Raw genomic sequence first — 232,180 nt, forward strand, 5'->3', positions numbered from 1 at the left:
TGTTAAAGGTTTGCAAATGAAACACTTGAGATCTGTTTTTAGGTCCCAGCTAAGGGCAGGAAGCCCTGGCCAGGGACACCGCAGAGGCAGGGGCACATGGTGCCACCCCTGCTCAGGTGCCAGGGGCAATGCCAGGGCTCACCCTGCAGCTGCCAGTGCTCTGAAGGAGCACGGATTTGCCCTCAGCCCTGTTTTAGATGTGGAGCTCAGCAGCTCTCTGGTATCACCTGTCACAACCTGTCTCCAGAATCCCTGCTCTGTCTCACCAGAGGTTTCTGCCTGCTGTGCTGTCAGAGCTGTTCTGCTCCCTCCACAGAGGGACAATGTTTTCCCAAGGGTGAAGAGCTGCTTACACTGCTGGCCCCCAGTGTGGGACCAGGGCTCAGGATGCAGAGAGCAGCCCCCCTCCCGTGCTGGCTCAAGGCTTCACCATTGGGAAAGCAGATGGGAAATATTCCTGCCATCTGCCACCACCGTGGAGCTCAGGGGCTGACCCTGCCCTGCCAGTGGCACTCACCTACCAGGTGCCCAGCATGACATAGCTCCTCCTCAGGCCTCAGTGGATTTTGAATATCCACCTCCCCCAGGAAGTCCAAGAACTGGCATTGAGCTGAGTTGAGTTTCAGGCTTTTATTTTTTCAGGGCAATAGGTCCTGTTTATTTGATGGTGCTCTGTGCTCATCTTTTTATATTCATTTTACCCTTTTCCTGTTTTATATGTTCCCTAAAGTCTCCAAATCAGAGACACCATGGGTTTGGCTTGCTGAACCCTAGTCTTTCTGTCCATCAAACACTTGCTATCTTCAGAACCCAGCTGTTTCTCACCAAAAAGTTGAAAAGATGCTTACACTCAGCCCTTACAGGTCACCCTGTGCTCCCCATGCTCACAGGATCTCTGCTCCAAAGGGACAAGATTGATGCTTCCTCCTGTCAACTACATCAGGCCTCTCTTCCTATAGCTTCAGGCACAGCAGGAAATGTAAAACCCTGTCTTGATGAGTTGGGATTAGGCCTTGCTCTTTCTTGAACCAGCTAATCACTAAGGGATACTTTGTAATCGAGACACGTTAGTGATTTGAAAGGTGAACAATTTCCTCCTGTAAGTACAGAGCAGCACCTGGGATGACATCCATCTGAAAGATGCACTGATCTTCAGAAACCCAGTAAACTCTCCTGGTAATCCTGATTATGTGCTAATGTGAGATGCTTTTTTCTGCTCTCTTTTGCTCTCCTTATCTCCTTGCACCCTTTAGTTTCCCCCCCTTCACTATGTTCCTCTCCCAGGAGGGCTGTGTTGGGAGAGCAGATTAAACCTTTACACAGGTACTTGTGAAGAAACATCTGTGAGAATTTGCTACCTTCCAGCAGTTTTAGCACATCTCTTGGAAAGTGCTGTCTGTGTGTGAAATTCAGCAGGCACCATCCCAGCTGATCCAGCAAACTCCATCTATGGAGAAGTCACCTTCTTTCTCTAAGCATATTCAGTCCTCTTGATATTGTTTTTTGTTTCCTTCTTTTGCTATTTCCTGTTTGCACAGGCTGGTTACTCTGAAAATCAGTCCCTGAACTGTGTGGTTATTCTGAAATGAGTCCCTTCCATGGTGGGAAGGGTGGCTGTCTCTGACGGAGCCACAGCACCCAGACCCCAGCCATGGCTCTACCAATCACCAGCACTTCTCTGGGGAAAGGCATCTGTCACTCCACCCTGTTTAGTGTCCCTTCCAGCAGAACTAGTGCAGGCATCTCTGCAAAGTTTTTTTAGGCCTTTTTCCTGGTAGCTCTTTGCAGGAAAATTCTCCAGCAGCTGAGCAGTGGCTGGATGCAGAGGTATGTAAACCAGCCCTGAGAGTGCCAAAATAAATGAGCTCGTACAGTGGGAAAGCTCAGGCTGCATCCCAGGGGTGAGTCCTTCCCTCTCAAATCCCTGCCAGCAGCACACGCTCCCTGCAGCACAGTTTGGTTTGCAGGATGCCCTGAAGAGCCAGATTCCCTGACACTCAGGTGCAGGTCACTCCCCTCTTGCTTGTCCCCACCTCCTGAGAGAACACAAAGCTGAACAGAAAGGAATGTGGTAAGGGTAGATATATGTTCATGCATTAAAAAAAGAACACACAGGAAAAAGAAACAACATGGGTCAATGGTAAATAGTTGCAGAAAAGAGAACAAAAATTATCTCCATGACAGCACCAACATCAAAGGCTGTGTGTGACAGAGAGGCACAGAGGGCACCATCAGACACAGATGAAAGCATGCCTGAGAAGGGCACACAGGGGAAAGCAGCAGAGCTTGGTCACAGCAGGTGTGGAGGGGTCTCCTCAGGCACTGAAAAGCCTCCTTGCTTGGAGAGCAGTTACAAGAAGAGAGCAAGCAAGGCTGAACTGCTGCCTCCCTCTGGGAAAGGGGGCTGACCACCTGGCTGAGGAGCAAGGCAGTCTCTGTCAGGTTCTCTTCCCTGCCCCAGCTATGGATGAACTTTTGGCACTGGTGGTACATTTTGTGACTTGTCTCCTGTGGAAAACCCAAAGAAACAAAGGCAGGAGCCCAGTGTGTGTCTCAGCAAGCCTGTGCTCTGCGGGCACCTCTCTGGGGCTTCCTTTGTCTGAAGCCAGGATTTCTAACCCCATACCTCGTGTACTACATGAGCATGGCGTTGGTGCTCACAGCAGCACGGGTTTGGACAGAACAGAATTGTTTAAAGAAAAGCTGGTTTATATAATTCAGAGTTTAAAAAATATAATTAAAGATGCAGAAGACTGGTTATATTTATTAACATCAGCAGAGAGGTTATGGTGTATCAAAGGGCTCAGGGGAAGGTGGGAGGGCACAACCTAGGAATACGTGGATCTTTTTGCCAGAGCTGTGGGTTGAATGTTCCTATTTTAATATGTTGTTAACGTCTTTATATAATTAATTTCTAAGTTGGTCACCATGGCAGCAATGGCAGACTCACATGAATGAAAATAGACTTCAGCACAGATGAGACCGCATAATAGCTGGATGTTGTTTTTGCCATCTCTATTGGTCTTGGATCCACTAGTTCCCAAGAGAGTGAGTTTCCCCAGCAAAGGCTGATTTCTTTGCCAAGCTGCTGGGAGCTGGGCACCCTCTGCCTGCCTGGGATCACCTCCCAGGCATGGCACAGAGCTCTTTTTCATCACATTGAACTTAGGACCCAGGTTCAGCTTTATTGCCATCTTCCCAGGTTTCTTCCTGCTGCTGATCAGCAAAGATGAATTTGCTCCCACAGCACCGCAAAATACCTGCCTTGTTTAGTTGGCACCTGTGTAAGGAGTAAGAGAGCCCTCATCCTGCATCCTCCTAAATCCAGCAATTAAAGAGAATCCTGCTAGGCTCTGGAAGCAGAGGGCTGATAGTCCCCAGGGACATCACCCTGCACTCAAAACATCACTTCCAAACCCTTCTGCCAGGGATCTAGAGGAGAACAAGGCAGGAAGAAGCTGATGGCAGCACAGGGCTGTGGTGTCAGCTTTGGCACTGGCCTCTAACCTCCTCACCATCCCTCCCCATCAGCTGTGTCAGTCTTGTTTTCAAGAATGGAATATTCACAGCTGGGGAGGGGAGAGCACAGACACCCTTTGGAACAGCTGAGTAGCTGGACATTATTTAAAACAAATCTAGGGATATTAAATTGTCTGTGACTGGTTAATGACACTGCAGAAAGCTCGCCAGTGAGAGAACCTTAATGTTGCCATGGACTTGTGGCACTGGCAAGGACAGCAAGGACAGACATGGATAGGAGGATGTTTCTTTCACAGAAAGAAAACCCCGAGCTGCTCCTGGAGTCCTGTAGGAAAGTATCTGCCTGCAATGCTGGGCCACCTCAGTGGGGCAGGGAGGGGACAGCAGCAGCCTCTCTGCTGACACCATCTGAGTGCCTGGGGGGTATGGGGCTTCCTCTCACTCTCTGCCTTGACCTTCTCCTTGAAGGAAATCTGGTGGAAGATTTACATATGTCTATGTTAACGTAAACAGAGAGTAGAAAAGGAAGTTTACACCAAATGCAAAGAGAATCAGTTTTCCAAACAGGCTTTTTGCTGAGCCTCATCTAAATGAACCAGCCCTGCTTTGCTATCCAGGGAAGGTCCAGGAGGGAGCTCTTTGCTCCCTCTCTTTTGGGGATGTTGGGGATTTCAGTGCTGCACTCAGAAAAAATAGATTGAGATCAGACTCATCGGGGATTAGGTAAATAAATAGCTTTCGTTTTCTGCAGAGAGAGAGGCTGGACATTCCAGTCCTTAGGTAGAATTTTAAACAAACAGCTAAAAAGGAAGGTGGTGTCAGCCCTTCATCCATTCCTAAGCCACAGGTATCGAGTAGGAGCAGCAGCAGCAGTAGCAGCATTTCTGGACTGTCAAGGATGGGTTTTGGGAGAGAGATTATCCCAGTACAACTTCCTGCCAGTCTCAGGGCCTTGCTGCTCAGCTGGGTTGGACACCTGGGGGTGGAGGAGCAGCTGGTCCATGGAGCACACTGCTGGTCTCAGCTCACATTGCTGCTCACAGCAGGACCCGGGTGCTGCTGGGGAGGGCAGAGGTCAGGGCTCTCTGAGGGCACTCATCCTGGGGAGGCCAGGCTGTGCCCCAGCCCACCCAGCCCACAGAGCCCTTCCAGCACAGGCTCCACTCCAGCCCTGGCCTTGTGGCTGGTGCTTTCCTCCCTGCTCACTGTCGTGGCAGTGCTACACGCAGCAAGCCCCCAGACAGCCAGTTATGCAGCCGGGCAGGAGAGGAAAAACAATATTTGTTTATTTCACATTTTATAACTTGTTCCTAGGAAATTGAAACACAGCTTTTATCAGAGGTAAATTTGCTGCCATGGCCATGAAGGTTTCTGCCAAAGGCAAGTGCCGTCTCTCTAGGAAAGGAAGTTCAGCCAAAGGCTCTTCCTGGCTTGGTTTGTTTTCCAGACCCACTGCACTAGTTTTCTAGTCTTCTCACCAATTTCCTTGTAATTTGATAGGGACTGAAGCATATTAACTGGCCACAGGTTTCACTGAGGAGAGGAGGCAGGAGGCCCCGCAGAGATGAGCGCAGCCAGGAGAAACCCCAGGCACCCCTGGGTGAACACCACTCTGAATGGACAGATGGACACTGCTCCAGACAGGTGGACAGCACCCCAGCAGATGGATGGACAGACAGTGCTCTCCAGCCCAGTCTCAGTCCTTGGGCAAGGCAGCTGCCGGGTTTAGAGCTGCCTCTCGTTTGGCTGAAGGGCTCAGGATTAACGAGGTGATAACTCGGGCTCCCCAGTACAGGGCTGGGCTGCAGCCCAACCCACAGAAAGTGAAGCACCAAACTATTTATGTTCCAGTTCCTACAGCTATTTTTAATAGAGCTGCAGAGACTTGCTGTATTATCCTGCCTTTTTAGCGTCTGCTTCTTTTCTTAATCTCATTTCCCCTGCCCTTTCTTTATCTTTGGATCAATTTATACCATCCTTTTTATCATGCTCTAATCAGAACACACTTTATGATTTCAGATAAATGTAGTCATGGTAATTTTCCACTCCATTTAGGTCAAGTCAGGATGAAACAATTTTTTAAAATCTTATCTTGTAACCACGAGAAATGGCTCCCTGTTAAACTGTCTGTCCCCTTGCTTTTCTAACTTCATTAGATTTTAATGTCAACTGTCAGTCTCCTTTTTTGGGTTCTTCAGGAGATTGGTTCTATGCTGAAAGCCAACCTGTCAACCCTGGAAGAAAGGCAGGATGGCCCCTCTCCCAGCAGGGGTGCCTGGTGAAGCTCTTCCATCCCTTGGGTTAGGGTTAGGGTTAGGGTTAGAGTTAGGGTAAGGGTTAGGGTTAGGGTTAGGGCTAGGGTTAGGGCTAGGACTGTTGGCATGTCCTGTGACCTTGGCCGGGGCTCCATTTGCTCTCTGCAGCCAGCTGAAATCTGCCTCTCTCTCCTAAAGTATTTGGAGCAGGACTTTGTTAGCTTTGGGTGACACATGCTGTCTGAGCTTTAATAACATCACTGAGAATAATAATATCAGCTTTGCGCAAGCTCACAGAATGTTAACAATAATTTCATTTCATATTGCATGGTTTCAAAAGTATTTTTGTGCCAAAGTGTCACACTGCTCCTCTATTCTGTCCTCTGAGCATGGCATTGGCTCCAGCTTTGAAGTGCAAATACCAACCCCAGAGCTCCTACTTCCTTGCAAAGGTTAAGAACACATTTATCTGCTGCTCGTGGCTGGCTGGAGAAGGGCAGGAGCTAGGAACTGGGACGGGGGCTCTGGCGCAGCTCAGTCTCAGTTTGGCTACAGGGGCTCTTTGAGCTCTGCTGGTTATATTCATATAATCACATTCTGTTCATATTCTGTTTACAATTGAGAGGCTGTTTAATTAAATATTGCAGCTATTGGCAAAGATAAATTTGAGACTTCTGAGGATGTGTGAAGTGAGGACAGAAGTATTTGGGATAAACATTATTTTAAAACCTCAGTGTAATTAGGGTAATTAAACATTTTGACTTTAAAATCTCAATTGGACTGTTGGCCAGGATGCTCTGAGGAGGAACAGTGGAGCACGGGATCCTCTGCAGAGGAAGGCTTGGACAGAGTTTGGGGCACCAAGGGAGCTTTGGGCAAGGGACAGCTCCTGCTCCCGGGCACGGGGCAAACCTGCCCCGGCCCGCCCAGTGGGCACAGGGGCAGGGGAAGGAGTCTCTGCTGTGCGGGCAGCGCCGAGAGCCCAGGGCGAGCCGGGAGGATGCGCTGCCCCGGGCGGGATGCCGTGCCCGGGCGGGATGCGCTGCCCCGGGCGGGATGCACTGCCCCGGGCGGGATGCAGTGCCCCGGGCGGGATGCAGTGCCCCGAGCGGGATGCGCTGCCCCGGGCGGGATGCAGTGCCCCGGGCGGGATGCACTGCCCCGGGCGGGATGCAGTGCCCCGGGCGGGATGCAGTGCCCCGGGCGGGATGCAGTGCCCTGGGCGGGATGCAGTGCCCCGGGCGGGATGCAGTGCCCCGGGCGGGATGCGCTGCCCCGGGCGGGATGCGCTGCCCCGGGCGGGATGCAGTGCCCCGGGCGGGATGCACTGCCCCGGGCGGGATGCGCTGCCCCGGGCGGGATGCAGTGCCCCGGGCGGGATGCAGTGCCCCGGGCGGGATGCAGTGCCCCGGGTGGGATGCAGTGCCCCGGGCGGGATGCAGTGCCCCGGGCGGGATGCAGTGCCCCGGGCGGGATGCAGTGCCGGGACTGCCCAGCAAGGGGCTGCTCTGCCCGTGCCAGCCTCTCGCCCGGCTGCAAGGACGCAGCATTCCTTCCATGCATCCAGCCCTTGCCAAATTTCATGTGTCCCGCTTTTACAGACAGAAAAGATAATGTCACATGTCCTTATGGCTCTCAGCTCCTCTTGCCTTGAGGGTGCCACTGACACTTTAAGGTGGAAAAGCCCCGTGCTGAGCCTTCTTGCCCAGCTGTGGTTACAGCAGCAGCAGCTCTATGGAAACAGCTCATGAAAACTGATTTAATAAGTTTAGAGCAATTGGCTGTTTGTTTTGGTCTGTGCTGTGACAGGGGAGAGGGCAACTGTTCATTTCGGGGTTTTAAGATTTCTTCCAGGTACAAGTTAGGAAGTAAACAGCCTAAAAGACTTGAAGTGAATGTTATCAGGAGTATGGTGCTCTAATTATAATTGCATAACTCATATTTCAATTTTATGGGAGTATTAAAAGGATTCCTGGGAGAATTTTGGACAGTCTAAAAGTGCAATAGCACAAAACCCAATAAACCTTGCCTTCTTTTGGAGGACATTTCCTTAAAGAGCCCAGCTCAGCTGCCAGAGCTGCAGTCTGTGCATAACTGAAATTTCCTCAAACTCCCTAAAAGACAAACTGCTTCCACACTAGAATTTTCTCCCCTCCACACTATGGAGTAATGATAGCTTTTGCTGTTGTCAGGGCTGGAATCCAGAGGACTGTTTAAGTGGATGCAATGTATAAATATTTTCAGTGCATGCCTGATTTGTATAGAATGCAAGATGTATTTATAGCCCTCATGAACACAGGATGGATGTGAGTTGAGAGGGAACCCTGTCTGTGTGGGCAGGAACACTTGCTGATCTACACAGCTAGGTCGGGGGGGGGGGGTTGAAGGGCAGGAGCATCATTAAACTTCTCCCCCCTTGCAGTCCCAGAGCTGCTGGCAGGTCCAGCTACCACGGGCAAAGCCAGGCAGAGCCAGGACCATGAGAAATCGTCCTATGAAACTGCCTCTCATTGGGGTGAACGTGGCCCCACGTGGCTCACACCCCAGCACACACCCCAAGCACACTGCTGCCTCCTGCCTCAGGCACGTTGCTGCTGAGGGTAGGAGGAGAGGGCTCTGAGCTCCTCCCAGGGCACACAGCAGGCTCGTGGCACAGCCCCGAGGTGTGTCCTTGTCCTGGAGCAGAGGAGCAGGGAAGGTCCTCCTGCACCTCTCTGCCCCATGGCAGCTGCCCCAGGAGCTGGGGAGCAGAGCCTGGGCACAGGTGGTCACAGGGGCCCATGGTGGTGTGGGAGCAAGGGGAATGTCCAGCAGCTTTGCCCACACCTGAACCAGGCAAGGGGGCAGCTCTGGGGGAGGCAAGGGAGGGAAGGGAGTTCTAGAGGGGGGTGAGGGTGGCCACGGTAGCCTGCAAGGTAGGAATGGGTCCCTGGAGCTCCATTGCTGCTGCAGCCCCAACAGCACCAAAGTCCCAGCACAAACAGGGGTGGGAGCAGCCTGGAATGCCTGGCAGCACACCAGGTCTGAGTGCCTGGGCTGGGGTCAGCAGTGCCAGGGGCCAGGGGCTGGGGCAGCCTGGGGGGCACTGGGCTGCGGGGTGCCCAGGGCTGGGGTGCTGGGAGCACTGCTGCTGCTCACGGGGAGCAGAGGGTACAGTGAGATTCAGAAGCCTTAAGAAGAGTTTCCCAGCACTTGTCCCCTCTGATACCCAAATGCAGCCTGTAGGAAATACTGCCTGTGCTCCCCGGAGTGCAGAGAGGAATGGAGGGAAGGAGGGAGGATGAGTCCCAGCTCCTACACCCATGGCCTGGCAGTAAAGGAGCTGCAGCCCCTTGATCCCATCTGGTTCCCCAGGTCCCCTCAGCCCTAAGATTCCACAGGTCCTCAGGTGCCCCACCCACACCCCTGACTTCTTCAGGCTTAGCAGAGTGAGAAAGACAAAATGTTGAAGCTCTCATTCCCACTAGGAAATAAAAAAATATCCTTAATATGTGGGCTGTCATCATCTTTAGGATCTTCCAACACTGCCATTTCATGACTTGGGTATTTGTGCTTTAGCTGCTTCACACCCTGAAGCACTTTCTGAAAGGAATTCATTGGGGAATCCTCCTTCTCACAAGAAGGGTCTGCTGGCATGAGCGTGGGAGGAGACCAAGAAACCTGAGCAAATACCCTGTTTTTCTCACAGCTTCCCTACTTTTAGTTTTCAGGGTTAAATGAATTTTCTGAATCTCCAGTTATTGGTCTAATAAAACTGCAACATACTTGCTGGGTTATTCATCTCATTCTCCACGTACTCTCAGTCCTGACTCACAGTGACAGTTCCTGCATGGGAATATGAACTCGATCAAAAGTCATGCTCAGAAATTGTAAACCTTTCCAGGAAAGGATTAAGCCTTGCCTACAAGCAAAATTACATGTAATATTATCAGGTGTTCCTTTCATGATAAATTTTAGACAAAATAAAGCTCAATGAATCAATTTCTGTAATAGAGTGCAATGCTCAGTTTTATATAGTGAGAACCAGGGGATTGACTGGGACCTGGAAACCAAAATGAGCACTTGTGTGTAAATGCACTAAAGACAGGAACAAATTTGGGCACATGAAAAAGTTCCTGTGACCTTTCCTGTTCAGCCAGACACATCCTCCCTGTGTGTGCAGGTCCAAGCACAGCCCAGGGCTGGGGACCCTGCAGGCAGGGGGTGAGTTTTGGGTGAAGTGGCACAAAGAGAGCTCTCCCTACCAAAATGCTGCTCTCTGGAAAACACACTGGCCTCATAACAAATGCCTGCTGGCTACAGAGCAAACGCTCCCACAACTTTCTGCAGCTGTGCCAGGACATCTATGCAAATCCTTTTGTACAAGTTTCCTCTGTTTTCTTTCCAGAAGCCTCCTAGGCTTGTTCAGCCTATGCTAAGCTCAAAAATGAGGATGAAAACTAACCCTAGAAGATGTTGTTACCCTCGTGAAGAACACAAGTGCTCTCACACTGGGCCAGAGGAGCTGCCCAGCCCATGGCAGAGGGAGCACAGCCCTGTGCTGATGCTCATGGGGTGAGGGGTGGATCCTGCTCCCAGCAGGAATGGCCCAGCTGGGCTGTGTGACTCAGGGGGTGAAGCAGTCTCAGGCTGAGCCCGTCCCTGCCCTGGCTGCAGCCGCTGCAGTCTGTGTCACGGGGGTCCCTGGGGGTCACACCCCACCCTGTGACAGGGCCATGTGCCTTCCCCTGGTGTCACAGCTTTGAGAGCCAACTGCCACCTCCCCCAGGTGACACACTGGGGACAAAATGGGGCTTCTCCCCTACACCCTCCAGGGCCTGGGTGCCTTCCCCTACTCCTGCCAAGACAAGAGATCTGGTACCACAGAGGGGCAAATCCTGAGAGCTGAAGAGCACTTCTGCCCAGAGAATGTGATTTAGATTAACTATTTTTAGCTGGATCTAGTGGGAGTTGAAGAAGGAGAGTGTCTTCCAGGAGATGCAGAATACCACGCTATATCGGGCGCCAAAATCGGAGCAGATGCTTCCAATTACACTTAATTCACCTCAATTATAGAAAAAGTAAAAAAAAAAAAATTACAGTTACACTAAGAATATCCTTCCTCTGAAGTTACAAGCATTTGGCACTGCAGACTGTCCGCATTGGAGAGCAGGGACACTGTGGCACAACCAGCCTGGGAGCAGCTTGGGACCCTCTGCAGACCCCTGCTGCTGCTGCAGACCCCTGCTGCTGCTGCTGCTGCTGCTGCTGCTGCTGCTGCTGCTGCTGCTGCTGCTGCTGCTGCTGCTGCAGACCCCTGCTGCTGCTGCTGCTGCTGCTGCCGCCCCAGGGACACGGCGTTGGCTGCAGCGGGGTTCACTTCACACTCCTCTTTTGGACAGTTTATCCAGTGGCTGTTTCCTGGCATCAATCAGCTTTGTGGTGTATTAGATGTATCAGTACATCTGGAAAAGGTATTTTGTTAGAGTTCACACAGTAACATGGTCTGGTCTCATCCAGAGCATATGATGTGTCCGGTGACAACACCATGTCAGCCTGTGCAGGTGACAGAGACTGGGACTGATTCCTGGAATCATAGCCCAGCTGGACTCTCCACTGTCACAGCAAACAGGAACAGTCTGCAACGTGCTTGAGACTGGGAGATGCTCCAGAGTGCCCATGTTTCACAGATTCATATCCTGCTTGGAGAAGAAGAGTTCTCCCAGCTTCCTGGTGGTGCACCCCAGCTCATGCTGGCTCACTGTGACTGGTTTGGATGGCACTTCCTCAGGGCCAAGCCATGAGTCACTTTCTCCTCTGGCTTTTCTCTCTGACAAGCTGTTTGCTACAGTCATGCTGCCCTACTTATCAGCTGGAGGTGGAACATCAAAGCCTGGGGTTTGCACCCACTCCTTGCTCCTCAGGGGAGGGCAGGCAGCTCCAGCCCGGGCACCAGGGTGCCCCTGGTCAGCTCTGGGCTCTGCTGCAGCCAGAGGCTGCCAGGCACGAAGGGTCCCTGGCCCAGCCCTGTGTCCCAGCAGACCCCTGCCCCCCAGGCTCTTCCAGCTCTTCCCTGGGCCCAGACTGCCCTGGGCCCCCATCCCCGTGCTGCAGCTGGACAGCTTCTTGACATTTTGTCAGACTTAAAGGGGAGAAAAAGCCATTCAGTCAGTGCTGATTTCCTAATTCAGTGTAACCTTTTCATATCCAGGCTAAGGACAGCTTGACATTCCCTCTGCATCCCAGGGAGAGGCTACAAAGCCTCTCAGCTCTGCTCCTGATGCTGCTGCTCATCTCTGCGACACATGGTGCATTGTCAAACATTTGGGAAATATTAAACTAATTTTTACAGCCTTTGTTCACCCACTTGAGTCACTGTCATGGAAAACATGCAGGGCATTCCACTCTGATCTGCCCACTCCTCTCCTCCCCAAAATCCTCCAATTTACAGCTTCCCTGGCAGGGTGGGCAGGCCCTGGCACAGGTGCCCAGAGCAGCTGTGTCATGGATCCCTGGATCCCTGGCAGTGCCCAAGGCCAGGCTGAACACTGGGGCTGGGAGCACCTGGGACAGTGGGAGGTGTCCCTGCCTTGACAGGGGTGGCACTGGGTGAGCTCTAGGGTCCCTTCCCACCCAAACAGTTCTGGGATTCTGTGATTTTCTCTAAAACATCAGCATAACCTTTACTAGGAGAAAGCAGGAAAGATCTGTGTTATCATTAGAGCACCTTGAGCACCTGAAGGAGCTCAGGTCCACTTAGATATCATTGTGCAAGCTCTGCAGAAGGGGAAAGAGGAAAGCTGTCTTTCAGTCATGGAAAAACACCAACCTTGGCTCCCTTTTCCCAGCTTCTCCTGCTGCCTGAGCACCCTCCAGCAGCTTAACACATGGCCAGTGACTGCTTTGTCCTCACCTTTGCTCAAAGGCAAATGTTATTTAACATGGCAGAGCAGCCTTTGAAAATAACATCTTGGATGAATTAACGTTTCATTTCTATGTCTGATTTGTTGTCCCTAGACAATGTAATGGGAACAAGCTTCTGCCAGTCTCCCCATGTACCCTTTATGGGGTTGTGGGAGCTTTTAAAGCCTCCCTTCCTCTGAAAGTTCTGCAGGTGGTGTTGCTCCAAAAAGCAAAGGTATCTGTCACCTTGAATTAAATCACCATGTGGGAGATTAAAGAACAAATTTCTTTCCATGTTTCTCACATCCCTTTTTGTTCCAGAATCAGCCTGTGTCCTGTTCCCAATTGAATAAGTAGAATTTTTTCCAAACCTTATAATTTGCAGAAACTTTGCAGGCTGATTGTCCCTCAAACTGGCTGGAGTTGTTTCTCTTTTAATAACCATTTTTCAAGCTGCCAGCAGCTCTTAAAAGTAGTTTTGGATTAAAAAGGAAGTAAGACATCCCAGGACTTCATGTTTCTAATTATGCTCCCAGAGAGCCTTGAAATGACTTTCATGAATCTATACCCAAAGCAGCCAAGTCTCTTGCTGCTCATCATGTTTCTGTGCTGATACAAACCTATTCCCTTTATGGGACTATTACTGTTTTTAAAAGGCTTCCATAAGTGTAAGCCAGTGGGTGGTCTCCAGCTCACACCTCTTCCCTGCTTTCAAACAGCTCCTGAAGAACAAAACCAAGTTAGTTAAAATAAGGCCAAAAAGGTTTCTCCACAAGTAGAAAGAAGGGCAGCAGATGCCCACCCATTGTTCATCCTTGGTCCCCAAGATGAGATGAGCTCCAAAAGTGTTGAGAGCCCTGAGCTTTCCAAAACCAAACACTCCTGGTGGGCCCAAGATTCCCATTCTCTGCAGGTCCTGGGTCCATCCACTGCCTGGAAAGGGAAGTGAAATCACATTGGCCATGCCAGGCTGGAGCCCAGTGCTCCTGGGCAAACCCACAGGAGCCAGCTGGGTCAGTTTGGAGAAAAAGTTATTCCTAAAAAACTGTCTGTATTTCCAATTAAGGGAATTGTGTCCTTACAACAACTTCTCTATTAAAGGCTGGATTTAAAAAAAAGGCAGTTTGCACTTAACCACATCCAGGTCTTGTCCATGCTTGTACTTCCCTGTGGCCCTCGCCAGTAACAGGGGAAGTACAGTTAGTCCATGTTGAAAACTGATGCCAACTCACCAGGTAGTCTACAAATATGATGTCTTGCAGAAGGGAAGCATTGGATATTACTCTCAGATTCACTTTCCTCTACTAGGCTTCTTGGCAAAAGGAGAAACAGGATCATGAGAACGTTTTTCATCTGCTTATCTGTCTCTTAACAGCTACTGAAAAAGAAAAATAAAGCTGTTTCTTTAAAATTGCAAACAATTTTGGCTATGAAAGGGGCACTAAACAGTACAGGTTCATAAAGAAATTGAAATACAGCTCTGCAAATAAACTCATGGTGAGGTGTCGCTGTGGATGACTTTGGAGATCAAGGAGGAGAAAGGAAGTGCTTGCTGAAAATAACTTGAGTCTTGCCTTGGAGTTACTGCAGTTCCTGTTCCTGGCTTCCTGCTTTCATGTTCTAGGGCAGAAGAAATGCAAGAGTGGAGCCTGCATCCCTGCATCTGCCTGCTCCTCTTTGGGCAGTCCTTGTGCCTGAGCTCTGGGAGCTGCCAGAGCTGGAGGAGCCGTGGACATCTTGTGAACAGGTAATGGGCTCTGTTCCTACTTCAGGAGATGAACAGTCTTCCAAAAGCCACAAGGGTTTGTGTGCAGTGGAAGGCCCTGCCACCACCGAGCTGTGCTCAGCACTCACTGCAGGGTGAGTGGGGCTGGCTTTGGGAGCTGGGCTTTGCCTCAGGACTTGTCTGACAGCTGATCCCCAGTGACCATGCCTGCTTCTGGGAAAAGCTCTCCTTAAACCTGCTCAGAGCAGGAGACACAGAGGAGAAAAGGTGACTCTTTAGAGGAGTTGGCACTCAGTGTGAGATGCTTTTGTTTTGGCACGCTCCCTTGATCCCTATCAATACAACCGTATGGAAAGTCCCAGCTGGAAGTGCTGTACCTGACCTGGACTGTGCACCTGGCCAGGAGCTGCCACAGGATGGCAGTTCTCAGCTCTCGTGCTTGCTTGCTGAAACACAAACACGTTGCTGTGACAGTGGGGTTGGGTTCAGCTCGGCTTTGAAGGAGCCCAAAATCACATTGCAGAGGGAGATGCTGCTCCTGGCACCGGTGCTCCAGGTGCTGCCATCACACCAGGGCCAGAGGCTTCCCACGTGGCAGGGACACGGCAGGGACATGGCAGGGACATGGCAGGACACCTGGGACAGAGGCACAGAGGAGTCAGTCCAGGTGGTGCCAAAGGAGCAGCCCTGGGACAGCAGTGCAGAGGGAGCAGAGAGCAGAGACTGCCTGAGCAGGGCTGGGAGCCAGGACAGCTCTGGGCAGGGCTGGGAGGGACCTGGGCAGTCACTGCACTGCCCCAAATCCCACTTCTGGGTCAGCTCCAGAGCTCTCCCCAGTGAAGGTGAAGAGTGGCAGCCTGAGATCCACTAGTGAGGTTCCTGCCCTCTGACAAGTTTTCCTTTGGCTGGAAAAGTCTAAGCTATAAAATAGAGAATGTAATTGACACAGGGCTCCTGGCTGTGCACGAACGATAACCTTGCATGTGTGTGCAGGTGTAGGGTGAATAAAACCCTCCCCTGGTGTTAATGTTTGCACACAGGGAACTGTGAGGAAAACCCCACGCTGACTAATGACACAGGGATTCAGGACTAGAGCAAATAGCTGTGAGGGCTGATTGAAGCAATCCACTGTCTCCACCACAGGCTGAATAGAAGTTCATCTTTTGCTCACTGTGAACTTCGTACTTTAAATAAAGTGGCACAGTTGAACCCAAACAATTCATTGGCATTTGTTGTCAGGATCACTGTAATCCTCTTCTTTTTAAATTTTTTAGGGGATCTTTGCTGTCCAGCTATGGTTCCCAGCACAAGCAAGGTCTGCAATCTGAGGTTTTGGGTCTAAGACAGCAGCTGCCATCTGAGGCTCTCCTCCAGGGCACGTTGCTCACTCAGGGCCCTGGCTATGGTGGATCCTCCCATGGCCATTCACAGTTCCTTCCATGGGGTTCATCAGGTGTGTGTGGCCTCAGCATCATCCTCAGCTTCATCCTTGCCTTCATCCTTGGCTGTGCCTTCAGCTCAGTCATCTCTGGAAGACCTGCTTCCCCACGGCTGCCCAGCTCCCCACTATTAACAGGATTTAGCTAATTAGCTGTGAGCAGGGCTGTTCTCCCTCACCAATGTAAAGGGTTTACTATTTTTATCTGACTCTGGATGGTTTTGGTTCCTAGGGGATTAAGGTCACAGGGCACATATTTATTCAGATGCTGGAATTCTTACATCGTTTTTCCATTACCCAGTTGGGAAGGAGGAGCCTCAGCCTTCAACTCCCTCTTCCTCCCCTCTGGCTGCTCGCCTTCCCTGCCTCCCTCCCTGCTCTGCATGGGAAGCCATTTCCTCTGAAGCAAGAACGTTCTCTACTTTCACTAGTGGTGCAGAAACCAAACAGCTTATTTTTAAACACAAGTGGTGTCCAAGAGAGCGACAGAGCCATGCAGCCACTCCATACAGTGCTTGTTTATCTGCAGCAGGAGAGTTTATTCTAATGCATTTTTGAAGCTATTGCTTCCATATGTTGCTGAAAACAAGGATTCTGTCTTGCACGAAAATGCTCTTTTCCTTCAGGAAAGCTCTCCCTGGGTTCAGCCCCAAAAACCCTCCACACCCTGAACTTGCTCTGCTCACAGTATTTCAGCGATCCCAGTGCTTCAAAGCACAGCCTGAAACCTTCCTGATCCACACACACCTGGTTAGCTGGGTCCCACAGCACCTTCAGCTGCACTGCTGGAAAGGGAGTTTCCATCAGCAGTTCTAACACCAGTGCAATCAGAGCATCATTGCAGGAGCTGCCCCTGCATGGCTACAGCCATTTCAGAGCTGGCTCCCTGCTGGTGCCCTGTGCAGCTCAGGAGGGGCTGACTGCTCTGGTGCAGAAACCACACTTGCTACGAGGCATTTTCCTCCCATGTGCACTATTTAACTGTCTGGGGGACATGACAGTACCCAAGTGAGGAAGGCTCAGCTTTAGAACTGCACCTACTGCAAAAACACTGGCATTCCTGGTAAGCCTCAGATTCTGTAGGAATTTCTGCAAGAATCTCAGCTGGTCCTCTCAGTTTTGCTTTCTGCTCTTAAGTTAAAGCTTTACAGGTTGCTGCCTATTTTCTGATGAGCAAAGCTACTGATCATGACCTTCCCTGTCCATCCACTGATCTGCTGCTGTGCAGTGGAGGACCCTGCAAGGAACGTGGGGATCCTGGCTTGATAGAGGCTCCCCAAAGACTCTGGTGGAGTGGGGGAACCATGCTCCTGCACCCTGGTCAGACATGCCCTAGAACCCACCCTTAGGTAAAATTTCCCACAGGCTGATGGCTCTGGGCTCAGGAAAGTTGTGTTGCTGTAGCTCAGGTGAGATGCATGTCTTTTGTAACAGCTTTGGCTGAGGATCCAAACCTCACCAGATTATGGTTTAGTCCTGATTTTCTGTTCATGCTGAGCTCATCTTTTATGATAAAATATTTTACAAATTATAGCCCATTCCCTCCCATCTTCCCACACAGTAAAGGCCAGGTTGGACAGGGCTTGGAGCAACCTGGCCTAGTGGGAGGTGTCCCTGCCCATGGCAGGAGGATGGAATGAGATGAGCTTCCATCACAGAATGGTGATTCTATGGTTGGTGATTCCAATCATAGAATCACCATTCTGAGATTCTGTGGTTTTATGAAAGCACACAGTCCTTAAAGCCAGCATCAGCTCTGAGTCTTCTTTCTATCTCCTTCACACTGTAAAATATGCTACAAGATGAAAATGACTGGGAAAAGAAGGCAGAGAAATATGGTACACATTTAACAATAATATTTCTATATAGAATCCCATAGTGTATTGAATCTATTTAATGAGTTTTCTAGATTAAGTAGAAGTCTGGGGAATTTTTATTATAATGCCATATCCCACAAAAATATCTATGGTCCTGGGAGAACAGACACCATGTTAATCTATTTCTTTCATGTTAGGTGATTAGGTAACAGCCTTTCTGCAGCAATGATATTGACACTGTTACTCCTTGTGTAATTTAGTTTGAAAGTTCTGTTCCTCTAGGCCCTCTGCATCCCAGCCTCAGGGCAGGGTAAAAGGGGTGAAAGTGCCAGTGGCTGTGCAACCTCCAGGCTATAGACCAAATTCAGGGTATTCCCCATTCTAAACTACATCTGGATATTTATGGTTTTATGTATTTTGTATGTGAGCAGCTCAGGGAGGGATGAAGAAGCAGCTCCTGCTCTGCCAGCGTGCTGCTGGGAGAGGCTGGGGCTCCCTGGCTCTGCTGGGGCTGTGGGCAGGACAGCCCAGGACACAGACCCCTCCAGGGGCTCCCAGAGCCCAGCAGGGCTCACTCCTGCTGCCCTGCCTCTTCCTCAGTGTCCCACCCCTGTGCTTTACCCACAGAGCCTGAGGGTTCTTAACAGCTGTGGGGAAAATCAAATTTCCAGGAAAAGCTGGGTGCAGGGAAAGAACTGGAGCCATTATGCTGGGTTGGGAAGCCTATGGAGAGAGCAGGTTTGGTCTAATCACATGGACAGAGACCAGAACTGCACCACGGCTCTTGTTCAAAAGAAACCAAATTCTGAGGAGCAGTAAGTGGCTTGAATTATAAATTAGTTGCATCTATGTGTGAAGGATTTGCTTATGAGGTTGGGAATTTCCTTGTCATGACCTTGTGAAAGCCTGGGGAAGGGGTCGGGGCAGCTGCACAGATCCCTCAGCAACCACTGCTGGCACCAGCAGCACCAAACCATGTCCTGGTGCCCCCGTGCAGCACCTGCAGGGTGTCATCCCCTGTCCCTGCTCAGTGCAATCCCCTGTCCCTGCAGGGTGTCATCCCCTGTCCCTGCTCAGTGCAATCCCCTGTCCCTGCAGGGTGTCATCCCCTGTCCCTGCTTGTGGCCCTGGCCAGACCCTCAGTGGCACCAGGACCCTCGGTGGCACCAGGACCCCTCGGTGGCACCAGGACCCCTCAGTGGCACTGGGACCCCTCGGTGGCACCAGGACCCCTCAGTGGTACCGGGACCCCTTGGTGGCACCAGGACCCTCGGTGGCACCAGGACCCCTCGGTGGCACCAGGACCCCTCAGTGGCACTGGGACCCCTCGGTGGCACCAGGACCCTCGGTGGCACCAGGACCCCTCGGTGGCACCAGGACCCCTCAGTGGCACCAGGACCCCTTGGTGGCACCAGCACCCCTCGGTGGCACCAGGACCCCTCGGTGGCACCAGGACCCCTCAGTGGCACCAGGACCCCTTGGTGGCACCGGGACCCTCAGTGGCACCAGGATCCCTCGGTGGCACCAGGACACCTTGGTGGCACCAGGACCCTCAGTGGCACCAGGACCCCTCGGTGGCACCAGGACCCCTCGGTGGCACCGGGACCCCTCGGTGGCACCAGGACCCCTCGGTGGCACCGGGACCCCTCGGTGGCACCAGGACCCTCGGTGGCACCAGGACCCCTCAGTGGCACCAGGACCCCTCGGTGGCACCGGGACCCTCAGTGGCACCAGCACCCTCAGTGGCACCAGGACCCCTCGGTGGCACCAGGACCCCTCGGTGGCACCGGGACCCCTTGGTGGCACCGGGACCCTCGGTGGCACCAGGACCCCTCAGTGGCACTGGGACCCCTTGGTGGCACCAGGACCCTCAGTGGCACCAGGACCCCTCAGTGGCACTGGGACCCCTCGGTGGCACTGGGACCCCTTGGTGGCACCAGGACCCCTCGGTGGCACCAGGACCCCTCGGTGGCACCAGGACCCCTCGGTGGCACCGGGACCCCTCGGTGGCACCAGGACCCCTCAGTGGCACTGGGACCCCTTGGTGGCACCAGGACCCTCAGTGGCACCAGGACCCCTCAGTGGCACCAGGACCCCTCAGTGGCACCGGGACCCCTCGGTGGCACCGGGACCCCTTGGTGGCACCGGGACCCCTCGGTGGCACCAGGACCCCTCAGTGGCACCGGGACCCTCGGTGGCACCAGGACCCCTCGGTGGCACCGGGACCCCTCGGTGGCACCGGGACCCCTCGGTGGCACCAGGACCCCTCAGTGGCACCGGGACCCCTCGGTGGCACTGGGACCCTCGGTGGCACCAGGACCCCTTTGTGGCACCGGGACCCCTTGGTGGCACCGTCCCCAGCAGCTCCTGCCCTGGTGCCTCCCTTTGGCACACAGCAGGGTCACAAAGTGGCCAGCCCTGCTGAGGGCTGTGCACCAAGAGGCCTGAGAGTCCTCCACAGACATCCAAAAACAATTTAGTAATTTGAGATGGCCAAAGGAGAGTTGATTCTTCTTATCATGAAATTTAACAGCCTTCTGGGAAGAGGATTTTAAATTTTTTCGTGAGGAAATTTCTCAGCATAAATCCTTAATTCCCTTAGTGTGCCACCATGCATCTCACAGGTCTCCATGGTTTTCAGGGTTTTTTCTTTATTTTTAGGGACTTGTTTGTTCTACCAGGTATAAATGGGCAATATAACCAATCCAGATTTTCAAAAAATAATTTATAGATATTGTGATACCTGCTGAGTGAATATATTCATGTTTAATAAGCTCTGCTTTCTCCTGTGACTTTTTTCCACACGAATCCCATGACACTGTGGTCTTGGTGGTTTTTTCTTACTGCTTTCTATGAAAGTGAGGGATTGATACCACGGAGTAGAACTGAGCATTTCTTAACATTCCCTAGAGTCCCTCTTTGTCCACTTTCTGGTAGAATCAGCTGAAAGTCCTCAACTTTTCCTTTTACACTCTTTTCAGTCTTTACAAGAGATGGAGGCAATGGTGCAGTCACACCTTGTCTCACAGGCTGTTACTGGCCTCTGGGAAATTGTTATGTAGGAGAATGACCAATGGTTTGCTGTTTAGATATCCTGCTTTCTCCAATCTCTTCTATATATTTAAAAAATTTTCCATTTCACACCTTTCTATACATACAGCTTTTTGCAAGAGAGACTAAACTTTAGCCAAGAGCAAAAGGAGACAGCACATCCCCAGCTGGCAGAGGCCCAAATCCAACTATATTACATTTTGAATACTCTCAGCACAAAATCAGGGTCAGCACCTAGTGGCACTCCCCAGCTCACTGCTGTCCCTGCTGTCACCACGAAGGCTGAGCCTGAAGCACTCAGGGGAGCTGAAACCCACCATGGCAGCACCACGTTCATTGTTTTGGAATAAATCACTGCTCAATCCATATTTCTACTGAACAAGTAAATGGTGCTGCAGCTTTCCAGCAGCCCAGGCCCAGCCCTTCCCCACTGCTGCTGCTTGGAACGTGGCTTCCTGCTCACCAGGGTGACCAGTGCTGGGATGGCACGTGTGATTTCCCAGGCACTGTCCTCCCACCTGACACTGCTTCTGAAGGGTGGTGGCCTTCTGATGAGCTCCTCCAGGAGCAGCTGCACCTCATTTATCAAAGAAACACCCCAAAACAAAGTCTGTACAATGCTTTAGGATTTCTCAAGGAGTGTTGGCAAGGTGTGACTCTTTATGAGCTGTAAAAAGTAAATATTTGGATAGTATTTAGCAGACCAGACGGATCTATCTGGGGCTAAATCCTTGTAAGGGAAAGAGTTGTGAGAAGAGAATAAATATGAGAAACACAAAGAGTTGGAAGAATGTACAAAAAATCTTTTATTCAGCAAAGTGTTCAAAAACAGGAGCAGCAAACAGTTTGGGGGTAGGGCTGTTGCTTGGCTTCTACTATAATGCTTCTTCTGGCTGAAGTTTAAAAGCTCAAAACTCTCTGTTAATCTTTATTTGGCGAGTGACAAACACAGAAAGAACCATGTTAAACGTGTAAGTTTCGTTCTGCCGTTAGAAGAATTCCAGTAAGTTTCATTTGGATGTGTGTGCTGCAACGCTAACCCATCTCAAACATGCGTATGTTTTGTTTTGCTGTTAGAGGAATCCCGGTAAGTTTCGTTTGTAAATGTGTGTGAGAGCACAACAAAGGCAGCCAGAGATTAGGGACCCACCAGAAATTGATGAGAGCCCTGCGATGCTGCGAGAACAGCTGTGGGATGCCCAAGAGGAAACACAGCAGCACAAAGGCAGAGCTAAGCTCTCCTGGATGCCGTGGTTAGTCCAGGCTCAGAGGCCTTACCTGGGCCCCAGGAAATGCAGGTACAGCCACACCACTGCCTGTGCCCCACAGTTTGGCTCCACATCCCACTGTGGGCAACCCGCTGCGCCAGTAACCTCCCAGTGCTCATCCAGTGACTGCTTGGCTGGAAATACGTTTTAAAGGAAGAAAAGCACTCCCTTATTCACCTCATCCCCCTCCCTGCCACTGGCTGCTTGCAGAGTCTGCAGAGCATCCGTGTGCCTCGGGGTGTCCGTGCCCAGTGACAGCGGCCACGGCTGCCAGAGCCGGGCACCACCTTCCTGGGGATTACATTCTGGTTCTCACAGAGTGCTCAGTGGTACAGGAAAGTGGACTCCTGAGATACTGTGGAGGTGCTGCAGAGGCAGTGCAGATTCCTGCTGTTACTGGAGGGGATTTGTGAGTCCTTAGTTTTATTCCTATGCGTACCATTCCTTTTCCTTAGGATGCCTTTTCCTGTGTGCTTTGTCACCGAGAGTGACAAACACTGACACAGCTGCCCAGGGCAGTGAAGGTGCAAACTTCACCGTTTGCCCTTTCCCCACCTGCCCCAATGCTGCTTGCAGTGGGATGAGAGCTGCTCCCCTGGCCTCGCCTCACTGCAGGAGCTGCACCAGGCACCCACTGGGCTTCCCCTGCCAAAGAACAGCAGCAGCAGCAGCATCTCACTTCTCGAGCAGCTGGAAGAAATAGAGCCTCAGCCTGAAGACACCAGCCTGCGATGTCCTTTCCGCCCTGGTTTACTCCTGTACGCTCAGCATAAAGTAAATCACATCCTACCCACTGCAAAACTCACAGAATGGTCAGAAGGGACCACCCCTTGCCATGGGCACCTTCAGCAGACAAGGCTGTTCAGTGCTCCACCCAGCCTGGCCTCGAACATTTCCAGGGATGGGGCAGCCACAATCTCTTTGGACAATCTGTTCCAGTGCCTCACCATCCTCCAAGTGTGGATTGTCCCTCCTGTAAATCACTGGCTGTAAACACAGAACAGAAACATCCAAATAGTTTCAAGCACACTGGGGACCACTGTGGTGCACCTGGAAATTGTTTTTGAATAACAAATTCAGTATTTTATTTATTTGTTTTAAAGCAGTGTTTTCAGTGCATAGCATGGACTGGTGCTTGTTGGGGTAAGGGACATCCACTCCAGGAAATACAAAGAATCTTCTCATCTGTGTCACAGACCTAATCAAATGCAGCATTTTTAAAAAAGAGTTTCAAATAAAAGAAATGGCATTTGTAATGCTTATAGAGAACAGTCCATGTCTGTCAGAAGTTACATTTCCTTGTTGCTTCCCTCATGGTTTGGAGTGTGAGCAGAAACCGCTGGTCTCTGCCATCCTCCAGAGAGAAAACAGGCAGCACGAGTGTGCTGGGCTGTGAACAGTTCCACTGTTCCCTTCACCTGGAATTTCTGTGTTAAACTCATCAGTTGCAGCTGCCCAGAATCACAGCTAAAGGCTTGAAATTCAAATGTCACTGCAGCCTGTGGGACACTGAGATGGGAGTTTCACCCTGAGGGAAAATCTTGACAGGTCATAGGACCAATCATTAGTGATGGTTAAAGATATTTAGGCTCCATAACTAAGCCAAACCTGCAGAACTTTTCCTCCTCATTGTTGCAAAGCTCCTTAGTAAAAACTAACCTGATTCTTGAGCTCTGTTGTTCAGTCTTAGCATTCAAGGCAGGCACCAAGACTGGAAACACTCAGACTACACTGTCTGGGTTTTAAGTACTGGAAACGTGTGTCAGGGAACTTGAGGCAGCCTTAGCCAGCAGTGGTGTTTTCCCTACAGTAACACACCGATCAGCTCCCACCGGCCTTCCAGCTCTGGGTGGGGAGGAAGGGAAATACCTGACCTGCATCTGACCTTTGAGCCCACGGGACTCAGCTCAGGGTCAGCACTGGGAATGCTGGAGCTGGTGCAGACACAGCTGGAGGCAGCCACAGCCCCTGCTCACTGAACAGATGCAAAGTGGCATTTTCATGCTACTCCCATTTCCCCAGTGTTAAACCGTGCCATCCCCTCTGAGAGTTATCTTTTGCAGCAGATGAAAGAAAGCATCAACTCTGCAGCACCTGCTGAGGTTTAACACGTCAGGACACAGAACTCACCCTTTATGAGTGCTTTACTCACTGCTCGTTTCCCCATTGCCACGGGCAAACTTTCATATTCAAACAGATTTGCCCAGTTATTTTGCTCCCACATAATGCAGGTACAGATCTTGTTCATCCAAATTTAACAAGTACCAAAGTATCAGCCCTGCACAATTTGCCTTGCAAACCAGCTCATGTCCCCTCTAGCCCTCCCCTTTATCTTGCATCATGTTTGTGCTGGCTCCTGTGGCAGCCCGGGCCACACGTCTGGGCTGGTCCTGTCCCCTTGGCTTCTCCGTGGGCATGTGGGGTGTTCTGTCTGCCCTGTGCTTCCCTACAGCTGCTGCTCTCAGGTACCACTGCACCTCACTCGCTGTTCAGCGTTCCTTGCTTTTGGAAACAGCTTCCATGTCCCTCATCGGACAAAGCAGGCTCTTGGGAACTCATCTGGACATGCTTTGTGTGTGCGGTGATTCTTTATGTTCCTGTGTCTAAGCTCTTACCCACTCCCCTCTGTGCAGCAGGTGTGGGGCTCAGAGCCCTCAGCCCGGGCTGGCCGGACACTGCTCTACGCGTGTGCGGCTGTGATGCTCTCACACGGCAGAGCTTCCTCTGCCACAGCAATTGGCAAAGTCCCTGCACATCGCAGCGGCGATTCCTCACTGGGCTCTTCTCGTTCTAGTTTCCTGTTCTTGAGCACTGCCCAACTTTTCACCTGGATGCCATGGGGCTTGGGATCCCTGTCCAGCTGGTGTAATCTGACACCGCTGCCTGGCATGCCCTGGCTTTGATGTAATCGCTGTTGGCCGAATGCTGTAAGACTGTGCCAAAAACACAACAGCAGCAAAAGTTTCCTTCCCCGTTTTATTTTCTTTTTCCCTGTCTGTGGATATATCAAGGTACACCAGGGTGATGTATTGGATCAGCTCACGTTCGGCAGCTTTGATGGCTGCATCCATGTAAGATCACTGTATCCACAGTGCAACTTTATGCAGTTGTCTCAGGAGCTGCACAAAACCTTAGAGAAGACTTTCCAGAGAAGTCCAGCACTGTTCTGTGTTTCCACATTGCATCTATCTGTGTGCCACAGATCACTGGAGGTCAGCAAGCATCCCATGGACGAAGCAGAATTCCAGAATTTCAATATCCCTTTCATTTAATTGTATATTTAGTTTGCACCTTCTGACAAGGAAGGCCGGTGCTCCGGACCTGGCAGAGCTTTCGCCATTCCAGTCGCATCCTGCCTGATAGTTTGCCACAGAGGAGACTGGAGAGGACTGTCCCCTCAGCTCAGCGTCACTCGCGCCCTGCCCAGGTTGTTCCCCAGCTCGGGCACGGGGCTTCGCGCCGTGTGTCCCTGTCCCCGAGCAGCCGAGACACGGACCGCCACGGGGGATGTTTCAGGCACAGCAGCAGTGACTGATCTGTCATTTCTCGGGTTTCCTTGGCAAAGTTACCGGGCAGGTTTCTTCCGCAGCGGGGCTTGCCGTGAGCTGCGGAAGACTCTGGGGCACCCGCGGGCTCTGCACGGGCCCCAGCCCTCCGCGGGGTGCTCGCTCCCGGGGCGAGCGGCGGGATGCTCGTCCAGCATCACCAACCATCTCGCCGTCCCCTTGCGACAGAGCCCTATCGCGACACGCGCCGGGCCCCTCCGGCACCGGTACCGCTTCCCGCGAGCCGCGCTCGGGCGGTGGCACCGCCGGGGCCAACGGCGGCTTATCTCATTCCGTCCCCGGGGACAGACCCCGGTTGCCAAGGGGCCGCCGGGCCTGAGGAGCCGCTCCCCGCGGGAGGCAGCGCCCGCCCCGCCTCGTTCCGAGCCCCGGTAGCGGGAGGGCTGCTCCGCTGTGCGCAGGTGGGGCAGCATCGGCCCCGCCCGGTCCCCGGGGAGCGGCCCCCGCCGAGCAGCGCCCGCCGCGTCCCCCGGGCCGCGCTCCCCGCCGCGGGCACGGCCGGGCCGCGGGACGGCGCCGCCGGGCGTGCGCGCGCCCGCCGCGGCTGGCGTTGCCCTTTTAAGAGCGGCGCGAGGCAGCGGTGACGTCGCGCGCGCAGAGCGCTAGCCCGGCGCGCCCGCCCGCCCGCACAGCCGGGAGCGGCGGCGGCACCGCGGAGCGCGCGGACCCGCCCCGGCCCCGCCGAGCCCCGCACGGCCCGCACCGCACCGCCCCGCCGGCACCGCTGCCCTGCCATGCGCCGCGGCCCGGCGCCAGCCTCCGCCGGCGGGAGCCGTCCCGGCAGCAACAGCAGCAGCGCGGCGGCGGGCGAGCGCTGAGCCGCGGCCCCGCAGGGCGCGGATGTTCGCGGGCTGCCCGCGCCGGGAGCTCTCGCTGCGCTGACGGGGCGGGCCCGGCGCCCCGCTCGCCGCAGCGCCCCGCGCCCGCCCCCGGGCTCCCCGCAGCGCCGCCGCTCCCGGCCGCGCTTCCGCCCGCGCCATGGCGGGGAAGGCGGCCGCGGCCGGCGCCGGGGTGCTCCTGGTCACCGCCAACGTCGGGTCCCTCTTCGACGACGTAAGTACCGCGGGCACCGGGGCGAGCGGGGCTTTGCGGGCCGCCGGTCGCAGCGCCGCCCGCCCCCCGCGCTGCCGCCCCGACCGCGGGTGCCGGCGGCGCTGGGGGCCCGGCGGCCGTCCGGCCGAGCCCCGGCGCCTCCCGGGGGTGGGACGGCTCTGGCGGACCGCGGGGCGGCGGCACAGCCGGGGGAGCGCCGGGGGAAGGGGGCGCCGCTGCCGTGTCCCCGTCCCCGGGGTGGTCGCCGTGTGACACCGTCCGTAGCGGCCGGGCGCCCCTCGGGGGCGCGGCAGAGCCCCCGAAGCGCCTTGCCCGCCTCCGGGCGCTCTTCCCCGGCCCCCGGGCACAGCGGGGCACCAAAATGTGGCGTAATTTCTGCTCGGCGTAGTGAGCGGTCAGGGCTCCGGAACGTTTCTCATCGCTGCAGATAAGGCGAGAGCCGCAGCTGGCACGGGCGAGCAGGGGGAGGAACGCTCGGTTCCGCTCGGTTCGGTGCGTGAATGAAGGCAGATGCTGATGCCCATCGCTGGGCTCCCGCACCCCGGACTCTGCCCCCGAGAGCCGCTGGAGCCGATAGCAAAGCCCCCCTGTGCCCGAGCGGTGCGGACACGTCCCACAGGGCAAGGGGAGCATTTCTAGAGCTTTGCTCGTTATAAAGTAATGCACCTCTGGCAGAGAATTGGGTCCAGGCTTCCGCTGTGTGTTAGGAGGGGATTTGCTCTAAGCATGATGCGTGGAGCGCCGAGGTGCAGTAACCCAGGGAGTTTTTTTGTCTGGTCTTCAAAGTCCACTTTGCTTTTTTGTCACTTTAAAGGCTTTTCTGGCGTTCACACTTTGATTGTAACTGCTGTAGTCAAAGGATGCAGTTCACCTTTTCTTCAACTTAAATGGACTTTTACTGTTATCACCACAGTTAGTTTTACACTTAAGCATGCCACTTTGTATTAAAATAACGTTGTGGAAATGTTCATTTCCTTGTGATTGCCATGGTTGTGGCCCTGGGCATGCCCAGCATCTGTGTGTGAGTGATGCTGGTGTGTTCAGTGGGGTTTCAGCAGGTGGTTCCTGCCTTTTTCCTACTCCATGGCTGGAGCTGAGGGGTGACACCTCTGTGCTTGCCGTCCATGAGCCCTGTGACTCCCTGTGCTCCTGTGCCTTGGCAAGAGCCAGCACCCGAAGCAGAGTCCCTGCAGAATCCCCGGCTGTCAGACCCAGCCCCTTGCTGCCTGCTCCTGCTGGGCGCTCGGGCTCCGGGCGCTCCTGCAGCGCGCTCGCTGTGCGTTCCCTGTACCAGAGGGAGCACGCTTCAGCTCTAGCCAGCAACTGCCTTGCCATGAGAAACAGTTTCCTGCAGCAGCGAAACTGGGCTTGTTTGGATCAGTTCCACTGCAGGGTGGGACATGGAAAGACTGCTGTGAACGTCTGTGGTTGTGGTCCTGGTGTGTGGCTCTTGGCGTTGGGACTGGTGGCTGCCTGTCCGGGCTTCTGCAGTTACATAGTGCAGTTTGGGTGCCAGAAAGGTGACATGAACTGGGTCTGGGGACTTGGCTCTCGAGTTGTGTGTGGGGAGCTGCCAGTGGCTGCTTCTGCTTGCTGGGCTCTTCCCGTGCAGTCGAGGAATATGTGTCTCTGCTGTGACCTGGAATGGTTTCAGTCCTGAACAAGGACTTGCTTTGAGAGACTGTGCCAGAGCTGGGCTGGAAAACCACTTCCCATTCCTTTAACTCATGTTTTCTATTTCTGATTTCAGTGGGTGATATGTATTTTAATTGAACGCTGTGCTCTTAGGCAGATGTAGCCTGAGCTCCAGGCCCTGTAACAGCGCGTGCTGTCACAGGGCAGTGCAGGGTGCTGGCAGATGGGGTGCCAGGCCAGGTACCCCCACTCACACACTCCTGCTGGCCCTGTGCTGGGCTCTCCTCTGCAGTGGCCAGAGCCCTCTGGGAAGTGTTCCCCTGGAGCACCGGGGCAGGTGCCCGTGTGCCAGGCTGCTGGGGGCAGGCTGGGTCTGGGCAGGGGGCTCTGGTGCTGGGGGGCCCTGCAGGGGGGGCCTCCTGCCCCCTCCCACCCAGCAAACCCCAGACAGCTCTGGGCTGCCCTGTCTCCCTGTGCTCCCTGAGTGGGGCTGTGTGGCAGCTGCATGGTTTGCACTTCAGGTGTGTTTTGTGTGAGCACTGTTTGCTTGTGTGTGCAAATGCTCTTGAGACCAGCATTTCATAGCTCAAAATACCTTTGGTAGGCAGGTTGGCCGGGGTGGGACAGTCTTTCCTAGATCGGTGGTGTTGCTGACCTGCCTGTACTTTTGCAAAGAGGGGGAAGTTGCTTTTTTTGCTCTCTGGTTGCCAGAAGCAGGTCAGGATAACATATGAGTTTGCTCCTGCCAGCCATCCCCATCCACTAATTACCTGTTGCAGTGGTGACCTGGGAGCTCATGAATAAATATGTGAAAGTGAAGAGGGACTGAGCTGGGTTCATTTCATTCCTCTTGTAGTTTTATTGCTTCATTAAAAATATTAATAGAATATTAGATTTTCAAATATTCTTCCAAGTTACATGAACACGTGCATTTCATGAATATGAATGTGTCTGATTTTTGGTACCTTTGTGTTTACTTAAGCATTTAATGCTTTTCTTGCTGTAGAATAATTTCTTGGTTTTATCACAGTATACACAGTAACAAAAGATGGAGTTTAGGCTACCCATGAGTCACTCTTTTCCCCCTCCTCAGATGCCCCTGCCTATGGCAGGGGAATTCAATTAGATGATCTTTAAAAGTCCCTTCCAACCCAAACCTGTGATCTATCCTCTCCCTCCCTGATTTCTTGCCTCCTTTGCTTCCTGTGTCTGCATTGACAAAATTTCACATGTACCTTGCAGAGAGCTGAGTGCTGTGGTGGGCACAGAATCCATTTGCCTGGCACTGCACTGCTTTTGCTGTACAGGGGTTTAATGTATGTCCTGTGTTTTATTTCCAGTCTGGTATATCCCCTTCATTCTGTTCAGGTGCTTCTAAAGAGCTCAGTGCTGCTTCTGCTGTGGCAGACGCTGGAGAGGGCTGTGGGCAGCAGGTGAGTGGAGAAAGCTGCCCTCCCCACGGGGCCAGTGCAGCACAGGAGCTGCGGCTGCTGCTGCTGCAGGGGGCAGCTGGACACCTCTGCAGCTATGGTGCTGTGGCTGCCCCAGGAGTTCTGTTACTGTGTGCTGTGTGTTTATCTGGGTGCAGGCACAAACACTGGAAAACCACCTCGGTGCTCGCACCTGAGAATCGTCTCTTGCTCCGGGTCAGTTCCGGGTGACTTTGGCAATCTGTGTGGGTTAAGTGTCTCCATGCAGGTCTTTAGGGAAAGGATTTCCAAGATGCCCAGCAGACTTAGCTGTACAGGTTCTGACACTTCTCCCCAGGTTGGAAAATAGTTCATTTGTTCCAGTTGTCTTTGAAATTGCAGTGTATGAGCCTAAATCAGGTCAGAGCTTGCAAAACCCTTCCATCTTCATGCACTGGATGTATGTAATCCTTAAATTCTCAGGACAGGTTTAGTCAGAATAGATGTGCAATGATGACAAGGTAGGTAAAAATTAACCAGAGCATGTTATTTTATTAGCTTAAAAGAGAAGGAGGGGAGAAGTGTGCCCGGGAATTGCTGCATGGTGCCGATACCCAGAATTCCGAATGACTGACAGCATTACTGCCCCACCTGTGCCCCTGTTTTCTTTGTCTGCAGAACACTGGCCTTCATGTGACAGTGCCATGGTAGGGCTATAAGCTTTGCCATTCCAAGGTGGCCTTCACCTATCCACAACTGGGTGAATGTGTCCCTTTTTCATACAGTACACAAAGTGGGCAGGGATGGAACTTCCTGCTTCAAGCCCTGTTTGTAGTATTATTATAAATAAACTTCTTCTTTAATTCTGAGTATGAACTTGAAGTATTCTTTACTTCTGTTAAAAGCCAAAGTCTATCAATTGAATTTGAAGTAGAAATAGTTCCCATAATAATTTTTCAAAACAGCCTGGCCTTCTGATGGGTGGTGATCACAGCATAGTCTCTCTTTATTGTGTCTGATCCTAATTTTCTAATTCTGAAGCAGTGGGTGTAGGTTTGTTTTGGTATTGGACATCTGTTTATTTAGCTGGTATTAGTTGATAACTATAAAAGGTTTTTTGGCTTTCATTTTGGGTTTTTTTTTTTGTTTGTTTGTTTCTTTCCCCCATGAATAATTATTTGAATTTGTGGAACATTTCAAATGTGGTAGGATGGGAAATGTATTTGTTCGGTTTTGATCTCTAAGTAAGCTTTAAGAGTAGCATGTTGCAATTCAAGGCACCCTCTCTTCAAACCCCAGCTGTGAGATTGAGTGAAAGGTAGTGTTTGATTCCTTGTGACTTTTTTGAGAAACTTGTTATTCCACTGCTGAGAAACACTTGCCCCATCCTTAGGGTCAGGTGGGGCAGCGTTGGTCTTAGCTGGAGTGGAAGAGGAGAGTAGCCCAGCCTGTGCAGGTTAGGGCGATGTTTCTCTCGGATGCTCCAGTGTGGGAGCATTCCCACAGGTGGGCTGGGCTGGCAGGGAGGGACTGGGAGCCTGGGCTCCTCCTCTGGCCAGGTGAGGGCAAGAGCAGCACAGCTGAGGAGAGGGGAGAGGCTGATGGGGAGGGGTCCTGGCCTGGCTCTGCCGCTGGGTCCATGCTCCTGGCTGTGCTGCCCAGTTTGGGGGAGCTGGGCTGTGGCCAGGTGGCTCTGGCAGGGCTGAGCCTGGCACTGAGCACTCTGGCTGGCTCACAGACTTGGCCCCAGACTTGGGGGGCTATTGCCTTGCTCTCTTTGATGCTGCAGAACTGGGTGCTCACAGCTCAGACTTGCATTTGAGGTACTTTTTGAGCAATAACATAGAAGGCCAACAGAAGAGTATTTTTCAGTCTTCTCTATGATGGGAACTGTAGAAATACGTGATCTCCAGCTTCCCTTTCTCTGATTCTGCACTCTTTGCTTTCTAGTTTCTGGTTGTTTTGGTGTCTGCTTTCTGGGTTTTTTTTTGTTGTGGGAGTGGCCCTGTTAATTTCTTAAATATTGTTGCTGCCTTCTGTTTGTTTGGTTTTCTGTGGCAGACTCTCAAGTGTTTTTCTTTCAGTTTCTGCCACACTCATGTTTATGTTGTATTTTAGGAGGCTATCTTGTTTCACTCCGTTCTAAACTCCCTGTGCAGGAGGTGGAACTTTGAGGTAGACCTGGCTGCAGAATAGCCCTGGCTTTGTGTGCCCTTTAGATGCTGTGGAAAGGGCTTTTGGTTTGGAAATCCTTCCCTGCTGCTTGTGTTCTGCACTGGGGATGGGGGTGTGCGTGGGCTGTACGGTGCAGCTGCAGCAGTGCCCAAGCTGCTGGGCTGTGCTACACAGGTGCTTTTTCCAGGTGTCTGGGCACAGGGAGGAGTGCTGGCATCTGGAGCAGCTGTGGGCTGGCAGGGGGTGGTGCCTGTTAGAAACCCCTCCTTTGTGGGTCTTTGGAGGGTGATGCCCTCGCAGCTGTGCAGTTCCACAAGGCCAGTGTCAGTCCCTCACTGCCTGCTCGGGCAGGAGCTGAATGCTTGTCCTGATTTCCAGCTCCCTGAGTGCCAGCTCCCAGGGAAGCCAGCTCTTGGCATCCCGAGGGCAGGCTGAGGACTCCTGTCAGTGTGCTGGGGGTCACTGGTAACCACTCAGAGCATCCCCAGCTCATGCTGCGGTCCAGGGTGCATGTCCCGCTCACCAGCAGCCCCTGGGGTGTACTCAGAGTGACAGCTGAGTATGAGCTGCAGAGAAAAGTCCTCTTTAAAGTATAAATGAGGAGCAAGACCCGAAGCAGACATGCAGGAAAGCAGTGATACGTTATTGTGCGTCTACGTAGTTGTAAAATTTAAAACTCTAGTTTGCTGAAGGTAACTGGAGCAGTAACAGTACAGGCAGCACAGAGGGTGGAGGTTTCCTCCAAGGTGGAGCTTTTTGTTAGCAAAAATCCAGAAATTTTTTGTTTTTAGCAGATAGTTTTACAATTTTCTGAGCAAGAGTTTCCATTAAGAGCTGGTACAGTGTCTAGCCTTCCTTAAGAAAGATGCTCAGAGGTTTATCTTCTAGACTATCTTTTTTCCCTTTTGATTAAGTGTTATCACTGACAACAAGAGCACATGGAACACCAGGAGGTAATAGTGGCAAAGCACATTATAATTACACCTTTCTTTTAATGTAGTTTTATAGCAGTAGAGTTGGTGTTTTGCAGCTTGTCAGGCTTCCACAGATCATCAGTGTATCAGTGTGAGGTTTTAAAAGGACTTAGTTCCTATTTTATTTCATATTTGAAAATGAAATTATGAAATGTGGGTAGAAACCATAGGAAGAAAGCTTTACACACAGCTCTGATAGCTTTTTAGCTTGGACAAGTGCTAGGGCATATTTAGAAGCTTTTGTTCCTGTTTCAAAGTTCTCATCATCAATTTTTCTACCACAAAATTTGACTTCAAAGACACAGAATGCGAGTCAAGCCCTCAGATTTTATGATTTACATAAAAAGCTGATCTGGTTTTACTTACTATTTCTCTCTTTCCCCTTTTCTATTATTTACTTAGTCATACCATTTTATATTCTACCCCCATGAATGTGTTTCCTCTTTTTACCTCAGACGCTTTCTTTCCCTTTCTGGTGCCATGTGTACTCACCTCCTTCTGAAAGCTCTTCCCTTATGATTTCAAGCGAGTCACTGGGAGGAGTGTTTTTGATTTGTAGCCTTGTGGGTGCCTCGTACGCCGTCAGGAAGGTGAGTGGGGCTGCCCTGAGCACTCTTTTCTCTGCTGAAGAGGGAATCCCACCAGGTTTAACCCGGTTTCCTCTCTGCCGTGGGCATGCCATGCCCTGGCATCCCAGTGGGAAGAGGAAATCCAGTGACTGAGCTACCTTGGAAGGCGGACTGGCCATTTAAGTGTGGCTCTGGAAGGTTTCTCTTCCACCACCCTGCAGATCAGCCACTTCGGCTGCTGCTTTGCCTTGTCCTCTGCCCCTAAACTCTTACCTTAAATTGGAAAAAAAAAAAAAGGAAAAAGGCAGCCAGGTGTGACTGCAAGCCAGTTGTGTGCTTTTATTATGTGGAAGCTCCCAAAATACATCTGTGTTAGTGCAGGTTAATACTTTATTTGATATTCTCTAACCATCTCTCTCTCTCTTTGTGGAGAACAGGAGGTGGTCATGGGAAAACAGGACCTTCTGACTCCAGTGGCTGCTTGAATGGCCTGTCAGAGTCCTTTAGCATCCTTTTGGCATCTTTATTACTGAAATGGCATCTTCCCTTGCTGAAATTTCCAAGGGAATATGTTATTTTTCATAACGTGGAGTAGGACACATTAAGCACAATAATCATCGTTCTGGGGAAGAGTGAGTGTTAAAAGTAAAATGTTACTTTGGCTTCTTTTCTTCCAATGGTGTGTAGTAGTTATTCAACACTCTTAACACTACTATCAGTATTAGTACATAATTTTAAAATGTAAATATTTTATTTAATCACTTTAATTTCTAGCACTTTTCCTGTTATCGGCAAAACTTGAAGTTAAAGCACACATTGAAGCAAACAAAAGTGTTCATTGTTCTCATATGATATTTGAAGTCAGATATAATTGATGGTTTTCATTAATGTCTTCAAGTTGTTAAGCACTCATCTTCATGAGTCAGTCAGCTGTATCAAATGATATCCTTGAAAGCAGAACATTAAAGCTAAGGAAAGCAATTAACCTGTGGTGTTGTCACAGGTTTTGTTCCCTGGTGGCACCTTAGGGTCGGTTCCAGCAGCTCTTGGGGCTGTGACTGTCACTGACGCCTGGGTGTTTATTACCCTGCAGTGCAGCTCAGCTCTCTGGGCTGTGCTTCATGGGACCGTGGCTCAGGGATATGGTTACAAGTGCCAGGGTGCAACATGGAGAGCTTTCCTTTCGCTTGTGGCTGTGACTGTAAGGGTTTTCCCTTCAGGCTTTGGTTTGTCTGCAGTAAAACAGCTTCTGATCTTTTCTTGTGCTGTTTCCCAAGCTGATGAAAAGCTCTCCCACCGGTATTCCTTGCCTGCTGTCCCTGCCTCTTTTGTCTCTTCTTCTTTTCCCTGGTTTCACCTTGGCTTCCTTTCTCATACAGTTCACATCCAGGAGCTCTAGGCAGGAGAGGCTTTAATGTTACACAGAATTGCAGCAGAGCCAGAAGGAAGGCCATGGGTGATGTGGGATGCCTGCCCTGGGCAGAGGCCGGCCAGGGGCTCTGCTCAGCCAGAGCTTTTGGATAACGTGTGGGTAAAGGAGAAGAAATCCTGACCTCTCACACACAAGCTTTTTTCTAAGACTAACACATGTTTTTGCCTTTGCCTGCTTCCTGCATCCATGCTGGAGGCTGCAGTCAGCTGGCCAGCTCTGGGCCACGCGTGCCCTGGGCTTGCCTGCTCCTTGCAGGTCACTGACAGCTCCAGAGGCACCAGACACGTGGCATTTGCTCATATCCTGCTTGTGCTCAGTCTTTGAAAGCCAGAAGGGAAAAGTGTTGATTTGGGCTGATTTGCATCTGGAAGCCATGCACTGTTCCTCTTCGACATGCCCAGGGACTGTGTACTGAATGGTGCTGGAATGAGGTGGTTTGGAGGTTTTCGCTTGCAACACAAAATGTCACATTAAATTAGGCTCAAATTTGGAGCCTGTGGTGTTGGACTGCAGCACCCAAGGCTGCAGATCACAGTAGGGGAGACCAGTAGCTACCACAATTCAGACAGTGACTGTGTGCCTGTGTTGTGCAGCAGCTGCCCTGGACTGTCCAACCCTCAAAACAGTCTGGAGAAAAAAAATAGCTGCTTCAGGGCAAGAGGGGTATTCCAGGAGGAGTGTGGTTAATGGTGGGAATGCTGGGCTAGGCTCTGGAAATCAGGGCTCAGTTTGCATTCAGCCACGAGCATCCCGTGTGACCTAGAGCAGGTGGCAGCAGATCCAACAGAGGCGTTCCCAGGCCTGGGACAGGCTGCGGACACGGCGTCTCGGCCCTCCTGCCCAAGAGGGAAGGATTTTGGAAGGATGCTCTGGAGGTTCTGATGTTGAAGCTGGAGCAGTAGAGGGCTGTGATGGCAGGTGAGCATGGCTTTGCATCCGGAGCAGGTGTGCAAATGGGGAGCTGTCCGGGGAGCTGGACTGTGTAGGCCACGGAAGAGAGCCACGGCAATGGCTTGTTCCTTCAGCTTTAGCTGAGGAAAGGCAGAGGAGCACCTCATGTGGACTGCAGCACAGCCTGTGTGGGCATGCACCACCCTGGGTTGCTGGAGAAGCTCCTGGCCAAACAAAGGCTCAGAAAATCTGAGCTGTGTGAGCCTTCTGCTTAACCAGGGGTTCTTTCTTGGCTTGCACAAGCTCAAAACAAAACCAGCTCTCTTTAGTTATGGGAGTAAGTACAAGCAGGGAGAGCTGCTCTGTGAGTCTGTGCTTTGGTGAGGCTGGCAGACACTGTTTACAGGATGTGGAGAACGTCACCTTCTCTAGAACATTCACCCTTGGTGCGAGGCCTTGCTCTGGGTACCATGGGAACATGCAGGATCCAAAACCTGTTTGTTGTACTTTGCCTGAGGTGGAGCTGCCTCTACATGTTCACTCTTCACTTCCCATTTTCCACTGCATTCTTGAAAAGAAATTTTTTTTAAATTGTCTTGGAATGCTTGAATGTGTTGGCAAGGCCCTGCATATTAATGGCTGGGCTCTTTGGAGCACCTCTGTGCCGGGCTGGTGGCACTGTTGGCACTGCAGTCGGTGAACAGCAGAGCCACACAGGCATTGGGAGCAGGACCTAATTCTGAATTCTTTTATTAAAGCTTTTAAAATGGTGTGGTGGGAGCTAGTTTTGAAGCTTTTTGTTTTCCTGGTGTGGCAAACTCTCTAAATCAGAGGCTTTACTAATCCTTTTGGAAAAGCAAAGCTAGTTTTCCTGTAGGAACAGCTCACAACTGTATGCTGAACTCTGTGTGACAAGTGAATATGAAACGAAATGGTACAAAAATCACTTGAAAATCTGTACTCTCATCAAGTACCATCAGCCAGCATTGGCTCTGTTTTAATTACTTCAGAATTTTTATTTAAGGACAGAATTTGTGCTTTTCTCAGACTCTCTGGGCGGAGAAAGCCCAAGAGTGCATGGAAAGGTTGACAGCTGTCACTGGGTCCAGCACTGCAGCAGATTTGCACAAAGAAGGCTCCCTTTGACAAAAGCATTGGCTCTTTGTGTCCCCTGGCCATTCAAAATGTTTTTAAAAAGCATCTGTTCAAAGTGAAAGTTTTGGTGATCTACAATTCCTATTGTGCTTTTTATTGGAGGAAGAAATTGAAAAACTGTTTGGGTATTTTTTAAATTTATTTTTAACTTCAAATGCTGCCAGGCACATGAAGAAGTCAAGAACTGGGTGGGACTGTATGATAGGACCAACCCACGCACTTCAGAGAACTGGATGTGACCCAAAAATCTTCTGCTAAAACAAGTTTATTTTCATGAACTGGCAGTGTTGTTTTTCTGGGCTGGGAGGACAGGCTTGATCCTGGCTCCACCACTCACCACGCTCTGAAGCCAGTTCTCATTTGTCTTGTGGGACAGCCTTTTAGCAGAAGGGAAAAAACCCTTTTCAGCTGTCCTTACTTAATATTAAAGTATTTATTTATGACCATTGTGCACCTTTTACTTATCTCAGAAAAGAAAGATCTGTAGTTCCTTTCCCACTTTTTTGTAAATTATAGGACTGCTGTGTGTATCTGCTTGTCCTTGTAGGCTGTTACTATCATTATAGTGTCACTGAGGTATGTGAACAGAAAGTTGTCTCCCAGGATGGATTAATATGCGGCTGGATCAGCCAGGTGAAGGGAGACATCCTTGATAAGCAGGTGAATTTCAGTGCAAGACTTGCTTGTGGTTCTTAAAAATAATGAACTTCTGTGAACATTCAGTGTTGTATAATGAAAGTGCACATTAAACAGAGGGTAGAAGCTGCTGCATTTGGAACAGTGCAGGAAAGGTCCATAAGGAAATGCCAGAGAGCTCAAGTACCTCCATCACTGGAGGTACTTGGGAGCCATCTGGACAGGGCCCTGAGCCCCTGACTCTTGGGAGACTGCTGGAGCAGGGAGTGGACCTCCAAAACTCCAGCACATTCCGTGACTCTGTAGCCAGACATTATACATTTTTCCATTGGTTTTATCTTTGTTGCTGATGCCATTGCCCATTGCCTTCTGGCACTTGCTAGAGATGACAGCATACTTCTCTGTCCAACATCTTGTGGCAAATCCTCATTCCCTTTTTATCTGCATTTCTGTTATGGATGTAGACCATTTCCAGATGTTTGTGGAGAGACTGGTCCAGGAACTAGAACATGTGCATGTTTTCCTAAAAATTGGAGGAAAACCATGCATGTTGTCTGTCAGCTTATAAAGTCTCTAAATATTGGGAAAGCTTCCTCATGCTCTCTTTGGTGTGTGGGAACTGGAATCTCCAAGTCAGGCTTGCAGCTCTGACGGGTTTTGTTTGTTTGCTTTTCTGTTGACATTTCAGTAGCAAATGAATATACTGTTCTCAGTTTCTTCAGAAGTGGGAAAGAGCCGGAAGAAGGTTCCAAGTGCCTGGGACCATAAGGGCAGTGGATCCAAAGGGTTTACTGGCAGCTGATGTGGTATTTACCCAAAATGAAGCTGCAGCAGAGGAACGTGCTGGGAAGTGATTCAAAAGCAGAGAAACTGCTATGGTTGTATGCTTCTTTTCTACCTACTCCGATGCTTGCAGCATTGCTGGTTTTTACCTGAAGTATGATTGGTCCAAACAACTGTGCTGAGAGCTGGGCAAAGATGTCATAGGACAGAAAGTAAAAAGAAAGCATTCCTCTGGATTTAGGTTTTCGTTCAATCCCCATGTCACGTACAGCACAGAGTCCTGCCGTTTACTTTGGAGTGATTCACCTGGCACAGCCCGAGCTTCCGCCAGCCCTGTGAAGCTGTCCGTGGCCTGGCGGCCCGGGGGGCTCGGCAGGACCGGGCTCGCCCGCTGCGCTGCGGTGGCAGCGCCGCCTGCCCCGGCAGCGGGGCAGGTCCGGAGCCTGCCCCGTGCCGGGAGCTCCAGACCCGATCTCACAGCGGCCTCCGGCTCTGGCTCGGCGCTCCTGCCCGAGCCGCGGCTGTGGCCCGGGGCTGGCTCTCCCGGCGTGGTGCTTCCCGCGGGGCTGGCTCTCCCCGGGCTTGTCCTTCCCTCGGGGCTGGCTCTCCCCGGGGTTGTCCTTCCCGCGGGGCTGGCTCTCCCCGGCGTTGTCCTTCCCTCGGGGCTGGCTCTCCCCGGCGTGGTGCTTCCCTCGGGGCTGGCTCTCCCGGCGTTGTCCTTCCCTCGGGGCTGGCTCTCCCCGGCGTGGTGCTTCCCTCGGGGCTGGCTCTCCCGGCGTGGTGCTTCCCTCGGGGCTGGCTCTCCCGGCGTTGTTCTTCCCGCGGGGCTGGCTCGCCCGGCGTGGTGCTTCCCTCGGGGCTGGCTCTCCCCGGGGTTGTTCTTCCCTCAGGGCTGGCTCTCCCGGCGTTGTGCTTCCCTCGGGGCTGGCTCTCCCGGCGGGGCTCGCGGGTGGTTCGTGGGCAGCGAGCGGGGACAGCCCGAGGGGACAGTGCCGGCCGAGCAGGGACAGCACAAGGAGGTGTCGCAGGGTCACGGAAGCAGGCGGGGCTGGTGGCGTCTCTTGAGGCCGTGGTTATGGGTTATCGGCAGCGTTGTCTCTCCATCTCCCCATCCCCTCTCTCCCAACAGAAAGCAGCTTTGCAGCTGTGTGAGCTCTTTATTGGAGGAGTCTCTGTCTCACCTGCTGCTCGAGGTTCTGGGCATGGGTTTATCCTGAAAGCCTGTGCAGGGTCGTGTCCTAGAAACGGAGGGGACTCTTATCTGTGCCACTCACCATAAACACACTGCTCGGTTTTGAATGCTTTGTGACTTTTAGGTTCACCTCTGCAGTGGGATCCAGAAACGGGAACAAGGACAGGAGCAGGAGAGGATCACAGCCATCTCCCTGGGATGGCACACAAATAGTGAAATACTAATGTATATCCTGCATAAGAGACAGTTGTTTAAAAAAAGTTTTAAAAAATGGCAAACAAATAAAACCCAACTAAGAAAAAACCCCAAGCAAATTCCCAAACCCTCAGACAGTTAAAAGTTAATGTTATGTAGCCTCATACTTGGCAGGAACATTGTTACTGTTTTTACTTCCAAATACAAGAATAAGCCCATGGTGAATCTCAGCTTCAGTGAAAAGCTGGCTTTGCTGAGGAATCTGGAAATGCTTGGGTCATGTTACCGTGTTCCTTAGAGCTCCTCAGAGCTTTCGTTGAGAATTGGAGAGTATGTTAGACAGCACTTTAACCATGTTTGCATGAAATGTGCGCATGCTGTCAATTCTGTGCATCACACTGTCCTAGAGGGAGATACTTGCAGCTGCTCAGCTTTTCCAGAAGGTTCAGTAGTATTTTAATTAATTGAAAAATGTGAGGTGTTTTCCTGAGATCTTGGCAGAACTGAAATTCTTACTTTGACTTCACAGCCCTTCTTCCAAAACCTCTTAATTAAATCCATGAACCTAAAAGCTTTAAGAAAATGGAAGTTCTCATTAAATAGCCATACAAAAAAGTTGGGAAACTTACAAAGTTGTTTGTTAAAGTAGAAATTTCCAGTGTGTCTGAAATGTGACATGCACAAAGACAGATTATTAGACTATGCCATGTGTTCTGTTAAGTTTTTCATGCTTTTTCTTGCTTAAAATGGGTATTTTTCCTTTAAGTACATGTTTTAATGTAGAGAACAGGAGGTATATCGTGTCAGTGCTTGTAGAGGAGAGGCTCACAGCCTTCTTAGGCTGTTTGCCTGATGTTTCAGGACAGTGTATCCCTTTCTGTTGTGTGCCCAACCTGAGGTACATCGCTGTAAGTATAATCCTACGTCCTATAAAATATCTGTGGGATTGTGCAAGTGTTTCTTCTGTAGAGCATAAGCAAATCATAATGTGAAAATACAGTAGGTGGGTTTGCTAAAACCCCATCTGGAATTGGGGGATTTACTTCGACTTTTTTGTGTGTCTCTAAGCAGTAGCTGTGACTTGCCATGGGAGACAAATGGATGCTTTTTCCAAATAATTTAAGTAACCATGAATTCAAATGGCCTTCTTCAATGCATTTTGGAAATAGATGTTAGATCTCTGAGAAGAGAGAGTACGAGCTGCATTCTTCCCCACAGCACTCAGTTCTGTGTGTCAGGGCAGATGCTGGCTTGAGTATTGTGTGTGCAGTTCTGTGTCTCAGGGCAGTTGCTGGCTTGAGTATTGTGTGTGCAGTACTGAGCCCTTTGGTTCAAAGCCCTGCTCACAGCTCAGCCTGCTCTGGGGTTCCTGGCCTTTTTGTGGAGCAGTGGCCCTTGATGTTCCTGGCGGGTGCTGCCCTGCTGATCTTGCCCCAAGGGCCCAGGGGGAGCTGGGTGGATCTTTGCCCCACTTCTTGTCACATTTTCCCTCTGATCCCTTAACCAAGGGCAGGCAAATTGGCCTTTATAATAAAGTAAGCTTATGGTAAGTCATAAATAGCTGGAAAGGCTGCTCACCCTGTAGCATAAGGTGATTGATAGAGCTATTGAAACAGTCTGGACTGTTTACTCAGAGCTCTCCGTTCAGAAAACCCTGAGTTGCAGGGTGTTTTGGCCTGGGACTGGTGTGGGGCATGCTGAGGTGGCCTGAGATGTGCAGGAGGAGCCCTGACCCAGCCCTGCTCTCTCCCTCACACCGGTGTCTGTCCATCGGCGCCTTGTGCCACAGCACCGTGCCCTCAGGTGTGCTCCAGCTGCCCTGCTCTCCAGAGTTTAGAAATGCAGTTAGTTGTGTGCTGGGCTTTTTTGTTTCTTTGTTCTCTGGGGTTTTTTTGTCGTGGTGGTGTTTTAATTGTTTTGTTTTGGGGATTTTGTTTTTGTGATTTATATTTTTAAAATATATTTTGAAAGGAACTGATTTCTGACAATGATCTTGAAGGAAATGTGATGTGAACATGTTGCAATAAATACTGCCTCAGTGAACTGTGCTTGAAATGAGTTATTAGAGAGGTGGTAAATCTCTTTGGTCTTTTTAATCCCTTCCTAGGTTTGGAAGGGTAACCCAGGCTCCATGGTAGTGAGTTTTCTTGGAGCACTGTTCTCTCTTCTGTCTTGTACCTTTCTCCTCCTTTTATCATTACCTGTGCCTCAAAGATGGATAAAAATTGAAGTTCTCATGTCTAAAGCCATGTTGCATAAATACTTCTGTATGTATAAACAGCAGTCTTGTATATAGCAAGATGTATTGGCTGTTTAGGGATCTCAAAGAGGAGCAACAGGTGAACTGAGAGGTAGTATTTATGATTAATTAATGTTATGGTGCCTGGAGAGCCCTAAGTACAATTGGCAGTATAAATGCATTGTAAATGATAGTGTGTACTGAAAAGACAAGGTCTCAGTATGGGAAGACAAACGGTTGTAAAAACCTCCCTAAAATTCAGTGCCTGATACAGACCCTGGAGTACAGCAAGTATCTTACCTTGTGGAAAAACAGAAAGCAAATGCCAAAGGACATGGTATTAGCAGAGATTATTTAAATGCCTGGGGCACCTGACAAGCAGTGGCTGCTGTGTGAGCAGAGCTGGAGGTTGCTGGGAGTGTGGGCTGGGTTTAGACAGCCTGCTCTACAGCTTTGCTGCTCCTTCTCATCAGATGCTGCATTTGCTTAAATATTGTAAGTAAGAACAGAGGTGAGATTACTTCAGGGAGTGCTGCACCATCAGCGAAGTGGCCGTGCTCTGCGCGTTGTCTGTTTGGCACATTAATTGATTAGTTATTTAATTGGTTCCCCCTGTTAGTTCCTGTGCTGTTGGGTAGCTCAGCACTGGAGAGGCTGTTGGGCACACTCTGCAGAGGAGATCAGCACACAGCTGGGTTTGCTGTGGAAGTGAGGGATGGCAAGAACCCATTCTGGAAAAGCCTGTGTTCCTCATGGGACTCTGGAAATGACTGTGATGGGGGGATTTGGCCCAGCAGGTGTGGTGAAAATTGAGGGGCACAATTCTCTGAAGTGTCCACTCTCCAGGCTGCCTGACATTTGCTCTTCTGATAAATTGCAGAGCACAAACCAAGGCAGGGAGCAAAACTGGCCTGCTTTCATTGAGCAGTGCTTCAGAGCTTCACTGGAATTTATCTTGTTTACTTCTTTGAGTGTTCTTTGCAGACACAGCAGCATCAGATTTGGCCTTAAAAAAGGAGGCAATGTGCAATTTCTGTTCTACCTCATTTTGTTGAATTGAATTTTTGAAATGTGTCTGCTATCCTTGCTTGCCAAGGCCCCCTGAAATCTCTAGCCACAAGAAGCTCTCTTGCCATCCATGAACTGGATTTTCTTTTTGTTTTCTTTCTCAAGTTGCTGTTCTTTTTGTAAACTCCGCACAGACATTCCCAGCAGTTGGGTTTGTGAGAGCAGCCTCTGTGAGTGGCTGTGCCTGTGAGCAGAGTGTGAGCACAGAGCTCTGCTGCTCCTTTGGAGCACTGTAGATAACAGGGAAATGAAAACATGCCAGATCCTGGATTTTTGCCAAGTAACTGTGAATTTTAGGAGTTCAGCAATGTTTAGGACTAGCATGTCTAGAATAGACCTTTTTTAATTTGTTAAACAGAATATGTAATTTTCAAGATAAACCAAGTTTAATACTCTGCTAGTTCTGAAACCTGATGAATAGCTAAAGGTAAAAAACCCAAGCACAATTGCTGTATTCTTCCTTTAGAATGATTTTTATTAGTTGGTATGTTGCAGCAATGTGTTTCTCTTGTACTGACGTCAGTCCTTCCTACCTATCAGGGAGAGGAACCGTCGCATCTTTATTTTTAGTGAGCAAAAAGGTTAAAGTGCACTTCTCAATACTTCTCAATTCATGGATTTTCCTCATGTGTTGAACCTGGTCTTCATTGTTTTAGAGCTGCTGAATCTCCCAGTTGAACAGATGGCTGTATCCCAAGGCTGGGCCAGAGGCGGGTGATGCAGGTGTTCCATGATTCTGGTTGGATTCCCAGCAGTGGGTGGAAGGAAGGAGCAGTGTGCTGCACCACTGGGGCACAGCCCTGCGAGTGCTCGTGTGGCACTGGCACTTGTGTGCCAGGGCTGTGTTTGAGGGGTCTGGCCTCAGCTTAGGGTGTCTCCAGACACGGCTCCAGGTGCTCACCTGGCTGATTCCTGAGACATTGTAACTTGGTACTTGGAGTGTTAGATGTGAACTTGTAATGACAGTCTTAATGAAAATGACGTGAAATTATTTATCCAAGTTTTGACCTTAACGTGGCTGCTTCTATTTCTTGCATAAATTAGTGTGTTTTCATTAAATATCACACAAAAATTGTAATTGTGTACAAGGAAACACAGGAATGGAAAGATGACAGAACTAGTATCTGTAGTATTTGTTCTTACTGGTATATCAGCTCTGTTAGTTTTGGTGTTTTGTTTTTTTAATTTGGCTGATTAGCATGATGCTGTTACTTCCACTAATTTTTTTTTTTTTTTTTTTTTGATGGGAGATTTCATAGGGTTTATCTATGTAAGTAACTTCATTGACCCCACAAGCCTCTTGGTGCAAAGAAAACAGAAGGATTTTCCACAAATACAAGCAATGAAGCCAAAATAACTGTATTCAAAATGAAACAGCTGAGGACTGGGTTGTAGGATAAGGTGTGTATTATTCAGGAAGGAAGTAGGAAGCATTGGAGTGAAGCTGTGTGTGAATTCTCTCACTCTTCTGTATAAGGATAACCCACAAAGGTGATGTTTTCCTATATCTGCAAATATTTATTACATTAGATGGATTGGTGTTTTAAACAAAGTAAAGCCCTTGATGAAATTTAGTTTAAGTTTCCATATGGAAACTATGTCAAATATAATCACAGCAGACAGGCAAACTATTAATAACTGTGCTTAGCAAATCTTTTAAGGTTTTGCTGGGACCTTTATTTGTTAAAGGTTAATATGCTTTTTTTTCAGATACTCACTGAAATTACTGTTTCTTCTCAAATTGTAGTAACTACTGGAAAAGTGATTGTGTGAAAATGATGTTGCTGTGTCACTGGCTGTAAAGGACTGGCCATGTGTGTTTCAGACTCCGCCATTCCATTCCCACGCTCCTTGGGAGCCTCTCTCGTGATGTTCTGTGTCACAGTGCAAATAATGTGGATTTCCAGCTGATCCTCAAGCACAAATGCTGTGACTGCAGCTAACAGCTGCCTGAAAGTGTTACTGGATTTTAATTTTTTTTTCCCTGAATCATCTCCTTGGACAGCTTTCTGAAAATTGATAAACCAAGTTTTACACTCCAGTGCAATATTTTTATTGTATTTTGTTTGCCTTCATCAAGTATTGTGCATGGATGTATATAAACTGAGGGCACTGTGTCTTCGGGTTATATATGAAAACATATATGTGCCTCTCAGGTAAAACAGAGATGGAAAGAGTAACCAGAAGGCTGGGTTTTGAGTGACAGGGTGCAGTGTTTACTAACTCTTACAGTGGAGCTTTTTTTTCCTTCTGTAATGTAATTCAAGTGTTTTCAGTGCAGGGACATACCTAGCAGGATAAAAACTGCTATTCTGGGGGTTTTTTTTCATCTTCCATAAAGGTTTTTTTTGTGCCAAGGGGCTGAAATTCTGATAAATCCTTCTTTGGAAAATGGTTTCAGCAGCAGCTGTCTGTGGGACACGCTGCATCTTAAGAGATGAATTCTGCAGTGAAATTATTCCGAGCCAAAGTTCCAGGTAAAGGCTTTGTGGCCACTGGTGTATGTTTGGGGTGCACGTTGTGCAGTAGAGTTCTGCTGGGCAGGAGACAGCCTCTGTCGATCAAAGCTTGGACATGACACGATTGCTGCTTTTTTTCTCTTCCAGCCTTCTCTGTCTTCTCCCTTTTCTGTATAGCTTTGCAAACACAGATCAGGGCTGTGCTCTGCAAGTGGATCTTTTTATTTTCCCTTGGCATCACATGTGGTCAAAGCACAACAACCAAGGTGGCACAAACAAAATGGGTGCAGCTGTCTGGAACTCTTCCCAAGCTTCACCCTTAAGATGCAGATTTCTGTGGCAGTGAGGGAGGAGACTGGGACCAGAGCTTTTACTGAGGCTCTGGTGAGGGCGTTGGACAGGTGACTGTGTTGTTCCTTTCAAGCACATAGCCCTGGGAAAGTTCCCACTGAGAAGCTTTCTCCGTGCTGATGAAGGGAAGAGCAGATTCCACTTGTTCTACAGGCTGTTCCCAGTGTTCCCGACTGCCTGTCTCTCAGATGCCTGGCCAGCATGTTTTATTCATGTATTTGGGGGCTAAGCTCGATTTCAGGTGTGCCAGCAGACAGGTTTTGCTCTTCAGTGTTCCCTTGATTTGCAGCAGAGCCTGTGGGTTGCTTTATGCATCATCTTAGTTCTTATCTCACCTAATTAACTCCCAGGCACTGCAGGAGCCCTTGGGGTTAATGATGCTTCCAGCTCTCCTGGCATCTGCTTTCTCTCAACAATCTAATCTGCTGAGAATAGAAATATTTAATTTAAAAGTTCTACAGCCAGTGTATGGGAATGTAGGTGAAATTTATCAAAGGCCAGCTGTGATGTTGTGGTTCCTTTTGAACTCTGAAAGCTGTTGCACAATGTTTGTATGTACTGACAGGAATGAGAAATGGGCGGGGGGAGGAGAGAAAGAGACAGAGGGAGAGACTGCCTGTTTTAAATTATTCAAGAATGAGAACCTCACAGAAACAGAGCTGCTGGATTTTTACAATCTGCAGAAACTCCTGTTAGTTGGTATCATGTGTGAGATTAATTTGAAGGTATCCATTAAGTATGGATTTAATAACTGGCTCTGGCTGCTAAATTTAAGACAACCTTGGCTCTCTGCCTGTTGGGGTTGGTGGCACTGTTCCTGTGGGCAGTGTGGGAACCATTGGGAAACCAAGGGAAGAAATCATACTGGCAGGTGTGCCCTGTGTGAGGGTGTTACCTGTTCTCCTGTGCACAGGGGAGCAGCAAGCAGGTGTGACCCTGCTTTACAGTATCAGACTGATTTGGACCCTCGTATTTAGTCAGAGAGTCACAGGATGCCTTGGGACAGAAGTGACCTCAAAGCTCATCTCATTCCAGCCCCTGCCATGGCAGGGACACCTCCCACTGTCCCAGGTGCTCCTAGCCCCAATGTCCAACCTGGCCTTGGGCACTGCCAGGGCTCCAGGGGCAGCCCCAGCTGCTCTGGGCACCCTGTGCCAGGCCTCCCCACTCCTTTGGATGAGGAAATGTACAGTAAGCTTTTTAAGCTGGAGAAATTAATTGAAATTACTGTCACTCTTGCTACTGATGTACATCCTTAAAACTGGACTAATTAAGAGTCTTATGAAATCAATGAATTAAAACCAGGTCCAGTAAATGGAGATAATATTCTTTCTTCTCTAAAATGCAGAGCTTGGATGGAGAGTGTCTCTGTCACCAGCTGTGTGAGGACATGTAGAGGGATCTGACCTGGGATATCCAGCACTCAACTGCTGACAGTCATGGGTTTGAGGAGGGTGGTTTGACTTTGTATTCATTTGCTTTTTATACTAAGGATGTTCTTGGGAAATTTGGTGGTTTCTTATTTCAAAACCACCCTGTTGCCTGGTCTTTTAATATCTCTTACTGATGGCTGGAATATCAAGCTTCCTACAAGGCTGTGCAGAGAATGTATTAATCTGGGATGATTTTTTGTTAAGTCCTCTATGCAGGGATTTTTTTTTTCTTTTTTTGTCTAGATATCTTCTTTCGTACATGTCCTCATTTTTAAACTATACTATCCTTTCTCTTAGCATTCTTCCTGCTGATCACATATCAGTAGAGCAACAGAACTGTAATTTTCAATCCCTTGTACTAAAATAGGACAAATCTTTCCAAAACATACCAATGACATTTTCTTCTTGGACTTTGAAAGATTCAAAGCAGTCTCAGCTTTGCATCATGAGGAACACCATGGCTTGTTGGATTTGTTGGGAGCCTATTGGCAGTGTCAGGAGGGCTGTGTGCCTGCAATGTTCCTGGCTTTAAAGAATTGCTGTTTGATGGTAAGATAGAAAATAGAATGAGTTCTTAATAGTTGTCCGTCCATCGTGATTAATTTTTCGTAAGCGAGGTCTTGTGCGAATGAATTGGTTCTCAAATGATGCTTTATGGAATACCGTGGAATATAAGGCAGTGGTTTCTGTGGATGTTTGCTCTTAAAAGAGGGAGTCTCCTCCCCTCTGGCGGTGCTGTCAGGCAGCCAGGCTGATAGTCCTGGTTGAGGGTCACCAGCCCTCTTGGGGCAGCTCTGGCAGCCATGTTTGACCATGGGGGTAAGCCTGGCTGCAGCCGTGATCTCATCCTCATCTGGAGGTTATTTGGGAGCTCCGTGCAGCCACAGTGATGTGGAGTGATCTGTGGGGATTGCGTGGTGCCATCTCTGTGGTAACCACAGCTCCGCCTCACATGGAAAAGGGATTTTTAGAAAGTAAAGTATTTTTAGCTTCTCTGACTGAGCTGCAGCAGCTGGGAAAGTGGAGGGGCCAAACCAGCATGAGCAAAATCTTTTCAGGGTTTACCTACGCTGGATTTGAGCACACTGGATGCCAGCCCTGCCAGTGCCTTCCATCCCTTCCCAGGCTCTGGGTGTGCTGGGTTGCAGCAGCACTGCAATGGCTCTGCCTCTGGCCAGTTGTGCAGGACATCAGCTTTGTGCTGGCTTTAGCTGGGGTGGAGCTCTGGTTTGTGTATAGCAGGATCAGAAGCTGTTTGGACATGAGCTGCCTGCTGGGTGTTGCCATTGGAAGGCTGGTTCTCTGCTGTTAATAAGGCTGAGGAGAAGACTTTTTAACCTTGAGCTCAGACTCTCAATGTAGTAATAAACTCCAGATCTGCCTCTGTTACATTTATGTCTTCCTCTTGCACAAAAGATGAGTGAGAGAGATGCTGCTGCACGTACCAGGGAGCAAAGAAATCATCCCTGACTAGGGTGTACAGCAGTGCCAGTACCAGAGGCTGGGACAGAGCTGAGGGCAGTATGGGAGGGAATGGCCTCCTCCAGGAGGTGCCTGGGCTCATCTGGCAGCAGCTGGCATTTGGCTGTGCTTTACACTGTGAGGTCTGTGCAGTGTCTGCCTGCTGTGCCAGGGCAACCCTGTGCCCCTGGAGCCCAGGCAGGGGTGGCTGCACGTCCCTGGGCAGGCAAGCAGCTCTCGTGGGACCTGGGCAGCAGCACTGAGGGATATCGGGGTGGCTCCACTCAGTGTGCAGGTGGTCATCTGGTGAGCATCTGGACAAACCAGTTCAAAAGTTTAATGTTTTCACAGTTAGGAAGCCCAGGCAGATATTCTCCTGTTTTACCTGTAGAATTCCTTTAGATACAGGGCACAGGTGGGGGATGAGCTGCCTGGTGCTAGCTCAGAGAGTGGGATTTGGGACTTAGAGAAAATTTAAGCATTTCATGAGATATGAAATAAGTGGGGAAGTGTTTGGGGGTTAATGCTCTCTAAGGGAAAACAAGCTGTATTTCATGGCTTGCATTTCCCTGTTTTCCTGGATGGAGCAAGCTGGAATTCACTGCACTGCTCTCCTGCTGGCCTGCAGCCTGACAAAGCCGTTTGCTTGGGAACAGCAAGCCTGACGTTCGGCATCTGTTCGAGCTTTGCCTTGGGCACTGTTGAGGTCTGTGCTAAGTGCGTTCTGTCTCTGTGGGAAATTATATATCTTGGCTAATACAGGCTGAAGTACAGGTTAAAATGCTTCAGAAGCTCCAAAGTGGACTTGTAGACCAAGTCTCGAGTATTTTTATTGATATCTAAAAATTCTTTTAATTGGTATATTTACTTTATTTCCTGTTGTAGAAATGTCTGTTTAATGCATTCAGTCACATAAGATATGACATTTCAATTAAAAACGCTATGCCTTTGCACTTTTATACCATTTGGTAGCAGTGGTTTTGGAAAGAATCTGTTGATTTTGAACAGCAGTGTTCAGACTACCTCGAGTTTGGTCTTGTGGGCTAAACTACTGTCTTAAAGGCTGAAGTGCATCGCTCCTGGTGGTTTCCTTCAGCCGGCTCACTCCTGTCAACAGTAAGGGGAAGAAATCAGGATTTTTTTCTTGTTTTGTCAACAAGAAATTGCTAGGAAGGGATGTTTTGGGATGTGAGAGCCTTCTGAAAGGGAGGTAAAACCATAATGAAATGTTTGCATAGGTACAGAAGACACAAAGACGTCCTGCTGTTAAGTGTTCTAACGTATTTACAGTAGATGCAAGATTTGGTCGGTGTGAGAACAATGATGCCTTTCTTTCTTGCTGTTCCTTTCTGTTAATAGTTGGTGTGTTCGACAGCCCCACTGAAGAGCTCTGAATAGCAGGCACTTGCCTTCAACAATACATTTCTGTTTCGGAAGCCTAGGTCTGCTTCCAGGATCACCTCTGATGGAATTAGAAGGTATTTCCTGAGTAACCTTGACTCTGAATTTTCAGGCTACTTAGTGGTTTTGTCTCTAGTTTTGTGGTTGTGTTGGAACTGCAAATGAAGAATTAAAAAAAAAAAAGTAATCCAAAATTATCCAAGTTTTCTAGGGAACTCCATAAAAATACTAATGAAGCTGAGGGTTTTGTAATTAAAAAATATTTCCTTTTGTAAATATGGAATGATGCTCTTGGACTCTTCTTGCTCATACTTTAGCTGTATAATAATCCAACCTGAAATGGCAGATAATTGGAAGTAAAATGGATTTAACTAACTTTTGACCCTATCAACTTGTTTGGCTTTTAAAAGTCAGTGAAATCTTCACCTTGATATTGGCAGTGCTAGTTTTAGTGCACACTTGTGTCTGCTGCTATTCGCTGTAAGCTGCGCGGTTGTGCTGTCTCCCCTCTGTGTAATTAACTCCCAGCAGCACCGTGGGGTGTCTGGCTGTTACAGCAAGAAGTGTCACTCAGTGCCAGAGTTAATTCCCCCTAGCAGACAGAGATAGATGTGCAGGTATATAGGCACAGTGTTATTTGGGGTCAGTGAATTTGCAGCCTGTAGCTGGAATCCAGCCTGCTTGGAGCCGGTGGCTGCCCTGAGCACCATTTCTACCCGCCTGTAGCAAGGTACTCGTGGGTAATGTGATGGGTGTGCTATGGCCCTGTCTGCGGTTTGAGAATCTGCCCGTGTACACTCCTGTCACTGGGTTGTAAACGTAATTGCAGCTTAAAAGTCACAGCTGAAGTGGAGAACCAAGCTGAGCATGTGTATTCTGGGTCACTTCATTAGCAGCCCATCTGTGTGGGATGGTGCCAGGGAGAAGCCAGTCTGAGGGATGCTCAGGGAACCCCAACTGGGATTTGGCTGCGAATCTGCAGTTTTCATCCTGAATGTTTTCTGGCTGCAAAGCTGCACAGAAGGGTGTGTGGAAAGATGCTGATCAGAGCTGTGCTGTCCCACTGCAAACGGGGCCCCTTCAAAGGCCTGCCCTGGCTGCAGCCCCCACGGCTGGGGCCTAGCTGTGGGAGAGGGCCAGCAGCTCCCCACACAAACCAGGGACAGGGCCAGCAGCTCCCCACACAAACCAGGGACAGGGACAGGGCCAGCAGCTCCCCACACAAACCAGGGCCAGCTGCTCCCCACACAAACCAGGGACAGGGACAGGGCCAGCAGCTCCCCGCACAAACCAGGGACAGGGACAGGGCCAGCAGCTCCCCACACAAACCAGGGACAGGGCCAGCAGCTCCCCGCACAAACCAGGGACAGGGACAGGGCCAGCAGCTCCCCACACAAACCAGGGACAGGGCCAGCAGCTCCCCGCACAAACCAGGGACAGGGACAGGGCCAGCAGCTCCCCACACAAACCAGGGACAGGGACAGGGCCAGCAGCTCCCCACACAAACCAGGGACAGGGACAGGGACAGCAGCTCCCCACACAAACCAGGGACAGCAGCTCCCCACACAAACCAGGGACAGGGCCAGCAGCTCCCCACACAAACCAGGGACAGCAGCTCCCCACACAAACCAGGGACAGGGCCAGCAGCTCCCCACACAAACCAGGGACAGCAGCTCCCCACACAAACCAGGGACTGGGCCAGGGACAGCCCTGCTCTGAGGTGAGGGTGGCACCAACACACTGCTGTAAGGAAGAGGCTGCAAATGCCCAAGTTTCTGCTCCCTGGGGAGATGCCTTGCTCCACAATGACCTCCTCATTCCTTGTCACATGCCCTAATTCAGGGCTGGGGGCTGTGGCTGGTGGCTCTGCAGCAGCCCCTGGCAGCTTCAGGCACCAGGCAGATGAGGAGATTCAAGGCCAAGGGAGGCTGCAGCCTCCAGAGCCCCTCTGAGCCTCAGGAGGGTCACAGCTTCATCATTTGCTCTTCTTTGCACTCTAATCTCTATGAACTGTGAAATGATCACCATGGCTAATATCCTCCTGTCAATTAAAGACTGGAAATTGGAGAGTGGGGGGAACATTCTGGAGTTTTAACATGGTTCAGACATTTGGTGTGCCTTTAAGGATCTCTTACCAGCCAGTTATGGTTGAAAACAAAAGTAGGTCTATTTTGCATGTATTAAGCTGTGCCCTGTCACTTCAAACTATCTGTTCTCAAAATAGAATAAGTGGCAAAGCAGGTGAGCTAACACTGAGTGTACTTGTCACATAAGGACACCTGTGCTGGCAGCTCCTGAGCCCTAGAAAAAGAAGTATAAAAAAACTTGATGTTTTGCTGTGGAATTTGGGAGGAAGTTTGAAACTTCTGTTTTGATATGACTCTGGTGACTTCTGAAGTTGCGCAATGTATGGGGATGGATGTAGCTAATCCCCATTTATCAAACCTTTTTAGTTTCAAGTAGAAATATAAAACAGGTATATGACAGCCTGTACATACCAGATACTAAGAGTGCATTAATAAGTAATTCCAGTTAGTTTTATTAACCTGGAACTGCAGTTGAGTAAATTTTGTGTTACTATGGAAAATATCTGGGTGAAAACTTAAGAGGGAAACAAAATCCAGTTGGGCTTGTAAGAAGGCTATAAGCACTGGACAGGAAGAGAATTTTCACTTGTTCAGTTGTTTTCTTAAAATACTGAGTGAAGTGCCCTCACTTGTATTCACTTTATGAATAAACAAACTATTCCAGCAGTCGAGTACAGATCTTAACTTTTCTGAGGGAGGAAATTCCATTTGTCATGTGGATCTGAAGTTTAAGTCAGCATTCAGGTCACCTATTAAAACTCCTCCTTGTGCCTCTGTGTGTCAGAGGGGCTTTTGGGAGGACGTTGGGTGCAGCCAGGCTGTGACCCGTGTGGTGGGACACTGGTGACCCGCGTGGGGTGACCTGCATGGTGGGACACTGGTGACCCGCGTGGGGTGACCTGCATGGTGGGACACTGGTGGCCTGCATGGTGGGACACTGGTGACCCGCGTGGGGTGACCTGCATGGTGGGACACTGGTGACCCGTGTGGGGTGACCTGCATGGTGGGACACTGGTGACCCGTGTGGGGTGACCTGCATGGTGGGACACTGGTGATCCGTGTGGGGTGACACCAGTGACCTGCAGTGGGGCCACTGAGGTGGGTGGCTGTGGGTGTGTTGGCAAATAGCAATTGCTGTGCTCTTCCAGGAGGGCTGGAATTGGTGAGAGACCAAGTTTTTAGTGCTGAGCTGCTCTGAAAAATTAAATCTGTTTCAAGGATGGAAATAGTTGCTATTGTTTATACTGAATTAATGTGATGGTGAATTATTTGTTGTAGGTTTTGACAGTTTCCATAATTCTTTTCCTGTGGAATGGGCTGTAGATTTTGTTGGCGTCACAAGCTGGAGAACAGTTTGTCAATGTAGAAAAGTGTGGCACACAGAAAAAATCACAATATAGGGAGTCTAATGCACAGGGTTGCTGGTGGTTCCTGAGCTGCAGCCTCCCTTCTCCCTCTCATGCTGCCTGTAGCCTCTCTCTGCTGGGAGGCAGCAGCTCCAGCCTGAGGACTGTGGGGCAGTTTCCAACCCAGGGGAATGGCAACTGTGTTGATAATCCTCGTTCTCAATCCTGAATTTAGGGACAGTTTTACCCTTGCTTTTTCAATTAAATTCACATATTTCAGCATAAGTGTTTCCAGAGCTCTCCTATAAAGCATGTAAAAACATGTTCAGCTGTCCTTGTGAGTGTGTCCCCACATCTGCAGCATTGTCCTGAAATGCATCCTTGTGCCCTGGTTGCCAGTGATGAGTCTGTTGCAGTTTCATCTCTTTTAGGTGATCAGAGGAAAACTCAAGGTGGCTTTCCCCACTGTAACCCACAACTCATTTGGGATGTTTAAAATATGAAAAAAATTGCATGGAGAAAAAGTCAATAAAGTTATCCTTACTTTTTCTCAGAGTTTAATTGAAGCCTGAAGCCCATTTTCCTAAACAGGAAAAGAGCCATTCCAGCGCCATGAGGAATGTTGATACTAGGTGAAGTGCACTTCCTTGTGACAGAGAAAAATAGAGGTGTTACCTCACTGAAAACAGGATATCTCTGAATAGTTAGGTTTAAATATACAATATTTTCCATAGTGCCTTTGGATTTCTGGAGCCACGGACACGGAATGAGTTTTGGCTGCAGTAGTGTCACTGCTGGCTGGTAGCTGGGGGGGGTTTCCACTGGTACTTCATGAAACACATTTAGTTTCAGTGCTTGATCAAGCCTTGTTGATCAAATGTGTCCACAACATGCTTGTGGAAATGTGTTTTTGTGCTTGGCTTTTTAATTTCTCATACATAGAATAGGGTTGACTGACCTTTAGCAGTAGCAGTGTGACCATGCCAAGTGCAGGATGTTCCAGGGGAGTGCAAGCTGCCCACCAGTGTGGAGTCACCTCCCCTCCTGGGCCCTATCCTTGTGGCAGACTCACCCTTACTTCTAATTACTGAGGGGGGTTGGAGGTGGAAAGTAAGTTTTTCAGTTGAGGATGTCTTCCCTGTGTTCCCTCCAAAGTCTGTCTTGTCAGCAGCAGTGCATGGTCAATGTTGTGTGGCAAAAGGGAGTGATTTTCTCTAAGACACTTTTCCTTCTGATAAGCAGGTCTCAGAGTACATGCTCTTGCAGTGCTTGACTTGCATTTTAATTTTCAAGCAGGTGCTTGTTCAAGTCCAGTGTGGCAGACTGTGTATGTACAGTAGGTTGGGAAGAGTTCAGCAGTTCTGGGGAAATGTATGCATCAATTCTCTTGCTGCAGTCTTGTCTCTTATCTGAGCAAGACATGGTTGCAAATGAGGAAAAACATTCCGGAGGTGTAACTTCTAAATTGGAAGTCTCTATTCCTGGCTATGTCTTGTGATAAATTTTGTAGATGGGTGTAGAAGAGCAAAGTGCTATTTAATGAGTTGGGGGAAAACTCTTCTAGGTGTTTTGCATGTATATTTTTTTTGTTCCTTTACCTGTGGGTTTGTATATTGCTAAGCCTTGTCATTTTTGTTCTGCTCTTTTTATCTGTGAAGCTTTCTGCCAGCAGCAACTTCCCCATGAGCTTAAGAATCTCTTCAGGAGTCCCACAGGAGTGGTTCTCCCAACGCCATTGCAGACAATGTTTTTCTGGCTCAGTCGTGACCTTGCTAATCCTCTGCCCAGGCCGATGGTCAGCCCTGCTGCCTGCCTTGCTCAGGTTGTTGCTTTGCACCAGGTTACTGTAAAAGGCTTTCCCCACCTTCTGTGTCACATCTGTCTGGGCTGTGTTCACACACGGATCCTGTCTGGCCTGCCGCATTCCGTCTGTCACAGGTCCTTTGCTCCTTGTCATGTCTCTTTGTTTAGTTCACATTCCATTATTTTGAGGATAAGCTCCCTAATTTCATGTAAAGCCCCATGGCTTGCTCAGCCTCGCCAAGACATTTTGTGTCAGTAGTGGGAAACTGACTTCTGGTTGCTTGGTTTGTTTATTTGTTTTTGGCCAAAGCTTCCTGTCTTGATTGCTCTCACACTGGATTTGCTAGAAGATGTTTTTGCTCTATTGCAGGACAAAGCTGTGCGGAAATCTACAAAACTTTGAGGGGGACAGTGTAAAAATTTGAGATGTGTTGAACAGCCTGTGTGCTCGAACAACAGCCTTCTATGCTGGCTTCTAGCCTGCTGAGCTCCCTGTACTCTTACAGTCTTCACAGCTGATATCATTTTAACATATATTTGCATATATAAAAACCACTTATATGTGTTTATAGTTAAAGAATAAATTGGGGCCTAGGCTGCAGTGCCTGTGCTGGGTGTATTGCCTGGCACACTGGGTACCACTGTGGGGCTGGCACCCCTCCTTGCTGTAATTCGGGGTGTCACAGGGACAGGGGGCTGAGGTAGCTTGTGCTGGAGTGAAAGCTCCAATGGAAGATGCAAACAGGAACGAGCTGCCAGGTGTTTATCTGTGAAATGCAACATGAGAACCTGAGTCACACTGAGGGGGGATTGGGAGGGTGCCATCAGATGGGGAGCAGATCACAGGAGCCTTGGAGGAAAGGTGCCCTGGGGCTCTAAGTTGGGTGGCAAAACTTGCTGCTCACCCTCTGCCCTGAGCAGTGAAGCTTTGTTGTCCCAGCCACGGTGATGCTTCACATTTCTGCCATTATGTATGGAACTTTTGCAATTTATTCTTGTTTGTCCAGCTCACTGCCCTGCTTTACCCTTTGCTTGTGTGAAACTAGTGCTGCTGAATATCAAGCACAGATACAAAAGATGCTTTATAAAGCATGACAAATAAATTTGCTTTTGTCTTTTACAAAAATGACATTTTGAAAAGTAATTTTTCAGCACCTGAGTCCTTTGGAGCTGGTTGCAGCTATGCAGTCTGTCTGATCACTGCTCATGCAGTGAACAGGATTTTCTTCTCCTGGGGTTGGAGTTTGAGGTGTTTCTGTCTTGTCATGGCATGATCAGGGGCAGCACTGGGGGACCTGCCAACTCCCAACCTGGTACTAAAACTGTGGCAACAAACCTGAAATCAGGATATTTGAGGTCTTACTCATTTGCTTCTGGTTGTTATACCTTAAAGAATGTTTGACTCATGTTTTCAAGTTCGTATAGCTGCAGAGAGAAAAATTGTGAGAAGTCACATTTTTCATAGGAATGATATCTGAGGTACTCACCTGGCCACTGGAGTTTTCTTTTAAAAAATAATCTAAAAAGGTCTAAGTCACAAACACAAAGCACAAGTTTTGAGTGCTGAGGCAGTCAAAGCAGCTGTAGGAGCTGACTACACAGGCTATACTCCAGTAAATGCCTGGGAAGGGCTGCATGGCAGGAGCCTCAGTTCCTGCGATGATCTCCTGCTTGGCAGGTACTTGGTTACCTTCAGCAGGTGTACTCTGAAAATGTGCTCTCATTTCAGCACTCTTCACTTGCTGCCTGATGTGATCCTTCCCTTTCACCAGTGTTTGGTGAAAATCTGTGCAGAAAGTGGTTTGGGCCCTAATTCTGCCGCACCTAAGCTTGAGGCTAGATGTAGGGCAGGAATGCATCAGCTCAGTTGCTGTTTTTGTTTTGCAGAGTTATATTGAAAATTGTGACAATAACACACATTACCCTTTGTTAATATTACCGTGTTTTCAGTTAGTTTCAAAGAAAAAGCCTCTTGCCTAAAGCCTGGAAAATTGTGCCAGAAACACAGATAGGAAGTGATGGAAGCCCAGCAGCTCTTCCAAAGCTTGCTGTGACAGCTTTTTTCTTGGCCAAAGACTTGTGGTAACAGCTACCATTTTGGTTTTCAGCAGCCCCTTTGCAACCAGGAGGGTTTAGATATTAAATACCTTTTGCATCACTTACCACTGATCACACTGGTTTGACAGTAACTTTAATTAATCAATTAATCTGTTCACAACTGTAAATGCATATTAGAAGTAAACCTTTATTCAGGTGGAGCTGGGACTGTGTGTGCCCTGAGAGCCACGAGAGCTTTGGTGCTTTCCTCTGGGGGTGGTCACAGCCCCTCTGGACTGTTACATCCAGAGTGATGCTGGGGGAAATGATCCTTGTGGAATGTACTGTCCTGCTTAGTGTAACGGGCTTGGAGGAGCTTGATTGGGAGACAAATGGAAATCGGATAAATATGTATTGACACCTAATGTGACAAGAGGGATAAATGTAGAAAAGCTGTCTGTAGGGGCAGGAACAGGTAGCACAGCATTTGAGCTGTGCTGGGAGTGCTGCCTCTCATGTCAAACTGTCTGTGTGTTCCAGAGCATGGGGCTCCTTTGGCCATATGTAACAGGACCAGGGAACAAAGTAAGCTTTGTCTTCTGACCTCTGGTTGTACTTGAATAACCTTTATTGCACTTCTTGGGCACAAGCAAAGATTTTTGGACTGAGTCTTCAATTTGAGTTTGTTGCCATTTATTTTACACAAGAAATGCACTCTGTTTTGTTTTCTCTGTTCAAGGATCTTGGCACATGCAGCTGAGGTGTGGGAGCTCAGAAGTTGTCTGTGCAGGAGGGGAGGTCGCTGCAGCCGGAGACAGGATGGTCTGAAGGCAGCAGTGGGGATGGTGCCTGCAGTGGGAGCTGGAGGAGAGCCCAGGAATGGTACCTCTGGGAAGTCCCAGTGTGGGAGCTGGTGCATTGGCAAGCTCCAGCATCCTCCTTTCCCTGCCAGATGTTTGAGTGGAAATGATCAAAGGGGTGCAACAGCTAACAGTTTGGGTTACACTGCTGCTTGCTGGTGCCTTGTGTCGTGGGAAGAGCACGATGCTTTGAAGACAGAAGTGGAATTAGATGTTCGTGTCGCAGGTTCTGACGTGGGGTTGGGCTCACAAATTCCTGAGGCTGTGTTTGGGATGTTATGAATAAGGTTTCACTTTCCCAGGGAAAGCTGTGAGTGACTGGGCTGAGAAGCTGTGGGGCTGGGGCAATCAGTAGAGAAGGGGCACCAGGTAGGATATGCTGGGTTCTGTGCAGTGTGGGATACCTCCCAGAGTAAAACAACTTGTAGGCTTTCAGAGCTGAGCAAATTCTTTGTGCTTAAAAACATAATGGTTGCATTCACTTGAGCACTTTAACATGAGGAGGAGCAGTCAGGATCCTGTGAGGCTGGAGTGCTGGCAGGGTGTCTTTCTGATCTGTGCATGCTTTTGTTGCTTTAGGTATTTTTAAAATTTATTTTCAGCAACGATGGATGTCTTTTTTCCTCAAACTCAAGAGAAGCTGTGATCTCACTGTTGCTTATTCTACAGGTTTTGTGTTAGCAGAGTGCAGCACACTGCACGCTGACGCTCCTCGCTGCTGTTGTCTGCCTGATGTTTCCTTCCTTCGGAGTCTATATTTAGTGTTAAACAGCATTCACTGTGGCACAGGGCTACAGGCAGTTTGCTTCAAGCCAAAGGAAATGGTTCTCTTTAAGGATAAGAGTGAACAAGGGGCAGGATTTCCTGTGGAAACGCACCCACAGGAGAGTTGACTTTTACTTTGAAGTTAATGGCAAAAAAGGCAAAGTGAAACCCTGGAAAGTTTATATGCACAGAAACGATGTGGGTTTTTTTGGTTTGGTTTTTTTTTTTTTTTTTTTTTTTTTGCCTGGTGAGGAAAGCCTGAGCAGGGGGGGGCTGCATGTCTGCATCCTCAGGGATGCTCCAGCCCCTGGACACATCCCTGAAAGCCTGCAGTGGGGACCTGCAGGGTGGGCAGAGACCCCACTGCGCCACCCTGTTCACCCCGTTTCAGGTCACATGGAGCACCTGTGGCAGGTGTCACCGAGCCTATTGGCTGCTGTGTTTGCAGCCCTCAGTCCTCATCCAGGGCTGGCTGGTGCTGCAGAGGGGCCGGAGGGCCCCTGGAGGGAGCAGAGCAGATCTGGAGCACGTCCTGGCAAGGAGCCACCCCTGCCCTGTGTGAGGCTCTGCCCCAGGCTGAGGGGCAGTGGGGCAGAGCTTGGGCCATCACACACCTGCCTGCACACACAGCTGGGGCCTTTCTCCTGCTTTAGCTTCCAGGGGGAGCTGAAATTCAGAAAAGAAGTGGGAGAAGGATTGCTTGGTGACAGCAGTGCCTCTCCCTCACAGTGAGGGAAGCTCTGTGCACATAGCCCATCAGCTAGCGGGGCTGGGGATTGACAGCTGGTTGCTGTGGTTGTCTCTTTCCAAGGTGAGGTAGGTGTGCTTTTAGGGGTGCTGCCCACGCTGCTCCTGGGCAGTATTGGACAGGTGTCCTTCACAGGAGTGCTGCCCATCAGTGCTCAGTGCCGTGAGGGGTTTCTGGAATTCCAGAACTGCCATCAGTGCTGCCCTTTTGACACTGTAGTAACCTCATATAAATTAATATAATGTTGCACAAATCAGTTTGAAATGTATTTTTTGTTTCATCTCATGTGTTTACTCTTTATTTTCTTCTTTCATGAAAGCTGCTAAAATTCCATTTTATGCTATAAAATGCATTTTTGTCTAGAGGGGGGGAATAGGAAAACATTCTCTTTCAAAACATACTATATTTGGGATTTTTGCTTGTTTTTCAACTGTAACAAAAGGATTAAGCCCTGGTGTATTATTGTAAGATGTATTCTGACTGAAATCAGAAATACTGACTGTACATCCGATTTTTATGTGTAGAAGCCCAGGGACCTTTCAACTGTGAATGGATCAATATAACAACAGGCTCTTTTCTGTAACTGGCCCAAACACAACCCCTAAGATTTATATTCTCAAATAAATATGTGGCAATGTCAGCATTCCAAACATCTAAAAATCACTGTTTCAGTATTGCTTGTTAGTTAGGTTTCCAAATTAATATAAATGTCAGATTTAAAGTACATCTGTTTTAAAAGCAGTAGTAAAGTATCTATGTATTTCATTTAAGATTTTACTTCTGCTGAAGCTGGCTGGATGAAACACTTTGAGAAGGGCTGCACACATCTCCGCCAATTTATTTCTTTCTAAGCTTGCCTCCCTGCCAGATGGATTATGGCCTTTTGTGGAAACTTAAGGGAATACTGAGGATGGTTATTTCCAGTTGCATATATCAGTTCTGGTGCTTTGTCGTCCTTGAAACTACGCCATCAATGTTTTATTAATTGAGTGAAGCTGTTTTCCTTTCAGAACTTTGTTTCTCTAAATTGTTTCTTCTGAGTTGTCCATGGTTTTGAAGATTGCTATTTCTCCTTGTATGCTTTATTTTTACCATAAAGAATCATCTAGATAGTTTCTTCACAAATTTTTTCTCTTACAGCAATTGCATGTTAAGTGTAAATGTAGCACCTAAACCTTGTTCTGGGCTATCCCAAGGGTGTAGGAGGGAAAAGGATTTGGTTCCTGAATAACCAAGATGTCAGCAATAATATATATGGGACAACAGAGGCTTCCTGTGTTCAGTTGGTTTGTTGGTGGGTGGTTTCCCCCCATCCTTCCTGTGCAAAGCAAACCCAAAACCTTTGCTTTAGCTTGAGCACACCTGGTTGTGACACACAGCAGTGGAGGAGGCTGCTTCAGTGTCACCTGTCAGGAGAAGAGTCTTCACGTCCCTACACCTAAGCTGAGCAAGCTGGGACCATGCTGCTCTTCTGCGTGCTGCTGCCCTGGCATCGCGTGTGCAGCCTGCCCTCAGCTCCCCAGAGCTGCCACCATTCCCTGATGGGCAGTCCTGGCAGAGACTCCCTTCCCTCTGTCAGGAGCAATGCAGTGGGGACAGCACGTAGTGCCCAGTGCTCGGCTGCCTCCTGAGCGCCAGCCCAGCCAGGTGTGCTCACCAGGTGTGTTCCCTCAGGGCTGGGCACCCAGAGCTCTGTGCCATGGCATAGCCAGGTGTGCTCACCAGGTGTGTTCCCTCAGGGCTGGGCACCCAGAGCTCTGTGCCATGGCATAGCCAGGTGTGCTCACCAGGTGTGTTCCTTCAGGGCTGGGCACCCAGAGCTCTGTGCCATGGCATAGCCAGGTGTGCTCACCAGGTGTGTTCCCTCAGGACTGGGCACCCAGAGCTCTGTGCCATGGCATAGCCAGGTGTGCTCACCAGGTGTGTTCCCTCAGGGCTGGGCACCCAGAGCTCTGTGCCATGGCATAGCCAGGTGTGCTCACCAGGTGTGTTCCCTCAGGGCTGGGCACCCAGAGCTCTGTGCCATGGCATAGCCAGGTGTGCTCACCAGGTGTGTTCCCTCAGGGCTGGGCACCCAGAGCTCTGTGCCATGGCATAGCCAGGTGTGCTCACCAGGTGTGTTCCCTCAGGGCTGGGCACCCAGAGCTCTGTGCCATGGCATAGCCAGGTGTGCTCACCAGGTGTGTTCCCTCAGGGCTGGGCACCCAGAGCTCTGTGCCATGGCATAGCCAGGTGTGCTCACCAGGTGTGTTCCTTCAGGGCTGGGCACCCAGAGCTCTGTGCCATGGCATAGCCAGGTGTGCTCACCAGGTGTGTTCCCTCAGGGCTGGGCACCCAGAGCTCTGTGCCATGGCATAGCCAGGTGTGCTCACCAGGTGTGTTCCCTCAGGGCTGAGCACCCAGAGCTCTGTGCCATGGCATAGCCAGGTGTGCTCACCAGGTGTGTTCCCTCAGGGCTGAGCACCCAGAGCTCTGTGCCATGGCATAGCCAGGTGTGCTCACCAGGTGTGTTCCCTCAGGGCTGGGCACCCAGAGCTCTGTGCCATGGCATAGCCAGGTGTGCTCACCAGGTGTGTTCCCTCAGGGCTGGGCACCCAGAGCTCTGTGCCATGGCATAGCCAGGTGTGCTCACCAGGTGTGTTCCCTCAGGGCTGGGCACCCAGAGCTCTGTGCCATGGCATAGCCAGGTGTGCTCACCAGGTGTGTTCCTTCAGGGCTGGGCACCCAGAGCTCTGTGCCATGGCATAGCCAGGTGTGCTCACCAGGTGTGTTCCCTCAGGGCTGGGCACCCAGAGCTCTGTGCCATGGCATAGCCAGGTGTGCTCACCAGGTGTGTTCCCTCAGGGCTGGGCACCCAGAGCTCTGTGCCATGGCATAGCCAGGTGTGCTCACCAGGTGTGTTCCCTCAGGGCTGGGCACCCAGAGCTCTGTGCCATGGCATAGCCAGGTGTGCTCACCAGGTGTGTTCCCTCAAGGCTGGGCACCCAGAGCTCTGTGCCATGGCATAGCCAGGTGTGCTCACCAGGTGTGTTCCCTCAGGGCTGGGCACCCAGAGCTCTGTGCCATGGCATAGCCAGGTGTGCTCACCAGGTGTGTTCCCTCAGGGCTGGGCACCCAGAGCTCTGTGCCATGGCATAGCCAGGTGTGCCCACCAGGTGTGTTCCCTCAGGGCTGAGCACCCAGAGCTCTGTGCCATGGCATAGCCAGGTGTGCTCACCAGGTGTGTTCCCTCAGGGCTGGGCACCCAGAGCTCTGTGCCATTGGAGCCCTTGGCCCTCCATCCTTGCTGGATGCACTGGGGCCACTTGTGGCTCATGGACCCCTGACGGGTGGGGTTGGGGCTTTGAGCTCTGGCTGGAGGCTGTGGGACTCCAGATCACTCCTGATGATTCCAGAGCTCCTTCCCAGCATGAGGTGCTTTGTCTAAGCTGAGCATTTTGCCATGTGTTTGTGGGAGCCTTGTTGGCAGGTGATGTTATCCCATAGGAGAGTGCCGTCAGTTCCAAACCACCTCTGCTGGGCTCATCCTCAGCATTACCAAAACAAGGTTGGTGCTTTCATGTCGCAGCTCTGAATAAAGCTGAAAATAAACTTTGTGGACTATTGGCCAATTGATCAAAGATGCATTTATAACAAACTTTCATAGCAGCAAGGAGGAGGAAAAACCCCAATCCTGAAAACCTACTCTCTAGATCAAATTAAAATAAATTTCCAAGCATCTCCCTTAGCCCTTTGTTTTTGAAATAGTGTGTAAACAACTGTCATTGTCTGCTCTGCTATCAAATGCATATATTAGATCACTGTGTATCCCGAGAGTGTCTTGAACTCCCCTGGGATTTACTTGCTGGTAAATTCACAGCTGTCTTGGGACTGTGGTATTTAGTGTGAGGGCTCTTTTTTTCTAATAGAATATAGGGTGTGTTGGAGCTGCCTCACTGACAGCTCGCACCCTCCTGGCATGTTCCTCCTGGGACTGATTCTGCAGCCATTCTGCGAAAGGCTAGGACTTTCATCCTTAGCAGAGCAGTGCTCCATCACATGGCATTTGGCTCATAAATAAGGATATATATCTTCTTGAGGAAAGAGCATTTATTACTCAGAGGAATTGATAGACACTGCTTCACAGCAGGGCATGCAACTCATGACCTTTAGCTCTTGAGCTTTAGGTCACAGAAGTTACTGTCTGCAAACATGAACACATAGATAAAATTACATTTTTTTTTTTTCTACAGAGCACACTGTACCTTATTGATTTAAGGCAATTTTTTCTGCAGGTCTCCTGCTTTGCAGTTACTCCCTGAGCTGCTGGGCTCAGATGCCCAGAGCTGTCCGTGTGTCAGGCTAGGAGCACGTGTCTGTATGGAATGACTGACCTGTTGTGCTCTCACCAGTCTGTTTACTTGTTGTGGAGAAGGCTCTGCGAGTCTGGGGATGTTCTGCTTCACGGTGCCAGCACAGCACGGCTGTGGAAAGGCCTGCAGCTGACACAGACCACTGGATTAATACAACATGTGAGATGTTTTCAAGCTTTCATAAAACAGCCCACAGGAAGAATCGTTTGGATCACTGGCCTTCGGTTCCTGGGAGATGCGAGTCCGGGTGGTGCTGCTCCCCAGTGTGTGCTTCTGTACCATGCAGATTTAAAAGAACAGTTGTAGATATCTCCCTGCTCAGCCTGGGGGAGTTTTAAAGATTTCACTTTAAACAAATACAGAAAGAAATCCCACAAATACACAGGACATGCCATGGTGGTGGTTGTAGATGTGAATTTTGCCAGACATCTATTTTATTTATCCACATGCAAAAGCAGATTAATTTAATTTAAAATCTTTCCGTTTTCCCTGTGTCATTCCCAAAGCAGGATACAAACCAGTGGAAAACTTGAGTGTATTAATGTCTTTGATCTTGCTATTTGCTAACAATTAGAGTTTGTGTGGTGTTGGATTAACTCTTGTTAATGCTCTTAACATGTTGATTATTCAAATATCTAGGAGCTTTCAAGCTTTCAGTAAGATGTCAGTAATAGAAGTTAAATTGGAAGTACATGGGCAGTTCACTGGGGTGAGGAGATTCAAGATTCTGGACTTCTCTTATTCCTGTGCTTGTGCCCGTCGGGGTTTATCCTGTGTGTGGGCTGTGGAGAGCAGTCAGCCCATAGAGGCTGTGCCCTGGCCGTGCTCCTGTTTTGTTGTGTGCCCAGGGCCAAACCAGGCTCGCTGGGTGCCCAAGGACAAACAGTGTCTGTGTGCTGCATACCTGCAGAAAACATGGTTAAACACAGTTCAACTTCATGTTTTAAGGGTGTGTCTCTATGTGTGTTACACCTGTGTAACCAGGCGCTTACTGCGATCAGATCTACTGAATTATTTTCTACACCAGCAGTTCTGTGTAGCTTTTGTGTTGCTCCATCTCAGTCTAATCTAATGTAATGCTCAAGAAAACTACCTGCTATGTAAACTCTACTGAAAATGTGTATCTTCAATTAACTGTTCTGTGGGAATGTTACAATTTGAAGTTGAGCTCCATTAGTGCTGAGAGAAGTTTCTCTTTTGTTCTGTGATGCTGGATTAGCCAAGAAAGCAATAGACTTGAGGCAGACATTAATACTTTGTTTGGAATATTGTAGAATCACAGATGGATTGGGTTGGAAGGGGCCTTGAAGATAATTTCATTTCACCCATGTGCCATGGGCAGGGACACCTTCCACCAGACCAGAGTGCTCCAAGCCCTGTCCAACCTGGCCTTGGACACCTGATGCTGGCTCTAAAGCTCCATAGCCACAAGGTACTTGGAGTGCAGTTTTCATCTTTCTACTTGAGAGTTATAAATATTGTGTTACAAACTTGGGTATTGTATGCAATTGATGAACTTCCTGAGATTTAGTTGTTCTTATGAATGGCAGATTGCTTTTAGTCACTGCCCTGAATCATCACGTATTAGATGCAAACATTATTTATGCTGAATTAGGTGACAGTTTCAAGTTTGTAATGTAAACTTCACTTTTTCCACTGGTATTGAGTAGTTTTCTGTTTTTATTTTTTCCTTTCCTAATTTCTTTGAGGGATATTTTTGAGTTGACCTTGTTCCTTTGTCTCCAGAGTTAAGGTGGGGCTCCCAAATGTCCTCACTGAGAACCTGAGAGCTGCTCTTTGGGGCAGCAAAGAAAATGCACAATCCTATTGAACAAGCAGTGTGTTTGTGGTGTTCCCTGCTCGCTGTCCTGTCCTGTCCTGCCTGCAGGGAGCTGCTGCTCACCTTCCTGGCACCCTCAGGTCACTCTCTCCTGGCACCTGTGTCCACTGGGCTCAAACTGCAGGAGACTCTCTACATCCCAGCCCTGAAATTAAACTAAACTGGCAGTGCTTTTACTGACACAGATGTTCTTTATTAAAAAGCATTTGTTGTTCTAACTCATTTTTTCACTTACATGGCCAGAGGAGTTTGTTTTACCAGGTTCAGTAAATGGCCCTGGGCTCATGGGCGCTGTCCCATCCAGGGGTTGCTTTAAGTGCTGTTATGGCATCGGCCTCATCAGCTGAAGAGCTAGAACTTGTTCCAGCTGCTGCTCATAAGCTGCCTGCTCCCAGCCTTGCTTTTGGGGGCATCTGTGTGATTCTTTAGTTGTTTTAGAGTCTTATAGCCTGTAAGATTGGTCAGTGAGGTTCTCGAGGGTTGAAAGATTTTGTCCAGATGGGAGTACTGACAGGACATGCTACCATTATTATGTAGACAGTAAAGACGGGGGGCTTTTTTCCCCACCCCTGTCCTGTGTTGTTTGAGGAGCAACTAATTATGATTGTGGTCTGAACTATGACATGATATGTTTTACACGCACACTTGCATCTATGTATGTCTTTACATCCAGATATTTTGAAGCGGTAGGGACTTGCTTCTCCTCACCCTTGCTTCTGTTACATTATTCCTTACATTTCCCTCAGATGTGGCCGGTGTAGTTAATTAACAGATCACTGTTTGCTGTTCCCGTTTTAGGCTGCGTTTCCTGTGCTTCTGTGCTCAGAATTCAGCATTCCTGGCCGGGCAGGGCTGTCTCTTGGTCTCTCACAGTCTGGGACAGGTGCTTTCGGTTGTCTCAAGGGGTGCTGGTTTCTCCTGCGTAGGCAGACACCAGTTTATAGACAGCTTTGGCTGTTCAGAAGCAGAGCCTTCGAAACAGGCAGCAGGTGCTGAGTCTGTTTCTCTCAGCGTGTGCTGTGTTGTGCCGGGGAGCTCTGGCCCCTCCGTCCCCGCGGTTCCTGTCCCGCGTTCCCCGCTGCTGGCAGAGCCGCTCGGGCCGTGTTCGCTGCCGTGCTGCGCAGGAGCCGGCCCCGCTTCGGCTGCTCTTTGTATTCCCAGCGAGCATTGTCTTGGCTGAGAGGCGCTCACAGGAAGGGAGATCAGCCGGAAAGGTCAGCAGCGAGGGTTTGGTGTCTGCAGCAGCTGCGGCCGTGCAGCGCAGGGCAGGGGCAGGGGCAGGGGCAGGGAGCTCGTTCCCGGAGTGCTCCGGACCGGGCCTCGCACGCCAGCAGCGGCCCTGGGGCACAGGCTCTGTGCGAGGCTGTCCTGGGGATGCCCTGGGCGCTGCCACCTCCCCGGCAGGGGCTGTTCCTGCGGACATGTCCGGCCCCCGGGCACTGTCCGTGCGCCTGCTGCTGTTCCTGGTGATGTCCCCCTGCCCTGGGCGCTGCCACCTCCCCGGCAGGGGCTGTTCCTGCGGACATGTCCGGCCCCCGGGCACTGTCCGTGCGCCTGCTGCTGTTCCTGGTGATGTCCCCCTGCCCTGGGCGCTGCCACCTCCCCGGCAGGGGCTGTTCCTGCGGACATGTCCGGCCCCCGGGCACTGTCCGTGCTCCTCCTGCTGTTCCTGGTGATGTCCCCCTGCCCTGGGCGCTGCCACCTCCCCGGCAGGGGCTGTTCCTGCGGACATGTCCGGCCCCCGGGCACTGTCCGTGCGCCTGCTGCTGTTCCTGGTGATGTCCCCCTGCCCTGGGCGCTGCCACCTCCCCGGCAGGGGCTGTTCCTGCGGACATGTCCGGCCCCCGGGCACTGTCCGTGCGCCTGCTGCTCGCCCTCGCGGCCGTGCGGTGCAGCCCCTGTCCCCTGTCCCAGGAGGAGTGGCAGCAGCACCTTCCCCATCCTCGCCGCTCAGGCCCTGCTTTATCCTGGGTTACCTGCTGGCTTTTTTTCTCCTTTTCTCCTGGTTCGGCTTCCCACGAGCCGCTGCGTTGCTCAGCCTGGGAGTAAATTGGCCTTAAACTCCTGGATGACAGAGGTGTGTGTCCAACCCCTGTTTTTCCGTCTGTGTTAATAGGCTGTGTTGTGTTTTTTCCCCCGCACCTGTTCCTTGATCCTGGTGACTGTACTGGGCTGTAACAGCACCAGGATGGGACTGTTCTTTTTCTGCTGCTTCTTGGGAAAGCTGCAGCCTTTCAGAGATGCAGAACTAAGGGACATCACAGTTGTGTTTGTAAGTCGTTTGTGCAAATGCATGGAACAAAAACACAGAGTTTAAGTAAAAGTTTGGATTTTGAAAAATCTGCATTTTTCTTTCAATGTTTTTTCTTAAACTCATAATTCTAGTTTTCCTGTTTGGTCCTAGTTGGTTTGCCTACATGGGCTCTGAAATGTTGTGAACTCATAATGTGAACGGAACATGCAGATTATCATCTTTTTGTTTGTCATTTAGGAGTGTAAAGTAGGTACAAAACACCACGTTAATAGAATCCAGCTGATGGGGGGGTTGCCAGTATCATTTGTGTAATTCAAGAGAGCATAGCAACAGCAGTGCTTACAAGTCTATTTGAAAAAAAAAAAAAAAAAATTAAATCCGGTGGATCTTTGAATATAAATGTCTAAAGGATGCCAGTAAATTTACAAAGGCAATATAAGAGATCAAAAATATTGATCAAAAATTCACGATATAAATAATTCTGTTGAAACAACTGTGATGGTCAGCCATGTTGGCAGACGGGCTTTTGAGTAAGCCTATTGCTGGTCAAACAGAACTTGATCAAAGGGTTTGCTTTTCATTAAATAAGTAGAAAACCAATTATAGTAAAGGCAGGGAAAAATAGCCTGTATTTTATAATTTTCTTTATGTGTCTTGAAGTATAAGATGAAAAGGCTCTGGGTCTTGCCTGGGACTGCACCCTAGGAGTCTGTGACTGTAGCAGGGCCCCTGTGGTGCTGTGGGATGCCAGGAGACTTCTGGAACTCAGACAGGGTTGCAGTGATTCCTCAGCCCATGTGGGGCTCTTGGGGCTGTTTCAGTCAGGCATGTAAAAATCAGGGCTGATTGTGCCTCGTGTGTTCAGGCAGTGTGCAGAGTCCAAGTGGCCAGTTGTCCTCTGATTCATTTTGGAGCCTGGTTTTCACAAAGCTAGTCAAGATTTTTTTTCCTTTTAGCTTAAAAAATGAGCCTATTCTTTGCTAAAAATAAACTTCACAAAATAGAACCTGCTTTCTATAATTCATTGGCTTTCTTCCATTTCCCTCTGTACAAAGCTGAAAAGAAATTTTCCAAGCTCTTAATTTAGTTTCATTTGGTTCTTTTCCCTTTTTCCTTTTGAATGAAAGGCTCCTTACCCTGTCTAAATATATATTCTCTTTCTCGTCTTTTTGAAAAGACTCTTTACCCATCTGAGTATATTTTTGCAATAGGCTTAAAGCTTTCCTGTTGGCTGTTGAGTGTAAATTTGTAGGAAATAGAAGTACTGGGGGGAAGAGAGACTACTTGTATGTTCAGTTTGAAAAGCTGCTTGTTTTTGGGCTATTACCACTCATGTGGTGTTTGTGTGTTCACAAGCTGACTGGTTTTTCTTATAAACCTTACCATTACAGTGACCAGTGTGACATAAATAGACTTCAAGTGGAAACTCGTCATGAAAAGAGATAGTTTTAGTGGGATTTGGGATTTCAGGAAAAGGTCAAAGCTTTTAATTGAGGGGAGCAGTGCATGCAGGATGCATGTCCTGGTTTTTTAATATGGATCCCATGTGGTGTTGCTGTCTGGAAGTTGTGCTTGTTTGAGGGAAGGGTTTCTATTTGTGGCTCAGTGGAGTCAAAATTTGTGCCTGAAGGGTGAGATGAAACCAGAGCCTGTGTTCCTCCAGGCACAGGGGCATTTGCTGAGCTCTGCCTGCAGAGTTTGGTGTGTTTGAGGAGCAGCCTGTGGGTAAATGACCCTGAGCAATCTGTGCTGGCCAGCCTCGTGTTCTGGGCAGGAGGGTGGGCACAGGGCAGGGTGCCCTGGAGCCCTGAGCTGCAAGGGCAAGGGAGGATGGAGGGACTTGGGAGGGACACCTGGAGCAAGAGACCTGCGGCTCCTTTCGATGGCGAGAGAGCTGGAGAGGGACTTTGGACAGGGAATGCTTCCCACTGCCAGTAGCCAGAAAGAGACTGATAAAATGGGGTTTGGATTAGTGACCTGGGAGAAACTGGTTCATCGGTGAATGGCTTTGAAAGGATTTAGCATGAAAGAGGACAGGGAAAAGATTAATTTCCATTATGTTACAAAAAGAATGAGATAATTTAATGAAGGACAGAGTGCAGAGAGAAAGGATAGGAAGAAGTCCAAAGTCTGTGGAAGTCATGAAATATAATGTGCCTATTTTTAGACAGAAAAATAAGAGGAAGATAAATGATCTTTCTACTTGATTCTTATCTGCAGTCCTTCAAAAGTTCAAATTGTTTCATTTATGTGAGGTGGCTGGAGAGGAGTCCGAGGTGAGGGCTAGGTTACAGAATTGTACCACAGCGTGGTGAAAGTGGAAAGAAAAGATGTGGTGGTGTCAGAGGAGGGACTGCTGGAGGAGGGCACAGCAGTGGGAGCCAGCAGGGCCCTTCCTGTGCAGCCCGAGCCATGGGTGAGCCAGCAGCCAGAGACAGGGCTGGCACGGGCTGGGCACAGGAGTCCATGGTGAGCCAGCAGCCAGAGACAGGGCTGGCACGGGCTGGGCACAGGAGTCCATGGTGAGCCAGCGGCCAGAGACAGGGCTGGCACGGGCTGGGCACAGGAGTCCATGGTGAGCCAGCGGCCAGAGACAGGGCTGGCACGGGCTGGGCACAGGAGTCCAGGGTGAGCCAGCAGCCAGAGACAGGGCTGGCACGGGCTGGGCACAGGAGTCCAGGGTGAGCCAGCGGCCAGAGACAGGGCTGGCACGGGCTGGGCACAGGAGTCCAGGGTGAGCCAGCAGCCAGACAGGGCTGGCACGGGCTGGGCACAGGAGTCTGTGCTGGCCGCCCCAGAGACCTCCTCAGCACCCTCTTTCTTGGAGCTGGTTACAGGAACTTCGTGGGCACCTTCCAGTGCTGCTTCTCCTGCTCCAGTTTTTGTTTTGAAGTTGTATCCAGCTCTTTGAAAATAGCAGGCTTGATGGGAGAACAGAGCAGAGCAGAAGGCTGGTGCCCGTGTGTTTGCCTCTGGGCAGTTGGTGTCAGAGCTGTTTGTCAGGGATGAGCTGTCTCTCTATTTCTAGTTTGATACATTTTGCTGCCTCCCACCGATTCTGGATGTTCCTGCCACTACTGTGATAAGGAAGTCTGATTTGTATTGTTATTCCCCACTAGGATGCAAAAATTATCCAGAAATCTTGTTGTTGAAGATAAAACTCAACAAATCAATTCTCTCCCTCTGAGATCCCTTTTCAGCCCTCTGAGGCTGGGATCTGTTGCTGAAAAGACAGAACTTAGCACTTAACTGCAGTTTTGCTGTTTCTGTTTTTGTAATTTCTGGAGCAATCTGAAAATGCTTCTCCCAGTTTGTCCTTGGCAGGAGGTCTGATGGGATGGAGCATCCCCAAAAGCACTGTCATTCCTCTGAACCAACTTGTGTGAAGTAGCTCTGGGTTGCCAGAAGCTCAGGTGGCAGCATCTGGGTGTGGGCAGGCTGGTGAAGTCTCTGATGCCCAGGTAATCAATATGCCCTTCTAACAGGACATAGTTCAGGTGTGCCAGTGCCTGATAAGCGTGTGGGTATGAATGCTGTGCACTCATACACAAAATGCACCTTTTTGGTGAGAATCAGAGGGGACTTGGCAATGAAAGGGTGAGGTCTGTCCATGGAGGAACATCCTCGTGTTTGTACTTTCTGCTTTAATTGTGAAAAAAGCTCCCTTCTTGAATGCGCTGAGGAAAGCAATAATATCAAGATATTGTTGTAAAAATAGTAAATTCTTGTAAATAATTTTTCCCTTTTATTTTTCAGCCAGAAAATTTACAGAAGAATTGGCTTCGGGAATTTTATCAGGTAAGGTAAAGTTTATTTTCTCATGGTGTTTTGTGCATCTCTTGTTCTTGACCTAATTAGTAATGTCGGGATCTTTTGTTCTGTGAAGTGAAATTACTATTTTATAGTGATTTTATTTTATAGTAAAAGACAGCCCTGAAAATATGTGTCTTCCTGGATTTCTAAGTAATCATTATAAAACTTCAGCATATAAGCACAATTTGTTTTCCTCAGCAGTTCTCTGCCTAAAAAATAGATTCAAGTTTTATAAAATTGACTTCAGTTTGGCATGAAATGGTCTTTTAAGTCTACTGATTAAGACATATATTTGAGTACTTAAAAAAAAAAAAAATCTGTTGGGAAGTCCAGTTTACCTTAAAATTAAAATATGATCATTTTGGGCATTGGTTTGCAATAAACGAGTCCTGTCTGCTCTTTCTTAACAATTTTCTTGTTTGGTAGTGTGGAAGTATTGACACTGAACCCATATTATAAAATGTGCTGTAACCATCTAGTGTGAGGGGGTTTTTAAAGTACAAAAGCCCCTCTCACACACTGTGTTATTGTAGTAGAGACTTAACTTGCAGTCTTTGTGCAGAAATGTGGCGATAAGCAACAGGAAATGAGCACTGCTGGGGCATGGAGGTGTCATCCCTGGGCAGCAGCTGAGCTGCTGTCACTGCTGACAGAACTGAGGCAGTCTGGAGTCCCACAGTGGTTTGCACTGGAAGGGCCTCAAGGCACCTGAAAGATGCACACCCTGCCATGGGCAGGGACACCTTTGGCTAGAGCACACTGTTCCAAGCCCTGCCTGACCTGGCCATGGAAGAGTGCCACCTGGTACTGAAGGGCCACGGCATTCCTTTATCCTGTCCTCCATCTCTTACAGAAAAATAGTTAAACAATAGAATTGTGCTGTTCAAATTGTAAAGTGAAACTGTGTGCAGAAAATATGATTAGCAGAATTTCATCTTTTCCTTTTGTAATTGAAAGTATCCCATGAGTCTTTACATTCTCAGGTTGCCAGTGCAGTCTGTGACCTTTATTATGTTGATGTAATATAGTGCAATTCACTTTTACTGGCAAATGTAAGAGATTGCAAAAATCGAAGGTGAAGTAACCACTCTTACATTCTTTAGTATCTGCCAGCTTCAGATTCATACCATTCTTTTTCTTCTTCCACCTTGGTTGGTCACTGCTGTATGTACATGGTGCTTGCACTACACAAGCGTCTCAGCTAGTTCTGGTTCCAGCCCTCCACAGCTTCAGGAAGAACTCTTCCTGTGCAGGAAATACAAATAAACAGGGAGAACTCTTTATTTTTGGGCGGTTTTTTTTTTTAGATGGCTGCATACTTTCCATCACCACATGACTGATTTACGTATCTTTATCAAGGAAACTCCTTCCATGTTCATTTGTTTTCTGAAGTGGGATGAGTGCTGCAGAAACACTTCTGAACAGTTTGTGGAAAACAGGAAGAGGCGGGGAAAAGAACGAGCTGCTGGTCTCTCAGGGCTGGGACCACTGACACGTGACTGAACGTGGTCTGTCTTTGGCCCAGTAAATATTGTGTGAACAGAATTCCAAAGAGGAATACAATTATCCATTAATGCTCCATGATGCCAGTGTATTGCAGGGTCCAAACCAGGGAAAGTGTTGCTGAGGCAGACCCAAGCCCATCCCTCAGCTGGAAGGGTTCTGCTGAGTTCCCTCTCCATACCTCTGTCCTTGCAATCTGAGAACTGTGTTTTTAAAAAGAAAAATAAAGGAAAAATAGACAAAGGACAAAGTTAGCAGTGCTGCCCATGGCTGCTGCTGGCTTTGTGCTGCTTCCCCTCTGGGTCTCAGCAGTGGGCTGGCTGCTCATGCCACACTCTCCAGCACACTAGGAAGTGGAACAAAGCCTGACAGAAAGCTCCTTAGGGAGGAGGCAAACCTGTACGTACCAAAAGTCACTTAGCACCATTCTGTCTCTGGCTTCAGAGCGACCCAGCAAATGTACAGCCTCAGAGGGATTATTGTATTTGATTCCACACGCTCTGTGCGAAACCTCTGTGAACTGAAGTTCAGCAGCAGCACTGGAAAATGACTCTTCATGCCTCTTAGTAAACTTGAAACCAGATAAACCGCAGACAGCAGTTTTTTCCATTCTTCTGAGGAATTAAATTTGCATATGCAGTTGTGTCAGGGCGGTTTGCATAACTTCTGAGGATGAGGTCCTTGTGTAAGCAGTCAAAATGTTCTCCACAGAAAAGGAAGAGCCATTACCTCTCTAAGTTTAAAATGTTTCTAGAAATTAAACCAGTAACGTCTTTGAACTGATGTCAAAGAGCATATTGGTTAAAAAGCATTTTGTGGACTTGTTTGTAAATTCCAGTAAATTAAAATATGAGACTTTATTCATTGTCATGGGTGAATACAAGTCACTTATGTGTTACCATTGGCTTATATGCCATATGCATTTCCAAGGACATGGTAGCATACAGAGGGCTAAAATAAGATTCCAATGTCACATGTTCAATTTTTTAAACTTCTGCCATTGATCTACAACTATCCTATCCTACATCATTAACATGAAAAATGTGGCAGAACTAATGCTGGTAAATGAAACAGTTTCTCCAAGAAATGCAAGCGGGAAAAAATATATCTTCCAAGACCCTTTCCAGGCTAGTTTTAGCAGCAGCCCCTGGGATAGCTCAGAGAGCAGCACGTTGGCACTGTGTTGTGTGACAGTTGGCTCAGGGTGACAGCGCCAGGGTCTCCGTGTGCTCTGGCACGGCGCAGCACATGCTGTGCTCTGCTTGGCTTGTTGAGCTGGAAAGATGGGTGCGCGTTTGGTCAAGGTCGGGGGGATCGGCCCCTGGGATGGTCGGGGGGGGATCGGCCACTGGGATGGTCGGGGTTGGGATCGGCCCCTGGGATGGTCGGGGGGGGGATCGGCCACTGGGATGGTCGGGGTGGGGATCGGCCACTGGGATGGTCGGGGGGATCAGCCCCTGGGATGGTCGGGGGGGATCGGCCACTGGGATGGTCGGGGTGGGGATCGGTCACTGGGATGGTCGGGGTTGGGATCGGCCACTGGGATGGTCGGGGGGGGGATCGGCCACTGGGATGGTCAGGGGGATCGGTCACTGGGATGGTCGGGGGGATCGGTCACTGGGACGGTCGGGGGGGGGATCGGCCACTGGGATGGTCGGGGTGGGGATCGGCCACTGGGATGGTCGGGGGGATCAGCCCCTGGGATGGTCGGGGGGGATCGGCCACTGGGATGGTCGGGGGGGGGATCGGCCACTGGGATGGTCAGGGGGATCGGCCACTGGGACGGTCGGGGGGGGATCGGCCACTGGGACGGTCGGGGGGGATCGGCCACTGGGATGGTCAGGGGGATCGGTCAGTGGGACAGCCAGTGGGACAGGTGAGAGGGATGGGTCAGCGGGATTGGTCACTGGGATGGTCAGCAGTGTCACGCAGTGGCTCTGGAAGGGTGCCCCGGGCCTTGCTGAGGGGATGCTCCGGGACCTGAACATACAGCAGCACCAACCTGCAGGCAGGAGACACATCCACCTCCCTGGTACAGCCATCTGACTTGGCCTGGGTGCTCAGGACTGTGCCATCGTGTGCTCTGGGTCACCCTCCATGCCACATGGTGCCACTTCAGCAGCAAAACCTCTGTTCCTATCAGGAGTGGAAGCAAGCACTCTCTGTGAAGGATGCTGTAAATCCTAGGGTTTTCAGAGTTGGTTCTGGTTTCTAATGTTCAAAGCAGAAAGTTGTATTTGCAATTGAAGACAATCTGCTGGAATCAAAACAAAAGAAAAAAAGCCTTGTGAGCAAATATGTCACACTGTGTCCCTGATAATCGGGAGTTGCATCAAAGGGTGGAAAAGCCGCCTTAGAGGGAGGCAGGATCCAGTGAAGTCCTGGTGCTGGGGATTGTGCCCCATCTCCTAACTGCAGATAGGTACTGGTAACTTGGGTCTGAAAGAGCTGAATTTGGACTAGTCCTCTTTCCAGTAACAGTTCTCTTACCCCAAAACCCTACACTGGAAACAAGGAGGGAAATGGATTGTTGGGGGAGAGTGGAAGCAGCCTGAGAACAGCATTTTGGAGCATTTATTGTGTGATAGGGAAGATTTCAGTTCTTACCCAGAAATGGGATGAGTGATGATCTAGATGGTAGTGCTTAAGGAGCAGTGGGATGATTTGGTGAGCTCAGTGCCATGCAAATGAGAATATGTGCATGGGAGTTTTGTCCCACTCGTGCAAAGTGCCCATGCCCTGGTTTGCAGCCTCCATGCCAGTCAGTGCACAGGAAAAATACGGGGGAGCGAGCTCCTAGAGCATGAAGGAAGCTGCTTGCAAGCAAAGGTGTAGGAGCACAGAGGGAGAACTTTTATTGACTTATTTATTTACTTAGGACTCTTCTTCCTCTTCACTCCCTCCTTCCCCATCCCTTGCCTTTTATCCATCTGCACTGGGCCTCATGTTTGGGGCAGGAGGAATTCAGGAGCTGGAGCTAGTGAAAATCTGCACTGATTTTAGTAACTACCTTTTTGTGTCACATTCATGGCACATGGTCATTTTAGATGCAAACATTGAGCTAGAGGGTTTTTTCCCCTAATGCTATTTTCCATGTTGCCTGATGTGTTTGAGAGTATTTTGAGCTTTTATTTGTAGTAATACAGAAGTTAAAAGTTTACCTAATAGCTAAAGGTCATCTTGGTATAGCTGCATGGGAACTTCATGTGTTACCCTTCAGAGAGAAGGAAGAAAAACAAACAAAAAAGGCCCAAACCAACCAAACAAAAATATCGCAAACCCCAAATCACAACAAAACCCCACTCAGCCACTCAAAGGTTGTTTAATTATTTTAGTCAACCTAATGCTGCTTTTTTAACTAGAGGGGGTGATTAAGGGTTTTTTTAACTAGAGGGGTGAAAAAACTCTGTTGCAGCTCTTTCAAGCTGAGGTCCCAGCCCTTTTCCAGAGGGTGTTTTCCTTAGGTGGGGGCTCATTGGGCTGTTTGGTGTTGGTTTGAACCCATGGGCTGTGACAAGGGTAGGGGGATGTGGGCCTGGGCTGCTGGCTGAGTGCTGCAGGCCTCTGCGTGCCTGTCCCCAGGAGGAGCCTCTTCTTCAGGCTCAGAGAAATTGAAAATACTTGAAGTGCTTTAAGACCACACATGCTAAATTGTATTTCACAGCTCGTATTTTGCTGTCTTTTTTTAAGCAATCCTATTTGCATGCCATCAAGGCTTGAGCTCCTCTTCTGCTTGGGTTGAGGTCTGACCCGGGTGCCCTTGCCCTGTGTCTCTCTCCGAGGGGCCTGGCCAGCCTGTGGGGCTGTGTCCTGTCCTGGCTGCTGCCCCACTTCCAGCCTGGCCCACCCTCCCCAAACAGGCAAACACCTGTAGCACTGAGAAGATACTAGGCTTGTACGTTTCACCAGTTCTGTGTTCATACTCAGCTCTGCTGGAGCTTCTTGCTTGCTTCTTTACCCACATCCCCCAAAATAACTCCTGCTTGTGGCTTCCTTTACGCTATTTTTGCATATCCCAAACTAACAATAATGCAGAAGTTTGTAAATACACTGTGCTGCTGTGGATGCAAATTCATTATTTATATGGTCTCATGTATGATCTTTCACCTCTGGCAGCTGGGAGTTTTCAGCTCTGAAGTATTCATTACTCATTCTTATGTACTGTTTGTTCTTCCATAAGAGTAGAAAACTAGTAAAAGGTAATGAAGCAGAACCAATTTGCTTTTAGTTGGAGGGTTCTTATTATATGAGAGGACATAACTAATATTCAGGTATGTTCTAGTGGTTTAACCTGCAAGGAATGCCACAAGGACCTCACTGCTATTAAGCCAATGCTGTTTCCCCATCAAAAATGACATAATTTTTTTTGATTTCAAGTTCTCAAGGATTTGTATACAAACAAAAAAACCTGTGTCCTGCATCTTCAGAGCCTGGAAGTGTTTTCTGTTACTGCTTCAGCACAGTAGAGTTGTTCTCCAGTGTTGTCTCACTGCAGGACTCCCTGTTCAAGGCTCCTTGTGACTGATGGCTCCTAAATCTTACTTGAAATAGTTTATTATGTTTTTGTCTTATCAGTCTATATTTTCATTGGCTGTGTAAGAAGAGTTCTTACTGAAGCAAACTCTCAACAGTTAAAATGAGTGACACGATGCTCAGCAGGTTCCTGCTGCGTGTGCTGCCCTGAAAGAGTGACAGTGGGTGTGTTGGCTTTACAGGATTAAATAGTTACACCACTTTCTGGTCGTGGTGTCTTCATAGAGCTCTCCATGTAGGTAAGATCAGGACTTGGAATCCAGAAGTGATTGGGAGCAATGAAGCAATGGAGAATTGGGATGGCCTGATAGGGTTCACAGATGAGGTCTGCTCCAGAGCTCTGCTTCACGGGCTGTGTTTGGTTAGTATTGCTCTCCAGACAGCCAACAAAATGAACCAGCCAGGTAATCTTAGTGTTGATTGTCATTTGCTGCTGCTGGCTCTGATGGCAGCCTGCTGCCAGTGGTCCCTTGGGAAGAGAGGAACATCTGTACAGGGGCATCTCAGCAACTGTGTCTTAGTTGTTTGTAAATCTATGATAGGAAATATATATCAGAGGAAAAGCATGTCCCAGTTCGGTATAATTTCTTGCATTTCAGATACAGTTTTAGATATCTGGTCTGTCACCTGCTTCTTTTTTCCCCCCCTTCCTTCCCCCAGTTAAATTTACTGTTGGGTCCTGCTCTGGCTCATTCTCCGTCCCTACCCATGGTGTTATGCTTTAAAGCAAGTTGCTGATATCCCTGTTGGCAGGAGCCAGCATTAATGATCTAATGGAAGTGCTCAATGATCATCAAACACCTGAGTGGTAGTATTTACTGTTTCCCTTTATCCAGTAACACTGCCAGCAGCAGCTCACCTCAGAGTGCTTCACCAAGCAGATCAGTGCCAAGATGTTTCAATGATCAGGAAGCTGAGGCACAGAGGAAGTGGCTGTTGGAAGTGACTCAGAAACCCATGGCAGGACGTTCCCTTCTTTCTGCAGGGGTGACCTGGTGAGGGCTGGCAGCACTGTAGCTCACTGTGTGACCTGGATGTGGCAGCACAGCGGGTTCTCCTTGGCTTTGGCGTGCACGAGCCACTGCCAGGCTCCCCCTGGCTGGCTCTGGTTGGGGCCCCACTGCCCTCTCCTGCTGGAGCCCCCGGGCCCGCTGGCAGGGCTGTGCTGGGCACTGATGGAGGGCAGTGTGCCAGGAGTGTCCCTGAGGAGGGAGGGATGTGCTGCCAGCGCTGCTGGCTCTCGCTGGCACTGACCCTGCTGTGCTCTGAGGAGCTGGGGCAGGGTCTGGCACTGCACCTGCGGGTGCCCTCCCTGCTGCTGTCCCCGAACTGGGCAGCTCTGCTGCCGTCACAGGAAGGTGCCAGTTCAAAGCAGGGACCTGTGACTGCCTCTGGCTCAATGGAGCCTGCTGCAGTTTAGATTTTGCTGATCTTTAATTCATTGTCTTTAAGCTGAATTGTCTAATGAGGTTATTTGTGTTGTCAGGAATGAAGGATTCTGCACTCTGTCATCACATCAAAAGGCAGTTTCTCTTCACTGTTGTTTAAAAGACACATCCACAATTTTGTGGTGTCCCCTCCCTGGAAGTGTTCCAGCTTGGGCAGGGCGTGGAGCAGCCTGCTCGAGTGGAAGGTTTCCCTGCCAATGGTGTAAAATGAGATAAGCTTTAAGGTCTCTTTCAACTCAAACTGTTCTGTGATTCCATGGTTCCTAAAGACCTTCTAACAGTGACATTAGTCACTGTTGATTTAAATAATTAAAAGCAGGACTGCAGAAGTTTACATGTCTGTGCCTTTTCAGGGATGCAGGGCTCCAGCAGCAGGACAACAAGCAGGAAGGGGAGCAGTGCCTTTTTCCCAGCTGTGTGGGTCGAGGTTAGAGCTCTGCAGTGCGAGCAGGGCAGATGCTGTGGCCCCGAGGGCAGAGCACCCCGAGCCCTGCCCAGGAGCTGGTTTCTGCTGCTGCTGCAGGGGGCTGCCAGCAGCCCCTCACTCCTGCCAAGGCTGCATGGACAGCGTGGCCTCTGAGAAATGAGTGAATCCCATTCTGGAGTTAACCAGTTCTCCCCATGTATGGTTGCACGGGCACGTCGTTGATTGTTTCGGACTGTTCCCTTTTAAAATGGAAGTTGTTCTGGAGCTTGTGTCCATTAATTCACAATAAGGCATGGAATACAAGGTATAGAGACTCAATATTAACAGAGACATTTTGGATGTGCTGCTTGCAGTTCTGAATAGAGGCAAAGCAGAGAAAATTCCATAGGACAGAGTAACACTGAATGTGTGTTCAAAACAGCAGCAAATTTATAAACTATATTTGATTTGAAGTATGAGGAAAGACAGACATTCTAGGGTTTTGGTATGGTAATTGCATCCTAGTGCTGACTAGGATGCAATTAGTGTAGTATCTAAGATACTTGCAGTGTTCAAGACTAACACCTGGAATAGCATGATGGATTTCCATGTCCCCCAGGGTTAACAGGTGTGTATGTGCATCTCTTATTTAAATACTTTTGTAAATAAAATACTCCATAAATAAAAATATCAATCACAACTGCTAAGGTGCTGCTAAACAGTACTGAGAAATTTTGTAAAAGTTGAAAAAAAAAATCCACTCTAGCAAATGAATTGTTTGAGCTCTTCTGCCTCCCAGACAAGGAAAGGTTTGGATCATCTTAATCATGTCAAGTCATCTTTGAGGGGAGGTGGAAAAATTTATTTACATTTTAAATATAAATACTAAAATATGTTTAAAATATATATACAGCCCAGGAACTAAATCATAGTTTAAAAAAGGAAATATTAGTTAAGACTATTTGAGGTGATAATTGTCTGTTATGCATCTTTAATGTGAATAGCAAATGACGCTCCCTTTGCTGCTTGCTGTGCCAGTGACCTCTCAGGTCGTCCTCCCTGAGCACCCAGATCCGTGTCGTTCTTGCTGTGTGCTGAGCTGTGACACAGCTGCGCTGAGCGTTAAACCTCTCTTTCCTCTCTGTTCCAGGTTGTCCATGCACACAAGCCCCATTTCATGGCTTTACACTGTCAGGAATTCGGAGGGAAAAACTATGAAGCTTCAATGTCTCATGTGGACAAGTTCGTGAAGTAAGTGGCGGAGGCCATAGCCTGGCCCCCCGAGCCGGGGACAAGGGCAGGAGTGGTCAGTCAGCGGTGGAACCGGGATTATTTATCCCGGTTTAATTTATCCCGGTTTAATTGATCGGGCTGGGCGGGAACGCGGGCAGCGCCCGCGAGCCCCTGGCCCCCCGAGCCGGGGACAAGGGCAGGAGTGGTCAGTCAGCGGTGGAACCGGGATTATTTATCCCGGTTTAATTTATCCCGGTTTAATTGATCGGGCTGGGCGGGAACGCGGGCAGCGCCCGCGAGCCGCGGCCGCGCGCGCCCTCTGCTGGCGGCGGCGGGCGCTGCGGGCTCGGCGTCGAGCTCCGGGTTGCGCTCGGGCTGCGGCGCCGGCGGCACAAATCCCCCAAATTCCCCGAGTGTTGTCGGCACCACAGACCCGCGCCCTTCCCAGTCTTGTCCAAATGGCACTGGGAAGCTCAAGATCCACGCTGAAGGCGCGGGTGATGGGGGCAGCTCTGGAGCGTGCAGGCAGGTGTCAGGGGACAGCTGTGTCCCTGAAACTCCCCCCAGAGGAAGAGGAAGGCCCTGGGTTCCTTTGGGTGATGCTGGGGATGTCACAGCACAGAGCAGTGCTGGGGCAAGGCAGTACATTTGTATCTCCCTTTACATGTTCAGTCTTTTCTTCCTCTTTCAGAGAACTGTTATCAAGTGATGCGATGAAAGACTACAACAGAGCTCGAGTTTACCTGGATGAGAACTATAAATCACAGGAACATTTCACGGTAAATTTCTTTACTTCATGAGTGTAGTTTAACTGAAGGTGAATTTCTTCTGTTTGGTATTTTTGACCCATGTGGGACTGTGAGCTGTTTCATTCCTGATGATGACTGTTTTTCCTGCTACTGTGTTTTACTACTAAGAGTGTTTATTCTGTGGCATGTGTACCTGCTGATTTCACAGAGGTGCATCTATGTAAAATGAGCAGAATGTCAGTGTGCAGAGCGTCTTTTGTTCAAAACAGTTGTCTAAGGTCTTTTTTCCTCCAACACTAACTTTGGTGGCTCAGAATCACCTTCCATTTCAGAGCCTGTCAGTGTCTGGCAGTGGGAGGTGGTGATGAGCTTGGCAAGGGTTCAGGGCTTGTGTAAGGGATCTCCAGAGCTGGCTCACAGCCTCACTGGCCTGAGGCATGGTGGCAGCAGCCAGAGCACAAGTTTGCATTAGCACACGAGTGGTGTTCTCGTACATGTGAAGTGATGTGTGCTGGGCTGCCTTTCCTGCAGAGCAGAAAGGCTTCTGTGCTTGTTGCCAGGGCTGTGCATTGTGCCAACACGTCTGCTGTGTGTCCAGGTGATCACTGCTAGGTTTTACAGGAGAAAACAACCCTTTGGACATCTCCCTTCTTCCCAGGGCAGAAGCTTCCTTCTCCCCCAGTATGCTGCTCAGAGGCAGTGGTGGCTCAGAGGAGCCCGGCTGGAGACCTGGTGCTGCCCAGCAGCCAAAGACAGCAGCTGGGACAGTTCAGCCAATAAAAAAAACAGGTGCCCAGCACACACACACAAACCCCAGCTTGGAGGCATATAAGCTCAGGGAATAAGAACCTGGAAAGGTTTTTATTTCTTCATTTTTTTAATACCTCTGGCTAGAATCCCAGCTGAGATGAAACTGGAGGAGAGGAATCAGCGGGTTTTTTTCTCTTGATCATTGGAGAAGATAAGAACGAGATTATCAGCTTTACTGAGCCTTAGAGGGACAAACCATTAGTGGGTCACTAATGTTGAAACTGTACTCTGCAGATGTTCAGAAAGTGCTGGTAGGTAAAAGCAGTAGGACAGAGCTGCATGGAGTCACTCACAGGTGTGAGCTGCATCCAGATGATCCCACACACTGGTGGAAGACCCTGTGGGGCTCCTGCAGCACAGATCTCCTGATGTGGGCAGGGGAGCTGCAAGGGGCTCTGCATTTACCTCATCTGCCTTCAGCCAGGTGAGCTCCAGAGCTCCCTTCCAGCCAAGACTTTTCTGTGATACAGGAAAAAGGGTTAATCATCTGTGATCTTAATTTGGAAAACAGCATAGAAGACTAATACAATCAGTAACAAAATACAACTTTTTTGTGTTGAAGAATAGTCACATACCTCATAGTATTGAAGTTATTTTATTTAGCGTGAGGTACATTGATTGGATTTGATGGCATTCCTGTGGTGGATAAAAAGGCTCTTAGAGAGTTTGAACAGGAATCCCAGTCAGAGCATGTGCTGTTTGTGTCTCTGTGAAGAATCCTGTATTTTGCAATGTCCCCAGTTCAAGAACTAATGTGGTTTCTTGTTTCACATACCAGCATTATTTTCTAGGCACTGTGTTTCTTGCAGTATTCCCCAACCACCTTTGTATTTCTCCCTTTCTTGTCATATATTACTTTGCATTTCTTTCCCTAATCCTTCATTTACTGAAGCTGGGCCTTCTGGGGAAAAAAAAAAAGTTCTGTCAACATATTGATTCAATAAAGGGGAAAAGAAAAAAAAGACAGCTAGTACCAATGTTATTTTCCATGGAAATTGTGTTAGCAAAACCATGTTCCTATTGTTTGGTTAAATCACCCTCTGTTGAAGTGGTGACTGTAAAGATACAAAATGGGTTTACAGAAGTGTTGGATGTGTACTCCACATGATAGGCTGTTTGTAACTTTAGGAACCTTTTAGAACTGAATCTGCTTAGTGTGGAAAAGGCAGAACCCAAAGGAAGAGCAATTATTCAATGATGTTTTGTGTTACTATCACTGGGAGGAAATGCTGCGTGCTAGAGGAGTGTTTTATACCTTCAGTTTTAGACTGTAGTAGTAGTGGCTTGGAGCCAAAGCCCAAAAACCTAGAAAGAGAGGGTGCACTTTCACGATGAGCTCCTTAACCTTCTGACTTCTTAAAGTCTGAATGCTCCCAGTCTGCATTCACAGATCCTGGCACTGGTGTCAGGAATCAAAGATTCATAGAAATGGTTTTTCACACTTGATTTGAACTGGCAGATCTCCAGCTCCTCTGCTCAGTGTGTGTGTGTGTGTGTGTGTGTGACTGTGTGAGCAGGGGTTTCACATGTGGTGTGTCCATTTAGGGTAAAGTTTTGGTCTTATCTCCAGTGTGGTTTGCCTTGTACGATGTCACGTGTCTCCGTGTTTCCTTGTTAGTTCTATTTGATTGCAAAGTTCTGTAACTTCTGTGGGCTTTTTTCCATCCCTTCTAAGGCACAGACTTGGCAGCAGATGGTAGCTTTGTATTACTACCTCTCTGAAATAGAAATGTTTATCATATATTGTTTATCATATATTGCATAATGCTATTTGCTTTAAAAAGGGAGAAGCCCAAGTAGTTATAGTTTGGCTAACCTTTATCCCTGCTCCTGCTGCTCTCACATCCCCTTTTTTACCAGTTTTGGCATCACTTCTTCTGTAAGGCTTTCCTTGGCTTGGCTCCTGCAGAGCTAAACCACATTTTGCTGCCCACAGCTACACACTTGGCTGTGATAGGAGTGGCAGTAAGATCTGAGACCACACTGTCAGCAGCCTCTGTCTCCAGCTCACAGCAGCACAGGTGCAAATTCCACATGAGAAATAAGAAACCAGGGTAATAATGAGGTATCTCTAGTGGAGCCACTTGGTTTTAAAAACTAATAATCCACATTGTATGAAGGATCAAAATGGATCATTTTGCATCATCCCAGACATAAATCTTAATACCAAGATTTGTCATTTATGGTCACATATACCAAATCTGGTGTACGAGCAGCTGGTTTTAGGTCTGGGGAGTGGGGTAGGTGCCGTGATGAGGAAGAGAGCTGTGGTTCAGTGGATTGTGTTTGTTCTGCTGGGAATGATGGTAGGGTGAGACTGTGTGGGATTTTCTTGCACTCAAAACTTATTAAACACATGCCCAGAATAAACCCCAGAGCAGCGAGTGCAGGGCTGGGGCAGGTGCTGGGGCAGCAGGTCCCGTCCTGGGGAAGGGGTCAGCCCGCAGGGTCAGGCTGGCAGTGGCAGCTTGGGGAGGTGACTCCTGGCCCAAGGCGTTCATTGGGGCCAGGCCTTGGGGGCAGCAGGGGTGTCACAGGGTGCACGGGGATGAAGCGGTTCGTGTCACACCTGGGAGAGGCACAGCTCTCTCAGATTTAAAAATGATAAAATGACCTGAAGATGAATCTCTTGGCAGAGAGCTGCTGCATTAGAGCTGATGCCTGTCAGCGCTGGGAAGGGGGCAGTGCTGGAGCTCAGAGCTTCCAGCAGTTATGGATGAGGGTGGTGGGTGACAGCTTCCGCAGGGCTGACAGTGCCTTCCCAGAAATTTCAGATTAACTAAACTGCTGTGCTGCTGTTTCAGTTCTGACTGGAAATACCGATAGCAGTCGAGTGTGGATAAACTGGCTCATGTGCTAAATTTGAGACACTCAAATAACTTGGCAAATCTTTGTGAAACACAGCCTCCTGTAAATCCCTGTCTGAAAGCATGGTGCTTTCTTTGGTTGTATAAAATGTTATATATGGGGTAGATCTTGATTTCTGTCGAAGAATGTACAATTAATGAAAAGACAGATATAAAAAGACTGAAATAGGTAAAAATCTGAGAAGCTGAAAAATTCAGTACATTGTGTTTTTTATTTGTGACTATAGTGAATGGACTTCAGTTGTAGTAAAACAGGTGTCTGCAGTTCCATTGATTTTACCAAACATCCCATTATTTACATTCTCTGTTAATTTTATTGTACTTGGTATATTTCATGTAAGGGGTAAATAATAAATCTTGTCATTTTTCTATGTGGAGAATTACTCAAAAATAGTTGAGTGTGTTGAACTTTTGCATGTCGATACTTCTGAACAACCCAAGTTAATGGTAAATAGGGTGGTTTTTTATGGAATAAGAAAATGTACTGAAGGTAAATATCAGTCAGAAATACATTGATGTTTTCATCAAATCCATAACTATTTTTATATGAAAACACATCAGTATAATCAGTGACATTTTTATTGTAATGAGATCAAGTCTAGTTTTGTTTTGTGCCGTGTACGTATTGATTTCTGGAGTACTCAGTTAAGGTCTCACATTGCTTAGCAGATCCTTGGCTTCCTTTTCATTGTTCAGAGAAGGCAGAGGAAACTCCTGTGTATCTTAAAGCCTTCTTGCTGTGTTGTACGTGTGGTTTCTGTAGGCTGGGAGAGAATCTTTCCTGGAGTGCATCATCAGGCAAACCAGACCTCCAAGGGCAAGCTGACCACCAGCTCCTGCCTGGAGTGTTCAGGGAGCATTTTGGGAGCTGTGTGGTTGGCACAGCCCTTAGCTGATGGGCAGAAGCATCTGCACAGTGGGGTATTAAACCTCTACTTACCAGTAGAGGTTTTTTTTTAAAAATAAACAGAGTCTTCCATTGTCTGTGTGCCTGCTCAGGCCCACAAGTGACCTTGCAATGAACAAATAGAACAAATAGCCACTGGGCTCTACATGTGATGTGCTGAAGTTCCAGCCTCCTCTTCCTCCTGGAAACGGTGCAGTGCACTGCAGTTAGTTCATTGTATAGCAGGGTTACATTGAAATTAAAAAACAAAACAAAACCCATCCTTTCAAAACCAGCGTTTCTGACATTAGAGAGATGTGTTTAAGCAACACCAGAGCCTCAAGCTGCAAGCAGAATTTTATTAATATCAGTGGATTGAAGAGAGAGAGGTTACTGCGCTTGCACAGCTCCCCATGTTTGTGAGATAATGATTGAAATGAAACTTCCCTGCAGTAACCACCTGGGGGGTGGACAAAGTAAGTTATAAGTAAAGAATACAGTGGTAACAGGCATTTTTCTGACAAGCTTTCTTTCCACACCCCTGCATTTCCATTACTGAGGCAGAAAGGTTTGGGGTGCTGAAGGTGGCAGAGGCAGCAGTCAGTCAATGCCCGTGTTGTCTCCTGCCACTGCACCCCTCTCCATGGGCACGGATCCTGGGGGATGAGGGGAGCTGAATGTCCCTCTGGCAGCCCCTGCCGTGTGCACTGGGGCTCGGTGGTGCCCCTGTCCGAGCCGTGTCCCTGCACCCGTGGGGCACATCGCTGTCCCAGGGCAGAAGGGGCTCAGTGGTGGCCCCAGGCCATGCAGCAGCCGGTGCTCCTCGCTGGGGGTGGCTGGCACCAGACTGTGGGAACACTGAGGATAAAGCAAGTCCAGGCATTGCCAGGGTGTGCAGGGAAAGGTTGTGCTTTCTTTTTTTTTTTTTTCCCTGGATTGTTTTTAGTTCACGCACTCTGTACCAGTATTATTTTTAATGTAAAATGGCTCTTACTCCAGGGTAGATAATGCACTGGTAGCCTGCAGCAGCATCCAGGGCAGACCTTTGCTCCAGTCACCATCCTTAAGAGCAATAACCTGAGCCAGCATGACAGGGGCTCCAGTGGGGAGCAGTGGTCCTGAGAATACAGATGGGCAACATGTTATTCAAGTGTGTTATTGTACCTTAAAATATCTGCTCGTTACTGAGAGAATAGTAAAGTTAATTTTTGTTAGATTAATGATACTTGAGTAATATTTTTGGTTGAGCTGAGTTCAAATAATTGGCCATTAATTGAAAAAGGAAATTGAAATTAATTTATCTTACACATAAATCCTGTCGTAGTTATTAATGCATCTTAGAAAATATCGTCCTGTTCCCAGAAATGGATGGTGTACACTGATTCTCCTGAGCTTATTAGCTCTGTCAATTTAGAGTTTGGTTAAGTAAAAAAGATGATTTAGGAAGAGAGCTGTAATTGAATTGAATATTGAGGGAATTCACATGGTGATGAGTTCTCAGCCCACTTCTTCATTAGCAGTGTTACAGGAATGTTGAGGCTTGGCAGAAAGGCAGGATTTCCCCAGGAGATGGAGCTGGAGCTCCAGGCTGCAGTGCCCAGCTGCGGGCGCTCGACACCCTGCAGGAGCCCCCGGAGCCCTGCACTGCGGCTGGGGACAGCTGGGGACACACTGCCACCGGGCTGGGAGGGCACGCTGGGGACAGCTGGGGACACACTGCCACCGGGCTGGGAGGGCACACTGGGGACACACTGCCACCAGGCTGGGAGGGCATGCTGGGGACAGCTGGGGACACACTGCCACTGGGCTGGGAGGGCACGCTGGGGACACAGTGCCACCGGGCTGGGAGGGCACGCTGGGGACAGCTGGGGACACACTGCCACCGGGCTGGGAGGGCATGCTGGGGACAGCTGGGGACACACTGCCACCGGGGCTGGGAGGGCATGCTGGGGACAGCTGGGGACACTCTGCCACCGGGCTGGGAGGGCATGCTGGGGACACACTGCCACCGGGCTGGGAGGGCATGCTGGGGACAGCTGGGGACACACTGCCACCGGGCTGGGAGGGCACACTGGGGACACACTGGGGACACACTGCCACCGGGCTGGGAGGGCATGCTGGGGACAGCTGGGGACACACTGCCACCGGGCTGGGAGGGCACACTGGGGACACACTGCCACCGGGCTGGGAGGGCATGCTGGGGACACACTGCCACCGGGCTGGGAGGGCACACTGGGGACAGCTGGGGACACACTGCCACTGGGGCTGGGAGGGCACACTGGGGACAGCTGGGGACACACTGCCACTGGGGCTGGGAGGGCACACTGGGGACACACTGCCACCGGGCTGGGAGGGCACGCTGGGGACAGCTGGGGACACACTGCCACCGGGCTGGGAGGGCACGCTGGGGACAGCTGGGGACACACTGCCACCGGGCTGGGAGGGCATGCTGGGGACAGCTGGGGACACACTGCCACCAGGCTGGGAGGGCATGCTGGGGACAGCTGGGGACACACTGCCACCGGGGCTGGGAGGGCATGCTGGGGACAGCTGGGGACACACTGCCACCAGGCTGGGAGGGCATGCTGGGGACAGCTGGGCACACGCACAGAGGGCACAGAGGGTGTCTTTCAGGAGCAGCGGTCCTGCCCTGGGGAGGCTGGAGAAGGGGCTCTGCTGCTGCTGGGATGTCGATCACAGTCTCAGATTTGTCACTGTAGCCCACTGATGAACGGGAGACTTTAGAGTGTGTATTCTTGCTTCTTGATTACTGTACTCTTGAAGTGAATTTTCTTTTACTACTCACATGAGCCTGTTTCCATCTTATCCTTTCTTCCTCCCTCTCCTTTCCGTAGAAAGATAATTTGTATACTAGTGTTTATTTTTATACTGTTATCTGTAAAAATTATGCCAGCCCAGAGAAGTAGAAATGTGTCTGAGTGGGTGGCAGCAGCACTGCTTGGCAAGATGTGATGATCTCTGCAGGGAGGGTTGGAGACTGGGCTGTTCTGTAAGTGCAGGTGATGCCACAGGAGCCACGAGTGTCATTCAGACTCTCTTCTCAAATTAACTCCTCTGAGGTTCATCCAGGGAACAATCTTCTGGGATAGAGAAAAGTCCAGACTCCCTTCTAAGAGGCAGATATGAGAAACCTGCAAGTGTTCTGTCATCATCACTCTCCCACATCACTCCTGAGCAACTGCTCCCCTCTGTCTCACTGTTGTTTTTTTCTCCCTAAGTGATAGGTTAGTATAAATATTTTTAAATAAATCTTACTCTGCCAGTCCTTTGGGATTTTTTTGTTGGTACTCAAGCACGTGGAAGCATTTGTAAGGCTCGTGGCAGCGAGAGGGTGCCCAGCTGCAGGGCTGTGTGGTAGCCTTGGGCAAGAGCTGGCAGCAGAGCACTGGTTGTGTGCGAGTGCTGGCTACTTGGATACTTGTGTGATCTTTGCTTTCTCCTAGCTCCACTTCCTAGGCAGAATAAAAGGAATAAAACCGTTTAGAAAACATGTTAGTATTCCTTATAAAGGGCCTAAAATGCCAGAAGCAAATCTCCAGCCATGTGCTTGCATGCACAGAAGTGCTTCTAGTGAGGTGTGTGTGGTAGAAAATGGAAATACGAGAATTTTAATCCTGTTTGTAGGGAAAATGCAAAGCAGGATGGAGCCTCTTGGTGGCAGTGCCTGCCAGGGATCAGGGATGGTACTGCACTTGGTGGAGACTGGTTCCGCACATGTTCCAGCAGTTCTTACCTCACTGTGTCCATCCTCATCGTGTTCATCGTTTTCATTGTAACTCAGAATCCTTTCCTTTTACAGCCTCCTGCTTTTTCAGAGGTTTTAGTGAAATACATGGTTGGGAGCTTCTTGACATGTGCATGACAAAGTCTGACCTCTTCATTAGCTTCTATCTTCTTTTAATTTAATGAAAATGAGTTTGTGAAGAAAGCTGGTAAATGTCAAAGTTAATCCTACAGCTTCTGACAAAATCCTGGAAGAATGGTTGTAGAAGTATTGTCATTCTGTGACATGCACATTTACTTACAACCACCTGAAATGAAACCTCCCACTTAATTTCTTACGGAACTCAGTTGTCTGTCAGGTAATATCTTCCAATCTCGTCTGTGTGGGAAATGGAATTTGAAAGGTGTTGCCACAAGCAAGAACCTTCCTCTTATTTTGAATTGTCTTTTTTCCTGTGCATTTTGAAATACATCTCTTAACCCATCAACAGAGTTCTTGTTGGGAGGGCATGACTCATCTTCCACCTGTTTTCTGACACTTTTATATAAATGTGAGAGGAGGGATAATTACAAAACAGTAAGGGATTTCACAGATCAGTAGCCTAGTAATACAGCCATGCGTGCATCTCTGTTGCTTACAGATGTGCTGGTGCTGAGGAAATTGGTGATAAAGCGGCTTCTTTATCCACAAAATTGTTATACTGTTTTGTATCAGCTATGGAATTCGTCTATGTAATTGAATTTTCTATGGACTGTGGATTTTATATTCATCCTGCAGCTGTGCAACAGACTACACGGTTAGGGAAAAAAATTATTTGTAAAGAATAATTACAACCTGTTTTTGTAGGAATACATCAAAAAAACAGCTGCAATACTTGAAATTAACTTGTAGACTATAGTCTCTGAACACAAGAAGAAATCAAGTATTTTAAGCTTTTAAAGGTTAAAAAAAAAAAGACTTTTCTAATTGCTGCTGCAGAGGTGAGGCTAAAGCAAAGCCTAGCTTTCCTTTCCGGCTCACCTTTCCGCTGTGGCTGGCGGTCCTTGGCCGGCGCTCGCCGCACACGGGCAGCCCCGACCCTGGTGTCCCCGGCACCGTGTCCCCGCTGCGGGTCTGGGGGAGCTGTGCGGAGCTGGCCTGGGAGCGCCCGGCCGAGGAGGGGCGGCCGCGGGGCCGGGGAGAGCAGCTGCCGGAGAGCGGCTGAGGGCAGAGGGGCGGCCGCAGCCGCTGTTCCCCCCGCTCCGGCGGGCCGCTGTTCCCCCCGCTCCGGCGGGCCGCTGTCCCGGACCCCGCTCCGGCGGGCCGCTGTCCCGGACCCCGCTCCGGCGGGCCGCTGTCCCCCGGCTCCGGCGGGCCGCTGTCCCCTCCGCTCCGGCGGGCCGCTGTCCCCCGGCTCCGGCGGGCCGCTGTCCCCCCGCTCCCGCGGGCCGCTGTCCCGGACCCCGCTCCGGCGGGCCGCTGTCCCGGACCCCGCTCCGGCGGGCCGCTGTCCCCCCGCTCCCGCGGGCCGCTGTCCCCCCCCCCGCTCCGGCGGGCCGCTGTCCCCTCCGCTCCGGCGGGCCGCTGTCCCCTCCGCTCCGGCGGGCCGCTGTCCCCCCCGCTCCCGCGGGCCGCTGTCCCCGCGCTCCGGCGGGCCGCTGTCCCGGACCCCGCTCCGGCGGGCCGCTGTCCCCCCCCCCGCTCCGGCGGGCCGCTGTCCCCCCCGCTCCCGCGGGCCGCTGTCCCCCCGCTCCGGCGGGCCGCTGTCCCCCCCGCTCCCGCGGGCCGCTGTCCCCGCCTGCCCTCGGCCAGCCCTGCCCGCGGCTGCTGGAGGGGACCCGCGGGCCGGCAGGGTGCCGCAGGCAGAACGGCACCGGGGGTGTTTCGGGACGGACAGTGTTAGGGGTTTTGTTCTGCGTGTTTTGTTTGCTGTGTGTTGCGGTAGGAGCAGCAGAAGGCGCTGAGTGCTGGGGCCGTTCCTCGCCCCGGGCCGCCGGCAGTGGGTCACCTGTGGCACTGCCGCGGGGCGAGCTGCTCTCGTTTCAGTGCACGAGCAGGTGGCATTTTTGTTTGTTTGGTCTGCCTTGTTGCATATTTAATTACTGCATGTTTTTAAAGTAATTTGACCAAAGATTTATGGAAAGAGTTGTTGGTTGGCTCAACGCATGCCTCAAACAGTAAATCTTCTCAATCATCTGCCATTTGTTTGACGACTCTGCTTTTGACAGTCCAGTGATTTTGCCGACATATTTCCAAGGCTTTGACTTGGAGCTTAAGACTTGTTGCCTGCCTTTTGCATGAAAGTTGTCCATTTTTACTTAGCTTTTCCCCTTTTGATATAGTACATAGTACTTGAAGAACATAAAACTTAAGTGCATGTCTCTTGAAGAATAATTCAGTTTGATAAATTTGTTCTATTCAAACAGTAAAGAATATTGAGGCAAAGCATGACTAGTAGAGATTCTCACATACTGTGATTGGAATGAAAGTTCTGTTGTCTTGCTTATTATTTTAATACAGTTTCTTTGCAGTCCAAGAATACAGCAAATCTTCTGGAGGTGAAAGGGAGGAAATTTCTGCAGCAGGGGAGCTGGGAACAGGCTTTGCAGGGTTAAAGGCTGTCTTGGTACAGGCACAAGGCTCACAGCTTTGATTGTGGCGTCCATCCCCTCCCCGAGCACAGGAGCTGACCCTGCTGTGCCCTGTGTGTCTCTGCCTGTCCCCAGGACCCTGCTGTGTGGCGCTGGGTGCAGCAGAGCAGCACCAGCCCAGAGACGCCGGCGCTGCCCCGCTGTGTGTGGGCCGGGCCTGGGGCTCAGTGCGTGCCCGGTGCTCAGTGCAGGGCCGGGCCCGGTGCTCAGTGCCTGCCCGGGGCTCAGTGCGTGCCCGGGGCTCAGTGCGTGCCCGGGGCTCAGTGCCTGCCCGGGGCTCAGTGCGTGCCCGGGGCTCAGTGCCTGCCCGGGGCTCAGTGCGTGCCCGGGGCTCAGTGCGTGCCCGGGGCTCAGTGCGTGCCCGGGGCTCAGTGCGTGCCCGGGGCTCAGTGCAGGGCCCGGGGCTCAGTGCCTGCCCGGGGCTCAGTGCCTGCCCGGGGCTCAGTGCGTGCCCGGGGCTCAGTGCGTGCCCGGGGCTCAGTGCAGGGCCCGGGGCTCAGTGCGTGCCCGGGGCTTAGTGCCTGCCCGGTGCTCAGTGCATGCCCGGCCCGGCTCAGTGCCTGCCCGGTGCTCAGTGCCTGCCCGGGGCTCAGTGCGTGCCCGGGGCTCAGTGGTGGGCCCGGTGCTCAGTGCTGGGCCTGGTGCTCAGTGCATGCCCGGGGCTCAGTGCATGCCCGGGGCTCAGTGCGTGCCCGGGGCTCAGTGCAGGGCCCGGCCCTGTGCTCAGTGCGTGCCCGGGGCTCAGTGCCTGCCCGGTGCTCAGTGCATGCCCGGGGCTCAGTGCTGGGCCCGGGGCTCAGTGCCTGCCGGGGGCTCAGTGCATGCCCGGTGCTCAGTGCATGCCCGGGGCTCAGTGCGTGCCCGGTGCTCCGTGCCGGGCCCGGGGCTCAGTGCGTGCCCGGTGCTCAGTGCTGGGCCTGGTGCTCAGTGCCGAGCCCGGTGCTCAGTGCAGGGCCCGGCCCGGCTCAGTGGGTGCCCGGGGCTCAGTGCGTGCCCGGTGCTCAGTGCAGGGCCCGGCCCGGCTCAGTGGGTGCCCGGCGCTCAGTGTGTGCCCGGGGCTCAGTGCGTGCCCGGGGCTCAGTGCCTGCCCAGGGCTCAGTGTGGGCCTGGGGCTCAGTGCGTGCCCGGGGCTCAGTGCGTACCCGGCGCTCAGTGTGGGCCTGGTGCTCAGTGTGTGCCCGGTGCTCAGGGGCCTGGCTCCACAGCGGGCGCTGTGGGCACAGGGGCTGTGATTCCCCACCCGCTTTTTCACTGTGAACATCTCCGGGCCGGGCCAGGGGCAAGGGAGCTTCCCAGGAGCGGAAAGGAGAGCAGAGGGTTGCTCGGTGTCCGTGGTCAGCAGGTCATTCCTGAGCAGTCTCTTCCCCCGGCGCTGCCCTGCTGGCAGCGAGTGTTTCGGTTGGTGCTGCGGTCGGTTCATGCACACTGGGGAAGACGTGTTGGACACTGAAGTGTTGTGGAGTGTGTCCACTCGGACCTGACCCTTCCCTTCTAACGCACCGGGATCCTCCTTGCCTTCCACTGCTGCAGGACAGTGCTCAGCAGCCCCGGCCTTGTCCCTGTCCCCGTCCCCTCGCTGCCCACTGCCCCCCGCTGACCAGGCTCCTGACAACGGCTTCAGGGGCATTTTCACTAAAGGCCTGGTAAGTGCTCAGGAGGATGTGGTGTATTTAATAGAACAGAAGGAATGGTAATGGAAAACAGTGTTATCTGCTCAAGTAATTGAGGATCTGACACAAATAATACAGGAAATACTTTAAGTTTTCAAAGCCCTACATGGGGGTCCTCTTTGGAAATCTGGGCACCTAGTTCCCAGGTTTTATCTTTTTACAGAAAAAAAAAAGCCTAAGGGATGGAGCAGTCAGAAATCCTGTTTGCATTTGTGCGTGGTAGGGTGAAGGGCAGGGCCAGTTACACAGAGCCTTCATGTTATTAGCAGCTCTTTTCTGGTAATGCATCTATGGAATTTGGTTTGTGTGACAAAATGTTTGATGTGGAACAGCTCTGGCTTTTAAGAAAAGATGTGAGATTGGAAAATATGAAAATAATTGCTTGAGAAATTATGAAATGCTGCTTAAAGCACTTGCTAATGTGTTTGTCTGAGGCACTAAATTAATACTTAAATAAGATCAGCGTGACTATAGAAAAATCAGATGTATGGTGTTTACTGACAGAAATTAATGGGTTTATTAGTGTTTGAAATAGTGTTATAATGCAGTATTTGTAGCCAAAGAGAAAGCAATCCGTGAGGCTGCTCCCACCCTGACTGTGGGCATCCTATGGCAGTCGGGTTACACTGCTCACCCACCATACTGTGCAGAAAGGCTGGGAATGCAGCTGTTATTTCACAATGAAATAAAAACTAATGGGAGCAAAAGCTGGAGTTGTGTTGTGTCACCTGATCATATCTCAGGGCATGGCTGTTGCTGTGAAGGACACTGAACATGCAGTTTCCAAGGGAAAGGTGGTGTGGTTCTGCACAGCTCTGGGGCAGTGCTGCACTGAGGTGAAGCCTGCAGCCTGTGCTGGTAGAGGCCGATGGGTTTTGGCAGTGGAGCCATTCCCAGGGACAGAAGCCAGTGACAAAGGCCCGGGAGCGTGTCATGCCTTCAGGAGCTGTGAGTGCTCGGAGCTTTGGATGTGAGTGTTGAAATGCCTCAGCCACACTCTCACTGCTCCGATACATTTAGCAATGTTTGCAGCATACAGACCCAAACCAGAACCCCCTGACACTGAGGAAGTGTTTCCACTTCGTTTTAGAGGGCTTTCCAAGTATCTATTGATCAGTGTTCCCTAACAGCACAGAAATAATGTGTCTAATTTAACTGGCCACATGGAAGAGTATAGAAAAAACATTAGTTATCCCTTGAAAGGCTTGGAACGTCGATAGGAGGACATAACATTAATGACTTTCCTATACACAAGCTTCAAAAATGGCTAAATGAGGAAGAAATTACAAATTTATTTTCCTATAATTTCAGGAGTTGTCTTGTTTTACTGCACCAGTAAAGCATTAAGCAATGAAATGTCAAACAAGGAGTATTTTCCTGATAATTTGTCTGACATGCAAAGTGTGTGAAACAAAAGAGGAAAAGGTAGAAATGTGGGGTTTAGTCATTTTGACAAATTTAGTGATTTTTGCTCATGAATTCTGGCTGAGACACTGCTGCCTCTGTCCAAACAGTTCCAGATATTGCTGTTTACTGAGTGGCTCACCATACAGGAGTAGCTTTGTGTCTCAATTCTGGCCTTTACGCTGAACACAGATTGCCATATTGGTAATAATTCATTAATATAAATAAATGTAGCAAAACAAAAGCAAGTAATCATACAATTTTTTTTAATAAACAGGAAAAATACCAGTCTCCAGAGGTGGAGTTGCAGTTGGGAAGGGTTGTTATCTGTTCCCTTCTTTTAGTTGTTCATACCAAAAGTGTAAAGGAGTTTGGGATTGGTTCTATTCTATTCCAAGTTTTCCAGGCAAAAAAAAAGATGTTGTTCGAGAAAAATGTAAAATTCCGATTTCTGAATGAAGTAAAATCACTGTGAACATTAGTTCTGGGAGTGATGGGCATTACTCCTGGATTACCCACGAAGCCTTCCCAGCTGGTGTGTCCTGTGCAGGGGTCCCTCCCTGGCAGGGGTGAAGGGGCCAGGTGCCCTTGGCTGGTGGGGAGGGCAGGTTTGCCCACGGGGTTTGGGTGTGCTTGTGCCACCGGTGGGCTCGGCGTCCTTCCAGTCGCGCTGTTCGGGTTGTGCATCTTTCGCCTCTTAGGTTTAGTGGAGAAGCACTCATCCTAGCATTTGGAAGAGGCTCCCATCTCTCACAAGCAGGCTGGTTTTCTTTGCTGAAAGTTGTTGCTGTACCAGGGTTCTGAGACATCACATCCCTGTTATTTTTCCTCAAACTAGAAGTTTTCTCTTACACCTGCTTTTTAATAAGCATAGGGAAAATTGTGCTATAAGCAGGATTTGGCACCTGAAAAGTGGATTCCCTTTCTTCCAAATAACAAGGTCAGTAAAGGAGCAGAGTTTTATTTGGGGCAGGAAAAGGAATCAGCTTGTCCAAGTGGGAGCACCAAATGATATAAATACTGTGGAAGGTGGAAATCTGTCTCGTAGAGTGTTAGGGCTGATCTTTAATGTCTGTGCAAGTAGCAGATGTGCCAGTGATGAGCCAGTCCATGTCCCTGGAAGCAGGCTGGGACAGCACATTCCTGTAGGTACAGCTCATGGTCGTGGAAGTTGTGGGAAATAGGGCTCCCTATAGACTGGGCCAGAATTCATGTGGCTCTCATATTAAAATTCATAGTTGATGGTTTGACCGCTTACAGTAGAGCAGTTTGGGGGGTTTGGACCATGAGTGAAGAATCATGTAAGGAAGGTAAGTCAGCATGGGTGGGTAATGTGTGAGAATGTTGGGAACAAAGTCCTAATGATCATTAAATGTATGTACCCTGGGGGTAGAAGAAGACAAAGTAAATCATAACTTTAATCTAAAAAACCCAATCAAACTAAAACACACACGAATACCAAAAACTCACAACAATACACAAAACCCTCTAACTCATTTTGCAGGAATTTTTGTCTCTCTCAGCTAATTACAGTAATGGCTTACTAAACCTAGGCTCGGAAGGCTGCAGTCTTATATGCCTTGCATTCCTGAAAAGGTCTCCAAAAAAGATGGAGTATTTCTGTACTGACTCATTTCTTTGTGAAACAAAGAGAGTGCAAATCTCTGTATTGGGACGCTTAGGCTGAACCAGAGCTTATCTGCTGCACACACTCTGGACCTTCACTCCTTAGGTGTGTCCTCTCTCCAGATTCACCCTCTAGGCAGGCACAGGGACTCCTTTCTGATGGTACCTCCATTTAGCTTTTGGGCAAGGACTCCTTTCTGATGGTACTCCATTTAGCTTTTGGGCAAGGACTCCTTTCTGATGGTACCTCCATTTAGCTTTTGGGCAAGGACTCCTTTCTGATGGTACTCCATTTAGCTTTTGGGCAAGGACTCCTTTCTGATGGTACCTCCATTTAGCTTTTGGGCAAGGACTCCTTTCTGATGGTACTCCATTTAGTTTTTGGGCAGCAGTGGGAGATCACTTGCCTGTGGGCCAGAGGCTTTGGATTTCCAGTGCACCACAGCTCTGGTTCATTTTTGTGCCTTTAACTATAAGCCAACAAAACACCTCTTGGTCTTCTCCAGAGATGCAGCGGGTATTAACAGGCCAGTAAAATGCTGTATGTCTGTACTGGCTGGGAGGGAAGGATGTGTTCCTTAACGAGGGTGGTAGAGTGGATAAGTCTGGGGAGCATTATCCAAGGTGTGTCTGCATCAAAGCACATCCAGTGATGGATGTTTTTCCAGGGGCCTTGGACATGTCCTCCGTTCTCAGCTCTTCTGCCAGGTGAGAGATACCAACTCATGAACTTGTTCCCTGCAAGGCTTCCAAATAGGCCCTGGGAGCACCAGGATCCTAGTACTAGTGTCAGCCAGGTTTTAGTGTTTGTTTTCTGATCTCCTAATACTAACGTAAGAGTAAAAAATGTCATTTGTCAGCCTGGATCCCCTTGGTTTCTGACTGACAGAGATCAGCAAACCAAGAATTCTTACTGAGTTGGAAGATTTAATTGGGAAATTGGATGCTTTGCAGTGAAATCCAAGGACTGTTCCTTCTAAACAGTGTCACAAAAACACAGGTGACCGTCCACACGTTTGGGTTATTTGTCAGTCACTGCAGTTCCCCACTTCTTGAATCTAGAAGGACTTCTTGACTGGAATTTAGCAGTGGTATCAGTCCCTCTCCATACAGAAGAGGCGTATCAGGGACAGCGTGCTTGGGTGCTGTGCACGTCCCCGCGAGTCCGAGGAAGTCTCCTTACCCTGACTTTGCAGTGCTGCTGTCAGTAAGCCAGAAGCTGCTGGCTTTCAGTTAATGTCATTACATAAAGCTGCTCCTTTAATATGACCTTTAGCTCAGATACATAATTTGGAGAAATAGTCCTGCATTTACTTTTCAGTTAGTATTCTGGAACATACCCCAGGAGGATGACTGTCATTTATCACTCTTCCAAGCACAGGACTTCATGAAGGCAATTTTTTAAAGAGTGTGAGTTATTAATTATGCTGAGAAAGTACGTGTTCCTTGGAGCAGCCCATCTTGCAGAGACACATTTCTTCCTTGTCTCTGCTGCTTGTTTACTAAGACACACTAAGAAGAAAGTGTGAGATTTCCTCATAAATGCTTCTTAGTGGTAGATGCTTTTCCCATTTTGGTATCCACCTGGTTTCAAGTGAGCTGTGCTTATAAGGAACTGATTACTGCACTAAATAACAAGTAAGAGCTATGTTATTGTATCACCAATGACTTCTTGGGGCTGGACATCACCATTTTGTTACAGAATCACTTGGCGTGTCCAGTTAGTGCTTGGGTTTGAGTTGTGGTTCTGTGATCATCAGAGTACTTTGTCCAGACAGCATAGTCAGCCTGCAGCAATTACCTGTGCAGTGCATGCATGCCCAGGTAAGCTTGAGTCTGCCAAGCTCTGCCAGCCACAAGTCCCACAGGCCTGTTCTCGTGCCAGCAGATCCCATCCCTGACCTCCACGTCACTGACCTTCATACAGTAAAACCTGCAGTTAATGCTCTTCTCAGTATTTAGAAACACTCGTCCTTTTTCTGAAGTGCTGTGTTGGTGTTTGTGCATCTGAGTCTCCTAGGCTGGAAGGGTGATGCTGTTGTGGAAGGGAGGTTTGCAGCCCCGAGACTGTGTGTATAAGGTGCCTCTGAAGCCGCTGTGTGCCAGTGGAGAGCAGGCAGACCCAGGCCAGAGCGCTCAGGGGTGGCTGTGGCTCCTGGAGGAGGGCAGGAGCTGTGGGCAGCGCCCCCAGGCTCTGTGGCTCTCCCCAGCCCTGCAGCGCCGATCGATGGAGCCACCAGAGCCCACGAGCAGCCCCTCGTGCCACAGGGATCCTCCCTCCTGCTTCCCCTGTGTGCTACACCTCTTCCAGCCACCAGAACAATATTTTGAAATTTATGGAAAATTAATTATCGATTACAGATGTGCCCTGGTTCAAGGAAGGTAAAAACGAATGGATGCATTTACGATGAGGGACGTAATCCGCTTTGTGAAACTGATTGTCTTCAGCTCTGCTCCTGCCCTCCCTCTCTTTCCCTTCTCTCTCATCCTGCCCCCTCCCCCTTCCCGTACACCGGGTAAGAGACAGGCCTGATAAAGTGGGAGAAGCAAGATTGGTTTTCTAAGGGCACCAGGCCCTTCATGACCAGGTAAATCATGGGCTGTCTGGAGCTGGGGCTGGGTGATGACCTGCTCCCTGTGCCGCGGCACTGCACCCCCCTGCGGGATGTGATGATGTGCACCCGTGCGGCTGCGGGGGGCTGCAGTGAAGGTGAAACTGTCATATCGATCTTTTTAGCACTAAAATATGAGCCACTTTACTCCACTCCCCGATGCTGTGATGTGAAAAATAATAACTCGGATCCAAATTAAAAATATTGATCTCTGGAAGGTGTTGAAAGTAAATAAACACCTTCCGAAGTTTTCGGGTCAGCCAAGAAATGGTATTCAGCAATAAATGTGTCGGCATGTCAGAATCCAGGGTTCTTGATCTGTTTTTCCTTTCAAATTGATTTTTCATTACTTACTTCCTAAAAGTGTTGGAATTTGGTCCTCTACCGTTAAATCTCAGTGTTTGGGCAAATTATTTCTTTGGGGCTTATGAGGTGCTCCTAATCCACTCGGTCATTGATTGATTGATTTTTGACTCAATAAACTTGCATTACCCTTGCTTTATTTAAGGCTTCCATCATAATTTTTTGTACATTTAGGCTTGACTTTTTTATTTCCTTCTAACAGATGAGCTGACATTGGTCTATCAAACATGTGGGAAAACAATTGCCACAAGGTTAATTTTATTGCTAGCTCCATGCATTTTAAGTAGGTGCCAGGTATTTTCCACTCCAGGCTGATAAATTGCAGTTGAACCACTAAAGCATAAGAATGAACAGAAGCACTGTAGCAACAACAATAGAAACCCCATAGAAATGCATCACAGAGCATAAGCATTAAATGGATTATTTTTGCTTCATTGGTTTAACTTCATTTTACATCCGACCAGCAATAGGTATGCAGCAGAGTAATGAGCTCTCTAAGTAGGACTTGCTCAGGCCCTGGCACTGCAGCATTGTGTACTCTGGGGGTGGAGGTATTTAGGTCTTCCAGGTTAGTGGAAAGGATAAAATACAGTCACCTGCATTTTCAAAAAGTTGTTTTCTCTTTAAAAGCAGCCAGTTGAGTTTTAGATATCAAAATGTTCTTCTGAACAGGCTTATTGATGTTGCTGTTCTCTGGCAGCTGTTGCAGCAATGGCAGAGCATCAGCTCAATGCTGAAACTTGTGGGCCTGGGAGGGGCCTCTTCCATGAACAGAGAGGAGTTTGCTCAGTGTTAAAAAACACCCTTAAGCCGTTGGGTCTGTGCTGCGGAGCCTTCACGGCACCCCAGCTGTCCCCGAGTCCCCGTTCACACCTTCATATGTTTCCATAGCCACAAGTTACCATTTTGCAGCATTCCTTTCCTGGATCCACATCCTGGATCATGTGTTTATTCTGTTTAATTCAAGGCAACATCATCAATTAAGAGGAATAAAACTGGCTCTCTGTAAATTACTTGTTGGAGCTAATGGCAGTTTTGGTCATTGACCACTTCCCTCCATAACTGCATTTCTTCATCCAGGTTATTCATCAGGCATGGTTAGCCTGCAGGAGTTTGATTAAAATTCCTGGGGTTCATCCTCTTTGGGTTTTTTTTAAACCTGTATCTGTTTTTCTGATATTCCTGTGACACGGCACATAAGTGTGCTTCCAGGGCCGTAAGGCTTACACATAGGAGTCTGTAGGTACCACCAGCTCACAGGTGGGGTTCCCCATGTCCTGGGAAATCTGGCAGTGTGTTTCATGTCCTTTCAGATCACTTGTGAGGGCAAAGGGGAAAAAAAGAAATTTGATTTTTTACTAATGTGAGTGTTGTAAATGCCGTTTGTAAACCTGATACTCTTTTCTTTGTGTGTGCTAAATAGCGAAGATCCTGTGTTTATTTTCAGGGACATTTTTTGACTTCGGGTTAGTGGATATTCTTAGAGTTTGTTCTTAAAAGATCCAGTTCAGTAATCAAAAAAAATTAGAAGGGAATAAGTCTTTAAGAGTGTAGGTCAAGGAACCAGTGAAAGAGCAAAAAACCACACTTTTTTTGCAGTGATGTAAAGATGGAAAGAAAGAATTCCTAACAGTCTTTAAATGTTGTCTCCCTCCTTCATAGCTTTGCAATCATTGTCCTGTGGGCATCTTTGACAGCTGGGTCTAACACAGCAGCACTAAAACTTTTCTCCTTTCCTATTTAGGAATATTTCCAAGTGGAAAAGCAATATTAGATTCTGATTTACTTTGGAAATTAAAGAGAGTACAGACCCACTATCTATTTGGGTATTTTCCTTTATTTTTAAAAATGCTTCTATTTCACTGGCAAAAAGGAGAACTTTGAACATCGTTGTCGTCCTGACATCTGAAAATACCAGTGCCTGGGCTAAGACATCTCACAGCAGGAGCATCCTCAGCTACTGCAGCACTGTGGCATTACCGTGGTCGTGCCACAATGTCCTTAGCAACCTTCCCCTGGCTGTGATATTAAAAAAAAAGTCAGTAGCTGTTTAGGTCTTGCTGGTTGTGTTTAGTTTGTTGGTTTATGATCAGATCAGTGTTATGCCCAGATTGTCTTTTAATTCAATCACTTGTCACTGGACTTTGCTAAAGAGTACAAAAATTTGTAACTGACAGGCTGGCAAAGGTTTGACCAAGTGTACTGTGGTTGGACCATACATCAGGGCAAAAGACAAATATGATTGAGTGCTGTGTCACAGCACCACATGTGAGAAACAAATATTCTGCACAAAATCTATCGGAGCAAACTGAAAATTTGTTAAGCTCTTAAAGAGCTTAAAGGCTTGTTAGCATTTCCTGACAGAAGCCCACTGAAGCAGTGAACAGAAAGAGCCAGAGTCATGATGGCTGATTTGGAATTCAGATCTGCAGTTCTGTTCAAGATCCTGCTCCGTACAGGCACTCATGTCTTGTGCTGGGACTGGGACCAGGATGGCACCTGGGAGCCATCCAGGAAGGCTCCTGGGAGCCTCTTCATTCCATGGTTTGAGACCCCCTACAACTGACCAACTGTCATCTGTGTTTGGGGAATTAATCAAGTTCTTTTTTTGTCAAACCGTAGAAAAGTCTTAGTAATTTCTTATAAAATGCTGCTGTCTTTTGTGTGTTTGGATGGGTTCTGCTGAAGTGGCTGAACTCACAGTGTTTGGGTCTAACATAGCCATCTGCTGCCTCACCAAAAAGGGTTTATTTGGGTTTACTTTGCCCAGGATGGGTACCTGATGTGAACAGCTTCTTGTGGAGCTGCCAGCATAGGACAAAGACCCTCCATGGCCCAGATGAAGCCCCTCATTACTGCAGGTACTAAATGAAGCAAATATGCATGGGAGGAATGAAGATCAAGTTAGATTCGTAATCTGTTAAAGCACTTGGTTTTCCTTATCTTCTCACAAGTTAATAAAGGCCTAGTAGAAAGAAATCAGCTCATACTAGATATAGTATTAAAAGAAAGAGTTGTTTTCAAATAGAACAGTGATGAGGATAAATAAATCTGATGGGCTCCCAGTAATGTTTGGCTTGTTTCTACTGACTTGTGTTATTTCTTTAAAAGCCTGCTAGTGCAATTTGAAAAGCAAAGTGAGGTTGAACACTTGTTCTATCTTCAACAGCAAAGTTCAGTAATTCTGAATGAATCTGTCACTTGGGGAGAATTTTACCAATGCTTCCTTCGTTCTTCAGGCACTGAGATCAGTGGTGATTATTAAGCTTTGCAAAGCCAACATGGGTCAACATGTGCATGATAAATGGAGCTATTATTGTACATAGGGAAACAATTAATGTGTTGCTCCATACGGTGGGATGTCCATTAACATGCCCTGCTAGTAATGCAAGCCAGAAAAGCTGCAGTACTGTGTGCCCAGATTTTAGGTGAGGTACAAAGGGAAATATTCTAATAGTCTATTCAGGCACTAATTTGAAAGTTGTATTTTTCTTTTTTTTCTTTCTTTCCTTCCAGCCAGCAGACAATGAACTCTGCTCTAAACAGTGGGGTTAGACAACTGTCCTGATCTGTACCCTTGGTGAACCATGCTCCCTGCTCTGCCTTGTGGGAGCGACCTGGAAACTTGAGGAGAAGTGCCTTGTTCAGTGCTCTTAGCACATTACTCCTTTTTAATATATATTCCATGAATTCAACTAGCTAGCTGTGGAATCTTTGTATGGACTCATGTCTGGATTAATTTTTTGTATGGCGTAACAGGAGAAATATTACAAGCTGTCAGTGCAGATACTGCATAATATTGTTAGGGGTGATAATTTCACTGTGATATGAAAACAGTGTTACTTCATATTTCCTAATTTAATTTAAAAACACCCTCCAAGAGATGTATGCTTAATTTCCTCTTTCAAGTTTCCTGAAGAGGAGTAACCCCTGCCCAACACATGCGTGCTTCCATACACTATGGCAGCAGCCAGGTCTTTAGGCCTGTCACTGATGTGAGAAGAGAGAGGGTAAAGCAAAGTTTGAAGGAACTGGGGAATCCCAGAGTAACAGAGTCCTCACTTATTTGGTGTGCTTTCTGGTCACTATTTAAAGATAGCAGTTTGGTTCTGTTTTGGTGCAGAAGCTTTATAATTTAAGGATTTCATTGTCAGAGCAAAAGGTAATTAACTCACATTAGTAGCATTCCTGCAGCCTCCCAGTTTTGAATCTGCAGCTCTTCCTGCAGGAGACAGATCTTTCTCATGACATCAAACAGCACTCGGGGGCTTGAGTTTGAGCTGTGCCACGGCAGCAGCTGCTGTGTGCAAGGAGTGAACGAGGGAACTCCCAGCCTGCTGCAGCTCGACTTAATTTTCATTTCAGAACTCTCTGCTAGAGTTAATGAATTTAATTTAAAAATGTAAGCTTGTTTTTAAAGCTCAGTTCTTTCTTTCCATATTCTTCATTGCTGTGAAAAATTTTTAATAGTCTTTGGTTACTCTTTCAGGGTTCTTTGTTAGACAGTTCATCTAAGAAAATCTGCAGGTTGATAGATTTTCTGATTAAATACTTGAGACACAGTAAATGTTTTAATTGTCCTGAGATCCATTTTTCTTGAGTCTGTGGCAATGTGCACTCTGCTTTTTAGAAACACTGATTGATGAATTCTGCTGTAATTTAAAGTAAAAGTTAATAAGACAGGCCTACATGGATCTGATGCAAGTTATTAGACCTGTAAGGCACTTTAATATATGCCATTTATTATTCAAAGAAGTGAAAGCCAAAAATGTTTCATGTGCACTAATAAAAATTCAATATAATTATTTCAGAGAACTTCGGGAAATGCAAACGGTCAGATAAACTGAATTTATTAAACAATATCCAGTGACAGGAATGCTGATGGACCTCTCAGGCTGGTGGTACCTTTGCAGTAGGAGTGTGATGCTGTTGAAACTTCCTTTGCATAAGAGATTTTTGGCTTTTTCTTACCAATGAGTTAAAACCATGACATTCAGTGTTTCACTTTTGCTCTCTGCTTCAAAATATAAAATGTTGATGGCTCTGTCCAGTGTTTTGCCTAAAATGCTGTGGATTTCTGTATCCCAAGGTTAAAGAGAGCTCAGGTAACAAATAGCTTGACTGCACTTTCCACTGGTCAGGCCTGAAATCCAAACCCCCTCCTATGGCTGTTTCTTAAAGTTTAGGGTTTTTTACAATTAAAATCTTCCTTTGAAATAATAAATGACTACATGCTGTCAAGGTAGGGTCTGGAAAGGCCAGCACGTAGAATGGGCTGAGATTTCATCTGAGCGTAGTTGAGTTTTATAGATCTATTTATGAGATCCAATACTGTAATGATGTAATTTTACTTGTCTAATAAATGTAGCTGTACAACGAAGGATAGCAAACATTTCCATTGTGACCAAAATCCTTTAAACTGCAGCCGTTTTGATCTTAGAGCTCATGCTATTTAATAAATGCTGGCCATTCTTCTAACAATCACAATTATTTAAAGGGTTTTCAAAAGGGATAGAGCAAATCAAATAAAACAATTACTGTTGTATCTCATTCTGAAGTTAAGTGTATTTTTTATGTGAGTCTTGTTTAGTGTCTCCTCCCAGTTTTCATCCATTATCACAATAATTGAGTTTGTAGCTGGAATTAAATTTATCAAATTGTGTTATCCTCTTTTGAAATTGGATAGGTATCCTGGCAGTGGGAGCTAGAAGTTAATCTGCTTTGCTAAAGCCTCCAGTGGCACAGCGGCAACAGGATTGAGAAGGCTCAAACATTTTCCTGTCACCCTGGACACGATGTAATTTCTCCTCAATCCCTTGTGCAAATAATGACATTTGAATCGAGCATTAACAGGCTTAATTACTTTAAAATTGTCATTTTAATTTACACTGATATAGTATTGATCATACAAGCAGAGATTAAGCTGTTCAGTGGAGCAGATGATGGGGAATTAAACATTAAAGGGTCCTCGTGGGGCTGAGAGGCCGCCCAGAGAGTGCCAGGAGAGGAATGATATTTCTCTGTAATGAACTGGCGGCATGCAGGGACATGAATCTTTGGCCTACTGGAAAAAGGGAAATAATGGGGTTTGGGAAGCATTTGCAGGTTATTCATTCGCTGCCATGCACCAATTCTCCAGTGATTCATCCACCTCACCAACATTTATTTATCTAGCAAATTCAGGAGCTCTGACCTTTCTGCTAAGTACATTTAACATAAGACAGAGTGGAATATTTCAGGTGTAACTTTTTACAAATATTAGTTATTGTTTCTTATTTCTGACTAATATTAAACAGAGTTATTTAATCTGCCATCCATACTTGCACCCATTTGTGTGACTCACGATGAGCAGACGGACTTCATAAAGAAATCCAGGTATTGTGGGACTCGATGAGGTCCTCAAAGTCCTTGACCTCATTTAGTTACAGTCTGATTTTCTTCTTTGGCAAACCTGAATTAAAGTTAATTTAAGGCAAGGTGACATGAGTTTACATGAGTGATTATGCAGCATATAATAGTAAGAATGATGACTAATCCTTGTAAAACCTCCAAACAAAAAATGTCACCACTGTGGTAGGGAGCATGTTTTAAAAGACCAGGCAGATATATATGCAGTATTTTAAGGCTAAAAATTTCATTTCAGTGATTTCGTTTTGTCTAATAATTTATTGAAATGTTGCTAGGAAACAAGTATTGCTGTTTTGACAATTTACAGTTTCAAAATTCAAAACTAAATGTGGGTACTAAATTGCACAAAATCGATTTTGTCTTTTTATACATGGCAGCATGGCAGCAAAGTTATTTTTTTCCCTGATCTGAGCTAGTAGGCTACTTTTCCTTATGCCTTACATTTTGTTTTTATCAGGGAAAACCAGAAGCAGTAGTGTAACTACATAGGATACTGTGTGAATCAGGGTACTTCCAGTCATTGCAATTCAAAATCAAGAGTCTTCTTTCTGAAAATGGACATTTTTCTTACTTAAGAGAACAGCAGGGCCAGATCACCCCCATTGAGTCCAGGCAGTTTTTTGGTTGTTGTTTTTTTTTTTTAATTTGGTAATTATGTAAGTTCCCAAGGAAGCCCATTGAAGTCAATAGCATCTGTGCAATTGCACTTGTTAGTGTAGCTTCCTTAGGAGGTCATTTCTCTTGCCTGTAGCCAAGGGACTGGTCCTTAAAAGTGAGGAAGGTGATGCAATGTAGGAAGTTAAATTTTCTTATGGCTTACATTTTTCTTGCTTTTACTGGAAAACACTTTGAATAAATCTGTAATCTGTTGCTAGTCAGAAAAAGGCATGGCATTAGTGTTCTAAAACACATAGCAATGATTTTTTGCTTGTTTTTTTTAAAAACAACTTCCTTTTGAAAACTAAGGACATTTTTATTTACCTGTTTTTTTATCGGAAAGGATGTTTTGATTGGGATTTGGGGGAAGATCTTTAGGTTTGGGGGTTTTTTTTATTACAGACTTAGACTTAGGAGCATACTTGGTTGCTCTCAGTTCTCTGTGGGTTTGGCTGGTTTTATCGGTTTAGTAGTTTTTGCTTTAAGATGTTCTGTTTTCCTTGAATCCTGCACTGCAAGTGAGGGGGGGTGTGGTGTGCAGGCACAGAGCTGCCCCAGCATGAGCGGCCAGGCGCTCGCTCCCTCCAGGGTGCCTGGCAAGAGCTCCCTGCCTGGCATGTGTCTGTCTGTCTGCATGTCCGAGTGTCTGTGTGTGCCTGTGTCCGAGTGTCTGTATGTCCGTGTCCATGTGTATGTGTCTGCGTGTCCAAGTGTCCGTGTGTCCATGTGCCTGTGTCTGTGTGTCCGCATGTCCGCCTACCCCTGTGTCCGTGTGTCCCTGTGTCCTCATGTCCGTGTCCACATGTCCATGGGTCTGAGTGTCCTTGTGTCCATGTGTCCTGTGTCCGCCTGTGCTCATGTCCATGTGTCCATGTGTCCCTTGTCCTGTGTCCGCCTGTGCTCATGTCCATGTGTCCATGTGTCCCATGTCCATGTGTCCTGTGTTCCCGTGTCCTGTGTCCGCCTGTGCTCATGTCCATGTGTCCGTGTGTCCCATGTCCGTGTGTCCTGTGTTCCCGTGTCCTGTGTCCGCCTGTGCTCATGTCCATGTGTCCTGTGTCCGCCTGTGCTCATGTCCATGTGTCCATGTGTCCCGTGTCCTGTGTCCACGTGTGCTCATGTCTATGTGTCCGTGTGTCCCGTGTCCTGTGTCCGCCTGTGCTCATGTCCATGTGTCCGTGTGTCCCATGTCCGTGTGTCCTGTGTTCCTGTGTCCGCCTGTGCTCATGTCCTGTGTCCGCCTGTGTTCATGTCCGTGTGTCCCATGTCCGTGTGTCCGTGTGTCCCGTGTCCGTGTGTCCTGTGTCCGTGTGTCCCATGTCCCTGTGTCCGTGTGTCCCATGTCCGTGTGTCCGTGTGTCCCATGTCCCTGTGTCCGTGTGTCCTGTGTCTGTGTGTCCCATGTCCCTGTGTCCGTGTGTCCGTGTGTCCCGTGTCCGTGTGTCCCATGTCCCTGTGTCCGTGTGTCCCATGTCCGTGTGTCCGTGTGTCCCATGTCCGTGTGTCCGTGTGTCCCGTGTCCGTGTGTCCCGTGTCCGTGTGTCCCATGTCCATGTGTCCGTGTGTCCCATGTCCGTGTGTCCATGTGTCCCATGTCCATGTGTCCGTGTGTCCCATGTCCGTGTGTCCGTGTGTCCCGTGTCCGTGTGTCCTGTGTCCGTGTGTCCCATGTCCCTGTGTCCGTGTGTCCCATGTCCGTGTGTCCGTGTGTCCCATGTCCCTGTGTCCGTGTGTCCCATGTCCGTGTGTCCCATGTCCCGTGTCCGTGTGTCCCATGTCCCATGTCCGTGTGTCCCATGTCCGTGTGTCCCATGTCCGTGTGTCCTGTGTTCCCGTGTCCGTGTGTCCCGCGGAGCTGCCGGGGCGCGTGGCCGGGCGCTCGGCGGAGCGGGTGCTCCCGTCCCGGAGGGAGCAGTCCATGTGCAGCTGTGTGCAGCTAACGTATCGCTGCAGACACTGGTATAGACATCTGAAATACAATTAAATGGCAGGAATGCTCTATTTGTCTAAACAAGACAAAGCATGGAATGGGTTCATTTGACTTGAAACATGTAATTAGCATAACCCTTCTGGATGCTTGTTTTATCATTTGCAATATAGTAAATGATTGATTATTGTACAGTACCTTTTGAATGTCATTAACAGAATTGTTTTGTCCACTTGATTAATATGTTGCCTCAACCTCAGAATAATAAGATTAAACTAGGTTGCCTTGTTCCTTCTGACTTGGAACATTCTTATTTCCATGCACCATCTTCTCACAAAGGTCCCATGTAGATTGGTGCATTTTGTTAACTCCAGTGTTTCAGGATATATCCACCTGGGAATCTCTTCTGATGTATGGAATGGGTGTTGCTATAAAAATATATTTTATAAGTTAGCTAACTGTTATCTTCTAAGTTCAGACAGTGGAGCGGGGATGGAATTGGGTGTTCTCATTATAGTTCCTGTAACAAATCAAACATCTGGTGTCCATACATGTCTTTCACATCAAGGATCTCCAATTTTGAATGTGTGAGCCATGAGACATTAATGGTTTATTTTTTGTCGAATTTTCTAAACCAAACCAAATTACACAAAAGCCTGAGCCTTGTTCTTTGCAAGAGTCAGTATTACAGATTTTCAGTTGTGTGATAAATCACATTTGTGATCTGTAAACTGTTGGCTGCAATAAATTGCTGACATCTCAGCAGCTGAACAGCTTTTGCTGCAGTGATATTATCTGATCTCAAATTAAGGAATGTTTCTTTTCATTGAACACGTGTATATTATCATATTTAGGTGTGAAGGTTGTTTAGCAGATCTTAGTCCTAAATCCAGAGGAAGTGGAAATGTTTGAGGACAGGGCCAGTTGGTACCCAGCAGAGGCCAGGCTGTGGCTCAGCCATGTGCCTTGGTGCTTGTGCTGGGAGAGCCTGCTGGGATCTCCTGAGCTGGGCAGAGGCCAGTGGGATGCAGAGCCTGACCCCAGGAGTGGCAGGCCTCTCTCTGGGTGGAAGTAGTGTGCACTGCATGCACAGTTTGTGCACACACATGTGTGCATGAGGAGACGTAAAAACATGTGAAGATTCAAAATGCCTTGACAACAAAATGTGAATGAAGCAAAAACTTGTGCTCCAGGATTAAGATTTAAGTTTCTGTCTATCTGGGTCAATGTTTGAGGTTACTAAGTGTTTGAGTCATTGAACTTTAAGACTGCATTCATCACAGCTTCCTAGACTAATATAAATTTCTTCCCATTAAGTCAATAAGCGTGGTTACATCAGACAGCAGTTCTGTCTAGAAACTAAGATTAATGTCCATCATAAAAGTGACATGAAGAGACAACTTCCTTGATTTATACAGACTATTTTTATCTTCTCAGTTTTAAAATAAAATTCAAGTTATTACTTCTATTTATATAGGGGTTTTCTTTCTCACTTCCACTATTACTGAAACATTCCTTTCAGATGGTGGCTGCTTCGTCATCCAGGTGTGAGCCTGTAGGACAAGAAGCCCTTCTTGTGGGTGTGCTAAGAGCAAAACTGGCTGACACCATGCACTCCTTCAAAAGAGCTCTTTTTGTGTTGTTTTAATTCATCTGCTTTCTGTAAGAAAGCATCATCCAGTCTAAAAGTAGAAATTTGTTTCCATTCAGTTGTGCTCAAATCGGTGTGTAAAGGCAGTAATCCCAGCAGTACAGCAGCTCAGGGTGGCTCCTGAGCTCAGCTGTAATTCCAGGCTGGCTGAGCACGTGCCTCCCTCTTCAGGGTTGTCAGAGCTGTTGGCATCATCCTGAGCAGGAGCAGATCTGCAGTTAATGCCCTTGAAAACTGTAATAAAGTCAGGCCTCAGCTGCAGGTTTGGAGGCTTCCAGCCCGCATCACCAGAGCCCCCTTTTATCAGCTTCCATGTGATCAAGAAGCGCGTTACAGAGCCGCGAGCTTTATTTGTACAGTGGACTTCTTGTTACTGATGGATCAGCTTCACAAAGTATGTTGCAATGCTCTGCTGTTCTTGAAATGCTTAAATTTTCTTTACTGTTTTCTAGCTCAAAGCTATAAAACAATGGTAATACGGTGATACTAGCACGGCCAAAAACAGGCAAGCACAAACCTTGAGCAAGGCAGTGGTGACCAGACTGGTAAATGAAGTAATCTGAACTCACTTTTCATATGGTCTATAGAAGCCCTTTGGTTTTGTTTTTCTTTTTGAATTTTTTTTTTAAAGTCAGGAGTGCACATTGAAATGCTGCCTTTGTAAGCTGGGCCCCCACCTGAAGCTGGTAAAGCCTTTGGGCACAGTTGTATTGTTCCTGGTTCAACACCTTGAATTCACTTGTGACAGTTCAACAGCTAAAGTTCATCTGAGACTTCCAAGGGTAAAGCATTAATGGAAATGGTGAATTACACTTTCAAGCAAAATATGGCAAACATTTCTAGCAGGTTCTTCCTAAACTGTTAATGATGTTTCGTTTGTGAAATGAGCTTCTGCAGCAGGGAGAGTGGCATCCTTCCAAGTTCCCTACCTCAAAGCTGGATTTCTGCTTCAGGATAAATCTGAGCTGGCATGCCAGTGCAGCTGGCAGATATGGGCTCTTCCATCCTAGTGCCCTGTTCATCTCCAGGCTCTCAGCAGGACAAGCAGATCAGGAAGAGTGAGCCAGCATTTGCTTTCTGCTCGCTGTTCCTGTGATGTCCGTTGTACAGGGGCAGTCTCACAAATTGGGTTCCATGCACATTACAAGTGTCCTACCTGCAGCCACAGAATCACTGGAGCTTCTTTTCCTAGCATGATGTAGTTATTTTGGGGATTTCCAAAGTGAGAAAATGCCTTTACTGGGGGCCCAGCCTTTGCTTGCTCCTGCTTCTCACAGCTGGTGCCCTGGGACTTGTCAGACCTCCCCACAGTGGAACAAGGAGGAGGCAGTGGAAACAGGTCATAGCAAGCTTTTCATTCAGACTTCGTAGGATGTTGAGGCAAAAGAGCATTAAGGAATCCTGTTTGATGTATCAGGCATGAGTCAGTGACAGTTTGTTTGGTTTTGAGCAATTTGGTTGGATCGCCAGAATTTTCAGAGAATCATGTTCTTGTCTGCCATCAGAGCAGTGGAACCTGCCTGTCTATACCAAACTTCAAGGGAGTGTGCTAAACATTCTAATTGTAATTAGTCAAGAATGAGTTCTTTTAAAATATTAGTCTTAAAGCATTACACCACATAAACTGGGTATTTGTTCAAGTTGAGATGCAGGCACAGCTGGTTTGGGGTGCACAAGGCATATCAGCTTTGCTTTGAGCTTTAAATCCGGGCTCTGCCCTGCCCAGGAGTTTGCAGTGGTGGTCCCAGCAGTTCCTCTAATGCTAAAAATCACAGCCCAGGCAAGGTACTTATGAATGTACAAAATGTACGGTATTATTGACATTTTAAAAATCAATTAAAGCTTTTTTGTAATTGCCCACAGACATTGCATGCTCTGGTTGAATGGCAGTAGGTAATTTGTAAACTGGTTAGGTTCATTGTTGGCCATCTCTTAGAATTGATTGTCCTTTAATTAACTTATCTCTATCATGCATGTAATGTGATTCCCAATAAAAATTACAGAATTTTAATTGAAATTGAAAAGTTCTGAAAGGTAGAAATATAAATAATATATATTATATATGTACATACTCCAACTTGCATGGACATTCTGAAGAGACTTTAATAACAAGGCAGGTTTTCCATGTGATTTAATTACCAATAGACTTAAGTGAGTATTTAGATTAGAATAGTATAATCTGGTTTATTTAATAAAGAAAGGCTTTACATCTTTATGTCCTTATTGATTTGCCAATACCATTTAATGAGTGTCAGTTCACAAAAGTTGCATTAGTTGAAATACATCTTTGGGTTTGGTCCATGTATCTTTATTTTGGAAATGCAACCCCTTGAAGAAAATGCTGAGCATAATTTAAAGTTAATAAAATAAAATATTGCTCTGAAGTGTACATGAAGAAATGCAAAATGGCAGCATGCATTCAATTATTCTGCATAATCCAGTTATTCTGTATAATTCCAGGAAAAGTAATTTACTGTCAGTAATCCTGGTGCTTTCTTATGTTTGCTAAACCAAACATGTTGCACGTGTTCCATTTATGCTTTTAGTTTGCATACACTGAAATTTTTTTTCAAGATTCTTCGTAACTTGGTTTTCAGTAGTTTTACTGAACTGTGACAGAGTAAGCTTGAATTGTTCTACTATTGGTGCTTTGGTTTATATTGCTATTCCTTCATGGAATCAGTGCAGTAACTGGTACACAGGGCACAGGGGCTTAAAATATCTAATCACATAAATCACATTGCTCTTCATTTCAGTGAAGTGAAGCCTGTTAGGAAATACCAGGTTTGGCTCCTTGTTAGCAATAATAATAATTTTTTAAAGCACGTAATCTGCATCTTTGTCTCTAGCTGAACTGGCAGCATTCAGAGCAGGGCAGTGCAGTCACTGCACTGGGTCAGTTTTGTTTGCTCAGTCAGTCCAGTGACGTGTACGAGGTTTAACACAAAGTCTCTGTGTTAGCAGCATCAAGTGAAAGACAAAGAAAAGCTGGGAGAGAGACTTTGATTTTTACTGTCAAATATTTTGTATTAAATTGGAAAAAGTTAGTAGAGATTGCTTTTCAAATATGGGCAATTCTCACTGTGTTTGTCACTCAGTATGTAATGATGGTGGTACAAGTAGGCATTGAAAGCCTGAGGTTTTGGTAGTGTGTGGTGGTGTTTGGTAGTGTTTTGGTGGTGTTTTGGTGGTGTTTGGTAGTGTTTTGGTGGTGTTTTGGTGGTGTTTTGGTGGTGTTTTGGTGGTGTTTGGTGGTGTTTGGTAGTGTTTGGTGGTGTTTTGGTGGTGTTTGGTGGTGTTTTGGTAGTGTTTTGGTGGTGTTTGGTGGTGTTTTGGTGGTGTTTGGTAGTGTTTTGGTGGTGTTTGGTGGTGTTTGGTAGTGTTTTGGTGGTGTTTGGTAGTGTTTTGGTGGTGTTTGGTGGTGTTTGGTAGTGTTTTGGTGGTGTTTGGTAGTGTTTTGGTGGTGTTTGGTAGTGTTTTGGTGGTGTTTGGTAGTGTTTGGTGGTGTTTGGTGGTGTTTTGGTGGTGTTTGGTGGTGTTTGGTGGTGTTTGATAGTGTTTGGTAGTGTTTTTGTGGTGTTTTGGTGGTGTTTGGTGGTGTTTGATAGTGTTTGGTAGTGTTTGGTGGTGTTTGGTGGTGTTTGGTAGTGTTTTGGTGGTGTTTGGTGGTGTTTGGTAGTGTTTGGTGGTGTTTTGGTGGTGTTTTGGTGGTGTTTGGTGGTGTTTTGGTGGTGTTTGGTAGTGTTTTGGTGGTGTTTGGTGGTGTTTGGTAGTGTTTTGGTGGTGTTTGGTGGTGTTTTGGTGGTGTTTTGGTGGTGTTTGGTAGTGTTTTGGTGGTGTTTGGTAGTGTTTTGGTGGTGTTTGGTGGTGTTTGGTGGTGTTTTGGTGGTGTTTGGTGGTGTTTTGGTGGTGTTTGGTAGTGTTTTGGTAGTGTTTTGGTGGTGTTTTGGTTGTGTTTGGTGGTGTTTGGTGGTGTTTTGGTGGTGTTTGGTGGTGTTTGATAGTGTTTGGTGGTGTTTGATAGTGTTTGGTGGTGTTTGGTGGTGTTTGGTGGTGTTTGGTGGTGTTTGGTGGTGTTTGGTAGTGTTTGGTGGTGTTTGGTGGTGTTTGGTGGTGTTTGGTAGTGTTTGGTGGTGTTTTGGTAGTGTTTGGTGGTGTTTGGTAGTGTTTGGTGGTGTTTTGGTAGTGTTTGGTGGTGTTTGGTGGTGTTTGGTGGTGTTTGGTGGTGTTTTGGTGGTGTTTTGGTGGTGTTTTGGGGGTGTTTGGTAGTGTTTTGGTGGTGTTTGGTAGTGTTTTGGTAGTGATTGGTGGTGTTTGGTAGTGTTTGGTGGTGTTTGGTGGTGTTTGATAGTGTTTGGTGGTGTTTGATAGTGTTTGGTGGTGTTTGATAGTGTTTTGGTGGTGTTTTGGTGGTGTTTCCAGAGGTTTCAGCCTTCTGCATGTGGCACAGAAGGCTGAGAAGGCAGGTGTGGGGAGGGTGTTCCCAAGGGGTTACAAGCACACCCTCTGGCATGTCCTGTGCTGGGGCACTCCAGGTTTCCCCTGTGCATGTCAGGTCCCTGTGCCACTGTCCCCAGCTTGAGTCCTCAGGAGCAGTGGGCAGGAGCTGTGGGTGCTGTGCACAACTGAGCCAGCATGACTGAGCCTGGCTGGAGCTGGAGCTGGAGCTGGCCCTGGGTGGGCTGTGCAGGGACAGCCTCTGGCGTGGCTGTGTCACCAGGAACAGCCTCTGGTCTGGCTGTGTCACCAGGGACAGCCTCTGGCGTGGCTGTGTCACCAGGGACAGCCTCTGGCATGGCTGTGTCACCAGGGACAGCCTCTGGTCTGGCTGTGTCACCAGGGACAGCTGCTGGCATGGCTGTGTCACCAGGAACAGCCTCAGGCGTGGCTGTGTCAGCAGGGACAGCCTCTGGTCTGGCTGTGTCACCAGGAACAGCCTCTGGTCTGGCTGTGTCACCAGGAACAGCCTCTGGCATGGCTGTGTCACCAGGAACAGCCTCTGGCCTGGCTGTGTCACCAGGGACAGCCTCTGGCGTGGCTGTGTCACCAGGGCCACACGGCCAGAGCCGGCTCGGGCTCAGAGCCAGCAGAGCCTCCCAGCTCCAGCACTGTCACCTGGGCAGTGCCAGGTGGGATCACAGAATCCCACAACAGTTGTGTTGGCAAGGGCTGTCCAGTTGCAGCGCCCTGCCACGGGCAGGCTCGTGCAGGCTGCCCAGAGCAAGGACTGAGCTGAGAAAGACTGGGTCTGCAAGGACGTCAGCCTGGGAAAGCACCTTTGTTCTGGGTATGGAAAAGAGTGTACTGAAGCAGGACTTTGTGCAGGGCAGTGTGCTGAGGGTTCTACTTGACCTCATGGTTGAGTAGAATCATAACCATTGTGAAATCCCAAACCACACACTGCTACAAACCATGTACAAAAATAGTAGAGAGAGTAGAAAAAATAGTAACCTTGTGGTTATTTTTTCTCACATGTTATGTAGGCTCTGTGCTGGGCTCTGGCTTTGGCTCATGATGGTCAGTGCTGTCACCAGCAGCATTCCTGGACAGCAAGCTTGCTGCTGTAGGCACTGGATTTGCAGCTCTCTTTACACTTCTGGCTGTGTGGCTGCCCAGGACTGTTGCAGAAGTACCAGGTCAGGCTAGCTAAGCCAAAAGCACCAGAGGGGTACAGCTGAAATTATTAATAATCCCAGCTTCTCCAGCAGATTGCCATAGCATTGTGTTTTCCTTCTTCATCTGTGCAAGAACGAGAAACGATGGTTTCAGTGTCCTCAAGGTTGATGCCCTTGCAAAAAGCTCTTCTGTTACTCAAATCTGTGACCCTCTTTTGAGGCTGCCTTGTTCTTCTGCAGTTCATCTTTGTTATGTTAATTTAAAAATTTAACAGGTTTATTAATCCTGCAGAATTTATTATAGTCAAACATGAGATATTATTAAGTTGCTATTGTACAGAGCATTTACCTTTGCTGTTGGAATTACTTGTCCTCTGCATTGGCAGACACAGAAACATTCATTTTGTTTCCTAATTAGGAGAGCTGCAATCAGGAACCATGACAGGGTTCAGCTCCTCGGTGCACAGCATGCCAGGTTCCATAGTGCAGGCTTTATAAAATTCTCTTTAATTCAAGAACAGAATATCATTAACTTTGTAAGTGAATGAATACAATGGACAAGCAATTTAATTAACTTCTAACATTGGATGTTGGACAGGAGACAAAATGAAATTATGCACATATTTCTTATGCAGGCAGTCAACCTTGAAAGGGGCTTGATTGTGATGGGTCAGACAAGGGGACAGCTTTGTCCAATTATTTGATGTTTAGTCCTAGAATATGAAATTTGAAATTTGGTACTTTGTAAATCAATCATCTCTTGTTTTGAAGCAGCTACAAAGGTTCTCTGAGATACAAAACAACCACCAGTGACTGTGACACGCTAAATACAACCTTTTACCACATGGTACTTTCCTATTTGTAGATGACCTGTATAATGCTAAATGAAATGGGCATTAATGCCTCCTCATCAAATTGAATTTGTCATCTTGAGTGTATTATGTAAGAACATATCAATGAAATACTGTATTGATTTAAAGTTTTCAAAATTAAAATTATTTAGCATCAACTCAATGTAGTAAGAGTCACACAGCTTACCAGTTTTCCCCAAAATAATGTGCTTTTTTTTAAACTAGAAGAAAACTGTGGTGAAGTGTTGAACATCCATCCATCAGTCTTTCCATCTGCTGAGAATCCATGCAGGCTGGGTCCCAGTTGCCATAGCACTGCTGAGGGCACACCCTGTCAGCGTGGCAGTGCCAGCACTGTCCCCTGCACAGCAGGATGGGCTTTTACTGACGCTGCTCTTCTGCCAGCTGGCCCTGGCTGCAAAAATAAATGTGAAACAGCAGGTACAGTACAGATGAAAAATAACATTCTGCACTTGCATATTTCCTTCTGCAATCTGAGATTCAGGCTCTGTTTGTTGAAATTCAAGCAGTATTGCCACTATCCACATGATAAATCTGGATCTTTGGATAATTTTTTGAGCTTGTCAAGAATTTTTAACTTCCTGGGGAATAGTTTTGGTTCTCCATAAGATTCAGTACTGAAACAACCATGACCATTTACCTGGGTATTTTTTGGGGAGACCTTATGCTTATCCTCTGCTGTGCTCACAGTTGGAAATTAGACTTTCTTTCTGTCCCTTGTCATCCTGAGGAGCTGGTGAATATTCTGGGCTGGCTTTGAAGCCCTCAGGGCATCCTCAGCAGAGGCGCTGTCTCTCGAGCACTCTCAGCCCCGGCTGGAGTGGCCGCATGCAGAGCACGGCCCCGGGCTGCAGCTCTGATCCTGTATTCCTGCAGCCTCCCTCCTGCACTGGGGCACAGCCAAGCTGGGAGCCTCTTATCCTGATTGGGGCCTCCGGAGTGCTTGAGTAATAGAAATATTAAATAACAACGTGATTAATGACTTTGTGAAGGCTCTACTTTGCCTTCAGGAATATTGATAAGTGGTGCTTTTTAGAAGTGCTCAGCACACATACACTTCCTTTAGCTTGGGTTGGTTCCTTGGGCTGGCACTAATCTCGGTTTTCAGAAAAGAACCTCTGGCTGATATTTTTTTAATTTAATTGATTTGTAATCAAAGTATTAAAACTTTTTGTGAAATATGTCAGTATCAAAAGTGACATTAAATATTCTTTGTCCATGCATTAGGTTGCATATAGGTTATTCATTTACTCACTGGACATGTTTCTATAAAGCTCAGAGGTTTTGTATGTTAATTTTTCTCTTCTTAAATTAACTGGTCTCAAATAATGTTTTAAAATTGAATATGACTTTTCATTTGCTGTAACAAAATTATTAAGAGAAGGTAATAGAGGTGGATTATGTTAGCTGAAGATCCCTCATTTTTCTGTTAGTCTTCAGAATAGGAAAATTAAAACTCCTGGGGCTAAGTTTTTGTTCCAGAAAATGTGCCGTGCTGGTTGCTGTTAGCAGAGACCTCTCTGAGGTATCTGTAATGACCAGGACTGCAAGCAAGTTCTTTTTTATGTTGATCTCTTGATTAAGCATTTAAATGACTTGCCAGTCTGTGGTGTAGACAAGTCTCAACGTTGAATTAAATCTAAATGGATAAACCCATCTGAATATACCAAAATCTTGTGAAAGAGACTAGAAATAAACAGTACAAGATAAAGGCTATGTATGAACACTTACGGATCAGTTCTTTCCTCAGCTACATTTAATTCAACTATTATAAAAGCAAAACAAAAAGAATTAGAATTTCTTTTCATTATTTGTATTTTTTTAGTGGTAAATTTGTAGTGATTATCCCTCTTGTTAGTTCCACTGTTATTGGCCTCACACTTGCAAGGGCTGCTCTGAAGAAAAGAAGGAAGAGTGAGGAGGCAGTGCTAGATGTTGCAGGTGTGTCTGCTGCTGCTCATCGACTGCACAGCAAAGATTGTGGCATTCAAATGAGTCAAGGATGTCTGGGAACCACAGTGAGTGTTCTGGCAGCTCACTGAAGCTGGGAACATGGGCACTGAGAGGAGATTCACCTGGCACAGAGCAGTCTCAGGTGGAACTTCCCAGCCTCATTGCAGATGTACGGCTGGAAGAGTCAGTCTGAAAAATGGGCAGATTCATGAAATAAATGGATTACAAATAAATTAGAATTTTTTAAGGCAGAAGAACTTCTAAAGACAAAACCAGTATGTGGAAATTATTTTAGAAATGCAGAAGGATATTTGGAGGTATGGATCTAGTACAATTATAGTCAAGAAATTCTGAGGATTTAGGGACTCCTAGAGCTGGACACCCTTTTTATCCCTACCAGCTGCATGTGCTGCTTCCAGAATCTAATACTCCAGCCAAATTGTCTTAACTGGGAAGTGGGCACTGGAGACACTGCTAAAATACAGCTGCAGGTGGCTTCTTCACAGCATGGGTATTACAAATAAAATATATGTATTATTTATTTATGGACATTTATGTTTAGATTATGATGCATAGTACTGGCTTAGGCTTTATGGAGTGAGAGGATCTGCAGTGCCAGTCCTGCCCCTGGTTTTAGTCCTTCTGAGTGGACAGTTCCATTTGGTTTAATGGAAATATCACATGTAACTGAACAGGTGTTTTGAATACAGACCAAGGTCTGTTTCGAGAGTTTTTCACGTTTGTCAGTGAGTATTTGGAGCCCACTCACAGTGACACCTTATTAAAGCTGTAATGATTCAAAGGCTGTTGAAATGCAGCTGATAGCTGTGTTTGCAGTGCAGAGCTGCAGGAGTGGGGTGTAATTGTTTGGCATGGTCCAATCGGGCTCCGTCTGTCTGTGCTTCAGGTGGAGCAGGGCTGTTCAGGCAGCCTCAATGGCACTTTAATTGTATGTGCTTTAGCTGATAACTCTAATTCAGGAAATGATAAATTGCTGGACACCTAATTTGTTTGCAAATAAGAAGTGATAGAGTATTTTATAATGACTTGATCAGTGTACCCAGCCTGGTTTTTTAACCTTGAATGGGTATTAGACGGTTGGTGTTAATTTGGCTGTAGTGGATTGAGTGTGCACAGAACCACAGGCAAAACCTGCACCATCCCTCGTGTTGTTCACTCTTCAGGTGTGCTGGATCCAGGCTGTACTGCAGCCTGCCCTTCCTTTGTTTTTGGGAAAGTGGCAGTTTTATCAAAACTGACATTTTATGGCAAACTAAGGGCAGGTGGTTTTACAAAGTGTTTCCAAACTGCCACAGAAATCCAAGATAGCCATGGCTTGTTTCCGAGCAGAATTTTGGAGCTGTTTTGCTGTGGCTGTGTCAGGGTACCTGCAGACCAGGTGCCCCATCAGCGGAGGCCATGCTCAGGTGCCCTCCAGTCCCTGGGAAGCAGGGTCTGGCCTGGGGCAGGAGAGCACCCACAGCCCAGCCAGGGCAAGCAGCCCCTGGGCACAGGCAGCCGTCGTGCTGGTCCAGACCCCCACTTTCTCCCATTCCAGGATTTTCTGTTTGAGGTCTCTGAAACGTCACTGTGACATGAATGAGCCCAGACTGGGAGTCTCCGTGGCAGCTCCAGGGTGACATTGCTGTCAGCCTGTCTGGGGTGGCAGCCACCACCAGTGCTGGGCTGGCCCTGAGTGAGGGGTGGCCACTCTCAGACTCCATCTCGCTAATGGGAAACTAATGCCTGCTCTTGATGTTCGGGTTTATAAACATGTGAAATACTTTTTTAATTGTTGGTAGCAGAGCAGGCACACAATCAATAGAGTCAGGCGTGCCAAACTCACTGTTGACATTCAGCAGAGCCAAAAAGGCTGGTAGGAGATAAGGGCTTCCTGTCAGCAGTGCTCGCGCTAATTCGTATTCAGACATTGTCATGTGCCATGATAAATGAATTCCTTGAACTATATTGATATAGGAGGTTAAACATTGAAAAAGTTGGGCTGAACTTTGACTTTAAATATTCATTAAAGCTAATTATGGATTTTATGACTACATGAATTACAGTTTCTGTGTCATCATTGGCAATTTATTTTAAATATATTTAAAGCAATCTTTATATATTAACTGTCACATTTAGTGAGGTAATGCAGTAAATGTTTACTCTGTACAGTAATTAAACTTTTATTTGTCTATTTCCTTTTTGCATTAAATATCCACAGTTGAAATGGTAGACTTTAAAAAGAAATTATGCCAATTAAATGTTTAAAAAACCTTATAGCTATTAAAATCTTCAAATTTTTGTGGCAAAATTCCTGTGTAATTAAAGGAATAGCGCTTTTAATAATGCTGGATGTGTAATCCATCAGAACCAGTTGTTTCTCTTGCCATCAGCACTAGTTCTCCCAGATGAGCCTTTCTGTATGGATTAATGAAAGAAATCTCTAATACCATAATGAGTATCATTCTGGAACCTAATTAAATGCAGTGAATGTTCAACTTCAGTGTGCTAACAGGGAGAAGATGCCTGTTTTTTTCTCCATAATACTTTTCTGGGGAGATGTGGAGCTCTTCTAATGATTGTGCTCACCTTAGATTCAGTGTGCTCTCTGTGTCTCCAGCTGCAGTACAGGTGTGCACGCAGGTGTGGTAGGAATGGTCAGGTATTTCTGTCAGCCCGGAAAAAGCATTTTGTTAACAGCAGCATTGCCTGAGATAAAATGCCTGGCCTTTCCCTGAGTCTCGAGCGTTTCCATAAGGGCCATTCTCACAAAAGCCAGGATGTGTTTGCCTGTGTACTCTGCAGTTAGTGACCGTGATATCGAAAGAGGTCCTGGGAGTTTACAAAGGAAATTTTCCCTGCTGTGCCTACAGGATCTTGGGTGCTGGTCTGACTGATTTTAGGGGTGTTAAAGCCAAGCTGTTGGTTATAGTGGACAGGGGACAGCAGAAGAATCAGTTTTACTGTCTTGTGTGTTTCTTAAGAACTTGGCCAAGCTACGAGTATTCATGACTGTGCCACCTGACTTTCTGTTTTGGAGCTGAGTTACTGGCAGTGAATGTGTGGTACTTCCTCGGGGCCACGGGTGTTGCTCTGAGGTGCCCATGTACTTCTGGGCGTATCTGGGCACCTCAGACTCTGGTGAAGTCCTTTCTGTCTTGTCAGCTCCTGACTTTATTAGTCAGGTATAAATCAAGGGTTCATAGAATCATGGTTTGGGTGGGAAGGGACCCCAAATCCCACCCAGTGCCACCCCTGCCATGGCAGGGACACCTTCCCCTGTCCCAGGTGCTCCCAGCCCCAGTGTCCAGCCTGGCCTTGGGCACTGCCAGGGATCCAGGGGCAGCCCCAGCTGCTCTGGGCACCCTGTGCCAGGGCCTGCCCACCCTGCCAGGGAACAATTCCTTCCCAGTTCACCTGGCTGATCAGTCCTGGCAATAACATGTGCTGTCCCTGTATCCCTGAGGCCAACAGGTTGGGCTGGTCTAGAAGCTTCTGGTGGTACAGAGTGCAATGGCCCTGATGTGGTTACAGACCCAGGGCCTGCCAGGTTGGCCTGATGAGTTGGGGACTTTCTGATCCGAGCCTAACTGTGAGCCATCCATTCCTTGCTCTGCCCTAAGGCTGCTGAAGTAGAATTCATGCCTGGTCTGTGTTTGCAGACTGCTTGGAAAATCAAGCAGAGAAGCCTGTGGCTGCTGCCTGCACTTCATTCCAGTGAGCCCTCTGGTGAGCAGAGCGTGTGCCATCCCCTGGGCAAGCCTTGGGGCTGCAGAGCTCTGTTCAGGTGACAGGTGCTGGGCTGTGTCTGAGCCCTGAGCTCAGAAGCTGGGCTGCTCTGGGTGCTGGGGATGAGAGCCTGCAGGCTGTTTGCTCAGGGCTGATGCAGCACTGGGGGCACAGCTGCAGAAGGTGCTTCGTCCCTCACCTGTGGGGAAATCAGCCTCAGTGGCCCCTGGTGAGATGGTTGAGGTTTCTGCTCTAGAAGGGCTGTCGTGGAGAGGGCTGCACTGTGCCTGGGTCTGCTGAGTGCTGCGGTGCAGCCACTGGCGTGCCTGTAACTGAGGAGGGGAGGGACAGTGCACAGCGTGACCGCTGGGCTTCCTTTTCAGTACGCCTGTTTACGGTGGTGTGGAATTTCTGCTGGCAGCAGAAGTCATCCATCTCAGCAGCCTTTCAAATGGAACAAATAATAGCTTTCTTTCCTTACGCTTGAGATATTTAAAAGTTAAGATGTTTGGGTGGTTTATAATCTGTAATGTGTTCCTGTGGTGTATCACTTAGATATTTTATGTGCTGCTGCTGCTGTATGCACCAGCTCTGCTTTTTCCAAAGGATACTGAAATTGTAAATAAGAAAATAAAGCAAAGTTCTTCAACTTTAAATTAATCTCATTTAACTTTATTGTTAAACTGACATTTTATGAGAAATAAATTGAATTAACATAATCGCCTCAACAAAAGGGCCTAGGCAGTGGGCCTTGGAAGGTTTTTTTAATATATTTCATTGTGTTAGGGCACAGAATTGTAAGTGCACTCCAGCATTTTTGCCAGTTTACGTTTATGTACCTAAGCCTGATTAAGTCTATAATAATGCGGAAAATAGTGATAGCTGTAATTTCCATTCCATTATAGTTTTGATTCTTTTTAGTGGAGTGTTTGGAATTGCACAGTCCAAGCCAGTCTGAATGTTAGTGGTATCAGCTCCTGAAACTTGACAGAGTTACTTCATCACTGTCACAGATTCATTGTGCACGAGTAGTTGATACTCAGTGCCACACATGTAGACTATCAAACTGAACTTCTGCTGCATGTCTTAAAAATCAGTTTTTTAAAAATGAGATTAAAACTGTACAAAGTCAAGCAATGAACAAATTGTGACACTCAGAAATGAAGTTGTAGCTTAAGCATGAGTAGCAGTGCTGTTTTTAATAGAGTTATGGCACCCTAAGTGAAATGGATTTAGAGCATCTGGTTTTTTCGTGGTTTACTTGTTATGCTACATAGAGAAGCTTTGGAGTTCACAATCCTGTCACCTAGATGTAAATGGTCACCTGGTTTTAGTATTATTTGTACCTGAATTGATTCGGTCACTATTTCCAATTACTTTCTTTTGCTCAGTCATAAATTTCCATCTCAGCTGAGGCATGGGGAATTCCAATGAAAATGAAGGGAAAAGTTTATCACGAGGGTGGTCAGGCCCAGGAGCAGTAGCTCAGAAGGGAAGGCTGGAACTCTCCACCTCAGAAGAGTTCTGAGTCTCCTGGACAGTGCCCTGAGCAGCCACAGGACAGGGGTGGGACAGGGCTTGCACTGGAGACCTCAGAGGTCCCTTCACAGCATGGTTCTGCTGTCCTGCTTTGTGGGGAAAAAGGAAAAGCTCACTTAAAAACATCACTTAGATGTTACAGGTAGGCTGGATTGCCATGTGTTACTGACATAGCCTAGGATTTCCCATTCCAGGATCCCGTTTTCATTTGCTTTTAAATTTTTCAGACAGGATGCATTTGGGATGATACTTCCCAGATGCTTGCCGAGGCTTCTTTCTTTTTCTTCTGAAGGCCGTGGAAGAAAAAAAGCTTTATCCTCATACTGAGTTCTTAAAGAGTATTATTATATAGCAAATGTTACCTTTATATGTGTCAGATTTTGCCCTACGCATTGAAGAAAGAGATGGGCCAGATGGGAATATCAGGTGGCAGTGGTTTTGTCTTGTACCAGGATTTATTTTCTCCTGGCAAGGTGTCCTTGTTGCAGCACACTTAACCTTGAGTTCTTCCCAGGGACGTCTCCTGCAGTTCCTTGTTCACCTCCTCTGTGTTACAAAAAAGAAACCCAAAGGCTGAAGGAATCCGCCTGGGTCCCAGGGATGTGTACTCATCAATTAAACATGTGGCACTGCTTCCTGTTGGAGGGACTGATATGTCAAGGAGATGGGCAGGACCTCATGTTTGTGCTTTTGACAAATCAGCAAATGTCTAATCTCTGGATGTGCAGCATCTCATAAATAATGCAGCAGTCACTGGACCAAGCACTCTGTGCTGGGAGGGGCTTTGTTGTTGGAGAGGAAAAGACGCAATGAAACTAAATCATCCTTTTTGGTTAACGTGTTGCTTCTTTTATTCTTCTTTATAAGAGTTTATCCAGTAACAGGCTGGGTTTTTTTCAGTTTCTTTTGGGTGCATCAGAGGTATCAAAAGGCTCATGAAGTTGTCCTTTTAATTTTTTTTGTTGTTCTGGTTTTTTTTAAAATATTCCAGCATAAAATCTATTTGCCCTGGTTTTGGGGTTTTTTTTTCCTTACTTGATTTTCATTTGCTCTCTTCTAATATGTCATTTTCCTCTCATTAACTGGGGCAAAGCAGTAAATGACAGGTCTGTGGAGAAGACACAAGCAGCAAGCTCGCAGTCCCTGTGTGTCACCATGGCAAAGCTCCCATGGCACCAGGGAGGGACTGTGAGCCCCACGGGAGGGCAGCCCTGGAGGGGCACGGGAGAAGGGGCACGTGGAGAGGGGCCTGGTGCAGGAAGGCAAAGGGGGGCTGTCCCCTTGAGGAACTGTTTAACTTTCAGGGTAGGGAAAACCACGTCAGGCTGTGTTGAGAGGTCGTGGAGCCTCTTCTGCAGAGGCTTTAGATGCAAGTTAGAAAACTTCAAAATTGCCCTTGTTTCCTGTACCACGTGCTCTAGAAGCTTTGGTTCTGCTTTGAAAGTGAAGAAGAAATGGCCAGGTTTTTATAACAGAATTGAGGGTCTGTTTTGGGGGCTCAGAAAGGCATTTGTCTGTGTCACCTATCACATCCATCCGTTTGGTGCCTCAGAGTACACCTGGCAGTGCCCTTATCATGGTCAGTCAGCTGCTAGAGGTCATCTTTATAATGACTGATGAAATCTCCGAGAAGCAACAAAAGAAATTAAAATTTTTATAGATCTTAGAAAATGCAAACATTGGTTTATTTATTAGTATTTAATTTCTTGAGTTTGGGGTTTTCTGTGATAGTAAAGCCAGATGCTCTTTCGAGTTTTGTTACATATTTTTATGTACATATTTTTATAATTCCATGTTTTATTGGTTTTTTTTTACAGGCTCTAGGAAGTTTTTACTTTCTTCATGAATCTTTGAAAAACATCTACCAGTTTGATTTTAAAGGTAAGCTAAAGAATTAAATGTTTTTAATGGTTAGTTGGCTTTATACATCAAGGCAGCTTTTCCATCCTCTTTTCTGATGGTAGTACCTGGCAGTGTTTCTGTGTTATGCAGGCTCCTGTAAAATGCAGGCAGGTCCCTTGGTGACAGGTGTTGCTTTTCTTACCTTTTATAGACCTTTTAGAAGAAGTCAATGGACCGGCCACAGGCTGCAAGCCAGAGCATTAATCATTCCCATGCACCTTTAGGTCCATAGTGATCCCTGAGGATTTCAGAAGAGCTCTGAATGGCCACAAGGCTCTTCCATGTAGATCAGATGCAGGACCAAGACCTTAACTGTCCAGCAGTGATGGCCATTTTGCAAAGCAGCTGAGGTCGATTTATGGCCTAAATTACTTGGGAGCAGAGCAGGTCAGTAGGTGGGTGGCACTGTTTAACCCACAATGATCCTTCAGGTTGGAGGTCTTGCTGTGTCTCACAAGTTTGAAAGTAATGCTGGGCAATATATGTTAAATATTAGAAATATCAGAGAAAATTATTGAACGCTTCCTGAGGTGAATATGGAAAAGATTATATAAAATTTATGTTATTTCAGTTGAGAACTGTATCTATTTAATACAAAAATATCCTGAGCTTCATTTAGCTTACTGAGCTGAGTCCCATTAATACTATGTCTAGCATCCCATTAATATGAGACACCGTTGCAATGGTAGTGACTATGGACTGAACTAATTGTCATCATTATATAGATTAATTATTTTTGTTCTCAGCAGATTCTCTCTGCTCACATAATGGAGGGTATAGGATCTTCCTGCCCTGAAATATTTGAGCAGTAGTTCTGTGTATGTACAATTAGACTTAGCCTACATAAGTCCTCCTGTTACCACTGGTTTCAGTGCTGAAGGAACATTTTCTCTGTAATATCCCAGACAGAGTGATTTTATTTCTGACAAGCCATATGGGAGCTCTCCACAGCAGAGAGGGCTGGCACTCCTGAGAGCTCGTGCCTGGGCTCTGTCCCTGAGAGGAGCAGCTCTGCAGGTGCTCAGGACTGGAGTGCACATGGTGGGGAGGCTGGGGAAGCCTGGGGGCTCCCGGGCGGTCCCCAGGCCCTGGGTGGGACAGTTTGCTGCCCTCTGTGGGGCTGCTTGTTCATTCTGCCATGCAAATGGCTTGGTGTGCCAGTGATTTGGGAGCTGTTTCAGCAGCCCTCAGCTCCATCCCATCTGCACCTGAGGAGCAGCAGCAGTTTCGCCCCAGCCTCCACCTGAGGGTCCCTCCCAGTGGTCACAGACGGGAGGTGTCCTGCTCCTGACAGGGAAATGACAGCTGCTTTAGGAGAAGAGGAGCTGTCTGGATTTGTTAGTCCTTTGTGGCACCTTACTTGCTACTGTACAGCTTTTAAAGAAAGCGTAAGAATTTTTTAAAAGTGAGAAGAGGAAAGAAAAATGTATAGAGGAAAACAGTTCATAGAAAAACAATAAACAGATGCTTGTTTCAGAAAAGAAATGCTTTAAATGGTCACTGCTTTGTTTTGCATGGCAAAACCATAGCAGAGCCAACTTGCCAATGTGAACCATGCTCATAAAGATGGGTTTGGCCCAAACATCATTTAGAAGGAAAAAACTCTTACTAAAAATCAAGGAAATGGGTGAATGGGTGTTGTAAGTCACACGCTGTTCTTGTCAGAGCAGAATCCATCTCCCAGCACAGGGTTTGTAAAATATGACCCCAAAGGCTCCCATCTTTCAGGGGAAATGTAAAACTTGCCTCTTCTCTCATGACTATTGACGTTTTCACAGTGTATTAAGCTCTTAAATCAGAAGAAAAATCCAGATGGATACAAACATTCTCTGCACAAAAATCATTATGAAATTCTGGTTCTACTCAAAAGCGTACAAAAAATAGATGTTTATACACAGTTCAGTATTCCTGGAACATCACTGTTGCTTTTCAAAATTCACTGCACAGTTAGATATGACTGAATACAGACTGGAAAAAAAAGATTGTTGCTGTTTTTCAGATCTCAGGAAGACATATCTCCATTTTGAAAAAGGAACAGTTTTCTCCCACAACCTCACATATTATATGCTGTAGTGTAGATCTGTTGAGCTGTTTTCACAGTGGTCAGAGGCCCAAAAGTTTGTTTACAATTCAAACTAGTGCCAAGCTGTCTGTTCTGAAGGGATGTCCTCTAAGAGAGGGGCTTTAGGCCAGTTCCAGTTGAACCCTTGTATTTACAGAACGAGTCTTGTTCTCAGGTGTGAAGTCAGCAATGGAGTGGAGCTGGTGTTAGTTGCAGCCAGGCTGTGTTGCCCCTGTGTGCTCTGCTCTGCAGTCCTGTCACAACGAGCCTCTGGCTCACACGGGGGACGGAGAGGTGTCAGTGAAGTTCTCCCAGCAGATGCCTTCAGCCCTTGCAGTTCTGCCAAGTCTTTTCTGTAACTCAAAAGGCATCAGGATCTCTTTGCTGACACTGTTAAACTTGCTGGAAGAGGCACATCCATCCACAGTCTACTTAGAATGATGCCAGATCAGTTTATCAGGGTATTTGTTCAGTCGTCCCATGGGAGCCAGGCCTCAGAGGAGTTGGCACATGAAGAATGATACTTTTTTTTTTTTCCCAAAGACAGAGGGCATTACAGTAAATGCTTCCTCAGATATCCTGTAGGACTGAACAGTTTAGGAGTCTTGATAATACTTGGAGTTTTGCTCTTACACATTCCCAGTTGAAACTGAATCCAGTTGAGTAGGTCCAGGATAATGGCAGCTGAACATTAGCTGCCTGAGCTCCTGTGTCAGAGGAGTTAAACTAAGTCAGGGTCTCACCTTAGATATGCCATTGTTCTCATCAGGTGAGAAACCAAGTATAAAGTGGATCAAGAAGGAGAACCTCTCATTCATGAGTTGAGTAAATCCATAGGACTCTGTGTTGTTTCTGTCTATGATGAAATCGTTCATTAGAGACTTTGGAAAGTGATGTGCAGCACCACCGAGTCTCTTGTATCAGTCCAACAGCCATTCCAGCTGTAAAAATCCATGCCTCATGTGCTGATGGCCAGAAAGGGTTGATCTGATGGAGCCTGGGGGCTGCAGGGTCTCAGAGCAGCTGAGGTGGGATTTGACTGCAAGGGTGTACAGAGACCAGGCTCACGATGAGCGCTCCAACACTTCATAGGGCTCTGGATAGGAGAAATGACAATATCATAACTGTGCAACTTCAAGGTGTCTGATGAAAACAGGGGTGTTTCTTTTCCTCCAAAACAGTTCAGTGCTGCACATTTGTTATAAGATCCTGTTGATTAACCAGCTGTTTTGCCAATGTTGCTGCTTTGCCAATAAGTGTGAGAAGATGCTCATAATGTTGAAGTTATGTGTGTTAATTTTGGTTTATCTCTCTTCCTAGCTAAGAAGTATAAAAAGGTTACTGGGAAAGAAATCTACTCTGACACTTTAGAAAGCACACCCATGCTGGAAAAAGAGAAGTTTCCACAGGATTATTTCCCTGAGGTATGTACAGAGCTGTGAAGCATTCCCAAATACTAGGTTTGATTCTGATTTCCTCTGACTACTGTTGAGCAGCTCCTCTCAGTGATAAGAGCAGAACGGAATCTTGGAATTTTGTCTGTCTGTTTTCTTGACACCTGTAATGCATGTTTTAAGTCATGGCATGATGTACCAAAATGCAGTAAGAGATCCTTGTGAAGGGTGAGGGCAGTGATGAAGAGCCTGATTGGTGCTGTCAGGCCCAGGCAGTGTGGCAGTGGGGCAGGGCTGTCTCAGGAGCTCCGCGCCGCTGGATTCTGCCAGCCCGGCCGGCACAGGGAGCTCGCCCTGCTGCCAGGGACACCCGACCCACACACACTGACTCTGTCCTCCAAGGCTGCCCTCACACTCCCTTTTGCACTTGTTCTCAGAAGAACTGCTGGTGCTGCACGTTTGAGATTGCTGGTCTTGTCAAAACCAGGAACACAAGCAGAGCTGAGGGGTTTCTGCACCTGAAAGTGCAGACTCTCTTCCTTGATGTTTTCTTTAATTTTCTCAATTTTTATTTCTTAAGAACATCTAGAACATGGCTGTTTAATGGTTAATGTTCTCCTCAAACCAAGTGAATAAATTTGTTGAACTGCTGTAACATTTGTGGATCAAACAGGCATGTCACTACTTCAATAAAAGGAAGAACTAAATAAACTCCTAAAATTAATTTAGAATTTGTAAATATACACACTTAGAGATACTTACACAGTGCTTGTGTGCTTGGCAGAGCATTGCATAAATAGTTATGGGATTGATAGGATGAAGGTTGTTCTTTTTCTTGACTTTGATACTAAATTATTTAATTTTATATCTCAGTACTGGAAGGAAAAGTGCCTTTGACATAATTTTGCAATGCATTCACTTCCTATGAATAAACATGTCAGATAGTTTGAAGCTAAGTGTTAGATCACTCTGAGGGAGCTGGAGCCATTGCTCAGGTGTTTGTTTTCCCCTCCGTGGCAGTGAGCTGTGCCAGTGCCTGGCAGTGCTGTACCGGGGCTGAGAGCACTGCCCAGCAGCTGAGTGCTGCAGCGTGCCTCACAGCCCCAGGACAAGCTGTGCCTTGCTCACTGGCACCCAGGCAGAGCTACTTCCTCTTTTATTTACTTCACTGCTGTTGCTTCTTTGTGATGCTGGCAAAGCTGTAAGTTCAGCATTGTTTATTACCACTCTTGCATCAACAATTCTTCAGTCTCTTGGAGCAGTGGTTGAGCCTTAGGGCTCTGCCACACAGTTTTGTGGAGCAGGAATGGTGCTGGTTCCTTGTGGGTGCTCAGGGATCAGGTGTTCCTTAGCAGCTGCAGCTCCTCCTCAGTACACCCTCCTGTGCTGCTTTTGGGATGGGACCAGGGGGACTGTGGGGACTGGAACCCGAGGAGCAGCCTTTGGAGGCTGTGACACCCTCTTGCTGCTCCCATTGCTTCCAGGGCCTTAAACAGCTGTTCTAAGCAGAAACCTGTGCGTTGGTGGTCAGGGATAGTGTTTACCTGGAGGAGGAACAGACAGGAAAAGAGAAAATCTGCAAATATATGCAGTTAAGCAATGAACTAATTTCCGAAGCACCTTGAAAGTTCAGTTCAGTTCCTGCCCCCAGCCCAATTCCTGGGAATGCTGTTGCAGCCAGACCCCTGGAACAGGCTGGGGCCGTGCTGTTGCAGAGCTTTGCACAGAAGGAGAGCAAAGGGACACAGGCTCTGCAGGTCTGCAGTGATGTCAGGAGCAGCAGCATCTGTGCTGCAGCTCTGGACCTTGTGTGCTCGCCTGGCCTGCACACTGGCATGTGCCAACCCAGGATATTTGCATGGGACTTGAAAAGTTAGGAAGTAATTGCAATGATTTTTAGACCATACTGTTTTTCTTTGGAACTGGAGACCAAAAAGTGTCTCAAACACACAGACACAGCAAGAGCTAAAAACAGCAGGGAGATAGTTTTGATTCTCAGATGCATGTTTCTATATGTAAAGCTAAAATTAATCTTGCTATCACGTTTTCTCTCTAGACAAATGTTAGTAATAGCAATTAAAAGGCCACAAAATAGTGTGTATTTTGGAAATTTGGGTTTACCCAGCAGAAGGCACGAGAAGCATATTTACCCAAACATTGCTTTGACATGCTCTTATGTGTTTTAGCCAGACCTTTCATATCACATCTGCAATTTTTTGTGTGAGAAATGGTTTAGGACTGATTTCTTTTTATTGCGGCTGTTTAAGGATGATCTAAAAGTAATTACAGTGATTGAGGCATAATGCAATTCAAAATAATTACAGCCCACTGCATATAAAACTAACAAAACTTTCTGCTTTGATTTATGGGTCCTCTTGGCAAGGCATAAACCTCAAATGATGCCTTTGGGAGCAACACTCTAGATAATGTTAGGCCATTTTAAAAAAAGCAGATTTGTGTAGTCTATCAGGCCTGAGTAATTTTTTTTTCTCCTAGTGAGAAATTGGTTGTTATCATAGATCACAGATACTGCTCAAAGCTCTTATGAAAGATGAATTAATTTCACTAATGCTTTAATGCAAACCTTTCATGGAGGAGGCTGTATGGTGATAACCTTACTGCGGTCTCTCCTTTCTCAATTATGATTTATGTTGTCTTTTAGTAGATGAAACTGCCTGTATTCACAATCCATCTGCTGGCTAAAGGAATCCTATTAACAGAGGATCTGAGAAGAGACTTAATAATATAAGGTGAAAGATGTGGTATCCCCTTTCTGGGACATGAAGTAGGATTTTTTTTCCCCTATTTTAAAATGTAGATCACTCTCTGAGAGCATAAGATGACCTATGTCATCTCCACCTGGTTTTATGCTGGTTTACAGATGGTATAGCAGCTAGTGACTATTTGTTAGAGTAAAAATAAAGATTGTTGCTTTGAAATCTGCAATAAAAAGCAAATTTCTCTTTCCTCCTTCGCAAGCTATAACTCTTTTTTACATTCTGTTTCCAAAACTTTCTGCATTCCAAATTCTTCATTTAGAAATACTAAAGCTCATGCATGATCCAAAAGTCCTTGAGGCATGTTGTTCAGCTGCAGTGTGTACCCAAGGCTGAGGATGACTCTCCATATCAGAGCTGTTGAGCTCCAGCTCCTGGGCTGCATTAGGAGGCCTGAAGCCTGCTAACTTTTGCATTTCTAATGTTAAATAGACAAGTTATTGATGAGTGAATTATTTACTGAAGTTAAAGGAATTGTGTTCAAGTTATGAGTAGCTGAAGGTAGTTTGCAGGTTGGGGTATATGCCAGTTGCACAATGAGACAAGTGTTATTCTACAGTCCAGAGGCACAGGTGTCCCTGCTTTATTCAGCCTCAGCTGTGTGACCTTCTCCACTGTGAGCTGAAGCTCCTCCCTGCTCTCCTGGCTTCTCTCTGGGCCAGGTAAAAGGCCCAAACCCGCATGGCTGTGTCCACCACTGGCTGCTTTTTGGCCGTGACTCAGTCTGGAGTATTATGGAGCTGCTGACTTCAAGTAGTTGCTGAAGCAGCTGGTCTGAGGGAAGAAAGGCAGTATTTTGAGGTAGGAGCTACATTCTATATTGTTTTCATGGCAAGTTGCCATAATACAGCTCTGTTTCCTGTCCAGGGGAAACCCTGAGCGTGTTGTGAGCAGGGGGATGAGGGCTCCTGTGTAAGGCTCTGAGAAGGAGGAGTTCTCACCAGGGCAAGGAAGCCTTGTCAGTGCTGGGTATTGCTTAGTACCTTGGTTGCTCTTGCTGCCAGTATCTGGCTGATTCCTGTTTCAGGTTTCCCTCTGAGCTGTGGTGTTCCTTTAAGGAGCTGCAATTACACTGCAGTCATCACCACTTTAATATGTCTTTCCTTCATGCCCTGCTTTGTATGGTTGAATAAACCCTTTCTGGGTCACTATTTAATTTGATATGGTCCCCCTCAGTAAAATGATGGAGAAAAGATGAATTAAGGCTCTGTGCTGGTCATTATCAATCATGGTTTGTGTGCATTACTTATTGCTCACAGTGCTTTTTGACATTAGCCCTCTCTAACCTCTCTCTTCATGTTAATGCTGCCTGGAGGTCCTTTCCCCCAGTGTAGCAGGGGTTATTTATGTAGGTGGTGGTTCTGGGGGGTTTTAAAAGGTCAGCACAATCTCTTCAGGGACTCTATTCACAAAGGAAAAGCTGGCAGAATGTAACTACCTGTTTTCAAATTGTGATTTTAAAACCTGTATTTTTTGGTGGGACTTGTGCTAGTGAGGTGTCAGAGCTCCAGCTGTGGGGCTGGACCAGAGCTGTGGCAGGACACAGCAGAGAGCCTGTCTGTGCCCCAGGAGAGGGAGGGGACAGACCCACAGGACAGCTGCCCCGGGGCTGTGCAGGAGCAGGACGAGGGGCAGCAGTTGCAGCAAGGGAAAATCTGATTTAATCTGGAAAAAGCTTTCACCATGAGGTTAAACAGCAGCAGATGGGCCCAGACAGGTTGTGGAATGGCTGTTCCTGGAGATGCTCAAAACCCAGCTGAGTGTGACTCTAAGCAAGATGATCTGGTTGGGCCTGTTTTGGTGTTGCATCTTTGAAGTACCTTTGCCATTTTGCCAGAGAGGAAAACAGCAAATGAGAAATGGCAGCCTGATTGAAAACATTATCTTGGACCATATCATAGGCTTGGACTACTTGATTTTAATTTCAGTTTAGTTTTTTTTTTAAGAAGTAAATGACAAAGCTCCCTTTTTAAATCAAGATTAAATTTGAGCCAATTTTGAATGCTTTTAGCATTTAATTTTTTTCATTGATTTCCTTCTGAATAAGTGTTGACATCTCTACTTGTAACTGTGTCCTCATGAGCATCACAGAAGAGACCTTACTGTATTGTGGGATTTGTAATCCAGCTGTGGATCCTGTTAGGAAGGGTTAGAGTGTTTGCTTTCCAGCCAACCATCCCCTGAGTGCTTGCTGGACCTGCAGAAGAGGCTAATTTTTCACTCTTTAAAAAATTTTTGCAATAAAGTAGATTGTTATTTGAAGTATAATTATTATGGTGTTGTGTCTGGTTGGTCTGGCTGCAGTCACTGTGCTGGTGCCTAAGGAGAAGGGGAGGGAGATGAGTCCCTTTTCACTGGGGGGTGGTCAGAAGATGCAGACTAGGTTGGACAGGGTTGGAGCAACATTGTCTGCTGGAAGGTGTCCCTGACACAGCAGGGAAGCTGGAACAAGGTGAAGGTCCCTCCCAACCCAGGCCAGTCTGTGATTCTGTGATTCATTTTAAGTCAGCCTGGTTTGGTTTGTTGAGCCCCTTCACTATCTCAGCAGAGTTTAGAACTGAGGAGTGTCTGTTTTTAGAGAGAGTAAATCCACCTGGCCAGAGCCTCAGGAGAGGTTTGGGGGAGTGGTGCCTCTGACTGGGGATGCTCTGCTGGGACTGGCAATTTATTCACCGTAAGGAATCACAGTCTTTAGCTACAAAGTCATTGGCATCATTATTTAGGCCTGTGTGGTACAATATTCGTTCCCAGAGCAGATTAGCCCAGACACATCTGCATTGTTAACAAGGAATAAATAGGATGCAGAATCATGTATTTTTATGGGAGGCTGTGGATTGTGGCAGTGGCTCGGAAGTGGTGCTGAAAAACCCCTTCTTGTATGTGAGTGACACATCTGGGCCTGAGCTGAATTGTGGCTCTCTCGCCCATGGTGTGGCTGTGATGAATGGAATCTTTTACCACTATTTAAATTCTTACCTTTTATAGAAATATTGGGTGGCTTGGCTCAGCAAGAGAAATAGCTTTCTAGCAGATCTCATTCATTTTAATTTGATGTAAATCTCTGATGACATTTTACAGTTCAGGTAAAATTACAAAGAAAACATTTCTGCAAAGGCAATAAGAATTTGCTGGTTTAAGCTAAGCATAAATATAGCTGGAAAGCTTTCTTATTTGGTTGTCTTTCATTGGTGAACAACTGCCAGGGCTTTTATTAATTTTAGACATAAGTCGGTAACTGCTGCAGGATCAAAATATAATTAATTCCAGGATTTATAAAAGACACAATATCTGTTTTAAAGGTAGCTCAGTTTGTGCTCAGTGCTTCTTGGTTACAATGTATGGATAAGCTCTGCTTCATTTTGTTCTTTGTGTCAGTACATTTCACTTTCACAGTCTTCTTTACCTGAGGTGATTGGTTCTTATTCACTTATTTTTCAGTGCAAGTGGTCCAGAAAAGGTTTCATTCGAACAAGGTGGTGTATTACTGATTGGTAAGTTGCATCTTAAAGTTGTTTCTGATTACGTTTGTTTTATGTTCGTTTGTTAACAACAATTTCAAGCAGGTGTTTTCATGTGTGGATTGGTCTGTTGATAGAGCAGGTAGGTTCCACACCTGCTTTGTCTGTTGAACACGGCGTGCTCAGTGGATTGTGGCGGTGCCCGAGCAGATGTGGCCTTGGTGGGACCCCGTGCAGTCAGAGGAGGCTCTGGGTCAGGGGCAGCTCAGTGCCCCTGGGCAGGGCACGGGGTCAGGCACAGCGTGGAGCTGACACTCTCCCCCTGCTGCTGCCACCACTGCTGCTGCTGCTGGGGCTTGGCAGCATCTCACCTGGCTGTGTGCAGCCCTCACCTCTGCTAAAAGACCATGTTCTGTGGGCACTCCTTCAGATTTCTCCGGGCCTACCTGGAAATCTGGCCTTGCTTTTTTGCCATGTACTCACAGCTTTGGTCTCTACTGCTTCCTTATATTGTAGTCATGTACATGTACATGAACATTCAACGCTTTTTCCTTCCTCATGTGGTTGTTTCACATCTTACAGTTGAAAGCTTGATTTTGAAATCTCATGAATGTTCACGTAGGCTGACTTCTGAGTACTGAACAGTGTTCTGGCTTTGTTGGCATAAGCATGTTTATTAAATTAGGCAGCTTGTGAAAACAGAAAAGGTACCAGGTTTTTTCCTTTTATGGGCTTCTGACCCAGAAATTGGGCAGGCAGTTGTGTGATGGTGTAGCTTCATGTTACTTTTTCCAGATCCATATGCATGGGGTCTGATTCCAGCACTGGATAATTGCAGAAGTGGGTGTTAACATAAGATGCTAATCTGGACTTTGCTCTTGCATCGTGACTTCCCTAGGTTCTGTTTCTTCTGTCCTCTGGGATTTCCTCTCTGCTGAAAAAGCAGCATGAATTTATTTTTAGGCCTTTCCAAGAAAAAAAGGTTCTCCAGAAACAGATTTAAATGTAATGTTTTCTTGTGGGGGACAGTCCTTGGCTGTAGGGGATGTTTGGGTGTGTTGGGCAGTGAGGATGAGGTACATCACAGCTTCTCCTAGTTTGTAATTAGCTGAGCCATGGTGATAGTTCTGTCTGGAGTAATTTGCAATTATGATCCACTTGATCTAACAAGGTCTCAGATGTTTCTAATGGGAAATTGAAGGGGCACGTTACTATGTACAGTTCCTGAAGAATGAAAGTGAAATACTATGGGAACTGCAGAGGGTTATAAAATACACCTAAGGAGGTCTGAGTGCATAATGTGACTTTTCAGGGTGTGATGAGTGTTTGCACTCAGTCTCTGCACAGATGAACAAAGTTCTGCCATAGTCATGAAAACCAATTCCATAAATCATGACTTTTGATCAGTGCATTTCTACAGTCTAATAGGTCAATAAAAATAGAGCCCAGGCACTTATTGTTGGTACTTCTGCGTGAGACCTTGAAGGGAACTATTCATTTTCACTGCCTAGGAACGGATCGTTACAGAATGTATCTCATGCCAAAAACAGGGAACTCCCAAAAAACCAGAAAAGTGACCTTAACAGACTTCAGAGAATGGTCCTTTTTCTTCCTCTGTGATCAGTGGTCTGCCCCAGCTGAATTTCTCTGTGAATCCAGATTTTTCAAATCCATTATTCTTCATTAACTTACCCTTAGTGTGGACAAAGAACTAAAGAATCCTGGGGCACTCATTAGTTTTCACATTATGCAAAAATGAAAGAGAACTACATAATTCATGCACTTTCATTTTGTGGGTTTTTTCTAGTATCTTGACTATAAGGTGAAGGTGTTTGTTTCTATTCAAATAGTTCTCAGTGTTTTAGCAGGTGCAAGATCGTGCACAGAATGCATTACAGTCTTAAATATAGTTTACATATGTAGTTCATATTTGCTAGTGAGAATGGAGTAGGGAATGTGCTTACAGCATTTAGGTGGGCACCAAGCTTGGGGATGTTTGCAAGTGTATCAGTGGTCAGAATCAGCACCAGAGTGATTTTGATATTCTCGAGGAAGTAGAATCGGAAGATGACAGGGAAATGCAGAGCATTGCACTGCGAGAGGAGAATTTAAAAGCAACAGTACTATTTTGGGAATAACTGACTCATTACCCCTGCTGTAGAAAAGGATCAAGGGAGAAGGAATTGAATATGGATCATTATTATCTTACTGAGATGTGTTAATAGGTAGGTGCTGTGAAGGACACGAAGGGAGAAGGCACGGTAATTATTTGAGTGCTGCCAAGGCCTGAGATAGAGTGCTCTCTTTGGCTCTGAGTGCTGTGCTCTAGGTAAGCTGGAAAGAGGACAGTAGAGTCAGGAAGGGTGGAAGGGTTTGGCTGGGGGTGAGAAACTTGGACTGACCACAGCAGGGAAACTGGTTGCTGTTAGCCCTGCAGAAGGGGCAGAAATCAGTTTAATTTGCAGGAAAATAAGTAATATGATGAAAATCTGAGTTTAAGTCAAGGAAGTTGCAGGTGGAAAGTCCTTCGTCAGTAAATTTTAAGAGCAAGCATGTTTTAGGCACTTGGGGGTGGGTTATAGATAGCTTTACACATTGGGTGAGCTGGTGATGTGGGACCCTCCCTGTCCCACAGGGATTCCTTCTGTTTGTCCTTCAGACAGACAGGACGGGATATCTCAAGCTGTCATGTTTAGTAGTTCTGTGATCATTATCTCTTTATAAGAAGGTTCATGGGACTGCTCTCCATCAGTGTGGGTTCACTGGACAGGATATGCTGCTCCCTGGAGCCAGAGATTTTCACCAGGATCTCTGGCAGAGCCCTTTGTGCTGCATGACCTGTGTGTCTGACTGTGCTCTCGCTGTTCTCACTGCCCTTATTGCTGTGTCCAGGTCCATTCCCAGCTCTGCCATGGTCTGGGAAACCTCCCTGAGCACAGCTTGGGGTTTCTGCTTGGTGTCTGTCTCAGCCAGAGCCTGTCCGTGTGCTGCCTGGCAGGCTCAGGGGGCCTCTCTGGACTAAACAAACCTGTGGCTCTGTCACAGTGATGTGATTTAGTCCTTAATGACAATAACATTCTCCTCTCAGTAGCTGTTTGTGTTGTTTATTGCAGAGCCACAGTTCTACTTGACACTTAGCTGCAGCTTTGAAACTGGAAGTTGTTTGTTTACACATTTAATTTTATTTAAAAAATATTTTAGTGAAAGGGTGCTGCCTGATTTCTGGAATTGTAACTGGCAAATAGCTTTTCATTTTCATGTTATACATCCTTTATGCAAAAGACTTGATGGAGTCTTACCTGTGGATGAGCTGTAAGCTTGATTGCAGTCTGACAATTTTCTGATTATGATACCTTAATATTTACTCACAAGAACTGTGCAGATTAAGCTAACATAAGAGTGAATACAGTAAGGGCTGTGTTGAATGCTTTGCTGATGCAACAAATGTTTTTTTTTACTTTTATCCTGAATCATTTTATTTTTTTCCTTTTTTTGTCATAGTGCCTTTGACTTGGTAAACATTCATCTTTTCCATGATGCTTCCAATTTAATTGCTTGGGAAACAAGCCCATCGGTTTACTCAGGAATTCGGCATAAGGCTCTTGGCTATGTACTTGATAGGTATGTATTAGCCTTTCCTGGCCTCTTTCAATCTCTGTGTTCATAAGCAGCAAATGAAGGATGTTTCAAATGGCTTGCTCAGAAATGTAGAGGGTTTTATTCTGTCACCTAAAAGTGGTTACTGCTTGCCAGAGTTTTCTAGACAGTGCTGGTTACAGATCCCCTTATGACACTTATTCTTTAAAGCCAAATAACTGATCTTAGGGAACCAGTCTGAAGTCACCAGAATTGCAGAGTAGGAACCACACTTATTTTCTAAATGTGTTAAGTAGATTTATTTATTTTTAGACCACGTGAGCTCCAATGAAGTGCATTCAAGTGCATCTTCAGTTACAGAATAATTCCAGTTGGAAGCAACCTCTGGAAGTCCCTTATTCATCCCCCTGTTCAGAGCAGGGCTGGCTTCAACAGCTTGTCCAGCTGAGCTTTGAGCAGCTCCAGCATGCTGGTTTGTAGCTCCTCTGGGCCACACATTGCTGTGTTTGACTACCCTTGCTGTGAAACTTTCTGTCCCTCTTATCCAGCCAGAATTTCCCTCAAAGTGGTTTGTGTCCATCACCTGGATCTTTTGGCATGCACTGCTGAGCAAAGTCTGGCTTTTTCCTCTCTGTAACTACCATGCAGGTAAAGCCAACAACAGGGTCCTCATGTAGACAACTCTTCTGCAACCTGAACAAGCCCAGGTCTTTCAGCCTTTCCTTGTGAGTCCCTCCACACAGAGGTGGTGTGCTTTAATCTCCATGCCAGCTGGGTACAGCAGGCAGCCCATCTCTGCAGCAGCACAGCACTTGTGTATAGTCACTGCTGCTGTTAGTAGCCACGTGGGTTCTGGTGGTATTACAGAGCTGGTTCATCTGATGAGTGGTACAATACAGAGGAGTCCCAAAAATACCCAGAAATTTACAGCTGCCCTAATTATAAAAGTCAGGAAGAAGACAGCTTTCTCTTGAGTAAGAAAACAATGTTTCTGTGTGGGCATTGGTGTGTTGGCAGAGTAAACACAAATTTCTCTTAGGAGGTGCCAGCCAGCTTCATGTTAGCGTGAGAAGCAGAGCTTTAACATGTCCCTTCAGAGCAGCTGTGGCACACACTGCAATCCGTGGCCTAAAGGGGAGAGCTTAAAGCAAGCTGCTGAGCCTGGAAGGAATGCAGAACCAGAGCACTTTGTGTGCTGTTCCTGCCCCGAGCCCTGCTGCCCAGCAGCCCGTGGCCATGAGCCAGGTGCTGGCTTCAGAGGACTCTTTACCAAGACCCCCAATGGGCATGGGACTGCTGCTGCTGTTCCCTGGCCAGGGTCACCTCTGTCCTTCCTCACGGTGAGGAGTGGGGTCCCAGCCCAGCCAGGGGTGCAGAGCCCCATCCTGCTGCCCCAGGCAGCCTTTTGGCTGAGGATACACAAGTGGCCAGGGCCAGCCCCTTGGTGGCCAAGGGGAGCACCTGCCTGGCCTCATGGGCAGCCACTGCCCAAAGCAGCCTCTGCTCCTCTGCTCCTGCCATCTGCTCCCTGTGCACGGCACAGACATAAGGCATCCCTGTCTACAAGCAGCTGTCTGCTCTTCTGGCTCTCTCTGGCAGCAGCCTGGAAGTTACAGACACTCCTGAACACAGCAGTTTATGTGTTGGAAAATATCTCGTTGCCATTTTTCCCTATGTAGCTTTTCAGTGAAAAGGTTTTGAAATGTTGCAGTGGCGTGTAAATGCCTTTCCAGTCATGTTCTTTCTCAACTTTCCTTCCTCTCTGTGGGTTTTCTGTCCTGTAGGGGTGGGTAGGTGGGATAGTAGAGACTGCCTTTCCCCCAGCAGGGGGCTAAACAGGGATTTCTCCAAACAGGAATTTACCGTCACCTTTGGGATGACCCAGGGGTGAACAGGAAAAAGCCAGTATTGCCTTTCTCTTGTATCACTTGCAAAACCTGCTCAAACCATTTTCAAATGCTGGAGGCAATTGGAAGGTTTGCATAGATAGCATGTATATAAAAAATCCCTGATTTACAGAACAGGGCTCAGGAAGATCGGGCTCTCGGTGCAGTCTGGGTGCATATTCTTGAGTTCTGGTGCATAGAGCAGTATGGAGGTTTTTTTTCATTTTTACTTGGCTCCATTGGTCTCTTTTCCTTTTCTAATGCTTTGCATGAGGAAAACCTGTGCAAACCTTTTGCATTATTTATTGCACACTCGTTTGCAGCATACAGTGTGCTTCATTAGCTAATTTTGGCTTTGGACCTCCCACGATGCCCTGGCAAGGGTACGGTAATAAGACTGTAGTATTAGTGTCAGCTGTGGGTCAGGGATGTCACGATGGTATATCATTAAAATGTGACACTGCCAAAAACTGCCCCAACTCCGCTGTCCTTAGAAAAGGAGCCCTTGGATTTCGGGTTGCACAGTGCCACAGCAAGCTCGCCGTGGATGAATTGTTCATTTTGAGCGAGCAGCCAGCCGCAGATCCGGACCTCCACAGTGCGGTGAGGGGCTGGCGGGCACAAAGGGGGAGTTCTGTAGCCAGTGAATAATGGGAAGCCCCTTTCATCGGCAGGACTAACCTTTTGGCAGCCACCAGCACACTCTATTCTGATCTGCTGATTGGGGAGGACAATACACTGAAGCTTACTTTGAATGAATGCTGCCACCAACAGTGTCCCCATTCAGGGGCTTTGGGAACCATCTTTGGCCATTGTCCCCCAGCACTCCCTCAGACAGCAGGAAAAGGGAAAGTGAGAGCAGCTATAGGGGGAAAAGTACTTCTTTTCTTGGCTTTAATCTCTCTTTAAAGCTTCATAGATCTACATTTCCAGCTGAGCTACTGGAACTATGCAGTGTCAGATAAATACAGAAAGAGAGAGGTTTCAAGCTGAGCTTTCAAATCCCCTTATCTGCATGAACTAATAATGCAGATTTAGTGCTGTTAAAAACAGAGACTGATAAGTCTTTTCCTTTAAAGCCTTTAAACTGCTAAAGAGCATTTAACAGCGATGCAGTTCAAACCCAATGAACAATGCTGAGAAGGAAAACAGTTTATTGAGCTAAACCTTCACTGAATGAAACAGAAACACCTTCTCACAGTTGATTTAGGTCACTGTGGGAGTCAGTGAAAGCTCAGTTGTGTTCACTGCATCTTCATAAACATGAGTTATGTACAGCCTTTTATCTGGGCAACAGCTACCACAGGAGTTTGGGATGCAAACCAGAAGAGGGTTTGCAAATAAAGCTAAAATGGATCAGTTTAACTGTGCAGATTGCCAGGGAAGGTATCTCCAAAATTACTTTAGCCACAAAGTTTTAACGCATAAGAAAAAAAGCTGTGCAACATCACAGCATTGGTGAGCAGGGGGAGGTTGGGGGGCAACCAAGGAAAAAGCACTGGAAGAATGATAGAAAGCTGTGCTAAAAGTTTTCTCCTGGGGAAATCCTAATAGCATGTTTGAGGAGTAGAAGGGTTTGTTCTTCTAGCTTTAATAAAGCTTCTGCTTTAATAAAGTTAATCCTGACGTGATTTAGCTTTAATTTAGTTAAATAGAAAGAACACTTTTAAAGGCAGCTCACTGGTACGTGCTGAGCCAGATTGCATTTAATATTTGCCATTTGGCAAGGGAGAAGATGTGGTGTCAGATTGTTGCTTTAAAGACCAAGAGGATTGGAATCGCACTGTTGTTGTACAAATATTTGCTTGTAACTTTACAAATACACATACAGTGTCTATGTAGAAAATTGAGGTGTGTAATGAGTCTCTGTCAGCACCAGTGTAAACCCAGACTGAGCCCCCAGAAGTCAGTTACGTTGTTCCAGGTAGGCACAGGTCTACAGTCAAAACTGAATTTGCTTTAAAATGAGATCAGAACATCTGCTTTATATTTTGTGCGGGGGAAAAAGTTCTTCAAAGCCTATTTTGGATAATTCCCATGTACAGTTAGCCCTATTTGCATGATACTTGTTTTTTTTGTATTTTCTGAAGTTGGAGGGTGTAAACTATACGTGCAAGTAAGTAAGAGAGGAATATAGTTTACATTTTGGTTTAATTTTTCATGCATCTATTGTAATTAATGCTTGTGCATATTTCATATTAATTAACCATATTGGCATATTAGTCATGTCCTGTAGCCACTTGATGGGGAAAAGTGTATGAATGCAATACCCAGGCTGAGGAATGAGAAAAAGCTGCAGGATGGGGCCCTTCAAGAGTGGGAAGGAGAGTTTGGGAAGGACAGGACGTGAGGTGTTAGTCTGATCCCTGGCTCTTGGGATGTGCCAGCCATCTAAACTTCCTGAAATTATCTCCAGCATTGAGATCCATAAAATGAGTGTGGTTTTTTTTTTTTTTTTAATGAAAGTGACAGTGCTCTTCTGTTTTCCTTTTGAAATGTTCCCTGGCCTAGTTCAACAGAAACATTTTTACATTACAACTGTGAAATCTTAGCATAAAGCTTCCCTTTGTGCCCTTCATTATTTTCTCACAAATATAGTCCATTGTCACATAGCTGAAGTTAATTTGATCAACATTGGGACATTTAACTTTTATGTCCGGTCAAAGGAGCTGTTTCATGCTGATTTTGAGTATTGAAAAGAAATGATTGCCAGAAAAATAATGTTACTATTAACAATTCAGAGCAATTAGTTTCCCAGGGAGAGGCGATGTGATGCACCGGCTCCACACAACTATTCTTTGTCATTTTATGGATGCTCATCAGTCAACTGTCACCTCTTCTCAAAGACCCCTCCAATCTAAATGTTTCTCTTTGGGCTTTTCCCAGAACTAGCAGCTGAATGAGCAAAAGAAAAGCCACTTAGTTTCTAGGCAAAGGAAAACTTTGCTCTAAAGATCTGGGTCATTTGGGAAGGATCCTCAAAGCAGCTCGCTTTAGGAGGGCTTGGGATTTTTTTGGTTTGGTTTGGATTTGTTTTTACTTTATTTGTTTTTTGCCGCAGTGATTTTAACATGAGCCCTCAAATGCATAGTGAAATTTCTGTGTATTCAGATAAAAAGCACTCTCAAGGCAAATAAACCTTCCAGCCAAATGTCTTCTAACAAAGGTTTAAACCCCTGGATCACATTCAAATCGACAGCTCAGCTCATTAATATTCAGTCATTCTCCCCCTTAAAGGAAGGTTAAGTGCTCTCAAAATTAGCGTGTTTGAATAATATGCTCTTTAAAGAGTAAATCCAGCAAAATTGTCTTGTTACTTTCAGCCTGTCAAATACAGCCAAAGTCACTTTTCCTTGCTCCTTGTTTTTCTGCTGCCTTGAGCTTTGGCGTCTTTGATGCAGTTGTCAAAAATTCAATTCATGTGTCCTTCCTCTCTGCACAGACACATTGTGAATTTTACTTTGATTGTATTTTTAGCAGGAAAATATTTCTGTACAGGTATGCATTGTAATGGAAAGCATACACTAGTATAATTTGAAGGACACAATAATTGCAGTTCCGTATTAAGTGAATGATAATTTTTGGTCGTCCTAATCACTATTTTTGCCCTTATTCTGTTGTTTTCAGCATTTGGAGCTCTTTTTTTTTTTTTTTTTCTTCTTTTCTTTTTGGCATTATAAACTGAACAGGTTATAATAAATTTTCAGTATTCATTATTCAAATGGTAAATATCTGATGTTTCTCTTGTGATAAATCTGTGTGAACAGTACCACGTTTGGAAGCGAAGATCTGAAATCCAAAATCCAGAACTTGAGATACTTGCAGGTATCACAGAGAAAGGTGTCATTTAAAGAAAAAATTGAGTAGATGCACTAAGCCAGTTTTTGCTGTACCTGGCCAGTGTGAATAGAATTGTGGCTCTCTCAGAAGAAACGCTGCAGTTAAAGCTCTGAGGGTTCCTGGGGAGGTTTTAGTCAGTTGTTTGCCCACACAGTCCCTGTCCAGCAGTGTGGATGTGGATGGTGGCCGTCTTGTAGCACTCAGAGCCTCCACTTCATCTTCCCTAAGGGCTTTACTCCTTTTTGCCTGTTTTCCATTAACAGGATTTCCTGGAGCTGCCCTGTTGGCTGCTGAGTCTTTCTAGAGTGTAAGTGCTGCTAGAACAGGCAAGGTTGGGTTTACTGCAACAGTCCCTCTCCCAGGAGAGGGTGTGTAGTCACACATGTGATGCAAGAAAAGAAAATGCCTCTTAAAAAAGGAATTACTGCAAGTAACTTGTTGCCTGCTTGATTTTGCTCAGAAAGCGGCTTTCTATGAGAATGTGACACTCTGCACATTCTCATTGAGTTATATTTCTCTCTTTACTGTAATTTGTTCCCTAGAGAGCTCGGAGCTGGAAGAAGATAAGTCATTAGTGTCCAGCTAAAGGTGACACTGACATCAGCATCCATTGTGGTCTGCGCCTTTTCAAATCTCCTATCCTATGGCCATATCTTCTAGAATAGCTGTGATTCAATTAAGGAGAATCTATATGGGCTGTTGATCCAATTCTTACTCATTTGCAGAGAAATGAAAACAAATTGCTATTGTGATTTTATTTACAATGCTGGCTGTGAGCTGATAAAATGGAGAATGGTTGAAAGAGCCCCATTCTGCTCCCATTGGAGCCTGTGGGCACCAGGCCAAATAGCCACCGTGGAGATTTTGACTCCCATAAGGTGGGAGCACTGTGGGAGGAGGTTGTGGGCTCTGCATCCTGTGTTCCATGTCCTGGAAAGATTCGGATCATCCCTACCAGGAGAACCCTAGATGGGAGGGACAGCGTTTGCAGCCGCTGGTCTGCCTGTGCCGGAGCTGGAGGGGATGTAGCTGGCTGGGCAGACCCTGCTCAGGGCTGGATGGGTCAGTTGATGTGGCTGCCTCAGCTGTCATGGAGCTTCTTTATCTTCACTTCCTCAATGCTGGGTTTAAGGTGCAACCAAGATGAGTCAGTTTCTCTCTCCAACAAGGAAATGGGTCCTACTGCTGTTGTATCCACTAGACTTTTCATTGTTCAAACCTAATGTTGACAGCTCTTAACTTTCTTGATCACCGAGCTCTTTGGAAAGAGGGTTGTTCCCTTCTCTTTAGCACTTCAAACGTTTCTGTCCTCACCCTTTTTTGTTCCCTCTCTGAGCTCCTGGTGCTCCACTGTAGTGCGATTTTCAAAGGGATAATGTAAAATTGGTTGCTGATGAGCTGTTCTCAGCATCGAGCATTGTTTAGTCCTTTGTTAGTGAATTCTCTCTGGGTCTGAGCCATTTGCATTGCTCTTTTCTAGAAACATTTGGATTTATTTTAAATTCACAGTTGCCCTGAGCCCAGCTGTTACCCTGTCCCGATGCTGGAGATGCAGGTCCCATCCCTGGCAGCTCGCTGTGGATGACGTGGCTCTGCTGCCCGCACAGCCATCACAAGAGATGGAGCTGGAAAAGATACTTCTAGTAGGTCTGGCAAGACCCAAATCTGACAAAATTCCTTAACCTTTGCACTGTCATTCCTATTAAAAGAGCTGTTTAGGACAGACAGTGTCTTTAGTCTCAGTTGCTCTAAATATGTCACAAAAAATACTTTTATAAGCTTAACAATAATCAGTATCCTGTTTCCACATATCCTGGTTATTTTTGTCTTGCTGTTTGTGCATTTGACACTAAGTGACCGCAGGATTTTGGCTTTGCTCCCCACATTTGAGCCCTGCAGAAGAAAAAGCAAGAATTGGGATGTCTTGGGATTTACCCAGAAAGATTGGGCAGTTACCTGCTATCTGCTGAGCACCAAGTGTCACCAGCACTGAAGAGCTCAGAAACTCTGTGGGAGGATGTTAATATTCCATGATAAAGCAAAGATCCAAAAAAACATCCCACCTCTCTGGTTTCTTCTTGTAGCTTTCTCTTGTATCAGCTGAAGAGCATGAAAATTTCTTTGTATGGTGGCACTGGTGTTGTAGTGCTGTGTTGTCCTGTAGCAGAATTGACAAGTCCTTACATCATTATCCAGGGCTGCTATTTCATTAGGCGAATGTCAGTGTCAGGTAAGATCATGGGTTTGTCAATATAATGAAAATACCAGTCAAGTGAGGAAAAAGTCACAATTTTCCAGCTCTAAAAATTGATTTTTATTGCTCTTCTTGTAATCCCTTCTTTGGATTAAGTATTTATTATTGATGTGGTCTTTCTTTTAATCTTAATAGCTGCTGACATTGTAATTAATTAAAAAATACAACGTTTTTGCCCAAATGGCACTATATTGAAATTAAAAGTGAACATCACATATTAGTTAAACAGCCCTGGCAAATGTCTTGAGTGCTAAGATGATTGCCTAAGCTTCTTGACAATTCCCTTCATCTTCCTGTATGGTGCTTGACCTTTTGAGATATTTTGGTGTTATTAATAGGTTTTAGCCATTATATCAGAAAGAACAAGGCACAAAAATATTATAAACTTTATCTTTTTAATGACAGCACTACACCACCTTGGGCATGCCAATGAAGGCACTTCAGTTATGGCTTTTGAGGCACACTTAAACTATCAGTCAGCAGGTAACTTGTACTCGGAATTGATGGCGATTTTTCTGGAATTTGTCTCCAAATGTGTATTGGAAATTGCAAAAGTGTGCAAGCTGAGCACTGTTGGAGCTGCAGAAGGGAGGTGGTACACAGGAGAAGAAAGGGTTCTCTTTCAAAGCTGTCTCTGAAACCTCTGCTGGAGGGGACCAGTTTTCAAGGTGCAGGTGTTTGGGCTGATCTCTGACAAAAACTTTTAAAAAGAAAAAGCAGTGCAGGTAGGAACAACAGAAATCTGAATGGTCTGGGTTGGTCTAAGCCAAAACCTAGTATTTCCATCCTCTTGATCTTCAGTGCCTTGACGTGGCTGTAGCAGGAGACAGGGTTGTCGTTCCTTAACTTTCCACCAGAAGTCACTGCAGGAGCTGTTCCTACCTCTGGCACTCGAGGTCCAGAGGTAGTAGAAGAAGGTGTTGTATAACCTTGTTCTCCATAGGTCACCTGCCACCTCCCAACCAGCTCTTGGCTTCTGCCAACAGGATGGCCAAGCCACTTTTCCAAACATTCCCTGTAAGGGTGGGATCCTGCCTGGACAGGGAAGGTGAGTTGATGATGCCTTCGGCAGTCACTCGTGCCGGGGCAGGGTCGAGGGTCGCGGCGCCTGTGCTGTGCCCTGATCACTACCCCCAGTGGGAGAGAGGACTTTCAGAGCCCCTCTGGGGACACAGCCCAGCACTGCTTCTGCTGCATCAACCCCACACAGAACCTGTGGCTCCAAGCTCTGCACAGGTCAGCAGTAAACAGGGTGAGCAGTTTGTCCTGAGAAGTGATGGTCACACCAGGAGTGAGCTGATCCTCTTGTCTCAGTGTGTTAGTTGTGATCTTCATATTCCTTCACTTAGGAGAGGACATTTCATATAGGCAGTCCTGTTAAGGTCCCTTCCAAGCCAACCCATTCTGTGGTTCTCTGTCCTTTGTCAAAGTGTTTGTCTGTAGCTCCCATGTGCAGATAGTGCACAGAAATCAATAGGTTGTGGAGAGATAGTATCTTACCCCAGAAGTTGTGCGAGAAAGATGGAACGGCTCGTATTAGCTGGTATTTATCTTAAATACATTTAATTATTAGAAAAATTTGCTCACTGAATAAAATATGGCTTGACCTTTGGATTGTTTCTTCCCAAGAAATGTGACAGTGTCCCTCCTTCTCCCCCATTCAGCCTGCTTGGCAGAGCTGCACGGTTTTTGTTTTGTTTTGTTATGTTATTGTTGTGTTTAAAAAAAACCCAAAACCCTCAAGCCCCTCTTTTCAGCAGTGTCAAGTTAGGATGAATTGGCCAGGGAGGCATGTTTATAGACTGTGTGAAGAACTTTGTCTTTGTGTGGGAATGCTGGTGACACTGGTATGGCTTGCCTGAATGAACTGCGATGACGCGGCTAATAAGGTGTCCTGCTGAGCGTCCCGCAGCCTTTCTCAGACCTCCCACCTAATGCCATTCAGCTCCAGCTCAGTGTAGCTAATTTTTCCCATTCCCTCAATTCTTTAGGCCTCCTTACAAACAGAAAAGTCAACTTTCACACCGAGGAGAAGATAAGTGCTTTAGGAAATAATCGTGTAAACAGAATGTTACCTTCTGACCTGATGCTGATACCTTGGTCTGGGACAAAACCCAGCTGGCTATTGCATTCGACATGGCTATTAAAGGAATAATGCTGCTGATCCTCCTTACAAAGTGCCCTGAGAAATGGTTTAGCCAAATCACAGTGACTCTTGTCACACTGAATCATGTTCAGCTGCTCTCTTCCATGACCAGATTGCTGATATTTAACTGCTTCCTTGTCTTCTCCATTCTGTGAAGGGGGAACAGTATAGGAGAGGGAAAATATGAAAGCAAGGGAAAGCTGATTCTCTAATTTTCTGGCTGAATTTCAGTGCTTTGAAGTATGTATACAGGGCCCCATATGGCATTTATAAAAAGAGGTGCATTTCATCAAGTAACTTTATTTTTAGCTACTACAAGGAGTACTTTAAAACATATTGCAAAAGGATTTCAGGGATTCTAATAACACAGAATTGTTCACTTTAGTACTACACTGAACCATGCTGTGTGTGGCAACTGAAATTAATAAACAGGCCCAGATTTCAAGTAGTATTGAGAAGATGAACCACTCTCTCTTCCTTCTTTTAGTTTTGGTCAGGATCTGACATTTCCTAAGTGGCTTTGAGAAAACTTTGCCTTCACAGTCAGCACAGCTGGCACTGCCACCCAAGCTGAGAGGTCTGTCCTTATGGCAGAGGAATTCGGGGCACCCAGGCTCCCAGAGCAGCCCCTGGGCACAGGCTCCTGCCATGGCATTTGAGTGACCTCTCCCTCGAGCCCCGCTCCCATCCCAGGCAGGCTGGTCAGCCCAGGCTGAAGCTGTTCAGCAACACAGCTTGGGGAGGTCAGAGGTTCCTCATAATTCACCTGATGCCCCCAGAATAGCAGATGGTTTTGTCACAGGACAGTGTGTCAGGGTCTGCCAGGCCAAAGGCTCTGCTGAGGGAACGAGGTTTGCTCAAAGCCTGACTGACACAGCAGAGCATGGATGTCTCCAGTGCAACACAGGAGCCTGTTTCTGGGCCTCTGTAGCTCTTGCTGATACTCAGAGTGAGCCAAATTGCAGTTATTAGACCAAAATAAGAATTATATGTATTTATTTTGCAACAAAGAAATTGTAATTTAGTGTTAATTTACAGTGACAGTCAAGTTTCCTTCTTTAAAAAAAGTACAGATCGTGTATTTAACTCATCAAAATATTTCAGCATGGGGATAATTTGGACTGTAAACTCCACTTGAAAGTAACAATTGCTTGAATGTTTCCTTCTCTTACTCCCCTGTCATGGCTAAAATGGTCTTCTGCTCATTCATTCAACTTGCTACTTCTCAAAATAAAGCAAGATGTGAAGACAAACAGCCACTAACCCATTCAGTGAAAAGAGATGTGTCAGGAGCCACTTGGAGCATCATTCTGGAGAAGTAACATTTGGCCTCTTACTTTAATCTATCATGAGACACTCTTTCTAAAATGTCCAACAAGACAAGCTACTAGGGGAGAAAGTGGACAAAATTATCAGTTGTAGAGCTGACACTGGTTTGTATGCAAATCACATTTAAATCAGGTAATGTGCAGGACTACTAAATGGTTGAGTTTTCATCAATTGATCAGAAGCAGACTTACTAGCTGGTTCAGTCATCGCTTTGGAGACATTTTCACAGACTATTTTTTGAATAGTCTGTTTATTTGGAAAATCTGTCTTTGCATAATTCAATCACAGGCATGGTTCTCATAATCCAAATTTGTTTCAAGAGGCCTTTGGTGAACCTTGATGTCATTCCTGCAATATCTGTCACTGCTCTGTCAGCAGTAAATGGCAATGAGCAGAGTCAAAGCTGATCCTTGAATCAGGACAGTTGGCAAAGCAGAGTCTTGTTCTGATGTGTGAGTTGTGGATGTGATTTTGCAATGATAGTGTTAGCAAACTGTGGCAATGTAAGTGGTTTAACTTTTAGCAAACTGTTGCAATGTAAATGGTTTAAGTTCTCATTTTCCTTCAATTTTCCACGAGGGCACTAATCAAACTAATGTTTTGTGCTGGTCAGGAGTGACAGGTTTTTCTCAGGGCTTGCTGGGAGCTGACAGTGGGCAGTATTTATTAACAGTGCCTGCAATAATCTGTCAGCTAAATGGAGGACTGGAGATTTTCATAGCGGAAACAGATAAGTCTTTGCAAGAGATTTTCCTCAAATGATCAGTGTCTTAGGCCCAGTGCACATAATTTTTTCCATAGAATAATATTCCTTATGTAATAGATTACTGTTGATGCAAACTGTGAGATGTTTTCAGAGGAGAGGCAGTATCTCATTACAGAGCCCATGTTACATCTCTCCTTGTAGCTTTGAGAATAAAGGGGTGCAATGCATTGGAACTTGTAAAGCCATCTGAAACACTTGCCTCCTCCTGGGGCAGCAGTGCCTCCTGACCTGCCCTGCTGGGCAGTGCTTCACCTGTGGGCCCTGCCCAGGCTCACCTGGAGTTTCTGGCAGTAATGCTTACGTCTTGATGTATTCCCAGAATGTTCACAGGGCATTGCCTGCATTCCTTCCTTAGTTCTCTCCTTTTGCACACCCAGGGGGGTTCTCTGCATTTTGTCTGTGTAGATTCTTGGTGGCTGTGGCAGTTGAGTTCTGGGTGTTTCATGCCTTCCTCAGCCACTGATAGGAGATGAATTATATTGATTCCTGGTTTGAAAATAAGCGTGACTTGGTGGATTTCTAAATGCCAAGATCTCTAGAAGCTGTAAAATTATGTCTTGTTGAGAGTACCTTACAGCTGTTGCTAATAAAAGATTAATAATATGACAGTTTTTAATACTACAAGATTCAAAAGATGGATAGTACTGCCATATCTCCCTGGGTAGGACTGAGCAAGGGCTTGAGGAAAAGTCAATCTTCACAGCTGGAGCAATTACTTGTTAGGTGTTAGCTACAGCCTCAGCAAAAATCTGCAGTGAACAGCACGGAGAGCTGTCTGGAGGGAGCTGTAGCTGGTCTGGGAACCTCGGGGATGCTGTCTGTCAGATGGGATGATTGACATCTAGCCCAGCCCTGTCACTTCTTGTGTGGTTCACAAAGTACCCCAAAACACGGGTGACATTGCTAGCATATCAGTAAACTCAAACAAACTCTGAACTCACTGCTAATTCAGCTTTCCTAATTCTTACCTGCCCAGACCAAAGCTATATCCTTCAACTTTCCAAGGTGTGAAGGACCTCCATGATACCCTCAAGACTTCCATGGTCCCCAAATGCCACTTCTGCAAGACGTGTATGAACTGTTGCTTTCCCCAGCTTGCTCTGTCAGCCAGGCATGGGAAATTAAATGCACTGTTGTACAGGGGCTGGAGATAAAATTGCCTAAGCAAAGAAAATCAACTGAAAAATATGGTTAATATGTTGGTCCCGTATAAACTGGTAGTTTTGATGGTTTCAATAATTATTTCTGAGACTGTGCTAAAGGATAACATGTATGTCTTTGTATATTCTTGCATGTTTGTAAAGCCAAGTGACAGGTTTGTTCTGTTTTCATTTTTTTCCAGAATTATCGATCAGCGATTTGAGAAAGTTTCATATTTTGTCTTTGGAGATTTCAACTTCAGACTGGATGCCAAAGCAGTAGTAGAGGTAGGACTTTTTCTTCTGTTGTAGGCCCTACCAGGTTTGATTTATCTTTTTTTTTTCCTGTAGAAAACCCAAAAGTGACTTGACAAAATAATGTTAATATTGACATCAGACTTGCCCAAGACTGCTTCTAACAGGAACATCCAACAAGTAGCTAACATTGTGTGGTTGTGACTTTTGCCATCTCCTTATAGCTCACAGTGAATCAGAATAATTGCCTGCAAACAGAGGAAGTGCTGCATTACCTTCCTACTCTGAGGAAAAACAAGAGGCATTTCCTCAATGTCTGTGGTGGAACTCCACACTTTAAAAGTACAGGCAGTCATCAGTACAGACCTTTGTGCCTGTAGCATCTTGATGTGGAAGGGTGACTAAGAGATTTGCATAAAGCCAAAATAATGTACTAAACATTTTTCATTCCAAGTTGAGATAACCTTGAGCTGAATGCTGAAGCTCCAGGTAAGGTGGTGTCAGAAATAGTACCCAGATTGAAATGGATATTTAATTTTATGGTTTTCACACTTCAGTTCTCTGAGGTACTGCAATGTCTTTTTGGTGTCCTTGAGGGTAGGCATGTATCTTTTGAGCCAAAAGTTTTTCTTTTGTAAATCTAACTGTGGGAAATGTCCTGTGTGCCAAAGGCTGGCATCCCCCCATTCAGGTGCAGTGCTGTTCTCCTTCCTTACATGATCAGTAGTCCATCCATTGAAGAACTGGAGTTTGATGTTACAACATTTCATATGGAACTAATAACTTCTTCTTGGAATCCTTTCTGTAGTGCAGTCAGCCAAGAAGCTTAAAGTGTAGTTGAAATGAAAGTCAAGTCACTAATTCAGAATATGCATCTTCGTACTGCATGTGTTAAGGGTAAGAACCTGCTCTGCTACCCTGTGGCTGCCATAGTTATCATCAGTGTTCAGAGATCACTTTGATGGTGATCACTTCAAAGAACTGTTTTGCTTTTTCTCTTCACTAGTGTGTGATGGTACTACTGAGGATGTTGCTGTCTGAGAACCCCTGTCAGTCACTCTGCAGCAGAGTTACCTCCTGCACTCAGTACTGATGAAGGGTGCTCCAAGCTTTTCCTGACTCACATACTGCCAGCAGTCTGCAGGACTGAAACTGCAGAGGGTGTTTGCTTTAGCACCAACAGATTAAGATTTCTATGTTTATATCTGTCCGTTTCAAAATAATACCCATCAAACAAAATAGTATCACTAACCCCAAATGATGGAAACTGAGTGAGCTGCAGAGCAAGTAGGGTGAGCCCAGAGGTTTCTGAGCCTGACACAGTACTCTGCATCTTGGGAGTGTTTTAACCCTACTGGTTTATGTTGCTGCATGTGAGGACAAAAGGTGTAATTGGAAGATGAATCTAATTAATTTTCTCATTCTTCCTACCTAAGATGCAAGCCTGTGTGAGTCTACAAAGCACTAGAATAATACAGATTTTCTATTGTTTTTTTTTGGAGAAGTACCATAGAATTCAGTAATCAGAATTTCACCCGACTACTCTGCAATGTTAATTAAGCATAATTGAAGCTGATTCAGAAACTTCCAGTTTATACATGGACAGCTAAAGTCACAGTAAGGTTGTTTGGTAGTGTTTTGTACTTGGTGTAGTTTATAAATCTGCATGTCAGCAGACCCTGGAGCTGTAAGAAGCAGTTGTCTGATGTGTCTGGGACTGCCTCTAGGCAGCGGGACAGCCCTGAGGGAGTTAGTGGAGTACAGCACAGGCAGTAAGGGCTGGCTCCTAGGTGACAGTCATTCCTAAAGTGTAATTTGGAAGGACTCAGCTATAGGCCACCTCTAGAGGGAATTGTACCAGACAGGACTTGGTGTCTGATTGTGTTTAAGATCAGGCCCAAATCGCCTGAGGAAGCCTCTTGTGAAGGGTGTGACTCCAAGGTGCCTGTACAGCAGGCAGAGGTGCTCCTGTCCCAGGGTGAGCCTGTGCTCAGCTGGGAACCTCCCACTCCAAAGGCTGTCCCAGTCCCTTCTGGTACTTAACCGTGTGCCCATGCAAATGGATATTAACCACTCTTTGGACTATTCAGCAGCGGAGTTAATACTGGGAATTGTAAGGGTTAATCCATTGACCTGTCATCTTTGTCTATGTACGTTTCTAAATTTATCTCTGCTCTTCTTGCTGACCTTTTGAATTCCCCCTTGAGACCACAGCTGCTGAACACTTGAACACTGACATGCTACAAGCAATACTTGTGTAAGTGCAGACTGTGCTTACATCAAACATAAAGAATAAAGTGTGTTTGTAAATAACTTCCCAATTAAGCCATTTAAAGGGAGAATCTGAGAGCTGTTCAGAATGTAAAGTCCAGACCCTGATGTGCAGTGTCCTAAATCAGATGCAAAAAATGTTGTGCATATTAATTCATAATTAATAGACTATAAATCATTAATATGTTATTTATTGAACACTTATGGAAGCCTTAATTTAAAGTCACATTGATTTCCTTGCTAGGAAAATCTGCTTTACTGTTGTTGGAGTCATGCAGGGGGAGGTTGTTACTGGCACATGGGCAGTGCCAGGTGCTGTTGCTGAGGCAGCACCAGTGAATTTTCCAGCTGTGCTTGCTGGTCAGTTCCTGACCTGCCTGGGCAGCATCTCTGGGGCCAGGTCCCAGCACATCCCCCTGGGACTGTGCAGCTGAGCAGGGGGCCAGTCTCGCTTTGAGGAGGGTGAATGCCAGTGCTTTACCATTGTAGAACATCCAGAAAATCTTCCAGTGGAGTCCAGCCTTTCAAAGGACACCACCCTGCTCCAGCCAGCAAAAATAACCCTTGTAGGTACAAAATGTGTTTAGTAAGGCAATAACTGCAGAAGAAAGCTCTACGTTTCCTTGGGTTTTGGTCACTCTAAGATGTGCTGTAAGACCTAAATCTTCTGTCTGACAGCTTGGCACCCAGGTAACTTCACTTAATCTTATATTTTCAAAGGTGGCTGAGGATTTACTGCTGTTTAAATTCAAAGTTATGCCTACTGGTTTGTTTGGGGTTTTTTGTTTGTTTGTTTTTTTAATGCTAGACTTTTTTGGGTGTTACAGCATTCTGATTATTTGCCCACTGCTTTCAGACACCTTCCAGCACCTTTATTCCCAGCACATATGGAAGTGTTTGCAACATATTAAAAATGACGCAAACTTTTATATTGGTTCAGCTGTGAATTCTAGTCTATATCTATAGCTCCTCTGCAGTGTCTCTAGTACCAGTATTGTCACAGCATTTCACAGAAATGTGAATTTGTGGTGTTTCTTCATGTAGAAGACAGTTTTACTATAATTTTTTCAAAAGTTCTGATCTCCCCTCTCAAAGTTAACACAGATCCACCGATCACTGTAATCTTTGCACTTACCAGAAGTGCACTGCAATTTTGTCATTGCATGTGTGAGAAAGGTACTTTTCTCTTTCTGGAAAATTATCTTCTGAAATTCAGTAGAAAGAAGATTTGATGAGGTGACTTCAAAGAAATCTGCATTGGTGGTGAGACATACTGTTGGCTGAACTTGAAGAATATTCTAAAAATTAATAATTATTATGAGTTAGTGTTTTGGTTCTTTTAAAGGTAATACATTACATGCTTGAAAGTTCTGAAATAGGCAGCTTGGCTGTCACCTGAATAAAACCAGGATACTAAAATCTCTGAACATGTTAAGAGTAGGAAGAGGAGGTTGTGAGGAGATGAATGAGGGGGTTTATTACCAAGAACTGAGGAGGTCAGGTTATTTTTGTTTGAGGTGAGAAATTAGAGCAATGAAGTGACTGTGAGTGACCACATGGGAGGAGTAAGTTAATTCTCTCTGCTGTGGTGGCTGCTGCAGAGCTTATGGGGTTTCATGCTGCGATGGGTCCAAGGCCATTCTGATCTCCACTGTTTACCTCTTTTTTTAATGTAAGTTAAAAGCTTGCTAGCATCTGTAATTTTCTGTACACTCCAGAAGCACTTGCTGGCGTAGGTGTGGGAGCAGAATTGGTCCCGTGTCCCTCTGTGTGGCTCCTGGTTCCTGGAGCTGTGGCAGAGCAGGGGGAGGGCTGTGACCGCTCCCGTTCCCGCGCACGGGCTGGCACCCGGGGCTGGCACCCGGGGCTGCCACATGCAGGGCGCCCTTCCCTCTTCTTTGCTAGAGAAGGTGCTAAATAAAGAGAGATTTCCCATTCCAGCTGGCCTAGGCACTGTGCAGGAACTTGGAGCTGCTTCTCTCCTGTACCCTGCCCCAGCCCAAAGCATCTCAGCTCCCAGCTGTGCCTGTGCTTGTCCAGAGGAGTGTTTCTCCTTCTGTCTGTGAGCCAGTTTACCACTCTTGCTTTGTTTTAGTCTCCATTCAAGTGTTTTAGGTGGGTCTAGACCAAGGAAGAGTATTTCCAATGTGTATTAATCTCTGAGAATTACTTTATTTTAATATTTAAAGAAATTATTCATTGAATCTCCATACTAGAAGTCATCCTCGTGCAATGCATCCATTTCAGGAAGGTATAAACAGGCTTAAGAAACTGAGCTTATTTTGACTGTTTGGGAGTAAAACCTTCTTTCTGAGACTGCTGATTCAGGAGTCTCTTAGAAAAGTACCTTGTAGTTCCAAGAAAAAAAAAATAAAATTGTGTCCTTCTCAGTCCCAAGAATGGCAGCTCAGTAACGAGTTCAGTTTGTCAGGCTTTAAGAGAAAGTCACATTAATCACAAAATCCATTTGCTCAAGGTAAACCATAGCCTTGCCTTGTATCAAGGAAAAAACGGGGAAAAAACTTTTTTTTTCATTACTAAAGCCTTGTTAGGGTTGGTGGCAGCTTGGTAAGCTGGGGAGGGAATAAGTGTATCATGTATGAAAATTTATGAAGGTAGCAACAGAAGTGGTGTTTCAGGATTCCAACATTTTGGCCTACAAAAAGCTTTCAGGCTCTACCTGCAGAAAAAAAAGCAATGTCCTCATCTTAAAACTCAAAATTAACCTTGCCCACCCACTCTGTGTGCTCCGTGGGTTGCAGTCAACCAGAATATTTCCTTTCTAGACTTCTGCCAAGCAGCCCTTTGATAAGTCGGGACTGGAATTGCTGATTAAATGTTTTTTAAAAGGTAATAACTGCTCATAAGAATTTACATGTCTGACTCCATCATTCACTTGCACTGTGCCTCTCTGCCACCTCTGACCATGTGATTTTATATTATCTGATAAAACAGGAACGACTTCATTCTGGCATGACTTTTTAGCTGCCACTGTATTGCTGATGCTGCAGTGAATCACATAATTTCCATTTGATCACACTGTCTTGGCACAATGTGGTCTTTCATTCTGAGCAAGCCAGTGGGGGCATGGTATCCCTTTATCCAGCGTGGTCAAGCCAGCAGAACTTGGAGGAGCACTCCTGGCACTGCCACAGTGTGTGCCTGCAGAATGGGGACCTCTTCCTCTGAGACATCACTCGCTCTCTTGAGCAAACTTCTCTTGTTCAAAATAAAAGCTGATTAACAGCTTTTCACATCTGAATGATTGATTTAAATCTTACTCAAATCTGAAGAAATATTTTAAGTTGAAATTGTTTCATCCCATATATTGGACACTAACAAGGATCCTTGCAAACTCCAGCCAACAAATGATCCATTAGTAATTGTCATGAAAAAGATTAATAGTTAATTAGACAATTATCACTGATTTGAAAAGCTGATTCAAGTGAGGTAGTCAGGTGATGGATGGATGTGGACACTTAATTATCTCCTCCTTGGTACAGATGTGCTTCCCTGGACAGAAACAGGTCGCCTGTCAGGATGAGGCTCTTGCTCTCCTCGTGCATTCAGGAGACACCACCAACCACCTGGCTGCCTTGTCAGGTGCAAATATTTGTGTGTGTGTGTGTGTGTATGTTTTTTAATCTAAGTAATATTTGCAGAAGGTGTTTTGAATGCATCAGGAAAAGGGCATGAAAGAATTGCACCGTCTTGTTGTTACAAAGACAGCAATATTTTTTTTTTTAAATTTTGACTAATTTTGCTTTGAGAAACCAGTAAAGTTCCTTTGCATTAAAAATACTGACATGGCATATAAAGCAAGTGTATGTAGTTGTGGGCATAGTCAGTTGTGCCTCCCTACTCTAAACAAACCAGACTGTTACCTTTCCTGGGCAGTGATGCTGTGCAGGTGCCCACATATCCATGTGGGATATCAGATGCAACCATTGAGTTCATGGCCAGGTGCTGAGCTCCGAGAGGTCCTGCTCCATAGTGGCTGCTCTTTTAAAACTGTAACAGGCTCCCCTTCCTCCTGCACTAAAGTGATACTAAACCATTCTTGTAAGAGAAAAAACATGGTGCTTTATTTCTGAGATAAACCAGCACATCATGGAATAAATCAATAGCTTACAATTTTCAGATCACATTTTCATTCCAGTTAGGAAAGCATGTGAAATCCTGGATTGGTTTTATAATCTCAAACAGTTTGCTGTAAATACCTTCCTCTCATAAAGATTTTAACATTTTTTACAAGTTCAAATGTTTCTAGGAAATGCTGGAGACATTTGTAAAATGTTTTACAAATGCATCCTTTGTAAAAGGAAAGTGTAATAAAGATTTGTTAAATTAAAATGCATACAACTTCAGTTCTAATAAGGAGAGCTTTATTAATGTAGGTAAATTGCAGCAACACATCTGAGGCACCTGCTAAATGTTCATTATAAATTACTCTCATAGACATTGTGATGAGTTTTATATTGTAGCCAGACTTAGAAAAGCATGCAGATTACTTCCCTGAGGGACTGGATATATTTACTTAACAGTGTAGTTAATTGCAATTATTTATTTTCCAGTGATTGCAAATGGCCTCTGCGTTAAAGGTACATGTGGCTACTAGGAATTATTCAATTACCTCTCTTCTTAGTAGTCTAAGGCAAACCCGAGCTCGGATTCCCAGAGGCCAGGCAGCAGTGTATTAACTCAATCTGCTCCGCAGCTTTCTGCTGGGGCCAAGCTCTGTAGCCATGAGTCCTCTCAGCAGAGCAAGCTTGAGAAATGCTCATTACCCTGCCGCTGATTTTTTGACATCTTTCATTCCATACTGATGCTGCCACACGTATTGGCAAGATTCATAGGAGGTTAATTAAATCCATCTTCAAAACAACGAGGGGCCAATGAGCCATATCCCCGTTGCAACAGTAAATTAAATGATGCAATTGTTTCTACTTCCATCATAGATAAGGGGAGAGATGAGTGAATGGATTGTTCTCTGGCTGCCTCCTCCGGGGTCCCAGAGGGTCTCGGAGCATGTGGTCATAAACCTGCTTTTAATTTGTGGCTGCAGGAAGGGATGGCCCTGCTATCAGCCGGCAGAGGTCCCGCACGGCGTCATCCTGTGAGGGATGACACGGTAAAAACGGGGCCTCTTGGCAGCGGCGCCGAGCTGCTCCTCCAGCCTCAGATGCAAATTAACACAAGCGCGGTGACAAAGCAGAACGGAAAAGATGATACGTTCATCAAACTTGGCACTGCCTGCTCCGTAATTAAAACGTACACAAATTAAATACAATTATCTCGTGCTTTCTGATAGGGCTGGGCGTCATTAAGCTAATGAATCCCGCGGTCTGTGCCGCGGCTGGCGCGGGGCGCGCTCGCTGCGGCGGCAGCTGTGCCCTCAGCTGGCAGGGACAGCGGGGACAGCAGCGCCCGCCCGCGCCTGCCATCCGGCACCGGCACCTGCCGCCACGGGCATCCTCGCCCCGGGCAGGGGGCACGGAGCCGGCAGGCTGCTGCGGGCGAGCCGCTGTCCCCGGGCCGGGGTGCCCGAGCTCCTGGCACCGGGACCTGCGGGCACCGGCGTCTGCGGGGCACCGGGACCTGCGGGGCACCGGGACCTGCGGGCACCGGGGTCTGCGGGCACCGGGACCTGCGGGGCACCGGGACCTGCGGGCACCGGGACCTGCGAGGCACCGGAACCTGCGGGGCACCGGGGTCTGCGGGCACCGGAACCTGCGGGGCACCGGGACCTGCGGGGCACCGGGACCTGCGAGGCACCGGGGTCTGCGGGCACCGGAACCTGCGGGGCACCGGGATCTGCGGGCACCGGGACCTGCGGGGCACCGGGGTCTGCGGGCACCGGGACCTGCGGGGCACCGGGACCTGCGGGCACCGGGACCTGCGGGGCACCGGGGTCTGCGGGGCACCGGGACCTGCGGGGCACCGGGACCTGCGGGGCACCGGGGTCTGCGGGCACCGGGACCTGCGGGGCACCGGGGTCTGCGGGCACCGGGACCTGCGGGCACCGGGACCTGCGGGGCACCGGGGTCTGCGGGCACCGGGCAGCTTTCCCCGCAGTGCAGCTGGTGCGCGCGGGGAACGGGCCCAGCAGTGGCTCGCAGTTGGGGCGATCCTAGTGCCAGGTGCAGCAGCCGCTGCAGCCTGCCCAGGCGTGACAGCGCTTGTCTGCGTGCGGGAGGCGGGCTGGGGTCTGCTGGATGCGCGCTGAGGTGCGTCTATCGCTTTTGGCATGCCCGGGGTTTGCCCCTGTACCGTGGGGAGCGTTGGAGTCCCAGTTTGGGAGCAGTTCATCCCCTGCTTACCTTCAAGCAGCGGCAGCCAGCCCTTCTCAGGCAGGGCAAGGGGCTGCAGCAGGGACTGGGGCTGGAAAAGCACGCATATAACCAACCAGTCTTAACAGCTGGACTTTAAAGTCACTCTTATCTAGGCAGGTGTAGTCTGAATAATTTAGTGGAGTATTGCAATGCATCGTGCAAATCTGTAATAAGTACTTTAATAAAGCCACCTGTTAATTGGTTTTTTGTTTATTTCTAGACTAGAAACTTATCAGCTCAAATGGGGCAGAATATCACCTGGGAAGATGCTATAAAATCTCCCTTTTAAAGAATTATTTCATTTTAGAAGGAATAGATGTACCTGCAAAAAGTGCATTCTTTCTACATTTCAGTTTATTCCTGGGTGTTATTGCAATACAAGTTTTTCACATCTATGTATGAATTGTGCACTAGGTATTTAGATCACCCAATGATGATCTAAAGCAAAGGGCAGGGGGAACGAAAGGTTTACACTGCATATTTGCAGTGTAATAAAAGCCTGTGAATACCTATTTTCATTGCCATAAATGGAAGCCTAGAGGGAGTTTTTTTCCAAAAAATTACACTGAGTATTAAGGAATGATATTTTGCTTGCTTATCAGAAACAAAATTGGGTAGAAAGAATTTGGTAGCTATCTGAAAATCAAAGAATGGGATCATATTTACCTCTATTATCAGCAATTCCTGTTGTGATGGCAAATTTTATTCTTGAGTAGGAGTCAGAAGTACAGTGATAGTTGATGAACTGAATGCACAAAATCTGTGGATGTGTGTGCAGCTATGTTAAAACATTAAAAAATTTATTTATTTTACAAGAAAATAGTAAGTCTCAAAAGTTGTAGAAAAGAGCACTAAGAAACCAAGATGAATATTTTGTTAAAAAAAACAACTTTATTTTTATTTAGATTTGAGCAGTGGTAAATGTGGTCAGCCTCAGGGAGAAGGGACAAAGGGGATGCCTGAAGTGCATAAAGCTCATTTGTGGTAGGATATTGCATGGGCTGCATGGGCAGCAAAGGACGGTGGTGAGAGACACCAGTTGCCATTGCATTGGATCATTTGGCTTGAAATTGAAATCTTGATCACATCTGTTTCCATCGCAGTGCAAGCCACCTTATCCAGGCTGTGACTGCACGGTCCTGGCAGGTGCAGCCCCTCAGGCTCCAGCTGGGGTTTGAGCCTGTCACAGTGGTGCCGACCCCGAGGGACAGCACTGCTGTCCCTCCCTGAGGCACAGGCCGTTCTCTCTGGGATCTCTGCCGTGAAGCTGGCAGGACAAAGGTGTTCAGAATATGGTCGGGTTGTTCCTTACAAGGCAGGCATCCCCGTGCATACATCTGTTCCTCTTTGGCAGACAGGTTTTCTGTTTGTTTCTCTTTCTTCCAGCTTCTCCAGCCCTCTCTGCACTAACACAGGCAAATGGACCTGGTCCTCCTTTCACCGAAAATTAGCATAGACATCAGTATGAATTTTAAGAAAGTTCAGGAAACACACCCTGAACTGCTTAGCACCATGGAGTAAGCACTTGCAGCCTGCTACTTTTCTCTCTTTCATGGTTCTTCCTCTCACAGTTCTGTAGCACAGAGGTAAAAGAAACAGGACAGCAGCTTCTGTTCCTCAGCCCCTCTGAGGAGAGCTCACACAGTGGTAGTTTTGAAAAAATTTAAATTGCATGCTGGTCTCCACTGTATTTTATCATGTGCATTACTAAAGGAAGTTTTGACTTTCTGATCTACATGATGTGTACACAAATCTGCCTTTATTCGTATTGATAATTCAGACATCAATTTTACCTTTGTTAGAATAGGATTTCCCATAATGTATCATTTTTTCCCAGTCCCAATATGAGATGAGAATTTGACATTTCAAAGCAAAATATGCAAAGTGGCAATCTAGGAATCTCAAATCAGCTGTAATAATTGCTGTAACATTTAGGTTGCTCCTTCTCCAAGGAAAGAAAGATAAAACTTCCTGGCCCTTTATGTCAGGCAGAAATGGGTCACCTTTGCCTGGTACCACATGGCAAGAGAGGTTCTCTATGTCCTGCACTGCGTGAAATACTTCTTCAATCTGCACCCTTACCAGGAAGATCAAACTCCTTTCTTCTCACACAGAGGTCAAAAGAGTGGGATGGGGGCAGGATGCAAGTTCTAGCAGTGACTGGGACATTACCTCCTGTGAAAATTTTATTATCCTATCTCGACCATATTAAAATCTAATCCTGAATTCTCTCATTATTGCTTACACAAGAAGTGTGTTAGGATGTAATTTACAGATCTTTAAAGCTTTCACAAGGGTCATCAATGTGTAATATTTTAATATGTAAAGCTGCTAAGGGGTTAAAACCAATTGTATGAAAAGAGATTATAGGATCTTTATCACATGTTGTTTATCTGATCAACAGTTAACAATTTAAGACAGTATTATCCTAGTAAAAAGAAGATTTGTTTCAGATACTGACATAAACATCCCCTCATAATAGTGGCTTTTCATTTACTGCGTTGCAATGTACCATAAGCTTAAAGGCACAACAGCTTCTTTGTGTGTCTCAATAATGCCTGTCCAGAGTGATGTCAGTCAATTTTTGACCTATACAGTCTGATGTTATTCTCAACGATCATGGAATAGATTTTTTTTTTTTTAATGAGTGAAGAGCATGCCAATAAAATCCTTGAAAATTATCATATTTCTTCATGGCATCTTCCTCTGGAAGAGCAAGGTATATTACCACATAGGCCTTTCTGTGAAGTCGTGTTTTCTCTGGCTTCTGCTGGTTTTTTTGTTTGCTTTGCAGCTGACTTTCCACACTTTCATGCAACTTGCCCTTTCAGTGGGACTAATGAACACTAACAATTAATAGCACTTTCTGGTGGAGGTAGGAAAAGAAACAGTGTATGTGAAACAGCCTCCTGGTAGGAGAAGATTCTGAGTTCAGCCTGTGTGGTGACACTCCTGGGTCCCATATAAAACGTGTTTGACAAGTCAGCTTCCTCGTGCTCCTTGGAAACTGCTCCTGCAAGGTGGGGGGAAAGGCTGTGGAGTGGGCCAGGGTTCATTTAGGGGGCTCAGAGGGCCTCGGGGGGATTCCCTCCTGGCACAGCTGGGGGGTACTCCCCATCCCCAGCCAAGGCAGTGGGAAGAGGCAGCACACTGATCCAGTATCACAGAGAGATGTGCTCGTCCTCTGCTGCTTTCCTGTCATAAAAGGGAGGAAATCAGCTTCCTGGGGAAGACATCTTCCTGAGCTCTTAGTGAAGCACATCTGCCCAGCCCTTGCCAGGCAGGAACACCGACTGAGGCCCTGTGCTCAGTTCTGCCTCGTGGTTCAGTGCAGGAGGGGCATTCAGCAGCTGTAGGTGATTCCCATCATCTCCTGTCCAGCTCTGAGCACAGCAGACAGCTGTCTGACAGGCAGAGGCTGCTCGCTTGCCCTGCAGCCTCAAGAAGTCTGGGCTGGATGAGGGTGCACTGCTGCTTGTTGCATCCAGCTCTGGTCCTCAGGGTGTTCTGGTGAGCCTGCTGCGTGGCACTCAGATCCCCTTGCTCCCTTAGAGACAGGAAAGAAATGCATGTACTGCTGGAACTCCTTATGGAGATCACATTGTGCTTCTGAAATGCTGCTTCTAGATTATTTTTATTCATATAACCCTAATGGTTCCCTGAAGATTAAGCCAGATGTAATTTTTTGTTTGTTTTCAGCTGAATGCAGTGTAACTATAGTACTGCCATTAGGCCTGCAGAACGTAAACATAAGCTGAATTGAGTTGGACTTTAGTGTGGGTCCTGTGTTTCCCCATCAGTGTCATTTGGGGCTTTTTTAGTCATGGAGTCTGCAGCCCCTGAGCTGCTCTTGGAGAAGCATCTCCAGACTTCAGCTGCACTGCTGTCTGTCTCTTCCCTTCAGTGGGAGCTGAGGGGGTGTCACAGGAGGTGGCACTGTGCCACCCCGTCATCACCTGCTTCAGAGGAGAGTCAAGGGTGTGCTAAATGCTTGAGTGACAACAGCTGAACTTAAGCAAGCCCAAAGTCCAGACTATACAAGAGATTTAAATTAAGATTGCCGAAGCGGGATGGAAATTTGTTTTTCTTCTGTCTGCTGGGTATTTTACATTATGTAAAATGAATAGTAGATGATAATTGCCAGTGTGGTATCTTGTATTGATTTAATTCAATAAGCAACTTCACCTCCACCTTTTGCATGCACTTGCCTTAAAATATATTCATTATGAAGGCAGTGATTCAAAGTCTTTAGGAAATCAATACCCAGACAGGATTCTGTTCTTCAAATATTGACAGCAGAATAACTCTAAGAAACAATGACAAACAATGAAAGCAGGGTAAGACAAAATGAAGGCTGCAATTCTTCTGTTGTTAGGCTGTAGGAGGGCTCAAACTGCTGCCTGATGCTGCATATTGTACGTGCTTCAGCCAACAGCTCATGCTGGCCCTTTGCTTTCAGAATTTCTGGTGGAACCTGTGACCACTGAAGTAAAAGCCACTTTCTGCCCATGATTCCTATACAGATGGCTGTTTCACCTGGTGTTTTGCCAGTAACTCACACAGATTTCTTTCAGCCATGTGTGTGCACTGGGGACATACAGAAGGGTGTATATAGACTGTTAGCATTAACATCATTCCCACCTTTGGTAATTTCTCTAGAACTAAATGGAATTTGCACTGAAGCTGGTGAAATACAGATTTTTAACTGATTATATATGTTTACTAGTTCACAGTGGGTTTTTGTAGTGGTAATATCAAAGTCCTATAGTATGGGCAGCTCAGCTTCCTGCACACTGAGTATAGTTCTCAGAAGTTAAAGTATTATGTCCTTGATGGAGTAAAACATGCCAACTTAGTGCAAACTGCACTGGTTGCTCAGTTGATAGCAGTTCTGAAATCACATTGCTGTAGATTGTTCAGCACTGCAACTAGAAGTTATACTACATTATTAGCACTCATGCAGAAATCTCTGATGACAGTCCAAAAATTCAATTGAAGATGAATTCTCTTTCCCTTAGATGTGGAAGACTTGTGAAGGGTAGCTCTTTACAGTATTACTTGGCTTCTAGATGTCATAGGAAGAGTTAGCAAGACTTATTTTCGTTTCTATCCTTTTTTGCTATAGTTTTAACAAGTGCTCAATTTCACAAGGGTGTCAGTATTGTAGCCATAAAAGGTTCAAGAGCTCCGTTCACATCCGGAAGTAAAAAAATTATTAGGCTTTTCCCTGAATGTACTGGAAATTTCCTAAACTTGATGTACTTATGTATAATTTAAGAACAAAGGAAGGCTTTGGGACACCAGTGCCTGAGTGATGTTTCCTGACAGATCAGTCAGGAGAAACTGGAATTCCTGGGAGTCGGGAGTTTAAAGAGTAGGAATGGCCGTTTGTAAGTGCCCATCTGTAACCAACATGTTTGAAGGTTGGTCTGGAACAAATTGGTGTAGCTGGGACATGACAGAATTTTAGAAGAAGAATAAATTTGTTCCTGTAGTTAAGGGGGAAGAAAGAAGGGAGACACCAAGCAAGGTTCTCAATAGCTGAAGGCTCATTAGCTTGACATTCATTTCAGGCAACCTAATGCAAGAGTTGGTAATGAGAAGAAAATTGAGAGAGAAAATGCAGTCACAAAACACTCTTGAACAAGGCAGTTTATCCGGAGATTAACAACTTGGATGAAAGTGGTGAAGTGAAATCGAGTGATCCTATGGCAAGATGAGTTTGTTGGAAACATCAGTGTTTAACTTTGCATTTGTCTGTGTTGCATGCATGTGCAGGAGCACCGAGGTGTCAGTGGCAGAGTGGTGGGAGACACCAAAGGCAAACAGCTGCCAACAGCTGAAGCTCAGCTCCCACAGCAATGCCATGGCATAATCATTCAGGCATCTTTAGGTAAATTTATTGTAATTGCATATTTGACTTTACATGTAGCTGCTGAGCCTGTGCATTGAAATGTGTCACACACCTCCACTCCAGGTATTGCAAGGTCACAGTCTGATGTGAGAGGAGAGCAAGGCCCTCTGTCCTCTTACCTAGACACTGGGCCAGATCTGAGTGCCAAGGAGGAGTTGTTTTCAGAGCTTGTAGGGCCAGCTTTGCTGAGCTGAGCTTCCTTAGAGGTGCACTCCAGTTAACTCAGACACCCCTTGCCAGTAGGTCAGAGGGTTTACCTGGAGTTTGCAGTTTCATACTTTGCCGTGTTCACAGCAGTGTCCACCTTCCTTTTGGGTCTAAGTGATGTTTAGAAGCTGCTAACAGACAATTTAAAATGAAAAATCGTATGTGGGAAATCAGCCACCAGAGTGATCAATAAATAGTTCTGTTCCTGGAGTGGCTGCCAGAGGAATTAGTGAGTGTCCTGTCTGTTATCAAGAGGTCCTGCCTTTCTGAAGGTTTGTTTTAGTTAAAGAGGTGCCATTTGCTTCAGTTGAGGTGAAATCAGTGCCACGTAGGATCCGGTGTGCATGATTAGAGTAGACAAGTGCACAGTCACTTCTGGATGGAGTTCCAGGCTGTAATTTCTTAAGCTTCCTAAGCAGGCTTAGATACCTTCAGTCCCAGCTTTGTTTGTCATTAAAATAATTCCTACTGATTGTGATGCTGGTGGAAAAAGATTCCACTTCTTTATTTCTTTACTGTGTGAGTCTCATTGATGCTAATAACTATCAAATTAAATCTGCACCTGACCACAAGCAGCTGATGGAACATTCCTTTCAGCCATCCAGTGTATCCCTGACGGAGACAATCAATAGGTAAAATCTATGCAAATGAGCAGAGTTCAAGTGCGGGCTACCCTAAACAGGACTTAAGCTATGCACCCGCCTTTGTGCCAAATTTTTCAGGGTTTTTTCTCCTGTAATGAATACATGTATTTTGTGCATTGGAGCATGGCACAGGGCCTTTTGGACGGCAGGCTCTTCAAGAGAGAGGAAGAGAGTTTTAATCACAAAAGCAGAAACTTCAGTCAGAGGAATGATTCCACACTTTGTTTCATTTGTAAATGCTGCGTTTTGGCTTTTGTGAAACACAGCCCAAGTCCAATTCAGGACAGCGCTTCAAGGATTCTTTCCATGAGGCTTTTTGAGTCTGAAATAGTGCACATGAAAAGAACAGGAGATTGAACATAATTTGTTCCAACAGCTAGTCTAAGATTTTTTCCAATCAAGATTCTTTCAGCATATTCCTCTTTGTTGAGCTGTAAGCAGCTTTTAAAATAATGGCATTAGCCTATATTTCAGGGCTTCGCTGGGTGTTTCCAGCTCTGGTGATTAGTTACAAGAAATAGCAATGCCTGTATTGTAACCTTTTAATGGCTGTGGGAGACTTGTAAACTAAGTTGAGATTTAAGCAATTTGTAGATTTCAAAATGAGCTGTAGAGTTCATTGAGAAAGAAAAATGCATCATTGAAATTCATGGTGCCACTTTGGTTTTCTTAGCTGAGATTTATCAGTGAAAGCCATATTGCTTTTCCTTTGCCTTTATTTTAAAGCTCTTCAATACATTGTTTTTAAGGTCCATTTCTTTTACAAGCTTTTCCTTTCAGCTTGCTCAGGGTATTGGGCCCTATGAACATCTGTTCGTGCCTAAAATCAGCCAGGACCTGGACTGTACCCTGCCTCCCTCCTCCCCTTTGTTTCCAGGGGCTATTGTTTCCGATTTCATGCTATCAGAGGGGCTGCATGTTTTCCTGTGTGAAGTTGTCAGAGAGATAAAAGCCCAGGAGCAGGGTCACATTTCGAGGGATGGGCATGAAAAATTGGTAAAATGTATCTTGAGGGCCACCCACAAGACTTGCCTGAAGAAATTCAGAAGTAGAGAGGAGAATTGTAATTTTGTGCAAATTCCAGGGTGGAATAAGCAGTAATGAAGTAAGTGTTTAACTGGCAGAAGTCTCTTTGTCAGATTTACACTTGGTTGACTTATTCCTGTTAGGTAGCTTGAGAGCCTCTAGTTGGACTTAGTTACAAAGAAAATACCATCATCTTCACTGCAGTGCCTGCCCACATCCCCTCAGTAGGACAGGGAGAGGCCAGAAGATTTAAAGCCAGTGTGTTACACCTGTCAGCCATCAGAGTGCCCTGGGGAAACGAGAGGCAGTACTGGAGGTTCTGCCTGTCCAAAATTCTCAGTACAGAATCATTGGCTTGTATGATACAAGACCTGCAAGGAGTACAGTAAGGATGATGATGATGAAAGAAAGACAAATTGTGTATCCTAATTAACCTAATGAAACACATCTTCCAGTAAGGAAGCAGGCTACTATCCTTGTACCTGTGGCTGTGGTTTATAATGCAGCAGACCATGGTCAGCCAAAGCACACTCTTTTGTCTGACACGAGTTCCAGAAGTGGCACCCTGCTTTGGAAAAATGCAGGGTGGTTCATGTGGTGGCAGGAGGGCAGAAGAGCTGCAGTCACACACAGCTGAGCCCCTTCCCCACCTGCAGTAACCCAGCAGGAAGAGCTTGCAGGTGTCTTACAGGTGCTCCTCTGAAAGCACTAAACAGCCAGGAAAGAGTTGTGCCTGTCCCTAGCTTAATGTCAGTAGAACTAAAGCAGTGCCTTGCTAGGTTGTTTGGTTTATGATTTCAGCTCTTCACTTAGGTCTCTACCAGGTGGGAATTGAAGAAAATGGTTTAACAGTACTGGTTTAGGTCAGGGATTCACTAAGACAGTTACTTTTGTTCTACTTTAGAAGCTTGTAATGAGGATTTTGTTAAAGCACATGATGAGAAAACAAATGAAATACGTAAGTTGTATTTTTTCCACAGCAACTGATAGATAAGGGATGCCAAGCAAGGTGTTATCTTGCTGCCATATGGCTTCTGAATTACTAAGTGATAAATGTGATACAAATCAGCCCAATACTGGAATTTCAAGGAGATTTATTTTTTCTATAATTTTTTTCCAAAGAGAAGTTAATTCTTTTTTCTTGAGTGGATAAATCATTTGCAATTTAGTATGACAAAGTAAATATACATTCTGAGTTCTGCTGAATTTAGCAGCATTTTTGGCTATGGAAATTCAGCAGGGAAATACTAATATGCAGACTTTTTTCCATTTTGCTAATACAGTAGAAAAAAATTACTAAATATGCTTTGATTATTGTTGAATTTATATCCTTTGTAGTAGTACTTTTGGATATTAATTTGTTCATAAATAGACATAGAAGAAAGCAGCAACGCTGCAAAGTGTGTAACAGTTGTGTAGGTGAGTTTAAAGAAGACCACTGGGTGAGTATTTTTCACTTATTAGCACTTGTATTGTAGCTTGCAGTGGCTGTGGTCATGGTTCTGGGTCCCACAGCAGGAAGGGCTGTGCAGGTGACATCCCCTGCTGGCACAGAGGGACCTGCCCCTCTGAGTGCCAGGCCAGGGTCCTGACAGGTTCCTGGGTGGCCAGGGCTCCCCCGGGGGTCCTGCCAGCCCCCAGCCCCACGGTGCCCTGCCTGTGTGCTCCTCTTCAGGCAGGCAGCAGAGCACACACGTCCTCAGACCAGGTGTGCACCACCAGGTGTGAGGAGACATCAGGGCAGAAAGTCTCACCAGCACAATTCCGGTTTTGGGGGGAAAAGGATAATCTGTTCCTTTCTCAGCATGCTGACCACCAGGTTTTAATGTATTTCACCGCTTCAAGTACTACTTGAAGAACTTAAACAGTGCTGTTAGCATCCATTGCTGGTCTTAATGGGTGTAAATTCTTTTTAAAATCACAACTTTCTCCTACCAGCAGTTTTCTTTGGCGTACTTGTCTAATTTTAGAAGGGTTAAAGAATTTATTTTGTTTAGCTTTGTCTCAAAAGGGAAAAGAAGAAAGGCTAGAATAAAAATTAACAGCACATCTTAAAATCTGTTACAACATCTCCCTTTTTTCTGACTAAAAGTGAGTGAAAAAGGCCTCTTTAGAGGAAATAAAGAAGTTATTACAACTTCTACTATTTTGTAGAGTATGAAAAAGCTTTCTGTATGTTAAACAGTCTTGTGGACATCTGGCATGATTGGTTTTAATCTGCTGACTAAAAAGTCAGGATTAAATCTTGCTTTACACCTCTTTGTATTGCGGTCAGTAAAGTGACAGAGCTGCCCTGAAACAATGGCACTACTTATTCCACCCAATATGCCATGTGGTAGATCACCCCCTTTTTCAGCACCACTTCTCTGCGAAGACAATGAAGCATCTGGTGGGGTTTTCCTGTGTCCAGGATATTTTTTGTCAGTAATTTCACTCAGCCGCTCTGCTTAGCTCTCCCTCGGTGCTACTTTTTGAGATGGGGTTTGCCAAATCCAGTGGCAAGAGGTCAGTAGGCCAAAGTGATGAATTTTTATGTGCCTGTTCCTTGTGTTTCTGCTCAGTCATGATTCTTTGCGCGCTGCACTGCCTCTGAAAGGGAGCCACAGTGAGCAATTTGTCCTCCCGGGCTGGGGAGAATGGGGAGGCAGATGAGTTAAAGTGGCGTGTATGACTGCGGACAGAGCTGCGCACAAATGTTTTCTGATGGCAGAACAGAATCCTCCTGTCACTATTCAGTGCGAGAGGGGCTTGGGAGATTTGTAGCCTGTTGGCTTTCGATCAAGTGACAAATGAATTTAACAGCACTTAAAGATACAGCGGAAAGAATAGCACTTCACAAGCCAGCCCCAGCTGCGAGCTCTAAAATGATGCTGCGTTGGCTCTTCTGTACTCACGCGTCTCACATATTTGAATCTTGGTTTGCGTAACGAAAAGAATTTCATTTCAGTTTCAGAAACTCTGTGGAATACACTTTCTAGTTGTTTGTCCCAGTCAGGTCCCATCCCCTCTGAGGGGATCTTTGGTTGTTACAAGCAGGAGGACCCTGGTTGTCTCATTTCTTGCAGAGCTTTCTGTCCTCACTCAGTGGTGCCCTCAGTGATGTGGTCGAACGAGCCAGGGATCAGCATTCACTGCGGGGTTAAATCCTGTTGAATCCCCAGCCAGGGCTGTGAAGTTGCTGTTCCTCCAAGTTGTTCTCTCTCTGATCAGCTGTGCCCCTAGTTGGCCAAGGGCTGTTGGTCCCGAGCCTTGAACCTGCCAGTGGAGACCATGTCCTGGGGGTCCTGAGCATTGCTGTACTGCACAACACTTGACTCTCACTCCATCACAAACCAAGCCAGAAAAACTCAGAGCTGCATTACAGGCTGGCAAATAGAGGCAGTACATAGAATGTGCCACCCTGTTTCGTCTCTCCACACTGACCATTCTACCCCAGAGCTGTTTTTATGTAATGCCAGTCTTCTTTGGGTGTGTACACATGCTGATCTGTCAGTCCATCTTAGCTTTCATCGAGGAGAATATACTAGACCATGGGTACCCACCTTGCACATTATTTTACAAAAATATCCTTCATTCATTTAATCCAAAAATATTAATTTTAATGCGTGAATATGGGCTCCTGGAGATGGGTGACCTGGGTCTTGTTGAAGAAGTACTGGCCTGCTGGTGGGCAGTGTGCCTGGGGGCAGCCCAGCAGCTGAGCTGTGGCCAGGGTGCTGCAGCAGCCAGGCACCTGCACAACCACAGGCCTGGGAGAGGGACAGTTCAGCAATCCCACCTCATGGCTCTCAGAGCTGTCTGAGCATAACCAGACATAAAGGATTATTTGAACTTACGGGCTGCTGGTCTCGTATTCCATTTCAAAAGTGAGTAAAGCAGCAAATGATGGTGAACCAGACAGGGAGTATGACAATGAGAAATGAATGAGATGTGGCAGGATAAAAAGGAGTTGAGTCAAAGAGGCTGGACAAACAAAACAACAGGGGAAAAGTACAGTAAAGAAATGGTTCACATGCTGCATCAGGAAGACATCACCTGGTCAGCAAAGTTTTAGTCTCACCATAACATCATATAGCATGTTTCAGTTAACACACTGAATTTTGCATTCCCAACTTGTTCAGGACTGGAAACCAGATGCAGTGACTTCAGGATTACTTTCCTGTCACATTTGTTTCCTTAGACAGTAAAGTTGACTTGGAGTAGGGTTTTTTTCCATAGAAAACAGTGGAAGAACACGGACATCTCTTCCACTTTGCTGTACATGCCCATGACCATTGTATGAGCTGGAGGGCCTTCATCCATTCTGGCAGGCACATGTCCATCCTGGAGGGCATGTGTCCATCCAGGAGGGCATGTGTCCATCCAGGAGGGCATGTGTCCATCCAGGAGGGCACCCATCCATCCCACTGCTATGCCAAGCCTGAGCTGCTGGCAGCCCACAACACACCTGTGCCTCATGCAAGTCACTTACCTATGCCACGTCTCAAATCCCATCTTTGTTAAGGTACTATGGATTTTTTTGCTGGTTTGCATAATAGGAAGAAGAAAACAGTTTTTTATTTCTTTATTATTTCTAATTTTGTGATTAAAAGTATTCAGTGCCTGCCTCAGGACATCTAGATTTTAGGTACATACATAATTTGATTTCAGAATTGCCCAACACTACATGTTTTGAAAGTCAGCTCCTAATTATACCTGCTGCTGAGAGTCTGCTATGTGGGAGCCAAAGGGTCACTCTCTCCAAAGGTTAAGCCTTGAACTTGAGCTGTGTCACACCATTGATCTTGTAAAAAACTCCCCATTATTTTCAAGGGCAAACTCCTGAATTTACTCTGTTTGGCAGTGCTGGCTGGGAGTGTTTCTGGGCTTGCTGTTCGTTCTGAGGTCAGGTGGGAGCCTGGAGCACTGCCCTGGGCTGGCCATGCCTGTGCTGTGCTGTGTCAGGACATGTGCTCCCTGCAAGCCTTGAGGAGCATGAAGCTGACAGACTCCAGAGACTGCAGACCCCAGTGCTGGAAGTCAAGAAGCACCAAATAATTTTCTTAGGTGTTGGCTTAAATTTTTGCTACTTGATGTTACTGCTGCCACGTTTCATTTCTTGTGGCTGTAAGAAACCATGAAGTTTGGAGGCAGCAGAAACACAAACACCATCAGTGCACACGGAGGCAAATGTTACCACTCAAAGCAAAGGCAATTGCAAGGCATGCAGGGTTCACAGGCTGTTTAGCTTTTAGAATGAAAATAAATAGAGGTTCCTATTCTGCAAGTTAGATAAAAGCAAGTTTACCTATAAGGAGAGAAGCTGCTTCTTACTCTATTTGTCCTGCTTTCAAGAGGGCAGGAGATTTTATGTTTCTCTGCAGAAACAGATTTACATCTCAGATTCTGTGTGCTTCATCAAAGTCTTTGCTGAACAGAAACAATGCACCCAGTCCTCTGCCTGGTCTGCTAGATTGGAAGAATGTAATTGCTCTGAAGGTTTCCAACAAGGAATTTCTCAAGCTGGCATTACTGCACAGCCAAAACAGAAAAAATTATGGAAGATAAGTAACAGAACATCTGACTAGGTCTGAAGAGGGTCACACCTTATGGAACAAGAGACATATGCTGTGTTTATGCAGAGAATTTCCTTAGGAACAGTAGGACTGTCCCAGTTTCTGTAATTAAGAAAAAGCAAACATTTCTCTTTGAGTACACCCTCGGGACTTCTTGACATCACTAGTAATACAAAATTATTTAGAAGCATAGACAGGAGGAGGGAAGGGATTTTTCTGGCAGATTGCTTCCAAGTTCCGATCTTGTGGTGCTGTGAACTTATCTGGATCTATCAAAGTGCTGAATGCATATTATTGATGTCTGATGTCAGCAAGTGAATTTAAACTGAGGCCTTAAAAAGTGAGCAGGGGAGCCCTTTACCTTTGTCCACAGTGACCCTGCACAGTTCTGTGTCCTGATTCACAACAGGTGCCAGACAGCTCCAGGTAAATTGTTTGTGAATCACCATGTAGATGCTTCGCTGAACTCAGGCTTGAGATCATAGTCAGGAAAATGAAACAGGAGAGTGCAAAAAGATGTGCAACCTGACCAGAGAGACAGAGAGAGAAAATAAGAAGGTATTCAGCATGCAGGGGAATATGGAAAAGGAGTTCTAGCCTGATCTGTAAACTTGGAGAATCTGAGAGGTAGAGGCCTTTTGCAATTAATTCAGATTCTTTTCTGAAGAAGAGAATTTAAAAGAGCCATAATTGCCGCCAGCTGTTGGCACAGAGCAAAGCTGCTGAGGCAGAGGCCACAGTCAGGGACTTCAGGGGTCTCTCCAGACCTGGAGAAGGGCAGGCTGTGCCACCAACACATGGCACTGAGCCAGCCACTCTGGCACCAGGCCAGCTGTTCCAGCTGTGAGCCGGCCATTCCAGTGCCCATCCCTGCCCAGGCCAGGGTCTGCAGCAGCCTGCTGTGCTAAGCCTGGCCTACTGCCTGCTGAGCAAACACACACAGGAACCACTGTGCTGCCAGGGATGACTCTGTGGGAGCTGGGTGGTGCTTTGGGCAGTGCCAGGGCCGGGGAGCCACCCTGCCCGCAGGCGAGTGCGCCGTGCTGCCGGACAGGGGCTGTCACCTGGGCTCTTAGGTCACTCAGCACGGTGCCTGAAAAGTTAACAGGAAAGGATTGGCATTGCCTGGTGACTTGCTGTGGAAACCTTGTCATGAATTATCTGTTTCTGGACAAGGAGGTGCTTTTTATGATTAACCTAGTGTTGCTGTGAAATTGAGACAAAAGTAAGGCAGGTTGTTTCCAGCAGGGATCATCTGTTTTAGGGAGGCAGGAGATCTCTGGGACAATGGGAGCATGAGGATAGTGTTTTGGTGCTGACTTTTTGGTCACAGACACCACCCAAAGAAGCATTTTAAAATATCCCAGAATATCCCTGTGCCACAGTTCTGTAGGGGAGCTGCATAGAAGGTACCAGAGCTCCCACAGGCCCCAGGCAGCTCCTGGGCCAGGTGCTCACAGGGGTGGGATTGGTGCTTCTTTAACCTCCCCATGGTTCAGTCAGGTTAAATCAGTCCCGACACGGGCCCTGGCAGCAGGATCACGTCAGTGGTAGTGATGTGCCCTCGGAAGAGGGGCCGTACACAGGGCCCATGAGCAGTGCCACCAGCCAGGGGCAGGGCAGGGGTCTCGCTCTGCGGGCACCGGCACCGCTGCCTCCCCTGGATGCGAGCTGGCTCCTCTGGAAACATCCAAAGAGAAAGTAATTTTATTGGTACTTTACGTGGATTCTCATTAATACTTGTTTGTGTTTGTTCTTTATTCAGCTAACACTTACGTCACTGCTGAGTTCAGTTCCTGCTGCTGGAAAGTGTAGTAGCTGTTCTGGGATATTATTGCTATTTGCTCACAGTTAAAGTTAACACAAGGTAATATGTAGTCTAAAGGATATTTTTTTCAATAGAAGTGTATGTCCTCTCAGACAGGGTTTGGTTGCTGTAACCTCGAGATTGAGCCCTGGGATGCTCTAGATTTTTGCAGCAGCTGTGAAGCCAAAAACCTCTGTGGCTGTAAAAAATTGGCTGTAATAAGCCTCCATTTCAATGGGAAGGTGCAGTTTAAAAAGCACAGTGTTATCTGTCCCATAGCTAAATGCATAACTCCCATTGACTCAGAAAGCTACGTGTAACTTTGTTTTTCTCACTCACAAATTTTAATTCTCTGACAACATTTGACTTGGGGAATTTGCTGCTATTATATTCCCAATATCCAGAAAATCATGTCATCTCCTCACAGGTAAGGAGGAGCCCAGACAAGACAGATGCTTCTGTTAATCCCAAAGTAGCAAATTTTTTACCTTGCTGATTATTTCAAATACAATTTTCATCCAGATTATAATATTTTTTTTTTAATACTATCCTAGTTTAATAAGTGTCAGATTGATTTTGGGTCTTGAGGAGCATTTCAGAAGTATTTCACTTTCATAGTTAGATGATACATGTATGTCTGTCTTTTCTGTTGTTCCAGAATCCACAGAGTATTTAACTGGAAAAAAATTAAATACCTTAAATTTAGTTGATTTGGTTGCTCATGTGCTCAGGACCTTATTTCACTTAGCTCCTGTCAGGAATCTTCAGACTCTGCACTTCTCTCCTAGCCCTCACAGCCACAACCACATCTGTGTTCATCTATGCAGCTTGCTGCAAATTCCAGTGGCAGCTATTGCTGAACTTTTTTATTGTAAAGGAACAATGTATATATTCTATTTTCTCTTCTGTTTTTTTAAGAAGAATTCAAAGTGATGATAAGTCCTGAATATTCAAATAATAGAGAAGAATAAAGCACATCTTTAGCATCAGTGGACAGATGCAGTAGGACAGGCTGAGTCTGTAGGCGTTCAAATACCCCCTTTGGGGGGGTTTCCCTCCCACCCCCCAAAAATTACTGAGGGACTTACAAGCCTGTAATAGCTCACACCTCAGGAGGTGGACTCGGAATCTAAAGTGGAATCAATGAAAAATCAGCTGCAGTTTCCAGCCAAGCAGGAGGCAGCCGTGCAGTCCAGCTGCCCACAGTGTTCCCATATAACCGATATAAAGTGTATGTTATGGACTGTTGTGTGTTTTGTGTATATAACAATTGTTTAATGCCTGTATCCCATGTACTCTAAGTATGAAGAAAGGCAGTCTTACACACTTTGATTTGTGGTGTCCATGGGGGAGCAGAAGGTGTGTTATGCTGTAAATCAACAGTGTAATTCTGAGAATTGCCAAGTTTAGAAGAAGTTCCAGATTTGTCTCTTGTAAATATAAAAACCATTTCCTCCTGGCTTTGTGTAACAGGATGTTGTTATTACATTCCAAGGCCGTTGTCAGGAAAGTTGTTACTATGTTTTGCAATTCAGTACACATAAGTTATCGCAAAGGGCTGTTTCAAAAGTGCTACAAAGCATCTACCTGTGTATAGTATGGGAAAACAGGAATAAGATATGGCTGTGTTTGCTAGGGAAAGGCTGGCTAATGAGCTCTCTCTCAGCTCTAAATACAGCCCTCCTGCAAGCTTTTTAACTAAATCTTGTTTCCAAAGAAAAAAAAGATGGTTTTTTTCAAAAAGAAGTTATGTCGAGTTATGATATCTGATTTCACCTCTTCTGCCCATGTAAAAATATACTTTTGAGGGAATACCCAGCAAGGAACAGTGAGTTTTCATAGCATTTTGATTTTCTTTGCTAGCAACAAAAAATCCCTTCATAAGCAGGCTTGCCTAAAAAGGCACATGGTCCTGAAAGTTTTCTGCTTGGGTGACTACGACTGTGCAGAAATTGAAAGGAGGAGGAAAAAAGGAGTGCCTCCAGCTTGTATAAGAAATGAACCTTTGCCCAATCACTTTTGTTTGTGAATAAGGTAACTTTTTGTGTGTGTGAAATTTGAAAGCAATAAGGTATGTGGGTCCTTTCTCTATATTGGTTCTCAAGAGTCGATCGCAGGGTTTTTCTTTTGGAGCCGGCCTGACGTTGTGAGATAAAGCAGCTCAGGGAAAAAAATGTTCTCAAGCAGATGCCTTTAAGAGACAGAAATCATGAATTTGTTGAATTGCAACCACTCTGGGGGTGGCTACAATGACTTTTTGACAGTGACAGTAACTCTGCCGTGTCTTTTCGAGCCCTTCTTTGGCCCATTCACTCTGGAAAGCTGCTTAAGCGCACTTAAGCGCATTAGCATTTGGATGCTCGGGGACCGTATTGACCCTCATTTGGAAAGTTTAAATGAGTGAAAGATGGAGCGATTTGTTAGAGCTTTTGAAACCAGCTTTAGAGAGCTGCGGGTTTTCCGCTCTGGTTTGTTCGGGTGCTTGTTCTAATCTGGTGTGCTGTTTGAAGGGACCAGACTGATTTGTGACACATGAGCCCAAAGCCTCTTTTTTTGGGCTTGACCCGATTATCTGATCTGTGCTCTGAATTTCAATCACCCGCGTGGAGGGAGCGCGGTTGGGAATGGCTCGCTGCTGGATTACCTCCCTAGCTCCTATGGACACAGATGGCAAAACGGCCTCTGCGTGTCTGAGCAGACAAAGGGCTCATCCCCCTGGCTTGGGTGCGAGGGAGCAGGTAGGAGGTCTGTGCTAAAAAGTAGAAGGTCCCGGAGGTGCAGCTCCCACGAGGGGTTCAGCACGCTACTCCTCCTGCCAGGCAGGGTGGCGTTTAACCAGCCTGTTACCCCTCTTCCCCCAAGGCTTCAGAAAACCACCCGAACTCCTGCAGATCCGATGAAGTACTCGCAGAGCAGCCCGTGCCTGTGCCTGTGGGGCCAGTGCTCCTGGTGCCTCTGAAACCTGTGATTGCACACACCTGCAGCTGTTCTGGTGCCGTGTTCTGGGGTGAACCCAGAGTCAGATGGACGTGGCACTGCTTTGGGGGACGGAGGAAACAGTCGGGAAACATTTGACTGAAATGGACATCAGTTTTTCAGTGAGATGGGGAACCAACACCTGTGTTCATTCACAAACTTGTAAGAAAAATAACAGATTTGTGGGTTTTTGCCAAATCCCATTCAAGTTACTTGTTAAAAATGAAAGCGCTCAACTTGCTGCTTTTCATTTGTACTGTGCCAATAGGCGAGGGCCTTTATCGAGGATCAAATTTTTATCAAATGGGAGCAAAATGTCCATTGGCAGATTGTTCCTGTTCTGGCACTGAGATCCTCAGCTGAGATCTTAATTATTTGGAAGCAGATGGATTTTTGTTTAAATACATGTTTGACATGAATTCCTGGCTTCAGGAGAAGGCGAGAATGGGGAAAGGAGAAGTGAGCTGTAGTTCATGATGTGTCTGGTATACACTGCACCTCTGATAATGAATCCAAATGTAAGTATTTCTGTCTGTGAGAGATAGAAGCACGTAGTAGGATGTGAAAGTCCGTACCACAGAACATATTTATTTTACAAATTAACATTATGCAAAATTAAAACCTTGTCTGGTTTTTGTGAAAAGGAATGGGGTGAGCACCTCATTCCTCGTTACCTCTTTACCTTTTTACTTCTCCCTGACTCAGTTACTTTCTTCACAGAAAACACTTTTCTTAACAACCTCTAGCAAAATATTTCAGGACGGTCTTTGGCGGTATTCATATGCATGGCTGTGCACAGATCCTGTCAGCAGCATGTGCCTCAGCAGCAGCAGCCATGGATGCTGAGCTGCCTCCCAGGTGTGGGGACACATCTGAGTCTTGGAACAGTGCCCGGTTTGAACAATTCCCTCAATTCTGCCTTTGGATTTCCTTGTGGTTCCCAGCAGCCAGGCAGAGGGACACGGGTAGCTGCACAACAGGCAGCAGCCTTGCCCAGGTAGGGAGGCTGCAGAGCACTTAGTGAAATGTGCCCAGTTAAGATGGAGATGCCTCCATTTCAAAGCACTTAACAAAATGAGAGCTTCACTAACTGCTTTGCTAAAAGCTCTAGATTTTTACCTCTTGCCATGCGGTGGAGCCAACTCTTTGAACTGCCCTTTTCATGTTGTTCTCCACTACCTGTGGAACCGGGTCCCAGCCAGGCCAGTGGCCAATGGATCAAGGCCCAACAGTTTAATGGAAATTCATACTGTGCCTGATATAAAGTTGTTCATCTGTGTTCATCTATGTTCATCTGTGCCTGATAAAATGTTGGTTCATAACGTATTTTAGGCACCCAGTCCTCAAAATATCTAGGGACATGATGTCTCTTCTTTAAAAGAGGGAGATGCTATGCAAAGTAAACTGTGAAAATTGCTGTCAGATTGTGTAAGCATTTCTCGGACTTGCAAAGTGTACTTGTAACATGAATCTACAGGCAGATGTTTTTGCAAACAAGGGTTAACTCACAGAACTGTAGTGTCAATGTAGTTATCAGCTCTTAAGAATCAGCACAAAACCTGGTCATTATCTGTAACCAGTGGTTTGGAGGATGTTTGCAAGTAATGTGTGCTACAGCATACAGTGATACCTGTGAAAGAACCTGTCTGCATGGTACAAGCTGAATGACTATTTGCCTTTCCTGATTGATATTTTCTTAATATTGCCTGGTTCTCTTCAAGTGGTAATTCAGTTTATTGTTTCAAGTCTATCATAAGTGGAAGTGACTTAAATTAGCAATGCTTTGTATTTTGACCTACAGCAGATTATATTTGATGGGGGGCATTGAAGATGCATCTGTTGATGATGTTCAGTTAAATCTGGTCTTCTGTTGCATATAAGTTTGTTTCCCTTCCTCCCCTTATGTTTTTCTTAGACACTGTGTGCAAAGGCCACGATGCAGACCATCCGGGCAGCTGACACAAATGAAGTAGTCAAGCTAATATTTCGTGAATCTGATAATGACCGAAAGGTAAACAGCTTAATGCCCTTGGCACCCCTGTGTAAATAGAAACAGTGTTGAATGTTCATTTTCTTTTCTACAAGCATGAATATAGTTGTTCCAAACTGATAATGTAAAGGGAGGGGAGGATATAGATTGTCACACCTAATGCTCAGTTAATTGGATCTGTTTAAGTGATTGCCAGCCAAGCAAATGGGCAAGCTGACAAGGGGCTTTGGACATGTGGAAATGTGTGGTTTTAAAGGGCTGCTTGTCTCTGAAAGGGTCACTGCCAGCAGCTGGGTGTTGAGTTGCTGAGTCCAAGAGCTTTGCTGACATTTCTCCCTATTTTTTTATTTAGGTTATGCTGCAATTAGAAAAGAAGCTCTTTGACTATTTTAATCAAGACGTGTTTAGAGACAACAATGGCACTGCGGTAAGTTCATTGCTACACCCTTTCAAAGGAGTAAGTTGAGAACTCACATACAAATTGCTTTTCTCTAACCAGCTCTTTATCCTTAGCACCCCTCCTGTCTGCAGAATGGGAAGAGATAATTCAGCCAACACAATAACTGCTCCAGATTTCCTCACCACTTAGCCAGTTATTTTGTGTACAGATTCCTAATTTTGGCATGTTTACCTTCTTTTTTATACAAATATATTGTAAATTAAATGTACACAACAATTCACTTTTCTTGTCTGTCCTCTAGTCTGCATTTCTTCAAGCATCCTGTTTTTCTTCCTAGCTCCTCATTGTGCAGCACACAGTAACTTAGGAAAAGCCCTTAAATTCAAAGCCCTTCTGAAAATACCTGGGTCTTGTAAGTGTACAAAAATATACTAGAAACAGAAAAGTAGAATAGCAATCTCAAGCTCTGCAGCAGACTGTCACTGTTTGGACAAGCATGCAGGGCTTCCCAAGAAGATTAAGCAGACAGGGGACACTAACACTCTGATTTGCAATAAGGAATCTGATTTTTATGTGGAGAGGGGCATCATAGTTTCTTTAATGTGATTTTATTTCAAATGGTAGCCACTTCCTTTTGGAAAAGCTGTGTATCACTGCTTGCAGCTTTCTCCATTCACCCAGGGTTCCTAGGGGTTATGTATCCAAGGGAGCACAGAGAGAGCCCTCGAGCCCACCTCCCAGTTTAGCTGCACTCTGAACCAGGCACGCAGTGTGCCCACTCACAGGGCACGTTGCTGCTTGCTGCATGGCTCTCCACCTCTCTCTTCTCCCCTGCCTACAGCTCATTCTCTCACTGCCCGCAGAGAGCCAGGCTGTTGGAGGGCTCTCTGCAGGGCTCTAGGATATGGAGGGCAGCTGAAGCCCTGGTGCCCTCTCTGATTTTAAGTTGGCTTCACCTGGGAGATTGTTCCATGTGAGAATCTGAGATTTCACTCATTTGTTGAGGTCAGAAGAGTTTGATGAGTAAGACCCATGAGGGATGAAGATCTGATTCCCCTTCTAGTCTTTGCTGCTGTCCCACAGCGTGGCTCATGTGTGCTCACTCCAAGAGGAACCTCTGGGGTACCTTCAAATGCAGTTACTGTCAGAGCAGTTTGGGGTTCTTCGGTTTCAATTTACAGGGTGAATGCATCCTCAGGAATGCCTAATATTTCTTTCAATGATGTTTTGCAGTTTTGGGGACATTTAATTCAAAGCAATAAGTCTCCTCCCAATTCCTTTTCCCATATTAATCACATTCCTGTCTCAATTTTTTTTTCTATATGTATAATTATAATAACTTTTCAATTTTTTTTTTAAATAACCCAAGTATTTGTCATTTGTGTTTTCCCCCAGTGCATTCCTGAAGCTGTGTAAAGCTGTTCTTGGTGCTTGTTTGCCTTGTCCTAGTGGTGCTTGATTTGCATACAGGGCTGTGGGGTGTGAAGGTACAGGCAGAATCCCACTTAAACACATTCCATTTCAAAATCAGTAGTCATTTCTTTCATGCATCAAGAAGTGGGAAATCTTCCAGATCAAAAATGGAAGAAAGAGATAAACGATATAATGAGCCATTGGAGATAATCTAATCTTCATGGTCTAGTTAAACACGCAGCACCATGATCACTAAAAACAAACTACCTATCTAAAAGGATAAATGTCTCTGTGCCGAATTCAACCCAAAAAATCCATCGCATCCTTCATCAACCGCCGGGCTTGTACCGGCCTGACAGAAATTTAATTCAAGCTGGCTCCTGAAAATAATTATTGTATTTTAAGAGTAGTAATCATTGGTCGGGACATGATTGAATGTGTCCATGCCTATTGACTTTTTCTATGATTTATAGCTTTGTGCAGTCGATATTCCCATCGAAATTGTATAATTAATTATAAGTGGGGCTGTCAGGTCTGCAGGATGGAGTGCCCTGATGAGTATTTGGGAAGATTAAATTTTCCTTAGCTGTACCAATGCAAGGCTTGGGAATTTTCACAGCGCTGGGGCTGTTGGATAAAGATGTTTTCTGTGTGTTTAGCAACTGCTTTAGATCAAAATCCATTGATTTTTCAGAGGGTATTTTTTTATCAGTGCCGTGTCTCTTCAGTAACATTGGAATGTATACGGATGTGACAAGACCTGACAAATATTTATTATCAACAGGCTACTTTTTCATTGTCCATACACAGTTATTCTTTCCTTTTTACTTTGTAATCAACAAAAAGAATCATAATATATATTTATAAGAATGGTTCTTTTTAATGAAAAATCTGATATAGATTCAAATCACCTATTTAACAGAAATTCAGTTTGAAATGCATACTGTAATCTGTCGGGTCTAATTTTCCCAAACTAATCTGTAGCTTATTCAGATTTAGCTGTAGCTTATTCCAAAGTTGGCTTAGCAATTACCTATATTGATTACCCCAGAGTGCAATGACTGTTCTGTATCATTGTATTTCAGAAACACCCAGTTTTACCCAGTTCTGTGGTGATAGGAAAAAAGAGAAAGCCTATTTGAAAACAGGTGTTGCAATAATGCAGAACTGGTTTATTATTTAATTCCTATGTTCTGAATTGTACGTTGGAGTTGTGGTCCATCCAAGAGACCAGGGTGTGAGTCCATACCCACACAGAGCTGTCCTGTGTGGTACGTGGGGAGGGTGTTGCAGAGGAGCACTGAGAGGTGTGGGCAGGAGGAGGTGCAGCTTGCAGAGTTCTACTTTGGCATCAGACAGGTCCCCGTTAGGTTGTTGCTTTTCAGTTAGCAAAAGCTCAGCATTTCTGACCTTGATGGTAGGACACAGGCTGTGCTGATTGGTTCCATGGTGTCATCCTGCTCTGGGAGCTTGTCCATGAGTGTGGAAAAGCACAAGTAAGGCTTCTCATTTTGGAGTTGTGGACAAATGAGGGTTCTCACACCTTTGCAGAGGCAGCAGCCCCCGAGCAGGAGCCACCACTGTGCCCCCATCTCTCCTCTGTGGTCCTGCTCCTCTTCTGCCCAGCAGGTGCAGAGTGCCCTGGAGCCCTGCTCAGATTTCCTGTGGGGTCTGTGGTGCTGCCCATGCTGCTGAGGTCACCCTGGCTCACCAGCATGTCGCTCACACAAAACACAGGTGTAGCTTTGGATTTCCAGCCCTTAAGTGATAAAAATCAGCCGTGCTGGTGCTTCCAGAAGAGGGGCAGGAAATTCTTGGAATAAACCTACACTTCTATCAGTTTTTTGAAGATGCTTTACTTGTTTGTGATAGATCAGGCTGTAAGTGAGGTTTTTTCCAAAAGGAGCTCCCTATTAATTTCAAAACAATCAAAAGAAAAGCAGCAAGCCAAGAGTAATTATGTAATGAAAAAAAATAATCAGGTTATTGACTTATATCGAAGAACCACAAACTAAATTGTATTTCTTCAGTAGTCAATTAAATAAATATGTAGTAAGAATGTAAAAACCTGTAATGACTACAGAGGAACGATTTAATCATCAGGAACCATTTTATAATCTTTAACTGCAATTAGAAGTGAGGAATGGTACCTACATTCCTGTCTTTCCTATGCTCTGTATTAAGGAATCAATCCAGGCAGAAGCTAATGCACTGTCCTTAGGATTTGGACCACAACTGTGCAGTAAAAGTGATCAGTGAACTAAATTGTCTAAAGAGTGGAACCTGATGATATTCCTGCTAAAATCATGATCTCTTTTTTCTATTGATCTCTGTGGAAGCTGGTGACTAGTAGTGAAGCTGTGCCTGCTCTGGTGGTCCTGCATCCTGCTGTCCCTGCTGTCCCTGGGTCCTGCTGCCCCAGCCCCCCCAGGCCCATCTCCCACAGAAACACAGAGCCCCTGTCCCTCTGTGGTTTGGGCTGCTCAGGGGCAGAAGGATTAGCCCAAGGGTGCTGCTGCATGCAGCTCCAGGATCACCAGAGGGTTCAGAGGGTCCTGCTGGTGTACAGCATTCATTCCAAACCAGAGCCAAGGGTGTTATGCTGAAAAGCCCAGTGATTCCAAGCCTGGATTTTCATGGAATTAAAGTGATTCTGTTTCTTATTTTAATTGTGCAGCAGCTCTCTTGGTGCAGAGGACAAACAGTGAACTCTTATGGAGATTATGTTCTGACTCAGTTTCCCTTCACAGAAAAAATTCTCTTTATTCTGTGAGTGTTCAGCCTCAACTGATATGGTCTGAGAAGAAAGTTATACTGTGCTCCAAGTGCAGATTGAGTTAAAGGTCTTGTTTTCCCTCTGAGAAGTAGTGATTTAAAGTGATGTGTTATCATGCCAGTTCACTTAGAGATATTATTGCAAACAGGACAGGACAACATACTTTTAAATTTTAAGCAATATAGAAATGATACACAAATTGAGCAGAAATATATAGTCCACAAGGGACCTCTGTTAAGATTTTTGTGAGAATGTGTATGCTTATGAAGATTAAGGATCTGGCGTCACTGAAAATGTATTAATCAACAGACAAGATATAGCACAATGCACTCTTCCCAATGGCCTTGGCTCTGACCCTTTTAAAGATAATGGGAATACTGTCCACTAGGAACTAGATTAGGACGATCAAGTGCATTTCATCAGGGTATGACTTGAACCATGATCCCAGAGGTGAAAAGGCAGAGGTTTATCCACTGAGCCAACCAGCCCCTGTCCAGATAAAATCTTGAATATGATGTATAAGGGCAAATTAGGATAGAGAAAGGAAATTGATTGCTTGGGACCATTGCTACCTCAGACTGGTCATAAGGAAATCCTGCCTATCCTGAAACTGCTTCTTTTATTTAACATAGTCTTCTGAGAGGCCTGATTTTCATAAAGTATTAATATGAAAATGGCTTCATGCTCTGCATCTTTATTCAGAAGCAGCATCCTTGTGTTTAGAATTGCATTTGCTTAAATGAGCGATTAGTTGATATGCCACTGGATAAACTGCAAAATAAGAAATGACAGAGGTAGGAAATATTACAAATAAATTGTTCTCACTAGCAAAACATAAATGCAAATCCAGATTGCACAAACAAGTCAATCCACATGTGTTGGGTTAGCTGTTTACTGCAAGCTTCAAATAGATGCATTATTCTTGTGTAAAAGCTGTCCATAGCACAAAGTTACAAATATTATTCCATGATCTTTTCCCCCACTCTGTTCTATACAGCTTCTGGATAATTCAAGTGTACTGTGATGTATTTATTTTTTTAGGCATTGGCTCTTGTTTAAGTCTTGCCCTAAGAATAGGTTCAGCATCTGTATTTGCACTCTGTAATCCAGCCTGTAGTGTGATCTGCTAATGTGCTTTGGCCCTTTTTAACCTGTGTGACATGGGAGGGAATATCCAGGGAGGCAAGGTTTGCACCTGCATTCCAGTCCCCAAGTTATGGATCTCACCATCATCCCTTACAGTTACTGTTTGTGCACACAAGCGCCACGCCACAACTTCCACATCTTGCCCAAAGTCTGTGGCAAGCCAAATAAGAATAGAAGGGTGCTTCATTGTTTTTTCACCATCTCTGTACAGTAGCTCAAGCCTCCCGTGCTGTCCAGGTACCCCTGGTAACCTCCCAGATGAGTGTCTGCGTGCACAAAAGATTCCACAGAGGAAAGCAAGCACTAAGTTTAACTTGAAAAGTTATGCTTGAGGACATTTTCCTGCAAAAGGCACAGCTAGAGATGGGAGTGGGGTGCCCAGCTGTAAGGATGGAGATGGGTTCTGGTCCCTGGTCTGAGGCCTGTCTGTGTATTCTCGTTACATGGGTCTGGGAGGCACAGGCTGCAGTCCTCCTCTCTGCTGCTCCCAGAGCAGCCTCCAGCAGCCCCACACAAGGAGGGGATGAATTGGAATCCCTGCTGGAAGAGCAGCACCTCAGTGTCAGGTGTCTGCAAGTTCCCAGTGACCTTGGGAGATGCCTGACTCCCTGTGAGGGTGGCAGGGGGATCGACTGGAGCTCCCCACACCCCTCAGGGCACACCCAGCATTGATATGCCTCTGTGGTCCTGCTGTTCCCCAAAACATCATGCCAGCCAAGCCTTGGGGAATCCTCAATCCACAGTGGGAGTTTTGCCCGAGTAAGAAACATTTCATAGATGCTCCTCAAGAAAACTTCATTTTTGACCACTCTACAAGTAATACTAAAACTGTATTCTCCATATTTCATGCTTTTGCGAAATTGCAGCTCACAAGTAACTGTTAACAGGAGAGTGCATGGGGGTTTGGACTCCCAAGTGGGACAAACTAATGTTTCTCAGTAACAGATATATTAAGTTTAATGAAATAATCCATGGAGTGTGGCATATTTGCAAGTAGGCTATTCCTAATTAAAGTCTTTAAGTTTTAAAGACAGCATCCACTCAGTCATTCCTGACATTTTGAAGGAGCTTTGTCACAAGCTGTTGTGCACAGTGTATGAATTACTGCAATAATATTTAGTGTCTGTCCCAGCAAAGTTGTGAAAATGGCAATTTGCATGAATACATTTTTCCAGAGTCAACTTTCTTTTAATTTGAGGTAAGCACTGGAATCCCAGGAGAGTGAGCAGCAAAATCCAGTTTTCCCATCAGAAAATGGGGAGTGTGTGCTCAGCTGTGACCAGCTGGTGGTCACAGGGCACAGCCCCTGGCCGGTGGGCCCCACTGCCCTCACACCAGGCTGTGCACTGCGAGCAGGTCCCGCCTGCCGGAGCAGATGTGCGCACAGCTGCTGGCTGTGGGCCCTCTGGCACCTCCCCGGGGCTCCAGGCTCTGCTGGCACAGGGCAGCTGAGGGATGGGGTGCAGTTCACTGCTGCAGGGCAGCGTTTGGGCAGGGAGCCCTTGGGCTGTGGAAGGAGCTTCTGTGGTCACAGACGGCTCACTGCTGCTGCACGAGGGGAAGCCCAGGCTTAATCTGTGTCAGTGCCTTCGGCTTCTTCACTCGTTTATCCTTTACTTACACTGCAGTCTTCTCATGGAGAGCCAACTTCCTAAGTAGTACAGCAGGTTCTGATTTCTGATGTGTTCTTCAAGTAATGAAAGTCTCACAGGGTAAGATCTGGCTTCTCTGCTGCATGTTGCAGAGCAGAGGGGTGGCTGAGCCCTTGGAGCTGTTAGCAGGGGTTTGACTGACAGCTTGTCCATACCAGTCGTGTCAGCCCTCAGTGCCACTAGCACTGTGCTGTGCCTCACCCCCCTAATGCTGAGAACAATCTCTTTGGTGCCATTTCTCTGTGGCCATAAATCCACATTTCTCTGAGTGCCATAGATCCACATTAATGTGGGCCTTGGTGATTTGACAACGCTGCCATTCAGGATATATAGATACGTGCAGAAATATAATATTATACAAAAACAGCATAAGTGGTAAATTTATATTCAATGATTTGGGGTTTTTTTCTGTGAAACATGATTTTAAAGACAGGCAATGAGAGAAAGAATATTAAGATTCAAAATATGTAGTAATATAGATCATTTTACATAGTCTTTGTTAGAGAAAGAAGTAGCTTTAAATCAGGCAGAGTTATGTTTGCCATTTTCATGGATAAGTGGGAAGGATCAGCGTTTCTGCAGGCTTTTACCTGAAGTCAGTAGACTGCTGAATCAGTTTCTAAATAATTTGCTTGGACTGGAAAGATGGATAAAATTACTGCCTTTCCAAAGTCTCTTGGAAAAAAATGTGTGCTCCACAAGGCTGGCAAAGGAGGTTACAGTGACCAGGGTCCACATGTTTTAATTCTCTGAGGTCACTTCTGCATGCTCATCTCCTCTTTTTGGTCTGAAACTTCATTTCCCTTTCACAGCTGTGAATTCTCTTGTGGGCCCTGCGGATGGATTTGATAAATGCTGCTAATATCACCTCCTGATCTAGCAGTGCTCTGACTTTGGTCTGTAGGTCTTGATGAGTAATTGCCGTTGTTCTACTCCAATGACTGAATTAAGTTGCCCTGTTTGAAGGGGTTCATACGTGTATGGGTTTAGCCAAGGTGGCCCGTTGCAGTGTGCCCAGTAGATGCTGACCTTTTACCAGTGCTTTAAATTGAAGCAAGCAGAACCTTGGTTTCTGCAACTGCCTAGACTCTCTTATAACCCTTTGATTACTGTGAAGCTGCATAATGTAGGAATTTAGAATTTTGTGCATTGCTTTCTCCTCCACCCCAGCACATAAATGCATGTTACAGCGCTGCCAAGAAAAAGGGAACAAAAAGTGAGACTCCCTTCAGCAGGTTTTGCAGAATATACAGCACTGTAGAAAACCAGCAGTTCAGATAATTCCCTTAGGAGGTGATGGGCACTGCAGCTGACACAGCCATCAGTCCTGGAAGCTTTTAATTCTCCCCAAAATAAATAGGAAATATCCTTTACTGCACATGCAGTCATTCCTGCACATACTGCATGGCTGCATTCCCAGCAGTGTGGGGTCACAGGGGCTCACAGGCAGTAGCTAACTATTGATACCCTACCTGGAGGGATGGATGGATGGATGGATGGATGGATGGATGGATGGATGGATGGATGGATGGATGGATGGATGGATGGATGGATGGTATTTTCATTCAGGTGCTCATCAAACATTCCTGTTGGGCTGGTCACTGGACATTGTAGAGCAAACATCTTGATGTAATATCATCAACTTGGTGTTGGAGCAGATAAAATGTAGACCTTGCACCATCTTCACTGTTATTTAGGTATAAATACATTGGTGAAACTGAGTTTGGAGGAAAAAACCAGTCTTCTGAAAACTGCCTATGACATATAATTCTGGAATGATCTGCCAGTCACAGCATTTTAAAATCTCTGTGTAATTGCTCCAATTACCACAGCATGTTATGTAACACCTTAAAGATTTGGTTCTTAAAGATGATCTTATTACGAGTAAATTAAATAGAACAATATATTGATTTCTGGCATTTGAACTTTTTTTTTATTATTTTTAAGGCATTTAGACTGACAGACATACTCATGTTTCCTGTTCCAGCAATGACATTATTCACAGTGCTGATTGGTGTACAGTATGGAAATGAGTGAGCAGCTTGTGGTGAAATTGCCATGAAAATAGTATGTTCCAGGTGGGGTTTTTAAAAGACAAAGTTAGATGCTTTAAAAGTAAAGGCATTACCCTGTGAAATTCTGACTGCTCCTCAGTATCATCTTGCCCCTGTTAATTTTCATTCATTTTCTGTCATGCCAGGTTGCTCCAGGCACCCGTGTACCTGTAAAGCAGATGGAATTGACTGATGCCCATGTCAGGCCCTGTGCCTTCTCTTAACTAAAGTTGCTTTTAGGGCAAATGGCATTTGTAATTCATTGTGACAAGGCTTAGTGAACACCTTGCATTTGCATCAAAAGTCTTGTATTTTGAGATTACAGGCTTAAATGAGAATGCAAGTGCTTTTCACACCAAAAAATAATAGTTAAAACATGGTCTTCTACTGAAAAGAATAACTGCAGTTTTCCCAAAATGCACTGTTCAGGTTTTCATCATCTCTTCAGTTCCTCTTGTCACTGCCTGCAGTGCTGCCAGGTAAACACAGAGAGGTTGTGGGGGGGCTCCCTCTGCACACTGTGGACAAGTTTGGACAGAAGGTTACAGGTGCTGTAACACAGTCACTTAATAACTAGGAAAAAATAATTTATAAAAGTGCATTATTATTTAATATATAGCAGGAAGTAAAAGCTTATGCAAATAATCCAGTAAAAATATTTGTCTGTTTTAAATGGCAGGATGAATTCTTCACCATGAGCATTCCCTAAATCCTTCCAGGCACCTAGCTGGGCTTTGGCTTCAGGTTGAAGCTGTCCCTCTACCTGGGGAAACTTGGGAAACTGGCAGCACAGTACACAATGCTGTCTTGTTCCTGTTACCTGCCACCAGTGTCAGCAACTCATCTGCATAGCCCAGACACTGCATACACAACTGCAGCAAACAAACACAGCAGAAACTTATGTGGATGATAATGCACATCCAAATGCTTAGTCCTCTAAACCCCAGGCCTCATTGAGTTTGCAAATATCATCATAGCTAGAAGGATTTGAATGTTTAAAATTTTGAAAATGTGAATTGGTGTGAGAGGACAATGCATCTATTGAACTTCGCCAACCCTTGGGATGCCCATGAGTAATTTATACCATTGTGTTCTGTGGAGCATTGTTCTTTCATTCAGTCCTCCCAGTTTAACACTTCAGAAACAGCCTTTCTCCTGACACTTCCCCTTCCCTACTCTGAGCAGTTTACTTGGAACAGTAGGAAACATGTATAGACATACATTTCAATTAATAGTTTTAACTGGGGATGGCAACTTGTTTTCCTCTCCCAGATTCACATAGGGTGGCTGATATCTCTAAAATGGAGACACATGGAGCAGGAAAGGGATGGTAACATTTGTTTTCTTAGCCAGTGTGTAGGTATTGTGGCAACCAATCTGTTCTGCTTATTGAAATACAGAATCAGAGCCTGGAAACATTCATGGTGATGGAAACATCCATTTATTCTTCAAGTGCATTGAAATTGCTTCAGTTAGACCAGTGAGTGCTGGACCAGCCCAACACTTTTAGTATTGAGTATATTATTAGATACATACTGTAAGGTTCCACACATATTTTGAAATATTTATCTAAACAAATTGAATTCTCAGGCTTTCAATCAGATGTTAAAACAAGCACAAATTGTCGCAGTTATTGGTATTGTAGAATCTTTTCAGCATACTGTCACAGAGTTTGGTGTGGAATGAAATAAAGCAGGGAAAGCTGCCCATCACCTGGCATCTTCATGTAAAGATACCTACATATGGCAGGAGAGCCTGGAGAGAGCTGGGTGAGCCATGGAGAGGGAGCTCATCAGCAGTGCAGGTGGTTCAGGTAGCTGCTTTTCACACAGATAATTAATGTGTACAAGTAGCTGCTAATTGCACATTTCAGGAATGATTTATGAGGTGACAGAGGGGAAAGGGGGACACGATCTAATTTCTTTGGGAACCTCTGCCATTCATACAATGGTATCAGCACAGCTGTGAGATGGGACATGATTAATGAACGGTGGGCAAACACGGCCCTGGCGCGGGACAGAGCCGGGACGCTCGTCAGAACAGTGTGGGGATGATGAGCTTCTGTCTTTAGCTGCAGTTCCCTGGGACATCGGGCTGCACCCGTGCCGGGTTCTGGAGTAAGATCCTTTGTGTCCATCAGAACACTTGCAGGTTTAATGGGGACAGTTATCACTGAGTTGTGAGTGGGTTTGTGTTTATGAACAAAGACTGTGGATATTTATTCTTTCTGTAGAGGTCATGGGGAAAACAAATGTGGCTGGGACTAATATTTATACAGGACATGAAATCTGTTAAACACTTGCTTCTGGTGCTCTGTCTTGGCTGCTGCCTGGGAGCACCCTTTACCCACTGTCCCATATCCCTCTGTCTGCTGTCTGCCATGCACCACCCAGAGCAGGTGTACAGGATGCTCTGGCTTTGCTTGGGAGGAGTGATGTGCACATTGTGATTGTTGTACCTGCTCGTCTGCACTAAAGATGATACAGAGTAATAGGATGCCTTTCACTGACCTTCTCATGGGCTGCTTAGCATATCAGTTTGCTGTTCTTTTTTAATGCTAGTCTAGGTTATCTCTGAAGAGACTGCTAACGAAATTTCAAGAAATGTAGCCTTCTTGTGGTGTAAGTGCACTTACAGGGCAGTGCTGTGAAGAGCCAGTATTACCACTTTCACTGAGGAAAATGAATGTTTTCAACACTTTTCTCAAGGCACTGTTTATGTATCAAAATAGTCCAGTCCAGACAGTTTTGCACTGTGTTATAAAAACTATTCTACGAAGGCTATACCTCAAGCTGTGTGTGATCATAGGTTTCTTTTATTTCCTTTTATATAATGTAGTATTTTTAAATTGCTGCAGTTCAACATTAAAGAGTGAAAGCATTTATTTCTGTCTTTTATAGCTTTTAGAATTTGACAGAGAGCTGTCAGTCTTTAAAGACAGATTGTATGAACTGGACATCTCATTTCCTCCCAGGTAAGATTCATATATAATCCATTTATTTAACTAGCTACAACATAATTATTACTTGCACTGTTGGTAAAATGTGAATGTTCCCGTATTTATTGCAGAAATTATAATGATGTCTGTTCCTTTCATGATTGTTTATTCTCCCCACATCCCCTCCACCACTAACAGACCACATGCCAGTAGTGCTCCATAGCTCATCGCGTGGGTTCCGCTGATCCTGTCTTTTATAGCTGCTCTTAAAACAAACCTGGCAGGAATGTGTGCTCAGAGATGTGGAAGGACTTCTAAGCACTGGGCCCTGATCACCTGTTAAATCACATAATTGCAACCATAAAGACAGTCTTTGCCTCAGGCTGTTTGACGACTGCCAGCAGTGGCACTCAGCAGGAGTGCAGTCAGCTGGGGGTGTAGAGCCTACTGCCATCACTCAGAAAATCCAAGAGGAGTATCAGGAAGGAGGGCAGGAACTTAGATTCCACTTTTTCAGTTTCACTAAACATCATATAATTACTTCAGACTGTTAGAAATTGGCTGGCTTAATACACATGGATGATTCTAGTCAGCAGTATCCCTGAGGTGTTTTAGCCATGAAGGGACACTATTGCTATCATACAAAACCAAGCATTTTGCAAAGGCAGTTCTGTTCTGGAGAAATCTGTGGAAGATTTGGTGCCATTCTATACATGTATGGTCCCTTTCCAAGAGTGAGGAAGTCAAATCTCACAGTGGCTTTCAAGGGAAAGAATTGCTGTATTCACAAAGAAGAAGTTAAAAAAATAGTAGAAAAAAGGTAGATAAAACTATGCTCTTTATTTACTTTCTTGTTAATAGATTTAATATGTTTAAATACTACTATTTTATGCTTCATGGACAGATAGAAAAGTATGATGTTTTGGCATACACTAAGAAAAAATTTGGGAAGCTTGCCTTTTGTGATCATAATCTCATTACTTCTTAGCAGCCAGCTGTGATACTGATTTGTGTTGGTCCCCTGGGACACTGGAAGTATGCACGGAGTTACCAGCACTCCAAATTGTCCTTATTGATTGAGTATGATAACAGTAGACCAGCAGGGTGTGTACATCCCTAAGTGTCTCACTCCTCATGTATCTGGTCAGGAGAGATGAAAGTGAGGGGAAGTGATACAATTTTTATACCATACGTACTCTTCTACTTCATTTCTCCAACATCAGTGCTTTCAGCCAGAGCAAGGCTTACCAAAAATACATTGTTCCATGAATAGTTTTCAGCTTCTTCAGACTGTAAGAGCTTTTCAGTGTCGTGCTCCCCTCAAGCAGAGGCCAGGAATTAGGTGTGAGTAGTCTCTGTGTGTTTTAGTTCTACTCACTCTGTTTCCTTCTCAACAACTAGGTAATAGTAATAATAATAAATGGTAAAAAAAAAAATATATACTGAGAGATGGCGTGTATATATAAAGAGCAAACTGGCTTTTTACTAGGGTGCTTTTTTCACCCATCCCTCCTTGTTTTCTGTGTCATGAAGCAAAGACATCCCATTGCCCATCCTGTGCTCCTTGAATGGCCACAGTCTCAGTAATGTATTTTTAACAGAAATACATTACTATTTTTAGTCATACGTAATTTTTGGTGTGTATAAATAATTATACTTCTACGAGATTTATAGTTACAAATTGAATTTTTATCTGTAAATAGAATGGTATTAGTGCAGCACAGCAAATTAATGTTTCTGCACATCCAAAGGAGTTTTCTCAGGGTCTTGGCAGATTCTGCATTACTGCACATTTTCTACAGGACTTTTTAGTTAACTTTGAATGTGGGAAGGACTGGAGAGCCACTTCTGAGCTCTCCTACAACCACATCTAAACCTAGCATTTCTGCAGGCATACTTAGGGAACTCAAAACTAGTCTATTGTTCTTCCCCAGTGCAATACTGTAATTTAAGACCAAATGTCTGCTTGATCTGCTGTGAATTCTTCCTGACAAGATGATGCAGTGCAGAGGGAGGGGTTCTCGGGTAGTCATCCCTTAGAACCATCTAGAACAAAGCCTCAACTGAGCTCAAGGGTTCCTCCAGCCCAAACAATTCCTTCATTTTGTGATTTTCTAGCACTGAGAGCATCTGCAGGCCTGTCAGTTATCTCCTCTCTGTTCAGCAGCCCTAAAGCACTTCCCAAACTCATCTTCATTTCTGAGTTCCTTTCAGTTCTTTAATGTGTGTGCATAAGCCATATCAGCTCAGCACCCTGCATGCCTATGCCCAGAGAGCATGCCAGGGATGCAGTGAATGAACTTCCAGAGGAAAGAGGCTCATCCCACCTGTTCTGGAGCTGGATCTGCTGATGCTGGGTCCACAGAGCCTCCCACACATCCTGTCCAGGGTCCTTGGAGCCTGCAGGGCAGTGGCAGGAGGACAGCTGTGGCCAGGCATTCCTCTGGCCCTGTCCAGAGCCCACCCTCCCCTCGCAAACCCTTCCTCTGTCCTGCTGAGATGTGCCAAAGGCAGCCTGGGAGGGCAGCCACAGTTTAACCAGAGACCACGGGCTATGTGGCAGGTCTGCTGTGTTAGACAACCTGTAAAAAGTCCTTCCAACAGAGTAATCCTCAGATATTATTCATCCACTCCTATATTTTGTGGTCTTTTATTTTATATAGTGAATATTCATGTTTTCATCTTGTTACTCTCTGTGATCTAGTGTAGCCTGTAGCAACCCAATCCACTGGGGACTAAATACAAGTTAGAATTTTAAACTCTCTAAGCTCTGTCACTCACAGGCTGAAGAGTCTGGCCATGAGCAAACAGCCCAGTGCAAGGCTGCAAAGGGCTTCGTGGTAGTCAACAATCACTCCAAAAGGCAGAAGGTGTGAAAAAAAGAAGTAGAAACATTGTAGTGTGTCAATATACAGGTGGGCAATTGTTACCTTTATCACTGCTCTCCATTAATTATTATAATTATTCTTGTTGCTGTTGTATAACAAAGATAGGAGCTGACTTTAGCAGGAGTTCACACCCACATACAAGGTTTGCTCTCAGATAAGGCTGCATGCACAGCAATCTCATGTATTAATCATTCTCTTAAAGTGACCTGTTCTTGTTTGTTGTTGAATTAGGCTGTCATGTAATTTACTGTTTGGACATATGTTTGTGTCTTAGATACCCTCTGTGTGATATTTGTCTCAAGCAGACCCTCTGCACTGGCCGTGTCTTGGCTTTTGATGCCTCTGAGCAGGAGACAGGTTGAATCTCATTTACTCTCGGCAGTGTTCCTCCTTTGAAATGCTCTCTAACACTGGTTCATTGTTCTGCAAAAATCTTATTTGGTCCATAAAGTATTTTTTCTCTACCTTGTATTTTGTCCCGTGACCCTTCTCTGTTCTAGGAGGTTGCACAATGACACATGTATTTTTGTGGTCTGATTTACACTGAGCCAGCCTGCTCTGCAGGAAGCATTGCCCAGAGTGCTCCCTTGTTCCTTCCCTTCTGCAGAGACTCTTCAGAGCAGAACCTCTGGGAGGCATTGCACAGAGCCCCCATGTCACCCTTGGGTGTGAAATGGAAGGACGAGATGATGGTTTAGGTGTCAGCAGGCTGCTCTTCCTTTCCAGTGTTCTCACTGCCTCTCTGCACGTCCTCAGGTCATACAGACTGCCTGCTGACAGGGCAGGGCAGCCCTCCTGAAGCAAATGGGATTCTCATCTCCTAGAATAGCTCCTCAGTAATGCTGCTGGTCCCGTTGTCTCACAAAAGGGGAGTTAGGCACTCAGATGGAAAAGCCCTAGGTTATTTTTATGCTTGCATTATCAGTAACTTTTATAACTCTTTTTCTTTTTTTTTTTTTTTTTTTTTTAATTTGGTCAACTAAGTATTTTCTCTGAACAGAAATACTTCAGACTCACTCATGCACTGTAAAACTCCTTCCAGGTATTAGTGAGGTATCTGAATTTACCCATGGATCTCTCAGCCCCCAAGGAACAAATTCCCACCTGACATGATGCAGTTGTCTGGGTGCTTCCAGCATCTAAGGCTGAAGCACAGGTACTATTTCCCAGCTGGAAACATAAAGACAGCTGTCATTTCCTCCAAAACAATTTGAATTTAATTATTACAATGATTTTTCAGACAGATCTTGCCTCTATGTTTCCACTCACATTAAACCAGTGCCACTCTCACCAATTCTCAATTTTCAAATAGAAATAGGGTGTTTCTTTATTTTGTGAGGAGCCAGACAGCATTACCCAAGGTCTGGTTTAAGGAATTATGGGAAAGGGGAAAAGAAAGAACCACAAACGAAGTAAAAATGTTTCAAAGAAATACTCTACCCCGCATGTAAGGTAAGGACTGCAGACCATTCTGCAAGCAGAAAATAAAGCTTATTCTAAAGAGCTTATGCTCCTTGCCAGGCTGTCCCATCTGAATGTACTGCTGAAAAGCTCAGTAGTTTGGAGCCTGAATCCTGACCCTTTTCTTTGCTCAGGTCCCAGGGGTTTTTTTCCAATATGAGATTTTGTAAAATTTAGCCCCAAAGTAAGGTACTTTTGAGAAGTACAGGTAGGTATATTCCCAGAAAAGACATCAAGCTCAATCACAGTCATAGATAGTAACATCAGGCTGTTCTGGTGCAACAAGTCAGCACTGGGTCCTTCCCAGCAAGTCAACATTATTCATCATTCCATTTATCCACTTGCAATAGTAGCAGTATTGCATACATTGCGTGGGGTACAGCATTACTGTCGTTAAAGCAATAGAGTTCATCACTCACTGTTCACTTGCTGAGGCCCTGGTATTGCCAGATAATCCACTTTTGTCATTCCCTCCCCACAGCCCTGGGGTCAGAGCAGAGCCCAGTGTGCCCATTGCCATCAGCCTGTTGCCATCCCTCCCCACAGCCCTGGGGTCAGAGCAGAGCCCAGTGTGCCCATTGCCATCAGCCTGTTGCCATCCCTCCCCACAGCCCTGGGGTCAGAGCAGAGCCCAGTGTGCCCGTTGCCATCAGCCTGTTGCCATCCCTCCCCACAGCCCTGGGGTCAGAGCAGAGCCCAGTGTGCCCATTGCCATCAGCCTGTTGCCATCCCTCCCCACAGCTCTGGGGTCAGAGCAGAGCCCAGTGTGCCCATTGCCATCAGCCTGTTGCCATCACTCCCCACAGCCCTGGGGTCAGAGCAGAGCCCAGTGTGCCCGTTGCCATCAGCCTGTTGCCATCCCTCCCCACAGCCCTGGGGTCAGAGCAGAGCCCAGTGTGCCCGTTGCCATCCTCTGGTCCCAGCCAGGTCTGGAGCGAGTGCCAGCACATGTCCTCCTGTCACCAGGTTTGGCCACAGGGTGGTTTTCAGCAGCACTATGGACACCATTCTGGGTGAATGCCCTTCACAGAAAGTGAAGGGTTGCATTATGCTTTCTGGGGAAAAAAAATGGGCTCTGGGTTTATTTAATTTTTAAACTGAAAATGGTCCTGCTGGTGATACAGGAATGCTCACTCTGAAGCATATTACAGACCAGTATTTTCTAAAGAAGACTGTCAAGCCAAAAAGCATAAATCTATTAAAAAGGTTCTGATAAAAATACCATGTCATTAACCCTCCTGTTTTGTGTTGTGCCCAGACTCAGGGCTCAAGTCCTGTTTACCCATCCTGCCCTTTGCTGCTGGTTTGCCCGGGTGACCCCTGTCCCATTGTCACCTTTGACTCCAATTGTTGGTACTATCACCATGGTGTTAGCGTAGCCTGTGCAAGTAGCAGCTGTTTAACACATTGCTCCATAACTACTGTGTTTGCAGGGCTCTGTTTGCCCTCCTGATTTGGCTGAAGTGAGACACGTATCGTGGCCAGTTGGCTTGCAGAGCATCACCGAGGCTTATTAGTGTTTTGGTGCCTGTGAAGCAGATAATCTAATTCAAACACCGGTGTGTCTTACTGCTTGGCTTAGATATGCTGCCTAAGATGTGCATGTGAAGATAAATTACATGGGGTCATTTGTTAGGAAGAGATCTAGGGAATCCAACTCCAGCTCTCTCTTTCAGGTTCAGGGAAATAAAAATTGTTAATTCAATTTTAAAGAAGAAACTAACACTCTGGTAGCTGACAAAAATTAGATGTCACCCTTTGATTAGTTGAATAGCATTTTGTTGAAATCACACTTACATACCAGCTCACACTAGTGCAGACTGTAAATTAAAAATATCAAAATATTTTTATTTTATCTTTGGCCTTAAAACTCTCAGAGCACCCAAAGGTTGTATTGGCAGTCCACGTTCACCATCCTTTCTTCAGGTTAAAGTATATTTGACAATCTGAGAGCACATCAGAGCTGAAGGTAAATTGATCCAGCATTTTCTCAGATAATATGAAAAATAGTAAATAATTTTCTGATGAAGAGTGGTTGAGTTTTTTCCCTTTTCGAAGTTAAAAGTGAGAAAAGGTTTAGTAAATATGAGGACTCATACCTAAGTTCAAAAATAAAATGAACCAAACCAAAATTGTCTCAGCTCTTCCCATAAAGAGCTCAGTTTTCATTGATGCTTTATAGTTCCATCCCATCTCAAATACTTTCTATTATAAAAAAATTGGTGATATAAAATGTGGGGGACAATTGACAGATGAGTGAGCACAAGGAGTTTTTGAACAGGAGGCATTTCCACTCCCCGAAATGTGATAAAGTTTGCTAAATGATCTGCATTTGAACCTAGTTGTAGGCTGCACAGTTGTTCAGAATGACCTTTACTGGAATAAAAAGGATTAAGTAACTGAATTTTCCCCACTGTTGTCTAGTGAGTGCTCCCACACTTCCCAGAGCAGCACTGGCAGCGTGGTCTGTAGAAGGCAGGGTCCCATAGCAGCACCACGTGTCCCCAGCACAGGCTGTCCCAGCACAGGCTGTCCCAGCACTGGATGTCCCCAGCATGGGGTGTCCCAGCACTGGATGTCCCCAGCACAGGCTGTCCCAGCACTGGATGTCCCCAGCACAGGCTGTCCCAGCCCTCCATGTCCCCAGCATGGGCTGTCCCAGCACTGGATGTCCCCAGCACAGGCTGTCCCAGCCCTCCATGTCCCCAGCACAGGCTGTCCCAGCACTGGATGTCCCCAGCACAGGCTGTCCCAGCACTGGATGTCCCCAGCACTGGATGTCCCCAGCACAGGCTTTCCCAGCACTGGATGTCCCCAGCATGGGGTGTCCCAGCACTGGGTGTCCCCAGCACAGGCTGCCCCAGCACTGGATGTCCCCAGCATGGGGTGTCCCCAGCATGCGGTGTCCCCAGCACAGGCTGCCCCAGCACTGGATGTCCCCAGCATGGGGTGTCCCAGCACTGGATGTCCCCAGCACTGGATGTCCCCAGCACTGGATGTCCCCAGCACAGGCTGTCCCAGCACTGGATGTCCCCATCTCTGGGTGTCCCCAGCACTGGGTGTCCCCAGCACAGGATGTCCCCAGCACTGGATGTCCCAGCACAGGCTGTCCCAGCACTGGGTGTCCCCAGCACAGGCTGTCCCAGCACTGGATGTCCCCAGCACAGGCTGTCCCAGCACTGGATGTCCCCAGCACTGGATGTCCCCAGCACAGGCTGTGCCAGCACTGGATGTCCCCATCTCTGGGTGTCCCCAGCACTGGATGTCCCCATCTCTGGGTGTCCCCAGCACTGGATGTCCCCATCTCTGGGTGTCCCAGCACAGGCTGCCCCAGCACTGGATGTCCCCATCTCTGGGTGTCCCCAGCACAGGATGTCCCCAGCACAGGCTGCCCCAGCACGTCCCACGGTGGGCGCGGCACAAGCTGGAGGACACTGCCTGTGGAAGCTACAGGTGGCAGCCCTCCAGAGGGAATGAATTGTTTTCTGTTAGAAAGTACATTTCACCATCTCACTAACAGGTTTTATCCATGCTTGCTCACCAGAAGAGTTCATTAGGAGCCTTTTTCCTGACTGGAAATGCCAGTTAAGGAGACATTTATATACACAGCATTGTCGGCTTGTGTTTTGAGTTCGGGCAGTGCTGACAGGATGGTTTATGATGTCAGACAACTTCTCACCCTGCAGTAAGCATTTTTGTAAAGGTGTCTAATCATCTCTGACAATACCTGTCAACAGTAGTAGTGCTCTGATATTACTGACCCTCTTAATGGTTTATTTTCCCCAAACAATTGCCAAGTAGTTCTCATCCTTATTGACTGTGACAACAGTCACAGATTGGACAGCCTGCTCCTTATTAACAGAGTAAGTTAGCAATTCATCAAAGTGTTTAGTTAAATTTCAACAGTATTGAACATTATATTAATGATGTTGCTGGAAGTTTTATTCAGAAAACCCACCTGACAGTAATCCTGATTAAATAAGTGCAACTGAAACAGAAGTTTGTGAAATAGGATGGAAAAGCAGCTAGAAGCTGCATCTTCAGAAGGAGTAAGTCCTAAACAAGTGGAAATAAATTGTGCAAGCTTTTTACATGGATGCTCCAGAACTGCCTGTCTGCACGTCATTCAGGGGCATGCAGAGTCAAAGTGTATTTTGTATAATTCTGCTGGCTGGAATACCCAGAGAATAACAGTCTCTTTTTGCTATTTATTACCCTGCTAACATGAGTGGCTAAGGTCCTAAATTCCTAGAACTTTGCCACTGTTTTAAATAGGGCATAAAATTTGTTCCACAGGGAATTCCCCATTTCCCCACTGTATTTTTAAATAGATGTATTAGAGTGTGTGTAAAAAAGTGTGTAACTGTACTATGGAATACCATGGAAGTGTGTACATCCTTACCTTACCTCTAGCACCTGTATGTGTTAGCATTATATCTGCCTATCATTTATGTTTCAGTGGTACCTAGAGGCCTTTATCTATGATGTCATCATTTTTACATGAGCACTCCCTATTCATTCTCAAGATCACTGTTTTCTGTGGATTACACAAGGTAGATTGTGATTGAGGAAGAATGCTAATGAAAGGAAAAAAATAATGCATTCTTTCCTGTCTAATTATTGGGATAGGGAGAGCTGGTTTTCCCTTTTGCTCTGCCGCAGTCATCGTCCTGGTAGTCAAGACTAATGATGGAAGCACAGAAGGATGGCACAATACTTCCCCAATGGGAGATTGATATTGGAATTTCAAACTTTTGATTATTTGGTATAGAGTCCTTGACTTTCTTTTTATCAGACCTGCAGTTGTTTTTATCAAATCTGTAATTATTTACAATACAAGTCACAAATCAGAAAATCTGTTGACTTAGAATTACTAAGTAAGTTTTGAATTAAGAACTGGTAGTTCCTTACTTGCCTGGAGTGAATGTGTTAAAAGAGGCTGGAGATGTCAGCAAAACAAATCTAACTTATTGCCCTTGATCACAGACAGTCTTTTGGAAGATGGGTATTACAAGAATAGTTCTGCTTTTTTGCATGTACACAAGCTTAAATTTACAGTAATTTTTAAGAGATTGTTTATGCCTAAAGACAAAGAAGCAGTCAAGAAGTGGGGTTGAGAGGAACGAAAAGAGAAGGGAAATCATGAAGCCAGCTTAGAAAGAACGAAAAGTGAAGGGTCAAGTAGAAGCAGGTGTTGGCACGCTCGTGTCTCTCGTTCCCCGCTGCAGCTAGTGGAAGTATTTTCCAGCTTCCTGAGTTCTGCCATGGGATGGTATTTTCCAGTTTCCTGAGTGCCACCTGGGGGGGGTTGGTGCTCTCAGGCAGTGGCAGTGTGGAGCAGGCAGGCAGGCCAGCGCTGTGCCTTTCGGCGCGGTTCCCGCCCCGAGCATGGGGCACCCAGGGGCTGCATGTCAAACACGTGCTGCTTCTGAGCCTTTGGGCGTCTTCCCTAAGTCTTCAGTTCTGCAACGTCTGTCTGTTCTGGCTGCATCAGAGCCATCATCCTTCCTAAAATGCCTGTGCATCTGTAGGCTCCTCCTTCCATTGCTGCTCTTGACTGGGTTTCAATCTGATCAGCTGGGGAGGAGACATCCAAAGGAGGTGACATTATGTAAGACACCACAGTATGCTAGGGGACAGGACCCTTAACAACACACCAAACAAGCAAAAGCTTCAGAGTTCACATGCAGATGATTCTGGAAGCAGTTACACTATTTTCATGCCACTTTTCTCTTAGCTGTGGAACAGGATGATGGCAACAACTTCTGAGGTATATGGTATTTGAAAAGTTTTTGTTCTGGAATAGTATACATTCAGCAGCACGTTTAACAAAATCTTCTTCAGTGACAGGTATATTCCAGAAACATTTAATAGAACTTTTATTTGCTAAAATCTATTTTAGATCAGTGGCATATAATAAACTAAAATAGCCCTACAACCCAGGAAGTCACAAAAAAAAGAATCCCTCATGGGAATTTTGAGTCATATTTAGCTATGGCCACTATTTGAGCCCATCTACAAAGGAATTTTGCTTATTCCAAAGGGTTTGTGACCCCTCTAGAGCATGAAGAAGAGCTAACAGTTCTCCCAATTTTGGGGGCATGTATCTTGTTAGGATATTTTATTATGTTAGTGTCAGCATTTTACTGAGATTAGGACTTCCACACGGCAGAGTGGATCGAGGGAGGGAGCTTTATTCCTGGGAGTGCAGTGAGACAGAGCACTCCATCCTTTTTGCTTCCTTTGAAGGATTCTTTCTTATAAAAAGAAGAGTTTGCCTCTCTTTATTATATTAAACTATTACCTACAGGCCATTTTGTCTGGACAATTTTGCAGCATTTATTTTCATCTCTGTCCCAGCCATTAGAAATCCGATTTGTCAAAGATACTTGTAAACTACAGTAACTTTTTGACTGGGTCATCAGTGCTAAGGACCCTGAAAAATTGGCAGAAGTTTTCACCCTGTGAAAACATTAAGATAAATAAAGCAAATTGATAAATACCATTTAACAGAATACAGGCTCTAGGATTTAATGCTTTAACACATAGCAGTAACAGATCGTTCCAGGTATGCAACATCATATTTCAAAAGCCATACAGTTAATGCTGTAAAAGGAAGGATTATATGAAATGTGATTGATTCTTATACCTTTATGTCATAAAAAGTAGCTTCAGTTATGTGGAGTTCTGGATTAAGTAAAGTAAGAGGTTATGAGAAAAAGTCAACCTTAAAGTTGCAGACAAAGAGCTTCTACTACCAATATAGTATTACATCATCAAAATATTTCACAGACACTCAGAAATAAGCTGTACTTCTGTATGTCAGTGAAGCAGCAAATTGAATTCTCATAATATGTTTTGAAAATGAGTCTTGTTAGGTTTGATGAGGTGGAAAACGTACTGAGATCACTGGTTTGTTCCAATACATTCAGTATGCTTTTCCTGGATGTTTGCCATGGCTAATCTTTTTAATGGCAGTGTAGCTTGTAAACCCATTTGGTAGAGAGCTGTATGTCTCCGTTTCAGAGCATCACACCAAACAGGATGGTAAATAAGTTTCTCTTCAAGCATGCAAACCCCTTTTTACAATACTAGAAATTTTATTTTAAGACACATATCAGAAAAACCTCATTGTTTCCTTTATTAATTCAGTGAGGAGCAGAATAAAATGCAAATGTCATTTCAAATACGTTCACACATACATATGTAGATGTTTGGGGGTTTTAAGAGTTTTATCAAGGGCAAACTTCAGTTAATTCAGGCCCAGTATTCAAGAAGTTGAGCCTGTCACAAACCCTCTGGATTTCTCCAAAACCCCTTCTTAGCTACTCCCACATGCCATTTTGGAAATGGTCTAAGAAAACAGTGGGCCTTACAGTGTGGTGAGCCATCATTGAATGCAACTGATGAGAAGATTTGGATGAGACATGAAAAATTCTGGCCTCAGCTTATTGAGGTTGAGCCAGAGGTTGCCCTTCAGGTGCTTCAGATGATCTCAGCCCATCGGCTCACACTGCTGTTATCTTTAGTTATGTTCTGTAGATTGAAATAAACACTTTCTGTTGCCCTTTAAAGCTAAGTTAGAATGCACTGGAGATGTCACAGCATGTTTATGATGGCCCCAGAGTGTAACTCCCATTTAATCTGCTTCTATTCACGATGTCTTTACAAAATAATATACTTTTCCTTAACACAATTTCATTGGTATGGGATCTTATGTAGTCAGCATCACCTTCTTTAAACCACATTCCTGATTCCTTGGTTCTGAAGAAATCTCCTGCAAAGCCTTCTGTCTTGTCCTGTCTTCCTTTCTGTCACCCTTAAGGAATCCATACAGGAGAGGTTTGTGTACAGCTGCAGTGGTCCCAGCACTCTGAACTCTGTTTTCTGTTAAATTATTCATGAATAACTCCCCTTGAGAGAATCCTGTGAAGAAATCACATAAGGTGAACTTTTTTCCCCCTAGGTTTCATTTTTCAGTTTCTGCATGTACATTTTCCACAGTCTCTTGTCTAATTTCTGTTGTAGAACTGATTTTTGAACTTCACACAGATAAACAATTTGCTGCCTTTTAAACACTCTCACAAAAGCACAAGGTAGGAGGTGAGAGTTTTTAAACTGTGTGTCTTAACCTCTTAACCATACAGTAGAGTTGTAGATCTGAGAAGAGGCGTAGAAAAAGAGCACATGAAAAGGAAAGAGGGAGGAGAAAAAAAACCAGTGTCTGGAAGAGCTGCTTTTTGACAGTGACATTTTGTAAGTAATATGGCCCTCTGAGCCAGAGGTTTCAGACTGCTTTGCCAAGATTCATTGATGGTTGTGGATGGGATTTGTTTGCAGTTATCCCTACAGCGAGGACTCTAGCCAGGGAAGGCAGTACATGAACACGAGATGTCCAGCCTGGTGCGACAGAATCCTGATGTCCCACTCAGCCAAGGAGCTCATTCTGAAAGTAAGTACAGACCTGCAGCCCCCTGATGCCTCCACACTGCATTATCTGCACCAAAGGCAGGTATGGCTGGAAGACTCTGCCTTTGAGTTTGCCAGGCTGGAGACAGCACACCATGGTAGTAAATGTAGGGATGTGCCTCCAGTGCTTTGCACCCAAGAAGGGGGATTTGTCCCCATAAACCTGCTGACAGTGACTAAAATATGAGCTTTCACAAGCACTTCTTTTGGTATCTGAGCTGCCAATGATGACTGACTGTCTTCTGTCCTGTGCCTCTTCTGTGCAAGGATGCACAGCCCTGGGAGGACTGACTGCTTGCTTTAAGGAGGGCAACAGAAAATAAAAAAGCCCCTATAAAAACCCTATAAAAAGTCTCCATTAGTCCCCCAGCCCAGTCCACCCAACAGTGACATAAGCAGCAATGCTGCCCCTTCCAAGGATTCAGCAGGGATGCAGACAGGAGCAGATACAAGTGGCTACTGGCTGAGGACTCACACAATTGAGAGAAAAGCCTGTACAGCAACAGCTGCAGGCGCCTGATTTACCAGAGTGGTAGATTTCCTAAGGTACTCCCAAGAATATGTCAAATCCTACGTAGGCCAAATCTATCACTGTCCCTGAAGGAGGGTGGTCTCCAGCAGGTAGGCTCCTAACTCTGGTACACCAACTAGGTTCCTAAATTCAGACATTCCGTTAGAGCTTTAGAGATGAGCTTGTGCAACGTTTTTAGAACATACAATTCCTCTAGGGATTTAGTGTTTGTAGACAGGGTTAGGGTTAGTTGGTGATGTTCTGTCCAAGGTTAAATTATCTAAATATGGTTAAGGAGCCCTTCAGTTTTCTTTCCTGTCATTTGCTCTCTCCTTCTTGTTCCACTCTGCCCTCCTTCTTTTCTTGGAGCACTGGACTGGGTCAGCTGGTTACCTGTGCCAGCTGACACTGCCTCTGTCCCTGTGTGTCTGCTCCTGGCACCTAGACCCCCCCATCCTGCTGACCCTGGTTGCCAGCTGCTCTAGAGGGCCAAGACCAGATCGGGAAGTGGGGATGTGATAGGAGATCTCTCCCACTTCTCTCTCTTCTGAGCTGGCCAGCTGGCAGTGGCCATGGGAAGCTGCATAAATGGATGTGCTGCAGTGAGGTTGTCTTGGCTGACCAGACTGTATGACTCTAACAGACTTACTGAACCCAAAATTGCCAAAAGTCATGTGTCTGTCTGTGTGCTCCTATATAATTAATGTAGTTTAGTGGGAGTGAATTACAGAAAATAATCTTCTAAGTAAATCAATGTTCTATAGCTTCTTAGCTTTTTTTTTCCAGTTTAAATTAATTACACCCTTGAAACTTGCTCTCCTGAAGTTTATAACCTTCTTTTTCTCTCTCATCGGGGTTATTTATCTCATGATTAGACTGTTTGCTTTGCAGTATATAATTCACTGAAAGGCTGGGAACGTGTTTTCCACAGCTACTTGAATTTCAATGCACTTCCTCACATGTTTTAATGTGTAAAAAGTGTCTACGTGACATCATGAAATTTAACCCAAAATTTTAGACAATGCATGTACTGCAGTATTCAGTAAAAAATGTGAAGCCTAAGGGCAATACAGGCTTTATAGTCAGGTAGTAGTGTCAAAATCAGTGTTATTTATTTTTTTTAAACAAAAATATGTGAAAAAGTGAGGCTTTACCCAAAATGTTACTGATAGTGCTTGGTGACCATGAAATTCCTAAAGAACAAAGGACTAAAACCGCAAAAAGAGTGGCCAATGAGGGAGGATTTTTTTTTAAAGCTATGAATAAGGAGATAGATGTGTACACAAAAGCTTGAAGAGTGTAAACAGTACAGAGGGAAAGGAATTCTTTGTGATTATCTAGAGGGCTATAACTTGGATATAATGGGAGAAAATTCAACAGGGGAAAACAAAGTTACAGCACTGAAGAAGTTTGTAACTGTGAGGTCAGTTACAATTTCCAGTCTCCGTGTAGCAGTAACCCCATCGGCTGGATCCTTCAAGGCTCACCTTTAAAGTTCACACAACTCTGTCTCTGGAGCTTTGCATTTGCAAATTGTGGTCGGGCAGTTTGGGACATCTCCAGAAGCTCCTTTGCAAAGTGACAGGTGCTGCTGAGGCCAGGCTGGGCTTTGACTCAGTGACTCTGTAACCAGCACAGGAGTTCGCTTTCCAGCCCAAAGCCAAACCAGCATTCTGGCCCATAAAACCTGGTGAAAATAGCTGCTAGAAAATAGTGCTGAACTGATAGGGGGAAGGGCAAAATGACCCTACAGGTTTCTGTGGTATTACACAAGAAGCAGTGTTGGTCTTGACTAAGAATTAACTCCCCTGCAGAGACCTATACTTTAAAGCTTTAAAAGGACCTCTGAAGAAAGCAAAATCGAATTTTAATTAACTGATTACACTGTAACAAATCCTTAAAATAAAAACGTATATGAACTTTTAAAGACTTTTTTGAATCATAACTATCTATTGAATATTCTTATTCGAGTAATTATTTTGCTGTATTGCTTTTTCTTATAGGCAATTAAAGTGTTTCTCTTTTTCTGCCTAGGCAATTCTGTATTTTATTTTAAACAAAAATTGTAGCTAATCTGCATTTAAATCCTATGTAAAGAAAGGATAGGGTGCACAAATTGCCACCGTACAGTGTGCTCAGCTACACAGTAGGCATTACAGATTGTACTGACATGGGGCTGTAAACAGCTTTCATGCAACATCATCTATCATGCCATGGTCGGTTACCTCACCATCATGTTATTTTATGCTTCCTGAGCCCTAAACCACCAAAGGTTGCCCACTGCTCGGGAGCTGCGCTGATGCCTGATCGCATGAAGTAATGAATGCTCAGCCAAGTGTATATTGTTTCTGCTTGTGCACTGCTGTAATTTGTTTATCTGTCTAAAGATTATGCAGTTGAAAATCCACAATTTTATGCTGCCTTTGTAAATTATCAAGTCGCTTTTGATGAATGTATCCCCACTTCCGATGCTGGTGGCATTATGATCTTGAAATATTGGAAAGTGCTCATGCATACAATGCAGAAGGTTATGTTTTTATATTTTTGGCAGACAACCATGCTGTAAAGTAAATCTGACCTTAAGCTTCCTTACTGCATTAAAGATAATTCAGTTTTAACTTTATAGTCCTAAATGCTACTGTTTATATAAAGTTATTGCCCAGTCAAACTTGACTGATTACGGATGAGAAAGTCTTGGCTGTTTCCTACAAAATAAATTAGTGTCGCCAACTAGTTTAAAGCACATCTACAAATGCATTAGAGACTGGAGAGTGTGCAGATCACAGATTTAATTAGCTGATAGAAATTGTTTAGCACAATAAGAAATCATTTTGTATGGCAATGTATTTGTATTTATTCCTGAAGTACCGTGCTAAAGAATCAAAATAGCTCCTCCTAATCACGTTTATTGCAAACAGCAGAAAGATGAGTGCATTTTATTATTCATTAAGATAAAAATGCTTAAGTCAGTGTATAAGGGTAAAGTTCAACATGGAAGGACAAAATGAAAGCAATTCATAATGGAGACCAGAGGAATGTCATTCGTCATTTGCTGCTTTTCTTAAAATTCCTGAATGCTTTTTTTCAGATGAAGAAATTTATCTCAGAGAAATGGTTAAAGATTATGCTCATAACCTGAAAATAATAATTCATCTCTCTGAACATTTAAAATCCCCTGTATGATGAAATCAAATGCTGTTATAAGGCAACATGGATTGCATTTAATTCAAAGAACATTTGTCTCACCTAATTCAATAAAAATTGTGTTCTTGAAAAAGGACTGGCCAAAATGCAGCAAGCACTGACTGTGCTTGCTGCATTTTGCAGCAGAAGCCTGGAATGCAGCTACGAGTCACTCATTTCACTTAGTGCAGCGTTAGCCAGAATATTTCCCAGGGTCCCATCAGCAGGGAGGAGGCATAGAGGTCTCAGAGGAGTTTTTATGAAGGCAAAATGCACAAATTACTGCAAGCAGTACTTGGCATAAAAGTTGATTTTACACATTCTTTCTCTGGAGAAGCCAAGCAAAGATGTGTTAGTATCACCTATTCAGAAACTGGTTTTACCTATTTGTACAGTATTTCCAGAGTTCCTTTCTGTGTGTGTAATCTGGAGAATTCCTGGACTGACTAGTGTTTTGTTGTTTTCTGTTTGTTTTTTTTTAAACTAGTCAGAAAATGATGAGAAGATAGTAATATATGACCACATTGGGCCAAATGTCTGCATGGGGGATCATAAGGTAATTAAATTTAACATTTTAGTCTTTTATCTTCTAATTTTTTCATTAGGAATGAGAATGTATGCACTAGGTTCTACTAATTGTAAGAAGTCAGCTCTATCTCTGTCCTATTTTTAAGTAATACCCTGACAATGTTTCAAAGTCGAATTCAGCTGCAGTCAGTCTGTCCATCAGAATGGCTGCTTGTATGAAATCAAAGAACAGGATGGGTGCTAGAGTGAAAGCAGGATACGGTGCAAGCGAAGAGGAGCAGCCCTCTGTACACTTAAAACTCTTCTAGCAGAACACAAGTGACTTCATTGGGTTATCAACTATCCTTTCAAAGCATAGCTTCAACTAGGTTGGTGCTTATTAGTAAAAGAATATATTGGCAGTTCTATGCTCAAACAACAAGTGATAAAAAGAATATAGAAAAAGGATAAAGAATTATAAATAAATACCAGTTGTTTAAATTAATAAAATGCCTGAATTCTGTGGTCTTCTTTGCTGAAGATACCTGATGGAAACCTCAGAAATACAATAAAACAGAGTGTTTGCTTTCTTTGAAAAAAGCCAATTGAGGAGTAGGAGGTAACCTCTGAAAGTCTATCTAAAAACAGCACTGAGGCTCTTGAATGGTAATTCAGAGCAATAGTGGGTAATTGTATGTGTGGATGCATGTGTACATGCAAATCTGAACTCACAAATGCATACCCCTATTTAATTCCACGGTCAGAGTTCTTGTGAGACAGAGAATTGTTTTCTAAGGAAAAATGCACTTAGGGCATTTGGTCCAGAATCATCCAAGGTTTTAAAACAGAGCAACTTGCTAACTTATCCAGTAAACAAAGAGCTCTGGGTCAGCCAGTTCAGAAAGAGCAGTTTTTGTTTCCTTCATCACGAAAGTGGTGCAGCACTGGTACAAAAGAGAGATGTGTATGGGACCTGAACCTCTTCCCACAGAAATCTGTAGAAATTTTTCCTTTAGGTTTCAGTGGGAGCAGAAATCTGTGAGGAGATTATGTTGTTCCCTTATGCATTTTGTAATTAGATTAATTCAAAAACTTGTTGCCGTATTTTGTTTCCAGTCATAGAGAATTTTTTGTTGTATTTATTACTGACTGTAAAGAAAAAAAAACAAAACAAAACAAAACAAAACATGTATGTTTCAAACATGTAACTTGTATTTTTCCCTAACTTGCTGCAGCCTGTGTTCCTGTCCTTTCGAATAGCTGCTGGGGCAGGTAAACCTATTGCAAATGTGCACAAGTGTTGTGTCGTGCAGTGATGTGGTGGTAAATATCATCTTTTTTCTTTACGTTTCTATTATATTTTCTACATCATTTCCCCTGTGTTTATCTTTCTTTTTAAAAAAATGCCAATTCTGCAACAGGAAAAAGATGCCTACGAAGTGAGAAGATTTTCCGTGAAACCACACTGTAGCCAGGAGGGAAGGCAGCACACTGAAATCTGTAATCCTAACAGCTGTATTGATAAATCCAGTCCTGAGTGCCACATTTTTAGACTGCTGATCGTACACTATTATGCTTCAGCATCTGGACTCTGTTCAAGAGACGCCTCACATACCTCACTGTCTTGTATGTTCATGTGACATCAAGTAGAAATGTGGAATTATTTTTTATATATATGTCACAGTTCTGTTGCCAAAACTCTAAATAGACAGCAGAGATGTTATGTATTCTAGATTTCACAACTTTCAACTTTTAATAAGTGTTTGTCAATGTGGAAAAGCTATTTCAGCATATTATAAAGTTTTAAAGGTATCATACCCATTATATATCTTTACCACTTTGGGATTTTGTACATTGGATTGTATAGATAGAGATATTGATGGTTTTAAATGGTATTTTCTTTTTTGACCAAGGCTTATGGTTTGTGTTTTAGTTTTAGTATTTTGGTTTTCATTTTTTAATTTTTTTTCTCATTTTATTTACTATACTGCCATGTTACATGGTTTTTGAATCACACAGCAGCTGCTTTCTATACATACATATATATGTGTGTGTATATATATGTATGTATGTGTATATATACACAGATATATAAATAATTTATAAACCTGACCAAAACTTATGCTAAATATACTTTCCAATATGAATGCTTGAGAGTGCCATATCAGCAGTAAGTATTGGAGTCTTAGCAGGTTTAGTTAAGTGTACATCAACAACCAACATTTATATAATAAATAATATATAGCAGTGCCATCCTTGATACAGATATATAGCATACTATATAGCACATATATTAGCAGTTTCACTTTGTTACTCCTATAATCTCTTCTTTCTATGTAATATTAAGGATTGAATGTGAAGTTCTTAGCTAGGTTTGGGTGTAACTTTCCAGAATTTTGTAAACTGTTTTTGTCTGTCTTTTGTTACTGTTTTATGGTGCCATATTCTATATTGAAACAATAACAACACGGGAGAAGAAAATAATAGTCTGCTTCAAGTAGCAACTGTATTGGACACAGACTGTATTTATACAGTATTAAAGAAAAAAAAAAAAACAACAACCATCAACCCAACTGTAAATTTTCCTGGTTAGTAGCTCAGTGCAGCCTACAATATAGTCTTGTTACAGACATTTTCCTCCCACCACTAAATACAACATTAAAAGGTGATTAGGGAGTCTGTTGATGAAACACAAATGTATGTTTTATTGATTTAATTTAGAACACTACAGAGTTCATGGACTGCGTGATGGCATTAGATTGATGCTTGATTTTGGTATAAATCACTACCATTGGAAATGATTTGATGTCTGCTTGCAGAGTTTTCTCAACAGTACAGCCCAGTTTATTGCAAGTATTGTTGCCCACAGGGTGTCTGCAGCTCTGTATTGTTACTGTGCCATGTTGCATTATAACCACACAGTACTTCTATTTAAGTGAACTCAACTCATGATAACTCTGAAGGCCTTTAGAAATGAGTACTCTGGTTCTCAAGCAATAAAACTAATCATGGTGAACATGGCTGTGTCTGTCCCTTTAATGTGGTGATTACAGGGAAATTACTAAATTGTTACATTTCTTATTGAGATACCTTTGACTCTGACAAGCAACAAGGGTATTTTTCACATGAAAACTTCTTCGATAGGTTGCAGTTCTGGTGTTAATCAAAACACAGTACAAACCGAGTAAAAGGCACTGAGGAGCTGGTACGGGAGCCCTGAGAGGAGGGTGATGCAGCTTTACGAGCTGTTCACAAGATGCTAGTCCTCAGCAGGTCAGTAGATGTGCCACCATAAACTCCTTCGTGGTTATCCCAAGTTTCAGAAGAAACCTCTCCAGCCTTTTCCGGCAGGGAGCGGGGCCCCGAGTACAGATGAGCTCGCTGTAGCCTCCGACCGCGGGCTGTGCGGGGCCCGAACCTCCTCGGGGGTGCAGGGTGGACCTGTTACCTGCCGGGGTGAGCTACTGAGAATGCCCCAAACTGAACCCTCAGAAATTCATGAAACGCAACTTTGGCATTTTAACAGCCCCCGAGTCGAATCCGGAGGCGCGGGGTGAGCCGGGCCGGGCCGATACCAGCGGTCACCCCGGGACAGCCGAGGAGCGACAGGCCCGGGCCCGGGATGGGGACGGGTCCTGTCCGCTCGCCCTCGGCCCGGGGCCGTGGCTCCGGGCTGTCAGTCCTGCGGTGCCTCGGAGCCCCTTCTCCCATCAGGCCCCCTCATTTCGTTTAACAACTTTGGGAAGAGGCAGGTGGGAATGACTAGCCTCGAGCGCAGGTGCTTTTATGCAGCCACTTCCTCTCAGGAGCCCGAACAAGGGCCGGTCTCAGCGTGCTCACAGCCGGGCGAGGACTAGACCCTAAACTCGATTTATTCCCTCTGTAGCCGCGGCTTATATAACTGGGCGCGGCTCCGTTCGGTGAGTAGGGACCTGCGGGACTTCCCACCCTCCCCGGGACGCGGAGCTGCCCCGGCAGGAGCGAAGGGGCCGGTCACAGTGAGCGGGGACACCGGGACCCGAGGGGGACTCCAGGGGGAGAGGGCCGAGCCCCTTTCCGCAGCAGAACCGACGCGGGGCTGTGCCGTGCCGTGGTGGTGACGGCGCCGTGCGGGCCTCGGCACCGGGAGAGAGGGCGAGCGGGGAAGCCGGGGTGCCGGGACGGGCCCGCTCGGCCCAGCGCTGCGGAAGGTGGCTGTAGAACGGGGGCCTGCGCTGCTGGGGCCCGCTGGCTGCTAGTCAGGGGCAGCAGGAGCGCCTGAGGTGCAGCCGCTCCCGGCCTTTGCTCGGGCTGCGAAGCCGTAGCTGAGACACGGGGAAAAGAGACGCTCTCGTTCCTTTGAAAAAAATAAAAGCAGGGAAAAAAAAAAAAAAAAGGCATCTTAACAACGCGGGCGGCTCACACCCACCCGAACGTGCGTGTGCCGAGGGGGAAAATGTGGAGTCTCGGGCGGCTGGGAGAGCCTCGGCGGCCGCGGAACCACACGGAGCCCGGCTCGGGCACGGGTGCGGCCGCAGGTGTGGGGCCGAAGCACGGCGGGAAGGCACGGCAGGGTGGGGGAACTCACAGGCCGCCGCGGCGGATCTCAACAACTTCTCCCCCAGGTTTTTGCAGCGGTCAGTGCTCAGGCAGCGCAATGGGCTGTGCCCGGCCCCATCTCCCCTCTCCGGAGCGGACCCTATCACCCGCCCGAAGCCGACGAGAGGCTGCATGGGCAGTTCGGGCTGCACGTTCAGCGCAAGGTCTCTCTCCTCTCCGGGGCTGACGGGCAGTCCCACAGAGGGGTCCGCACGGGGCAGTGACCGCGGCCCCGGCCCTGCCAAGGGGGCCGGGGCTCTCCCGGCTCGGCCTGCCGGCCCCCGGACGCAGCGGCTCCTTTTCCCTTCAGGAGCAGCATCGGGCACCCTGCAGAAGCTCTGGTGTCCCCGGCCCCTGGCATAGAAATGCGGGAAGAAACTCACTAAAGGAGGTTGTTAAATAATTTATTGATTTATACAAAGTCTTTCCAACACGTGTGGAGACATTCTAATGTAAAATCAAGTGTCCATGTTCCTCTCGTGCTTTTTTTGGGCATTGTTTTGGTTTTTTGGTATTATTAAGCATAAAATCCAGAGGCAGGAGAAATGAAACTGCCAAAACACTGAGGGACGGAGTGAAAGAAAACTGCCGTTTTTACACTAGAAATATACATCACAAAATCTGAAATTTACTATATACAAAGTGGCTGAGCTCAGACTTGGGACCCATAGAAAACGTAACAAAACCTGATTGTTAGGAGCAGGAAATTAACAGAAAGGCTAGAGGAAAGAGCGGGAAAACTTACAGGGACACAAAACCCAAAAAGTTGAAAAATTTTCTCTGAAATTTACATCGATGAGAAAGAAAATAAATTCATAACTTATTCTGTAAAAAATATATACATTTCACATACATCTTAGGCTGTACAACACACCACTTCAAACACCCAGTTACACTCACCCCTGCCGCGCTGCCGGTGTGGCCGTCGGCCCCGCGCCCTCACAGAGTATCCGAGCTGGTGCTGCAGGGGCTGACGAGGGACAGGTTCGTGGATTTGTGCTTTTTCAATAGCCTCGTGATTTTTTCATCGTCTGAGTTGGGGTCCAGGGGCTTGTTGTATTCGTCATCGTCCTCATTGTCCGAGCTCTCCTTCAGCTTCTCCGTCTCCGAGTCGTGCTTCTTCTTTGCCGAGGCCATTTCTGCCGCGTGTCTCTTCCGCCACTTGGTCCGTCTGTTCTGGAACCAAACCTGGGCACCGGCACCGGGCACAGCTCAGCCACGGCCTCGGCCCGCCGCCGCGTCCGCCCCCGCCGACCCCGTCCCATCCGCCACGCGGGGCTGCGGGCACTCGGAGCAGAGCCCGCATCGGGCAGAGCCCCGGCCGGCTCCCGGGAAGGAGGCGCCCCGTTGGGGACACCTGCCCGGCCCTGCGGGGCTGCACGACGCTTAAATCAGCAGCTTCCCGGAACAGTCGTTTGTTGAAAACAGAATACAATACTCAAGAAAAGTAAGTATTTTTGGCTTACGGTGCATCCCAGCATTCAGATGCACCTGCAGGCTTTGCTAAAAAATGTACGGGGTAACACAAGGTAAAGTTGTACCACTGGACATGATCGTCGTGGAAAAGTGGCCCTTTAAAAAATTTTTAAAAAAAAAATCTGTGGGGGGCTTTTTGTGGTTGCTGTGATGGCGGTTTATATTAAATATAATATGTCTATTTATTTTAAATCATTGGCAGCACAGAGAGCTCTAAGCACAAAATAGGTAGAAATTACCCTAAAATCTATCCAAAATCGAAATGTAACTTAAATTCTAACTGACTCAAAAAAAAAAAAAAAAATCTCGGCATAATTGCGCAGTGTTGGTGGCTGCTAGTAATTACCGACGCGGCAGAGAGCGGGAGAGGAGGGAGCCCGCAGGACGGACCTACCTTCACCTGGCTCTCAGTCATCCCCAGGGAGTAGGCGAGCCGGGCACGCTCCGGTCCTGCCAAGTATTTCGTCTGTTCGAAGGTTTTCTCTAAAGCGAATATCTGCTGCCCAGAGAAAGTCGGTCGAGAGTGTTTCTTCTTGCCGTCCTTGTCCAAAACCATCCCCGTCTGAGCTGGAAGCGGAGAAAGAGCTGTGTCAGAGATGAACTCTGCAGTGCCCCCGGCCAGAAGCCGGGCCCCGCCAGGCCCTGCGGAGCCGCTTCGGGTGTCCGCCGGCTGTAAAGCAAGGCTCGGTTCGGGACAGACCCGGGACCGTGAAGACCGAGTGACCCGCACCGGGCCTTCCTGCCGCCCGCCCGGTCCGCCGGTTTGGGGCCGCCCCGGCTCTGGATCCCAGGCCGCCTGCTCCCCGCGCCCTGCAAGAACCGGCCGCACTTACCGGGACAGGCGAGCCGAGGATCTCTCCAGGGAGAGCCTTGCACCACTCCCGGCCAGAAAATGGGCGGCCGTCCCGGCAACTCCGCCAGAGGCTTCGGGTAGCGGGACACGGCAGCGGGGCTGAAGTACATCCCGGCCGAGGCTGCCAGCCCGTTGATGCGAGGCAGCCCGCCCAGAAGGTTGCTGGCACTGCCCACGGGCCGCCCCAGGATGTCGCTTATTCCGTGCGGTGTCCCCAAGGGGAGCTGCGTGTTGAGTCCGCCCAGGGCTGGTGCCTTGAAACCGGAGGGGTTCTGCAGGGCGTAGGGGAACAGGGAGGTCTTCATCTCGGCCATGTTGTGCAACGCGGCTAGCGGCGCACTGCTAAGGACGAATGCGCTCTGGCGATTAGCATCCATCTGTCCCACCGCTAACATCTGCGGGCATCAGCGAGCGTGGGTCCTTCCCAACCGCACCGCGGCCGCTCCGCTGGGGACCCTTGCCGGAACCGCGGCCGCGGGCGGGACGGTTTCCTCGCCGTTCGCGGGATCTCAGCAACAGCAAGTGCCGAAGTTTGCTGGGAACAGGAAAATCCCGGCGCTAGCCCGCCGGCTCCCGCGGCGTGCACCTCCCAAGTCCGGGCTGAAGAGCAGCGAAAGCCGAGCAGGGGCAGCGCGGCGAAACAACAGACTGGGAGTCCCGGGAGAAGGAGCCCCCACCGGCGGCGCGTCCCGGCGGACTGCGGGCAATGCGCTCCACGCGCGATCCGGCGGGAAGAGGATGCGGGACCGGCAGCTCCGCGCGTCGCCCCGGCCGCGTGTCCGGCGGCCACGGGGACGCTCCGCGCCGCGCCCCGCGCGCAGATAACCGCGCGGGCACCTGCGCGCCCCGCGCCCATTGGGCGGCCACCGCCCCGCGCCGCCAACACCGCCCAATCGGCGGGCGGCGCGCGCCTCCACCCCAATACGTCACGGCCGGACCGAGCCGTGGGAGCGCGCGGGGCTGCACGTGGCCGCGCCGCGCCCGACGGGACCCCCGGCCCCACCAACCCAGCCCCACCAGCCCGGGCCCGCCCGCCCGACCCCACCAACCCGGGCCCGCCCGACCCCACCGCCGGCCGCCCTGCCCCCGCCGGCAGCCAGCGGCTACGCCTGGAGGCAGCGGCGCCCCCCCTCCCCCGCCACTCGCCGCGTCGGGCCCCTCCCGCCAGGCGGGGACCCGGCGCGGAGAGCGCCGGCGCCTCATCGAGCAGTCGGGCAATGACCGCGGGGCCCCGGCGGCTGCGCTGCCCCGGAACACTGAGTGGTAATGCCCGCCCCGATCGCTGTTCTCTCGGGCAATTGCTCCGTCTTCAGTTGCTCAGGGACCGTTCCCTCGTGTTAGAGCCCAGCGTTTTTAAAGCTGTTGTAAAAAATTATCTTAATAATTTTTTACAATTAAATAACTGTGAATAACTGTTTAGCTCAACTTTGTTGTCTAGTCTGAACCCCACTGGGGTCGCAAAGGGTCCCTTCCCTTCCCTTCCCTTCCCTTCCCTTCCCTTCCCTTCCCTTCCCTTCCCTTCCCTTCCCTTCCCTTCCCTTCCCTTCCCTTCCCTTCCCTTCCCTTCCCTTCCCTTCCCTTCCCTTCCCTTCCCTTCCCTTCCCTTCCCTTCCCTTCCCTTCCCTTCCCTTCCCTTCCCTTCCCTTCCCTTCCCTTCCCTTCCCACGTAGGGGTAGAGCCCCTGGTCTTTAAAGGGAGAAAAAGTGCCTTTGGATCACAGCGGAACCAAGCTCGTTCGAATAAATAAAATGGCCAGAGATATTCCTAATCGAAAGCATAATTCACTGTCAAGAAAAGAACAATTCGGATTTGAGGCTTACACAGAAAATAATTCCTGAAACTGGGTTTATAGCATGTTTTCCGCCTTGCAGCTGCTTTCTCCTATGGGTTTGATACATTGTTATCTAGGGAAAGCATTACTACAACAAGCGGGTAACTAAATATTTTCAAAGTGTTCATAAAGTAAACACGAATCAACTTGATTATATCATAACAATTATTAAAAGCGTGGTCCTTGGGATGTGGTCATGTCTGTCATGTCTGTCGTCAGAATCGTTTGCAGGTGAACAGGGTTTCGTTTAATCTGTAACAACACCGTAGTGTCAATGTAGGTCAACTTTGGGAAGTAATTATTCGGGCTCGTCCATGGTCTTTGTTTTCAATGGCTGGAGTTACGGGATGTAACAGTCCGTGCGTCTCGTTTCGCGCATCCTTGTAAAAAGCTTAACGTACAAACGTGAGATTTAAAACGACGCTGCGCTAAAGAAGGTTTAATAAACGACTTCGTTGCTTTTCCCTCTGTTGCAAACATCAGCAGCGGAGGAAACAGTCACGGTGTATTGGGCTTGATGAGGAGAGCCTCATCAGCTCTGTGCAAGCTCGTTTCCGCGACGCCTGCGTGCGTTGGGAAGGGGCTGGCAATGTCACCTGCTCCCTCCGCCTCCGGCGCGGCCCCGGCTCACGGCGGCGTTGGAAGCTGCTGCAGGTGGCCGCAGACGGGGCTGATCGGCCCTTCCGGAGAGTCGTGGCTTCAGCCGGGGATCGGGGACCACCCGTCCGGGCAGGCAGGTCTCGGCGCGCAGCCAGCCCGCGGCTCGGCTCGGTCTCTGCCAGCCCGTGCCTCTCCGGGGCGTAGACCGCCGGGTTTGTTGGCGTCCCGCCGGTCTGCCTGCCCCAGTGCGGTGCTGGGGGCCTGCAGCGCCTCTGCCCGCCGAGCCCGCAGATCTTGCGACTCTGATTACCGACCCCGCGGCGCTGAGCGGTTCGGTTCGGTTCGGTTCGGTTCGGCTAACGAGAGGGACACCTCCCGCCCCGCCTGATCCAGACACAGGCAGCTGGTAGCCGCTCACCGGGGAGCGGCCGCGCCGAGACGCTGCTTTCTTGCGCGGGACCGATGGAACAAGGTAAGCGTGCGGTCTCCTCCATCCACGCTGCGGCCGGGCGAGACCGACCCCCGTCCGCCCCTGACGGGTACGCTCGCCGCTGGGCTGCCGTGCCGCCGGTGGCAGAGGGCCGTGGCGGAGCGCAGTGTCCTCCCGCGCGCCTGCCGCCTGCTCCCCCAGCACATCCGAGAGTGTTCGAGTCCGTGTCCGAGTCCGAGTCCGAGTCCGTGTGTGTGTCCCGCCGCCGCCCCGCACACGCGCGGCTTCCGCCGCAGCCAGGAGCGCGCAAAACTCGACGCGCGTGGCCCTGGTGGTCTCTGGACCGCGGTGGCCGGTGGCCCTGCGGGGGGCTGCTACCTCGGGACCCTCGCCCATCGGCGTACGGGTCCCTGGGGCAGAGCCAAAGCCTCCCGCTCCATCTAAAGCTGCCCTCGGAGTCCGGTTGGCAGATCGTATGTTATCAGTAACACTTGTTGCACATTAGTGGTGCGTTTGTCCATTTCACTGACTTTCCTGAAATCTCATACCCTCGTTTTTCCACGTGGAAATATGTGGGGTTTATTTCTGTAGACCCCGTGGAGTGATAAATTTACTTTTGCGTCTGTTCTTCCGATGAGGTGTGGCACCGAAAGAGGAGACCACGGGCAGGCATCCCTTAGTGTCTCCGGCTCCCCACTCGCGGGCTCCTCGTGAATCCTCTTTCTGCCCCGCCGCTCCCTCTCCCCGATGCTTTTGGGTCCCAGGCGCTGCCAGGCTGCTCCGGGGCCAAAAACTCCCCCTTAAGCAAACCCCGTTCCGGGTGCAAAGCTCGTTCCCCTCGGAGACGTCGCAGCGGCCGGGCAGTCGTCGGGGAGACTGCACTGGCCGCTCCGCGCGCCCTGGCCCCGGCCCGGGCCCCGGACATCTGACTGCTCGCCCCCGGGCTCGGCGCAGCGCCCGCAATCGCGCCCGGCAGCCTCTCGGAGTGGTGGTCTCGGTAAAATAAATCGGGGATACCGTTGCGAAGAGTCAGCGGCTCATCGGCTGCCGAAGCGCCCGCTGTCTCCGCTGCTTCCTGTGGCCGAGCAGAAGTTACTGAGGGAGGGCTTACCCGAGCAGATATAAACCAGCTTCGAGGCATTTATGACGGCCAGGGCGGGCGCGTTCCCAGGTTAGTCCGGCAGCGCTGCAGCGCGTCCCGTCGGGCGGACACGCCACCGGCACTGCTCGTGTCGCCGCTTTCGGAACGCTCATTTCGGCGGAGGAGAACAGGGCCGGGCCGCGGGCAGAGCGGTCACCTGTCCGGGCCCCCGCGCCCCGGCCTCCGCCTCCGCCGCGCCCTGCCGGCGCCCCCTGCCGGCGCCAGGCCGCTGCACCGAGCGCTTCGTCCGCCCCGCCCGCCGGGCCCGGTCTCGTTTCCCCCGCCGGGCCCGGTCTCGTTTCCCCCGCCCGGCCCGGTCTCGTTTCCCCCCCGGGCCCGGCCCGGTCTCGTTTCCCCGCCGGGCCCGCTGCCGCCGCTTCTCTCCGTGCCAGATATGTTGTGGCGGCGGTGGGACGGGGTAAGGCGCCTGGGCGGACGCCGGCGCCGGGGCTCCGGGAGACTTGCGCGGGTGCCCCGGCGCTGTCCCTGCGCAGTCCCGGAGCCGTGACACGCCCGCCCCGGGCACGGGTGGTAAGATCCGCGGCACTGACGCGCTCGCCGGGCGTAGTTCCAGGCAGGACAAAGCACGAATTCCTACCGTCTGAAGTTAACGATCGTTTTGCTTTGCCCGACATCAGCAACATTTCTTGCAAATGACATAGAAACAAAACTGATATCAGTAACATCAAATTCGTCTGGGACTTACTCATTCCAGCAGACGCAAAGAGGAGTATTGCAGTAAGTGGACCAGAATTAAATTCTACAGTACAAATAATTTCAGACAAGTTTTGTTTAATCTGCTTTTTTTGTGTGGTTTTTTGTTTTGTTTTGTTTTGTTTTTGTTTGTTTGTTTTTGGTTTTGTTGTTATGCATAGAGCCAAAGTGCCTTTTCTTGTAGCTTCTGTGCAGCTGAAAATGTCTCAGAGGTTGTGGACTAGAAGAAAATAAGTCACTAATAGATCCCCCCACTGCATTGTACATTATTCCAAAGTGCAGCTGTAAAGTCCATGTAGAAACAGAAGGATTGGGGAAGCGGGAGCTCAGAGCAGCTTGCCTCACAGGTTTCCTTTCCTGAGTTATTCTGCGGCTAATGGAGGTACCAGTGGAGGAGCGAGGGAAGTGAGAGTGTTGCACGGAGTTACACAGAGCAATAGTGACAAGAGGAAAATGCATGTCCTGGCCCTGTGATGATGCTGTCTGCCTGTGTTCCTGGCAGTATGGATGCTGCTTCTTCACAGCATATCTAAAAGAGATTATTGTGTTTAAAAATGAGGGGTATTTTTGCCTATAATAATGTCACTAGAAAACAAAAGTAATTTTAGACTAAATTATCTCTGTTGAAACATCCTCACAGGATGATGTATGTTCTGAGAAAGGCCATATTTAATATTTTCCATTATGATCCTTGGCACAAAAGGTAGGAATCTGCTAATGGTGCAGAGCTGAGTGTTCATAGTCTAGAGCAGGAACAAGAGAAACTGGGTGACCTTGAGAACAGTGTAACAGAAATGTGAAGAAATGTAAAAATTCTGTTTCTAACTGATGTCTTCCTGGGAAGCTGGTTAACTCCAGCTACCAAGCACAAAGATGAGACTGCTTTCTAGTGCTTTCTAGAAAGAACAAAAACAAAAGGCTCAGTATGTGTGGTGTCTTGTGACTCTCTAAGGTTTTAATCTCTTTATTGGGGTGAAGGGAGAGCTATATGTATACATGCTTTCAAAATAAGTTATTTCTGCTGAAGACTAAAGTGAGATTTTAGAAGTATCATGAGGAAATTTTCAGTGTCTCTGTGTGAATTGGTATGCTTTGGATTTTAAGCCACAAGTTTTGAAGCTCTGGAAAACATGAATTAGGTTTAAGGAAAGCTTCTGATGTTATAATCACCAATCGTTACTGTAAATATTGATGGAAAGTAGCATGAATATAATTTTATGCATATTTTTAGGGCAAGAAATGAAACAGTATTTTTGCAGGTGAAACTTCTGAGAGATAAAAGACAAGCAGTTATTAGCATTAGTCTTGTTCTCTCTGTTGTGTATCTTGACAGGCACACTTAACAAGGATATGGTGGGCCAGGAGGGGATGTTTTTTTGGCTTAATGTCCTTATCAAAATGAGGGGCTTTTCTTACCCTAGTTGATCTAGGAGTCAGTTTATGGTATGAATTTTTGGTGCACTTTCCAGCAGATCACTGGTATTACTGAGATTCCCAGGACTTTGATTTTTTTCCCCTCTTTCTGGGGAAACCCTGGTTTACCTGTCCCTTTTCTTCTGCCAGTGGCTTAGATGGTTGTTAGTATTAAGAGCATTGGGTTTTTAGATCATGCTAAACTTAGTGTCCACCCACCAACCCTCTCCCACTTCCCTTGTTCCTCCAATGCTGTTCTTTTCCTACTTGTCTCCACTCTAATAGTTTATCCTTTTAATAAGAGAAGGCTACAAATGATTCTTTCTAAGTAAGAGAAGCCCTTGTGTGCTCTATTTTATCTAACCAAGACTGGGAAGTCGTTTGCCCTTATTTGTATTAAACAGATGTATGTACCTTACCGCAAGTCATTAGTGCTATAAAGAGATTGCCTTCCTATTGATAGCCTGCATGGGGGAGCTCAGGAGTGAGTTGCCAATAAATAAAGAGTGTGCTTATAAGCACTATTGATTCTCTCTGAGCCACAGAGAATTGTTTTGTTAGTACAACTCTTCCTGAATATGTGAGAATAAGAAAAAAGACAAGGATTACTGAATGCAGAGAGGACTGGGGTAGGACTTGAGATGAGAACCTTATGTTGTTTTTCTTTGAAGGGTACAGTCTGTAAAGACAGGTGACCAAAATGTGACAGAAATTTTTTGACCATCCTCAGCAAAGGCAATCCTTAGAAAACTGAAGGGTTAGCACAGCACTTCATATGGCACATGATTTCAGAGTGATCAGAGAGTTCCCCAAATCATCATGAAAGAAAATGAAAGTATCATTTGCATAGGAAATGAAAGACTGGTGTGATTCAAATTTCTTTTGTCCTGTCTGGGTTTTGCAACAGTTTGAAAATGCTTCTCTGAGCTGTTTGGGGAATATTTCAACATACGCTGTTAGGCAGCTATTAGGAGCCAATTCAGGAGCAAGTAAGAAGAGGAGCAGTGTGGTTCTGAGCTGTAGGACAGCAGAGTCCATTTACTGAGAGTTGGGAAAATAGTGGATTACTCAGGTTTATGATGCTTGCACAGTCTTGCATGTTCTTCCATATTCACACAGCTTGCTAAAAGTAAATATTATTTACATAGCTGTTTTCCAAGACAGATAACAGGGCAGAACTGGATGGACAGCAGGATAAATCTGCAGTGCCGTGGTGTTCTCTGTGGAGCCATGTTCAATGGTAGGATTCCCATCACCTTTAGTGCACATATTCTATGATGTAATTTATATTTTTAAGCTGACAGGCTATTCCTTTAAGAGTATCTCGAAAGAATAACAAATTACATTATTACTTCAGCTTTGACAAATCTTTTAAATGTGGTAAGTTAGAAGATTCTCCTGGTCATGTCCTGATCTTCCTCACATTTTTTTGAAGAAGACATAAAACAGTGATAAATGATGGGCATACATCAACCAGTTACTTGTACAAGACAAAATATTGGAATTACCCTGACTGTGGAGCAGTAGATCAGCTGAATAATATCCATTTCTTATTGTTACCCTTAGTAACAATAAAAAAATATTATTGGACCGATGCACATTAAAGATATACTGTGTCTTCAGGAAGCTGATTTCTTCAGACTAAAATGACTATGAATTCAGAATAGTCTGAATGACTAATATTTCTTCAGACTAAAATGACGGTATGAATTCAGAAAGTTTCAGGTTATATTACAAATGCATCATATACTGCTTTCTTTATGCAATTTTCCTCATCATTAAGACAGACATGAATAGATCTAAGAAATTCTATGGTATCTGTGGAGGGTTTGGTTGGTTGGTTGATTGATTGTGGTTTGGACTCTGTTTTGGTTTTTAAACACCTACCTCATGTTTTGTATCAAAAACTTCTTACAGAATTCATTAGGTCTTCTCTTAGGTTTTACCTTCTTTTTTAGATCTCTTTACTTCTATTGTTTTTTGTTCTTACATTCAGTGATGATGTTATTTAAGGGTTTTTCTGGAGATTTGTTACATGTTTTCCACTGTATTTAAACATTAAAGAACGCTTTTTAAATATCAGGGGTTGTCAGAACACTCAAGAAAAGAGCCTTCCTTGGGAACAAAACTGCTTATACTGTCATTTGCCTTCCATATTCACCCAGTCTGCTAAAATTAGTATTACTTAGAGCTGTCTTTCTAGGGAAGAGCAATAGGACAGAATTGAATTTATACCACCTGAGGGCACTGTAATACTATTTACTTTAATTTACGGGGCAAATATGAAAGAGTAGTGTTTGAAATGGTCCCAGTTTTTCTTCCTCTTATGATTACCATCAACTTCTAGAACCAGCATACCACTGAAATGAATCAATATCATTAATAAAGAAAAGATGTGTTGTTGAAGGCAGGAATCTTGGAAAGAAGGCCATCCTTTTCTCATGTCACTAACATTTTTTCCTTGTACCCACTGTACAATGATGGTAATTTTAAATACAGTGCTATTAATATTTTAAATGATGTGTTATTAGTGTGCCAGTGGTTGCTGCATAAAATCATGGAATAGGCTGGATTTAGGTTGGAAAAGACTTCCAAGATCACGGAGTCCAAATGCTAATCTGTACTGCAAGTCCAAGCACCACGGCATTCTCCACTGACCTGTACTCCTGGGCTGCAGTTCTGGCTGTTTGCATCTGCTGCCTCTTGTCTGTGTGCAGAAAGTGCAAAGCTGAAGTAAAAGCATCCAGTGATTTTGCTGTGTCCCTGTACTTACACTGCTTATTCTACTTAGCTAGAATCATAGGGTCACTGACTGGTTTGGGTTGGAAGGGATCTTAAAGGTCATCCAGTTCTAATGGCAGGGAGTGCCATGGGCAGGGACACCTTCCACTAGACTGAGTTATCTGAGAATATAAAAATAGAGAAAGAGGAGCAGTAAAAACTCCCTACATGGACACTCGTGATGTGGCTCATTTTCTCTGTCTTGCCAAGTTTACCTTCTCTCTCAGCACTTTCTAAACTGCCATCTCCCTCTTTTCTTTATTCTTTGCTGTTTCTCTGTCTGGTCTCTAGTAATTTGATTTCACCATCTTGTTATTTTCCCTGCTAGTGCAGGAAGAGGGTCTCCAAGTATAGCTCAAACAAGAAGGCCTCTGTGCAGATCAGGAGCTTCTCTGCAGGAAGATGTGCTTCCAGAGGTCACAGCCTTTAGCACTGGTCACTCTCCCTTCTTACAAGGAAGAGGCTGAACTCTCCCAGAGTATATTCGCTTGAAATCACATCCTGGAGCCTTTTTGTTCTCTTTAGACAACATGAAACACATGTGAAGCCTTCATGTCAGCAACTAGACAGCATTTAGAATTTTGTTAGAATAATAACCAAGTGTGTTCCCACCAGAAAAATGCCTCAAAACTGGTCATTTCAGCAATCCAGGAGTACCTTCAGGAATAGTTCTGTAGATAATACATTCTACAGTGACCTATTTGACAGACATAAATAATACTTTTAAATTGTGTATGCTAATTGGATTAACAAGGGAATGGAAGTGTTTCTTTTGCAGTTGAGGACAGAAGTGAATGAGCTCAACTATGCTTTGCATAACAGGATTTCTTAGAACACATAGTAGAAAACAGAAAGTTGTGTCAGATAATGTAGTTTAAAAATACTCTGGAATAACTCATTGATAAATTATCCCATATTAAAGAAAAATGAAAGTATAAAAAGGATTTTTAAAGCTTCATTTAAAGACAGCTCTACCTTTAAAAGGCATGGTATGTACCCTGTATTGGAGACAGGAACAGATATATAGTTATTTAACAGATCTTAGCTCTTTCAATAAAGCAATTCCAATAAAACAGAAAAAGACAAGGATATCCTCTGTAATTAGTCCTGTTGGTTTCTATGTCTTAACTTGTCTTTATAGATACTTAAGTATCTTGAAGCAGTGAGATTTTCCTTCCTTGAGATCTGATCAGTCTAATACATTATTTTATTGCATTAAGATCATCAGTATCAAATATGTTTTAAATATATTCCTGAAATCTGACCAGGGAGTTAGTTTTTGCTCTAGTGAGAGACTGAATTACTGTGGAGAGTATATGTGCTGTGTTTCACAGCAAGTGCTTTTGAATGAAGCAGATGTTTAGGCAGTTTTATTTATAGCAGGTTTTTTTTTTTATATGTGATATTAGCAAACACTTTCCAGTGATATTCTATCAGCATGGAATGTAACTTTTTTTCCATATGTACACTCAGTATGTGAAATCACGAGGCTTAACTTTACTTTCACACATTCTAATGTGCACTTTCTCTCCTCTCCCATGCCAAATGACCAATACCTCTTCTTTTCCTTTCTGGCATTAATTTTTGCTCATTTGACATCCAATTTGCCAAATGAATTATGACAGTAATCCTTTCTTCTGTGCTTCACTTTATTCCACACTATGTATTCAGGTTTTCTGAGGTCATTCTTCTCCCGCACTGCCCCTTGCTTTGGTAATGAAAGATAGGATTTTTTTATACTGATTAAAATAATTCTGAATGGTTTTACATTCATTTTAGCTCAGATAATCTGAATTGCAAAAATTAAATATATCTTGTAACCAGTTATGCAGAATGTAAAGTCTTTTTATTTGTTGATGATATAGAAAAACTCTGTATGAACTCACATTTGGAAGGAACAAAACTACTAACAAGATCTGTCACTGCAACAGGGGTTAAAAGACTAAGAAGCAGTACTTATAAGACCTCATGGAAAGAAGGGTTTGAAATTACCTTCTCAAAGGGAGAAAAGATTGTGGAAAGATATTATAGTTGTTTCTTTCCACAAACAAACATTTAGAAAATGTCTGCTTCAATAGGAAAGATAATTAGAATGGCAAATTAGACATAAATATGAAGAAGGCAGAAAACATCATGCACTTTGAAGATGTTTTTTCTTTACAGGCAATATTTCTCTTGAAGGACATATATCTTAATTTATCCACAGAATAGTCAGGCAGAAGGAGATGTGCTTGGTGCTTGTCTGTTAGTGCAGTTAATGCAGAAATGTCTTACTCAGTGCATGCACAGCCAGCAGGATGGAGGGGAGAGCCCTGTGCTGTCAAGGGTTCCTCTTATCAGGGGTTGCAAGCCCGCCCGTCCACCCCGGCCCGCTTCTAGCCAGAGTCCCATGACCCTGTTAATGCCAGATCAGAGCTGGGAGAGCTGATTGCTAGTCGTTTATCAAGTTGCATAAGTGGTGAATTTTTTCCATGCATAAAGAAGCTTACTTTGTGCTGAATCTCAGTGTTACCCTGACTGTTCTGACTCTTCTTCTCAGCCTGTGCTTTTTGCATTTCCCTATGATTATACAGGAAAACTATGTACTGGGGTGTAATACTTCTGGTAGAGAAGTCAACAAGATCAGGACAGCTATCTTTGTGCACTGCCTTTCACTATGGCAAATTCATAGTCAGTCCACCCTGCATCCTTGCCTGAGAAAGCCTCATCCCCTCTCAACACCTTTCCTTTCCCTTTCTCTCCAAAGCACTGAGTAACAGAGGTGGTGTGGGGTTTCACACACAGGAGGTCTCAGGCAGTCTGAGTTTATCTGCACGATATCTGCCCATGCCCTGAAGCAGCCCGTGCAATTTCTGCTGGTTTGATCGGAAGGACTGCTCAGCAAGCTTCTATCTGAAGTGTCTCAGTCCCTGGCTCTCCAGGCTGGTGCCCAGCTGGGTGAAGCCCTGGCAGTCCCTCCCCAGGTGCATCCCTCTGCTGGGCCAGCGGGGAGTGTGGGCACGGCAGCGCTCCCACAGCACGAGGAGAAGGGGCTGGCACTGCTCCTCCTGGCTATCCTTACCACTTCTCTTCACCCCCTCTTTGCCCTGATTTAGTGGGACTCGCTTTTGGGCATAGAATTTAATGGCATTTGGATCAGTATGAGCCTTCATTTAATGGGCTGCAAGATATGCAAACTTTTTATTTAGGGCTGCAATAGATACTCTTGTTTAAAAAATTAACCCTGAACAATCTGAAGCATACAGGGACATTTGAAACATATCTGTGACATTTGAGCTAGGGATAAGAGAGTCACTGAACTGAGAAGTGATTGCTCTTTTTTCATGGAGCTTTGTATATGATGAAGTGACATATGGCTTGGTTTATACAGGACCTAAAACTCTTAAAGTAGTATCTCAGAGCATTTTACTTTCTTCCCATAAATTCTCAGCAATAAATGCTCTATTTCAGTACTAATACAAAAATAAAATTTATTTGGTAAAACCTAATTCAGATAGGCAAGAAAGTAGATAAAAGATGTTATGCCATCAGAAGAATCCAATCACAGGCAATTATGAGCTCCATTGACACTGGAGGAAACAAGATATGTGGGTGATAACTTCTGGTACATCTCAAAAGGAAGTACTCTGGAAACCTTTCCATGTTCATTAAAGCACCTGCAAGTGTGTTCAGTTTGCAGAAATGGAACTTATGTTCAGATCAGCCCTACTTGGGGAAATCATCTGCAAAGAGACTGAAAATAATTATTTACTGACAGGGCAGGAGAAGTAAAAAAGGCCCTTTAATTTTCCAGATTTCAGACTGTTTTTTTTCAAAGAGAGCAGAAAGAGATAGGAATGTTTTATGTAGGCTCTTGAATACTCCTAATAATATCCAAAATTGCTATTTAGAGCAGAAGCACATATTAAGTCATGTAGGATCAAGTCAGGGTCAGCTCTTAAAATCCATATTTGCAATTAACTTTCAGTAATGCCTCAATTCTTACTGTTCTGTTCAATTCCATCAATTTAATCAGAGGCTGGATGACATGTTAAGCAACACACTGAAAAATTCTGCCAGCAAAATGATACAGCACATACAATTCTTCCTGTCAGCAAAGTGCAGTCAAGTCTTTTCACCAGCTGCCTACCTGGGCTACAGGAATTGTTTTGGGTGAAGATAGATTCAGTTGTTGGTATGAAGCAAAAAACTTGGCTGCCTTTGTTTCTGTTGATGCTGAATTTCAGTTTTAGTATTGTAATTATATTTAGTAGGCTTGCAGAACAGTTTTCAATCACCAGCTGATCTAAGAAAACAAGACTGCTTAGAAGCTGAGCTAAAAGTAATGCATTTTGGGGCTAGAAATTAGCAACAGAACTTCACTAAATATGACATGTATATAATGAGACCCCATGTGTATTGCACATATCACTACAGCCAGATGTAGGTTATCTTTACATCAGTCATTATAAAAGCCTCTGAGCAAGTGAAATATTTAGGACATTTATTTTCATTTATTGATTATCTGAGATCGCCAGATTGATTAAGAAAAAAAATAACTGCTTTGCAAAGAGACAGTGGGATCTAATCTTGTGTAGCTAGAGGAAAGGAGTCCCTAGGTCTGGTTTTGCTCCCTCTTGGTTCCATGTGTGGCCTTATCTGTTGTTTTCTGAAGGTCTGTAGAGAAAAGTTCATCCATGGAGAATTCTTTGGGAACCACCTGA

At 46.5% G+C, this 232,180-nt stretch overlaps 2 protein-coding genes across 3 annotated transcripts; one reads left to right on the forward strand and one right to left on the reverse strand.

The window, feature by feature from the left end:
- The first annotated feature begins 26,400 nt into the window (after window positions 1–26,400).
- Window positions 26,401–214,676, forward strand: INPP5A (inositol polyphosphate-5-phosphatase A). 2 transcript variants are annotated; one of them, XM_059852263.1, is made up of 16 exons: window positions 26,403–26,536; window positions 71,843–71,884; window positions 80,940–81,040; window positions 81,714–81,801; window positions 126,553–126,616; window positions 130,020–130,123; window positions 136,309–136,361; window positions 139,830–139,949; window positions 153,489–153,573; window positions 182,188–182,283; window positions 182,615–182,689; window positions 194,604–194,677; window positions 207,331–207,442; window positions 211,641–211,709; window positions 212,896–212,983; window positions 213,082–213,222. In XM_059852263.1, the coding sequence occupies exons 1-15, from the start codon at window positions 26,462–26,464 to the stop codon at window positions 212,974–212,976; spliced, it is 1,239 nt and encodes a 412-aa protein (XP_059708246.1). In that variant the 5' UTR covers window positions 26,403–26,461; the 3' UTR covers window positions 212,977–212,983; window positions 213,082–213,222. The 2 variants fall into 2 exon arrangements, with proteins under 2 accessions (XP_059708245.1, XP_059708246.1); XM_059852262.1 differs by lacking the exon at window positions 212,896–212,983 and having other exon boundaries at window positions 26,401–26,536; window positions 213,082–214,676.
- A 1,949-nt stretch (window positions 214,677–216,625) lies between these two features.
- NKX6-2 (NK6 homeobox 2) lies at window positions 216,626–219,358 on the reverse strand. Its single transcript, XM_059850794.1, has 3 exons — window positions 218,548–219,358; window positions 218,109–218,281; window positions 216,626–217,426 (listed from the first exon to the last, which is right to left on the reverse strand). Exons 1-3 carry the CDS (start codon window positions 218,960–218,962, stop codon window positions 217,178–217,180), a joined length of 837 nt encoding a protein of 278 aa, XP_059706777.1. The 5' UTR covers window positions 218,963–219,358; the 3' UTR covers window positions 216,626–217,177.
- Between the last annotated feature and the right edge of the window lie 12,822 nt (window positions 219,359–232,180).

The sequence above is a fragment of the Haemorhous mexicanus genome, chromosome 7 (assembly GCF_027477595.1).
Source record: "Haemorhous mexicanus isolate bHaeMex1 chromosome 7, bHaeMex1.pri, whole genome shotgun sequence".
NCBI lineage: Eukaryota > Metazoa > Chordata > Aves > Passeriformes > Fringillidae > Haemorhous > Haemorhous mexicanus.

What these genes read in the sequence shown, in the direction of transcription:
- INPP5A (XM_059852262.1), top strand. Translation starts at nt 26,462, where the DNA reads ATGGCGGGGAAGGCGGCCGCGGCCGGCGCCGGGGTGCTCCTGGTCACC. An exon ending in ATGCCAAAGCAGTAGTAGAG is followed by an intron (nt 153,574 to 182,187) that starts GTAGGACTTTTT and finishes TGTTTTTCTTAG; the next exon opens with ACACTGTGTGCAAAGGCCAC. An exon ending in GAGACAACAATGGCACTGCG is followed by an intron (nt 182,690 to 194,603) that starts GTAAGTTCATTG and finishes TGTCTTTTATAG; the next exon opens with CTTTTAGAATTTGACAGAGA.
- NKX6-2 (XM_059850794.1), bottom strand. Translation starts at nt 218,962, where the DNA reads ATGTTAGCGGTGGGACAGATGGATGCTAATCGCCAGAGCGCATTCGTC. An exon ending in TCCTCGGCTCGCCTGTCCCG is followed by an intron (nt 218,282 to 218,547) that starts GTAAGTGCGGCC and finishes CTCCGCTTCCAG; the next exon opens with CTCAGACGGGGATGGTTTTG. An exon ending in TGACTGAGAGCCAGGTGAAG is followed by an intron (nt 217,427 to 218,108) that starts GTAGGTCCGTCC and finishes GCCGGTGCCCAG; the next exon opens with GTTTGGTTCCAGAACAGACG.